General features: G+C 41.0%; 16 protein-coding genes, 7 long non-coding RNA genes and 1 pseudogene across 43 annotated transcripts in view; 9 read left to right on the forward strand and 15 right to left on the reverse strand.

Annotated features, from left to right (window-relative positions):
* Window positions 1-9,048: 9,048 nt before the first annotated feature.
* bcl9 (BCL9 transcription coactivator) lies at window positions 9,049-33,792 on the forward strand. Of its 4 annotated transcripts, none has more exons than XM_047601012.1 (10): window positions 9,049-9,220; window positions 11,355-11,521; window positions 24,117-24,602; window positions 26,662-26,975; window positions 27,145-27,252; window positions 27,381-27,567; window positions 28,217-28,313; window positions 28,430-30,605; window positions 31,087-31,359; window positions 31,478-33,792. In XM_047601012.1, exons 3-10 carry the CDS (start codon window positions 24,319-24,321, stop codon window positions 32,515-32,517), a joined length of 4,479 nt encoding a protein of 1,492 aa, XP_047456968.1. In that variant the 5' UTR covers window positions 9,049-9,220; window positions 11,355-11,521; window positions 24,117-24,318; the 3' UTR covers window positions 32,518-33,792. The 4 variants fall into 4 exon arrangements, with proteins under 4 accessions (XP_047456968.1, XP_047456971.1, XP_047456970.1 ...); XM_047601014.1 differs by lacking the exon at window positions 9,049-9,220 and adding an exon at window positions 9,234-9,673; XM_047601015.1 differs by lacking the exon at window positions 11,355-11,521.
* Window positions 33,793-34,108: 316 nt separating this feature from the next.
* acp6 (acid phosphatase 6, lysophosphatidic) lies at window positions 34,109-39,671 on the reverse strand. Of its 3 annotated transcripts, none has more exons than XM_047601028.1 (11): window positions 39,524-39,671; window positions 38,457-38,679; window positions 38,224-38,352; window positions 37,359-37,489; window positions 37,125-37,204; window positions 36,947-37,034; window positions 36,622-36,754; window positions 35,912-36,012; window positions 35,709-35,801; window positions 35,452-35,617; window positions 34,109-35,359 (listed from the first exon to the last, which is right to left on the reverse strand). In XM_047601028.1, the coding sequence occupies exons 2-11, from the start codon at window positions 38,670-38,672 to the stop codon at window positions 35,225-35,227; spliced, it is 1,272 nt and encodes a 423-aa protein (XP_047456984.1). In that variant the 5' UTR covers window positions 38,673-38,679; window positions 39,524-39,671; the 3' UTR covers window positions 34,109-35,224. The 3 variants fall into 3 exon arrangements, with proteins under 3 accessions (XP_047456984.1, XP_047456983.1, XP_047456985.1); XM_047601027.1 differs by lacking the exon at window positions 39,524-39,671 and adding an exon at window positions 39,212-39,457; XM_047601029.1 differs by lacking the exon at window positions 39,524-39,671 and adding an exon at window positions 39,054-39,201.
* A 1,902-nt stretch (window positions 39,672-41,573) lies between these two features.
* On the reverse strand, window positions 41,574-51,390 carry gja5a (gap junction protein, alpha 5a). Of its 3 annotated transcripts, XM_047601050.1 has the most exons (3): window positions 51,321-51,390; window positions 50,486-51,057; window positions 41,574-44,046 (listed from the first exon to the last, which is right to left on the reverse strand). In XM_047601050.1, exon 3 carries the CDS (start codon window positions 43,937-43,939, stop codon window positions 42,803-42,805), a length of 1,137 nt encoding a protein of 378 aa, XP_047457006.1. In that variant the 5' UTR covers window positions 43,940-44,046; window positions 50,486-51,057; window positions 51,321-51,390; the 3' UTR covers window positions 41,574-42,802. The 3 variants fall into 3 exon arrangements, with proteins under 3 accessions (XP_047457006.1, XP_047457005.1, XP_047457007.1); XM_047601049.1 differs by lacking the exon at window positions 51,321-51,390 and having other exon boundaries at window positions 50,486-51,066; XM_047601051.1 differs by lacking the exons at window positions 50,486-51,057; window positions 51,321-51,390 and adding an exon at window positions 45,024-45,503.
* Window positions 51,391-68,243: 16,853 nt separating this feature from the next.
* gja8a (gap junction protein alpha 8 paralog a) lies at window positions 68,244-73,020 on the forward strand. Its single transcript, XM_047601030.1, has 2 exons — window positions 68,244-68,888; window positions 69,430-73,020. The coding sequence occupies exon 2, from the start codon at window positions 69,445-69,447 to the stop codon at window positions 70,735-70,737; it is 1,293 nt and encodes a 430-aa protein (XP_047456986.1). The 5' UTR covers window positions 68,244-68,888; window positions 69,430-69,444; the 3' UTR covers window positions 70,738-73,020.
* An 87-nt stretch (window positions 73,021-73,107) lies between these two features.
* On the forward strand, window positions 73,108-84,518 carry LOC125017651. The gene is made up of 6 exons (XM_047601062.1): window positions 73,108-75,722; window positions 75,949-76,039; window positions 76,750-77,052; window positions 81,046-81,157; window positions 81,255-81,285; window positions 81,420-84,518. The coding sequence occupies exons 1-6, from the start codon at window positions 75,612-75,614 to the stop codon at window positions 81,513-81,515; spliced, it is 744 nt and encodes a 247-aa protein (XP_047457018.1). The 5' UTR covers window positions 73,108-75,611; the 3' UTR covers window positions 81,516-84,518.
* Window positions 84,519-90,016: 5,498 nt separating this feature from the next.
* LOC125017640 (nectin-4-like) lies at window positions 90,017-100,264 on the reverse strand. Its single transcript, XM_047601039.1, has 8 exons — window positions 99,591-100,264; window positions 96,067-96,405; window positions 95,681-95,977; window positions 93,526-93,619; window positions 91,394-91,551; window positions 91,058-91,172; window positions 90,895-90,952; window positions 90,017-90,583 (listed from the first exon to the last, which is right to left on the reverse strand). Exons 1-8 carry the CDS (start codon window positions 99,709-99,711, stop codon window positions 90,554-90,556), a joined length of 1,212 nt encoding a protein of 403 aa, XP_047456995.1. The 5' UTR covers window positions 99,712-100,264; the 3' UTR covers window positions 90,017-90,553.
* Window positions 96,488-97,955, forward strand: LOC125017658. 2 transcript variants are annotated; one of them, XR_007113861.1, is made up of 3 exons: window positions 96,488-97,115; window positions 97,284-97,515; window positions 97,597-97,955. It is a non-coding gene; the product is annotated as an uncharacterized LOC125017658 (long non-coding RNA). The 2 variants fall into 2 exon arrangements; XR_007113860.1 differs by lacking the exon at window positions 96,488-97,115 and having other exon boundaries at window positions 97,124-97,515.
* A 755-nt stretch (window positions 100,265-101,019) lies between the features above and the next one.
* On the reverse strand, window positions 101,020-109,830 carry LOC125017646 (nectin-1-like). 2 transcript variants are annotated; one of them, XM_047601052.1, is made up of 8 exons: window positions 107,853-109,830; window positions 104,571-104,909; window positions 104,186-104,482; window positions 103,584-103,677; window positions 102,968-103,125; window positions 101,879-101,978; window positions 101,711-101,771; window positions 101,020-101,438 (listed from the first exon to the last, which is right to left on the reverse strand). In XM_047601052.1, exons 1-6 carry the CDS (start codon window positions 108,055-108,057, stop codon window positions 101,959-101,961), a joined length of 1,113 nt encoding a protein of 370 aa, XP_047457008.1. In that variant the 5' UTR covers window positions 108,058-109,830; the 3' UTR covers window positions 101,020-101,438; window positions 101,711-101,771; window positions 101,879-101,958. The 2 variants fall into 2 exon arrangements, with proteins under 2 accessions (XP_047457008.1, XP_047457009.1); XM_047601053.1 differs by lacking the exons at window positions 101,711-101,771; window positions 101,879-101,978.
* A 1,413-nt stretch (window positions 109,831-111,243) lies between these two features.
* LOC125017638 (nectin-1-like) lies at window positions 111,244-139,825 on the reverse strand. Of its 2 annotated transcripts, none has more exons than XM_047601034.1 (8): window positions 138,836-139,825; window positions 114,577-114,915; window positions 114,192-114,488; window positions 113,576-113,669; window positions 112,981-113,138; window positions 111,933-112,044; window positions 111,763-111,835; window positions 111,244-111,524 (listed from the first exon to the last, which is right to left on the reverse strand). In XM_047601034.1, the coding sequence occupies exons 1-8, from the start codon at window positions 138,954-138,956 to the stop codon at window positions 111,468-111,470; spliced, it is 1,251 nt and encodes a 416-aa protein (XP_047456990.1). In that variant the 5' UTR covers window positions 138,957-139,825; the 3' UTR covers window positions 111,244-111,467. The 2 variants fall into 2 exon arrangements, with proteins under 2 accessions (XP_047456990.1, XP_047456989.1); XM_047601033.1 differs by lacking the exon at window positions 138,836-139,825 and adding an exon at window positions 118,353-118,892 and having other exon boundaries at window positions 111,248-111,524.
* On the forward strand, window positions 114,944-116,457 carry LOC125017657. 2 transcript variants are annotated; one of them, XR_007113859.1, is made up of 3 exons: window positions 114,944-115,600; window positions 115,787-116,017; window positions 116,099-116,457. It is a non-coding gene; the product is annotated as an uncharacterized LOC125017657 (long non-coding RNA). The 2 variants fall into 2 exon arrangements; XR_007113858.1 differs by lacking the exon at window positions 114,944-115,600 and having other exon boundaries at window positions 115,609-116,017.
* On the reverse strand, window positions 121,522-147,910 carry LOC125017643 (nectin-1-like). Its single transcript, XM_047601045.1, has 8 exons — window positions 147,685-147,910; window positions 143,988-144,326; window positions 143,603-143,899; window positions 143,107-143,200; window positions 122,498-122,655; window positions 122,165-122,276; window positions 121,986-122,059; window positions 121,522-121,646 (listed from the first exon to the last, which is right to left on the reverse strand). The coding sequence occupies exons 1-7, from the start codon at window positions 147,803-147,805 to the stop codon at window positions 122,002-122,004; spliced, it is 1,179 nt and encodes a 392-aa protein (XP_047457001.1). The 5' UTR covers window positions 147,806-147,910; the 3' UTR covers window positions 121,522-121,646; window positions 121,986-122,001.
* LOC125017660 lies at window positions 133,169-136,170 on the reverse strand. Of its 2 annotated transcripts, XR_007113864.1 has the most exons (3): window positions 135,306-136,170; window positions 134,858-134,901; window positions 133,169-133,388 (listed from the first exon to the last, which is right to left on the reverse strand). It is a non-coding gene; the product is annotated as an uncharacterized LOC125017660 (long non-coding RNA). The 2 variants fall into 2 exon arrangements; XR_007113863.1 differs by lacking the exon at window positions 135,306-136,170 and having other exon boundaries at window positions 134,858-135,299.
* A 4,749-nt stretch (window positions 147,911-152,659) lies between the features above and the next one.
* On the reverse strand, window positions 152,660-171,145 carry LOC125017641 (nectin-4-like). Its single transcript, XM_047601041.1, has 8 exons — window positions 170,981-171,145; window positions 159,390-159,728; window positions 159,004-159,300; window positions 156,457-156,550; window positions 154,441-154,598; window positions 153,869-153,965; window positions 153,696-153,765; window positions 152,660-153,424 (listed from the first exon to the last, which is right to left on the reverse strand). The coding sequence occupies exons 1-8, from the start codon at window positions 171,099-171,101 to the stop codon at window positions 153,410-153,412; spliced, it is 1,191 nt and encodes a 396-aa protein (XP_047456997.1). The 5' UTR covers window positions 171,102-171,145; the 3' UTR covers window positions 152,660-153,409.
* LOC125017659 lies at window positions 164,839-170,798 on the reverse strand. Its single transcript, XR_007113862.1, has 3 exons — window positions 167,810-170,798; window positions 167,528-167,590; window positions 164,839-167,346 (listed from the first exon to the last, which is right to left on the reverse strand). It is a non-coding gene; the product is annotated as an uncharacterized LOC125017659 (long non-coding RNA).
* An 18,089-nt stretch (window positions 171,146-189,234) lies between the features above and the next one.
* LOC125017653 lies at window positions 189,235-193,641 on the forward strand. Its single transcript, XM_047601066.1, has 6 exons — window positions 189,235-189,418; window positions 189,557-189,662; window positions 189,754-190,062; window positions 190,176-190,263; window positions 193,190-193,259; window positions 193,362-193,641. The coding sequence occupies exons 2-6, from the start codon at window positions 189,590-189,592 to the stop codon at window positions 193,479-193,481; spliced, it is 660 nt and encodes a 219-aa protein (XP_047457022.1). The 5' UTR covers window positions 189,235-189,418; window positions 189,557-189,589; the 3' UTR covers window positions 193,482-193,641.
* A 1,357-nt stretch (window positions 193,642-194,998) lies between these two features.
* LOC125017661 lies at window positions 194,999-198,196 on the forward strand. Of its 2 annotated transcripts, XR_007113866.1 has the most exons (7): window positions 194,999-195,289; window positions 195,428-195,538; window positions 195,630-195,697; window positions 195,846-195,926; window positions 196,039-196,126; window positions 197,177-197,259; window positions 197,356-198,196. It is a non-coding gene; the product is annotated as an uncharacterized LOC125017661 (long non-coding RNA). The 2 variants fall into 2 exon arrangements; XR_007113865.1 differs by having other exon boundaries at window positions 195,630-195,926.
* Window positions 198,197-199,272: 1,076 nt separating this feature from the next.
* LOC125017666 lies at window positions 199,273-199,966 on the forward strand. Its single transcript, XR_007113871.1, has 3 exons — window positions 199,273-199,382; window positions 199,474-199,782; window positions 199,882-199,966. It is a non-coding gene; the product is annotated as an uncharacterized LOC125017666 (long non-coding RNA).
* A 6,920-nt stretch (window positions 199,967-206,886) lies between these two features.
* LOC125017655 lies at window positions 206,887-250,275 on the forward strand (annotated as a pseudogene).
* LOC125017650 (V-set and immunoglobulin domain-containing protein 1-like) lies at window positions 229,791-236,382 on the reverse strand. 2 transcript variants are annotated; one of them, XM_047601061.1, is made up of 7 exons: window positions 235,877-236,382; window positions 233,119-233,457; window positions 232,577-232,658; window positions 232,164-232,321; window positions 231,186-231,277; window positions 231,004-231,062; window positions 229,791-230,882 (listed from the first exon to the last, which is right to left on the reverse strand). In XM_047601061.1, exons 1-6 carry the CDS (start codon window positions 235,995-235,997, stop codon window positions 231,039-231,041), a joined length of 816 nt encoding a protein of 271 aa, XP_047457017.1. In that variant the 5' UTR covers window positions 235,998-236,382; the 3' UTR covers window positions 229,791-230,882; window positions 231,004-231,038. The 2 variants fall into 2 exon arrangements, with proteins under 2 accessions (XP_047457017.1, XP_047457016.1); XM_047601060.1 differs by having other exon boundaries at window positions 232,577-232,670; window positions 235,877-236,378.
* Window positions 240,599-249,064, reverse strand: LOC125017654. The gene is made up of 6 exons (XM_047601067.1): window positions 247,695-249,064; window positions 247,487-247,577; window positions 246,801-247,106; window positions 242,975-243,086; window positions 242,860-242,887; window positions 240,599-242,725 (listed from the first exon to the last, which is right to left on the reverse strand). Exons 2-6 carry the CDS (start codon window positions 247,569-247,571, stop codon window positions 242,642-242,644), a joined length of 615 nt encoding a protein of 204 aa, XP_047457023.1. The 5' UTR covers window positions 247,572-247,577; window positions 247,695-249,064; the 3' UTR covers window positions 240,599-242,641.
* Window positions 250,276-250,409: 134 nt separating the features above from the next.
* Window positions 250,410-255,303, reverse strand: LOC125017644 (nectin-4-like). 2 transcript variants are annotated; one of them, XM_047601047.1, is made up of 8 exons: window positions 255,126-255,303; window positions 253,732-254,070; window positions 253,345-253,641; window positions 252,862-252,955; window positions 252,449-252,606; window positions 251,476-251,567; window positions 251,316-251,380; window positions 250,410-251,194 (listed from the first exon to the last, which is right to left on the reverse strand). In XM_047601047.1, exons 1-7 carry the CDS (start codon window positions 255,244-255,246, stop codon window positions 251,351-251,353), a joined length of 1,131 nt encoding a protein of 376 aa, XP_047457003.1. In that variant the 5' UTR covers window positions 255,247-255,303; the 3' UTR covers window positions 250,410-251,194; window positions 251,316-251,350. The 2 variants fall into 2 exon arrangements, with proteins under 2 accessions (XP_047457003.1, XP_047457002.1); XM_047601046.1 differs by having other exon boundaries at window positions 251,316-251,385.
* Window positions 255,304-260,087: 4,784 nt separating this feature from the next.
* Window positions 260,088-285,880, reverse strand: part of LOC125017639 (nectin-4-like) — a 49,600-nt gene continuing 23,807 nt past the window's right edge. The window contains exons 1-8 of one of the 4 annotated variants that reach the window (XM_047601037.1): window positions 266,880-267,084; window positions 263,458-263,796; window positions 263,073-263,369; window positions 262,530-262,623; window positions 261,778-261,935; window positions 260,995-261,103; window positions 260,817-260,889; window positions 260,088-260,526 (exon numbers count right to left, since the gene is read on the reverse strand). In XM_047601037.1, the coding sequence (XP_047456993.1) occupies window positions 260,455-260,526; window positions 260,817-260,889; window positions 260,995-261,103; window positions 261,778-261,935; window positions 262,530-262,623; window positions 263,073-263,369; window positions 263,458-263,796; window positions 266,880-266,970 (1,233 nt within the window). In that variant the 5' untranslated portion in view covers window positions 266,971-267,084 and the 3' untranslated portion in view covers window positions 260,088-260,454. Of the gene's footprint in view, window positions 260,530-260,816; window positions 260,890-260,994; window positions 261,104-261,777; window positions 261,936-262,529; window positions 262,624-263,072; window positions 263,370-263,457; window positions 263,797-266,879; window positions 267,085-285,880 lie in introns of those variants that run through there. The other 3 variants (XM_047601035.1, XM_047601038.1, XM_047601036.1) reach the window with 3 other exon arrangements.
* On the reverse strand, window positions 272,082-274,571 carry LOC125017665. The gene is made up of 3 exons (XR_007113870.1): window positions 274,081-274,571; window positions 273,013-273,095; window positions 272,082-272,916 (listed from the first exon to the last, which is right to left on the reverse strand). It is a non-coding gene; the product is annotated as an uncharacterized LOC125017665 (long non-coding RNA).
* LOC125017647 (hemicentin-1-like) overlaps window positions 275,767-285,880 on the reverse strand; it is a 17,156-nt gene continuing 7,042 nt past the window's right edge. For 2 of the 3 annotated variants that reach the window (XR_007113857.1, XR_007113856.1), the window contains exons 5-6: window positions 285,163-285,232; window positions 284,786-285,075 (exon numbers count right to left, since the gene is read on the reverse strand). Coding sequence is in view for 1 of the 3 variants with exons in the window: in XM_047601056.1 (XP_047457012.1) it covers window positions 276,021-276,089; window positions 276,187-276,274; window positions 277,304-277,394 (248 nt within the window). In the remaining 2 variants the exon portion in view is untranslated. Of the gene's footprint in view, window positions 276,090-276,186; window positions 276,275-277,303; window positions 277,395-284,785; window positions 285,076-285,162; window positions 285,233-285,880 lie in introns of those variants that run through there. The other variant, XM_047601056.1, reaches the window with a different exon arrangement.

A 285,880-nucleotide genomic window follows, 5' to 3' on the forward strand; every position in this document is an offset into this window, starting at 1 on the left:
TCTGTATTAGATGCTACACAGGGCCTAACCGCTCCTTGTGCTGACACCCACACAAACACTAAAGGCTCCATCTTGTCTAATATCTCCAGGTTGCACACATTAATGTGGACAGAGGCCCTGAAAAGCCTCCCCGGAGACGGTTTAGCGGTCGAGGCCTCCGAAACCGCACGCACCCCTTCGCCCGGCCTCGGATCGAATCCCGGGCCTCAGAAGCGTCCCTCCCGTGTTTATCGCCGCTCCCCACCCCCCCCTCCCCCCCTTTTTCCTCCCTCCGTCTCTGTCAATAACGGCAGAGGAGACCGGAGGGCTGCGGATGACGTCTGCCCGTCTTCAAAAGACGGAAGAGACCGCAACAGCCACTGGTGAAACCTGCAGAGAGGAGCGGAGGGGAGTGCAGGTGATTCATTTTCGCTGTGGGTCGAGCGGGGCTGGGCCGAGCTCTGGGGAGAGGGCGGACGAAGGCGGAAAAAAGATTCCTGTCGAGTTGGAGGCCACTTGCAAAACACCTCCGATGGTGGCAGGAGGAGAGCAGAGAGACGGAGAGGGAAGGGGAGGAAGAGGGAGAAGCAGCAACACTCTCTGGGTGTTCTATTCTTAGGCTCTCTCTCCTCAGACTTTGGGTGTATGTGTGTGTGTGTGTGTATTTGTGTGTGTGTGTGTGCGCACAAGCATGTGTGGGCGGGCAGGTGGTGTACAGCTGACAGTTGATTTGCTGTGACACCAGACACACACTGGCTGCCTTGGACTCCCATGGCCTAGATATCAGAGTCTCCTGGAAGCCCCTCACACTCTGTTTCACACACACACACACGCACACACACACACTCTTTCTGTCTCCCGTTCCCCCTTTCTCTTAGACCTACATATCATTTTCACGATTGGCGAGCAGGTGGTTTCAACTGTCCTCAAGGGTTCGGGAGGGAACATGCAAGAGACAGAAAAAGTCAAAGGCAAAAAAAAAAAAAAGAAAGAAAAAAAAATTGGGAGGGAGAAACAAACACAGAAGGGAAATGAAGAAAAAAAAAGAAAGAAAAGAAGGAGAGGAGCGATAAAGTGCGGGGAGCTGATGGAGTGAGAGGAAAGAAGAGAGTGAGATCCCCATCATGTAAACAGAGTGAAGCACCGCATAGAGATGGAGGAGGCTGTTGCCATGGCGGCAGAGGCTGCATCCTTTTGTTAAAGATGTCACTCAGGGGGAATCAGGGCTAATGAGGAAGGACTTTGCGCCTGCGTGTGCGCGTGTCGGCGCGGGCGTTTCTTTTTTTTTTTTTTTTGGTCGCTGTGTATCTGAGCAACGCGGTCTGCTGGTATTCTTGAGTGTTGGTGTTGTAATGGTTTCACTTCAGGGAATGACAAAGAAGGAGAAGAAGGAGAATGGGATGATAGCGGCCAATGCAGTTAGAAGAGAAGAGGGGCGAGTGAGAAATTAAAAATAGAGGGGGGACGGAGTCAAGCAGGGGTTACACGGTCCATGTGGAGAAATGTCAATGTCACTGGTGAGAAGGGCGCGAGGCGGCCGACGCTACAGATGTGTGTTTGTGCGTTGGACCCGACTCCATTGAGAATTAGGCAGAGGAAGTGTGTGTGTGTGTGTGTGTGTGTGAGCGCACGGTTTGGTGTGGCGCTGTGCTGCGTAGGTGGTTTGTTCTCCGTGCTCTTCATCTTGCTGCAAATTAGCGAAGAATCAAAGGGAAACAGGTTTCATTTAATCCTACCCTCTCTGTCTCCCTCCGTCTCCCTTTCTTTTTCTCTCTTTCACTCTCTTGTCTCCCTGTCCTCAGCAAACAGCCTTGAGCCTCCCACAGAGTGAATGCAGACATCTGCCTGCACTTTCCCTCTCTCTCTCTCTCTCTCTCTCTCTCTCAGAGCCAACACACAAACACACACACACACACATACGGAGCATTTGTTTCGCTGTCAGCACCATCATCAAAGAGAGCTAGAGAGGGGTCTTTGCGCCACTCTTCCCTTCTTCTTCTCCGTCTCCTCACTCCTTTTTTTTTCTTTTTCTCCACACACACACACACACACACACCCTCCCCTCCTCTCCCCTCTTTTCCTGATCTTCCTCTCCTTCCCTCTCTTCCTCTTCCTCTTCCTCTTCCTTTATAGACAGGGATAAATAATTTGATCTTGAGGGTTTTGAAATTCCACCACTCCGAGAGGCGTGACGTTAATCTTTTATTATCTGCTCTCTCATTCTTCCTCTCCCTTTCTTTCCCATTCCTTTTTCCCTCCTTATCTTTCACACACACCCCCCTCACACACACACACACACACACACACTTCCCACCCCCCTCCCACATCCAAACCCCCCCACCACCACCACCACCCTGTCCTTGCAGTATTCTAATGATTCATATTTCACATCCACTGCCTTTTCATTTAGCCTGTCTACACCGCTTCGGGGACAGCTACTCACGATCTTAATTGACTGAGGAGATATAGAGGGGTGGGGGGGGCCTGGCTATAGGTGGCAGAGGTAGCTAGCGCCACCGTCCAACCCCTCCGCCCCCGCCCGCTCCCTCCCTCCTCCTCACACAAACAAACGTATATGCGCTCCGCGAGGGAGAAACTGGCGAGGACACAAAAAAAAAAAACTCATCAATGCACGGGCAGGCATGCAGATTTGCACCCTGTGGTAATTAAGCTGTCGATTTTTCTTAGGGTCAAGGGAGTGACGCAGGAGAGCTGGGCAGAAATGATGATGTGAGGGAAAGGATGCAAAGAAGAGGAGCAACGTGAGGACTCGCTCCCTCCCTTTCTCCTCACCTCTCTCCACTCCCTCCCTCCTCCCCTGACGGCCCCCCCCCCCCCCTTCCAACCCATCTCTCTGTCTGTCTGTGCCTCTCTTTGATCTCAGCCTCTGTCCCACACTGCATATTAAGATGCCCGGGCCCTGTTTGGTATTCCGAGGCGGGCACTGAGATGCCAGTCTCCATATCCTCTCCTCGCTTCTCTGTGAAAGAGAGCAAAAACCCCTCTGTCTGTCTCAAGATGCTTATCCCGCTAAATGGGTCTGAAATAGCTGGAGAACAGGGCGGGGGAGCGGTGGCGGCGGCAGGGTAGAGGGAGATGCACGGAGGGGGGAAAAGAGGGCGGGCGGTAGGGGGGGGGAGTAATAGACACACCACAGACTGAGGGTGGTGGTGGTGGTGGTGGTGGTGGTGGTGGTGGCGGTGGGGGTGAGAGAAGAGGGGTAAGGCAAGAGAAGCGGAGTGATGGGGCTGATTTTAGCTGAGAGGATAATTAAACGCTATTATCACAATGGGCCAGTAATACAGCCAGCCCGAACATGGAGGAGCCAGCCCTCCCATGTTTGCTACACTAAAAGGAGGGAGGAAGAAATGAGGGAGGAAGTAGGCAGAGGAGAGGGAAGCACAGATTAATAGGCGGAGGAAGAGCAGGAGAAACAGAGGGAGGGAGGGAGGAAGACAGAGACGCGCTGAGGGGGGGAGAGAGAGAGAGGGAGAGAGAGAGGGAGAGTGGGAGACAGACGGCAAAATAGGCAAACAGAATTAGAAAGGGAGAATGAGTGGGAGAGTTTAGTGGTGGGGTGATTGCTCAGTGTTTGGGATTAGCATGACTCTCTCTCTCTCTCTTTCCTTCTATATGTATCTCCCTCTTTTTTTCTCTCTTCCTTTCTTTCTTTCATTCTTTCGCTCCCTGCCTCTCCTTCCATAAGCCCTGGGGATGGCACAGCTTTAGTTAAACTGCTCTATTAAACGGCGCCTGCTGAGAAAATCAAATTATAACTTCCTTTAATCAGCGAGTATCAGTGGCCCACACAGGAGCAGTCGGCTCTGACAGCACGCACACACACACACACACACACACACACACACACAGAAAGAGAAAGAGAAAGAGAGAGACTGTGACTGGAGACCTGAGGGAGGCCGATATGAACCTGTCTCCCGTCTGCTTCGGTTCCCATGGCAACAAGATAGAGTGAGGGGGAATATGGGTTGTGGAATGTCTGCATCCATCGTTTCCTCTCGGTAAGCATTCATACACAAAGATAGGAGAGAGGAGAGAGGAGGAGGAGGAGGAGGAGGAGGAGGAGGAGGAGAATATGCCCTTTTCTGTTTGCGGCGTCTTGAGCGCGCACCCTTGCACAACTCTTACCTTCTGCAATGTGTCTGCCACATGGCCTGCGTGACCTGCAGCAAGCGGCGCCATAAAATAAGGACACGCAGCACCAGCTCTGATGGTGTACTCGAGTATTTTTTTACTTCACCACTTTCATGCAACATCTTGGCTCCTTTGGGCTTCACTCGGCGTTACCCCCGTTACCACTCCAAAACCATTACATTTATATTGTTAAATCGTTTTCCCAATTACATAATTACTTTTGTGCAGACAAAGTTAATTGCCGCCCGGATTATGTTCATTGGCCTGCATCTATATTCCACAGTTATGTCTGTTGGTTGGGTTTTCGGCAAACAACGGCGCTTCGTTTAAAGCCGGAGCGGAAACTCCCTGATTCTTTTAATTTTCACGAATTATTGGTATCATTAAACACCATAAGGCCACTATCTGGTCCTAACTCTAGGCAGGTGCTTTGACTTCTTGAGAATAACCAGAAATAGTTTAATAATGCATAGTGCTAGATTGGATAGTCCACCAATGAACATTGTCGCGATAGAGTCTGTTTAAGGCTCATATAAACATCTCAAATACATAAAAGTGCAAAGTTGCAAAAAGAAAACTGTGCAACCAGACTTATTTTCTTCTTCTTTACCACCTCGTAAATCACCTCAGAACCCCTTAGATTTATCTCGTGACGCGGTTGTTTCGACCCGTATGCTAGAAATTAGTGGACTAATCTAAATAACTGTATCTATAGCGTTAAAAACAAGCTGCACCTCGAGGATTTTCAATGCCGACGTTGTACTCGGAGTATCTTTACATTGTTGTACTGATGGTTTTTATTTAAAGTAACTGATCTCCCTCCGCGCGGCCTGAGCTCTGTTCTTGTTGTCACCACTAAGGCCATATAAGCGTAATGAACTTGTTGCAGTCATAAATCCTTCTCGTTAGGAGGCGATGTAATCGCTCTCGCCTCTGATTAGTCATTAACAGTCCAGTTAGTGAAATGGTGAGACGCAGGTGGGTGGGCAACTGCTTGCATCTCCAGGGTCTGCCTCGACTCGTTAATGATCAGTTAATTAACATTGTTTCAGTCCTCCAGCTTGTTTACACTCACCTGCCATGGGGAAGAGTCAGAAAACACTGCTGTAGGGGACAGTAAACACAGCGAGGAGGAGGGGTGGGAGAAAAAAAGACAGCGGCACGGGAGAAAATGAGCTGAGAAGATGCTGAAACTTATAATTGCATTAGGATGATGTTCTCTAAAAAGTTCAACTTCAACAAGATAAATACAGAAGTCTAGAAATAGACGGACAGGTGGTGTAAGTGAGGAGACGAGACTAGACCAAGTGGTAGCATCTCAGTGCATCAGCCATCATTAGGGATCTCTGAGGCAGCGCTTGTCTCTGTTACTCATAGCAACACTGCATACCATGATAATAGACTGACTGATGATTGGTCAGACTGCCACGCTCCGGTAAGTGACCTCACTGCTGTGTGAGTGAGCTCACTGTCTCAGTATTTTGATAACCCCCCCCCCCCCCCCAGCCCTGCTCTTTTCTCGGCATCGCCACCAAACCTGTTAATGAACTAACTCAAATGCGACCAGTTTCTTCTCCTGCCGGGAGCTCTGAGGGCGCACGGACTCGCCCGCTCCCCAACCTTTTCAAACCTCCCACGGCTGCTCATTTTAACTGCATCTGTTTTCAGAGGGCTCTCTTAATAGCCTACGTTTTAATTTGTCACAGTTGCCATCGTTATCCATAAAATGCAACGCGCTTCCAAACCAACCGCTTCTTCCTTTCCTTCTGCGTCTGCAGTGTGTCTCCCCAGCATAAGACTGTTTATCGAAGCTTTAAATAATGCAGATGGTAATATGATAAGTGAACAGTCGATGTTGCTGTCCTGCTCGAACGCGCGCGCGCACGAGGATGCACGCGCATCCACACGTGCAGGCGCAACACCGAGGGCTTCCAGCGAAATAAATACGATTGAGTTGTCCCCCTGTTGTTTAAAAGTAGCGTAGGACAGAATCTGGATTTTGTTCTCCCGCTTGCAAAGTACTCTGGGTTAGTCATGCCAGAGACTCGCAGTGTTGGAGAGCCAGAACATCGACCTGAAGAGCTTTGCTAGTGTGCATGTCTAATGCAACCCAGTCTGGGAATACTGCCAGTCTACTGTTACTCCACCAGTGGGGTTTATCATACACACATGCACACACCCACACGCTTATATATCCGCACACACACACACACAACCGGAGAGAAGAGGGAGTGTATGTGCAGGAGAGACAGAGAGAGCGAGACAGAGCCTTGTGGTGTGTCACTGATCTCAGCTAGCATGCACAAACATGTCCGACGTAGCCATGGCCTGCTTGTCAAAAGTCACAAATATGCAGCTCTCATCCCATGATTTTGTGTCCTACATACAGAATGTCATCGCGCACCGCTCACAGCCCGTAAAAGGCTCCAACCTCGCCGGTGCTCTACAGTTGTGTGTGCCGAGATGCAAAGATTCATTCTGCGTGGTATCTAACACGCCTAAAAAGAAAGGGGGAAAGAAAGGAAGTGTCAGCCGAAGCAGAAACAAGTACTCTGCATAAAGAGCTACGTTAGGTAGTTTAAGTAATAAGTGAGCAAAATGTTAAAAACTGCAGGCGGCCAGTGCTTTAAAGTGGGGGTTCAGGTTTTATTTATTTTTTTCTGTCTTCTGTGATTGGAGAATAAATGTATTCTGAAATGCTATGGATTAATTGAGCAAAAGAAGCGTTGCTGCTAACGCAAATCTAGTGGCACACACCACGTCTTAAAAGCTCAATAGACTCCCGGATACGTCCTTGTGCGTTTAAACCGCCATGCGCACAAAACAGAGCCTTCACCCTTCGAACTGCCTCTTGAAGAAGAATGCTTTCACTTTGCAAAAACATCTTCATTTCGAGACTCTAAATCATTTCTCTCTCAGAGAGAAGAGCCAGAACGCACACGCGCACACACGCAGACACACACACAAACGTGTGCACGTGCGCTTACAATCAGCCCAGTTAATAATGTGTGCACTTAACCACCAATTCATTCAATCCCCAGTTGTCTTGATTATACATTTGGGTTATATTTGAAATGTATCTTGATTAAATATTGAGAAGGACCACTCTCACATTGCATCTCCTTAATGTTTCACTCTTCCTCTGAGGCTTGTGATAGTCACTGTGTGATAAGTGTTTCTGTGTGTGCACACTGTAGCTGAACATCATTTTATTTATCAAGTGGCATCGGTCTATTTTTTAATGTCATTAGCTACTTTGTCTCATCGTGAACACGATTAAATCTTTTTCTCCAGTTGAGGAAAAAAAATGAAGGTCATTTTAGAGACAAAACTCGACAAATTATGTCTGAACGTATTAGTCTTTATTTTATGTTGTATTAAATTAGAAAATTCCCTGCATTGTTGATGACCATAATATGAGTATAACAGGAGTCTAGTCTTTCAGAATAACACAATGCAGTTCAGCAGCACCACAAGCTGCAGCCTCCTGCTTATATGCATATTATATATATATCTATGCATCCATTCAATATAAGCTTAAAACTGATAATATGTGATGTGATGATCGGTTTACTTTATAGTGTATTTATGGGCATACACACGAGGGATTTCTATTCTGATTATGAACATTTTCCACATGAAAATGTTTCAATTTCAGATTTTCACTAAATTAAACTTATCTTCTTATTCATTCCCTATTTTTGTTCAAATGTATTTTTAGTGCTGCACTATTAAGCGCACATGACATTCAAACCCTGAGAACTTTCAATCTTTCATAAAGTTACAGAAATAACCAGACATGCCCTCCTCCTCCTCGATTGGATGTTAGAGAACCATGCAGTAGGTGGACTGGGGCAGCTTACTCTTCTGATGGAGTACGCTGGCGACCGATTGCGAAATTACAATATTCAAAGATATTATGTCTCAGTTCACTAGGCATCAGAAGCTTTCCTGAGCCTATGCGGCAGTGAACTCGGTTGTATAATGTATTCTGATGCTCTGAAAATACTTTTTCACGTCAGAAAAAAATAACCCTATGATAATCAGGGTTATTTTGAGTTGCACTCGGTTGCATAGGTTGCGCACTGGAGATATGGATATGAAAGATAGACATTTGTCATACTTGGTTGCATCCTGGGAAATGTAGGCTCTGTGCATTTTGCAGCTTGATGCTTATTTTGCATCAAACACACAACAAAAAAAATAGTTTTTCAACCTATATTGGCTTCATAGAAGTGTAGGCATTTAGTGTAAATACAAATGGAGCTAAGTAAGTGACTTAAAGACACTTTAACAAAGCTGCTGCTTAACGAACAGTTTCATTTTGAACAAAAAATTAAAAATTAAAGATCCAAGTTGTAAAAACACTAGGCTTTGTTGAACAGTTAGAGTAGTTATATATACTGTAGTTATATCAGTATTAACAGCTGGATCTATACTACCTTAAGTTAGATTCCCAAAGTGACATCTTGAACTGTGTGTGGAAAAAAAAAACATGTATGGTTAAAGCAGCTGGAAAATAAAACATTTCCATCAACTAAAAAAAGATGTCGATTCGACTAATCGGTTAGCTAACCGGGCACAAAGGGTGCACGAGCACTTCAAACTATTTCCTGACAACTTCCACAAAGTTTGATGCTTGGCTACGCCTACGTGTGCATTGACGTGGGGAAGTTCCAGGTACTACTACTGTTCTGAAAGTGTTACTCTGCACACTGAAAAGCATATTTTTTTGAATACGAGCGTGTCCTCTCCTTCGGGTTTGCGTGCATCTTCGCCGAATTTGCCGTGCCACATGGAGCCGGACATTGGCGTCTCTCGGCTGAGTCCGACACTGGCACACAGACCTGACCTAGAATTGCTACTTAGAATTTGGGCTAAACCATCGCGCTGGAACGGAGGGGGGGTGTGAGCGACGACAGGAAATCTTGACTGGGATGTAATGGAGTAGGACCACTGGAAATCTCGGGCGAAAGGGGGGGAGACGTATTCCTATTTTATAATGTTGCCGTGAAAATGTTGTGATTTGATAAGTGTGCGGGTGTTAATTCGTCGCCCGGGAAGAGCGGAAATTAAGCCAACATCCCAGGTGAGTGTTCCCCTTTTTCGCATCTAGCTGGAAAGTGTCGGTAGCACGGCTCGCCTCCTGGCAGCGGGCACACGCGGGTCCTCCTCCCGGGGACATCTCACTCCGGTATCCGTTCTTCTCTGCCTCTGTCCCCGAAGGCTGCCTACCTAAACCCACGTCGCGTCTGGCCTGGCAGACAGCGAGCACAATTTGAACCGTAAACGCCGTTTTTGTTTTTTTTTTTTTTTTTTTTTGTTTTTGTTTTTTTTTTTTTTTTTTTGGTGTTTTTTGCCACCCACCCTCCAGCGCAACAAAAGCGGATTATTCACGATGTTTTCGGCGTGGTGTGAAACCCGCGGAGAAATATTGGTTTTTACCCCATTATACTGGAGGACCGCCCGTGCTTCGTGAAAATGAAAAAGGGATACAATGCAGCATGCATGTTCTGCATTCTTCGGGAGCGCCACACCGTTGGTATTGTATTTCCCCTTTATTTAAATAAAAATGTGTTTGGGTATGATTTTATAAACGCGTAGCGAGATTACAGGCCTCTGCTGGTGATTGTGTCGGCCAGCCCTATCATCTGCCGAGCGATTTAATTGTTACATTGTTAACGGAGCGAGCACAACTTGGAAATGAAGGTTTGCCCAAGGCGGGCCTGAGTTGTTTTATTAACAAACAAAGCCCTGAAATGAATCCCATCTTGTATGTGTGTGTTTTCCTTTTTTTTTTTTTTTTTTTTTTTTTTTTTTGGTGAGTGTGCGCGCGTGTGTGTGTGCGTGTATGTGTATGTGAGCGTGCGTGTGTGCGCTTGTGGCCGACGTCGTTGTTCTTCGCCTCCGAGCCGCCGTCCACTGCCTCCCTCTTCGGGGAAGACTTTGTTTGCGCTGGCCGAGGCTCCATGAATGCGAGTGCTGAAGTCCTCCCTTCCCTCCCCCCACCTCCACCACCAGCAACACCACCTCCACCAGCACCACCACCACCACCGCCACCTCCACCACCAGTTCTCTGGCGAAACAGGAACAACTTCTTTTAGGAAAAAGGAAAAAAAAAAAAAAAAAGTTCCTGGAGTTTTCAAGCGCCATGGAATTACTTTGTCCGCCAAGAGTTGTCCAGTGAGGCGCTGAGATTTCAGAAGGGGGGGGAGAAAGTCTAGTCCCTGAAGCCGCTGTGTGCTTTAGGTTTATTTGCAGGGTTTTTTTTTTTTGCTTTGTACATGTCTGTGTGTATTTTAGGGACGACTTCCTCGAGTAGGCCCGTTTGCGAGTAACTTGTGGCATTGTGCTACCTTTGGCAAGAACCAGAGAGAGAGAGCAGCTAAACAGTGTGTTCACTCTTTTACATTTTTACCAATCTGGTTTAACTTGACTCGTGAGTGGAGTGGAGTGGAGTGGAGGGGTGGAAAAGAAAATAATAAATAAATCCACAGGTCTTGGAGCGGAAAGTTAAAGGCATCAAGTCACCTGGGAATCCAGGGAGCTCGCTCGCTTTTCGTGCCTTTTATCAAACAAATGGGTGCAAATAGTTAGTTTCTGTTTATTTTAACATTTTGCACAGATTAGAAAAAATTCCGAGACGTGTGTTTAACATGTGGGGGGGGGGGGGGGGGGGGTTTAATGAGATCTCAGCACCTTGACCTGGTCCTGTTTTCCGGAGTGACTTTGCGGCGAAGGCTTCAGTGTGTTTGCCGTTGACAGTTTTAGCTACCAGTTGCTCAGACCGAACCAAAGACCGTCCTCTTTTTGTGCAGGTCTCTCTTCAATTGCTAGGCAACACTGCCGGTGTGCCGTTAATGCATATCTGTTGCGTTGCCTTTGTGCCGTTTCGTATTATATGGCTTTTCCCGTGCTCACTACTTCTGAGAGAAAGTCGCCTAGGATGAAGAGTAGGCGAGGAGCCTCTTCGTGGAGTATCACAGGCCGCCTTGTACTCCCTCATGTGTACACCAGTCGATAACTGAAGTATAAATGAGTGTCTGGGTTAAAAAGGCGCGCGTGCACTGTTACCGGAGCCCCTAATGACCCCTGCCTTGCGCCGGTTATGTGTTTAGTACACGCTGGTCTTGTCAACACGGACGACTGAGTGCTTTTCCTTGCCCCGCTCGCTTGTCTGGCGCTTCACCCGATGAGCAAAGTTCTTCTCCCTCTGTTTCCAGGTGTGAATGACTTGTGGCTGTAGGTTGTCGTGAGTGGGCCCGGGTTCCTGCACAGCCTCCGTGGCTGACTGGGAGGAGTCGAGTGGAGAACAGACATCAGTGCCCAGGGGACCTGAGGCCTGGTTCTCCATATGAGGCCCTGCTGAAAGGGCAGGGGGGCTTCTGAGGTAACCCAGCTCAACTCCTTTTTTTAAAAAAATATTTTTTTATTACTATTTGTTTTGCTTCACACTGTATCACACACACTTTTGAGACACACACGACAGACTGCATATAAATACCCCTATTCCTTTCGTTAACATGGAGCGAATACCACAACACATGGCAGGATCAGGATCATAAGGGCTGTGCAGGAAATCGCTCTATACGTGCAGCAGTTTGTTAAATCCTCGTGAATTCCTGAAGCGTGTTATGTTTTTTATAAATCCCAAAATAATGTCCATGAAAGTGTTTACGTCTCACCGCACGGACGTGTGACCGAGTGAACAAGGCACCCGATTTTTGGACACAGTCTCTTTGTTTAAGATGCCCATGTTTCTGTTTTTTTTGTCTATCATTTCATGCATTTTCCACATTTTAATTTTCAATTTTTATTTTTTTAATGCATCGGCCATCTCGGCGTAGCAACAAACGCGGATATCAAAGACTAACCGGTGCCACAAATTGATAGCTTAACGCTCCCGTGACGCGACCGTAACAAAGCCAGGCGCGGGCTCTTCCCAATGTTGGTCACTATCTGTTTGACATTTATCTGCGGAAGTGCCCGCATTCTGATGAGAGACGCTTGAATCGTGGAGCAGTTGCACCGTTCAGCCGCTGCTGATGCTCTCGGGGGGGGGGACTGGACTATCAGCGCTGTGTTTGGTCTCATCCTCTGATCTGCACACGCTGAGGACACGCCGCGGTCAGGGCGCTCTCACTGAGAACGCCGCCGCGCGCTGTTTGTTTGTCCGTCTGCTATCTAGTCCGGCGCGTGTTAAACCCAAAACCACAGCCGAGGTGAAGGATGCGGGGAAATGGATATTGATGTGAAGCGGCAAAGGATTTATTTTTGCCTCAGTCTGTCGCCCTCTCATGTTTCCCCGCGTTTGTTTTCTTCATGGGTTTTCTAATTAAAACTCACAACGCTTGTGTTGTGTATGACACAGAGGGAATGTTGCAAAGGTTTGTGTCTTCGCCTGTGTGGTGGGTGGTGTGGGGGGACCCCCCCTCCCGTCCCCACCACCCAGTCATACAGTAGATTAGACCCTTGTCTGTTTTTCTGTTGGTTGAAATGTTTATTTTCACTCTGTAGCATCTGCGTGTTTTTTTATTTATTTATTTTATTTTGCGTGATGGTTCTCATAAAGTAGGAAGGATTTATGTTAATCAAACATATCAGTTTTCCATTCACCTGGTTTTCTGACAAAGACGTCCATTCACAATTCATTACGGAATTTCAATACATCCGCTGAATGAGTCTTAGAGCAGTCAGGCCTCCGTAGTACAGAAATTATGTAGGATTCCCCGAGGGATGCAGTATAAACGGAGAATATTCAGTTATGCATTTTTGGTGTATTTGTGCACTTTTTGGCGAGCGTTGGAAAAGTGTCACTGAATTATATTACTATAGAACCATGGAGCAATAAAACTTCCGTACAGGTGGTTGGTATTCACTCTATGGGTATCAAATGAATTAACTCCAATAGTCTGTTTTTCATGTTCTGCTCAGAATATGAAACATATAATGTATAAACATACGTATTTCACAAATTATATTCAAAGAGAAAATTAAAAATATATTTTTAATGTAGCCACCGTGGCCTGATAGACGACGCCTTTCATTCCTAATTTGTATAAGATAGTTTGACATGATTGTAAAAGTTATTAGCAGATCAATAGTAGAATAAACTTTTGATTTCTGTGGTTTTCTATTGATTTACTGATCAGCGGTTTCCCTCAACCACGTGTCATTAGATGTATCGATCTGATCTGATGCGTTGGATGTGTATTGGCGTCTGTAGCGACGTCATCAATCTGTTAAGGTATTAGTCAGACGTGACTGATTCACATTAATGTGACTTTTGACCACGTATTTATTTATAAAGCTTCTTCTAAACACAACATAATAAAAATAAGTAACTGGTCAACAATGAATTGTACGCACAGATTCTTTGTGAAAGAAAAAAATGGATTAAGGAAAGTTATCAATTGAAGGATCAGAATTAGCATTTATAGTGAGGAAAAAGTCAAATTGTAAGAAAGAATTGGCCAGTAATGACGATAATACAGCAAAGATGCATTGGGATTGTGTTATGGTTTTAAAATAATGCAAAGAATCTAAATGTTAAATAAACAAGGCCCAGTCTTTATGGGAGTGGTTGTTTAAGCACAAGCCTGAAGTCTTTTCAGTAGATGAAATGGCCCAATTATCTACTGCTCGGCCCCAAGTCATTCATACCACAAACCGTTTCAGCAAGTACAAGAAAATTAGTTGTGTTTAGTTAATTTATTTAATCAATTTCTGTGCTGTGATTTTTAGCGATCAGTCGTCAGCAACAAACGCGGGAAAGATAAATTGCGGCAGTTCTCGTTAATGTTTACAGCCTAGCGTGCCTCTCCGAACAGCTGTGTATGTATTTAATGTGTTTTTCTAATAGCAGGGTTTCGTATCTGTTCGGCGTAGGAGGTCGCGGTCTCATGTGTGCGGATGTGCGACGGGATTGTTGCCCATACAAGATCCTCAGGGATGTGTCTGGCTGAGTCAGAATGTACCAATCAATCTGCTTCCATGTTCCTGCGCCGTGATTGACAGTTATGGCACAGACGGGCCGCTGCGAGACGAGGGGTCTCCTCGAGCCGAGTCGCTCTCGGGAGGAACCTGTGAATCCTTCGCTTCTCCGCAGCCACCTCAACTATCCAGCCAGACGTGTGGCGGAAAGCCACACGTCTGGCTGAGGTCCTCTCCAGCCACCAGACTGTCTGTTGTCAGACTTAGTTTACAGAGCGAACATCTGTCCGACACAATCAGGCTGTTGAGATTTTGGCCGCTACGCTTTCCTGGATTTATTTGTTTATTTATTTATTTATTTTTTTTGGCTGCTTAATATTTTTATATACTTACCCTTGTCTATGCAGTTTATCCAACAGGAAGAAGCATCCGCTACCATAAAACTCTCGGTTTTAATTTGGTGTTCGCTGGGCAATTTCTCGAGCGTCGATCCGCCGCGTCAAGTCTTCATTTTCAGGGGCTCTTTGACGTAAACTGTCAGCGGAAAAAAAAGTGGGAGCATCTCGTAGTTTAATGCAGCATGTTCTTCTGTTGAGCTCCTGATAAATGCTGGGTGGGTCCTAGTCTTTTAGATCAGCTCGCGGAGAACAGGCAAAGCTTCGAGGGCGCTGAATGTTGTGTGCAGGGCAGAAGCAATCAGCGCTCTAATCGAGAAGTTGATCACCAGATAATAGTTTGGCAACTGTATATTTTCCAATTTATTTGGCCGCGACCAGAAGCTTAATTGAATAATCAAATAAATAACTGGCCTATTAATTGATGATCACTCATTTCTGTTTTTATTAGACAAAGGAAGTGAACGGGTTGTTTCTCAATTAATAAATTTCTTCCACCCAGAGTTTAATCGATATGAAAATAGTAATTGCGAACTAATTCCCGCCACCGTCGAAAGTTTTGAGAGCAGCTATTAAAGCTTCGCAAAGATGGTGAGTCGAGACAATAAAGAGCGACTGTAGCTACATTATAATCTCCTCTTTCGTGAAAAGGGTGAGAGGAAGCGTGTCTCTAATATCGGGATTAAAGGGTGTCGGCGTTGATTTGGTTTGCTTGGCGTACGTGGGCATTATGCTGTAGGGTCTCAACATATTACGAGTCTTAGCAGGGCAGACACGTCGCGCTGCGTGCATAGTTTCGGAGGAACCTCAAGGAGGCTCAGACGGTAACGCACACGAGTAAGCTCTGACTCATGGGAACATTACATGCCATAAACTTGAGGCGCACTTTTCAGTGCATCTCGGACATGATTAGGATGGCTAAGTACTGCCGCATGTGCTTATTCCTCTGCGCACCAGTACGAGTATGTGTGTGTGCACGTTGCGCTGCGCCTGTATATTTAATTGGGGAGGTCTTAGCCAGTGTGTTTAAAATTCCTTGGGAGTGACACACCAGTGTAAATGGAGGTATTTCAGGGACACAATCTGGCTTATATTCTCTCCAAATTGCTAATTTTATCGTCCGATAAAGGAGAGCGGATACAACATCCAGTGGATTCTCCGTGCGCTTCCTTGAGTAAAATATAGTTCTCCTCGTCGGCGCGTGACAGCAGGTCGAGAGGCAAGTCGGTTTCGTTCGTGTCTTTGCGAAGACATCGGTGATGCTGCTGCTCGCGCTAAGAGGTTAACGAGCGACGACTTTAGAGAAGGGAACACAAATTTCATTTACATTTACCTCAATGCTCTCTGCACGGCCTCTGAAAGGCCCGGCCGTTGGGATTTCCCACAGTGCTTTTACTCACAGGGAGACGTCCTCCCAGCATGAGCAAGGGAGGAATGTGGCCCGAGTGTGGGAGCGACCGTCCGGATGGAGGGAGGGAGTCACGGACCAGAGAGCACGGTCAAGGGAAGGCTGGAAAGAAGGGGTCTGCACAGAGGGCAGAAGACTTTCTTTTAAGCGAGTGGTGCTTCTGTTCGACTTCTGATTTAAGCTTCAGTTGAGTTAAAACAAGCTGTTGGGTAAAACATGCGTACGTGCACATGCACTTGCACAAAGCAGTGCTTTTTTTTTAATATATAATGATAATATCACTGCATCTTAACACAACACAGCTCTCCTGCCTTAATTACCATTTCTCCTAGAAGTCTGCAGAATTTTGATCATGTAGAAAACCTGTTATAACCTGAAAAAAAAAAAGGCCTAACACAAAACGGATCCGTAACGATTCACAACCAGTTTGAAACAGAGCGCAGGATAATTGGACTGGATCAGAAATACAGCTGACCCGGAGAGTGACCACTAACTGTTAATTGGCTGCATTGTGTCGCACCAACTAACAGTCGGTCTCGCTCTTATTTTTTAAAATGTCGTCCTTTTCAGAGCTGAAATCAAATTTGTTACATTTTAGCCACATTTACCTAAACCAGAAAAAACTGAATATTCCCAATCGATGCCCAACTAATGTCTGCCAAAACCAAGTGCCGATCTGATCCCACAGCTCGTTCTGGTTTTTACTTTTCTCTGAAAAAAAGATGAAATGAAAAGTGCTTCATAAATAAAAAAAAATATTATTACCAACTGTAAAATAGGACTAAATACAACCGTAGAAGCAGCTGCAGCCAAAGTTAAATTGAAGCATCATTACTCCCTCTTTTTGAATCACATACTCTACATACCATTAATTACAGGCGGAATTTTCCATTGTAAGTTATTACCCAGACTGCTCCCATGGCGTAGTGGCTTCACAGACTGGCTCCTGCTCCGGTCTTGTTTTTAGATTTTTTGGTCGCTTGCTCTTCCCCCCCAACCAGCGGAGAAGGATGAGACCCAAGACTCGGTTTGTTACACGCTTCTGGTGTTACTGTTACGCGGGGGTTGAATGTGTGACTGTGCCATTGTCCAGCGCTGGTGCAATTTATGTACATTAGCAAGTGTCTGGGATATTTAAAGCCAATAGAAATTTTCAACTTGAATGTGTAAACGCAAACACACTGCGGCATTTACTAACACGCCTAAAGTGTCTTCTCTGAACCGACAGTCCTCTTGTATGTTTTTTTTTTAATCTTTATTTATTTTAATGCTTCTCCAGACATCATTCTTGATAGAGATGAACCCCGTGTCTGTTAGAGAAGCGTGGAATATCACCAAACCCCTTTAATCGTGATATTTCTGACGATAATCTTGCCGTCGCCATTTGATACCGGCACACTCTAATTTGTACCCACGCTTGTTGTGTTAGAGAAATAATGGCACATTGTTGCCAGCCCAATTTCTTTGTCTTGCATTGTATTCAGCAGAAAGGTTAGCGAGCGTGTGTGTGTGTGCGCGCGCCCCTGTGCAAGACACACCCACTTAGCCAGAGATGCGGAGACAGAGGGCAGATGGACAGAGATGGAAGTGCAGGATGAAGTGTGTGAGACGGAGATCAGAGCGGCCCAGAGTGCTGATTGCCAGTCCTGCTGCCGGAGCTCGGCCCCACACATGGCACCGTGCCCGAGCTACGCCAGCAGATGTGTCACTAGTGAGTCAGCTGTGCGTGTGTGTGTGTGCATCCAAGATGTAGACACCCATCCGCGACTTGTGTAATAAGTGGTACTGGTAAATCTGTATCGCGCTCCTTTCCCATCCTCCTGTTTTCGTTGCCACTTCCATCATTGTGACGGACGTGGCGAGGCTTCTGTCGCCGCGACGTGATATGACAGAATGTGACATTACGCACATGTCGGACTCCCCGGGGACGGAGGGACATCGTCTGCCAGCCAGAGGAGAAGATGCACGGAGGATGGGGGGGGGGTTGTTGTGGAGAGACGGCTGGTGGTCGCGTAGCACAGTGAGCGGGGAGGAGGAGGCTCGGATAAGATGGAGATATGCATCCACTGGGAGCGGTTAATAGTTTTTGGGAGAATGCAGAAAAGCTCCAGTGCTCAAAATAAAGTAAATATTTGCTTGGTTTCATTTGTAACAGGAGCCCCGTCACAGCCCGGTGTTCACATGTGAGCGACCTTGTTCCCGTCGCTCGAGATATATTATGTCAAATGTTAGATCCGCGGCGTCACGGCTCTATCTTTAGTGACTCTCTGCATTCCTCGCATTCTGCGTGTGCCGAGTGCGACTCATGAGTGTGGGGCAGGGTGTGGCGTGTCGGGACAGTTTTCTCAGGAAGTCACCTCAACAGGTGAGCGTGCAGGTGTTTCCGCAGCCAGCGCACAACCGGAGCGTTCGCGATGTCCAACAAGCCTGTTTGCTTAGTGGATGATTAACAAAATTTCCCCCAAGTGTAATTCGTTTAGTTCGTTCGTTCATTTGTTCATTCATCAGGAAGTTGCTTCTTATCTAGCATGATAGGTGTGTTAAGGAAGTGGTAATGAAACAGGTTATGCACAAAGACATAGCTTCACCTATCAGTTGTTAAAACAAAAAAATCAGACACCATACTAACTACTAGTTTGATGAGAAAGGTTTCAATAACAATTTAGGTTTACTAGTAATTGATTTAAAGCTAAATGGCATGTTTTATTTCTAAACAATGAAAAGTTTGGGTTTGTTGTGTCGCCCTTTTGTCGTGTGTGTGTGTGTGTGTGTTTGGCTGCATGTTCGTCAACATCGGCTCAGTAGTGCTGTGTAAGTGATGTTTCACTATCGTTTAGAGACACTGAACACGCTCTCTAGAAAAAGTTTCACATTCAGTTCAGTCACAGGAATTACTGCAAACCTTCACACGCAGGTGGTTTGGAAGTTCTTTGAAAAACTTAACAATTTCACTGTTTAAGATTTACCCTTATTTTTAAATAATTTTGAAAGTTGTATCTTAAGATACTTTGACGCTTTGTCGATTCTATACCATACTGGGTTTGTTGCCAAGCGTCGACTCTTTAATTGGAGCGTCTGAGCGACGCGGCCCCCGCGTTTGACAGTTTCACATTTCATTGCTGACGGTCGCGGGCTTTGTATGTTCTCGCGGAAAACTGCGAAGAGAGGTGGAAATAATGCTTCTGATATTGCCCTGAACAAATAAAGGGCTAAAGCAATTCTTGAGATGGAGGCCGAGCAGACGGAGAGCGGGTAGGGGAGCCGGAGAGCGAGAAAGAGAGAGCGATACTCCATTGTGACTGAACTGCAAAATGGGATTTGCATAAATAAGGCTGAAACATCAGCAGGCCCTTTTACAGCCAGCAGCAGCAGCAGCAGCGGCAGCAGCAGCAGGGCTGAGATGAGGGAGGAGAGATGGTACGTGTTTGCGTGCGTTTCTCTTTTTGAAAAGGGGGAGGAAAAAAAAAAATGTTTTTGTAGTAGTGTTGTTTCAAAAAAAATTTAAGCCTCTTGACTAGGTTGGCAGCAAGGTCAAGGTCCTTTTCTTGCTGCTGTCCCCATACGTTACTGGTGGAGTGTACTAGTGGATACTATATTGGTATAAATCCTCCCACTCCCTCAGAGGAATTTGGGTGACGTAGCTGGGACGGGTCTACTCTCCGAGCAGGCAGCTACGATGACTGTTACATAAGCATGAAATAAAACGCTCCCTTTAAGTGCCACCCGCAACTGGAAACCCCACGTCTAATTGAATCGAACAATTTTCTGCCCTCCTTTTTTTTTCATGTGGAACCTCGTATTTATATGAGAACCTCATTATGCCGTTTTTCCTATTAACTCCGCCGTCGTAGACAGTCGAGCGTCTTTACGAGAAGAGGAGACGTCTGATTGTGTCCGCGTTGCTTTGTTGTTGTGTGTGTGTGTGTGTGGCTGACTGCGGCACGCGCACCTGATGTGTATGTGTGTCACTTCCTTGTGTCAGTCATGTCAGCAAGCTCTCCAATTAGTGTCTCGTTAGCATGCGATTGGAGGGAACAAGTGATTGACAGTCCCTGCTGTTTGCAGGCACTTGTGTGCGATTGGGTTTTTGGTCTGGATGAAACCTCTCGAGGACGTTCGCACTAGTTGGATGAAGAAGGAGGCTGCTCCTTTTGATGTAGTACGAGCGCTACCGTATCTCAAGCGAACTAAACAAATGTTTCAAAGGAATCTTTAGCAACCTGTGGACAATTAGCCCGCTCATTTCAGTCTATATTCTCCTCTCTGTTGTGAGCCCAAACCCAGATTTTTAGCCTATGACACCTTGTGCTAAAAGGTCCACTGTGCTCTGAGTAAAGAGCTCGTCGCGTGGTTGAAAAGGGTTTGACTTTTTTTATGTGTTATTTCAACTGTTAGTAGCGTCTCACACGTTTCTGTTCCACCTTTCTTTTTGTACAAAACAGTTTGGGCTGGAACAGACGACACACATTAGCTACTTTGTACACACCACAGGTGTCAAACATGAGGCCCGCGGGCCACCAGAGGGTCTAATCTGACAAAATTACATAGGATTTTCGATGATAAAGACTTCTACCCCTGATTTAAGTGGACAGAACACAACACTGAGACCCAGCACTAAAGAACAGACAGCACTGTACCCAAATTGCACTTATTTTTCTTAAGAAATGTCTTTTGAAAGGATAGTTTATTAAATGTAAACATTCTCATAATGTACATGTTCCTCTTTGCACTAAAACAAATAGAAAAAATCTGTCGTTATTACTTATAGGTTATAATTGTGTTATTTTATTGGTCCGGCCCACTTAAGATCAAATATGGTCCCCGGATTGAAGTGAGTTTGACACACCTGGTGTAAACCATAATAATTCATAATCTTGCCTTTCGCCATTTTGTAACTTTTGTCACTCGCAGCGTTAAAGATCTGTACTGAAGCTCTTTGCATGGACTATATTTTATTGTGTCCTCAAGTAAACGTGTAGTAAACGTAATTGCTTATGATTTGACTTAACATTTTAGATGTGCCTCGTAAGGAGGTGGGCTTGTGTCCGCGTAGTTTTCTTCCCTGTCTTCCACATACAATTTTGTACGCTCTTATTATTAACAGTGATTTGGTTCAGATTGGCTGCTTGGCATTTCTCTTGCGACTTGAACCAGCCATCGCTACACTTAACACATTTAATCACCTAATGACTGCGAAAAACTAAACTGCACCAAACTGCAGAATCTTGCCCTTTTTTGCGTCTTTCCGTTTCTTCGCCCCTCACGCGCTGTTGTCTTTCCTTTAATCCAAACTCTGCAGGAACAAAACCGTAACTCCAGAAACGGTGTAAGAGGTGTCAAATGTAGGACATGCTGCTCTCTGAATGCCTGCTCTCCTCATAGTGTATAATTATTTCGACAAAAAAAATGTAACTCAACCTTCATAGTGTCGTTCATGCTCTTGTGCTCTTTGTTACTCGCTGTGGACTCCGCGTCACGGCTGCAGAATCACTCCTGGGTAATTGTGTGCCGCGGTCCTGCTTTCTTCAGTTATGTATCAAAGCATGTTGCATCTCAGAATAGCAACATGTTGTTTGACTTAGAAAGGAGTTCTTTCAGGCACTTCTGTTGTAAATAAATATGCAGTTATGAGCCCCCCCTCCCTCCTCTCCCCACTTCTCTGAAGAACCTGCACCACCATGTCACACAGTGTGTTTTTTATGTTCGAAGGTTAGTCTAATCAGTTTAATTTGGATACACAGGCCTCCTCTGTTCCTGCGGAGAAGCCAGCCTCCGCTCGTGCGCAGCAGTGACCCTGACAGTTGTAAATCACATCGCTCGTAGGCCACTGAGAGACGAGTGTTGCTGCTGTAGCAGGAGTCTGTGTATTTTCCTGGTTCCCAGTGCCCCCCCCCCCCGCCCGCCCCCCCAACCACTCACCCACCCCTCCCTCAAAACCCCTTAAACTCCCCACCTCCCTCTCCCAAGGGGAACTCTGGAGCCAGTTACAATGTTGAGTTTTTTTGGAAGAGCTCCTACATATTTTCAGGATGACAATGTAATCTGACTGGCTGGGTTGCTCTCTTGAACACTATTCTCATGCAAGTCTTGCGCTCATTCACCAACGCAGAAACATACAGTGATCCGGGTCACAGTAGTAGCTCTCCTGTTCCACTGCCACACTTCACACAACATCCTCCCCCCTCCAAGTAATTGGTGGAGTCAAGGACTCACTCACCTGATGTTAGATTGTTTAAGCCCAAAAGAGATATTAATGTTTTAGGAATGACAATAATGCTGGTTACTTGGTACCTGTCACTACTTCATATCAATAATGAGCTAATGCCAAACACTTTATTAGCTCCAGTGAAGTCTGGGTTAAACTTTGGCTCGATACTTTGACTGTAGATGATGCTGGTTCCTCTAAAGTTGTTTTTCCTAGCACGTATTTTACACATCTCGGCTGGAAAAACAAATTCTACGGTGTGGTTCACAACTTTGTTATTCCTATTTATGATTCATGTTAAAATGTTTTGCATAAAAAAAGCTTGATGTTATGCTGGATTTTGACCAAAGTCGCTGTGAACTAGGGGTGGGTATTGCCTTCACAATATGTATCACGATACTTGAGTCACGATACGATACGATATTGCGATATTATGATAACGTGATATATTGCTATATTCTACATATTTCACTGAACATTTTTAAATGCAGCTAACATCCTGAGACCCGCCGTCCTCATATGGGGACATTATGTCTTAGGTTTGTTGCAGCTTATTCTGCTTCATTTAGGCCTAATGTGCTCATAAGGAGATACTTTTGTTTGCCATGTACTTGTAGCGAAGGCTCAGTACACTTGTTTATTAACTTTTCTAGTTTGATATGATATGCAAATTTAAGAAATCCACAGGTACTCATTTGAGGACGTTGAGATCACATCGTTTCCAGTTCTGCTTTTGCATAAAAATAAACAGTTTTATATTTTTTTTTGCAAATTTAAATTGAAATCCCTATGTGTTGACCTAATTTTTTTTAACAAAACCTGCATCCAGTTCAGAGATGTTTTTTTTTTTTTTTATTATTATTCTTAGGTCCTGCTAATCCCAAATACCCAAAGATTTTAATCTTATTTTAAAGAAATTAAGATGCATTCCATACAAATGTGTGGGTCTCAGGAGGTTAAAATAGAAGTTCTATCTATGTACATCAGATGACGGTGATAATTCATTGGACAAATTGAGTCAAAAAACAATATCAATTTAAATGATCCATTTCTGGGTTATTGCACTTTTACAGAAAAGGTGCGTCAAGTTTCTTGCCACTTAATTGTGAAAATACAGTTCAAAGTACAATTTTTCACTGAACAAAAACGTGTGTCACTGTTTAAACACTGAATAGATTGTGAAAATATAATGCCTATGCATACATATTGCGTAAGTAGTGTAGTCTGCTTCGGATCGGCAGGTTTCGGCAGCCGCTGCTACGCTAGTAGCTCGTGGTGTCTCGTTATATGAGTTCGCAAGTTGGTTTTGTTCCCTGAATATCTAAGCGGAGTGAAACACAGTTTGTAGACTGCGTCCTCTTTGTCCAGCTTGTTAATTCCTTCTTCCATTTGAAAGCCAAAGCGCCTCCGAATGTCAGCTTTGAATTGTGATAGCGTTTCCATGCTCACCTCCTACCTACTTTAGTGTCGACACTTTGCCGAGCGAAGGTGCGGAAGTCGTTCAGAATTGGCCCAAAACGTGACCCTTTCTTTTAAAATCGATATTAAGACGTTCAGAATCGATATTGTATCGTGTAGGTCTTCAACAGGTACTGCAGGGGGGTCGAAAAACTTTGGTTGGTTAGACATTTTCATATAAATATTTCATGTTAATATTAATTTCCCCCCTCAAACACCCAACTGTTGCACATGTTTGAAATAAATAAAATTGAATATTTGAGCCTGTGTATTATTTGAATAGGTTAATACCGAATGCAAAATGATAATGTATATTTATAAATAGCACTAGGCTGATTTTAATATAGAACACGTATAATAGGTAGGGGAGGGGGTCTTAATCTATCCGTTGGGTTGGGGGTCCTTGGCCTGAAAAACGTTACCCCTACTGTGGACGAAAAAAAGTCCAGCTTCTCCACCTTTAAATGATACTCCTGAAGATTGATACTAAAACATTTTCAGAGGAGTCTCAATTTCAGTTTAAGACCACAGCCCCCGTTTCCACTTTTGTTAACTTTCCCTTTTTCTCTCTCTTTTTTCTCAACAGTGTGCCCAAGGGCCGTTGAAAGCCCCCTTGGGGGAATTTCATAAATACACCCTGAACAAGAAAAGCCTCCCGGACTATTGTTATTGTTTTTACACACTTTCTCACTTACACACACACACACACATACACACACACACACACGCACACACACGTACACACTCACGTGCGCGCACACACTCACACAGACAAGGACATAGAGAGAATGTTGGAGGTCCAAGAGGAGAGGCCAGCGGCGGCAGGTACAGCAGCGACACATTTCAAGAAGGAGCGAGGGAAGAAAGAAAGAGAGGAGGCCAAAGACGGTCGGGGAAACCTGTCGAACCTTGGGAATCCTGTTCCTGGCTCCAGGAACGTGCGCACAAAAGGGACACTCGCACACACAGGCAGCCCTCACCAGCTCATCACTTCACCTTGTTCTGTAGTCCTGGGAGCCCCATCAATGCACTCCAATAGGTTAAAGAACTCCCCGTCCGCCAACACACAAAGGTGAGTGGACTCGCGACGCCCGACAGCTTGTGGGCCTGGCGTCGCCATGGTAACGACGACCAAGCTCCGGCCTGTGTGTAAATGTGCGACTGAGATCCAGATTGTTTTAACAGCCTACTGAGCCAAACACTGATCTAAATATTGATCATGGTTATGCATTTAATCCAGACTGCTTATGAACAGCTGCGCGGCGTTTTAAATTTTAAATGCGCAGACGGTAATTTTCAGCTGAACCACGTTTAGCCGATTGCCCTAATAGCTAATGTACATGTTTGTGACAGTTGACTTATTTGTCAAAGACAACACTGTTGTTTATTACTAATATTGACTGAACCCTAAAATTGTGTCGTTGAGCTTAAATAATTAAACAGCCTTTACTGGGGACGTACAAGCTGTTGACAGTCGGAAGCAGACGACGTATCCTAACACGATTCTCTGTTCAGAACAGAAATGAAGTGAAATAACCAGTTTTTACTCTAAAATCTGAAACAAAGAAGCAACCTGAAGCCAAGTACAGAAGCAGCCAGTTATAGCAGTCCCTTGGCTTGTAGGATTGTTTGCAGAATAATCAGAGCAGCATTGCTCATCTTAGTGTTAGGTATGCTATGAAATACTCATATCTTATCGGTTGCACGGTGCACAGTGTTGTTTGCCATTCTGGAGTAAATCTACAGAAAATGTCAGCCGCGGTCCTTTATTTATTAATCGCATGGTGAAATTTGATCCATCTAAACTATTGAAGTACAGCAAGCAGCCATTCTGTCCTCCATGTTTGCCGAAACACTGTGATCTAGAGGAAACCTATTTAAGTTTGAGTACATTGTGCCAAGGGCCAAGGCTGAGAACTTATCAGCGTTAACTATGAAGCAATTGAGCAGCTGTAGCTAGTTGTGAGTCTACACGGTATGTGATCAGTAGTGAAATCAAGCCTTGGCAATGTGATTACGTCGAAACTTAGCACTTTGCCTCACCCAAGCCATATAAAGCCAAGATGCAGGCCAGGTGTGATGCAGATGTCAAATCGGCTTCTTCAACATTGTTAATTTACCTGAAAAGTCTCGATATGTGATCCAGAGTTGTTCTAGGGTCAGGGAGTACATTGTACTTGGAGGTTTTCCCTGCTGACTCATGGTTCTGGATCCTCTGGAAACAGCTGTCTGGACTGCCAAAACTCTGGCTTTGCCTTCTCTTTCTACTAGCTGCGTCTGCATGCGTACATACAGTGTGCTAGTTGTGTAGCTGTATTTTTTGGACATGTGGGCATATGTTTTTTGTGCCGCGTGTACAACTGTGTGTGCGTTTGAGAGTGACAGAGTGACAGAGAAAGATATATTAGGGTGTGGTATGGGTATATTCTGCCAGTTGGATGTGTCCTCCTTCCCTGAAACGAATCGTCTCATAACTAGTAAGCAGCCATCATTAGTACATGGCCCTCGTCTCTGCAGTCTGTTCCAGCTTTATCTGTGTTCAATGAATTCCCAATACCGGTAACCTAACCTTACACGCATCTATCCTTGCAGGCTTCTTTCCCAATTGCTGTTAATGACATTGTGTTAGTGGTTGCAAATGGAAAAATGAGGGCAAAAAGAACAATCACATTCTCCTTTTAGTGTCCTCTCTACCACCCCTCCTTGGTACCACATTGAGTAACAGGGGCACATATTATAATTGGCTGCTGGGGAATATCAGACCTCATGGATAGCCAGCTGTCTCAGTATGCTCCCCTCCTCTCGTCTGGTTTATACCCAATTCCATTGCATGATTATTGGATGAGCTAATATAGAGCCATTTTGCTTGATATGCCCAGTTTCCACTTGTTGTGTTTTATGAGTGGAAACAAATTCCTCTCAAATGGACGGTTGAAGACAAAACATAACATTCTAAAGTCCCAATAATGTCTTGTTGAATCTCAGATGGGTTTAAGTGAACAGTTGTGTTAAAGTTTATTTAAAAATACATAGTTTTACAAGCATATTTATTTGAAAATGTTGGATTCAATGTTGGGATTGTGTTGATTTTGCCTGTGATCTCCCTTTTTCTGCGTTCTCTTCCCTATCAGCCCTAAACCTAAGACGGAGGCCATGGTACGATCACCTCCTGTCATGTCCCCCTCCACTGCCGCCCAGATGGACTCTAAAATGCCTAATCAGGGTAAACCAGGGAGCACGGGCAACCAATCACAGCCCTCACCCTGTGACCCCAAGACCCTCGGTTCTAAAGGGGCTCAAAATGTTGCAGGGGGAATGGGGCTGAAGAACGGCCAGGGCTTAAACTCTGGGCCAAGTTCCAAGGTGAAAGTCAAAAGGGAGAGAAGCACCTCGGTGGAGTCCTTTGAGCAGCCAGAGAGTGGTACACCTACCAGTGAGGAGAAAGGTAAGGCCTGCTGCAGCACAGTATTATCAGACCATCTTGTTACATTTTTATTTTCTCTTGAGTATACAACACAATCTGAGTTGAGAAAACAACAGTGGGGCACGTTTGCAGTGCTTCACTGACACAGCGTCAGGCCTGAGCTCACCGATGGTTTTGTGTGTCTCTACAGATAGTAGCAGGGTGAAGAGGATGTGTGTGGCAGAGAGGAGGCAGCCGTACAGTGGAGCTGACTGGTGCTCTGGGGGAGAAAGTGACGAAGATGATAAAGGATTCTTCAGTAAGTGTGTTAACGTGTGCATCCAAGCATGTGTAGTAGTCACTCTGCTGATCAACTCAGTCCAACTACATTTCCCATAAGCCTGTGCTGCTCCTAACGCCGTGCTGTTCCCGGTTGTCTCTTTGCAGACTGCAACTCCAGTGATGTGAAGCCCCAGGACTCTGTCACACATTCTACCTCCAATGCCGGACTAAGTCGCTCCTCCACACCCTCCCACAATACACTGGGAGGGCAAGGCTCCACAACAGAACCTGCTAGTGGTCAGAAACCAGTCCCGAAACTTGTTTATGTCTTCACCACAGAGATGGCAAACAAGTAAGGAAGCTTAACATTACTGCTAATATCTTCCAAATTAAGAAATCAGACTCTTCGTGCGAAGTTACGCCTTTAAGTATTTACAGTTAAAGTTTATCTATACTTGTTTTAAATATTAATATGTTCAGACAGGCTAATTAAATCATCTACTCAACACTTTTACATAAGAAAAATATACACCCAGAGCAAAATCCTTTGTTGGAGTGCAGTTGAAAATTAAATGGAATTACTAACAATGGCAATTGCCGTAAGTATATCTTTGTGCCCCGGTCTTCTGTGGTTTTTGATGTCTTTGATGTTTGTTGGAGCCGTTTGTGTGTATGGCACTGAGATGCTTCCATCTCCCCACAACTTTCTCAGTTATTGCCTAAATGTGTTGTGTAAATCTGCACAAGCATGTATGTTTCTCAGTGGGAGTATACGGTTGGGTTAGATTAGCACTCTCTGTTGGGAATTAGGGATCAAAGATGCGGATGCTCTGCGAAAATTGTGTATGCAAAAGTTTGCTTATTCTATTGACCTTGGCATTACCTTCATGGTCCCATCTAGTACTCATTCATCCAGCTTACCACCTCTTAAATACACGTACACACACATATACTATTGTGTTTGATGAGTGGTACCTGACTGTCTGCCTACTTGTCCCCAGGGCAGCTGATGCGGTTCTAACTGGCCATACAGAAAACATCATTGCCTTCCACATGAAAAACATCTCCAACAGCAAGGACAAAGCTCACCTCCTCTTGGTAAAGACACACACACATGCCCATTTTATGGCACATAAATGCATACATATAGAGAACATCAAAAACATTATCTTGACTGTTGTAACTTTAACCAGTTTTGCTCTTCTCTCTTGAAGAACAATGCAGCAAACGTCCTACGAAACGACTCAAAGCCTCCCCAACAGCCCCTATCCCATGCCCAAGACCAGAGCCACCAGCCTGGATCCAAGCCGTCCTTACCTGGCATGACAGAGTCAGCCCCACCCCAGACTTCAAATCAAGGAAGCCAATCTGGTGTTCTTCCACAGGAAGGGCCATCTTCTGCTGTCATGGAAGCCAAAAATATTCCTGGCAGCAGCCCCAGTAACACTACACCCCCAGTTGACCAGACCCCTGTCACCCAACCTGAGGCAGGCCTCAACCCTCCAACATCGGTTGAAGGAGGGCAGGGTGGCGGCTCTGGTGGAGCAGGCCTGACACCCCAACAGCAACAACAACAACAGATAGCCCAGGAGCTTCTGAACATGGAGGCCAACACAGAGGGACTGTCCCAAGAACAGCTGGAACATCGGCAGCGCTCCCTGCAGACTTTGCGAGATATTCAGCGCATGCTGTTCCCTGATGACCGTGACGCCCCACAGCCTGGCCCCCCACAGTCTCATGGTGGACCTCATGATGGAGGTCCTGATGGTGCACCACGGAGGTCTGAGCAGGGCCCGCTACAGGCTATGATGGCACAATCTCAGAGCCTCGGACCACCAGGTGGACCAGGAGGACCCCGTCCACAAGGTCCACCCTTTGGTCTATCTCATGGTCCCAGGGAGATGCCCCCATTTCCACAAGATGAAATGGGCCCACATATGGGAGGTCCAGGTGGCTGTGGAGACAGTGATCAGATGACCCCAGAACAGGTGGCTTGGTTAAAGCTACAGCAAGAGTTTTATGAAGAGAAGAGGAAGAAACAAGAAATGCAACACCGGCCACTTCCTCCAGATATGATGATGCACCCCCATGGTCCACGTGGTATGATGCGAGGACCCCCGCCTCCGTACCAGATGGGCCCAGGAGAGATGTGGGGAGGACCAGGTGGTCCACCAGAGCACTATCAGGAGCGGATGGGAATGGGCCCAGGCCCCAGGGGCATGCCCCCACATATGCAGAGGATGCCTGGATTCTCTGGTATGATGAATCCTGAGATGGAGGGACCCCCAAGGCCTGGAATGGGCTGGCCTGATGATATGCCTCCACGGATGGGAGAAGCAAGAGGCTTCCCTGGAGGACCTGGGGGAATGTTTCCTGGTCCAGGGGCTCGTGGAGAACGTTTTCCAAACCCTCAGTCAGTCCAAGAAGCAATGTTTCACCAAGGAATGGGTGGAGAGAAGGGCATCCCTGCTGGGATGATGATGGACATGCAAAGGATGATGGGGCACCAAAGAGGTGGAATGGAACCTGGAAATGGCATGGGTATGTTTCCCAGACTGCCTGTTGATGGCCCAATGAGCCCATCTTCAAGGCTCCAGGGAATGGGTGGCAGGGAAATGGGCCCCGAGTTTAGCATGGGGCCTGGCCCTGGGCCAGGACCTCATATGCACCCTTCCAAACTACGAGATCCCCCTATGAATATGAGTCCTGATGAAATGTTGAGAATGAGAGGAGGTGGGGGACCTCCAATGGAGAATATGGGCCCACAAGGCAGGCCCATGCAGGGTCCTCCCTTTCCTGAGCCGGCGCAGTCAGGTGACTTTCCTATGGGGCCTGGACGGCCCTACCCTGGGGGTCCTGGAGGAATGAGGGGTCCACATGCAGACCAAGCCTTTGGTCCTGAGCACAGATCTACACCAACAGGAGGTAATGGTCGCATTAACCATCTCCCTTCTGCGGGTGGACCTACACAAGGTCAGAGAGGCCGCAAGCCAGCAGATCTGAATGTCCAAGGAGGGGGAAACTCCCCTAGTGTTAACCCCCTTAAGTCCCCTCCTTTGAGGCAAGTGCAGTCCCCCATGATGGGCTCTCCCTCGGGAAACCTTAAATCCCCTCAAACACCGTCCCAACTTGCTGGCATGCTCACTGGTCCCACAGGCCCCAGTGCTCCTCCAGCTCCTCAAGCTTCTGCACCAATGAAGTCTCCCCACTCCATGATGGGTTCAGCAGGTGCCTCTCCTGTTCATATGAGGTCTCCTTCTCTTCCTAACCCCTCTCCAGGATGGGCCTCTTCACCAAAACCACCCATGCAAAGTCCTGGAGTACCGCCTCAGGGTGGCAAACCTCCTCTAAGTATCACCTCACCAAACATGATGGGGGGCATGGAGCAAGGTACGTATATCTACATGTCTGTGCTCGTCAAGCCTTTGCTTCTTCCTTCAGTATTTGATTCCTTGTCTTTTTAAATGTATGTTTAATTAAAATAAATTCATGAATATTATTAGTTTTCTATCTCAGTAATAGGATTTCATGTAAAATATTTGATTTTGGTTTTCTGACCTTGAATACCATAGCTGATCTATAAAACTGAATATAAAATAAAGGAGATGTGATGGCTTTCCATCAGGTGTATTTATCTTTCAAGTTAACTGCTGTCTGAGGGGTGGGGTTGGGTGATATGGTCCAGTGGCACCCTCTTGTGGCCACATGATTTAAGGGCCACATAATCTTACTGAGCCCTAAGTTCCTCACATATTGCACAGTATCACCGTTACTATTGTCATCAGAAATTAAAAAAAAAAAAAAAACTATTCCAAAGAATTAAAACTTTCTATTTCTGCCTTCTATTGTTCCTTTGTCATGTCATCCCCAGGTGGTAATGGCCCTCCCTCAGCCCCTCCCTCATCAGGGGCTCCATCTGGTCCCATGTCCCTCCCAGGCAACGTCCCGTCTGGCAGTCCATACACCATACCCCCTGAACCAACACTATCCCAGAACCCTCTCTCCATCATGATGTCACGCATGTCCAAGTTTGCAATGCCCAGCTCTACCCCACTTTACCATGATGCCATAAAGACTGTTGCCAGCTCTGATGATGACTCGCCTCCAGCTCGCTCCCCCAACCTGCCTTCCGTGAACAATAATGGTAGGACATCTCGAATATTTTCTATTTTGTTTTATTTGTAGTTCAAATTGCTGATTTACAATTGTCTTCCCTCTTAACCAGTTCACTCAATATAAATTAACTGCTTTTCGGCTCACAGGTATGGCAATGAATCACCAAGGCAACCCACGTATGATGGGACCTGGAAATGCTGGACCCATGCCTGCCCTCAGCCCCCTTGGTATGAATCCAATGGGATCACAGCCTCTCTCCCATGGCATGCCACCACAGATGCCCTCTCCCAATGCCCCTAACATGGGCCCAGGCATGATGCCCCATGGTATGATGATACCACCAAATCCCCAAGATCCCGGCATGGCAAACCCTCAAATGATGCCCCAGGGACGCATGGGTTACCCTCACCGCAGCCAGGGATATCCCCTCACACAGTCCCCTTCCCAGCAAGGCCCCTTTTCCCCGCACAACGGTCCTGGTCCCCAAGGTTTTCCTGGCCACCCCATGGGCTTCCAGGGAGAGGGAGGACCTATGGGAGGACGGATGGGCAACATGCCTCATGGGGGAGGGAGTGATGGGGGTATGTGCAAGCCCAATACCCCTGGTGGGCCAGAATTCAACAACATGCAAGGTGGATTCAGTGAAGCAGATCTTCATGAGGTAATGCGGCCGGGAGCTTCTGGCATTCCTGAGTTTGACCTGTCCAGGATAATTCCTTCAGAGAAGCCCAGCCAGACTCTGTCATACTTCCCTCGAGGTGGAGGAGACAACCCCGGGGGGAAGCCACCACACCCATCTGGTTTTCCCATGCAGGGCATGATGGGCGATGGTCCACCAAGGATGGGGATGCCCATGCAGGGAATGGGGGGGATGTCAGGGGGACCTGGTGGTGGAATGGGCCCTCAAGACATGCCAATGGGCAACCCTGGCCACAATTCGATGCGGCCACCAGGATTCATGGGCCAAGGCATGATGGGCCCCCAGCACAGGATGATGTCCCCTGGGGGTCCAGGAGGGATGATGCAGGGGAGACAAATGGCCCACCCAGGTCCTGGTGGGTCACCTAACATGATGATGTCACTGCAGGGCATGGGCGGCCCCCCACAGCAGACAATGATGATGGGGGGTCAGATGAGGCCACGTGACATGGACATGGGGTTCAGTCCGGGCCCTGGAATGTTCTAATCCAACACAAACCCTGAAAATGAACAGAATGGAGCTAACCAGTCACCTAGTAATGTCCTGTGGGAACTATTCCACTGGAGACTTGGACAGGCCCAGATTGGAGTACCTTTGCCACAAGAACATTTAATTTTGACTCATGAGCTTCAGAATGTATGGGATTGTTGTGCATCAATTTCGCAGAAACTGTTCATGTGTTTTTTGATTATCTGACTATAAAGATGACATCAAAGAGGAATCAACCTAACTAAAAGTCAGCGTGGAGATGCTACAGTATATGTCTACTTTTTTCAAACTCAAAAAACAAATTTGTCACACGAAAGTGGTATGGAACAAGAGAAAGGAAGAAGAATTTGTGCTTTGTGAAGACTTTAGTGGAAATCCATCTTGTTTCTCGCTCCATTGTTTTGACTGTTTCTGTACAGTATATACGTGAGAGTGCGTCTGCGTGCTTGACAGATTGTATGTTTGTGTGGTATGTATGTATGTGTCTGTATGTATAGGCATTCTATCAGTGACCTCTCAACTCCTCTTACCCAACTTTCATTGGGGGAGGAACGCCCCCTAAAAATACTGTACTGTTTACCATTGGTGGGCTATTCAAATTTTAGTCTATTTTATTTCCTTTGTAACTCCAGTGTATAACAAACCAAACAATGACCTCATTAAGATAATAGTATTATTAAAAAAGCACAAACATGGACCATCTGCAGAAAGCGTCTTCTTTCTCTAGTTTTACCATTGAGAACACCACATTAAGTGCGAGGATCCTGGCAGCTTTGCAGCACCATGATAATCTCCAGTCCATTTCAAGTTGTGGATGACATTTGACTTTGTGCTCCAAAACTTTCAGGACTCAACTTCCGCCAGCGTGAATAATATTGCTAATACCCAGATGTGCTATGTGTGTTCTTCTTGTTCCTGTTGTGTTCCTCTTTTGTTTTTTGACTCTTGTTGACTCTGGGTAATAATCATTCCCACAGCAATAATCCCCCGATGGTCAGCAGAATGGGACAGGATTGGCTGAATGCCACAGCAGGTATGCCAGGTATTATAGAAATAGTGCTAGGTAGATCTGGTTAAATTTAGTCAGGCAGGTGTGGTGTCCAGAGTGAGACACGCGGAAATGTAAACACATACTGCTTACCATCCAGTTGACTTCCTCTCTTTTCTCTATTGTATAAGCTTGTCATGTGTTTCTCCATTGGCTTTGGTGCAGAATAGCCTGCCGGGGCTGTGGTGATGGACTACAAATAAAAGATATTGTTTTGGTATATACATGTTGTCTATGGAGTGTGTGTGGGTGTATGTGTCCACCTGGGTCTTGACTATTCACCTCTAGTCAGTCCTGTGGACACGGTCTCTGTCATTCTACATGTCAAACCAGCTGGAACAAGGAGAATGAGTCGCACTAAGATGCACTGATAAGTTTTCATTTTTATCGTAATATGCTATGAACTATTGTCAGAGGACACCACACTTCCCGAATGGATGCATTTGCAGGTTTCTCTTATTTTTTTTTTGTTTTAAGTTGTTTGACTAGATGGAATAACACAGATATGGAGGGAGCCAAAAAGAAAGAACAGACTTAACCTTGATTAAAATGTGTTTTTATGTCTCATCAGTCCAAACCAAACATATTAACATTTCATACAGCAGCCTGAAGGAAACGGATTAGCTACAAGGTGTGATATCGTGACACTCGGATCTATGTTAAGGTCATATATTCATGCATATAATACAGTGTGGTCTGACGGTAACGGCAAATAATGAACTGATGTTCTTCTGTGAAATACACTGAAGCAGAACATTCATGTAGTAACACACAATCTACACTCATTATTTATGAATGTTTGATACATTCTTCGTTTTCTCCTGAGAAAGGAAATTATTACTCTGAAATCAACCAGTCTGGCAGAATAACTGCATTAATGATCCGATACAAGTATTGAGACAACAACCTTTAAGATGTCCATGTTAAATGGCAACAGCTGTTTAAAATAACGAGGTAAAGGTTGATAATATTGCGCGTTTGTCTTTAAAATCTAAAAAGAGTAAAACCAACATGGACCTCACGTTAAAACAAATCTTTGCATTCGAAGCCCGATAACGATATAATTCACCTGCGCCGTCTCTAAAATCATTAAATGCGCATCCGGTAGCTCCAAGACATCAGTGAGGGACATGTCCCTTCATTACAAAGAGCATGGGTTTATTTTTTAAAGCAGTGGCACATACCATACATTGTTCATGTTCAGCGACCACAGAGCGCGGCCCCAACAAATGCATAATTCAGTCGTCTTTGAGAACCAAGCCAAACATGTTCTATGTAAGAATGACGCTGGGTATTCGGGATTTGTTTTTGTAGACAATAACAAAGACGGAATAACTTAGCTGAGCAACTCAAACAGAATAGAGGAGTGCATTCGGATACCTATTCCTCACAGAAGCACTTGTCTTCATTAAATTAACTTATATAAATTTAAAACGCGGGCTGCCATGATTACGGAAAGAACACAGAATTGCAAACGATTCACAAAATTAAACGTTCTCCACAGGTGGCTAAACTTAGGCTGACAGGAAGGTGTAACGACCGATGGATTGATAAGTGAGGATGTAAAAAAAACAACAAAACAAAACCAAAAAAAAGAAAACATGATGTGTGCGCTTGTAATTTCACAGGTGTTCACGTAAAGGTTTGTTGAGGGGTTCAGGGTTTCGTCGAGCCCTTGCTGCTGTTACAAAGTGACAGATAATGTTCAGAGCTGAGTGAGTGGGCTGAGATGACCTGTTTGAACTCCTGCAGGGGGCAGTAGACTCCACTACAACCTGGTATAAGTTGATCCTACAGGAAGGGAAAAAAGCAAATAAGACTTAAAAACTAAAAAAAAAAAAAAAGTATGCAGATGAACTTCTAAACACATTCTCCCCCTTTACCTGTCCTGCATATGACACCTTAACAAAGGCCTCATTAGTCGCTTGCTTTTGGTGCAGCTCCAGAGTGATATCAGCAGCGTACGGTGGCCACCTCATGTCAAAGATCCCAAGGGCCATGAGACAGGGAATCAGAGTTGTGTCATGCGCAGAGTACAGAAACAACTTCCTGTTTGAGAGAGCGATTCAAAAGGTGGATAGTTTAGAATCCGAACGCGGCCTGTGTGAGAGAAAGGTGTGTTCGTCCTGATGCGTCCAACCTGTTTGACTGTGAAGACGTGCTCTGTAGTGTCTTTTCAATGTTGTCCACAAGTGTGTGCAGGAGAGGTCCCACACACAGCTGCAGGTTCTCCCTGTCAGAGACAAAGAATCAAATGTTGAACTTGACACAACAGCGTGAGGAAAGTCTCACGTCTTATACTGTAGCCAGAGTTTCTGTGGTGGCTTCGTTTTTTTATCTCACCTCTTGCTGGGTTCGTAGACGTAGTACATCATGTCCACAGCTCTCCGTTCTACTTTCTCCCTCCAGGTGTCCAGCGCTGGTGGACAGGGCAGGCCGTGTGTCTGTTAAGGACGCAGTTAGATTCAGCTATTTTATTCATTAAAAAAAAATAATTTTTTTTAATTATGTCTCTAGTCGTAAAAGGGGTGCCAATATTAAACCATTTCAAGTCTATGAGTGGATCTAGTTTCTGTTATAAAACATGCACTCTTGATATAATAATTGTCAATGTTCGTTGGTTTTTAGTATTCTGCTTTAAGTGGAGGAAAAATCCAATAATCTTTCTTGTTCAGCAGCGCACATTGTGCGCACATTCATACTTTATTTGTACATCTCAAAAAAATGACCGTACCATTACACCTGATACTGTCTCTGTTCCAACAATTTCTTACACTAAGTGAATGAAAGGCGTTAATAGATTATATATGTAATTATGGCGCACGCTGTTTATAAAAGATATCTCTCCATCTTTAAACTCAAATCTTCCTCAGCCGCTCCCATTTTAACATCTTTTAAAAAATCTCAAAAACCTTCACGAACACGTTAAATAACGGTCAACATGCGAGGCTGCGGCTCCAGGCCGGGTCTTTGTAATAATCCCACGTGTCCTGATATCTCGCTGGTGACACCGAACGAAAAAAGTCACATGAGTCACAGTGTGGTAGTGTCACCTCTCTGGCAACCATGTCATCCCTAATGAGGATGAAGTCGACGTGCTGGTGTGCAGCGATCCCCAATGCACTCTGGATGCTCTGCAGGTCTGCTGCAATGTCTGGCAGAGTGGACGACTCTGCCCAGCGGTGGCTGAAAAGAACACACACGGCGTCAGCCCCGGAACACAGATGCGCCGCGACAGCCTGTCAAAGGCATCTCAACCCCGGCTTATAATTTTGCACAACACATTATTCAGGATTCCAGTCTTGGGTTGCGCCTGCATATCACGGTTTACACTTGATGGGACCCTGCGCCTGGTATGAAAATACACACTCCACGTACCTGCCAAGGATTTTGAGCAGCTTGCACCCGTGGTAGTTAGGGTACAGAATTTCCGATTCCGCGTCCGTCGTCAATATAGGCACGGTTTCTTCGAGTAGAACAGAAAATTGGGAAAATAGATGAGACGAGATAGAGGGGAGAACAAAGAGCATCATGCGCATATGGGTCTCTGCTCTACCTTTTTGTTTTTGCTGAAAGAGCCCTGCAAGCAGGCACTTGGCAGATTCAATGGTCCTCACAATGTTAGTGGAGCGCACACTAAAAATGGAAAAAGAAAAAAAAAAAGAAAAATAGGTCACGGATGTCAGCCTGCTTTAAAACAGTAAAACATTTATGCAGATATTCTCTGTACCACACTTGTGAGCCCGATTCATCGCACTGTAAAGCGTTTGTGTTCTCGTGTGACACCTACTAGACCTCAGACGAGCTGAAGGTGGAGCTGAGGAAGGGTCTCTCCTCAATGTATCTCCTCCTCAGCCTCTCGCCCAGCTCGTACAGCTGCTGCATTCCCACTGTGGTCAGCTGACCGGGGTACGTGCCGCCCTGGATGGATCAGATGAGATCAAGTCAGAACCGCAGACGTGGCTAACGGAGACACACACCTGAGGTCGCATGTGGGAATCCGTGGTTGAATGTGGTGCAAGCATGGCCACACTCCACGTTGTGGGATTTAGTTTTCTAAGCTAAATCCAGTGCAGCTAAACCCCTTTGGCGAAGCGGCTAATTCAGCGCAGGAAACGAATGTTTCCGCGGATGCAGCAGCTGGTAAATGGACACCGTGTCTCACTGAGAAGCTCCATATACAGTTAGGCGGAATTACAAAGAGGATCTGAATGCATGAACAAGAAGAAGAACTGTAACGACTCCTTTAGCCACTAGCGGGAGAAGCGCTAAGATGATTTGAGGCTGAAAATGAAAGTTAAGGACGTTTCCAAACTTTGATTCTGATTTCACAGCTACGTAGCTAAAAAAAATCAATAACAATAACCACAGGGAACAATTTTATTGATCATTCTATTCCTGCAATGTCTCAGTAAGAGGTGAAGTAACCTATATCAGATTAACCACTGTCTGGACAAGCTAAACGTGAACTCTGCCTTCATTTTAAACTACAGCACACACCTGGAAGTAACGACACTGTGTTGACAATGTCCTAGTGGTGTTTACCTTGATTTTACATGTACTTATTTATGACCTCCCCTGAACGCCTGTTACAAAGAACAAACACAAGTACTAGTTTTAGTGTCTGACTGCATCCACAAAGCAAACCTACTCACCGTCAGCGTGTTTTTGCGGTAGCTGTCTTCTACAGGAGCCGGGGGCCTGGGGCCACCGTGAAGATCCGTCACTACGTAGTTGATATCGGTGTGCGCAGGAGGCTCCAACAGCGTCGGCACCCACTGGGCCTTCAATGACACAATCGTGCCCACACAAAGAAGTGCACGTTTGTTAATCAAGGATATTGTGCAACCAGATCAGTTAAGGGGGGGATGTGGAAAGAGAGTTTTACCTCCAAAACGTCAGGTATTGACTTTAGAGGCGTTCGGGCTCCGTGCCTGAACAGGACCTGGACGAGTTTCAGTTTGTACGGTGAACTAGGGTCCGTGTCTGCAGGCAAGTAGCTGCAGGTCTGCTCGGGTTCGGTCTTCTGCTGTGACCACAGCATCGAGCCGAAAGCCACGGACACCGAACCGAACACGCTGGCCTTGCCCCAAAGATTCCTCATGGCTGCACTGTGGACAAAACAGAGAAATCTGAATTCACTGCACATGCATTCACACTACTATTAAGAAAAAAAAACATCAACAACTAAAAAAACGACTAAAACCCAGTAGATCCATACTCAGATCTCATGTTCATTTGAAAAGCCTGTAAATGATTTCACCTTTTTATCGCATAAATACATAATTTATCAGTATTTAAACTGATTTACCAATCAACTACGCCATCAAGCCAAGTATGCAGCTTCTGATTATTTCAATTACTTTTTAATAATTATCATATTAAATTGGACATCACAGCTCTATTTTGTTCATTAGTAAATAAAAAAAAAGGAATAAAAATAGTTTAGCGTATACAGCATGTAAGAGGCTAATTGTTAACTTACCTTTCAGATGCAAAGTGCAGTAATGATGATAATGATGCAATAGCTAAATTAACTATAGCAGCTAAAGTAAAGTGAAGTTAGCTTCTTAATAAAGCAAACTGAAGGCTCTGAATATTAGTGCTGGTTTTTGACCTTATAAATAGTTACACGTGACTCACAAAACTAACCAACGATGCTCCATCTGACACCAGGGGTATCTTTTCCAGGGGGTGTAACGTTTCCTCAAATAGTCAGCGTAAACTTTTCCCAATAAACTGATTAAATACTGTCGGATTTGGTCAATTCAAGATGTAGATAACCCGAGTTAGGAAATGCACGATGCTAACTGCAGGCAGTTACGAAAACAACCACCGGTATGTTAACTCTTTCCAAACTGGCCCGTCGCAAAATGATGACATAAAGTGTAACCTCCAGGTTCGTAGTCAGCTACGAGAATGATGTTCGCGTTAGTCACAAAGGTAACTGCTTACCTGTTTTAACTGAAGATAAAGTGAAGTTCCGGTCTGGACAGAAACATGAGAGTCCACGTAAAAGTGTTAAAGTCGTTTGTCATTCTGTGGCTCTTGCCACCGGTTAATGATAAAAAAAAAAACGAGAGCTCTCGGGAGGTGTAGTTAGTAACTACACCATTTACTGTAGAAGTAATTGTGATAGAGACGCACTGAGAACTACAGCTCCCAGAGTTCTCATTACCCTGGAGCTGTTGTTCTTCCTCGTTTTCACGATTCGCGGCGAGGAGACGTGTGAAAGTGTGGCACTGCCCTCTATAGGACAGACTTAAACTTTATTCATCCACAAGGACCTGGTCACACTCACAGGAGACCAGCTGCACATAAAAAATAAACAAATAAATAAAATCCTGGTCACAAGTAAAAAGAAAAAAATAAATAAAATATAAGGAAAAATCTAGTAAAATATAATAAAATAGTATAAGCAAAAATGTACAAAATTAGGAAATGAACAAATGTACAAGAAATAGAGACATAAGTAAATATAGGAATGATAATAAGATGCAGTAATGTGCATTAATATTTATAGTATGGAGTTATCTGTTGCAGAAAGGTGAGTCGTTGCACAGCTGGATAGAGTATGGTATGAAAGAAGTCCTGTAGCCTTCACTGTGAGAAATGAGCTCCGCTGTCCCTCTATAGTCTGGTGTAGCGGATGTGATGATGAAGAGCAGCTGGTCCAGTGTCCTCCTGTCCCTCACAGAGAGAAACATCTCCACCTCTCTGCCAGTAATGTGAAACAACCTTTTGGATCAATTTGTCAATCCTGTTCATGTCCTTTTTTTTTTTTGCTGGTACTTCTCCCTCAACAAACCACAGCAAAGTACAAGGCACTAACAACAACAGACTGCGTACAATAAAGGCCTGAGTAGACTCTACTTCTCGAGGAAGCTCAGGTCTTTTAATGTATGCAACAAGTTCCTGTATACTTTATATCAATAGACGTAAGTGTATCTTTGTGCAAGTGGCCCAACCTCAAAAATCAATACGGTTTAAATTGTCAGACAATTACTTTGACCATTTACTCTACAGAATAATTAACTCACTCACCTTTAAGTATTATAACAGTGTTATTTTTAGATCATGACATTAATTTTATTTGCCTATATTTTAAATATTTTTGAATTGTAGACAGATCAGTCTAGTAAAACAAGGAATTTGATGTTTGTTTCTTCGTCTCATGACTAATTTAAATTTGCATTTTACTACCTATGATAGTTCAGTAGTTTTATTTCACTATATTTAATTAAAAACTTTTATGTAAATATTATTTGTATTATTTGAGTTCAGTTTAATTCCAGTAGACATAATATGTTAAAATATCATGTTTAGAAATGGCACCTCCTTGAGAGCTGCAGCGTTACTGCATTTTGTTGTAGTATAATGGATAATAATCCATGAGTATAATGGATAATAATCCATAAATATAATGGATAATAATCCATACTTTAGTAGGTTTTGTTGTTTATAGTAACTTAAAAAATAAATCAATAAATTGATGAATGTAAAACACCAACCTGAGAAGCATATTTTAACTTCACTATCCGTGGATAAGGACAAACACAGAATATAAAATATAGCAGAAGATGAACTGTTTTTTATTGACTAGTGCTCTAACTTGAAATATTTGCAGGAGAATCTCCTAAATGAAGAATAAAGTCAACTTTGCAGCATTCATTCCACGAAAATAAAACAGCACAAATCCTCGTCTCTGGTTTTCAATTCTGTTTCAGCCTTTCAGCTTGTGACAGATCAAGCTGGATACCAGTGCTCAGCTTCCTGGCAGAAATGGCGCAACAGTCTTTGTTTGTGTAAATACCGCTCATCTTCTCCAATCTGTCTCCTGCAGGTCCTCTCTGGTGACAACAGACTGAAAAATGCAAGTGGTGATGGGAGACTGACGGGAAAAAAAGGCATGATTTTCCAGTTTTAACAGCGTTTCTGCAGCTGGATCTAAATATCAAAGCATGACATAATGCAATGAATTAATAACACACCTTTGAGAACGACGCACTGTACGGTTGATGATTTATTGATTTGTTATGAGTTAGTGATCACATTTATTGCACAAAGGTATGTGAGAAAGAACCAAATACATTTACAGTGAGTGTGTAGTACGCTGAACATGTGTTTTTTTAAAATGAATGCTTGCGTTGTCTAGATTTGTATTGTGAAATCTCTATTACAAACACCTTGTATAATTCATTTGCATGGACACTGAAAACGAAATGAAATACATTCAAAGACATGAACTGAAATGTACACTGCATGAAAACGAATTCACTATTTACACAATGACTCCAGGAGAGAAACTTAAAAACAAAAACAAAAAAACAAGTGCATCGCTGCCACCTAGTGGCTGAATCTGCTCATGACCAGCACCCAAAGCAGGACCTCGTCTTTTCTTTTTCACGTACAAAATCCCCTAACAAGCCACATTCCTCAATCATTTCAGAAAATGGACTAGTGTATATAGTATACTTACATGCTTTAAGATTAAAGTAATTATTCTTGAGTTGCATTTTGTGTTTGTCGACCTGCAGGTATAGTGCAATCAGGATATCGTGCTTTAATTCAAACTTCAACTGCAAAAATCAAACAAACAAACAAACAACAACAAAAATAACATTTTCCCACACATTATAAGGCACTTTGTGCAGAAATCTTCACAGTTTTTTTATTTTTTATTTTTTTATCTTATCAGGTCTCTGATTTTATTTATTGCAACTCTTACTGTTTTGCAGTTGGGAAACATTGTCGGTTGTATAAAGTCACAAGACTTAATTAACTGAATAGTTAAGAGACAAGTGTGACATTTCACTTCATAAAGAAAGCATTCCCCAAGCTGTCTCACACCAATCCCCATGCATAGTGCATTCTCATCTTCTCCTTCGCTTCTGGCTTTTAAGTAAAACATAAAATGTGCAACGATCAGGTTTCACACCTGTTACCCTGTTCTCAGTCTCCTTCTTTTGCAGTTTTTTTTTTTTTTTTTTCTTTTGCAGTTTGTTTTAAGCCACCTAACCTGCTCACAAACCTCACGCGTAATCCATTCAGCATAAATTCATCTGTAGTCAAGTGTCAGGCCTCAGTGCCAGACTTTGCATAGTTATAGAGGGGTCACGGTCTGATCCCTCAGTCTCATGTTCATAAAGTGGATCTTTTTTTTTTTTCTTTTCTTTTCAATTCTCAAAGCACAGCCCTTCCTAGTTTTCTTCCTGTGAGCCACTCTTTGTGAACCTACACTGCCAGGTCATCTTGGCGCGCGCGGCTGCTGGTCCCGCTGGTCTTGCTCAGGCGCCGCTTCTCCTTCATGTAGCTGTGGTGCAGGGGGGTGCAGGCGTTGAGCAGCTCCGTGGGCGCCTGGTTGTATCTCATCGCCAGGAAGTCTTCCTCGTCCTCCAGGTTGTCGCAGCTGTGGTGCCGCTCGGTGGCCAGGTTGGCCGAGTTCTGCTGCAGGGCCATCCTGGTGTTGAAGGGGTGAGAGGCCATGGAGGTCATCGGGTTCATGGAGCCCGGGTCCGTCAGGCACTGGTTGAAGTCGGGGGGCGGCGTGCAGGAGTTGGACGGCTGCGGCGTGCCGTTGCGCTCCAAGGCTGCGGTCGCCGCCACCGTCACGGCCCTGTGGTTGTTCCTCTGCAGCACCCTGTTGCGCACGCACCTCCTGATGCCCTTCCAGCTGAGATAGTAGAGCTCCAACAGAGACAGGAGCAGAGACACGCCGGCCACCACCATCATGAAGATGATGAAGACGTTCTTCTCTGTGGGCCGAGACATGTAGCAGTTGACGGGGTTGGGGCAAGGCAACTGCTTGCACAGGTACATCGCCTTGAGGAACACCCCGTAGATCATATACTGCACCACCACGAACGTTACCTCCATCAGAGTTCGTATCAAGATGCTCAGGATGTAAGTTCGCAGCAGGGCCCCTTTTAGCCGAACGCGTCCGTCAGACGCCGAGCCCTTCGAGCCCTCTTTTTGCTGCAGGTACTCCTTCTCCCCCTCCAGGTCCCCTCCGCCTTCCCCTCTCGCCTCCCTCTCCTCCTGCTCCTTCTTCCGCTCCTTCTCCTCCTTGCGCACCGTGTGCAAGGCGTGGCCCATGTAGATGAGGGACGGCGTGGAGACGAAAACGATCTGCAGCACCCAGTAGCGGATGTGGGCGATGGGGAAGGCGCTGTCATAACAAACGTTCGTGCAACCGGGCTGCTGAGTGTCACAGATGAAATCGCTCTGCTCGTCGCCCCAGGAGGACTCTGCCGCCGTGCCCAGCACCAGGATGCGGAAGATGAAGAGTATGGTGAGCCAGACCTTCCCAATGGAAGTGGAGTGTTCCTGGACCTCCTCTAGGAAATTTCCCAGCAGACTCCAGTCGGCCATCGCTCAGCTCACGGTCCGAGGGCGCACCTGAGACCCAAACACCGGGGAAGGAAGGCAGGAGGAGGGTGCAGCAGAGGTGAAAGGTGAAAAGTGAAAAGGTGAAGTCCCTGAGGTGGAGGGCAAGGAAAGGAGAAGTAAAAAGAGAAAAAGAGAAACACAAATAATCAGTCACGGACCGCTGTAGATCCTCCACATTCCCGCCGCATGGAATGACCTGGATGCATGTGTGGCATTGTATGCGTAAAAATAGCTTCGCCCCCTGTGAATTGCTTGAGGACTTGACACTGTGGCATGAGAACGACCATTTTCCCATGAGGGAGCGGGAGCGGGAAAGAGGGAGAGTCATGCAAAAGTAAATAATGAAGTTGTTTTAAGAAATAGTATTCTGTATTATGTGTGTTTACACTCCCGCTCGTGCTATTCCAGATTACGTATGGGAGACCGACAGAGTCACCGGCCACCAAGAGGAACGTCACAGCTGGGAGTCTTTGTCCTTTTTAATGCTGTGACCTGACCCCGAGGTGCGTCGCCTCCATTTTGCCTGCGGCGCATCACCAGCAGACTCAGCGGCGGTTCCTCTCTGCGGTGATGAAACCCTCCCACAGGTTCCCGACCTCGACCCGCTCCGAGGCGACAGTCGGATCTCCTCGTCTGTCCGAGCACGCGCGACTTCACCTCTTGACTCGAGCGTTAAGCGAGAGGCTGGGTAAGACCCAAACATGGCAGCGACGGCTGCCGAGTCTCAGCCGAGAACGACCCTATAAGGCAGCTCGCCCAGACAGCTTTATGTGACTAATAAATGACTCCCATCATTGAGAGGTGGAGGAAGCCCATTAAACTCCACTAAGGGTCGACCTCTAACTCCTCCATGTGCCTACGTCCACCTCCAGAGATCAAAGACACAACATAAGGAAGAATTAGGGCTCAAGGTGACACACATTTGAAGTCCAGCTAAATGTATACATTTAGCTATGTCTTAAGCCAAACAGTCATTTTAAAAAGTGTGCAAGGGAGAAAATGATACACAGCAAAATCACAAAGAGTGGAGAAACACGACAAGCAGGGTATTAATGTTCTCTCTTACCACCTCTCATCTCTCCCTGCATGTAATCCACGAGCAGTTGCTTCCATAGAAAGTAACTGTTCAGTCCACTGTGAAGGGCTTTGAGTTGGCTGACACTGGTTATGTGTGAGAGAGAGATGGACTAAATGACCATGACCATCTGTCCTTCTGTCTGTCTCTCCCCCTCCCTTAGAGTCTCTATGAAGTATATATATGGTAATAAAACGGAAAATCAGACCGTTGTGTTCTCTATCTGCAAAGCGTGGAAGCAAACCACAATTATGACACCGTTTCGGGGAGGACAACTTCTATCCATGCCTAAGGCTCGAGCACCAACGTAAAGGAAAGCTTGTCCGGTTCAGAGATTTCTTTCCAGCACCAGAGCTAATACCCGCCACAGCTGGACACCGGTCGGCAAAAAAACGGGGTCCGTGTCCCACTCAAACTACTGGCTCAAAGCCCCACAGGGATAAAGCCGATGATCTTTACTGGAAGTAATTCACAAACGGGCTGAGAGCTGGAGGAAGGGAGTGAGAGTACAGGCTGCACAATGGCAGGAGGTTGATCATGAAAAACTAATACAGCCCGTACTGACATCAGCTTTTCCTCATGTGCGGAACAATACGTGTCTCTCTGGGTTAGAAAATCAAAGATGTAGAAGGAGGGCGACTCGAATAAAATATTTCTTAGTCCTGTAGTAAATCTACAGCTATGCTAGCAAACGCCATAGGTGCAACATGCTAAAGTTGGTACGCTAACATGCTCTCAGTGATAATGCTGTCGTAATGTGTGACACGTTTATCATCCTAGCTTAGCATGTTAGCATTGTCACGCTTAGTGATTAGCACGAAACGTGCAAAGTGCAGCTAATGATCAAGTATAACCAGAAGATACATGTATAGTGGGATATTTTAGTCTTAACTCTGAGGCACATCCATGTGGCACCATAGAGGAAATGTGTAAAATAGGATAAAAACCAAAAGTAGTGGAAGAAATTCTGTATTTTAATGGCTGATGTTTTGTATAAAGATGTTTAAACTACGAAGAAACTTCATTTGGGCAATACTTGAAATTAGAGATGAGAACAAAATACTCTCAAGTTGTGGATTATTGAGAGAAAAAAAGGACAATATTTCTATTATATTCCATCAGATTTGGCACATATTGTATATAGAGTAAAATAATACATATACACGAACTAGTATGCATACGCAGTGGTGAGAAAGGAAGCTTTTCTTTGGTGGATGTTAAGAATAAAGAGCCAGGGTTTTGCACAACGGTGGGAGGGCAGCTGTCTTCTCTGTCTCTTTCCCTCGACTGCCTCTTCCTGCTCTCAGAGGAAGCAATCTGAAACAATATGATTTCCGGAGGGACAAAAGGTACAAGGTATTAAAAGTCGGGGTTGCAGAGGTTACAGCCGAGCTGCTCTTCGCCGTAGGAGCGTCTTTATCCGCCGCCGTTTCTCCGTCACACCTGCGCTGCTGGCAATAACCAGGGATTTACTGTGATCCATAGGGCCCTTAGCTGAGCTGCCTGGTTTCCCTGTGCACCATCATGGCTGTCAGGTTTGTTTATAAGCCCGGTGGCAGAGTAATGAAGGAGTAATGGACAATCTGGTTATAAAGGTATTCGGGGCGGCAAACTGCGCAAACGGGTGCATTATGCATCTCTGATTTATTTCTCTTTGACATTAATCAAAGCGACAGGGATGAGTCTCTTATGTGTGTGTGTGTGTGTGTGTGTGTGTGTGTTTGTGAGTGTTGCTGAGCTAAAGTAGTTCCATGGAAACAATGTCTACAATAGATGTTGGAAAGACATTATGATAAAGTAAGCGAGGGGGCAGACTCTGTATGAACTTGAGCCAACAGTGACGTTGTTTCGCCACTTTAACTCAAGCTATTCACTGTATGCCGCCGTATTAGAATTTCCATGTGCATGTCCTGACAGCGAGCTGGTCTGGACCGAAGCCACGAAGCTCAGAGAGGTGACGGGAAAATAAGCAGTTACTACACTGCATGGCTGCAGAGCGGTAGATGCTGCTGTGACTTGCAGCAGACTAACAGGAAAAAGTGCTGTGTGTTTTCTCTGCCAGGCAACACAAAGGTGAATCCTCAGCGCTGCCTTAAAGGGCACTGACTCTGATTTAGGACTCGGTGAGGCCTGTGGCAAGTCCCGAAGCTGGTTTTATGGAACCATCAAATTATGTTTATGTGACGGTTTTTCGCCGCTTTAACGAATTAAAAGTTGCAAACATTTTCCTGATGATTTCCAAAAGCTATTCCGTACCCTCAGACGGGTGACGACAGGGGAGCAGGGTTCATTTAAACATTCGTTCAGCGATGTCCACATTTCAGCGTTAAGTCGTGTTTGACAGAGTCCGGATCCTCTCCTCACTGTCCTCACACACACACACACACACACTCACACAAAGGGAGTCGGATGGTGTACATTCTCTCAGAGCACTTCCCTTTAATGGCCCATGTTTAGACTGACACCAGTGGAGGAAAAAAGCTATTTACACTGCATTGTGCATTAAGCACAGGTGTGAGCGTTTGGGAGGATTTGACGTTTTCAGCAACATGATCTCAACACGCTCTTTTAAAACCAGATTACGTAAGTGAAGTGTATTTTCCTTAGGAGCAAAACCCTTTTAAATACGTTTATTCTAAACTAGACGTATATGGCCACAAATACAGTGGATTCTAAAAATATCTTGTAGAGCATAGGTCTTCAACAGGGGGTCTGTGACCCCCTAAGGGGTCCGTGGAGGTAATGCAGGGGGCATCGCAAAATCTTTGGTTGATTAGACATTTTTTATATATTTTTTAAATTTTCTGCCACAAATTCTTTAAATACACATTTAAAGAACATATGTTAGTAAAGGGATAAGGGATAGCTTAATGTTGAATGCAAAAAGCTAATAATAATGTATATTTATAAGTAGTAAATATACAGTAGAGTTTAATATAGAACACATATAGTAGGTAGGGGGTCCCTACTTAATCTCTCCATCAGTTTGAGGGTCCTTGGCCTGAAAAATGTTGAAGACACCTGTTTTAGAGCCACATTTGTCTGGAGATATTAGTGTAGAACACCTTTTACTGCATATCTGTGGCTGAGGCCGCATTAAAAGAGTCCAAGAAAGAGTTGTACCTGCAGCATTTGCAGCATCTCATTGCTTTAGCCTGAACCAAAGTTCTTATTATCATATTCTGAATCACACACCTTTGCGCACTTCCTTTCGGTTAAAACAAAGAATGGCGATGGTTTATAAATTGCGCGTCTGCTCTCATTTAAATCTTGTTAACTACAGTACACGGTGTTCAACAGTGCACACAAGCTAAACAAAGCTTCATTATCTAAAGTGTTTATAACTCTCCGTTTGGCTTTCTGCATTCATGTGAACTTTCATTTGAATTTGAATTTCTTCTGAATTTTTTTTGCTTTGTTTAAGAGAGGAGACTATTAAACGGCACCAAACAAGAAGTCTCTGCCAGGAGCTCTGTGACAAAAATATCTTTGCCAGCTCAAGTATCTTGTGCAGGTGCCGTGTTGTGACAGCTCAGCAACGCTTTCGCACCGGAGACAAACCACACAACCGCTGCGTTCTAACATATTTATACGCAGGGTTTTTTTCCCGTCTCAGTTCAAAATCAACAACTGTTTCGAGAATGCCAAACACAATCGAGATTTACTTAATAAACCGATGATGCTCCTCTCTTACTCCTGGGGTGACTGATGATATTTTCAGTGAGACAGTGGGATCAATCGAAGGATTATTTATTTTCATTTGCATCTATTTTCACATGCATGTCAAGAGTTATATTTAAAGTGTGGCTTTTGAACTTTAAATCCCACTTCTGGTGGAGCCAATCCCAGCAGCTGTTTAGGTCCGGGAATGAGAGGAGGAGGAGGAGGAGGGGGGTGGCATCCCTCCCGACGAGCGCCACCATTATAATCAAGGATGAGCACGTTTAAGTTTAGCTATAGCGACATTGTTGGAGGGGTGAGTTCGGGATATCGTGACCTGCAAAGTGGATCTGATGTAGGGTGAGGAGAGGGACGGAGGTGGTGGTGGGGGGATACTTCCAACTCATGCGGGGTCACCTGTTGTCAGCCCTTGCAGGATCCCACTGCCACACATCAGTCAGAGCAGCAGAAGCCAGCGGGCCGACCCGCTGCCTGTTACCTTACATGGCTGTCTGGCTCTTCATCTGCCCACTACTGTACACAGACCTGCAGCCCTGCTATGATCTATTGTTTAGCTGCGCATGGCATTACTCCGGGACCTTCAAACCAGACAGCTGCAAGGTGTTTCATGGAGGAAAATTCTCACCAACACAAACCCGATTTGAATTCCCGGACAGCTGCTATTATTATTTCTGGGTGGTGAATGAACAGAAAATTGGCATCCATGTTGGTTTCTATCGTTTTCGTCCTGAACACTGCGTCGGTAGCTACTGATTAATCCTTGGCAGCGCATTCAGGGCTAATGAGCACGCAGCCTTTTAACTTTTGCCGTTGGACACATACGCATAAATCACACTTATTTGTTTAGCATGTTAGAATTAATTCCATCAAGTCAAGTTTTTTTTTTTTTTTTTTACAATGGTGCTGGAAGTCAAGTTTTTAATGCTGCATCTTCAAAGTCAAACAAAAAACAGACTTGAGCTAAAAACTGATATTATCTCCTTTGCACTTATATAATTGGAGATTTAGAACTTGAAGTTATAAATCAATTTATGAGTCTCTATAGAGAAATTGCATTTTTATTCCACAGCATTTGTTTTCTAACTATAATTATCTGTTTATTAGATTCAGAAATTAATAATAAATGTATTATCAGTTTACAGCTGTTCTGTAAATTAAACAGACAGTTAGAAGGAACTAGATGGAAATGACACCGCATCCCGCTGCAACATTAAACGGTCTCTCTAATTTTACTAAATTAACGTTTTGAATAAAATATTTACTCATAAAAGAGTGTTTTTATTCCATGAAACACAAGGAAAGAATGTGAGACGTCACTTCAGCTGAGCAAAAGTTTCTTGTTTCTCTTTTCCACTGCAGCCCACCGCATGAAACTCCCATACACAGGCTAGTAGCTATTTTTATTAGACAAATGATGCAACTGTGTGGATATTTCTGATAGCATTAAATCTGAATTTCAACCTTCAGCTGCCAAGACAGGACTGACGTAGTCGACCCTCAACGGCTTCGTTCAGCATGTACACATTGCTGGTGGCTCTGTATTTTAAGGATCCCAGCGCTGAACTTTGTTTCGGGTAGATTTGTCCCGTATTATGAAAAGAAGTAAGACAGAGATAGATATGAGTGGGCTGACAGCTGTACCTGCTGGGAAGACCAGGGGTCTAACATACATCAGGCCTCCCAGGATCAGGTTTTGTCTCTCAGAGATAACACTACTTCATTTACAGTACGATTTACCTGAGGAAGAATTGTAGCTGATCTACCTGGCTTACCTGTAGTCTGGGAATATGCGTCTGATCCTTATTCGGGTCCTTATTTGAAAGGAGGAGAAGAAGCAGCCGCAGCAGCAGAAGAAGAAGAAGAAGTCTTCCTTAAAGTCAAATGTCAGGTGAAGAGATGCAGAGATGATCTGATGACCACAGTTCAAACCGCTGGGACCGTCTTCGTCTCGTAGGAACTTCAACAGGAGCTGACTCTTGAGTTTTAGGGCATCTGATCTGTTCGCCGTCACAGCATCAAGCTGTTAGTCCACAAGGGGGGCACGAGAAGAAAAGCAGGGGCATCACGAGAGAGTGTTTCCCCCCACGGACCTCCCTTCTCTCTCTTCCTCCTCCTCCATCTCCTCCTCTTCCTCTCCCCACTCCCCCCTTCTTCTCACATCCCTGGTGCTGTTTTCTTTTTTCTTTTTTTTTTTTTTGCGCTGGGAAGCAGTCTCCGGCAACAGGAGAGGAAGTGGAATTGTTTTCTGGGATCAATGGCAATTCCGTTCAGAGTAAACTTCCAGAGTGCTCTTATTTACTCTGTGGCCCTTCTGGTTTACAGCTCCTCTGTACAGAAGACAATCCTACAGTGCAAGATTGAAAGAAAGTTTATTCAGAAACGTGCATAGTTTTGCCTAAAATATTGCTGATGTATTCACCCATGTGAGTTTTTAAAATAAAGTTAAACCGAAGACAAAAGTTGCAAACAAACATGTGATTTTAACTGTTCTTTGCGGATGGAAAACTCCTTGAGTAACTCCTTGAGTAACTTTTTTCAGATGCTAAAATTAATCCAGCAAACGGAGCGTAAACAGTCATGAGGCTTTGGTGAAAATAAAATACCTACTTTGTTCATCTGTCCGTCCCTGGGTCTCTCTCCCTCCTCTGGCTGCTCTCGAGACCACTTGAAGTTTGAGACGTTTACACCGAGTCACAGAAAGAAACTCAAAAGAGCTCATCCTCCTCCTCCACCTCCCCTTTCCTGCCTTTCACCTCGTTTCCCCGCGTGGTGCGAGTTTCAGCCCGGGACCCTCGGCTGCGCAGGCTGAGCCCGTGGACACATGTTGCATTATATAATGAGAATCTTTTAGGTTTAATTCCTCCTTGCTGAAGGCCAGCGTGAACTGAAAAGCAGTCAAATGGCTGTAATTATGTGGCCGGGGCACAGACATACAGACAGATAGCTCTGATGTCGTTTCAACAGATGTGACTTCACTTGACCACCATCCTATCGCTCTCGCATCTCGAATTAGAGGCCTGATCAAGCATAACATTAGGACCACTTTCCTAATATTGTGTTAGGAAACAGCCGTGACCCATTGGACCATGGACTCCCAGACCCCTGGAGCTGTGCTGTGGTGTCTGGCCCCAAGATGTTATTATCAGATCCTTTAAGTTGTTTAGTAAGGCCTCTATGGATCAGACTAGTTTGTCCAGCACGTCCCATAAATCCTCAATTAGGATTGAGATCTGGGGACTTTGGAGGCCAAGTCAACCATTCAAACTCATTGTACTCGTTGTCCTCAGAGTATTCCTGAACCATTTTTTCTTTTGTGGCATATTATGCTTCCAAAAAAGAGGCCACAGGGACCCAGGGAATACGGTCTCAATGAAAGGGCGTACGACAGTAAATTCACATGAATGGCAGGACCCAAGGTTTCCAAGCAGGGCCTCACCCAAAAGAATCACACTCAGTGCGTTTACATGCAAGTGGAAAAAAAAAGGAATTATTGACATAATTGGACTATAACAGGAGAACTTAAGTGCATGTAAACACGTTACTCCGATTAAAAACGGAGTTCTCATTGTCCGATTGAGACACCCGGACAATGCGATTGGAATCGGAGTTTTCATAATGCGTGTGCACATGCTCCACCACGGCTGCGCTGGCGTTTGACCCCGGAACAAACACGTCCAAGAAAGCCGGGCGTAGAAGAAGAAGAAGAGAAACGGAGCCGTCTGAGGGATAGCGCGGCTATTACCTGCATCAGAAGTAGCGCGAACATTACGTCTAAGATTAAAATATGTACTATTATCTGGTTGTTGTTTGTTGTTTGAAACGCCGGTCTGCCGCATAAACGACTCTTGTTTATTATATCACGTAATAGGTCACCCGGAAATCGGGCCGTATTAACATGGTATTATCCCGCTGAAAAGACACATATCGCCACCTAGTGTGGTGGAGGAGAACAGTTATTCGATTTTCTTGTGCTGCATGTAAACTGGGACAAGGACTGTAGTCAGAAAGTTGAATTTTGAGCATAACTCCATTAAGCTCTGCATGTAAACGCACTGACTGCCTTCTTCTTCACAGTTGATCCCGGCGACAGGTGTTAACCAGGTAAGCGACGCACCTGGGCATCCGCGGCTTTTAAATGTTCTGCCCCATCTGCCTGGAATGATGTGCAGAAGGAGGAATTTAAGACAATCATAAAAGACAGGGAAACACATTCATTTGGATCTTGCGCTGCACTGCGTAATCAAATTATTTGTGTTTTGTGTGTTTGCTGGAACCATTCTATTGTCTGCGGTTGAATAAAGGATATAAATAAATAAATAGTTCTGCTCCATTGCCACTACCTTTAACTGTGACTCTCATCTGAATATTACTCACAAGCAGTTTTTACTCTACTCATTCACAAATAAAAACCAACTCAATTTGTGGAGGAACGTTGAATTGTGGTCAGCTCGTTGACTGTTTACACAGACTAACTTTTGGACACGCACAAAAAAAGATAAGAACAATATTAATTAGTAATTAGCATTTATTGCCACATACAGTCGCACATACAAGGAGCGAGTCTTGAGTTTTGCTGCAACAAACAAACAAATTTGAATGGATTGTGTTCTTCCTGCATTTGTGCTAAGTTAAGCTAAGTGACTCTTAGCTTTAACTTCATATTTAGCATGCAGGTTAAGAATAGCAATAGTTCTTTATCAAAATGTCCAACGGTAACACGAATGAGTAATTTCCCCCTCGGCCTTGGCCTCGAATCTTAAGTGCAATCAAAGAGACCTATCATTTAAGTCATGTTCACTGACTTTGTTCTCTTCTTCCTGCCAGTGTCATGGCCTAATCAGCGAAGTGAATGGCTAAATTCTCCTCTTTAACAACTGCGCCTTTGACCATGGAGCAGAGAAAATGTTTTTATTTATTTATTTTTTTTTGCATGTAAAAATAGCACAGGGAAGCCAAAGATAAGGATCTCATGACAAGCTCTGCAGCATTTTTGGCCAGGAGCTATGACCTTCGGACGTATACCTCCCATTATACAGTATGTATGAACACATTTATGCATTCATTTTGTACTTTGATGCTCTTACAAAACCAAATAAGATTTCCTTCTCACATATAAAGTCTTTTTGCAACACAGTCTAAACCTAAAACTGGAGCTTTTTTTTCTTTCTTCCTGCTACATCTTCCAAAGGTTGCTGGCGGAAAATAAAAGAGTTCACTGTAATTTTTTTGCACTTCATTAAACAAAAGCTTATGGAGCGCCCGACATCCCTTCAGGCCTCATTCAGTCATTCTGGAGGGATGGAAATGCTGCTGCTAATTCTTAAATTACGAAGCCTGAAATGCTACTCCGACGTTTCCATTGTGCTGCTCATCAGGAAGGATTTAAGAGTGGAAACAACGTTCGCGCAGTATAACAGCATGAAGCGATTTGTAACAAAGAAGTGATGCCGCGCGGCTTCATTTAATCTCATCACTGAGAGCTTCTCGACAGCGCCGGGGTGAAGTCTGAGGGCTGCGTGTGTTTATGTGTGCTCCTGTGAGTAAAACGTAGGGTATGTGTAAGCTTGACGGAAAAAGCCCACACTGCCAGGATGCATTAACGTAACCCTCCCCGACGGCCTGCCAGCCTGACCCCTTGCCTGCCATTCTGTTCATGACACAAACCCATTTTACCCAAGTTTGAGGAAAGCCAGGCATGATGGACACGCGCTGACGAATGTTTATCCCGCCTCCATATACAACCTTTAACTCTTATCCGTGACCCGCTGAAGGCTGCCTGGGCCGCAGTCAAGGGATGTTAGAATAAAACATAACAACAAATGGGAAAAGATGGAACAGGTTGAAAAGACAAGGTTGTTTTACTGTCTTATATATATACAGTATATCAAGCACAAACCTCATCTAACAGTCAGAAAAATAATCCATAGCATTGTGGAAATGCTCTTATGGATATGATAATACATTTTATTTATAAAGCGCTTTCAATAAAGCTTCTTTAATTGACAAAAATGTATCAAAATATCAAAATATATCAGTACATCCATTTATGCATTAGTTTCACTTTCTTTATTTCATCTGTAGCTTTCAACATGTTAAGCGCAAATAGTGCTTTTGTTTTTGGGAATATAAGGTTGCTGCAATATATTTTATTAGAGATTAAAAGCACTATTAGGGAATATTTATAATATTACAAATTTAATTTAATTGCCTATTTTTCTTTTACTAGTGTTCCTCAAGAGTGTTTTCTTTTATGTGAACTGCTGTGACCAAGGAGTTTAATAACAGCAACAGTAATAGACAGAACTCTCAAAGAGATAAACAGTGTAACTACAGAATACAAGAAACATTCACATTCACAGAATGAGGATGATCTCGTTCTATAACTGACTGTAAGACTTTTTTCTGTTGATGTTTCCAGTCAGATTGTTCATATTGTATGCGTAAATCAGTCCACACTTTCTTCCCATGAACCTCTTCGTTGAGAGCTGCTTGTTATTAATAAATCTTTGCTGCTCTGCTGACAAGCCGACCCACATGGTCATGATGACACTACACGATTACCACTGCTGCTGTTTGCTCATTATAGGGTTGCAACACTTTGAACCAACAGGTGAGGGATCGCGAGAGGCCGTCATGACAGACTGTTAGTCAGCCGTCATGTATTTCAGACTCCTGTCTCCACAGATTTAGATTGCTGCTATTCTTACCGGCTGATCTCTGACCCTCAATGAATGCTGTCCCAGACCGGAGGCGTTGACGATGGATGCATGGGAATGCATATGTGGGTCACGCATGCATTATTGTGTGTGTGTCAAGGATGTAAGTTTCCGGGTTGGTTTTTCTGTCAGCGCTGCACACGTGTATATAGCAGCACCATGTGACTACTGTGAAGCTCAGGCTATAAGAGGTGGCGGTTGGATGATGGACAATTTAATTTCCATTATGCAGATTAATGGAATCATATTAATTCAACTTTCACAATATACAGAAGAATCGAAAAACCATTTCTCTCTCACCTTAAAATAAGCAGTATAAAAATAAAATCAAAAAAGGCAATATATATAATTATAATTATATAAACTAATGTTATCAGTGAGTGATAGATCCACATACAATGTATCTGATATATTTCACAAACAATTTTGTTTTTTAAATGTATATTTTCCAGTCATATTTTAGTGACCAAGAACTACTACCAGTCAATATTACATTGTTTACACTATGATACTAGGCTTTTACCCAGAAGACAAATTTAAAGGTCAGATTACGAGAGGAGAGCAAGAGTGTAAACAATATAATTAAACGCAGTGAATTTCCATTTTTCAGCTTCAGTTTTCAGGGTCCTGGAACTCTGGGTTATGAATGATAATTTGTGGACACAAAATGCTCGGCATTCGAGTGGTGACATGACATTTTCCTTAAGTAGCTGGTGTCTAGAAGCCGCCAAGGCTAACAGGTTAGCATCTAATGAGGGGGTAAATTAATGAATTAATGTAGGAAATGCAAAGACATAAGGTTGACTATCTATCTATCTGTCACCTTGTCGAAAATTCCATGAATACCACAAGAGGGAGCCGTTCATATAGACTTTTCTCATGAACAGGACACCATTTGAAGCCAGCAACTGTTGCACCATCTGGTTTACTGATATAAATGACCATATCCATATCCATGACTGTTGTTTGCAACACGTCACGTTCACAGTCTATGAAGTCACAATGTCGGGCCTCAAATATTCTTAAAAATAATAAGTCTCAAAATCCTTTATCGGTGCTTTTTATTCCGAGATAAGATTACTGAACGTGCAAATGTTGAACGAAAGCAAACAAAAGTCATGCAGTGGACCTTGCGAGTTCCTCTCCCACCCTACTAACAACAAGGTTATCAAGATGTGGAGAGAGCCGAAGGAAACACGGACTCCTAATGCCATGTTTTCCCCCCTCCACGCCACCACCCGTGGAGTCGCAGCACCCCAGCGTGCAGCCGCGGAGACAGAGCGACTTAACAAACGCAGGAAGAGGGATAGAGAGGGATATCTGCAGGACCCCCTCACCCAGGACCACCAGCTCACTCAGACATGAGGACAGACGGGTGCTGTGTGCGCGCGTGCTGGCGTGTGTGTGTGGACAGACGGACTTTGTCCACCGTATAAGTTTTATGTGCGTTTGATGGCTGAAGAAAGACGAGGGGTGTATGCCCCCATATGTCCCTTAAAACAAACAGGGAATGAAAGGGCGACATTGTTCATGAGGGCAAGCAGAAGGGCCATATGCAAGGGCAATGAAAAGCCTATTCAGTTTTTTTTTTTGTTTTTTTTGCTGGACCCTTGACTGGAGTTATTTAAAATTACAGAAAAAGTAATAGAATAATAGAAAAAAAAGAAGCAGTTTTATGGGTGATTTGAGAAATTACGTTTTTTTTTTTTTTTGAAGGGGCTAGGCAACTTTTCTGTCTTAAACCCTTGACTTATAGACTTTCATGGCAATGTTTTATGACTTGTTTGTCCTGGTCATTGTTAAAGTCATTTGTGGAAACAACATTAAAGTATAAATCATTGCCCTCTGAGCATATGTGAGAAACTTGTGGGTGTTTGGCGGTGGATGCTTGACCGTGTGTGCTGACACACCTATCCGTAGATAACATTGTGTTGGGCTGCTGGCTGACTGCAGGGACCTGGAGGTATGAAATCATCCTGTGTCTGGCCGTGTGTTGCCCTGATAGAGACACAGAGGGCGTAACCCTCCTCTGAAATGTACCTCCAGCCCTTCACACAGCTCTTCCTGCCCCGAGCGATACGCACCCTCGCTCACACTGCTCCTTCTTACTCTACGCTTCTCAGAACCTTAGTCACCCTTCAGCGTTTTTTTTTTACTGAAAAACAATTACCACTGCTTTCATCCTCCTTTTGTGTTGTTTCCTTGCAAATTTCAAAATCCAATAACAACACCTCGCTGTTTCCCAGGGCCAGTGTGCCGAGATCCGCTGACTGATGGTATTCACATTAATCCTCAACGTGTTTTTTATGTAACTGATGGAGCCACCGTAATAGTACTTTCCCAGATCCAAACAGCAGAGCAGACAAAAGTTACTGACAAGGGAACACATCAAAACATCATCCAACTGGTTGTTAGTAACAAAGGTTATGTTTGGAGTATCCTTATACATATAGACATATAGATGAAAGGAATGGCTTGTCAGACTTGTCAGCCATTGCTTGCATATGTAGATGATAGGGCGTCACCCATATGATTCCTGAAGGGTAATTTTGAAGGTCAGTGTGGTGGCTAAGGCAGTCGCCATCTTGGTAATACCTGACCCTGCCCAACTCTAAGGGCTCTTTTTCTTTTTTTCAATTAATACATTGTTATCATTCGTTTATTGAATTGGGACAATGCACAAACGCTAATATGCTAATTTTGTTTGTTACTGCTGTAAAGTTGAGGCTCATTTTTTCTGCCTCGTGGTTACCACTCGATTGAGACTGGAACAGGGTGAATATTAGACTTGCATGTAAATGTATTTTACACCATGTCACCATGTCAACTTAAAAGGTTGTGGCCAAAAGCTTGTACGTAAAGACGGACAAACACTCTGTGATGTCACCTGCAGGGTTCCTGAAGAGGTGTTTTGAAGCTCAGTCTCCGGCGGCCGTCATCTTGGCAGTTCCTGATGCCACCATACCATACTACCATACACCATCGACGTTGATGGATGACGCCATGGCAGACAGCTAGTGACCTGTGGTGCTCAAAGTGGCCTCCACCTTAATTATGCATATAGCTTTGATATAATTTACATGGATGAAAGATATAAACGATCACCTGGTACAACTGTAATGTGTGAGGAGCCAGCATCAGGTGGTCGTTTTAGGAACTGCAGTTATTGACAACATTAGATTAGTGAATTATAATTATAGCAAATGTAATCTAAGGTTGCTACATAAAGAATCATGTAAAATAGAGAATATATGTATTAGCATCTTCACAGTTTCAACTTAAAAGTTAATAGGTGTTGTGTTATCCTATAAATTCCCCCCAGAAGAGGCCCCTATGTTTCATCCAACAAAACACTAAGCCGATGGAATGTTCTGAATCCTCCACAAATGTAATTTTACCTCTTTGACATGAAAGTCATGACACGCAGGTTACTCAAATTACAACATAGTGACTGTCATCAGATACTCAAATGGTAGTATAGATGTCACATAATGATATCAATTCGATAGCGTCCAAAATGAAGTATTTCTTCTCAAATTACCAGCGTATATTGTTGTAAGAGCTGAGTCAAACATTTTTTTTTACCAGCTCATGTGAATGCAAAGCAGCCTCAAGGGATGCTATAGTTCACAAGGGTCTTTTATCAAGCTGTGGGAAAGTGAGTGTACCCAACAAGACAAAACAAAACACATGTATAAGTGTCTAGGAATTTTCTCTGTCTCCAACAACCATCCTAGACCATAGTCTCTCTCATCCAGGTCGTTACATCCAGTCTCACACAGCACTTACATCCTTCCTCGATTAACGCCTCCTGTCTGCCCTCCTCCCTCCTCCCACCCCTTTCTCCATTGTGTGCACTACGATTCTCCTCTCCCTCCTAGGGTGCCCGGCGTTGCAGAGGAAGTTGCCCTTCCACTTCCTTCTTTACTGGTGAAAACAATTCGGGCCTTGTCTCTCTCCCTCTGTCACACTCTCTTGTAAGGCCAGAATACATGAAGCTCTCAGGATAGCTAATTTCCTCACACAGAGTCACTTAGATCTCTGGAATTGATATTGACATACTGCATATACGGTCTTACCCAGTCCTAGTCCTACACTAGGACTAGGACTGGGTAAGACCGTTTGTGGTGGAGGGTCACAGGGTGTCATATGTGGAGCCACCTTGCCAGTCTATCGCAGGGCTAACACGGAGAGACAGACAACCGCAACCACACCTCACACCTCACACCTAACGAATGTCTCGTGCTATCCACCAAACCACTACCCCGTCCATCTACACTACCAACTACTGTTAATGTGTCAAACTCCTTTGCGCTACAGAAATGACATATGTGGTGTAGCCAGACTCACTTCTTATCACAAAACAAGGTGGCTTGCCATTTGGATTTTATTATGGGGTGGGTTTCAAAAGGGAAAAACAATCTCTGAACAGAATTATATTGTCCGACAACCAAACAGACCCATTCAGCTCAATGGCATTAAGATAATGTGCATTACTACACACACACAGCTTAATGGAGGTGGAAATTCGACTTTCTGAATGTGGTCCCTGTCCCAGTTTACATGCAACAGAGAAAATCAAATAATTGACAGCAACATGTCCTCCTTTTCCACACTAGGTGGCGATATGCATCTTGTCAGCAGGTTAATACCATGTTAATACCTCCCCCTTTCATTGTGTCATAAAATAAACAACAGGAGTCCAGTTAAAGTCGGATTAAGGCAATAATTCGTTATTTTCACTTGCATGTAAACGTCTCCTCACCCTATAAAGTTCATCCAAACAATTTGATAGGCCCGCAGCACGATGAGTTCCCAGTAACAGCGACCTCCAGGTCAAGCTGGCTTCCAAGCTAGACATGGTACTTTATTTAGTAGCTACACCTACCACACTGTCTGATGGTCATTGCCAAGCTTTTAAGAAAACATAAGCAAAACTGACGGACACCTCAAAACAGGATCTGCAGGGGAGTCAAGCAGCTTCTATCAAGTACATGGAATTGATTGTCATACAAGAAAAGTGGCCAAAATGTTCTCCTGATGAACTGAGTTACTACACTTTATTTTACTTTGTTAAATGTGCCTGTAACATGTACACCTGTACAACCTTGTGAAGAGGTGTGGTTGTTCCTACTTGTCCTACCATAGAGCTAGCTCAAGGTAAAAGTACATATGTACAAATCAAAACCATTACTACTTCTTGTATATATTTATGGAATATTTCATACAGAAACAGAAATCAGAAAATATGTAATGTGCACAGAGGCAGCGGACATTACATTACATTGCACAAATCATGTAAACGTTATCCACAACACATGTCGTCCAACTGTTATATGAACAGCCTGCAGGTTGCACAACATCCTCTTCAACGCAGCTATTCACAAGCCATTCATGTCACCAGCTAATACATAGAAGATAGAGAAAAACATGACATATAAATAATTCACACGTAAAACATTGCTAAATAGCTCAAACCCATGAAGTGCTCGACAACGGGAATTTTAAATTATGGATCTAAATAGTAAATTTTGAATATTTTTGTTGTGTTTTGTTTTCTTCTTTACAAACAATACACAAATGATCTTTAGAACCACTATGATGTTTTTCTTATAAAACACATGTCAAAAATAAATAAATAAATAAATAAAAAATTATAGTTATAAATCCTGGATTGTCATGTTGGCTTTGTATCTTTGTTGAGAATAGCACTCGTTATTACGCATTGACCAACACATTCAGAAGTACATTATATGCCAACATTATGACATAATGTGTGTTTACAAAATCACAATGACTTGAGATCGGAACAACCAGGAGGGGCCCCTTTAACAGGCCTGTCCCCTCACAGACGCAGGAGGGTGTGTGTGTGTTTGCCGCTGTTGTAACAGGACATGGAAGGGTAAACCTTAACCAGAAATTCAGGTAGTGAGTCCAAACAGTCCTGTCTTCTCACCATTTAAACACACGGCTCTCTTCTGTAATCTTACCAGCGATCAGACTGTATTTAACTCTCCAACAAAACTGTTGCACAATAACCGGTGAAAAATATTTACCGGGAACAAACTTTAACTTTTGAGCACCACTTGTCTTTGACGCATTTCACTTTAGCGGCAGAAATTTTACGAATGTGAGTGTTTCTGTTTGCCCGTTCCTGTAGTAAAGTGTGTTTAACAGACCTGGTTATGAACTTCCAGGCCCTGAACGACCTTGTCCCACGAGACTATCGTCTGTGAGAGCGCTTGAGCATACGAAGGACAGTGGGCTGGTCCAAATTCAACAAGTCTGACCTCCCAAACACAATGGCACAAGAACCCAAGTCCAGCTGGGCGACAAGAACTCAGCCCTCGAAAACACAATGCCATGGCTGGGGACCAGATGTGACACTTGTGTGCGTGTGTTATGTGAGAATGTCTCTGAGCATGTGTTTGTAAGCAAATTCAAACACTGACTGGCAAATATGTCTGCGTCAGTGTCGGATCATGAGCTAAGGCTGAGTGTTTTTATCACTCTTCTCACCAGTTTCCTTTGGCTAATGAAGCGAGTGGCCACAGACTGTCACTACTAGGGCATTTCCGCTGCCAGTCTTGAATTCCCCCGTGAAACGTTTCACACTTTCTCACCCCTCGCCGGAAAAGACACGACAGCTTGGTTTTCAGAGGAAATGAGAAATGGCCTTAGAAGAATTTTCACACTTGAAAGTGAGAAAGAAAGGTGTGTGTTTAAAGTGGCCAGGGGAAAATACGAAATTGAGGTTGGTATCTTGTGGTCTAATACTGCCATTTGAAACGACAGGCCTGGTTCCAGAGAGATGAGTCATGAAAAAAAAAGAAAAAAAGAAAAAGAAGATCTTACAAAAAGAGAAGAACAAAGGCTGTGTGTCACCAAGGCAGCAGGTCACCAGTGCACAAAGAGAAATGATGAAACTCACAGATATTCAAGCAAATATCTGTGTATGTATGTTTGCACGCTGAACAAACAAGTGTTTAGAAAGAAGTGTCTCTCTGTCTTTGAGCATAAGCCTGACGCTTTTGAGGTCTTAGTGTTGTGCAGTGTCATGGGACACAGTGCTGCCCAAAGGTCATTTTGTATCTGTGAGGGGCATCACTGATGCTATCACTTAAAACTCACTGTGAATGCCTCCTCTGTCTGTGAGAAACCACGCAGGTCACACACGAGTGGTGAAAATCGTGTGATTAAAAGAGTCTAAGCGAACAAACACAGGAGTCATAGCACATCCAATTATATGTGTTGTCCTGGTGTGTGTGCATCGGATATCATATCATATCATATGCGGTTTTGTATCGTATCGTATCATATCGTATCGTATCGTATCGTATCGTATCGTATCGTATCGTATCGTATCGTATCGTATCGTATTGTATCGCATCGTAACGTAACGTATCATAGCGTGTCACTGTGATAAAAATTAAAAGTTGTAATTCCTTACCATGTGTTCTTAAAAGTATCAAATCCTTTCTGTAAATGTTTATTGTGTATCATTTTTTGATAACTGATTAATAATAATTTATTTTTCCTGCTTTTGCAGATATACTCTTGAGGTAAATCTATATGTTTTAAAATTATAGTAATATTTTACAGTACATACACCTTTCACAACAGAGAGACCGTCTTTTTTGCTGGATTACAAGGAAAAGCCAGACAAAATAAAACCTCCTAGTAAGTGATGATGGTAGCTTCTGTATTACATGCCCAGCAGCAATAGAGCTGATACTCTAAGATCCCCCATTAAGCTCAGGCCTCCGGTCAGAGGAGGAATGTGGATATAAACTTTAATGAAAGCCGAGGAATCTTTCTGACTTCGGTAATCTCTGTCTTTTCCCCTCAGATTTTGAGCGGCTTGAAGTCGCTGAACATTATTTGCATGAGTGGACATGCACGCTCAAATTGGTGTTTGAGTAAAGGATGCCCCCTATCAGCTTCTTAAAATCAAGTCTGCAGCGTGTAATGCACGCAGACTGCTGACTGTGAAACCTTGAGGCCTTTAACTATGTACACTTGGAAAGTAACACAGCAGAAATTTAGTTTTTCTCATGAAAAGGTGTTTTAATAAAAAAAAATGATTGGTGTATTTAACATTTCATTGAAATTTTTTGACAAAACTCAAAGCAAGTTTCTGAATGTTAGTGTTCTCACTCTTTTCAGTGAGCTTTCAATACTGTATAATATACCTCATATGTATTTAGAAGCATTATTTACCCATTTAGTTTATATCAAATGTATTTGGTTTTATATTAAGAGTGTGTTTATTTGTGTTACATCCCTATGTATTTATACCTATTTAGAATGTATTGATTAATTTAATTTTGTTTAATACAGTCTTGCTCCTATTTATAATCTTGCAAAACAGATATTCATTTCATTGAGAATCTTTCCAGGTTAAATAAAGGCTATAATAATAAATGTTTTTATTCATCTCATTTCTCACTTTCCAATTTGCCTCAATGCTTGCAGCTCAGAAAGTGTTATTCTCTCTGCAGCCCTTGTTGATGATCATCCACACAGAGTGATGACAGACCAACCATTAGCACCAACCAGCGCGGGTTCTCTTGATGTGGCCACAGAATACCCAGATGACACCACTTCTGGTTTCAGGGTGGATCAGGTATATGTTTGTGAAGTTCTTCTCCTGGAGTGGAGTGGAGGGAGATGTAATAGGTAACCAGGAGTCCGGATCAAAACCAGCCCCCCTGCCAACAATAATGCGTATTGTTACGCGAAACAGATGTCTTAAATTGCATCACATTGATAAGGGCATCACAAAAGTAAGATTTTAGTTACTTCCTGTCTCTCAAAGGCCCTGCGAGCAGGAAGCGCGTGGCACCGCGCCGTAGGCAGATCGCCGTACGATATGTTTGTTAGCGTGTTAGCATTCTGATTAACGGCCAGTTGGTGCCCTGCTTCGGAGGTCTAATCTGGCCTCACGCCTCACTGCACGCGCTCAATAGAGTCCGCACCCTGCATCATGACATCATGTCTTTGTGTGAAATCCCGGTGCCATTCACGGGCCCACCATAGGGCTTAGCATGCGAGCGTCCACTATACCAACACGCAGGTCTTTAAAGGGAGTCCTCTGGTCCCCCATCTCTGTGGATACACCCCGATGCCTCCACACAGAGCTCTGAACATGGCTTCTATCCTCTGACAAAATGGGCCGAGCCCATGTGCCACCCAGGGGCCGGAGGAGACCAAGCATTTGGGCTTTTTGTTGGGGACATTTTTATATGAGAAGATATCACTGCTCCTGGATATGTGGAGACTCGTTGTGTCCATCCAGTCAGCTAACAGTCACACTAATGTTCCTGGACGCCATGTCAGCCAGAGAGAACTACTGTATAGTAAATGATTTGAGGGTTAGGGTTAGCAAGGCAGTGCTTCATACTGGATTTTGCTTTTAGATTAGACCATTCATTTGTGAAAAGCAGTGGGATCAATGGAGCTCGGTTCGGAGGCCAAATCTGCCACCAACCAGTAGATCAGATCAAGAGGTGGTCTCTCCAGCCCACCAGCCCACTGGACTGGGACCACTATTGGCTGAAGGACAGCGAGGTGTGGCTGTAGTATAGTATGAGTGGAGACACTTCCATAAAAGGAAGGAGGACTTCCATTGATAAATGATTGTAGATTTGGAGTGGCCTTCTAGCATGAGGTCTCCGCCACCGTTAATCTGAGAAACTGAGCAAAACAAATTAACAAAACATCACTGATTCTGAATTTCTCTTATGCATCTTCTTTTACTTGAAGATTAAAGTGAAACAAGCTGAATTATTTACCAGTACTTCATTGTATAACAAATAACAGTATCGATGTCATGCAGGCCTTTAGAGAAAATGCCATTCTTCAAATCCATGCCATTGGCTCCTGGGAATATAGTGCAGTTGTTGAACCTGGAAAATGGCCGTGCAGAGGGGAATCAGTTGTTTAATTGTAAATAAACGGTCTGTTCCTTCCTTTAATTTGGTGCATCAGTGGTTTACCAGGAGAGCAAGTTTCCAACAGTTTAGATAACTGCCAAACAAAAGCTTTCTTTGTGTAAACTTTTCCAAACATTCAAGTGTGGTTCATAATAAAGGTATTAAATGTTGGCACAAAGAAATCATATTGTTGATACGCAGCAGGTCTTTCTTCATAATGGTGCAGTTGTGCATTTCAGCACAATGTGCAATGTGTAGAACATCCTGTTTTCATTTTACCCATATAGAAATGTGAGAAAAGTAGAAAACTTTTTCATAATAAAACCACATCTTTTTTCCACATAAGCTGAGCAAAAAAACGCTCAATCTCCCAGTTTAACATATAAATTGGAAGCAACTTAAATGTATATCATTATTCTGTTTTATCTGGGGGACAGAACCTTCACATGGGAAATATCCTGTATAAATATAAATAATAATTAATGTACAATTTCTTTTGTCTGTCTTTTCATAAATCAAACTAAAGCTGAGATGTTAACATGCAAAATATTCCACAAGGCAACACCCATCCCATAACCCATCCATTACATATGGTATGTGTCCAGTGCCCACTGAGCCACAGCCGCCCTCATAATATTTTAATAACATCTGCTATTAATCTCTTAAAGTTAAATTATTGAAAAGTGCAACCTATTAAATTACCTTATGAGAAAATCCCTCACAACGTTAAGCATTAAATGATATGACCGTGTAACTGACAGCGTAACAATAGAAATTAAAGATTTATAGGTCTGTATGTGTATTAGCAACCTATTTACAATGTGTAAGAAAGCAGTGTTGTGAAGGATACTGGGCAGCAAAGAGTCAGACAAAACTCAATGAAATAGTAAATACTTTTTGATGTTTTCTGTCTTGTGACATTAGAGACCTCTGGGACGTTTTCTTTTAGACTGAAAATAAGATGCATATCAGTGTTTCAATGAGTGCAGGGAAATATTTTGTTATTACTGTTAAAACTATTCCCAAACTTTCCATAATCAGGTTTAGAATTTGTGTCGTCATAAACTGAGATGAACGTGTTTACGTGACAGATTAAATTGATTTCACTTCTGGTATTTTTTGGATTCAGAGGAGATGGACAACGTAGGCATGGAGTCAGCTCGCTAACCTAAAACACTTTAAGATGTTTCAATCAGCAGAGCTTTCAGTTCATCCTGTGTCAATTATCTGATGACATCCACATCTCCATGGCAACCCCTAACCCTAACTCTAACCCTAACCCTAAACCCTTACATGCCAACACAGAGCAGTCTAAGACAGAATTTTCCTAGGGGGGAAAAGAAAAAACAAAAAAAAACATTTCCGTCATTTCCATCAGTTATTTGATGATTTATTGCAGTTCGCATCCAAAACTCATTTGTTCAGTTCAGGCTTCAATAAATACATGTTCATCAAGACCCCTGGACAGAAGACAGTCTTCATTAGTAGTACTTTTAGCAGTATGGATGGTACTGTTTTTTATGTACAACTATTCCTTGGTGCCCAATCTCACTGGTCATAAATCAGAAGGTTTGTGAGTGAGTTATATCCGCTCCTCTCTGATTTAAGTCAGAATAATGTTGTACTGTGTACAGCTGATGTCTGTGTCGACCTGTCTGATGTCCTTCATCAGTCCTCAACCTAACGTTTTGTTACTATACACAACTGCGGCCTCTTTGAGCTCATTATATCTGTCTTTGCCATTTTAACTGTAGTCTTTAATATATTAGGTTCTAAGGCAATCCCTACTGGATATATAGTAGTGGATGGTCTTTTTTTTAAATGGTTCTAAGGATGAATACACGTGACCAATCAGAACTATAAATGCATTTTTGCGGGGACTATTTTTTATAGAGGCAGTTCAATGAGACACTGAAACACTGTGTTTCTTGGTTTTCATCAGAGTCAATGTGAGAAGTGAATGTGAGAACAGACAGGACCTGTTCTTTCATCTTAGAGTCACCACACTAAGTATTGGACCTATTTTCACAACCCGCTTCTTCCAAATATTATAAAATGTTCAGAAAGATAAACCAGGGGAAACTGAGCTTAGTTTGAAACTTGTACCTAAAGACCTTTGGATTATTTGATAATTTTATTCTCAGTTTTCTTATTTATTCCCTTTATTTTCCACACGCGTTACGTTGTTCTCATCCAGGCGTTTCTGGCCCAGCACCAACTGCGGCAGCTTTTACTTGTGTTCATACATCTGTGAAATGATCACGAGATGAAAGATTCCTGCTGAATGTTTTTTGTTCCCCGAGCCGAGAACGTTTGACTAACCCTGCGACTAAAAGAGACGTTTCAGCGCGTCCTGTCACCCGCTATAACGCACATTCTTCGCATTCCAGTTAAGTGACACAGATATGATGATACGCACATGCACATGAGTGCACACAGGTGGACGGACCTGACTTTGTGAAAACTCAAATTCGATAAGTGTTGATTTTCAAACCTCTGATTAAAAAGGAAGATTTGAGATGCAGCGTTTGTAAGGCAGAAAAATCTCAATAAGAATCAAACATCACAATCAACAAATTGACGACAAAATATCAAGTAATAACATTGGATACTAAGGTTTGGACAGTCAAATATACTAAATATGCTAAAAAAAATTGGTGTCCCATTTTGTTTCCATTTATTTATCTATTTTTGTACTACACATGGTATTTGTATCCTTCAGTTTCTGATCAAACGGCTCCACAAAACCCTGAAATTTTGATGGAGTTTCACTGGTAACTTTGTCTCAGAAGCCTTGAAAAGAAGCTGTGTCACTTATTGTTCTCAGTGATTCATGAATGTTACAGAAAGAAAGGTCCAAAAATGTGATAATAAAATAATCTTCCATTCAGATTAATTTATATTATTCAAATATTATTTCCCAGACTTCGTTTAGATCTTTAATTGGAATCAATTTAAACCTTCCTACACCAAATAGTATAAATGCTAATGTCCAGTTTTAGTGCACAAGGACATAAACTCTCCTTCATCCCTGCCTGAGCCAGTTGTTAGCCACTGACCTGCCTCTCTGCTCTAATGTTGGACATGGCAGTAAAGCTGGAGGCACATGTAGCTGCTGCTGCTGCTGCTGCTGCTGCTGTTTCATCTACTGTATCAGTATGTATGTGTGAGGAAGTTGCATGCATTGAGCTTGACTGCTCCGCTGTGGACCCGGTGCCCTGGCCGTACAGTGTCCATGTTGGTGTGGGAGCCTGAGGCCTGCTCCCATACATACTCTGGCTTTGTTGATCCTATTGTCTCCTGCGTCACCACACGTCGCCCGGCAAATAAAGGCCGTCTGGCTCCAAGCTTAAATATTGCAGCAAACTAAAAACCAACCATCAGAGCCGATTCATTCACATCTGCTCAGTGGGGCGACAAGGACAGGGCTTTAGGTGGGAAAGAGGGCAGAAAAAAGTTCACTTTTCCCTGCCGGGTGCCAAGAGAACGGGACAGAACTCAACTTTGCCGGAGCCGCAGCTGTGGCAAGTTGCCCATTTGATTACATTTATCTTATATCATACGTTACAGAGGAGGGGGCTTTATGTCATTTATTGATCTCTCTTTAGCTGGTTTTATTTGAGTGGGGGTCTCGAAGCTTTAGAGGGGAAGAGCAGAATATTTTTCATGTTCATTTTTGTTAACATTGACGGTTTATAGAGAGAATAAGCAGCCATCAGTGTAGTTAAACCAACATCTCTCTTAAAATCTGAGATTAATATTTGTTGATAGTTTTTTTTTATTGTTCCTCCAATTATCTGAAACAAAATGGACTTAAACTTTAAGTTTTCATCTTCATAAAAGTGTCAAAACCTTCAAGTTTTCTAACAGAACACATACAGCCGCACAAAATTTTAGGTTAGATGGTTGATTTTTTGTAGAGTTTGTATTTGAGTTTTCCTCTTTCCCCTGCATAGCTTACTTTTGGTCCTATTTTCCCCCTCCCCCTGTCGGCCCTGCCTACCCCACCCTCCCTGTCCGTCTGCACCCTTCGTGTCCCTCCCTACCCCACCCTTCATTCTGCAGTGCTACGGACCGATCATGGGTGACTGGAGCTTTCTGGGTAACATTTTAGAGGAAGTTAACGAGCACTCTACGGTGATCGGCCGGGTGTGGCTCACGGTGCTCTTCATTTTCCGCATCCTCATCCTGGGCACGGCTGCAGAGTTTGTGTGGGGCGATGAGCAGTCTGACTACGTCTGCAACACGCAGCAGCCCGGTTGCGAGAACGTGTGCTACGACGAGGCCTTCCCCATCTCCCACATCCGACTTTGGGTGCTGCAGATCATCTTCGTGTCCACGCCGTCTCTAGTTTACGTGGGCCATGCCGTGCACCACGTCCACATGGAGGAGAAACGCAAGGAGCGTGAGGAGGCAGAGCTCAGCCGGCAGCAGGAGCTGAGCGAGGAGCGTCTCCCTCTGGCACCCGACCAGGGAAGCGTCCGCACTACGAAGGAGACCAGCACGAAAGGCAGCAAGAAGTTCCGGCTTGAGGGCACTCTGCTGAGGACCTACATCTGCCACATCATCTTCAAGACACTGTTTGAAGTGGGCTTTGTGGTGGGTCAGTACTTCCTGTATGGCTTCCGCATCCTGCCGCTGTATAAATGCAGCCGCTGGCCCTGCCCCAACACGGTAGACTGCTTTGTGTCTCGCCCCACCGAGAAGACTGTCTTCATCATCTTCATGTTGGCCGTGGCCTGCGTCTCGCTGTTCCTCAACTTTGTGGAGATCAGTCACTTGGGCCTGAAGAAGATTCGCTTCGTCTTCCGTAAGCCAGCTCCAGCTCCGGCCCCATCCCAAGGCGAGGCGTCAGCCCCACTGCCTCCACAAGGAAAGAGCCTGCACCCCCTGGCTGTTCCCGCTCTGCAGAGAGCGAAAGGTTACAGGTTGCTGGAGGAGGAGAAAGCTCCACCCGTAACTCACCTCTACCCGCTGTCTGAGGCCTGCATGGAGGCCGGCAGAGGGGCCCCGCCCTTCCAGAGCCTGGACGAGAAGGTGGAGGAGGTGCTGCCCATGGAGGACATCTCTAAGGTGTACGACGAGACTCTGCCCTCCTACGCCCAGACCACCGAGACAAGCGGGGTGACTTTACACGAGGAGGAGGAGGTGGAGGAGGAGGCGGCCGAGGAGGTGCAGCCGCCAGAGCCGGAAGCAGAGAAGACGGAGGAGGTCGCGGAGGAGGACGCGCCAGTAGAAGACGTGATCGACGGGGAGGTGGTAACTCCGGTGGAAGCAGGAATGGAGGCCGCGGATACGATAGAAGACACCAGACCGCTGAGCCGACTGAGCAAAGCCAGCAGCAGGGCCAGGTCAGACGATCTCACCGTATGAACCTGTGAGAGAAAAGCACACGTACACCTGCACAAGCAAAAGAGAGAGAGAGCACACACACCTAACTCAAGACAATGCACACTCTTGAACAGGCAGGTCGAAAAACCAATCAACAGGGATAGATTGAAACAAGACAACAAGTTACAAAAAAAAAAATCTGAGTGTTTGTGATAAAAATGAAACATCATAAAAAGTAGAAGTTAAAGACGGGAGGAGTAGGTTTTTTTTTATCAAGTGTGTTCTTATATATAAAAAGAAAATATGGAAAGGACACACACGGGGGGGAGGGAAATGTTTTTACTTGATGAAAATTCATGTTAAACTTTTGGAGACATCTTTTCTATTGAAAGAGTTATAATCATACACAATGGAGGAGTAGACATTTTTACATGGGGTTTGAGTAGCTCGGGGGGAAAAGAGTTATACTATACTTGTGTGTCTGCAGAGCAGTTCTTCTGCAACAGTTAGGCACTGACATTCATTCCCATTCAGGCAGTGACATTCTGCAAATGCAGCATGTGGCTGTAGGCCTTGCGGGGGGTGAAGGCTCTCGCACATATGACAAAGTGCGGGTCCCTTTTCAAGTATATCAGCTCTTTGGAAAAGACGCAGTCCGTTTTCAGGTTGAGAAGAGCCAAACTCCATTTGCACATTCAGACGTTTCGACTCTGTGCAAGGGCTTTAACCCTCATAACACCTCATCTATGCATCCATTTACACGGGATTCTTTCAAGTGAAGAGAGATGTGCATCAATTTCAGAGCATTTCTCTCCTTTTTGTGTTTATATACCAAGTAGCACAGGCAGAGCTGAGTTAGTGAGGGGGGGAAAAAAGGAAAAAAAATAAAAAAAGACCACATGTTGAATGTCTTTTTAAATGTGATTCTGCATCTCTTCATTATTTTAGATTTGCTCTTGTTATGTAGCCTTTAAGAAAGCTGTGTACTGTGATATCAGCCGTCAGTGGAAGAGAGAGCAGGGCTCGCTTCGCCCAATCAGAGAATGAACTATGGTAGCGACCTCAGGCCAAATCCTCTCTTTTCGTGCTGTACAAACAGGCGTCCAGCCGATAAAGATCACGCACCATCAGCACAAAGTATTGTTGGAGGCGAGACAATAAAAGAAACCACGATCATCAATGAAAACAAGCATCCTTGACCAGGCTGTGAAAAAAAAAACCCTTCTGCTTGATTTTATGTGAGTGTAGTCGATCCTTACCACGCATGAAAACACAATAGTTTTAGGCAGGCTTACAAATTCAGAGAGAAACAAACAAGTAGGGTCACTGTACATAACACCCCACGCTCATGCCTGATCATGTACATAATGCGAGGAAATGTATTTCCTAATCTCACAAACCCAACACAGTGGAGGCAGAAAATGGCGATGCAGCAGTACTGTGCATCTACCCGTGCAAAGAGTTTTAATACAAATTACATTAAGCCTTAAAATTTGTTTTATCACAGACCTTCACACGTTCTCTGGCTTTGTTTACTGTTTGATTGCCTGTGCCTTATCTGTAAATGTAAAATCTCAAATGTTGTACAATGTGTAGCAAGTGGTGATATTGCTCTGGGACCTACTGTCTGTAAATGTTTTATTTGCTATTGTTTTTATTTTTTTTATTTGTTACTTTTCTTTCTGTATGTGACCCCGCGGCATGCACACAAACCCACACGCACACACACACACATATAAAACCATGTCTCTGTTATACAGCCAAGATGGTTAAACTATGAGCATCATACGTGCGTTAAGTTGCACGTTGGTGGGCACACTGACACAATGTTTACGCCCAAACGCGCGCCTTCGTGGTACACACACATACACACACACACACACACACACACGCACACACACCTCACAGTGTTGGTTTTGGGGGTATGAACAAACGGTAACTCAGAAAGAAAAGGCAACTTCGACCCCTTTGTGAGCCCCATAATCTCCTCACCTCCCACAATCCACTGCAGCGGAATCTGAGCCTTCGCTGTGTCACCTGAAACACGCGAAAACGTAAAACAATGATGTTATGATCAAGGCACGACGCCGGTCCTTTTGTACATCAACGTGACTGGTAATGTATGACTTTTTTGTATTTTAAACCCGTTGCATTGCCTTTGTGTTTGTAAGAAGACATGATTAATCTTTGGAAAGAAAACAAACAAACGGGGGGAAAAAAAAATATATCCTTTTTACTAACTTGTAGTCTTCTTTGCTGATAGATGTGTGGCAGTATCTTCTCTTGGAATGTGAACCGACACAATAAAAAGTCACAAGTGGTCAAGAAGAGTGTCAGCGTTTTCTCTGCGAAACGGTCACACGCTCACACACAGACACACACAATCATGCAGAGATGGACAAAGTGTTAAACAGAAAAGAACAGACTTTATTTGCACAAGTACAAGAAAGTACAGGAGTTCTAGGAGTGTGAGGTTCCCCGAGTCAACATTTTTTATATAAAACAAAACAAAAATAAAGGTAAAAGGTTAAAAGTTAAACATTTAAACAGCAGCAGAAAAGAAGAAATAAATACTAAATGCACCATATTATTACTTAAAATATAAGAACTTGTGAACATGTGAAAGTATAAAATAAAATATATAAAATATAATCCTCTGTATGTACATAAATGCATGACAGAAACTGATGAAGAAACTTAACACAAACTCGAGCACCACCTTTACATAAAACTTAGGTGTTTGATGCAATTATTTCATTTATTCTTACAGAAGTATATATCATCATTTTCAGGCTTGGGATGGACGAAATATTCAAATATTTTCTCAAGCAGACATGGTAATGCCACTGTGCACAAACACACTTTTAGGAATATTTTTTAGGAGCTCTGTACATGGGCTGTGTCTGAGTAAATGTTATTTGCAAGTTTTAGTACACTCAAGAATAATACTACTTAGCCACTGATTCTGACTTTTGTGATAGAAATGTCAGGGTCTTGGCTTTAAAAAGAGACCAAACCACCATGCATGAACTCTAAAATGTTCAGAACAACACTCAATTTACTTTGGGTATGTCCTTAATTTTTTGCAAAAAGGCTGGAATGAAAAGAGGTTAAAAGGGATTTTGAAATATATTCATATATGCCTGGAGTAACAGAAGTAAAAATTATTCACAGTTGTAACAGTGGCCGCTCTTGTCATAACGGTGACACTACTGGACGGTTAAATTAACAGCGAGCTAAATAGACAGTGTTAAATTTATCCAGGTAGCAATAACACGAGTAACCACTAGATGTCAGCATTACATTTAAAGGCAAAAACAGACATTGTCATGCTACAGCTGTTTAGCGTGGAGCTAATCATATCTTCATATATTTGACCTGCTACTAAATGGTATCTGATAAAAGTAGAAGAGCAAGTGTTTGCGTGATGTCTTGTTCCGCACAACACACACCATGCTGATGTTTAGAGTTTTGCAAAGGACCATGCAAGTTGGGACTCTCACAGTTTCTCACAACACGGGTAATTGCATTACAATCCGACAAGAGGTTTGTGTTCCATCTTTGAAAATGGGAGAAAACTGATGCTTGCACAAGGCGGTCAAGCACAACTGACACGGATGATTAATGCTCCTCAAAGCAGTCCGTGCGTACGGGCTTATTTAGAGAAACATCTCATGCTTAGCGAGGTGTGGTTCAACACTGAAGGCAGTGAGGATTATCTACCACCAAGGGGCAGTATTGTCTCATTTCAATTTATTTTCTACTACCCCCCCTTATCCTCACTAGGGCCTCAGGGATTACTGGGCTAGAGGCTACATCCTGGAGAGATCGCCAGTTTTTTTTTTTTTTGGTTTGTTTTTGTTTGTTTTAAAAGACTGTTTTGGGTAGGGTGTCAGTGTAACGCCTTTACTGCTATGCACGATGAAAAGTCATGTATAAACATTACACCCTTCTGTCGTCCTACGTATTCTACTCTGGAGCACTGAAAGAAAAACAACTATAAAAGCATATAAAAGAAACAGCAGTGTTGCAGCCAAAAAGAAAGAAAGAAAGAAAGAAAGAAAGAAAGAAAGAAAGAAAGAAAGAAAGAAAGAAAGAAAGAAAGAAAGAAAGAAAAAAAATTAGAGTAGATTCCATTTGATGGATGATAATAGAGTGCCAAAAGTATTTCACTATCAGGGGCGTGTTGAAGTAGTCTATCTAAAATTACAGAGTGAGTTTGTATGCATTGCATGTTTGTTTTGCAATCTTTTTCTGTCATTAGCCAGTACCCAGAAAAAACATTCTTCATAGTTACACAGTGTTTTTTGGCCCATGTGTATTAATATCCAGATTCCACGTAGTCTTGCATTAGTTTTGTCAGTAATGATGGATGACCTCACAACCGGCTTGTGACAATGCTGCTATTGTTAAATGCCGCCTCGGAGTCGTTTGATGTGGGGTGACACGATTGCCTTTCTTAAATTCCAATGTAACCTTGAAAATGAAAATGTTTTAATTTTCACACAAGTGTCAGGTTAACAGCCGCAAGTATCAGATACAGGCTTCCTGAAAGCTGTTCACAAGCAGATTTTTTTTTTTTTTTTTTTCTTTTTTCAAAGATGATAATGAAAACTAAGAGAGATAAGATGCAATCAAAGGCCTCTCACACTGCGGATGGGGGTATAAGTTTAACGGTACAATGACAGACAATAAAACGGAGTCCACAAATGCCAAAGGAAAGTCTCACAACCTCTTTTGCAAGCAAACAAACAAAAAAAAAAAAAAAAAAGCATTCACATGGCCACAGACCACCAGTGGCATTTGAGTATTCACTTCCTGTGTGGAAACTAGTTCCGCTGTGTGTATGTGTGGGGGGGGGATCTGGCCAGGTTTAATCTCACTTGAAATGAGTTTCAAAGTTAAAGCCGCTGCATATGTTACATATATGCAACATTTTCTTGTGTAGTTTCTGTTGCCCTCTCCATCACTACAAGTGCAGTTCAGAATTAAGGAACTCAGAACAGAAGTGGTGCTACAGACTAACGGTAAGAGGCTGCGGTTCATGTGTTCACTGGCGTCTTCACGATTCTTGCTGACAGTTCAATTTATGATCTCAGAAGCACCTGTTTGTTAAATTCTAATACATGGTGCTTTGTGCAGACCAGGTCAAATATTTAACCTATGCAAGGTTTTCCTGGTAAATGGAGTAAATACAAAATATAAACCTAGATAAATAAAATGTGTTTCAAATAAATTCGTCTTTGTTTTCAGGATGGGATGGAGCATTTTTCTAGATATTTGAGCATCAACTGGACTTTGACTCTGATTCTGTGCTGCATCTTCCAGCTTCTCTTACCGGCAGGTACGCATCGTCTGACAACGAGTACAAGATACAGAAACAGCTTTTGCTTTCTTTTAGATGATTAGATCAGAACAACTCAGGCTTCGTGTTTCCTTCAGCTTGATGTATGTATCTATGACAGAAGTTTATCTGTTTCTCCTGTTCTTCTTCTCTCTCTATCTTCTCTGTTTCTACCCGGCTGGCCTTCGGCAGATGAGTCCCTCCATATGAACTGGGTTCTGCTCAAGGTTTCTTCCTGTTAAAAGGGAGCTTTTCCTTGCAGCTGTTGCCCTCAGACTGCTCTGGAGGTTTCCGGACATTTTTTTTTGTAGCGTCTTGAGACAGTTTATCTTGTAATTGGCGCTATATAAATAAAACTGATTTGAATCTTGTTACCTAAGTGAAGCTAAGATAAGGTAAGAGGCGGCTGGCGGAAGTTCTAGAAATCTGAAAAAAATAATTATTACACAGGCTAAGATGTTACAAAAAATCCAGGTAAAACACCTTTAGAAGCCGACTCCTGTCTGAGGACTGACCACCAGGTTAGCAGCCAGCTACCAGCTAGCAACCAACAAGAAGACACCAGATACCAGATACAAGCCTAGTCAACGGCAGTATATATAAAAATAGAAAAAGTCAGCAATTCATTTAACTGTAGTGTAGTGTGATGTTGACAACTTGGGTGCAACAATTATATTTTGTATGATTTATTTGTGTTAAATTATTTTCAGAAGGGAACATATCAGAGGTGGCTGGCAGCACGGTGACCTTAACCTGTAACAACAACTCAATCGGCGGACTCAGTCTACTGAAATGGACAATGAATGGAGTTCACCTGTTCAGTTTCACACCACAGGAAAAGCTTTTTGCCACCGAGGAAGCTGTCCGCCTGAACATGAACATGTCTCAGTTAGAGAGCGAACTGTACGCACTCATCATAGAGAAGGCCCAGGTGGATCACAGGGGAAACTACACTTGTGAGACGATCACAAACACCGGAGTCTGGCAACAGAGCTGGCAGCTCATAATTACAGGTGTGTTAATCCTTCCTAAATATCTGCATCAAACACAACTTAAATGCTTCCTGGTGCAAAGAGCAGAGAGCAACAGAATCCTGTGGTTACAGTTCAGCTTATAAGTTTACACTACCAAACTGTATTATATGCAAATTCTCTCATTTTGAATATAATTCTAAATTTATTATGAGGCATCACAGTAGAATGGGACAATTGCCAAAGGCACTGAAGGAAATACTGTTTCGTGTGCATACCCCTGGTTCGATAACTGGACATCAAGTCAGAGTGCAGAATTAACATTTATTGCACCATAAAGCATTTCGGCAGCATAGACAAGGAAGAGGAGAGTTGCACCATAGCTGGTCTGAATGCAAACTTCCGATTATTTTCAATTATTTAAAGCCCAAGTGCCAACTCTGACTCTGACATTGAGGATGTCAGAGTTGGTTCGCCAGCATGGTAAAGATGAGGAGACGAGGAAATAGAGGGTTCTCCACAAAGAATGAAAACAGGATGTGAAGAGTGGATCTCACCCACAGCTTCATTCCTTTCTTTTTTTAGGGCTTTGTTTTTTAGCCTTTCATGGAAAGGACAGTGGAGAGAGACAGAAAATGGGGGGGGGGGGGGGGGGGGGGCAACGACATGCAGGAAAGGTGCAGGATTTGAACCGACAAATTTGTCATAGGTGAAACTGTATCATACATAAAGATAGAAGAACTTTCCATGATGTGACATATAGGTTTCCTTCAGAACAGCAATAGAGCCAAAATTAGCTGCTGAGACCAAAAATGGATTAGTTTCTGCTGTAAAGTTGGACATTTTAACATTTTAACCGACCGAGGACTGACTCACTTTTGGAGTAAAGTACGGTTTTTCCAAAACTGTCTGACCTCAACACATGGGGCGGGTGCTCTACCAACTGAGCTAAACACCGCCCCTCATTTCTTAATATTGTTTATTGCAACATTTAACGTTATTGACAGCTTGCAGCCTACTGCTATAGTTGTGTATAGGAGGCCTTTATTTTCTTGTGTAACTACATTATGCTTTAAAAATGTCATGAGTCACTATCCAGTAAAGACAGAGGTAAGAAAGTTGTTGACTATTTATATCAAGATGCTAATTTAAAACAAATTTGTCGTGGGGGGAAACTAGATCGTCTAAAGACAAGAACTTTCCGTGATGTGACATATAGAGCAGCAATAGAGTAGGAGGAACAAAAATTAGCTGCAGAGACAAAAATGGATTAGTTTCTGCTGTAAAGTTGGACATTTTAACATTTGAACCGACTGAGGACTGACTGACTTTTGGAGTAAAGTACAGTTCTCCTGAAACAGTCTGACTTAATTTCCCAGCCTTGGGTAGTTTCTGTTTCATTTTATCTTGTGCTGTCAAATACTTGCACGCTTCCAAATTTCCTCATTTCTGCACAAACATTAATCAAACCAAGAGTGGATTTTCAGACCTGACGGTAGACACAGAGAACCCAGTCATACAAACGGAACTGAAATATTATGCTTCGGTTGGTTGGTTTGGCTGTGAGGTGCAAAAGTACGTGCACCTCTAGGATTACATTAATGTCAAGGCCAAGTTAGAGTCCATCTGTTCAGGAGTGTTTTCAAACAGTGTTATGAGACCTGAGTCTTGTTCAGTGACCAGTTTTCTTTAAGGAATTTTTCACGGTTTGGTCTTAACAAAACAAGGAGCTTTCTGAAGAGTGGATAGATGAAACCAAAATAGAATAAGAGACTCAAGTCTGGAGATTAACCACTGCATTGCTGATGGCACTGTTCTTGTTTGGGTGTGTCTGCTGCACCTTAGCCAGTACAAATTCAGAATTATACAAGCAATTTCTAAAAGAAAACGTAAGGACTTCTGTCTGAGCTGACTCTCAGAAAAACATCGACCACAAGCACACAAGTCATTCTACAAATGTACAGTAAAAGAAGTACAAAAAAAAAGTTTCCGTTCAACCAAGTCAAAGTCCTGACCTAAATACGACAGCAAGTTGTTCATGTGAGGAAACCAACCAAACACCACCTCAGACCTCAGAAGTTACCTGAGATGTTTAGCTGCTGTTTATTGCTGCACAACGGTGTCACACCAGACATTGAACTGAAGGGTTCTTTAACGTTTGTAGCTCACAGATAAGAACAAATGAATTATGTGAGAATAAGGGTTTGTACATTTATGATCAGAGCTGTACTTGTGCAGTAAAAGTCAGCTCTTGTTTAGCTAGTAATATTATTTCCATGTGAAGCTGGGAAATGTAGGAAATGTTCGATCTGTATTAGCATTCTGCCTTCATGGCAGTGCGGGATATTTCTTCATCTATTAAGCAGATAAAATGTTTGGAGTTTCCAACTCTGGTATTTGTATTTGGAAACCGTTGCTCAGACTTACACCATGAAATCATAGGGGCGGTCACTGCAAGATGGTACAAAAATACCACAACATCTACATCCCAGTCTATTATTAAGACTTTACCAGAGTATATACAGAGGCGTCACCATATGAAGAAAAACATCTGAGCAGTTATGCAAAAGCCTTTCAAAAATGAAACCAAGACTGAATTGCAGCACAGCGATGTGAGGAAAGAAATGTGGACAGCGAGAGGAAATGATTTGCACCATCATGTCGCCAGAAGTGTTCATCTTCAAAGAAAATCGAATTGCTTCCCAGAATAGATGCAGTCAATCAATAAGACAATACTGTGAAAAAAGCTCTTTTGACCAGCTGCAGAAAAGGCCTCACCAAGCTGGCTGTTTCCTTCAAATTAAAGCTGGGTGTCTGTTTGTTAAGACCACATTCTAACTGTAATTACTGGTTTGGTATACAGGGTGGGAATGTTGTTGCATGATGATAATGATCGGCAGTCATTCAGGGTCGAGTATGACTGTCCTTCTTCCTGGTCCTTGTGGGTCTTCAAGTGGGCAAAGAGTCCAATCCTAGACCCCCAAACTTTGGCAGGGATAGGGTTGCTGTGGCCTCCCAGGTCTTAGGGTCTATGTGGCAATTCTTGAGGTTTGTTGTGATGTTGTCCTTAAACCTTTTCTAAAAGAAAACTGGGAGGATAGGACTTGTTTAAGGAGGTGAGACTCAGACATTCGGACCACATGACTAGTCCTCTGAAGCTGGTGCTGGGTGATGATGGCGGAGATGGCAGAGATGTTGTGTTAGACATGGATTGATAGTTTAAGGTGTTACACAGACTTCATTTGTCAAGGGACAAGGTGGCAAGAATGTATCAGGGGCTGATCCTGCCCCAGATGTAAACAGGTGTCAGCCAACATATGTCATATGTTCTCGTCTTGTCAGGGGCTGAAAAAGTTCTGGCCAACATTTTTAGATGTTTCTCATCTATTTCTAAAGAAGACATACAGTCCAGTCCATACTTGGTGTGGCACCAGGGGAAGCACAACTAGGTAATTTGAGGTATAGAATACCTTAAATTAGAGCATCTTTAATTTACTTTGCAGGGGAACACTAAGAGATACTCTTAGGTCTGTCCGCCTTTTATTTCTTATTTTGAGTTTTCATCAGTTCTAACATAATTAAAGGCCACTCCATTTGTGTGTGTTTATTTTTTAAGCAGACTCTGACTCACATAGGTGTTTGTAATGTCTGGTAATAGTATGGTCTGTCTTGTTACTGTTTTGACTGTAGTTCAGACCTGTGCTTGTGGTGTAAGTGTTGAGTCCTACTGTCTTCTTTTATACTTCACACACAGGTGTGTCAGAGTCAGAGTGACACTATGGCGGCGTTGTCTTGGCCATCGCATGGATTCACCGTACAACATCAAATCTTTGAGATCAGGTTCAGCGGAAACACTTGTTAAAGTTACTTCCTCACTACACATTAAATAAAAACACTTTCATTGTAGGAGATTAACAAAATGACAACAGGACATGCCTCACCTTGTGCTTCCTCTGTGAAACAATGACCCTACACATCATGAATGCCAGGCTAATTAAACTACTTGTTAATAGTGACAAGGTATTTTCTCTCCAGATGAACCTGGAAAGTTTCCTGTCCTAATGATTGCTGTGGCGGTTGGTGTTCCTTGCGTGTGTTTCCTGATCTTTGTATTAGTTTTCATCCTTCTCAGAAGACTCTGTCTACAGTAAGTTGAACTTGCCTCCCTTCAATTTGCATTAATGTGACATTGTACTGCTGCAACGTACTCACATCATGCTTGTTTTTCTTATTTTTACTTACAGAAGAAATAATTATCCTCCTGCTGTAATTATGGTAAATACAATAATCATCATCTTGTCTGTTAAGAAGTTTAGATTGTTGAACACTATTGTCGAGCCGTTGCTTTTCAAAGTGACTGATGCATCTTGAGAAACTGAACATTTGAACTTTTTGCTCTGTCTTTCTAGTCCGTCCGACAGCCGGCACAAAGAGAAGATATTTATGAAAACTGCCTTGAAAGTGAGGCGAGGCGGGCTTACCTTCAGAAAACCAGGGTCCGCTAACATGCCGCATTGCATTATGTCTCATAATTTACAATACTACATTTTTCTAACTGCTTTTTTCAAATAATATACTGTATGTAATGACAGCCACAAAGTAGGTTCTTTTCTTCCTGTGGTGGTGTACTCAGCTCAGCTTTTTTTGACTGCTGGACAACCTTCTGTCCCTGCCATTTTATTTTCTCAGTACTTACTCATGTCATCATGTCATCTCAGGACACTTAACATGGTTAGATAAGGCTTTCCAGTACGTCATGGGAATGTCCTACATCCCATGCTTTCCCAGGCCTATCATATTTCATATGACAGGCCTGGTTTGTAGAGCCCTCTGCTCTGAGGAGAGATCAGTTTGACCATGGTGTGCCCCAAGATTGTTGCCACAAAGACATCTTCCTTCCTGTTTCTTTGTGGGAAGACATGTCACACATGAAAGTCAACATAGTTTCAAGGTCACATATGCATCGACAGTAGGCGGCAATAGTGGACAAAGTTGAAAGGTTTCTCAGATAAGAGAGACTGGTGAACGTCTGCAACTTCAAGAAATAACAGGAAGTGAGTTTCTCGCCTTTTTTTTTTTTTTTTTTTTTTTTTTTACTTTTGCTGAATTCATTCATTTAAGTACCACTCTGAACTAAACCTGTTAGTGCAGCTTTACACTCTTGTGGAAAAATTTGTAGACAGAGAGCAACAGTGATAAAAATAGTTTAGAGAATGAAAACTTAAGACTGGAAGCAGCATTTAAAAAAAAAAAAAACACTGAGCGGGCATTCATTATATATATGTACGGTATACGTATGTGTGAACTGTGGTAAATGCTGAAGTCCTAATATAATCTAACCAGGAAAACCACATTTAGAGTGCAAATATCTGACGACTTTTATCTTCAACTTTATACTTCTTTGGAAAGTGAACACATAAACCATGATGCCCACATGAAATCACATTTAATATCAATAGTTTTTACGCAATATATGTTGCAAAAAAACATTCGATATGAAATGTGCATGTGACTGTTTTATAGGTTTTAGAAGTGGTCTTTTGGGAGTTTGTCAGTTCCTGAGCTATTTAAAAGCTATGAGTAAGAATGCCCCTCCTGCTCCGTCTCTTCTTTATGCAGCTCTGTTTTGCCTCTCAGCTTGATCATGTATGGGTGGTGCCTGACTATTTAAACACATAAATCAGAGCACACTGGGGTGGTTTGGATGGGATCATCCTCTTTAGCTCTAACAATTTTGTGAGGACTTTAACGTTAGAATTATTAAGACAGTATCAGCCCGTCTTCATAGAAGGCTCCACTTAGTGTAGTGATATAAATGTAATGACCTGATGTGAAGATACTAGAGAGGCTGGCCTTTGCTCATCTGCGCCCTCTGGTGACCTCACTGCTGGACCCATTTCAGTTCTCCACCAACCCAGCGTTGGAGTGGATGACGCCATCATCTGCCTCCTGCATAGAGCTTTCTGTGATCTGGATCTGGAGAAGGCTGGGAACACTGTGAGAATCATGTTGTTGTTTTTTTATTTCTCAAGTACTTTCAACACCCTACAGCCTGTTCTGCTGAGTGACAAGCTGGTGCACACTAGAGTGAAATACCACCTCATATCATGGACACTAGTGTACGTGATCACAACAGACCACACTGTGTGAGGACACAGGACTGTTGTCTGCAGCAATGGAGCTTTACAAAGAACTGTCCTGGCTCCCATCCCTTTCTGCCTCTACATCATAGACTTCAGACATCAAGCAGCAATCTTCAGAAAGTCTCAGACTTGACTCTGAAATCTCCTAATTACAGGAGATAGGAAAGACTGTTTACATGTCCTTCATTCCCTTGTTTTGAAAACTTGTCTAACAGACCTACATCTACCGCAAATGTATGATTTCTGTTGTATTTCATTGTCTATATTTTTTTACTGTCTTACATGTACTGTCTTGAAATTGTCTACTGCTGCAGTACTGCAAATGTTCCCCCTGTGGGATATGTAAAGGATAGTCTAATCTAATAAATACAATTATGGGAGCACGTTATGAATGAAGTGAACATACAGTAGTGTACTGTAGTGTCTCTATCACTCTACTGAGCCTAAAAGACTGAAAATTTACTTGCCGTGGTGAGTGACTAAAAGGAATTTATGTGCAGAACAAACACTGGAAATACTTGCATGCACCGAGTGTGTCGTTTTTCGACTTTAATCGTAAGGAAAGATACACAAATAAACATGGAGAGATAAAGCAATACATAATAAAGAAAGAGCCACACACATAACATACTGTAAACAATATAAAAATCAACAGATTGTTAATGAATTAATGCTTTAAGATAGGGCTGGACGATATGGCCTAAAATTAATATCACAATATATTGAGCAGTTCACCTCAATAACGATAAATGGACCATAACTACCCCCACCCCTTGCGCAAAATGAAAAAAAAAAAAAATGAAAAAAAAAAATAATAATTCTTCGAATTCAACCACATGATCGTGTTGCAGGTGTTGGAAAAGGTTAGATGTATTGTACTGGCGAGTGACAAGTAGTGCTTTTGCACAACTTACATTTTACGTTTTTCTGAGCAGTATCCTCCTTGTTAAAACCAAAATACTGCCACACGATTGAAAACGCATTTCTCTTTGGAACAAGCTGCTGCTTTCCCTCCTCCTCAACAAAGTCTACCTCCACCGCCTGTGCTGCACCTGCCGCTTCGACGTTTAAATGCTCCTCCATTTCGTCACCGACCCCTCCCCTTCTTGTTACAGATGGAAGGGGTGGTCACATCTACCAACGCTATACTACGTGTGCAGCGTCTTAAAGAGACATGAACACAGCCTACCTACACACAGCCAAAAGATAAAAAACACTTTTTTCTTTTTTTCTTTCTTTTTTTTAAATACCGAATATAGCGACATGGGCAAAATGAATTCGGTTATCGTAAATTTCGGTATCGGTAAATTTTCTATTTATCGCCCAGGCCTACTTTAAGATTAAAATAAGAAATAATAAAAAAAAACAAAAAAAAAAAAAAAACAGCTCACTCATAATATATCACTGCTGCAATAATTAAGAAGAAACAAATTAAACATAGTATAAAACATTGTATGTTGAGGAAAACCTTGGGCATTATGCTATACAAATATAACACAGCAAATACAGCAGTTTTAGTATAAAAATCTAGATTTAAACTTCTAAACCTTTTACCTTTTCCATGGTTGCTTTTTTTAAGCACCTTCATTTATATTGTTTGAACAATTCATTTCATCTGTTATTAAAACAACTTAAGGCACTTTTGTTGCTTGTACTTCATTATTAAACTGTCTATAAAAAGAACACAACACAATGAATGAAGAAAAACGCTAAAAAATGCAATGTTTAAAAACGACTGTTGTGAAGCACTAAAACAATAAAGCAGAATTCAGTAAACCATCCCAAAAAGTAAAAAAGATAAAATATTACATATGTCCCAAAAGCTTATCAGTATATAATGCCAAGATGACCAAAACGATACATACACATACAGCAGCACTCAAGCATTTTGTTGTTACTTTGAAAATGTCAAATTACCAGTGTAACTATAGACTACCAAACGTTAAAGGACCCAGAATACGGAAGGCACAAAAATATGGAGGATGTAGTGTTGGTTGCAATTATAAATTAAGCTTATTTACTCAGTCATATAAAAAAAAACTTCATGTCACTTCCACAGTGTCTTGGTGATGACATCATCATGAAATTTTAAACACACATGCATGGTCCTCAAAAAATGAATCAAGTGTGTTTCAAGTGATGCTTTCATATTTGGGTTTGCACCTGAATTGTCTATCGATTGATATTGATATTGATAGCAACAAACTTTAATGCAGATATTCAGGTCAAAGTTTCACATAATTTAAAGTGGAATTATTATTATTTCTGATAAATTTGTTGGTCCCCTGATTTTTCCTCACGTTCCAGTTAAAGGTTGTGGGTTTATTTTAACTGTATTCATAATTCATCCGGTGTTGTTAATGCCCTAATTGGACGCATGTTCACGCCTATGGTAGTGACTGCACGTTTTAAAATTAGAAGTAGGATGCTGAAATGATCAAATGTTAGCATGTACTGAGATGTGAACACAGACAACATATTAGGATTGTGCGTTAAGATAAAAGCACGGCCTCGGTAAAAGCCCAACGGCCTGTTGTCTCAATTGTCATGGAAAGATGATCTAATCGCATTTGTACCTGGATGTCCATTTCTTTCTCAAAGACAACAATAGCTGCTGTCTCTTTGTTATACCCACATATGACGAGGACAAACTGCTGGAGGGTTTGATTAACACTGTTGTTGTAAAAACACCTGAAGACAGCTGGATGAGAGTAAAATATGCAAGTCAACTGTTTTCAGAAGGTCATCAGCAAGTACTTTGTGTGGTCATACAAATAGATTTGAGGTGTTTGGATAAATAAAAAGATGCCCTGGCAAAATAGACACGCACTAATCGCTCAAAACAATAAAAACCACCAAACAGTGAAGTAAATCACACTGATGATCTCAATACAAGGTCACGTTCTTCTGGGAAACCTATGTACTGGCATTGATGTGGATGATATTTTGACAAGGACCAGCAACAACCAATTTCCCCACCCTGAGCACACCCTCATGGAAACAGCCAGGTGGTGTCCTTTGTCATGTGTGCCAGATGCACACACACCCACTCATGGATATTAATGCTAAAGACAACATGGTTCATCAGATCAGGCCACATCCTCTCGTTGTTCTGTGGTTCACGTCTGATGTGCACATTATATTCCATAGGTCCTCAATAGAGCCCATGGGCTGGGCCCAGGGGCCACCTATTGTACCGTTTTCAGCTCGGAGATACAAGAGAATTAAATGTTATCAAGATGAAATAAAGAACCAGCATCAGTTAGTTCATTTATTTTGACATATTTATTCATATATGTCTGTAATGTCAATATAGCACTACCGGCTGTAGTCTGCGTGCAACATTTTTTCTTTCCGTTCATAAAACGTTAAAATCTGGGACATTTTCGGGGACAGGTCATCCAAAACTGGGACTTAGAAATCCTCAGAAATCGGGGACGTCTAGTCATCTTCACAGGAGGATGAAACTGACTCATTTGCTGGCTCTTGTTGAATTCCAGATTGATGTTGTACTTAAGGTGGTGGGATAAATTTGTTGTGTTGCTATCCTTAGTCATTATCTTTTTTTTTGTAAACCTTGCATATGGGACAAGTATGTTCCACATCCACTTCATGATAACTGAACCAGTTCCATAATAGCGATGGGGAGCCTCGTTTAGCCGTTGGTGACAGGTGGGCACATTTTCATCATGTGTTTAGTATGTATTTTTGTTGTTTTGAACGAAAAGGACGTTTTGTTTTGAATATTATACCATAGTATGGCATGTGGCTTGGCTGACCTCAATAAATGGACTTTTGACCCAATGAAAAATTTCTTAGTTGCCCTTTAAGATTTGTATTTGAATACTATGGTTATATTTCATTATAGGAGAAGTGGAGAGAGGTCAGCATGGGCACCCTGACTGGTCTGCAGCTACGCATACAAAACAAACTGCAATGCACAGTCAGTATGTTTACATGCACGTGAAAAAAAAAAGAATTATTGCCTTAATCAGACTCTTAACTGGAAAACTTAAGTGCATGTAAACACATTACTCTGACTAAAATTTGAGCTCTCCTCATCCGATTAAAACAAGTGTTTAGTGGCAACAGTTTCTATGGCCTCTAACAGACCGACTTGTTTACTTCCTGTCTAATGTATCCCACCCACAGATAGGTGCAATGATCATGAGATAAGAAGAATGTAGTACGTTAGTGAACACTAAGAGAATAATATGTCTACCATAACACACTGATACTGTGTATCACACACACAGCTTGACATCCAAATTAGGGTGAAATAAACGTTTACTTATTTATTTTTTCCCCAATCGATTTATCTATTGATTAGTTTTGCAATTAATGCATCAGTTACTTGCCGGATAGATGATTCATCTTCTGGTTACCTACTAAACTATATCAGAACTTCCCTAATGCAGACTACAGCTACAACTAATACTAAGCAGCAAATTTCTAGAACGTAATAAAGATGTGAAAATGTTGTGTAACTTGAACTCCTAGAAATGCATCTCTATTATCCAAAAGAGGGTCCCCATTCATCCTCACATTAACCTAACATGCATGTCTATGTGAGAAGAAACACTGGTAGAACATAGATACTCCACACAGAAAGACTGCAGCCAGGCAACAGGTTATTAATTATGTAGAACCTTCATGCTGAGATGCAACACTAAAGGAGGCTTCCACCGGCTCAGAGCACAGCACTAATTAAATGTTATGTTGTTTAGTTCTACGAGTCTGTCAGTGCAGAAACGATCTCCTAGCAACTGCACAGGGAAGCAGGACTGCCATGTCAGTGATTACTATCTGCTCGAAAACAACACCAACACCAGGCAATCATCAGCCTATATTCATTGCAACAGTCAGGATAGTCAGAGCTCAGCTACAGCTATGATAGTTTATGAGTAGATACGGATAGCAGATACAGTTTATGAGTAGTTTAAAGCATCCAGGTCTCTGTTTAATGACTTTTGATGTTTCATTTTGTTTAAAGCAAACATTGCACCTGGTGTAAGCCTTTTATGCAAATTTGTGTTATTATGGTACAAAAAAATAATTTAACGTTTGTTATTTATTACTTATGAACATACGGATGCCATCATTCGCATGAGGACACTTCCCATGTCATCATCGAAATATATATATAAACATAAATTAATAATAATAGTGATAATAAATGGTAATAACTCATCATTAGTTTAACCTCCTCCAGGCTTTTATTTGCCATATCAGAGACATTAAAAAGCATAATAAATACGTCTGTGAGGGTTCTCAGTCATCCAGGTCATAGTAATCCAAAAAAGCGTTGAATAAGGTCAGCTGGACTTGTAGAATTTCTTGAAGACGTTTCGCCACTCATCCGAGTAGCTTCTTCAGTTCTGATAAACTAGTGGGAAATTGAGTTTTGAAATAGGAAAAACTCTAGGAAAAACACTAAATAGGAAAAAGACCGAAGCCTCAACATAGAAGTATACAGAAAACCCACGCACACAGACCAACACTTGTTATTTGATTCACACCACCCTCTGGAACACAAACTAGGAGTCACCAAAACCCTCCAGCTCCGAGCACAGACTGTACCCACTAGACAGGAGGGCAAGGACAAGGAGGGACAACACATCAAACAAACCCTCAAAACATGTGGATATCCCAACTGGGTCAAAGGCTCAAAAAGATATCCCAGGAAAGACGGGGAAGAGGAGCACAGCAGAAGGAAGAACATCACCATCCCCTACATAGCTGGAGTATCAGAGAAACTGAGGAGAATTTTTGGTAATCACTGCATCCCAGTTTATTTCAAACCTGGCAACACACTAAGACAGAAACTGGTCCACCCCAAAGACAAAACACCTAGACAAAAACAGAGCAATGTAGTGTACACGGTTCAGTGTAGTGAGGAATGTACAAACTTGTAAATTGGGGAAACAAAACAACCCATCCACAAACGCATGGCCCAACACAGGAGAGCCAGCTCATCAGGGAGTCCACCTCCACCTGAAGGACAAAGGACACTCCTTTGAAGATACCACAACAAAGTCCTGGCCAGAGAGGACAGGTGGTTTGAGAGAGGAGTAAAGGAAGCCATCTATGTCAAAGTGGAAAACACTTCTCTAAACAGAGGAGGTGGACTGAGATTTAATTTACCATCTATTTATAATTCAGTCTTGACTTCTGTCCCCAAGAAGTTTCAACACCTTTCACACGTTGAGCCTCCAGGCTCCCATTGACAATAGCCTCGTTAGAGCTCTATTCATAGGATAAGTTAGCCTAGGCACACAGTTCCCCCCATTCAAGGACAGGTAAGTACCAGCCATTATGGTAATTAGTGACCGCAGTTTCTGGTCAAGCAAGTTTCAGGTAGGTGGTACGCACTGAGTTTATTCCTATTTAAACCTCAGTTTCCCACTAGTTTATCAGAACTGAAGAAGCTACTTGGATGAGTGGTGAAATGTCTTCAAGAAATTCTACAAGTCCAGCTGACTTTATCCAACGCTTTTTTGGACTAATACGTTAAGGGGACGTTAAGCGCCATATGAGGATGCAGGGTCTCAGGAGGTCAGGACGTTTGTCTTTCTTGACAGAGACGGTCGACGTTAGAGCTAAGCTGCAAGACAAAGATTATACATTTTTTTCACACTGACTGTGACAATGAACAAACATAAAGGGCAGGGTGTTGGCTCTGGATTGCGACTGTATGTTGGTTGTTATAATTATAGTTTGTGTCAAAATAGACTCAACTGAAACTGCTAAGTGCTGTGCTCCTACGATATACTGATAAAACAATGTGAAGTTATCTGTGGTAATGTGTGGATGAAACTGCTAAAAGATAATCAGTCATGGTGTAACTGTCACTACAAGTACAGCTACCAAAGGCAGGCAGCCACAGCTTTACATGAACTATATACTGTCAAGATCACAACAAGTATCTGTAATACTACCATGGTCTACACAAAACCAAACCTACATACCCTCAATGTCAGACTCCAGGTCTGTAACAAGCAGGCGTTTAACACTGACAAACAAGGATTTCCCCAATCTATACTATATGACGTCTGATTCATGATGTGCTCCACCCTTCTTTATCACCATAATCCTCTGCTGCTGTGAGTCGTTAAAACGTTGGATACAGATTTCGTGCTCTGAACATAAATGCCGTTAAAGCAGTTGGTAAAAGTGGAACAGACTGTTTCCTTAGAAGCCACATCCTACTGGAGATCAACAATGAGAGTATGAGTCAGTCTACTAGACTTCCCTCATCTACACCTGTCCTTTCTATTTTCTTCACACATTTGTTTCTTTTTCTAATATGACACCAGATAAACCATGGATATTAAACACAACACCTGTCCATGTTGCCCAGTTGTTCACAGATCAGATGACTCTAACATGTGTTTCAGATGTCAAACTCGGTGATCTGCCGTCGGAGATGCCTGGAGTAAAAAAAAAAAAGAAACAAACAAATTAATTGAATCTGCTGACTTTGTGAATCTTTAAAGATTACAGAAAAATAATATTTAAACACAGCATTACACTGAGACAGAACACACTGAAATAATGAATGTTACAGTTCAAATTTTCAGATGTTCCAAGGAGCAGATAGAATTAAAGCAACTGCAAAACATAACACACCCAGACACATAGTATTCATACCTAGAATGTTTTCATGATACAGACTAAACTCTGAGGGAACAAAAAAGAGTTAAGATACATTTTAACAAGTTAACTGCAATCTTTCCTTTACCTCTTCTCCTCTATCATCACTTGAAGATGTTGGAACAGCGTTTCTTTCTCCTTGTCTGCTATATAATGAAACACCAATAAAAATACAGCAAAAGATTTACATAGCATGAGTAGTATCTATTTGTATGTAGCTGAAATGCATAGAGGGTGACTGTAGTTGGTACCTTAGTAGAGTATTAAGTATTTGTATTAGAGCATCATGAAAGTACCACACTAAGAAGGCTACAATGTTCAGGGAAAGCAGAAGACCAAATAAGGTCCAGGCAGCAGTGCAGGAGCCTGAAGCAACAAAAAACACAAGAATAAAAAAACATTCAGATGAAAATACTGATATAATTAATGTCACTAATTAAACCAGCTTATCTGAACTGCAAGCTACAGTTCTTAATTGTACTTAATTGAGGATCATGTGTGTCCTTAGATACAATAGACGAGTACAGAACATATTCAAAAAATATCAAGAAGGATTTGACAAACTCCACATCCAAATCAAATCTTACCAAAATCCATGTACACGTGGAGCTGACCTCCACCTTTTCTTCCATACAGGTTGACAGCTTCACACAGATAGAGCCCATTCAGATCAGAGGTCTTTCTCACAAACTGCAGAGTTGCACCCTGAACTTTAATATCAGACTTAGGCAAAGACTGACCAGACCTGGAGGAGACAAATGAGACTCTGCATAAAATGGAGACTAACAGAAGAACATGTTAAAACTCATTTCCTTAAACTGTTTAATGTGATGGCAGTCTCTTGTTACAGGTAAGGTATTTTCCCTCTTGCCACGGATATCTTCTGACATTAGCATGCCAGCCAGACACAGCCGACATCACATTACACTGAGACACTATGACTTTGTATTCCAAAACAGAAAAGAACAAAAGGCAGTGGCTAACTCTTTAATCAGTGGTGTCATCACAGCATGCTTACTTGCAGGTACAATCCCATTAGCTAAGCTACATGCATTACATTGAGCTCATATGGTGCTAAGTTGGAAGAAACCTCTTTAAAAAGATGAGGCGGACTTGGGTCATTGGGAGACCCAGTAGGGGGTTTCCAAATTAGGCGCCAGTGATTATAATCTTCTTAAGGCGTCTACTCACTTCAGTTAAGTTCTCCGGACAGATTGATTGTGGGGGAACCGAGTTTACAGGTTTAAACAGAACACAAGGATTGTGATAATTAGAAGCAATGATGTCGGAAAGAAGCTTGGACTTAGCAGCTGTCCCAAACTTCTTTGTTGTGACTAGCTGTCTGAGGCAGGATCTACTCAAAAAGTACAGTAATTACAGGGATACTGTACATCTAAGAATCTACGGTAAATTGAGGACACAGAGGCAAGACGGATTGCAATAAAATGTGATGAAAGACTTCGAATGTGATCATATACCCCTTCATATGACATTTTACCATCTGCTTACTAAATCCAACAAAAAGTCTCATCGTTGACAAAGTTCAAAAGGGTCATGTTACGCTTTCCGCATAATACTGGTTTCATGTTACACCGTTTTATGAGTCATAAAACCTCAAAAACCTCACATTTATGACATTGTTTATAGAGGAAACACCTGGTGCCCGTCAGACTAGACAGTAATCTTACTTTACTGTAAGCAAATATTATCCTGCACCTAAGCTGTTTTTACTGTCTTTAATCCTAAACCCATGGCTTAGTACTGTATTGCTCGTTATCTTTATCGACCCATTTACCTGCCAAAAATATCATCGGGGCAACAAAGAAAAATGTCATACTCGCTACTTGATTCCTCCTCCAAAAAGACTAATATATGTTAAGCTACTACAGTGAAAAAGACTGAAGCTGCTGGAAGATGTTTTTTTTTTTTGGTTATTGGTAAGAAATGTTGACCATGACTCTACTGATCTTAGTAATGTGGAAGTGCACAGTCCTTAGTCAAAACCACACTTGTCGCATATAAAACCTGAAACTGGGATTTCCAAAGTAGGCGCCATTGATTAGAAGTTTCTTAAGGTGTCTGGTCATTTAGAGGGCCCGCCAGGGTCTGCTGTTCTCTTTCCATTGAAGTGATGCCATTATGCCAATGTGTAAACCCTGGCTGACCCATTTACCCACTGTATATTTTTTTTCTCAGCACTCGGTATCTGCGCTCGCTGCAGTTCCTCACAGGAAATACTTTTTATTGGTGCACTTCCACTGCTGGTCAATGTGATAAACTGATGGTAGGGTGATACTGTTGAGCTTCTGCCTGCTCATATTCTGTGAGGCAAAGAAGACCAGCAGCGAGTGTTCAATATCTGCCCTTCAGAGATAGGTCTTTATGGGAGAAGATCAAAACTTGTTTTTGAGCTGAAGCTTCTACAATGATACAGTCTGTCAGGCCTATAGTCAGAATGTAACAGGTAGATAAATCAGCATCAGAGAGAAAAACCCAGGTCGACCCAATCCAACCAGTGACGGCTCGCAGCTTTTCCTCCACATTCGGCATTGCTGCCGCTTACCTCTGCTAGTTTGGTGTGGGTGTGATTGGCCTTTCGCTAAAGGCACAACTGTTTCACCACTATGCAAAGCTTAGGAAAATGACAAAGCAGACAATGCTTCAAGATAAATCATGTAAATACTGCTTGTTTAAGAGGCTGTTATTTAAACTACTGTACCTGCTCCAGACGAAATGTGCCTCTGGGTTGGCGTTGGCTACACATTCATATGAGTTTTCAGAAGGTTGAACAATCGTCACGTTCATGGGTGGGACTGGAAATAAAAATAAAACAGAAACGCAGGGAATGAGCAATGATGTTGCTATTAGCATAGAAACACTAATGATAACAAAAGAAGGTCTAACAAGAATGACGGGAACCTACCCACTCAGATAAGCCGATGACTGCTGTACAAATAACAGCCTGACATGGCTCTCTATTGGCTACTGAGGTACCATGTTTGCTTTTGTCAGAATAGCATACCTGTGTGTTTTAGAAGACACCGTTGAATGTATGAGTCCATTCACTGGTGTGCATTTACAGTGTGTTGCTTTCCTGTCAAACTCACACTTTCCCATGAATTTAATTGAGGTCAAGGTGATCTCACATCTAACAGTGGTACAATTTATACTTCAGCTTGGGTCATGGGGCCTGAAGTTCAGGGCATTGTCCTGTAGATAATGTTTGAAGAACGTCACAGGTGTCAGTGGATTATAGGGGAAATTCCACCAGAAACAAAACACAGTGTGACAAACAACCATCAGAAACACTGTATTTAGGTTATGGTTGTGGCTTCTGACACACTGGGGAAAAAGACAGAGAAAAAAACCTCATGCATGCTCTCCTGTCCACTATAAAGCCTGACCAAATGATTTGAATGGCCTGGCCTCAAAATGAAAATATGAAATTCAAATCTACATCTACCCCACTCCTTTATGAACGCAATGAACATGCACTTTTGGAGGAGAGGGCAGCCAAGCAAGTGGTATGAACTGACTTGACTAATGTCTTGGTTGACCAAGTGAGATAAAAAAGGGCAACACCAAAGTACTAAACATGTCATTACAAATATAGAATTCAGCAGAACTGAGAAACACAGAAATTACATTTCACATTCAGTTTGCGAGATACAAAAAACAAAACTTGCAATCAGCTGGCAGACATGTGGTCTCCCAGGCCCCTTGTCTTAGTCTAGATGTCTTCAACAGTGATGCTGTGTACAAGGGGCGACAGTAGAGGGGTAGAGCGGTAGGTAGATAGAGGTAGAGCGGTCGTCCAATAACCGAAAGGTTGGGGGTTTGATTCTGCCCTATCCCTAGTCTGTCCATTGTTTCCTTGGGAAAGACACTTAACCACCATGTTAGTGGTGGTCGGAGAGGCCTGCAGGTGTAATTACTGAGGTAGTTTACCTCCACCAGGGTGTGACTGTGCGAGCGAATGATTAATGCATTCAATATAGAGCAACTTTGAGTGTCTATGATCAAGTGCTATATGCCATATGTTACTGGAAGCTTTTTAATAGTCTGTTGCATGTGCCCTGTAATTTGCAAACTGATCCAAAATCCTGGTCATATGTCATCTGCAGAGAGTTGGAAACACAGTGGAGTGAAAAAGTGTTTGCACCCTTTCTGATTTCATCTTCTTTTTTTTTTCTTTTTTTTGCATGTCACACCTAAATGTTTCACATCATCAGACACATTTAAATATAAAACACAGATAACACAAGTAAACACAAAATGCAGTTTTTAAAAATCCAAACCTACAAGGACCAGTGAGAAAAATTGTTTGCCCCTCCTGTATAAACATAACTTAACTGTGGTTTTACACCTCAGTTCAGTTTCTCCAGCCACACCTAGGGCTGATTACTGCCACACCTGTTTTCAATCAAGAAATCACTTCAATAGGATCTGCATGACAAAGTGAAGTAGGTCAAAAGATCCTCAACACATCATACTGAGATCCAAAGAAATTCAGGAACAAATGAGTAAGAAAACTGAAATCTATCAGTCTGGAAAAGGTTATAAAGAAATTTATAAGTTTGAGACTCCAGAGCACCACTCCACTCCACTCCAGCCATTAACCACAAATGGAGAAAACATGGAACAGTGATCAACCTTTCCAGGAGTGGCCGGCCGATCAAAATTACCCCAAGACAGCAGCGACAACTCATCCAAGAGGTCACAAAAGAGCACACAACAACTCAGTTACAGTCAGAGTTCATGACTCCACCATAAGAACGAAAATGGGCCAAAATAGGCTGCATGGCAAAGTCCTAAGACCAAAACCAACCAAATTCATAAGAAGTCGGTGTAGGGAAGTATTTTTTTTTACTCACAGTGAACTTGGATGGTCAAAGACAGGACTTGTTCTTCAGGCAGGCCTGTTGTTCTGATGACACACTGAACCAACTGGTTGTTGATTTCCGTGGTAGGGACTCCAAACAGTGAGCTGGTTGTGGTGGTTGTATCGTTGTCATGCTGGGTGGAGTTGGTCGTCACCCTCACTGCCAGGGTATCAGTGAGCCAGGTCACCTCTGAAGGAGGCTTGGAGCCGGCAGCCGTGCAGGTAGCAAGAGAAACTTCTCCAGTACCCAAAGTTAAATTATCACCCTTCAGGCTTGTGACTGGAGGCACTAGAATAGTCACCACACATGAAAAGAGTCAATCTAACGGCTAAAAGGTGAAAACAACACAACATTTTAACTGTAAAGTTTCATCATACCAAGCATGTTCAGAGGTATCTCTGTCTTGTGATTTCCACTGGGGAACAAAGTGAAGATGCACGTGTAGCTGCCTTCATCCTTCAATTGAACATTGGACAACTGTAGAGATCCATTTTTGTCAGAAAAACTCCCAATAAACTCAAATCGATTATCAGGACCATTCACATATTGGGGTCCATCCAATTGGATTGTGTAGAAGTTGTCATTTTTAGGTTTTTCTCTGGTTCTCCTCTGCCATGTAATCTGAGTCAGGGTCTCTGAGGTCTCAATGAGTATGCAGGGTAAGATAGCGGTTCCTCCTTTCACCACTGTTGCGCGTCCACCAATCACCTGGAGGGCTGTAAAATGATAAAATTAATTTGAAGTAGAATGTACTGTATGCTGATAGTATTTAGGTTATTTGTTTCACATTTACCTCCACAATGAACTGAGCATAGCTTTATAGCTCACAATCCTTACTTCATCAGATGTGATTGAATTACATCATGTGATTGAATTATACCTCAGCTTGCATCATGCCTATCCTTGCTGCTTCTTTTGCCAGTTCCTTCTTTTTATGCTTAACATTGACATCAGTGTCAGGAGAACAAGACTCACATGTACACTCTTGTGAAAATAATGTTACTAAACAGTGAGCAGTAATATCTAGACTTCTAAAGGCCTTGCACGAATAGGACGTTGGGTTGAATTATGATACAAATAAACCATCCAATACTGGCACTAAGCCATTAGAACGCACTGTAGTGACACCAATTGGCTCAATAAACAAATATGGAATAGTTAAAACTAAGGAAATATGAGAAATAAATAACATCAACCATCTTGTGACAATACAGTGTTCTGATCTTCTAGACCTGGCTAATGCGTTTGGTTCAGTTCCTCACAGTTTGTTATGGGAAGCTTTTGATTTTGAAGGGAAAGGCGGAACTAAAGCGTCTCAGCGGGTTTCCAGTCGGACCACTTAGAGCGGCGCACACTAAGCGAGTGAAGAAAGGATAAGAGCGCGAAAAACATTTTGATCAAACATTTATCATCCCAACAACTGAAGGTGAGTGAACTTGTTGTGCAGGAGCCGATACGTGAAATGTGAAATGATTTCAGCCCCTTTATTTTCGACATATAAATTTTAAAAGAATCGCATTCAAGCAAGCTGACAGCATCACTATTGAGTTAATATTTAATTCAGTGTTGTGCTTTTGCTTGACTGTGCTATCAGTTTATAGGCAGCAATGATGGTGGACTAGATGATCCAGATGAGGCACAGACAAAAAAATGAAGAGGCAGCTGCAAGTAGAGAGGGATCCAGAGGAGTTAGGTGAAGAGGTCAGTAAAGAAAGTGATGGAACGGAGCAGGAAGAAAGGACAGATGAGTCAGGCAGAAGAACAAATGCAGACTGAGAGACAGGCAGAGAATAGTGCTTCCTCATCTACATGCCCTGAACCAGCAGGTTAGTGATGCTAAAAAACATTTGCTTGTTTGGACATTTGCTCTAATGTATCTGTTGACATTTTGTTTTGTCTTTCTCCAGATATCAGCCAATGTCAGCAAGAAGCACCAGCACAGCCAAAGTAGAAACTGTTTCCAAGGACCTTGATGGGGGGACAGGGGAAGAAGCTTTAAAGTAGCCTGGTATGACATTCATCCTTGGCTGGAGTAATCCAAAATGCTGGACTCGTCGTATTGTTATGCCTGCAGACATTTCAGCCCCTCTAACAGCCAAGAGACAGTTTTTAACTGGAAAAAGGCAACATACAATGAGGGAGGATTTGCAGTTCATTCACGTCTGAGCACCAATTTCTTAGTTTACAAAAGTTACAAATTATTATGTTGCTGTTTTTCCGTCAATGTTTTATTTAACTACTCAATTTAAATTGTTGACATTGTGAACTCTGTCTTATTTACTGTCTTATTTATCTCTTGTCTGAATGAAGCCTTCAGGCTTTGGCTCCTGGGTTGTATGTGCCCCTCTAACACAAAAGCCGGCCCCAACCCGGCCTCCCCATTAAAAGTGGTCTAGAACTGCCACTGGCTGAGAGCCAAACAGCGAGGTGCCTCAGTTACCTTTTATCTTGCAAAAGATATGGTATCATTCAAGACAGTAGAAAATGAGGGGTTCAAACACCTCATTCTCCAACACTCCCATGCCGCGCCTCTAATCTGAATGCTGAGAAGATATTGTTTGGTTTTCATTTTTCTATTTAAGATCGTTAACGGCAATGGTTTTAAAGTATACAGTACATTTATTGAGCAACATGCTCTCAGGGCAGTATGTTCAGTTCTCTTTATGTACCACAGTATCCTCAAGAATGCTTGCAAGTTAGATCAGTGACACTTCTCATTTTCTTTTCAGTTATCTGTGTGATACCTGAGAACACTGAAGGGACGCTTATTTTCCCTAGAGTAACACTTGAACACAGTTACACCAGACATCAATCTAAACTGTAACCAGGTCATGGGTGACTGATCTTTAGACTATCTATACTCCCACCATCTTCAGTGTAGTTGTGTACGTGGCTCCATGTGAGCCTCAGAGGCTTTGAGTTACAAGTTTAATAAGTTATGAGCAGTACGTTACGATATCAACAGACACACACACACACACACACGGGCACTTTGCATCCAAGATAAGAGATTTTCTGTTATCTTGCTGTAGAAGGTGGTAAATCAACCCAAAACATCATGAGGTCAGAGCTGCCAGACATTGAGGACATTTACAGCCAGCGCTGCAGGAAAGAGGCACAATGGATCCTTTCTGACTCCAGCCACTCCATCTTCAGACTTTTTAAACTCCCACCATCTTTAGCCGTTTCCTGATATTTACATACACACACATAGTATTCTGCTTTATTTCTATTCTATACATTTTATTGTATTTTGTTACATATTTTCATCCTGTTTATTCTATTTGCTCCTCTGATGTTGATTCGGTGCTAAGTACCAATAATTTAATTGCTGGTAATATTTGAGGCAGAGTTACATAGTACATTTGAATGCTCCACCATAAATAGTTTCTGATATGTTAAAAAAAAAAAAAGAAAAATAATCTAAATGAGCTGTTTTTAAGTCTGTTGTTCCCGTTTTTCAAATTACTCCATGCCATTTTGATTCTTCTCTAAACCACGAGTCAGCAAAACACACGCACATGAAACCAAACCCAAGGAAAGACCGTACCGCTGCGTGATGGGGAAAAGTTAAAATCATTTTGTAGCTAGTTAAGAAAAACATATGGTGAGTCAAGTAACGCCAACCATCACTGTCGTAAAAACAGTCACGCGTTAACCCAAAATCCAGATGGACAACGGAACGAAGTAGCAGATGTTATTACTCACATCTCACTGCGCCATAATAGCGTTTGAGTCTCTTATTAACCTTACTACCTGCATACTGAGGTTAATACGTGACGTCTTATTTGCTATAAATGGCCAAAATGGTGCTGAAGCTAAATTCCCATTGTTCTCTGCAGGTAATAGTTTCTGTTGCACCTGAGTAAACACGAAGCAAGAACGACGAAAAACAGTTTACCTTCGGTGTTTCTGCTCATCAGTGTAACTGACAGCACCAGCAGTAGTTTACAACTCACGGAGATTTCACGGTTCAGAAAAACGTTGCCCATAAAGGGCACACAAAAAAGACGTGGCTCCATCCATTCGATCGGAGACTGCGACTCACGGGAACAGCGCAAACTGACGTCTCTCTCCCCCGAGACACAGCAAGCTCAAACCGTGGCATGGGCAACTAGGTCAGGCATTTCCGGTGACACTCCCAGATGCCGAGGCCGAGGCCGAGGCCACTGAATTCTTCTTTGGCGTCTACTTCTGTGCATGGCCAAAATGCAAAAAATTCTGGTTCAGATTTTAAAAAGCCGTTTTCCTTCATAGGTTACCTATGATGAACTGAGCTCATAGCAGTAGATAGATATTCCTCCTCTGTCCTATCTGTTCCTGGTGCTGCCTGCTGATGAGGATCTCAGTAGAAATGCTCTGCTCAGTGCAGACTCTCTCTCTCTCTGCGATTCGTCCTGCTTGGATCTCCAGTGAACCATGTGACAATTTTTTAATTAAGCAATATTACCGAGAGGGTGTGCTTTAACGTCATCTGAGCACCGAATAAATACCTGGTTGAAGGTCAAACATATTTACATGCATGCACAAGAAAAATAAAATATTTACATTTGAAGACAAAAATCCTGAAGTTCCTGGTAAAGTAAAAATAAACACAACACAGTCATCATGAAAACACAGTGAGGAAGCTGCTGCAAGTCAGAAACTGAAACAACCTTCAAGAGATTAAATTAAAACTTCATATTGACATAATTACCAGTAAATTAAATTATACTAACTGAATTCTACTCAGTTATTTTACTTTTACTTATTAATGTCTTCAGGTGATGGTTTTAAATATAAACATGGTTTTGTCTTTTGAAAGAAGAGTTGTGTAGACTTGGTCTGTATGCACCACATCAAAGCTGAGGTCTTATTATTATACTGTATCACCAACTAACCACTAAACCTCATGAACACTCAAACATTTTTCGTGGCCATATAGGTGAAGGTAGGTATAGGTGAAGAACATGACTCAACATTATAAAAAAAATGATCAAAGTCAAAAGAAAAAGTAAACTTTGTCAATTGTGTGCAACAGGAAGGAAATCTTTTTTCAATGGACCAAAGTGCAACAACTTAAACAGAACGTACATGTCAGCACATCTGACACACACATATATACATATACATACATGTATAAATAATATAAGCTAAGGCACATGGCAATTGCCAGGACACAGTGCAGACACCGTACCACACAGTGATGCAACTAGTCAGGATGTTCTTATAAAATGTCACAATATACAAACAGCCCTCCACAATCATCTTTGGACACATACTTATTTATAAAACATTTTTTATACAAAATAAGCAACCTGAGAAGTAAGAAGGATTGGACACTTTGGCTACAAAAATAAAATGTTTTTATTGTAAAACAAGATGTGATTTGTCCACCACCAACTGGAGGAAGATGGTACTGCAACCCCATCATCCAGCATATGCTTTACTTCAGACTCCAACGCCCTGAGAGAGGCGAATATGTGGGCTACTCACTCTCTCTCTGGCCTTTTCTCTTTCTTGTGTACCTTATAATCTTCTGCTATTATCAGAACTTAAAGCTGACATACCCACATTTACTTTCTATACATTCATTTAGCACAAACACAGTACTTTACAAGTTTCCTCATGTACTAGACTCATATCTTTAGTTTGTCATCTTCCCTTACACAACACAACACCTGTCCATGTTCTCTGTCCAACTCTTCACTGATCAGATGATCCTCAAACATTTGCTTCAGATTCTCTCATTTTTAGCTGTCAGAGGTTCCTGCAGTGAAAAAAAGAAGAAACAAATTATTTAAATCTCAAGGATCTAAGCAGATTACAGAAAGAATATTTCAAAATTACACTGAAACTGAACACCAAAAAAATGAATGTTACAGTTAAATTTTTCAGATCAAAAAGCAGATACAACTAAAGCTACAACAGCAAAACATAACACATCCAGACACGTGGTATTCATGCATAAAATGTTTTAAACTCTAAGGGAACAAAGGGCTAAGATACATTTTACCAAATTAACTGTAATCTCTCCTTTACCTCTTCTCCGCCGTCATTGCTTGGAGGAGATGTTGGGACAGTGTTTTTTACTGCTTCTCTGCTACATAATGAAACACAAATAAATATGAAGCGAAAGATTTACACAGCATGGCCAGTATGTATTTGTATGTTAAGCTTAAATGCATAGAGGGTGACTGTAATTGGTACCATAGAAGAGTATTCTTGTGTTTATGAAGGTACCACACTGAGGCTACAATGTTCAGGGAAAGCAGAAGACCAAATAAGGTTCAGGCAGCAGTGCAGGAGCCTAGAGCAACAAAAAACACCCAAGAATTAAAAAACATTCAGATGAAAATACTGATATAATTAATGTCACTAATTAAACCAGCTTATCTGAAGGTTTTATTTCTCAGTTCAGGCTACAGTTATTAACTGTACTTTGGGTACATTTTTGTCTTGTTTTCTATATTACAGACTAGATTTAGTGACTAATGCTGCATTCACACACTGGGCCTCAGGATGTAAACGTTCCTGTACAGACAGTTACTGAAACACAAAAAGCTCCTGAAACTTAGAAGAACAGAACCTTCACAAGACGGAGCCTGTTTAAGGTTTGAAAGAGTTGAGTTCAGAGGTGCCCTTAATGATGGATGCGTAGCCATTTGTGCTTATAGGGCTGTCACGATATCAGATTTTCACTTCAGTATTACTGTGGACAAAAAATGTCATGACAACGATATCAGTCAGCATTTCACTTATTCGTTTCTGATACAGGAGCTGTATGAACAGCACACCATTTCATACAGAGCACCACACAAGCCGAGATCTGTCAATCTACACAGTAGGACCCAGAACTGAAGAAACTACTCGGATCAGTGGCGAAACGTCTTCAAGAAATTCTACAAGTCCAGCTTATTCGATTTTCTTGCGCTATTTGAGTCTGTGTTTAATTTGAGCAGATTAATATTGAATGCAAAATGATAATAATAATGTATATTTATAAATAGCACTAGGTTGACTTTAATATAGATACACATAGTAGGTAGGGTGTCTCTACTTAATCTCTCCATCAGTTTGGGATCCTTGGCCTGAAAAACCTTGAACATCCCTGATTTACATATCATATGCACATTTTGAACACAATGTTGAACATATTTTCAAGTCATTAAGTCCTTAGATACTGACGTCATCATTTTGAGGATCATGTGTGTCCTTAGATACAACAGACGAGTCCAGAAAATATTCAAAAAATATCAAGAAGAATTTGACAAACTCCACATCCAAATCAAATCTTACCAAAATCCATATACACGTGGATCTGACCTCCACCTTTTCTTCCATACGGGTTGACAGCTTCACACTGATAGAGCCCATTCAGATTAGAGGTCTTCCTCAAAAACTGCAGAGTTGCACCCTGAACTTTAATATCAGACTCAGGCAAAGACTGATCAGACCTGGAGGAGACAAATGAGGCTCTGCATAAAATGGACATAGACAAAGACTAAAAGATAAAAGAAAATGAAAAGAATGTTATTAGCTCTTAATTGATTGTTTGTCTTGTATTGTTATGTTCCTTATTGGTTAAAAGCACACTGAACACACATCTGTGAAGCTCATGTAGAAAACATGTTAAATCAAATTTCTTTAATCTAAAATAACCAACTCTTTTTGCTCAGCTGCTGGTTACAACTAATATAATACATTTTAATTGGGAGTTCTGGTGTTGTGCTCAGTTTATCCTACTCTGTTTCCTTACTCTCAATACTTAGCACTGGGAATATTACAGTACAGACAATGAGTTGATGTAGACAAAGTTGATGTAGACAAAGCAGAAAATGCTCTGAGATAAATCATGTAAACACTGCTTGTTTAAGAGAGTCTTAACTGATGGCTGCTATTTAAATTACTGTACCTGCTCCAGGTGAAATGTGCCTCTGGGTTGGCGTTGGCCACACATTCATACGAGTTTTCAGAACGTTGAACAATTGTCATATCCATTGGTGGGACTGGAAACAAAAAAAAAAAGAAGAACAGGAAAATGACTTTTTGAGCTGTGAAGTTGTGTTGGATGTGTTAAAACGGATATTTGTTCTCTGTATCAAACCCATCCCTTTGCGCACACAGATCAAATGTGCACTTTTGGAGAAGACGGCAAACAAGGTGTCAGTTTGTCAGGTTTTGTTGACTCATAGTTTGTCCATCAAGAAGATAAGATGCTAAATACAAAAAGTAAAGCTATCAGCTAAAGAAGCACTTTGATCTACAAGGCTTCTTCTCTTAGTCTAGATGTCGTCATTTTGTCCTGACTCATGCCTTTTTTTTCTCACTTAGTATAGAACAACCAGGTGGAGTAACACAATGAAGGAAACAAACAAATCAAAGCAAAAGTTAAGCAATATTTGTAAGCAATCCCATATCTTGTTTTATTTGTGTAGTCCTGGATGTAAAGCAAATTTAACTACTTAAAAACATAGAAATCAATAAGAATTCGGTGTAAATATTTTTTTTACTCACAGTGAACTTGGATGGTCAAAGGCAGGACTTGTTCTTCAGGCAGGCCTGTTGTTGTGATGACACACTGAACTGACTGGTTGTTGATTTCTGTGGTAGGGACTCCAAACAGTGAGCTGGTTGTGGTCGTTGTACCGTTGTCATGCTGGGTGGAGTTGGTCGTCACCCTCACTGCCACGGTACCAGTGAGCCAGGTCACCTCTGAAGGAGGCTTGGAGCCGGCAGCCGTGCAGGTAGCAAGGGAAACTTCTCCAGTACCCAAAGTTAAATGATTACCCTTCAGGCTTGTGACTGGAGGCACTAGAATAGTCACCACACATGAAAAGAGTCAATCTAAGGGTAAAAGGTGAAAACAACACAACATTTTAACTGTAAAGTTTCATCATACCAAGCAGGTTCAGAGGTATCTCTGTCTTGTGATTTCCACTGGGGAACAAAGTGAAGATGCACGTGTAGCTGCCTTCATCCTTCAATTGAACATTGGACAACTGTAGAGATCCATTTCTGTCAGAAAAACTCCCAATAAACTCAAATCGATTATCAGGTCCGTTAACATATTGGGGTCCATCCAAGTTGATTGTGTAGAAGTTGTCAGTTTTAGGTTTTTCTCTGGTTCTCCTCTGCCATGTAATCTGAGTCAGGGTCTCTGAGGTCTCAATGAGTCTGCAGGGTAAGATAGCGGTCCCTCCTTTCACCACTGTTGTGCTTCCACCAATCACCTGGAGGGCTGTAGAGGACAGGATATGTTATTAGTTCTTTTGCTGTAATATCTTGATGACTGTTTGCTGCGGCCGTTGGAATCAAAGGTTGCGCACGACGAAAGCACCTTAGTAAACACATTTGGTCTCAATTACAGCATTTGCAAGAAAGTCTATGAGAAAGCACGGATCATGAGTCTTCCTGGAACGTGGCTTGACACTGAATGGACTATAATCAGTGAAAAGAAAAGTCAACTGCTCTGGTCCTTGTTCATGCATTGAGAAGCCATTTGAGAGATAACAAACGTGTGTCCCCAAGTCATAAGGCGCACACAACAAACAGCACCGTTAGTGGTTCTGAAACAGCGTTATTGATCAGCTGGCTACCTGTTAAAATATTCTACTGCGCCGCAAAGAATCCATACTGAGCATGTAACTGAGATTGGATCTGAAATGAGGTGTGAACACAGGTACTTAATGTCAGCCACTTCCAAACAGGTTTCCTAGGTTGGATGTTAATGGAAAATCTAACAACTGACAGTTTAAAAAATGCCACAGTGAGAAACTGCTCATGCCTCATTACTTACTTGCTCAAGTTGAGCAGCTGAAGTAGACTAATAATTGACATAGCGCTGATTTTTGGGAAAATAAATATGCAAGCGCATTCCCACATATTGGTATTAAAAGCTGCAAGTAGAGAGGGATCCAGAGGAGTTAGGTGAAGAGGTCAGTAAAGAAAGTGATGGAACAGAGCAGGAAGAAAGGACAGATGAGTCAGGCAGAAGAACAAATGCAGACTGAGAGACAGGCAGAGAATAGCGCTTCCTCATCTACATGCACTGAACCAGCAGGTTAGTGATGCTAAAAGAACATTTGCTTGTTTGGACATTTGCTCTAGTGTATCTGTTGACATTTTGTTTTGTCTTTCTCCAGATATCAGCCAATGTCAGCAAGAAGCACCAGCACAGCCAAAGTAGAAACTGTTTCCAAGGACCTTGATGGGGGGACAGGGGAAGAAGCTTTAAAGTAGCCTGGTATGACATTCATCCTTGGCTGGAGTAATCCAAAATGCTGGACTCGTCGTATTGTTATGCCTGCAGACATTTCAGCCCCTCTAACAGCCAAGAGACAGTTTTTAACTGGAAAAAGGCAACATACAATGAGGGAGGATTTGCAGTTCATTCACGTCTGAGCACCAATTTCTTAGTTTACAAAATTACAAATTATTATGTTGCTGTTTTTCCGTCAGTGTTTTATTTAACTACTCAATTTAAATTGTTGACATTGTGAACTCTGTCTTATTTACTGTCTTATTTATCTCTTGTCTGAATGAACCATTCAGGCTTTGGCTCCTGGGTTGTATGTGCCCCTCTAACACAAAAGCCGGCCCCAACCCGGCCTCCCCATTAAAAGTGGTCTAGAACTGCCACTGGCTGAGAGCCAAACAGCGAGGTGCCCCAGTTACCTTTTATCTTGCAAAAGATATGGTATCATTCAAGACAGTAGAAAATGAGGGGTTCAAACACCTCCTTCTCCAACATTCCCATGCCACGCCTCTACTCTGAATGCTGAGAAGATATTGTCTGGTTTTCATTTTTCTATTTAAGATCGTTAACGGCAATGGTTTTAAAGTATACAGTACATTTATTGAGCAACATGCTCTCAGGGCAGTATGTTCAGTTCTCTTTATGTACCACAGTATCCTCAAAAATGCTTGCAAGTTAGATCAGTGACACTTTTCATTTTCTTTTCAGTTATCTGTGTGATACCTGAGAACACTGAAGGGACGCTTATTTTCCCTAGAGTAACACTTGAACACGGTTACACCAGACATCAATCTAAACTGTAACCAGGTCATGGGTGACTGATCTTTAGACTATCTATACTCCCACCATCTTCAGTGTAGTTGTGTACGTGGCTCCATGTGAGCCTCAGAGGCTTTGAGTTACAAGTTTAATAAGTTATGAGCAGTACGTTACGATAGCAACAGATCAGAGGCTTTGAGTTACAAGTTTAATAAGTTATGAGCAGTACGTTACGATAGCAACAGACACACACACACACACGGGCACTTTGCATCCAAGATAAGAGATTTTCTGTTATCTTGCTGTAGAAGGTGGTAAATCAACCCAAAACATCACCAGGTCAGAGCTGCCAGACATTGAGGACATTTACAGCCAGCGCTGCAGGAAAGAGGCACAATGGATCCTTTCTGACTCCAGTCACTCCATCAGACTATTCATACTCCCACCATCTTTAGCTGTTTCCTGATATTTACATACACACATACACTACTGTGCTTTATTTCTATTCTATACATTTTATTGTATTTTGTTACATATTTTCATCCTGTTTATTCTATTTGCTCCTCTGATGTTGATTCGGTGCTAAGTACCAAGAATTTAATTGCTGGTAATATTTGAGGCAGAGTTACATAGTACATTTGAATGCTCCACCATAAATAGTTTCTGATATGTTAAAAAAATAATAATCTAAATGAGCTGTTTTTAAGTCTGTTGTTCCCGTTTTTCAAACTACTCCATGCCATTTTGATTCTTCTCTAAACCACGAGTCAGCAAAACACACGCACATAAAACCAAACCCAAGGAAAGACCGTACCGCTGCGTGATGGGGAAAAGTTAAAATCATTTTGTAGCTAGTTAAGAAAAACATATGGTAAGTCAAGTAACGCCAACCATCACTGTCGTAAAAACAGTCACGCGTTAACCCAAAATCCAAATACAGACAACGGAACGAAGTAGCAGATGTTACTACTCACATCTCACTGCGCCATAATAGCGTTTGAGTCTCTTATTACCCTTACTACCTGCATACTGAGGTTAATACGTGACGTCTTATTTGCTATAAATGACCAAAATGGTGCTGAAGCTAAATTCCCATTGTTCTCTGCAGGTAATAGTTTCTGTTGCACCTGAGTAAACACGAAGCAAGAACGACGAAAAACAGTTTACCTTCGGTGTTTCTGCTCATCAGTGTAACTGACAGCACCAGCAGTAGTTTACAACTCACGGTGATTTCACGTTTCAGGAAAATTTTGCCCATAAAGGGCACACAAAAAAGACGTGGCTCCATCCATTCGATCGGAGACTGCGACTCACGGGAACAGCGCAAACTGACGTCTCTCCCCCGAGACACAGCAAGCTCAAACCGTGGCATGGGCAACTAGATGAGGCATTTCCGGTGATACTCCCGGATGCCGAGGCCGAGGCCACTGAATTCTTCTTGGGCGTCTACTTCTGTGCATGGCCAAAATGCAAAAAATTCTGGTTCAGATTTTAAAAAGCCGTTTTCCTTCATAGGTTACCTATGATGAACTGAGCTCATAGCAGTAGATAGATATTCCTCCTCTGTCCTATCTATTCCTGGTGCTGCCTGCTGATGAGGATCTCAGTAGAAATGCTCTGCTCAGGGCAGACTCTCTCTCTCTCTCTGCGGTTCGTCCTGCTTGGATCTCCAGTGAACCATGTGACAATTTTTTAATTAAGCAATATTACCCGAGAGGGTGTGCTTTAACGTCATCTGATCACCTAATAAATATCTGGTTGAAGGTCAAACATATTTACATGCATGCACAAGAAAAATAAAATATTTACATTTGAAGACAAAAATCCTGAAGTTCCTGGTAAAGTAAAAATAAACACAACAGACAGTCATCATGAAAACTCAGTGAGGAAGCTGCTGCAAGTCAGAAACTGAAACAACCTTCAAGAGATTAAATTAAAACTTCATATCGACATAATTACCAGTAAATTAAATTATACTAACTGAATTCTACTCAGTTATTTTACTTTTACTATTAATGTCTTAAGGTGATGGTTTTAAATATAAACATGGTTTTGTCTTTTGAAAGAAGAGTTGTGTAGACTTGGTCTGTATGCACCACATCAAAGCTGAGGTCTTATTATTATACTGTATCACCAACTAACCACTAAACCTCATGAACACTCAAACATTTTTCGTGGCCATGTAGGTGAAGGTCTAACCAAGACTCAGAATCAGATGAATGTGATAATCCACATAATTATGAGATATGTTGTCTCATAAGGAGAGAATAATTAAAGGATTCAGAATTATGAAACAATGTCTGCAGCTGTGGCTGGAGTCATTATGTTTTCATGTTTGTCGCCTTCTTTTGAATCCAGTGTCTCAGGAACCAGGAACGTCTTGAGGGAATGGACTTGAAATGATCAGACTTCAAAGGTCACAAGTCGCTGTGACATGACTCAACATTATAATGTTGAAAGTTAAAAGTCAAAGTAACTTTATTGTCAATTCTGACTTATGTGCAACAGGATGGAAATCTTTCCTCAACGGACTTAAGTGCAACAACTTATACACAGAGCTGTGTGATGGCTTGGTCACCTGTAATGCAGAGGGCTTTGCAATGCAGACGCCGTACCACACAGTGATGCAACTAGTCAGGAAGTTCTTATAAAATGTCACAATATACAAACAGCCCTCCATAATCATCTTTGGACACATACTTATTTATAAAACATTTTTTATACAAAATAAGCAACCTGAGAAGTAAGAAGAATTGGACACTTTGGCTTCAAAAATAAAATGTTTCTATTGTAAAACAGGATGTGATTTGTCCACCACCAACTGGAGGAAGATGGTACTGCAACCCCGTCATCCAGCATGTGCTTTACTTCAGACTCCAACGCCCTGAGAGAGGTGAAGATGTGGGCTACTCACTCTCTCTCTGGCCTTTTCTCTTTCTTGTGTACCTTATAATCTTCTGCTATTATCAGAACTTAAAGCTGACATATCCACATTTACTTTCTATACATTCATTTAGCACAGCAATACTTTACAAGTTTCCTCATGTACAGGTGCTGGCCAGTAACCATGAATATCATCAAAAACTTGATTTATCTCAGTAATTCCATTCAAAAAATGAAATTTGTATACTGTATACTTTCCTTCCACACATAGTGATATATTTCAAGTGTTTATTCATTTTCATTTTTATTATTACAACTGACAGCTAATGAAAACACCAAATTCAGTATCTCAGAAAATTAGAATATTCTGAAAAGGCTCAATATAGAAGACACCTGGTGCCACACTAATCAGCTGATTAACTCAAAACACCTGCAAAGGCCTTTAAAAGGTTCCTCAGTCTTGTTCTGAAGGCTCCACAATCATGGGGAAGACTTCTGACTTAACAGTTGTCCAAAAGACGACCATTGACACCTTGTACAAGGAGGGCAAGACACAAAAGTTGATTGCTAAAGAAGCTGGCTGTTCGCAGAGCTCTGTGTCCAAGCACATTAACAGACAGGCGAAGGGATGGAAAAAATGTGGTAGAAAAAAGTGTACAAGCTCTAGGGATAACCGCACCCTGCAGAGAATTGTGACGACAAACCCATTCAAAAATGTGGGGAGATCCACAAAGAGTGGACTGCAGCTGGAGTCAGCGCTTCAAGAACCACCACGAAGAGACGCATGAAAGACATGGGATTCAGCTGTCGCATTCCGTGTGTCAAGCCACTCTTGAACAAGAAACAGCGTAAGAAGCGTTTCGCCTGGGCCAAGGATAAAAAGGACTGGACTGCTGCTGAGTGGTCCAAAGTTATGTTTTCTGATGAAAGCAAATTTTGCATTTCCTTTGGAAATCAAGGACCCAGAGTCTGGAGGAAGAGCGGAGAAGCACAGAATCCACGTTGCATGAGGTCCAGTGTAAAGTTTCCACCGTCAGTGATGGTGTGGGGTGCCATGTCATCTGCCGGTGTTGGCCCACTCTGTTTCCTGAGGTCCAAGGTCAATGCAGCTGTCTACCAGGAAGTTTTAGAGCACTTCATGCTTCCTGCTGCTGACCAACTTTATGGAGATGCAGATTTCACTTTTCAACAGGACTTGGCACCTGCACACAGTGCCAAAACCACCAGTACCTGGTTCAAGGACCATGGTATCCCTGTCCTTGATTGGCCAGCAAACTCGCCTGACCTTAACCCCATAAGAAAATCTATGGGGTATTGTGAAGCGGAAGATGCAATGCGCTAGACCCAACAATGCAGAGGAGCTGAATACGACTATCAGAGCAACCTGGGCTCTCATAACACCTGAGCAGTGCCACAGACTGATCGAGTCCATGCCACGCCGCATTAATGCAGTGATTGAGGCAAAAGGAGCCCCGACTAAGTATTGAGTGCTATACATGCGCATGCTTTTCATGTTCATTCTTTTCAGTTGGCCAACATTTCTAAAAAAAAAACATTTTTTTTCATTGGCCTTTTCAATATTCTAATTTTTTGAGATGCCAAATTTGGAGTTTTCATTAGTTGTCACTTATAAATATCAAAATTAAAAGAAATAAACATTGGAAATACATCGGTCTGTGTGCATTGCATGAATATAATGTACAAATTTCACTTTTTGAATGGAATTACTGAGATAAATCAAGTTTTTGATGATATTCTAAGTTACTGGCCAGCACCTGTACTTGGCTCATATCTTTAGTTTGTCATCTTCCCTTACACAACACAACACCTGTCCATGTTCTCTGTCCAACTCTTCACTGATCAGATGATCCTCAAACATTTGATTTTGATTCTCTCATTTTAAACTGCCAAACTCTTGTCAGTCTCGTTGCTTCTGCAACTTTCTATCAGTGATTCCTGCAGTGAAAAAAAGAAGAAACAAATTATTTAAATCTCAAGGATCTCAGCATATTACAGAAAGAAATATTAAAAAAACAGTTCAAATTTTCAGATCAAAAAGCAGATACAACTAAAGCTACAACTGCAAAACATAACACACCCAGACACGTGGTATTCATGCATAAAATGTTTTAAACTCTGAGGGAACAAAGGGCTAAGATACATTTTACCAAATTAACTGTAATCTCTCCTTTACCTCTTCTCCGCCGTCATTGCTTGGAGGAGATGTTGGAACAGTGTTTTTTTCTGCATGTGTCCCTGCTTCTCTGCTACACAAATAAATATGAAGCGAAAGGTTTACATAGCATGACCAGTATGTATTTGTATGTTAAGCTTAAATGCATAGAGGGTGACTGTAGTTGGTACCTTAGTAGAGTATTAAGTATTTGTATTAAAGTATCACGCAAGTACCACACTGAGGCTACAATGTTCAGGGAAAGCAGAAGACTAAATAAGGTCCAGCCAGCAGTGCAGGAGCCTAGAGCAACAAAAAACACAAGAATAAAAAAACATTCAGATGAAAATACTGATATAATTAATGTCACTAATTAAACCAGCGTATCTGAAGGTTTTATTTCTCAGTTCAGGCTACAGTTATTAACTGTACTTTGGGTACATTTTTGTCTTGTCTTCTATGTTACAGACTACATTTAATGACTAATGCTGCATTCACACACTGGGCCTCAGGATGTAAACGTTCCTGTACAGACAGTTACTGAAACACAAAAAGCTCCTGAAACATGAACTTAGAAGAACAGAACATTTCACAAGACGGAGCCTGTTTAAGGTTTGAAAGAGTTGAGTTCAGAGGTGCCCTTAATGATGGATGCGTAGCCATTTGTGCTTATAGGGCTGTCACGATATCAGATTTTCATATTCGTTTCTGATACAGGAGCTGTATGAACAGCACACCATTTCACACAGAGCACCACACAAGCCGAGATCTGTCAATCTACACAGTAGGACCCAGAACTGAAGAAACTACTCGGATCAGTGGCGAAACGTCTTCAAGAAATTCTACAAGTCCAGCTTATTCGATTTTCTTGCGCTATTTGAGTCTGTGTTTAATTTGAGCAGATTAATATTGAATGCAAAATGATAATAATAATGTATATTTATAAATAGCACTAGGTTGACTTTAATATAGATACATATAGTAGGTAGGGTGTCTCTACTTAATCTCTCCATCAGTTTGGGGTCCTTGGCCTGAAAAACATTGAACACCCCTGATTTACATACCATATGCACATTTTGAACACAATGTTGAACATATTTTCAAGTCATTAAGTCCTTAGATACTGACGTCATCATTTTGAGGATCATGTGTGTCCTTAGATACAATAGACGAGTCCAGAAAATATTCCAAAAATATCAAGAAGGATTTGACAAACTCCACATCCAAATCAAATCTTACCAAAATCCATGTACACGTGGAGCTGACCTCCACTTTTTCTTCCATACGGGTTGACAGCTTCACACTGATAGAACCCATTCAGATCAGAGGTCTTCCTCACAAACTGCAGAGTTGCACCCTGAACTTTAATATCAGACTCAGGCAAAGACTGATCAGACCTGGAGGAGACAAACGAGGCTCTGCATAAAATGGACAAAGACTAAAAGATAAAAGAAAATGAAAAGAATGTTATTAGCTCTTAATTGATTGTTTGTCTTGTATTATTATGTTCCTTATTGGTTAAAAGCACACTGAACACACATCTGTAAAGCTCATGTAGAAAACATGTTAAATCAAATTTCTTTAATCTAAAATAACCAACTCTTCTTGCTCTGCTGCTGGTTACAACTAATATAATACATTTTAATAGGGAGTTCTGGTGTTGTGCTCAGTTTATCCTACTCTGTTTCCGTACTCTCAATACTTAGCACTTGGAATATTACAGTACAGACAATGAGTTGATGTAGACAAAGCAGAAAATGCTCTGAGATAAATCATGTAAACACTGCTTGTTTAAGAGAGCCTTAACTGATGGCTGCTATTTAAACTACTGTACCTGCTCCAGGTGAAATATGCCTCTGGGTTGGCGTTGGCCACACATTCATATGAGTTTTCAGAACGTTGAACAATCTTCACGTCTATGGGTGGGACTGGAAACAAAAAAAAGAACAGGAAAATTACTTTTTGAGCTGTGATGTTGTGTTGGATGTGTTAATACTGATATTTGTTCTCTGTATCAAACCCATCCCTTTGCGCACACAGATCAAATGTGCACTTTTGGAGAAGACGGCAAACAAGGTGTCAGTTTGTCAGGTTTTGTTGACTCATAGTTTGTCCATCAAGAAGATAAGATGCTAAATACAAAAAGCAAAGCTATCAGCTAAGGAAGCACTTTGGTCTACAAGGCTTTTTGTCTTAGTCTAGATGTCGTCATTTTGTCCCATGCCTTTTTTTTTCCACCTAGTCTAGAACAACCAGGTGGAGTAACACAATGAAGAAAACAAACAGATCACGCGGAAAGAAATCCTCAAATATTAAGCAAAAGTTAATCAATATTTGTAAGCACTGCCACATCTTGTTTTATTTGTGTAGTCCTGGATGTAAAGTAAATTTAACTACTTAAAAAACATAGAAATCAATAAGAATTCGGTGTAAATATTTTTTTTACTCACAGTGAACTTGGATGGTCAAAGGCAGGACTTGTTCTTCAAGCAGGCCTGTTGTTCTGATGACACACTGAACCAACTGGTTGTTGATTTCTGTGGTAGGGACTCCAAACAGTGAGCTGGTTGTGGTCGTTGTACCGTTGTCATGCTGGATGGAGTTGGTCATCACCCTCACTGCCAGGGTACCAGTGAGCCAGGTCACCTCTGAAGGAGGCTTGGAGCCGGCAGCCGTGCAGGTAGCAAGAGAAACTTCTCCAGTACCCAAAGTTAAATGATTACCCTTCAGGCTTGTGACTGGAGGCACTAGAATAGTCACCACACATGAAAAGAGTCAATCTAAGGGTAAAAGGTGAAAACAACACAACATTTTAACTGTAAAGTTTCATCATACCAAGCAGGTTCAGAGGTATCTCTGTCTTGTGATTTCCACTGGGGAACAAAGTGAAGATGCAGGTGTAGCTGCCTTCATCCTTCAATTGAACATTGGACAACTGTAGAGATCCAGTTTTGTCAGAAAAACTCCCAATAAACTCAAATCGATTATCAGGTCCATTAACATATTGGGGTCCATCCGATTGGAGTGTGTAGAAGTTGTCATTTTTAGGTTTTTCTCTGGTTCTCCTCTGCCATGTAATCTGAGTCAGGGTTTCCGAGGTCTCAATGAGTTTGCAGGGTAAGATAGCGGTCCCTCCTTTCACCACTGTTGCGCGTCCACCAATCACCTGGAGGGCTGTAAAATGATAAAATTAATTTGAAGTAGAATGTATTGTATGCTGATAGTATTTAGGTTATTTGTTTCACATTTACCTCCACAATGAACTGAGCATAGCTTTATAGCTCACAATCCTTACTTCATCAGATGTGATTGAATTACATCATGTGATTGAATTATACCTCAGCTTGCATCATGCTTGCTGCTTCTTTTGCCAGTTCCTTCTTTTTATGCTTAACATTGACATCAGTGTCAGGAGAACAAGACTCACATGTACACTCTTGTGAAAATAATGTTACTAAACAGTGAGCAGTAATATCTAGACTTTTAAAGGCCTTGCACGAATAGGACGTTGGGTTGAATTATCATACAAATAAACCATCCAATACTGGCACTAAGCCATTAGAACGTACTGTAGTGACACCAATTGGCTCAATAAACAAATATGGAACAGTTAAAACTAAGGAAATATGAGAAATAAATAACATCAACCATCTTGTGACAATACAGTGTTCTGATCTTCTAGACCTGGCTAATGCATTTGGTTCAGTTCCTCACAGTTTGTTATGGGAAGCTTTTGATTTTGAAGGGAAAGGCGGAACTAAAGTGTCTCAGCGGGTTTCCAGTCGGACCACTTAGAGCGGCGCACACTAAGCGAGTGAAGATCAAATCACATTTCGATCAAACAACATGACAACTGAAGGTGAGTGAACTTGTTGTGCAGGAGCCGATACGTGAAATGTGAAATGATTTCAGCCCCTTTATTTTCGACATATAAATTTTAAAAGAATCGCTAGTACATTATAATATTCATTCAAGCAAGCTGACAGCATCACTATTGAGTTAATATTTAATTCAGTGTTGTGCTTTTGCTTGACTGTGCTATCAGTTTATAGGCAGCAATGATGGTGGACTAGATGATCCAGATGAGGCACAGACAGAAAATGAAGAGGCAGCTGCAAGTAGAGAGGGATCCAGAGGAGTTAGGTGAAGAGGTCAACAATGAAAGTGATGGAACAGAGCAGGAAGAAAGGACAGATGAGTCAGGCAGAAGAACAAATGCAGACTGAGAGACAGGCAGAGAATAGTGCTTCCTCATCTACATGCCCTGAACCAGCAGGTTAGTGATGCTAAAAAACATTTGCTTGTTTGGACATTTGCTCTAATGTATCTGTTGACATTTTGTTTTGTCTTTCTCCAGATATCAGCCAATGTCAGCAAGAAGCACCAGCACAGCCAAAGTAGAAACTGTTTCCAAGGACCTTGATGGGGGGACAGGGGAAGAAGCTTTAAAGTAGCCTGGTATGACATTCATCCTTGGCTGGAGTAATCCAAAATGCTGGACTCGTCGTATTGTTATGCCTGCAGACATTTCAGCCCCTCTAACAGCCAAGAGACAGTTTTTAACTGGAAAAAGGCAACATACAATGAGGGAGGATTTGCAGTTCATTCACGTCTGAGCACCAATTTCTTAGTTTACAAAAGTTACAAATTATTATGTTGCTGTTTTTCCGTCAATGTTTTATTTAACTACTCAATTTAAATTGTTGACATTGTGAACTCTGTCTTATTTACTGTCTTATTTATCTCTTGTCTGAATGAAGCATTCAGGCTTTGGCTCCTGGGTTGTATGTGCCCCTCTAACACAAAAGCCGGCCCCAACCCGGCCCCCCCATTAAAAGTGGTCTAGAACTGCCACTGGCTGAGAGCCAAACAGCGAGGTGCCTCAGTTACCTTTTATCTTGCAAAAGATATGGTATCATTCAAGACAGTAGAAAATGAGGGGTTCAAACACCTCCTTCTCCAACACTCCCATGCCACGCCTCTACTCTGAATGCCGAGAAGATATTGTCTGGTTTTCATTTTTCTATTTAAGATCGTTAACGGCAATGGTTTTAAAGTATACAGTACATTTATTGAGCAACATGCTCTCAGGGCAGTATGTTCAGTTCTCTTTATGTACCACAGTATCCTCAAAAATGCTTGCAAGTTAGATCAGTGACACTTTTCATTTTCTTTTCAGTTATCTGTGTGATACCTGAGAACACTGAAGGGACGCTTATTTTCCCTAGAGTAACACTTGAACACAGTTACACCAGACATCAATCTAAACTGTAACCAGGTCATGGGTGGCTGATCTTTAGACTATTTATACTCCCACCATCTTCAGCCGTTTCCTGATATTTACATACACACATACACTACTGTGCTTTATTTCTATTCTATATATATTATTGTATTTTGTTACATATTTTCATCCTGTTTATTCTGTTTGCTTCTCTGATGTTGAGTTGGTGCTAAGTACCAAGAATTCAATTGCTGGTAATATTTTCCCATGTGATCTGATCCACTGAAGCTCAAACTGCTAAAATAAATGAAAGCTGGTTCAAGTATCAGAACACCCAGTGCAGTGTAGTTTTGTACGTGGCTGCATGTGAGACTCAGAGGCTTTAAGTTACAAGTTATGAGCAGTACGTTACGATAGCAATAGACACACACACACACACACACACACACACACACACACACACACACACACACACACACACGGGCACTTTGCATCCAAGATAAGCGATTTTCTGTTATCTTGATGTAGAAGGTGGTAAATAGACCCAAAACATCACGAGGTCAGAGCTGCCAGACATTCAGGACATTTACAGCCAGCGCTGCAGGAAAGAGGCACAATGGATCCTTTCTGACTCCAGCCACTCCATCTTCAGACTATTCATACTCCCACCATCTTTAGCCATTTCCTGATATTTACATACACACACGTACTATTCTGCTTTATTTCTATTCTATACATTTTATTGTATTTTGTTACATATTTTCATCCTGTTTATTCTATTTGCTTCTCTGATGTTGAGTCGGTGCCAAGTACCAAGAATTTAATTGCTGGTAATATTTGAGGCAGAGTTACATAGTACATTTGAATGCTCCACCATAAATAGTTTCTGATATGTTTAAAAAATAATAATCTAAATGAGCTGTTTTTAAGTCTGTTGTTCCCGTTTTTCAAACTACTCCATGCCATTTTGATTCTTCTCTAAACCACGAGTCAGCAAAACACACGCACATGAAACCAAACCCAAGGACAGACCGTACCGCTGCGTGATGGGGAAAAGTTAAAATCATTTTGTAGCTAGTTAAGAAAAACATATGGTAAGTCAAGTAACGCCAACCATCACTGTCGTAAAAACAGTCACGCGTTAACCCAAAATCCAAATACAGACAACGGAACGAAGTAGCAGATGTTATTACTCACATCTCACTGCGCCATAATAGCGTTTGAGTCTCTTAACCTTACTACCTGCATACTGAGGTTAATACGTGACGTCTTATTTGCTATAAATGACCAAAATGGTGCTGAAGCTAAATTCCTATTGTTCTCTGCAGGTAATAGTTTCTGTTGCACCCGAGTAAACACGAAGCAAGAACGACGAAAAACAGTTTACCTTCGGTGTTTCTGCTCATCAGTGTAACTGACAGCACCAGCAGTAGTTTACAACTCACGGTGATTTCACGTCTCAGGAAAATGTTGCCCATAAAGGGCACACAAAAAAGACGTGGCTCCATTCATTCGCTCCTCACGGGAACAGCGCAAACTGACGTCTCTCTCCCCCGAGACACAGCAAGCTCAAACCGTGGCATGGGCAACTAGATGAGGCATTTCCGGTGACACTCCCGGATGCCGAGGCCGAGGCCACTGAATTCTTCTTGGGCGTCTACTTCTGTGCATGGCCAAAATGCAAAAAATTCTGGTTCAGATTTTAAAAAGCCGTTTTCCTTCATAGGTTACCTATGATGAACTGAGCTCATAGCAGTAGATAGATATTACTCCTCTGTCCTATCTGTTCCTGGTGCTGCCTGCTGATGAGGATCTCAGTAGAAATGCTCTGCTCAGTGCAGACTCTCTCTCTCTGCGGTTCGTCCTGCTTGGATCTCCAGTGCACCATGTGACAATTTTTTCATAAGCAATATTACCCGAGAGGGTGTGCTTTAACGTCATCTGAGCACCGAATAAATACCTGGTTGAAGGTCAAACATATTTAAATGCATGCACAAGAAAAATAAAATATTTACATTTGAAGACAAAAATCCTGAAGTTCTGTCAGGCCGAGACTCAAAGCAGGACTCAGAATGCAGAGATAAGAAATGACAAAAGGCTTTTATTGGATTAACCAGAGATCTCTCACAGAGGGACAAACAAATGGCTACAAAAAAAAAACCTAGACGCTAATCTGACTACTGAAAGCAAAAAACTCTCCAGAAGGAGGAAAAACTCAAATCAAAGAAACAAATCGAAAAAAACAAAAAACACTCCGAATAGAGGAAAACCTCAGGACTAAGGATCTAAACCAGGCATGTCAAACTCAGTTTGGCTCTGGGGCCGGATTCAGACTTTCTGTTCTCAGGTGGGCCGGATCAGTAAAAGAATGTCAACTTCAAATATTTAGCTTTGTTTTTCAGTACTATGCTTTCTCATTCAGCCTACATTTGTAGCCTACCCTTCATGTTATAATCACGGATGACAAGGGATCTTTTCTAAGCACAACACATTTATTCAAAAACAATGGGGGAAAAAAAATGATTTTTCATGTTTGGCCGTGAATGTGTTCACAACTGGTTTATTTTAACAGTTGAGTGAATGCAGTTTTACACCTGAACCAACTCACCACACTATACAAACTCAAGTGGGAGCTATGAAAAAAATATTTTCGCCCTTATTGTCATACTGCTTTGAAATAAATAATAAAAACAAAAAAAGAAATACAAAATAAAATAAAATATATAAATAAATAAAAAAGTTATAGCAGTGCATGGGCAATAAGATTAGACTACATCAGATCAAACTACTAGGCTGGGCCTACTGAGGCTGAGAATATACTGCACAATATTAATTGTCTTTAATATGACATACTTATCTTTATGAAGAGTGGCGCCAAATATTAAACTCTTTGAACACTGCAACTTGCTGATTACATACCAAGCACACTGGTTTTGCATTCACTTCTGTGAATAAATACTTTTCGGTCCATTTCTCCTGGAAAACTCTGCACTCCGTGTCCACTCTTCTTTTTTTTTGACAGTGCCATTTTGGGAAGGGTGTGTTGACCGATAACTTGTTTAGTAGTGGTGAATGGTGAAGCAAGATTGCCGGTTTATTTTTACTTGGACACATCACGTTGCGAATGTTTATTTCCTGTGACTATCTGGTGTCAGTGCCGCATGCTTGACGTGAGCGCTTTTACACATTTACTGCCCTCTAGCGGCCGGAGGGAGCATTTGGTTTGTATTTATTTTAAAAAAATCACAACTTTTAATAGAAATTAGCTAGAGACTCGCTTCTTTTTTTGACATACTCACAAATTTATGCCGGGCCGGATTAAATGACCCAACGGGCCGGGGCCGGCCCGCGGGCCGTATGTTTGACATGCCTGATCTAAACTAAGGAAAGAATTAACAAACAAAAACTCTCTCTTCGAGAGGAATAACAGGCTTACTTGAAAACTTCTATGGTTGAAGACATGAAACAAGGCACGGGTGCAGGTTGAGGACGATAACACTCTGGCACACGACAAGGGGAACACAGACTACTTAAACACATGGAGGGAAATAGGGGACAGGTGGAAACACTTAGGGCAATCAGACAGAGACACATGAGGAAGGGCAAGTGACCTGAAACGAGAGGAGAATTACTTTTCAAAATAAAACAGGAAATGACAGGACAAAACAAACCCAAGACAAGACACCCTCACCACGGTGTGACAAGTTCCTGGTAAAGTAAAAATAAACACAACAGACAGTCATCATGAAAACACAGTGAGGAAGCTGCTGCAAGTCAGAAACTGAAACAAACTTCAAGAGATTAAATTAAAACTTCATATTGACATAATTACCAGTAAATTAAATTATACTAACTGAATTCTACTCAGTTATTCTACTTTTACTATTAATGTCTTAAGGTGATGGTTTTAAATATAAACATGGTTTTGTCTTTTGAAAGAAGAGTTGTGTAGACTTGGTCTGTATGCACCACATCAAAGCTGAGGTCTTATTATTATACTGTATCACCAACTAACCACTAAACCTCATGAACACTCAAACATTTGTTGTGGCCATGTAGGTGAAGGTCTAACCAAGACTCAGAATCAGATGAATGTGATAATCCACATAATTATGAGATATGTTGTCTCATAAGTAGAGAATAATTAAAGGATTCAGAATTATGAAACAATGTCTGCAGCTGTGGCCGGAGTCATTATGTTTTCATGTTTGTCACCTTCTTTTGAATCCAGTGTCTCAGGAACCAGGAAAGTCTTGAGGTAATGGACTTGAAATGATCAGACTTCAAAGGTCACAGGTCGCTGTGACATGACTCAACATTATAATGTTGAAAGTTAAAAGCCAAAGTAAGCTTTACTGTCAATTCTGACTTATGTGCAACAGGATGGAAATCTTTCTTTAATGGACTTAAGTGCAACAACTTATACACAGAGCTGTGTGATGGCTTGGTCACCTGTAATGCAGAGGGCTTTGCAATGCAGACGCCGTACCACACAGTGATGCAACTAGTCAGGAAGTTCTTATAAAATGTCACAATATACAAACAGCTCTCCACAATCATCTTTAGACACATATTTATTTATAACACTTTTTATACAAAATAAGCAACCTAAGAAATATAAACTGAAACACCACACGTGTCCACGTTGTCCAACTCTTCAAATTGACTCTCCAAGAGGTTCCTCCAGTGAAAAAAAAGAAGAAACAAATGATTTAAATCTCAAGGATCTCAGCATATTACAGAAAGAAATATAAAAAAATTTCACTGAAATTGAACACCAAAAAAAAAAAAAAAATAATAATAATGTTACAGTTCAAATGTTCAGATCAAAAAGCAGATACAACTGCTACAACTACAACAACAACAACAACAACAACAACAAAAAAAGCAGATACAACTAAAGAAACAACTGCAAAACATAAAACACCCAGACACATTATTCATGCATAAAATGTTTTAAATTCTAAGGGAACAAAGGGCTAAGATACATTTAACAAATTAACTGTAATCTCTCCTTTACCTCTTCTCCGCCGTCATTAGCTTGGAGGAGATTTTGGAACAGCGTTTCTTTCTCCATGTGTCCCTTCTTCTCTGCTACATAATGAAACACAAATAAATATGAAGCAAAAGGTTTACATAGCATGACCAGTATGTATTTGTCTGTAGCTTAAATGCATAGAGGGTGACTGTAGTTGGTACCTTAGTAGAGTATTACGTATTTGTATTAGAGTGTTACGAAAGTACCACACTGAGGCTACAATGTTCAGGGAAAGCAGAAGACCAAATAAGGTCCAGCCAGCAGTGTAGGAGCCTAGAGCAACAAAAAACACAAGAATAAAAAAACATTCAGATGAAAATACTGATATAATTAATGTCACTAATTAAACCAACTTATCTGAACTGCAGGCTACAGTTCTTAATTGTACTTAATTGAGGATCATGTGTGTCCTTAGATACAATAGACGAGTACAGAACATATTCAAAAAATATCAAGAAGGATTTGACAAACTCCACATCCAAATCAAATCTTACCAAAATCCATGTACACGTGGAGCTGACCTCCATGTTTTCTTCCATACGGGTTGACAGCTTCACACTGATAGAACCCATTCAGATCAGAGGTCTTCCTCAAAAACTGCAGAGTTGAACCCTGAACTTTAATATCAGACTCAGGCAAAGACTGACCAGACCTGGAGGAGACAAACGAGGCTCTGCATAAAATGGAGACTAACAGAAGAACATGTTAAAACTCATTTCCTTAAACTGTTTAATGTGATGGCAGTCTCTTGTTCCAGGTAAGGGTTTTCCCTCTTGGCGCAGATATCATCTGACATTAGCATGCCAGCCAGACACAGCAGACATCACATTACACTGAGATATTTGTATTCCAAAAAAGAAAAGAACAAAAGGCAGTAGCTAACTCTTTAATCAGTGGCGCCAGTGATTATAAGCTTCTTACGGCGTCTGCTCACAGGCTTCAGTTAAGTTCTCCAGACAGGTGATTGTGGCGGAACCGAGTTTACAGGTTTAAACAGAACACAAGGATTGTGATATTTAGAGGCAATGATGTCGGAAAGAAGCTTGGACTTAGCAGCTGTCCCAAACTCCTCTGTTGTGACTAGCTGTCTGAGGCAGGATCTACACAAAAAGTACAGAAATTACAGGGATACTGTACATCTAAGAATCTACGGTAAACTGAGGACACAGAGGCAAGACGGATTGCAATAAAATGTGATGAAAGACTTCGAATGTGATCATATACCCCTTCATATGACATTTTACCATCTGCTTACTAAATCCAACAAAAAGCCTCATCGTTGACAAAGTTCAAAATGGCCATGTTACACTTTCCACAACATTATGTTATACTGTTTTATGAGTCATAAAACCTCAAAATTTATGACCTTGTTTATAGAGGAAACACCGGGTGCCCGTCTGACTAGACAGTAATCTTACTTTACTGTAAGCAAATATTATCCTGCATCTAAGCTGTTTTTACCATTTTTAATCCTAAACCCATGGCTTACCAGTACTGTATTGATCATTGTCCTTATCGACCCATTTACCTGCCACAAATATCATCGACAAAGAAAAATGTCATACTCGCTACTTGATTCCTCCTCCAAAAAGACTAATATATGTTAAACTACTACAGTGTAAAAGACTGAAGCTGCTGGAAAACGATTTTTTTTTTGGTTATTGGTAAGAAATGTTGACCATGACTACTGATCTTAGTAATGTGGAAGTGCACAGTCCTTAGTCAAAACCACACTTGTTGCATATAAAACCTGAAACTGGAATTTTCAAATTAGGCGCCATTGATTAGAAGTTTCTTAAGGTGTCTGGTCATTTAGAGGGCCCGCCAGGGTCTGCTGTTGTCTTTCCATTGAAGTGGTGCCATTATGCCAATGTGTAAACCCTGGCTGACCCATTTAGCCACTGTATATTTTTTTTCTCAGCACTCAGTATCTGCGCTCGCTGCAGTTCCTCTCAGGAAATACTTTTTATTGGTGCACTTCCACTGCTGGTCGATGTGATAAACTGATGGTAGGGTGATACTGTTGAGCTTCTGCCAGCTCATATTCTGTGAGGCAAAGAAGACCAGCAGCGAGTGTTCAATATCTGCCCTTCAGAGATCGGTCTTTATGGGAGAAGATCAAAACTTGTTTTTGAGCTGAAGCTTCTACAATGATACAGTCTGTCAGGCCTCTAGTCAGAATGTAACAGGTAGATAAATCAACATCAGAGAGAAAAACCCAGGTCGACCCAATCCAACCAGTGACGGCTCGCAGCTTTTCCTCCACATTCGGCATTTCTGCCGCTTACCTCTGCTAGTTTGGTGTGGGTGTGATTTGTGTACTGAAACTGAACACTGCCTGAGATTGGCTCATCGTGAAAGCCTACTGCACCTTAGCCAATCACCATCACCTATGTGGAGCTTCACGGCTCCCGTGGCTGAGAACCAAGTAACGCGCCCCATTTAATTTTAGTAATTAGTTAGATTACCCCATTACTGAAAAAAGTAACGCCGTTAGTAACGCCGTTTATTTTAACGCCGTTATTCCCATCACTGGTGAACACACACCTACAGCCAGAATGTCGGTCAAATGTGGTCAAAAACGTGTGTAAATTATAAATTATTTTCACCAGAGATAGAATGTTATCCTAACTATGATTCGAGAGCACACAATGGAAAGTACAGAGGAACTGTAATTCCTTTCGCTAAAGGCACAACTGTTTCACCACTAGGCAAAGCTTAGGAAAATGACAAAGCAGACAATGCTTCAAGATAAATCATGTAAATACTGTTGCATGTTTAAGAGGCTGTTATTTAAATTACTGTACCTGCTCCAGACGAAATGTGCCTCTGGGTTGGCATTGGTTACACATTCATATGAGATTTCAGAACGTTGAACTATCGTCACGTTCATGGGTGGGACTGGAAATAAAAATAAAACAGAAACGCAGGGAAAGAATGAGCAATGTTGTTTCTATAAGCATAGAAACACTAATGATAACAAAAGAAGGTCTACAATGAATGACCAGAACCTACCCACTCAGATAAGCCGATGACTGCCGTACCAATAACAGCCTGACACGGCTCTTTATCGGCTACTGAGGTACCATGTTTGTCAGGTGTCAGTGGATTATAGGGCAAATTCCACCAGAAACAAAACACAGTGTGACAAACAACCATCAGAAACACTGAATTTAGATTATGGTTGTTGTTTCTGACACACTGGGTTAAAGACAGAGAAAAAAAACTCATGCATGCTCTCCTGTCCGCTATAAAGCCTGACCAAACGATTTGAATGGCCTGGCCTCAAAATGAAAACTAACGTCTTGGTTGACCAAGTGAGATAAAAAAGGCAACACAAAGTACTAGACATGTCATTACAAATATAGAATTCAGCAGAACTGAGAAACACAGAAATGCCATTTCATATCCATCTATTGCAAAAGACAAAAAACAAAACTTGCAATCAGCTGGCAGACATGTGGTCTGTAGCTCAGCAGGTAGAGCAGTCGTCCAACAACCGAAAGGTCGGCGGTTTGATTCCGCCCTATCCCTATCCTTGGGAAAGACACTTAACCACCATGTTGGTGGTCGGAGAGGCCTGCAGTTGTGATGGTAGTTTACCACCACCAGGGTGTGACTGTGTGTCACACCCTTGCTCTATGTTGAATAATGCATTAAACATAGAGCAACTTTGAGTGTCTATGCTGCTATATAAAACCAATGCATTATAATTAAGGAGGTCACATGTTGTCTGTTGCATGTGCCCTGTAATTTGCAAACCTAAATCCTGGTCATGTCATCTGCAGAGAGTTGGAAATACAGTGGATGAAAAAGTGTTTGCACCCTTTCTGATTTCATCTTCTTTTTTTTTTCTTTTTTTTGCATGTCACACCTAAATGTTTCACATCATCAGACACATTTAAATATAAAACACAGATAACACAAGTAAACACAAAATGCAGTTTTTAAAAATCCAAACCTACAAGGACCGGTGAGAAAAATTGTTTGCCCCTCCTGTATAAACATAACTTAACTGTGGTTTTACACCTGCGTTCAGTTTCTCCAGCCACACCTAGGCCTGATTACTGCCACACCTGTTCTCAATCAAGAAATCACTTCAATAGGATCTGCATGACAAAGTGAAGTAGGTCAAAAGATCCTCAAAAGCTAGACATCATACTGAGATCCAAAGAAATTCAGGAACAAATGAGTAAGAAAACTGAAATCTATCAGTCTGGAAAAGGTTATAAAGAAATTTATAAAGTTTTGAGACTCCAGAGCACCACTCCACTCCACTCCAGCCATTAACCACAAATGGAGAAAACATGGAACAGTGACCAACCTTTCCAGGAGTGGCCGGCCGATCAAAATTACCCCAAGACTGCAGCGATTATTATATCTGGAGTAAAAGTAACACCTCATTTCCGAAAAAGAACAGCGTACCAACAGTAAAATCTGGTAGTGGTAGTGTGGTGGTCTTGGGCTGTTTTGCTGCTTCAGGACCCGGAAGACTTGCTGTGACAAATGGAACCATGAATTCTGCTGTCTACCAAAAAATCCTGAAGGAGAATGTCCGGCCATCTGTTGGTGACCTCAAGCTGAAGTGGACTTGGGTTCTGCAGCAGGACAATGATCCAAAACACACCAGCAAGTCCACCTCTGAATAGCTGAAGAAAAATTAAATGAAGACTTTGGAGTGGCCAAGCCAAAGTCCTGAACTCAGTCCTATTGAGATGCTGTGGCATGACCTTAAAAGGGCGGTGGTGAAGATGGAAAGGTCAGAAGAAGGGTTGTGGCAGAAGAGGAAGACTTGTGCTAAATAAAGTGTGCCGAGTCAGATTTTGGGGTTTTTAGGATGACCAGACATCCTCAGTTTCTGGGGACGGTCCTTTATTTGGATGACATGTCTGCAAACTAAAGTTGCGTCAGAAAGTGTTCCCAATCTTAGCTTTTTATGAATAAGAAAAAATTGTTGTGTGCTGTTCGCTAATTGACATTAGCAGTATAAATATGAATAAATATGTCAAAATAAATGAAACCGCAATTGTCCCCATTTTTCATTTCTTCTTGATAACATTTAATTAATACAGGAATTCACTCCCTACTCTAACCCGCAGTACAACAACAAAGGCAGGAATAATTTCTCAATCCCAACAAGGAAAGAAATCCTCAAATGTTCAATGTTAAGCAATAAACACACACACACATTTTGTTGGATTTATGTCTGTGTAGATTTAAACAATACATGTATTTTTTTTTTTTTTTTTTAATTACTGAGAAATTCATAAGTCGGTGTAGGGAAGTATTTTTTTTACTCACAGTGAACTTGGATGGTCAAAGACAGGACTTGTTCTTCAAGCAGGCCTGTTGTTCTGATGACACACTGAACTGACTGGTTGTTGATTTCCGTGGTAGGGACTCCAAACAGTGAGCTGGTTGTGGTCGTTGTACCGTTGTCATGCTGGATGGAGTTGGTCGTCGCGTTCACTGCCAGGGTACCAGTGAGCCAGGTCACCTCTGAAGGAGGCTTGGAGCCGGCAGCCGTGCAGGTAGCAAGAGAAACTTCTCCAGTACCCAAAGTTAAATTATCACCCTTCAGGCTTGTGACTGGAGGCACTAGAATAGTCACCACACATGAAAAGAGTCAATCTAAGGTAAAAGGTGAAAACAACACAACATTTTAACTGTAAAGTTTCATCATACCAAGCAGGTTCAGAGGTATCTCTGTCTTGTGATTTCCACTGGGGAACAGAGTGAAGATGCATGTGTAGCTGCCTTCATCCTTCAATTGAACATTGGACAACTGTAGAGATCCATTTTTGTCAGAAAAACTCCCAATAAACTCAAATCGATTATCAGGTCCATTAACATATTGGGGTCCTTCCAATTGGATTGTGTAGAAGTTGTCATTTTTAGGTTTTTCTCTGGTTGTCCTCTGCCATGTAATCTGAGTCAGGGTCTCCGAGGTCTCAATGAGTCTGCAGGGTAAGATAGCGGTTCCTCCTTTCACCACTGTTGCGCTTCCACCAATCACCTGGAGGGCTGTAAAATTATAAAATTAATTTGAAGTAGAATGTACTGTATGCATCAGCACCTGATAGTACTTAGGTTATTTGTTTCACAATGAACTGAACGTAGCTTTATAGCTCACAATCAGATGTGATTGAATTACATCATGCGATTGAATTATACCTCAGCTTACATCATGCCTATCCTTTCTGCTTCTTTGGCCAGCTCCTTCTTTTTATGCTTAACATTGACATCAGTGATTCTTTCTCTTTTTCCCGTATCCTGGGCAAGTTTTGCTGTGGCTTCTCCTACATTAGCCTTCCCACATATGTATGATGAAGGGCAGAGACTGAACCAAACCACCAGAGAAAAAAGTTCCTGCATATGGAAATAAATGGTTTCTTTGTTAAAACTGGTCTTGACGGACTCACTGGACACATATACTGTAGATAGCTACATGGTGCCAAGAGTTGTGCAACACAAACTAGGCTTATTGGGTGCGGTTCATGGACTGCTTCCTCGGGCACAACAGAAGCTGATGTTGATAAAAATGAGAGGGGTTTTCCTAAATGACCGCCTTCCTAGTATTGCGTCTCCCTTGTGCTTCCAAAATAGTTTTGATGCATCAGAAAATGAATATGGGCCTTCAAAAGGGTTCACTGTGGTGTCTGGAAACAGGATGCTGTCAGTGGGGGCCTTCGGGGAGAGTCCTTGTTCCAGTGCATCCTGTGCATCCTGTGATACTAGTGAATTTGGAGGCCAGGTCAAAAACTTGTTCTGTTTTTCATGTTTTTTTTTTTTTTTTTTTTGGGTTGTTCCTAAAGCGTTATTGTGTATGTACATGTGTCAGGCTACATCTTTCTGGGGATGGATGCTGTCATCAAATAGCATTATTTAGGGATCGACCGATTATCGGCCAGGCCTATTATCGGCGCCGATATTAGGCATTTTGCGCATATCGCATACCTTTTTTTTTTTTTTTTTTTAATCTGACGGCCGATAAGAGATCAATTCAAAAACTGGGTTATTTTGGCTCTGATGCAGCTGCGCCTCTCTGTCTGCCGTCACTACGCTGTCTCCAGCATTGTCCCACCCACAGCACCATCTGAACACGCAGAGCGGTTACACGCAGAGCCATGGGTAACAGCCAATCAGCAGCGAAAGCTGTACATGCACATTGCATACACAGACACATACAGCGCAGAGGAGAAAAAGTTTTGCCACCGTTGAAAGCCGGCGCTATTCCTGCAGGCTTGATTTCGAGGTAAGTTAAGGCAGCAGAGTCTCCCGCAATTGTAATAAACACCCCAGTCCTCTACAACTCATAACTACTAGTAACATTACTGTGAACCCATTAACGTTATAAACACATAAGTGGCAGCTCTGCTCGCTCGCAGTCCCTCCAGACGTGCCTGTTAATCACTCGTAACAAGGTTGCTGATAATATCGATATGGATATGTTCTGAGATTTTTTTTATTAAACATATGCTTAAAGGCATTTAAATGAGGTTAAGCGTTGGAGTTTGTATTATTCAAAATTTTGACGCCAATATTTTCCGTTTTTCTGTAAATGAATATCGGCTCCAAATATCGGTTATCGGCCTCTTTGACAACTAATAATCGGTGTCGGCCCTGAAAAAAAACATATCGGTCTATCTCTAGCATTATTGTTACAGGGTGTGGGTATCTGGTCTGGTCTGGGTGGGTGGTTAATGTCTCCTTAACATCCACTCGAATGCCAGGTCCAAACGTTTCCCAGCAGAATATTGAATTGTCAAAGATGGTCAGTATTATTTACTTCACTTGGTGTAACACCAGTTTCTGACTGACTCACTCTCCATGGAAGGCATTTCCAGTGCATTCAAACGTTCTTTATCCATTGTGTTTGCTGTAATATCTTGATGACTGTTTGCTGCGGCCGTTGGAATCAAAGGTTTTGCATGACAAAAGCACCTTAGTAAACCCATTTGATCTCAATTACAGCATTTGCAAGAAAGTCTATGACAAAGCGCAGATAATGAGTCTTCCTGGAACGTGGCTTTACACTGAATGGACTATATTCAGTGACAAGAAAAGTCAACAGCTCTGGTCCATGTTCATGCATTGAGAAGCCATTTGAGAGAGTTGACCTCTGACCACATCTGGAGGTGGTCACATTCGTCCACATTCTTTTGGTAGTGTGAATAGACCATGTGTCACATAAAAGTTCACCTACTCAACAGGGGTGCTGTAATCAGTCAAGTTTTGCCTCAATAATTCTGAAAGAATAATACACTGTGTGTGATTCTGTAATAATGTATTGGCTATAATTAATAACTAATCAGGTCATGCTCATGATAAATAGGAAGCTCTGTTAAGGTGTATTTCCTCATTCACTGCTGTCTTTATTTCACGTTAATACCAAACACAACACTGCATAAGGAAGCTTCAGGGGTTCGAGCAATAATCTGAGTTCTGTGTAGGTCTTTATAAATAACAAACGTGTGTGCCTGTAACCGGTCTGCATTGTGTTGTGTCAAAGGAAGGAAGGACTACCATTCTCGATTCAGCCAACAGGGGGAAATTTATTCTGCATACAGCAATATGTTTGTTAGGACAGCACACTGCTTCTCGGTGTCGCACACTTCTGCTCTCATCAGCCATCTTTGCAGACTGCGAGAAACTCTTAATCTCCAATCTCACTGTCAGTCACCAAACAATCCATTTTACACCATTTTACAGAAATATTTTACACGAAAGCGCGTTCCAGCCCTACCTGCTCTCATCAGCCATCTTTGCAGACTGAGAGAAATGGGCGCGAAGTGCACAGGATGTTGCCGTGAAGCAGGGGCTGCCCTACCAAAATAAAACTAACAAAATAAAAGCTCCCATGTATGAATATTAAAGAAAAATATGTTTTAATATATTTATTAATATTTTTGATGAAATTAAATGAAAAACAACCCATCGGTTACATGCCCAAGTCATAAGGCAGACGCAACAAACAGCAGTTGATGGTTCTGAACAGCGTTATTGATCAGCAGGCTACCTGTTAAAATATTCTACTGGACCGCAAAGAATCCATACAGAGCATTGAACTAAGATTGGATCTGAAATGAGGATTGAACACAGGTACTTAATGTCAGCCAATTCCAAATAGGTTTCCTAGGTTGGATGCTAATGGAAAATCTAACAACTGACAGTTTAAAAAATGCAACAGTGAGAAATTATTCATGCCTTATAACTTACTTGCTCAAGTCGAGCAGCTGAAGTAAACTAACAATTTACATAGTGCTGATGATACATTTTTGGGAAAATAAATATGCAAGCGCATTCCCACATATTGCTATTGAAAGTTGTGACAAAGTGGGTGAGAATACACCATTTGTCCCTTGACCATTTCATTTAATCATGTTGCTTTATTATTTATTTACCATATCCAGTGTTGTTCCATGAGATATAGACATCAACTATCCCGGGTTTGTTTGTGTTTGTATTAAATTGGTTTACACCACATCTCAATATACATCTGTTATTTAATTATAAATAACTCATACCACTCCAGAATTGTCTGAGACACCTTTTTGTACATTTTTTTTTTTACCAGTTTCACCATAATGTACAATACTCATATGTTTATAAATGAAATAAATTAAATCTCTTAAGGACCAACTGCTTAACTGTCCACCTGCTACCATCTGAAATTTAACATTACTTGGGTAGGTGCTTTTTAGAAAATAAATGACTTGAATTGTTAGTTAAAGTGGATCATGACCTTATAAATTGTGTGGAGATTATGTGTGGTGAGAACTTTTACAGTATTTATTAAAAATATCTGTGGTGGTGGAAATGACAGGGTATTGTGGAATGACAGAGTGACTGTGCCAGAAGAGGAAGCGGTGGATTTATGAAACCACATCAAGAACATTGGATCATTACATAATAAACAGCTGTAGGTCCCTAATCACTGTGTCTGTGCGTGTGTCCGTGTCTGTGTCATGTGATTCAAATCTATTGAATTTTTTCACTGATTTCTTTCCAAACATTCACACTGATTTCCATGTGCTATTTGGTCACAGCTACAGACTCAGGAATAAGGCCTGTGACATTCATTGGCTGGTACCAGATGATGTCATCTCTTAGTGGCCAAAAAAAACAATTGAGACCTATCTTGCTCATGGTCTTCACAAGAGCACCACTGAAGATATCAACATCTTGTATCTCCATCATAGCTAACAGCACACCACTGACCAATGAGTCCCTCATGTAGATCCATAAGTTAGGGTTAGGGATTAGGTCTCAGGCTTGGCCATTACTGGCCTAAAGTTTTTGAGTACATCTTTTGGCGATTTCACACAAACCTTTACCTTCCACGTTTTTGGCTAAAAGACCGGGCAGAAGGTGGTATGGGAGGCAAGTCAACATTGTGTTCAGAATCACAAGAGTGTGGCGGTGTAATGGTGGAGAGGTAGGCCTGCATTTCAGTGTTTTCTTTTATTCTTCTCTTGTCTGTTTCTTTGATTCACTCTCCATTGTCTCCTTTGTTTCCATTGTTCCCTCTTTGACACAATCTGTTATTTCCTTAACTACTCCTTTTTCCTTTTTCCTCTGGTATCCCTCCCTGTCTCTTTTTAGTCATTCTGCATATTTCTCAGGATCAGCTTTTATTTTGTCCCTTATAGGCCTGGGACCTTTCCGCAGTTGTACGTGGCATCTTAAACGAAAATGAAAAAAGATATGAATAAAGTATATAATATGGAAAACATGAAAATGTTAGCAGGAGCTATTCACTGTAAACCCTGATAAGCTCAATTAACTCAATAAAAATTGTTGAAACTGATAACGTTAATTAAATTTTTTTTATGTAAACTCAACATTTTGAGTTAAAAAAGCAGTACTGATTAAGTATGCTTTACTTGTAATCTTAAGTGGCACTAACTTACTTTGGTAAGTTTAACAAAACTTATCTGATAAGTATGTTCTACTAGTTATTTTGTTTTCACAGTAAAAATAAATACAAGTGTAGATAACTTGAATGTTCTTATTATTGTAAAACTAAGTTTTTCGCTTATGTGTACTTAAAATGTTCAATTCAATAGAAGCGCTATACTAACTCCAATACAAGCAAAAATCTTGCTCAGTTTAACTCAAAATAAGATCAAAATCTCTATGTAGTACAGTCAAAAACACATTAACAAGGTTAGATACAACTCAGTCTTTATTGAGTAAACATACTACAACAACAAACAAAACAACAAATTGTTTTCTAAAATTCTACACTTCAATCACAAGATTACCCTCAATGAGAACTGAAACCGTATCTGGGCAGAGGAATGTGGCATCAGTTGAACTGGCACGGCTCAAAGCAAGGCTGTATGGTACGTCATCAATGTCCAGTTCAAGGGACTCCACAGGCTGATGAGAGAGAAAGGAGAAACACTTCTTAGCGTACCACAATACAAACCGACTGCACCACAAGCTACAGCATCAAATGACCACAGACGATTTCGATAAAATAAAACTGATTTTTAAGCAGATTTCTTGCCTGACTTTATGAAACTGTTTTAGTATCAAATTGCCAACTTGATGCAAACTTATATTATAAACATATCTTTCCAGTGAATTTCATAACATCAGTTCTTTTTTTGACCTATGAACCCACAGAGCTTACTTCCATAACATGTCTTGATCATGTTCATCAACACTTTAAAGTGCTGAAGTAAAGGTGACATCATATTCAACTGTTGTTGAATTTGATTATGTGACGAAGGGCAGCCTGACTAGAAATGTCAATCAGTTAAAAATGTGCAGAACTACGTCCCCTACTATCAGAAAAAAGGCTCCACAGAGTTAGTCAGTGCAGCAGGGAGAAGCATGCCGATGCACAGAGACTAATGGGCAAATTACTGTTGCAGTTCCTTTGATTTCGTGAGCTAGACCCTGTGTCCATTCAGAAGCCAGTAAGCTTGAACATACTTTAATTGATAGGAGGTCAGAGCATTCACTGTTGCACATACTGTATATTGATATGTTTATACTGACAGTTATTTGTTGTTGAATACGGTGATTAATTCTTTATTTCTATTACTTGTTCAACTCTGTTAGTAGTTCTGATTACTGTTCTTTATTTCTGCAACAATATGTTGCTTGTTTTGCATCCCTTCTGTATACTACAATAACAATTTATGGTAATACCAATTCTAAACTTAAACTAAACTAAACAAGCAGAACCTTCAACAAAGGTTTGATGACAGCAGAGGCCTGTATCACGAAGCAGGATTACAGACTTATTGAGGTCACTTCAGGGTTAACTCTGGGCCTCCGGTACGACAAAGCTGGATTCATTCTTATCGAGCTACGGTGCCATGGTAACTTGCCTCCTGGAAGTGACTGGCCATTAGTTTCTGTGTAAACAACCTCATTCTTAAAATCGGAGACATCACAGTTTGGATTAGTCCTACTTTTGTGGGCATTGAATGAGGAATACACGTTAGTACGACAGTGACAATTTTTGAATGGACAATCCACTGTCTCGTGTGTTTTTTAAATGTGATCTCAAATGACTGAAAAGATTTTTATCATTGAATAACTGCTTGAATCCACACTTGGGACAGATAAATGTCACACATCCCACCTGAGTTGGTGTGTATGTATCCGTGTTACGTGAATTTCCAATGCATTTATTGATTGAAATGTGCAGATGCAGTCATCATACACACATGGCAACGGACTAATTGAGGACAAGTTGCTGTGATGCAAACGGTAGTGTTGAAGCTGCTGTGCCTGTTCATAAAAGGCAGCAGCACAAAGCTTGCACTTCCAAACCATTGGAAAACTGAGTACTTTTAGTAAGCTGGCAAAGAATGTCTAAAACATCTACATACCAGCCTGCAGACTTCATGTAACGTCCAGCTTCTTCTGCTTCAGCCTAAAAGAGAGACGATTCACATGAGTTTTACAGACATACAAATCACTCAACTCTTTAAATACTAAACAAAATTACAAAAACATCATTAGTATTTCATTGTTAGGCTGTGAAGGGGAAAAAGACTTGAAAAGGCTGTTAAATAAACGTGTTTACAGTAAGCCCTGCAAGACTTTGTGGAGACCAATAAAATATAAAATATTCTATTTATTAATTTCTAAACTGTCTTGGACCAGACTGTGACCCACACTGTTTCGCTAAGCCCCGCCCCCTGGTTTACTGTTGCTATGTTCAGTTACAACCATGCAGTTGAAGAGCTACACAGACACGTGGAAGGGGGGAGGGTGGCTACATGGCTAATATGATAAGCTTTATTGGTTTTGCCACAAAATTAACATGAAACTTACCGCTTAATATTTAACCTCGAAGCTACCAGCATGCCCAGACATGCACAAAGAGTAAGTTTTGCAGCAAGCCACTGTATTCCTTGTGTAATTACCAAAAAAAAAAAAAAAATGAACTTAGCTCAACACATTAAATTCAAAAGGATAAAATAATTGTTTTTTATTCAAAAATAATAGTAATGATTAGCTAAACACAGAGGTAAAACGACAAAGAACGTCAACTTACCAGAGAGGAGTCCGCAAGGAAAAAAAGAGAAAGTAAAATTTATATCAGACATTTGAAAAACAAGTCACAACGGAATTAACTCCAGAAGTCGTCCATGGTAGCTGTCTGGAAGCAAAGTTCCCACAAGAAAGAAGACTTTTTGTACAAATAAATCTGAATTATACTGTTGCTGCAAAGCACTGACATTGACAAAACTGAATTAAAGTTTTTGAGTATTGTGCACTTAAAATTGAAAATCCATTAAGATAACCCAAAAAATTAGCAGTCAATTAACTTTTTAAAAATTCTGAGTTAATACAACTTAATCCTTTTAACACACTTTTACAGTGTTTACAGTGTGTAATTAATGTTAATTTAATGTGTAATATGAAGAAGTCTTACACATGATCTACTCTCACAATCCATATCACTTGGACCTCCAAGCATAAATGTCATTTCCACTACAGAGAGTAATGTGGTGGAAATGACATTTCTACGCTATTTTGTGAATGCAGACTAGCTTAAGTGATTAGCTTTGATTTGAATCTTAGCACTTAATGTATGCAAAATACAGTTATTCAATTATAAAAAAAAATTAAAAACACATGAATGTACAACATGTTTGGAAATAACATGCAACAAATATATATAATGATCAAGCTATATTTACCTTTATTTTTCTTCAAAAGTGGCTGATGACATATGAAATTCCCTCCATGTCCAAAATGTTCTGTGATGTCACTGTACATTGCCAAAGAAACCAGACAACCAATCTCTCGTTGCCTGTAGTCTAAGAATCATCCATCAATGTCTTCTCCATGTTTCTAACTTTCCATTTACCTGTTGTTTCAAAGGAAAAGGAAATTTACCTGCTTAATGGTACTTCCCAATTGGAGGCTGGTTAAATGCTGATGGACAGAATTATCTAAACAGTGGCTTGATGGAACTAACAGAACTAAGGTGTAGCTGTGTACATGTTAGTGTTGTCACGATACCACCTTTTTGGTACCGGTAGCAACATGTATTTCGATACTTTCCGATACTTTGATATTTTTTCAAATAAAAAGAGAGCACAAAAAATGTCATTACTGACTTTATTTTAATAGAAAATCTTAGAACAAGAACACAATTTTAAAATAAATAAAATAAAAAACGATTCAAAACACTAGGCCTTTCCTATTGCACTCAAAACAATGTAAATCACCATGTCTACATGTATGGCAAAAAGTTTAAAAAATCACTGTGATAATATAATACAATACAATATAATATAATAAAAGATAATATAATATAATAGGTTATTTAAACCAGAGTTTAGTGGTAATTGCAATGCAGCTCTAATTTGTTCTCTTACAGAGTTACTTGTGTGGAGAGTGAAGGGGGGTGGCGTTACTTGCTTTTAACACTGAATGTGGCTTTTTTTCATGGGTATATTTATTACCTGTCGTTCCCTGAACTTGGTGTGCAGGTCTGGGTGTTTGTCCTTTAAGTGCTTGGCTGAGTTGGAGGTGTTTCCACCCTTAGCCAGGCACGTTTTAAAACGCTGTTTGCATAGTGGTGTGTCGGTGTTAATTGCCATCCTCATTTGTTTTCAGACCGAAGTAGTCTTATATTGCACTTCGCGCTGCTGCTTTGTCCACGAGTGGCGGCGTGGTGAGCGCTGCAGCAGCCATTCCTCTCCCTCTCCCTCTCTACAAATGCAGTTTAGTACCGTTTTAAATGCGTCAGTACCCCGCTACCAATTTAGTACCGGTATACCGAGCAACCCTACTACATGTTGTGTTAGTTTATGTTGCTATAAGTTCAGTTTTATTCAGTTAAGCTGTGTTGACTGTTTATTTTTGTAGAGATTTCCTTTGTTTTTTTCGTGTATTACGGAGACACTTATAAATAAACGCACTGCCCAGGCAACATTACAAAAGCACAGGGTGTATGCATTTGTGGTGTCAGCACAGAAAAGACACTTTTAAAACGTTCCACTGAAGTCATACGACAGGAAAATGAGACTCACATGGTTCACTCTCTGGTGAAAACAACGTTACTAAACAGTGAGCAGTAATATCTAGACTTCTAAAGGCCTTGTGCGAATAGGACGCTGGGTTGAATTATGATATTAATACACCATCCAATAGTGCTACTGAGCCACTAGAATGTACTGTAGCCACATTAACTGGCTCAATACACAAATATGGAATAGTTAAAACTAAGAAAAATGAGAAATGAGAAATAAATAACATCAACCATCTTGTGACAATTCAATGTTGTGATGAAAATTTTTTTGTGTGGATGTTACTTAGACATGTTCCACCCAACTATAGACCAGGCCAAGAAACCCCACTCCATAGCAATGACACTCCTTGGTATTAGCAGCCATCCCCAGCAGGATGCAGCCTGACACAGACACACACAAGAAAACGGTTTAGGAACTTTTTTTTTTTTTTTGACATGAAAAACAGCACAAGGTGGTGCCTGGCCTCCAAATCTTCCACATTCCTGATCAAATATCCGTGGGAGGCGCTGTAACAGACCTGATCCACAGCCCCTCCTCTCAACCCACAGGACACAAGATCTCTAAACCGAGGCCTTAGAGACACCACACCACACACTGATACACCATGCTAGCACACTTTTTAGACGGCAACTTAGCATCAAAAAGTGTCATCTCTGCAGGGATTTAATGACAACAAGGAGTTATTTATTTTATTTAGCGAGTTCCTTGTATTAATCAACATACTCGGACTTGGAATTTAAGTTAAAACCTCCACAACCTAAACAAAAAGCTATGAAAGCCTGTACGAACTCTTAGACATGCTCAAGTCACAAACCCATTTAAGACATTTAAGAAAACACACGCACACGGAAAAAAATGTAAACAAGAACTTCTCACATTCACATCCTCCACAGACCGTATCGCTGCGTGATGGGGGGAAAAAAAAATGTGTGTCTGATCATTGGATTATATCCAGATACTGTAAAGTATGTGGCGCAGTTACAGTTAAAATCATTTTGTAGCCAGTTAAGAAAAACATATGGTAAGTCAACTAACGCCAACCATCACTGTCGTAACAAGTTACGCGTTAACCCAAAACCCAGATGGACAACGGAACGAAGTAGCAGAAGTTACTACTCACATCTCACTACGGCATAGTAGCGTTTGAGTCTCTTATTATTCTTACTACCTGCATTTAATTAATTAAAGTGACGTCTTATTTGCTATAAATGACCAAAATGGTGCTGAAGCTAAATTCAATTCAAATCTCTGCAGGTAATAGTTTCTGTTGCACCCGAGTAAACACGAAGCAGGAACGACGAAAAATAAACAGTTTACCTTCGGTGTTTCTGCTCATCAGTGTAACTGACAGCACCAGCAGTAGTTTACAACTCACGGAGATTTCACGGTTCAGGAAAATGTTGCCCATAAAGGGCACACAAAAAAGACGTGGCTCCATCCATTCGCTCGGAGTCTGCTCCTCACGGGAATAGCGCAAACTGACGTCTCTCTCCACCGAGACACAGCAAGCTCAAACCGTGTAATTTCCGGTGGCATTCACAGGTGCCAAAGCCGAGGCCACTGAATTCTTCTTGCGCGTCTACTTCTGTGCATGGCCAAAATGCAAAAAATTCTGGTTCAGATTTTAAAAAGCCGTTTTCCTTCATGGGTTACCTATGATGAACTGAGCTCATAGCAGTAGATAGATATTCCTCCTCTGTCCTATCTATTCCTGGTGCTGCCTGCTGATGAGGATCTCAGTAGAAATGCTCTGCTCAGTGCAGACTCTCTCTCTCTCTGCGGTTCGTCCTGCTTGGATCTCCAGTGCACCATGTGACAATTTTTTTAATTAAGCAATATTACCGAGAGGGTGTGCTTTAACGTCATCTGAGCACCGAATAAATACCTGATTGAAGGTCAAACATATTTACATGCATGCACAAGAAAAATAAAATATTTACATTTGAAGACAAAAATCCTGAAGTTCCTGGTAAAGTAAAAATAAACACAACAGACAGTCATCATGAAAACTCAGTGAGGAAGCTGCTGCAAGTCAGAATAAGAGAACTGAGACAACCTTCAAGAGATTAAATTAAAACTTCATATCGACATAATTACCAGTGAATTAAATTATACTAACTGAATTCTACTCAGTTATTTTACTTTTACTATTAATGTCTTCAGGTGATGGTTTTAAATATAAACATGGTTTTGTCTTTTGAAAGAAGAGTTGTGTAGACTTGGTCTGTATGCACCACATCAAAGCTGAGGTCTTATTATTATACTGTATCACCAACTAACCACTAAACCTCATGACCACTCAGACATTTTTCGTGGCCATATAGGTGAAGGTCACAGGTCGCTGTGACATGACTCAACATTATAAAAAAAATGATCAAAGTCAAAAGAAAAAGTAAACTTTGTCAATTGTGTGCAACAGGAAGGAAATCTTTCTTCAATGGACCAAAGTGCAACAACTTAAACAGAACGTACATGTCAGCACATCTGACACACACATATATACATATACATACATGTATAAATAATATAAGCTAAGGCACATGGCAATTGCCAGGACACAGTGCAGACACCGTACCACACAGTGATGCAACTAGTCAGGATGTTCTTATAAAATGTCACAATATACAAACAGCCCTCCACAATCATCTTTGGACACATATTTATTTATAAAACATTTTTTATACAAAATAAGCAACCTGAGAAGTAAGAAGGATTGGACACTTTGGCTTCAAAAATAAAATGTTTCTATTGTAAAACAGGATGTGATTTGTCCACCACCAACTGGAGGAAGGTGGTACTGCAACCCCATCATCCAGCATGTGCTTTACTTCAGACTCCAACACCCAGAGAGAGGTGAAGATGTGGGCTCACTCTCTCTCTCTGGCCTTTTCTCTTTCTTGTGTACCTTATAATCTTCTGCTATTATCAGAACTTAAAGCTGACATATCCACATTTTCTTTCTATACATTCATTTAGCACAGACGCAATACTTTACAAGTTTCCTCATGTACTAGACTCATATCTTTAGTTTGTCATCTTCCCTTATTGTTTTCAGTATTTCTTCAGTCACACATTTGCAGTAGTTTCTGATATGACAGCAGCGAGTAGAATAAAACCCTGGATATAAACTGAAACACAACAACTGTCCATGTTCTCTGTCCAACTCTTCACTGATCAGATGATCCTCAAACATTTGCTTTTGATTCTCTCATTTTCAGCTGTCGAACTCTTGTCAGTCTCGTTGCTTTTGCAACTTTCTGTCAAAGAGATTCCTGCAGTGAAAAAAAGAAGAAACAAATGATTTAAATCTCAAGGATCTCAGCATATTACAGAAAGAAATATTAAAAAAACAGTTCAAATTTTCAGATCAAAAAGCAGATACAACTAAAGCTACAAGTGCAAAACATAACACACCCAGACACGTGGTATTCATGCATAAAATGTTTTAAACTCTGAGGGAACACAGGGCTAAGATACATTTTAACAAGTTAACTGTAACCTCTCCTTTACCTCTTCTCCGCCGTGCTTGGAGGAGATGTTGGAACAGTGTTTTTTACTGCTTCTCTGCTACATAATGAAACACAAATAAATATGAAGCGAAAGGTTTACATAGCATGACCAGTATGTATTTGTATGTTAAGCTTAAATGCATAGAGGGTGACTGTAGTTGGTACCTTAGAAGAGTATTGTTTATGAAGGTACCACACTGAGGCTACAATGTTCAGGGAAAGCAGAAGACCAGATAAGGTCCAGGCAGCAGTGTAGGAGCCTAGAGCAACAAAAAACACCCAAGAATTAAAAAACATTCAGATGAAAATACTGATATAATTAATGACACTAATTAAACCAGCGTATCCGAAGGTTTTATTTCTCAGTTCAGGCTACAGTTATTAACTGTACTTTGGGTACATTTTTGTCTTGTCTTCTATATTACAGACTAGATTTAGTGACTAATGCTGCATTCACACACTGGGCCTCAGGATGTAAACGTTCCTGTACAGACAGTTACTGAAACACAAAAAGCTCCTGAAACATGAACTTAGAAGAACAGAACATTTCACAAGACGGAGCCTATCTAAGGTTTGAAAGAGTTGAGTTCAGAGGTGCCCTTAATGATGGATGCGTAGCCATTTGTGCTTATAGGGCTGTCATGATATCAGATTTTTACTTCACGATTACTGTGGACAGAAAATGTCAAGACAACGATATCAGTCAGCACTTCACTCATTTGTATCTGATACAGGAGCTGTATGAACAGCACACCATTTCACACAGAGCACCACACTAGCCGAGATCTGTCAATCGACACAGTAGGACCTGCCCTTATCGCTGCTGAGCCACACAGAGCGGATCTTACCTGCACCAGAAGTAGCGCGAACATTACGTACGAGATTAAAAAATGTACTAGTAATCGTCTGGTTGTTGTTTGAAATGCCGGTCCGCCGCATGAACGACTCTTGTTTATTATATCATGTAATAGGTCAACCGGAAATCGGGCCGTATTAACATGGTATTGTCCCGCTGAAAAGACACGTATCGCCACCTAGTGTGGAAGAGGAGAACAGTTATTCGATTTTCTTGTGCTGCATGTAAACTGGGACAAGGACTGTAGTCAGAAAGTGGAATTTTGAGCATAGCTCGATTAAGCTCTGTATGTAAACGCACTGACTTACTCTGTGAGGTTCCTCGCAATTGGCCAAGAAAGCCCCCAGTCCCCAGGTAAAACTACAACTTTTATCTGTCAATTATTTTCTTTATCTGTCAATACAACAGTCAGGTATGTTTATGTTTACAGCAGATGCACCCTACTGTTGCACATGTTAAAAAATATTTGAGCAGATTAATATTGAATGCAAAATGATAATAATAATGTATATTTATAAATAGCACTAGGTTGACTTTAATATAGATACACATAGTAGGTAGGGGGTCTCTACTTAATCTCTCCATCAGTTTGGGATCCTTGGCCTGAAAAACATTGAACACCCCTGATTTACATATCATATGCACATTTTGAACACAATGTTTAACATATTTTCAAGTCATTAAGTCCTTAGATACTGACGTCATCATTTTGAGGATCATGTGTGTCCTTAGATACAATAGACGAGTCCAGAAAATATTCAAAAAATATCAAGAAGGATTTGACAAACTCCACATCCAAATCAAATTTACCAAAATCCATGTACACGTGGAGATGACCTCCACCTTCTCTTCCATATTGGTTGACAGCCTCACACTGATAGAGCCCATTCAGATCAGAGGTCTTCCTCACAAACTGCAGAGTTGCACCCTGAACTTTAATATCAGACTCAGGCAAAGACTGATCAGACCTGGAGGAGACAAATGAGGCTCTGCATAAAATGGACATAGACTGAAAGGGGGGGTTGAGTTAATGTAGTTTCTGCAACATCAGATGCCTTTGGATGGGAATTAATCCAAAATTAATTTTACTAAAGCCACAACTGTTTCACCACTGTAGAAAGACTGGGAAAATGACAAAGCAGACAATGCTTCGAAATTAATCGTGTAAATACTGTTTCTGATTAAGAAAGTCTTAACTGTGAGTTATCTGTAAACTACTGTACCTGCTCCAGATGAAATTTGCCTCTGGGTTGGCGTTGGCCACACATTCATAGGAGTCTTCAGAACGTTGAATGATCATCACGTCTATGGGAGGGACTGGAAAAGAATTTAAATAAAAAGAAAAGACTTTTTGAACTGTAGTGTTTACTATTGGTGAGCAGAAATGAGCAGCATTATCTAATTACTTTTACTTGAAAATTAGTAAAAGGTTCAAATGCGAACCTTATTTGATCAAAGTGATAGCGTCATCCACATAACTGTGGGACTGGATGAGGTGGTTGCGAGTTTTCCAAGGAAACATCCTCACTTGCTTCCTGGAATGTCAATAAAAGACAGACCAAATGCAAACTTGATGCAGCACTGAGGGTGTTTAAGCACTTGTACCGCTCCCAAGGATGACTAACTAAATAACAAAGGTATGTTCACATCTGCGGAGGAAACAGCTGAAGTGTAATACGTAGTTATCTGTTGATGCAGGAATGTATTTTTTTTACTCACAGTGAACTTGGATGGTCAAAGGCAGGACTTGTTTTTCAGGCAGGCCTGCTGTTGTGATGACACACTGAACTGATTGGTTCTTGATTTCTGTGGTAGGGACTCCAAACAGTGAGCTGGTTGTGGTCATTGTACCGTTGTCATGCTGGGTGGAGTTGGTCGTCACCCTCACTGCCAGGGTACCAGTGAGCCAGGTCACCTCTGAAGGAGGCTTGGAGCCGGCAGCCGTGCAGGTAGCAAGAGAAACTTCTCCAGTACCCAAAGTTAAATTATCACCCTTCAGACTTGTGACTGGAGGCACTAGAATAGTCACCACACATGAAAAGAGTCAATCAAAGGGTAAAAGGTGAAAACAACACAACATTTTAACTGTAAAGTTTCATCATACCAAGCAGGTTCAGAGGTATCTCTGTCTTGTGATTTCCACTGGGGAACAAAGTGAAGATGCACGTGTAGCTGCCTTCATCCTTCAATTGAACATTGGACAACTGTAGAGATCCAATTTTGTCAGAAAAATTCCCAATAAACTTAAATCGATTATCAGGTCCATTAACATATTGGGGTCCATCCAATTGGATTGTGTAGAAGTTGTCATTTTTAGGTTTTTCTCTGGTTCTCCTCTGCCATGTAATCTGAGTCAGGGTCTCCGAGGTCTCAATGAGTCTGCAGGGTAAGATAGCGGTCTCTCCTTTCACCACTGTTGCGCTTCCACCAATCACCTGGAGGGCTGTAGAGGACAGGATATGCTTAGTCCATGGGCCAGACCGGATTTCGGTATCACTATATATATTTTTTGGATAGATATATGTCTGTAGATAATTTTTTTGTATGATAGCCTTTCCGGGTGAGTAGCTAAATCTTGGTTATCAGCTCATGAAGTTAACCACCCCCTAAGGAAAACTGTGTTAGATGCAGGTGCATAGCCTGTTTTACCCTCATGATTAGGACTTTTCTCAATGTTCATTAATATTGTGTTGGGTATCATTTTAAATGGGACCTTCTAAGCTTTCATTTAAACCCAGTTGTGAACCTTTCTGATAAATATGGAGGTCACTGCAGCTCATCAAACCATCAAAAGCATGCATTTTTTCAGATTTTACGCCTAAACTACGCTCTTTCTTTCAATCCTGTAGCATATAGGAACATCAGAAACACAAAACACAAGTACTACAACATTCACCTGACTGTAAGGTTTCAGAAAATATATAACATGCCCACATAATTTCATTGTGAGAATTCAAGATGGCATCAGACGGCGTCTTTACCCATTTTCAACTTTTGATCTTGACAACGTAGACGGCCATGTAATACCTCTTTTTACAGCTGAACAACTAAACTGGGGTAGAGATACCACTAAAGATATCACTCTCCAGTACAAGAACCTCAGTGGACAAGTGGACACCACATCCAGCAGTGGAGAACATTCCTTTGCAGTCCCTTGAACAAGACCGGTCAAAGTTTCTGGTGGAAGAGTGGAAACACCCACGATACAGAGAAATGCTGCATGGCAAGGTGCTGTGCATGACCGGTGAGGAAACCTGCTATAGGATGACAAAGGATGAGTGTGAGGAAGTATCAGAGCTGTACTCAACACAAGAAGAAGCTGACACTCGCCTGCCAAGTGTCTTTTAGTCGACTGAAGTAATCATGGGACATGAATGATGATCTGTACGAAAAAATCAAATGGGTCACCTACTGCATGTATGCTGCTACGACCAGCACAGGTGAGGTCAACAAACTGCATTACCAGCTTTTCACTACCAAAAGGGGAAAAGTTGAGTCCCACCAGTTGCCACCCTGTAAATACTGCCTCTATATGCATGCTCAACGAGCCAACTACCAAGCAGCAATCTGGAAGTGCTGTCTGCAGGCTGACCCAGTGGTGCCAAGCCCTACTGGGCATGGATGGACAGATTATTATGGCAAGCTGGTCATAGATTGGATGCACTCCCCACCTGCACCAGATCTGGTCTTTGAACTACTGACATGCAAATGTGTTCATTCACGCACAATGCCAAGTTGCATGCACCTGTCAAATGGTCTGACATGCCCAAACATGTGCAGGTTACAGAACTGTAGTAACTGTAGTAGCAGCATGATCCAGAGCCTCATTTTGAAGTAGGGGATGGTATAATATGGATATTTTATACATTTTCTGAAGTTGATTGGCTGATAGTTAATTTGATGTGCATTGGCCTCAGATGTGCCACTAATCATATCAAATTTGACCTTTGACCTGAATTTGACCTTGTATCTCAAAAATAACCCTTGTAAACCTGCAAAAAGAGGTATTACATGGCCATCTATGTTGTCAAGATCAAAAGTTGAAAATGGGTAAAGATGGCCTCTGACGCCATCTTGAATTCTCACAATGAAATTATGTGGGCATGTTATATTTTTTCTGAAACCTTACAGTCAGGTGAATGTTGTAGTACTTGTGTTTTGTGTTTCTGATGTTCCTATATGCTACAGGATTGAAAGAAATAACATAGTTTAGATGTAAAATCTGAAAAAATGTATGCTTTTGATGGTTTGATGAGCTGCAGTGACCTCCATATTTATCAGAAAGGTTCACAACTGGGTTTAAATGAAAGCTTAGAAGGTCCCATTTAATATGATACCCAACACAATATTATTGAACATTGAGAAAAGTCAAAAAAAAGTTATTAGTTCTTTTGCTGTAATATCTTGATGACTGTTTGCTGCGGCCGTTGGAATCAAAGGTTGCGCACGACGAAACCACCTTAGTAAACCCATTTGGTCTCAATTACAGCATTTGCAAGAAAGTCTATGAGAAAGTACGGATCATGAGTCTTCCTGGATCGTGGCTTGACACTGAATGGACTATAATCAGTGAAAAGAAAAGTCAACAGCTCTGGTCCTTGTTCATGCATTGAGAAGTAACTGACAGTTTACAAAATGTCACAGTGAGAAACTGCTTATGCCGTATAACCTGAAGTAAACTGACAATTTACAAAGTGCTGATTTTTGAGAAAATAAATATGCAAGCGCATTCGCACATATTGGTATTAAAAGCACTGGGCGTATGCATTTGTGGTGTCAGCACAGAAAAGACTTATTTGAACTTTTAAAACATTCCACTGAGAAATGAAGGAAATGTGACAAGAAAATGAGACTCACATTGTTCACACTCTTGTGAAAACAATGTTACTAAACAGTGAGCAGTAACATCTAGACTTCTAAAGGCCTTGTGCGAATAGGAAAAAGAAAAAAGAAAGAAAAAAAGAAAACATGAAAAACGGCACAAGGTGACCTGGCCTCCAAACTTACTACATTCCAAACTTATCAAGTACCTGTGGGATGCGCTGTAACAAACCTGATCCACAGCCCAACACCCTACACCATGCTAGCACGCTTTTTAGATGGCAACTTAGCATCAAAAAGTGTCATCTCTGCAGGGATTTAATGACAATAAGGAGTTATTAATTTTTCTAGAGAGTTCATTGTATTAATCAACATACTCGGACTTGGAATTTAAGTTAAAACCTCCACAACCTGATGATTAAACAAGAAGCTATAAAAGCCTGTACGAACTCTTAGGCATGCTCAAGTCACAAACCCATTTAAGACATTTAAGAAAACACACGCATATGAAACCAAATCCAAGGGGGAAAAAAAATGTAAACAAAAACTTCACACATTCACATCCTCCACGGACCGTACCGCTGCGTGATAGGGAAAAAGTGTCTGATCATTGGATTATATCCAGATACTGTAAAGTGTGTGGCGCAGTTACAGTTATAATCATTTTGTAGCCAGTTAAGAAAAATATATGGTAAGACAACTAACGCCTATCATCATTGTTCTAACAACAGTCACGCGTTAACCCAAAACCCAATTACAAACAGAACAGGCAGAAGTTACTACTCACATCTCACTGCGCCATAATAGCGTTTGAGTCTCTTATTAACCTTACTACCTGCATACTGAGGTTAATACGTGACGTCTTATTTGCTATAAATGACCAAAATGGTGCTGAAGCTGAATTCCCATTGTTCTCTGCAGGTAATAGTTTCTGTTGCACCTGAGTAAACACGAAGCAAGAACGACGAAAAACAGTTTACCTTCGGTGTTTCTGCTCATCAGTGTTACTGACAGCACCAGCAGTAGTTTACAACCCACGGAGATTTCACGTTTCTGGAAAATGTTACCCATAAAGGGCACACAAAAAAGACGTGGCTCCATTCATTCGCTCCTCACGTGAACAGCGCAAACTGATGTCTCTCTCTCCCGAGACACAGCAAGTTCAAATCGTGGCATGGGCAACTAGGTGTGGCATTTCCGGTGGCATTCCCAGATGCCGAGGCCGATGCCACTGATTCTTCTTGGGCTGATTCTGGTTCGATTTTAAAAAGTCGGTTTCTTTCATAGGTTGCCACAATTACTGACTTGATTTTTGTTCGCAACATCCCTCATTATTACTGTACAACGTTTCAAGTAATTTTTACCGTATAATAAGAAAAACACTGAGTCATCCAACCTAAACAGTTCAATTCTTCATATCCAGACTGTCATAAAACCCTCTCCTTCATAGGTTTGTTCAAATATCGTCTTGATTATTGTCTGTACTGACCCTGACTGCGACTGTACAATATTTATAAGTTTACTATATAATTTTGAAGAGGAGATTTCTGTGAATAAATGATCACTCAGAAACCTCTGGTCTTTCAGTGTGTTTATTCCAGCATCTGCTGATGGGCTCAGGACACATACCACGCATAAAGTATTGATAGTGGCAAGATGAGGAAAGAGTTCACAAAACACTCACTTTATAACCCCTGTCTGCTGAAGGTCACAGGTTTCACTCCTCAGTAGTTTCCCCTCTCTGAGGCTCTCCTTACAGAGATAAAATGAACTGAGCTCATAGCAGTAGATAGATTTCTTTGCTTGCTCTTGTTGCGTTTACGAATGTACCACACTGCTCCATTTCGGAGCTGTAAATGTCCACATTTACCTGCTGATGATTTCCACATCAGCAGGCAGTGTTAGCACACGGCCATGCAAATCCGTTTAACCACTAGTGTGGGATTATTCTGTGATATGCTAATTTACTCATCATCACAGCAAAATATTCCATCCTTAGTCAATCGACTGCATTAATTCCTCTCTCAACCAGCATGAAAAACAAACAAACAAACAAACCATATACCGTAATGCCGTCACAATTTTGAAAAATAGCTGATATACATTTTTGGTCATATCGCCCAGCCCTACAGGACTTCATTCACTCCCTACTCTAACCAGCTGTACAACAACAATTACAGGAACAATTTCTCAATCCCAACGAGGAAATAAATCCTCAAATGTTCAAAGTTATAAACGCACACATTTTGTTGGATTTGTGTCTGTGTAGCTTTTAACAATACATGTATTTGTTTTAAATAACTGAGAAATTCATAAGAAGTCGGTGTAGGGAAGTATTTTTTTTTTACTGATGACACACTGATGACACACTGAATCGACTGGTTGTTAATTGACGGGGTAAGATAGCGGCCCCTCCTTTCACCACAGCCGTGCTTCCACCAATCCCCTGGAGGGCTGTAGAGGGCAGGATATGTTATTAGGCTTTCACATCACATCTCATCACTTTACTGCGTGTGGCATCATTACTGTCAAATTAGTTTGAAGTAGAATGTACTGTATGCATCAGCACCTCATATTGTAGTGAAGCAAAGAAATCATCTGCACACGGGTACACAGCCAACAATATATCTACCCTCATAGAGCTGCTATGTCACAAAGGCACATGGTGGTTTTCTTCTTTAAAGAAGCTGAAGTCACCAATTTACTAAGGACTGTCAGCACATTTGGGGGAGAACTGGGGAGAACTACATATACAAGCACATTCCCACATGTTGCTATTTAAAGCGCAGAGTGTGTATATTTTTTTTGTATCAGCCAGCACTTGTAAGGCACTTATTTGAACCAGAGGACCTTGGATTAGCGCCCACATTCCTCTAAGAAATGAAGAATATCTTTGATAGGAGTGGCTAAGGCTCACTGATGTATGTAGGGAGTGAAGGCTGGCCCATGTGATCTGATCCACTGATCTGATCCACTAGACGAGCAAATGAAGCTCAAACTGCTGAAATAATGAAAGCTGGTTCAAGTTCAACTCACACAGCCGTGCTTCCACCAATCACCTGGAGGCTGTAGAGGGCAGGATATGTTATTAGGCTTTCACATCACATCTCATCACTTTACTGCGTGTGGCATCATTACTGTAAAATTAGTTTGAAGTAGAATGTACTGTATGCATCAGCACCTCATATTGTAGTGAAGCAAAGAAATCATCTGCACACGGGTACACAGCCAACAATATATCTACCCTCATAGAGCTGCTATGTCACAAAGGCACATGGTGGTTTTCTTTAAAGAAGCTGAAGTCACCAATATACTAAGGACTGTCAGCACAGATGGGGGAGAACTGGGAGAACTACATATACAAGCACATTCCCACATGTTGCTATTTAAAGCACACAGTGTGTATATTTTTTTTGTATCAGCCAGCACTTGTAAGGCACTTATTTGAACCAGAGGACCTTGGATTAGCGCCCACATTCCTCTAAGAAATGAAGAATATCTTTGATAGGAGTGGCTAAGGCTCACTGATGTATGTAGGGAGTGAAGGCTGGCCCATGTGATCTGATCCACTGATCTGATCCACTAGACGAGCAAATGAAGCTCAAACTGCTGAAATAAATGAAAGCTGGTTCAAGTTCAACTCACACAGCCGTGCTTCCACCAATCACCTGGAGGGCTGTAGAGGGCAGGATATGTTATTAGGCTTTCACATCACATCTCATCACTTTACTGCGTGTGGCATCATTACTGTAAAATTAGTTTGAAGTAGAATGTACTGTATGCATCAGCACCTCATATTGTAGTGAAGCAAAGAAATCATCTGCACACGGGTACACAGCCAACAATATATCTACCCTCATAGAGCTGCTATGTCACAAAGGCACATGGTGGTTTTCTTTAAAGAAGCTGAAGTCACCAATATACTAAGGACTGTCAGCACAGATGGGGGAGAACTGGGGAGAACTACATATACAAGCACATTCCCACATGTTGCTATTTAAAGCACACAGTGTGTATATTTTTTTTGTATCAGCCAGCACTTGTAAGGCACTTATTTGAACCAGAGGACCTTGGATTAGCGCCCACATTCCTCTAAGAAATGAAGAATATCTTTGATAGGAGTGGCTAAGGCTCACTGATGTATGTAGGGAGTGAAGGCTGGCCCATGTGATCTGATCCACTGATCTGATCCACTAGACGAGCAAATGAAGCTCAAACTGCTGAAATAAATGAAAGCTGGTTCAAGTTCAACTCAGACGTACTGGTTTCTTTGCCGTCCGTTTGGCCCTTGTCGGCCACCGTACTAAGTAGAGGTTGATTAAATAAAAACCTAGAACAGTACTTTGTCAGAGCTGTGTATAGTGTATAGTCACTGGAGCTGCCAGACATTCAGGACACAGTTGATGGTTTCCTGCTAGGAGGGGGCGATATGACGATATTAAATCGTGAACGATTACAACGTGAAGATGATCTGTTAAAACTGCAGATTCTGTGCTGGTGCACCGACGCACCAGACGTATTACGTCATAAATCTGACCGACCAATCATAGCGAATTACGGGCAGTGACGCGCTTTCTTACCCGCCTCCTTGTTTATGTGTGTAGCGGTAGCCGCGTGGGGAGCCACGGCTGAAAGCCAAAAGGAGTTGGTCACTTAAAAAAAAACAACACTTCCATTATACGGAATAGGTTTGGATTTTCCTCAATGAAGTGCAGGCAAATGTTCTGTGCAAAGTTTGCACACAACAGGTTCGCACGTCAGTGGTAACATGACGAACCTGCTCAATCATTTTAAGAGGAAGCATCTCAAACAATGGAGGCAGCAGCTGGCGTAAGACCAAAGCAGTCAACATTAACACAGGCATTTAACAAAGTTTTAATTTAACAAAACACTCTGTATGACAAGTCAAGCAAGCGATGGAAAGAGGGAACAGAAGCAGTTACCTTTTATCTTGCAAAAGATGTGGTACCGTTCAAGACGGTGGGAAACAAGAGGTTCAAACGCCTGCTTAAAGTAGTTGACCCGCGGTAAGAGCTGCCCAGTCGAAAATATTTGTGCAACACTGCCATGCCACGTCTCTTAATCTTGATTGTTTGCACATGCAGGCAAAACTATTTTAAATAAAATCGGTTAACAACGGTTCGGACTAAATTGTCTGTTTTTAATTTTTCAATTTAAGATCGTGATAAAATCGAAATCGTTTTTTAAAAATGTGATATTTTTTGTCATATCGCCCACCCGTATTAAACAACTGTGCTTACAGGAACAGCGTCGAGCCAGTAGATTCTTCTTGCTCCCACAGGGACACGATTTGGAAAGATGCAAAAACATCAGCCGTGCTCAAAGAGAGAAAGATACGAGTAACGGAAGATCTGACACCAGAAGATAAGGATGCCCGGAACAGACCTTGCCCTTTGGTGGAGCAGGCTTTAGAGGGCCATTTGCCTACGTCAATGGAAAAAGAGTGTCAATGAGTAACATGTAGGTGATACATCTGTGGTTCCTGTGGTATCAAACTGTTAATTTCCCTCTATTGTCTTAGCTAACGGGCTTATGTTTTAAAAAAAAAAAAAAAAGACATTGAGAAATGAAAGATGACAAACGAACTGAATGTGTTGGTCTGTCGCAGACGGTGTAGTTTTCCTCAAATCCTAAGAGAGGATATTGAGTGCCTTATTTTGTCATTTTTAGTTATTCTTTATGTCAATTTGTGTTATTTCTGTTAACGCCAGGGGTCTTAGAAATCAGTTAAAGAGAAAAAGCGTTTTGTATTGCCAGACTAAAGGAGCAGATTTTTACTAAATTCAAGAGACTTATGCTTCAGAAGCAGATGTGTCAATTTGGAGGAGTCAATGGGGAAGAAACGTTTGGTTTTCCTTTGGTAGCAACAGATCAGCAGGGGTCACAGGGAAAGTTTAAAGGTAATATTATCAATCACTTTTCAGACACTAATGGTAGATGGATAATCATCATCAGTTTATTGTTATAAATATATATGCATCCAATAGTAAACAAAATAATCAGTTATATTTTCAACAATAGAAAACAAAATTAAGCAGCTGTTACTAACATTCCCTACAGTATTATAGGGAGGAGACTTTAACATAGTGATGGATCAAAGCTTGGACAGATGGCGGAGTAATGAGTGAATTAGGACAAAACCACCAACCTAGTGGTTTACGGAGGCAGCAGAATACAGACTGCTGGTTTAGTCACAATGCCTTGTCTAGAAGGACAGCAACACATGCTTCCTTTTTTTCTAGTGGAGTGTGATGTGGTACCACTGCTGGGATTTCATGCATGTGTGCTCCTGGTTCACCAGATTAGCACAGAAACCAATGTTGATTTCACCAAAGATATTTTTGAGCAGTATAAAGACTTATTCCACGACGAGCTCGGAGTACTCCCGATCACATACTCCATGACCCTGCATCTGGCTGCACAGCCTGTCATCAGCACACCGCACCCCCTTGGCAATGCAAGCATGAGTTCACCACAGTGTCCAAGCCCACAGACTGGGTGTCGTCCATGGTCGTCGCACACAAAAGGGACAAACAAGAAATAAGTTTTTGTTTGTTTGTAAAACCAGTGAGTAGAATTAAACCTTAAATATAAACTGAAACACCACACGTGTCCACGTTGTCCAACTCTTCACTGATCAGGTGATCCTCAAACATTTGCTTTGGATTCTCTCATTTTTACCTGTCAAACAGGTTCCTGCTGTGGAAAAAAGGAAGAAACAAATGATTTAAATCTCAAAGATCTAAGTAGATTACAGAAAGAAATATTAAAAAATTACACTGAAACAAACACACACACAAAAAAATGTTACAGTTCAAATTTTCAGATCAAAAAGCAGATACAACTAAAGCTACAAGTGCAAAACATAACACACCCAGACAAGTGGTATTCATGCATAAAATGTTTTAAACTCTGAGGGAACAAAGAGCTAAGATACATTTTACCAAATTGACTGTAATCTCTCCTTTACCTCTTCTCCACTGTCGTTGCTTGGAGATGTTGAAATAGCGTTTCTTTCTCCACGTGTCCCTTGTTCTCTGCTACATAATGAAACACAAATAAATATGAAGTTAAAGGTTTACATAGCATGACCAGTATGTATTTGTATAGCTTAAATGCATAGAGGGTGACTGTAGTTGGTACCTTGGAGTATACTTGCGTTTACGAAAGTACCACACTGAGGCTACAATGTTCAGGGAAAGCAGAAGACCAAATAAGGTCCAGCCAGCAGTGTAGGAGCCTGAAGCAACAAAAAACACAAGAATAAAAAAAACATTCAGATGAAAATACTGATGTCATTAGTGTCACTAATTAAACCAGCTTATCTGAAGGTTTTATTTCTCAGTTCAGGCTACAGTTATTAACTGTACTCTGGGTACATTTTTTGTCTTGTCTTCTATATTACAAACTACATTTAGATGACTAATGCTGCATTCACACACTGGGCCTCAGGATGTAAACGTACCTGTACAGAAAGTTACTGAAACACAATTTCACACAGTTTCCACAATTTCAGTTTCTATCTATCCAAACTCAAACTGGGTCAGTACTGTTGTCAAAAGTTTTCGCTTTAGAGGTTTCTGAATAAAACACCAGATGATGACGTCATCATTTTGAGGATCATGTGTTTCCTTAGATACAACAGACGAGTCCAGAACATGTTCAAAAAATATCAAGAAGGATTTGACAAACTACACATCCAAATCAAATCTTACCAAAATCCATGTACACGTGGAGCTGACCTCCACCTTTTCTTCCATATTGGTTGACAGCCTCACACTGATAGAGCCCATTCAGATTAGAGGTCTTCCTCACAAACTGCAGAGTTGAACCCTGAACTTTAATATCAGACTCAGGCAAAGACTGATCAGACCTGGAGGAGACAAATGAGGCTCTGCATAAAATGGACATAGACTGAAAGGGGGTGTTGAGTTAATGTAGTTTCTGCAACATCAGATGCCTTTGGATGGGAATTAATCCAAAATTGTACCAAAATGTACATAGACAAAGGCTAAAAGGTAAAAATGAAAAGAATTTCAGTTATTAGCTCTTAATTGATTGTTTTTTTTTTTGTTGTTTTGCTGTCCTTCAACATCTGGAATAACAAGGCAGGACTGGGACCAAAAGAACGGCCCTGGCTTTTTTGATCCCTGGCGGCCCACCATGGTGATTTACACGACATGTGTAAGCACACGCCATAGCAGGGGATGTATGTGCACATTGCGAAGTTTCAAATATTAAAATAAAGTGCAGTAGCCTACATGGAAGAGAGTAAAATACGCTCTGTCACTACTCAGAGCAATGTTTCACTAATATAATGTGATAATAATAACTGTAGGCTACAAAGGCAGTTCATACATAAACACACAGTATAAGTATTAGCTCCATTGGTAGAGTGGAACAGGGTATGTGGACTTCAGATTTGTGTTATTGCTTTCTTTTAATGTTTTGATTTATTCTTATCTCTCGTGATGCCACCCACGTCATTTTAATGTTTTATTCGAGTTTAGCAACGTTGTTTAATCGCCTAATAAAATGTATTTTTATTTGTTTGTTCTTTTGAATGGTGATAAGTTTTATCCTTTTTGACTCTGTATTGTTGAATAATGAGTAACTGTTTAATGTGTATAACTGTTTCTTCCTTTCCTTTTGTTTTCTTTCTGCATAGTTTTCACAGTGCTGTAGACTACACAAGATAATAAACCAAGGCACCCGTACGAAACTCTCCGCCTCATTCTTTGAACCAGGGGTCTGCTACATTATGTATGTTTTAAATCTGACTCAATAAAATTAGTAATGTAGCCTATGATAATTTCCTAGGTTGATCATTTGCATATAAACCTACAATTTCCCCAGATACTGTTTAGTGTACACATCCGATAACATTTTCATTGTTGATGCCACGTTGATTCTCCCGAACATTTCAGTAGCTGCTCTGACCTCAATCTGTCCCTGCTACAGTTGGGTCACGTCTCTCTCATCATCAACATCCTCACCATCCACCTCCGCTACCTCTCCGGCAACCACCACCACCTGTGCACTCGCTGCCGGGTCCGGGACTGCTGCAATCGACTCGCCGGCAACCGCCGAGCTTGTGGTAGCAGCAAACATGTCACCTATTTTAGCACATTTTGCTGCGTCCTCTTTCAGTATTTTTTTCCCCCTGAGCTTTTCTGCTCCCCCCCTTCCATTTTTTCCCCCCGTCCATCTCGACTACAGCTACCACACCCCCTCCCCCTACGGTCAGTACAAATGATCAGGAGGGAGGGAACGAGAGCTGAGAGATTTCATTGGACTAGTCCAATGTCCTTCAAGAAAATCAACCAATGGGCCACATTTTGTGTCTCGGATACATTTGCGGTCAATTAAAAACTAGATACTTTTTTTTAAATAATGACATGCCCAAATATGTGCATCGGCCCACCGGGCATTTCCCGGTATGCCAGATGGCCAGTCCAGCCCTGCTTGTAGCTCACCCTTCTTCCTCTTCTTTAATCACACAACCAGCACAGTAAAGATAAAATGTCATAAAAGACTTTGAATGTGATGACGTCTGGCTACAGTTCTCCAGGCTACATCTGAGTACAGACAAATTCAAATCCCTTTCCCTAAAGACACAACTGTTTCACCACTATACAAAGCTTGGGAAAATGACAAAGCAGACAATGCTTCAAGATAAACCATGTAAATACTGTTGCTTGTTTAAGAGGCTGTTATTTAAACTACTGTACCTGCTCCAGACGAAATGTGCCTCTGGGTTGGCGTTGGTTACACATTCATATGAGTTTTCAGAACGTCGAACAATCGTCACGTCCATGGGTGGGACTGGAAATTAAAAAAGACAGAAAAACCGAGAAAGAATGAGCAATGTTGCTTCTATAAGCATGGAAACACTAATGTTAACAAAAGAAGGTCTAACATGAATGACCAGAACCTACCCACTCAGATAAGCCGATGACTGCCGTACCAATAACAGCCTGACACGGCTCTTTATCGGCTACTGAGGTACCATGTTTGCTTTTGTCAGAATAGCATACTTGTGTGTTTTAGAAGGCCCCGTTGAATGTATGAGTCCATTCACTGGTGTGTGTTTAAAAACCTCAGAAGTGAAAGTAGCAATTCCAGTCCTGTAGACAATGTTGGAAGAATATCAATGGTGTCAGTGGAAATTCCACCAGAAACAAAATACAGTGTGGCAAACAGCCATCAGAAACACTATATTCAGGTTGTAGTTTCTGTACTTTTGTCAAACCCTTCAACTTTTCACACTGGGATATTTACTGAAAATAGCCATATTTACTATCTCAGATTCAAACTGCACATTCTTCTCATTCACGGCTTGTCATTAAGGGAAGATGGTGGGTCAGACTGAAGTCAGAGTAGTTGAGAACCACTAGAATGTATGAATCCATTCATTAGTTTGTGTTTACAGTGTGTCCTGTCAAACTCACACTTTCCAATGACCTCAAGTGAGGTCAAGGTGTATAATAAATTCCGCTTTGCCCTGAATCAATTGTCCACAGTTTTCATTTGATGAATAGCGTATTGTGCCTGATCCCGGGTCTCTGTTTCGGCACAGCTGAGATGTCCCTGACCTGCGGTGTTGTGAACTGGTGAACTGCTGCACGTGAATGTGTGTGTACAGCACAGACCTCAGTTTGGGTCATGGGACCTGAAGTTCAGGTTGTGGATAATGTTGGAAGAATGTCAGGTATCAGTGGACTGCTGGGGAAATTCCACCAGAAACAAAATACGGTGTGGCAAACAGCCATCAGAAACGCTATATTCATTGTGGTTTCTGACACAACAGGTAAAAATGTCCTCCATGTGCTGATTGTTCTCTTGTGACTTCAGGAAAAAATACAAAAGCTGCACATTCATACCGTAAAAACAGAAGAGTACTGTATTCAGAACAGCTGAGTGGAGAAAAACCTGATTTTTTGTATATACACAACAAACTCATTGTCTCTTGTTTGTGAAACAAGTCTGAAATGTACTGTGTCATCCAAGAAGTAGAAGGAATCAAAACCGGACAGATGTTTCACATAGGGGTATGTAGACAATGAGTGGTTGTTTTAAGGGTCAGGAAGGGCAATTATATTGGGATTTCATCATGTTAGAACCAATACAGAGAAAAAAATGCATGCTCTCCTGTCCACCATGAAGCCTGACCAAACAATTTCAATAACCTGGCCAGATTTTGCTTTGGCATGATTGCTTTTAATCCAAAATGTAAATATGAAATCACAAATCGTACAAGGAATATGTTCTGTGCTTCTACCCCATCCATGTAAGGCAAATGTGCACTTTTTTTTGGAGGAGAGGGCAGTCAAGTAAGTGGGATGAACTTTCTCCTTAAATGGAGTTGAGTAACCTCTACTGGTCATTACAAATACAGAATTCAGGAGAACTGAGAAACCCAGAAATGCCATTTCACATCCACAGTCTGCGAAAGCCAATAAACAAAACTTGCAATCAGCTAAGAAGACATGTGCCAGGCTCATTTTGTCCTGACCCTTGGGTCCCTTCATGCCTTTATCTAGAGCAACCATATGGAGCAACAACCGACTGGACTGGAGGAACAACAATGATGCTGTGTGGGCCTCAATAAAATGTACTTCCTGAGCAATGCATGCCACGTGTGGCTAGAAGCTTTTTAACAGTCTGTTGCATGTGGCCTGTTATTTGCTGTGGTTTGTTGGGGGAGCAGTACCAGCTGAAAAAGACAACAGTAGGAACAACAAACTGATCCAAAATCCTGGTCATGTAATCAGCGGAGAGTTGGACTGAAAAAGTGTTTGCACGCTTTCGGATTCCGTTCTTCTTTTTTTTTGCATGTTTGTCACACTGAAATGTTTCACATAATCAAACACATTTAAATTTAAGACAAAGATAACACAAGTAAACACAAAATGCTGTTTTTAGCATTACACAGCGGCAGAAAAAGAAGACTGGTGTAAAAAAAAACAAAAAACAAAGGTTTCCTGTCAGTTTTTGGGTTTTTTGGGTGGCCAGACAACCACAGTTTCTGGGTACAGTCCCCGTTTTGGATGACATATCCCACACCTGAAGCTGTCTCCGAAAGTGGCCCCCAATTTTAGCTTAATTTCTCAATCCCAACGAGGAAAGAAATCCTCAAATGTTCAACGTTAAGCAATAAACACACACACATTTTGTTGGATTTGTGTCTGTAGATTTAAACAATACATGTATTTTTTTTTAAAAATAACTGAGAAATTCATAAGAAGTCAGTGTAGGGAAGTATTTTTTTTACTCACAGTGAACTTGGATGGTCAAAGACAGGACTTGTTCTTCAAGCAGGCCTGCTGTTGTGATGACACACTGAACTGATTGGTTGTTCATTTCCGTGGTAGGGATTCCAAACAGTGAGCTGGTTGTGGTCGTTGTATCGTTGTCGTGCTGGGTGGAGTTGGTCGTCGCGTTCACTGCCAGGGTACCAGTGAGCCAGGTCACCTCTGAAGAAGGCTTGGAGCCGGCAGCCGTGCAGGTAGCAAGGGAAACTTCTCCAGTACCCAAAGTTAAATTATTACCCTTCAGGCTTGTGACTGGAGGCACTAGGATAGTCACCACACATGAAAAGAGTCAATCTAAGGGCTAAAAGGTGAAAACAACACAACATTTTAACTGTAAAGTTTCATCATACCAAGCAGGTTCAGAGGTATCTCTGTCTTGTGATTTCCACTGGGGAACAAAGTGAAGATGCAAGTGTAGGTGCCTTCATCCTTCAATTGAACATTGGACAACTGTAGAGATCCATTTTTGTCAGAAAAATTCCCAATAAACTTAAATCGATTATCAGGTCCATTAACATATTGGGGTCCATCCAATTGGATTGTGTAGAAGTTGTCATTTTTAGGTTTTTCTCTGGTTCTCCTCTGCCATGTAATCTGAGTCAGGGTCTCTGAGGTCTCAATGAGTTTGCAGGGTAAGATAGTGGTCCCTCCTTTCACCACTGTTGCGCGTCCACCAATCACCTGGAGGGCTGTAGAGGACAGGATATGTTATTAGTCTTTCACATCACGTCTCACCAGTTTACTGCGTGTGGTCTCATTGCTATAAAATTAGTTTGAAGTAGAATGTACTGTATGCATCAGCAGCTGATAGTATTTAGTTATTTCACATTTACCCCCACAATGAACTGAGCATAGCTTTAGTTCGGGCTCCGCTAACATTCCTTACTTTATCAGATGTTAGTTGAATTATACCTCAGCTTGAATCATGCTTGCTGCTTCTGTTGCCAGCTCCTGCTTTTTATGCTTAACATTGACATCAGTGATTCTTTCTCTTTTTCCCATATCCTGGGCAAGTTTTGCTGTGGCTTCTCCTACATTAGCCTTCCCACATATGTATGATGAAGGCCAGAGACTGAACCAAACCACCAGAGAAAAAAGCTCCTGCGGGTGGAAATAAATGGTTTCTTTGTTCTTTGAAAGAGTTGTGAAACACAACCTGGGCTTACTGGAAGCGGTCCATGGACTGCTTCCTCAGGCAAAACAGAAGCTGCTGTTGATAAGAATGAGAGGTGGTTTCCCAAAAGGGTATCCCACGTCATATCCCTGTCAACTGCACTGAGACAAGGACAAAAACATAATTTAATCTGGGGAGTTGGATTTCTTAATTCTATAATGTTACATGGGCTACAATAAAGCTGGAAGCTGATGCCACTATTACATCATATCAATACATCAAGTTGTTGGCCTGAATGAAATTATCCCGATTCTGAGCTGTGTTTGAGCTTAACGGGGACAATTGGGATAAATATACTCTTCTTTGTGTGGTTATCTCCTGGAAGATGCGTTCACGCCGTAACGCTCTTCTCGCCATTTGGGCTCCAATGAAGGGTGTGACGGCCCCAGGGCCCCACCCGGGTTTGGTGTTGTTGTTGTTGTTGTGGTGTGTGTGTGTTTATGTTTCAGGGTGCTGATTGTACCGGATTGGAGGCAGCTGGCCACTGTCTCCAGCCCTATAAAACCCGCCTTCCTGAGGGGTTCGGTCTCTGTTCTTTCCCCTGGAGTCATGAGGAGCTGATCATCTTTGTTTGAGTTCTCTTTGTTTAGTTTTCTATTTTAAGTTGAACTGGCAGTATGTTTTCTGCTAGCTTCTTTGGTTCAATTTAGTAAGACTGAGTGATATTGTTTACTTTTGAATTCATTTTGTTAAAATAAACTACTTGTTTTCATTTAAATCCCAATGTGCTTCTTAAATTTGTGATGGTCTATGAGCCGGACCATAACAAGGGGCACATAATTCTTTCCCAAACAGCTGATTGACCAGTGAGTGGAGCCTTTTTTCGGATTCAGATAAATCCTGAAAGTTACCCTGACCCGAAGCAGGTTTGCCAGTCAGAGTTACCATGGTAACGTACCTCGACAAGAATGAATCCAGCTTTGTGATACCAGAAACCCAGGGTTAACCCTGAAGTTACCTCACTAAATCCGTAATCCTGCTTCGTGATACAGGCCCCAATTCAAACAACTATATTATTGTTATTATTATTATTATATGTTTCTGACTGACTCCCTCTCCATGGAAGGCATTGCCAGTGCATTCAGATGTTCTTTATCCATTGTGTTTGCTGTAATATCTTGATGACTGGGGTCATGGGCTGTTGGAATCAAAGTTTGCTCACAACGAAAGCACTTTACTAAACCCGTCGGCCTTAATTACAGCAGTTCAAGAGAGTCTAGAGTGACACTTGAACACAGTTACACCAGACACCAAAAGTCTAAACTGCAACCAGGTCATGGGTGGCTGAGGCTCACTGATATATGTAGGGAGTGAAGGCTGGCCCATGTGATCTGATCCACTGATCTGATCCACGAGACGAGCAAGAGAAGGTCAAACTGCTGAAATGAAGAGGTCAGAGCTGCCAGACATTCAGGACATTTAGTGCCTTTTCTTTAGCTGCAAGAACAAGGCACAATGGTTCCTTTCTGATTCCAGACTCCAGCCACACCATCTTCACACTATTCATCCTCCCACCATTTGGCAGCTGTTGCCTGATATTTACATACACACACGTACTATTCTGCATTATTTCTAGTCTATACATTTTATTGTATTTTGTTACATATTTTTATCCTGTTTATTCTATTTGCTTCTCTGATGTTGAGTTGGTACTAAGTACCAAGAATTTAATTGCTGGTAATATTTTCTGCAGTGTTACACAGTACATTTGAATGCTCCAGCTTTTCTCAGCTCAAGCAGTCCAGCTCTGACTTCAGCTCCAGAGAAACAGGGACATGGTGATGTATAGGGAATAAAAGAATGAGTAAAGACAGGGATGGATGGAGGCCTGGCAGACTGCAGGGGCAGTGGTTATAGAGTTGGTCATTCTTGATGTTTGACTGCACTTCAGTCCTTCTCCTCCACCCTAATTAAAGAACTGTGGTTGTGTTTTTCTTATCCTTCCTTCTGCTTTTCTCAGATACATTTCTTCAAGCCAAATCCCTTTCTGCTGAGCACGAAACGACACCACTTAAAAAACTGCTGTGACTCCTCTCTTCTTGCTGTTTTCCATCTTTTTTTCTTCAGAGCTCTGTGCAGGACTGGGGGGAAGAAGTCGAGGAAGGAGCCATCTACAATGTGACACTAAACAGGGTTCAGATTCAACAGGCAGCCAACAAGGGAGCGAGGTGTGTGTTTTCAGTGAACATGAGGCATTGCTGCTTCCTCCGGTGGGCCTCTTTATACCAACATGATAAGATGTTCCACAGTCAGTGCGTTTACATGCACAACTTAATCGAGCTATGCTCAAAATTCGACTTTCTGACTACAGTCCTTGTCCCAGTTTACATGCAGCGCAAGAAAATCGAATAACTGTTCTCCTCTTCCACACTAGGTGGCAATACGTATCTTTTCAGCGGGATAATACCACGTTAATACGGCCCGATTGCCGGTTGACCTATTATAATAAACGAGAGTCGTTCATGTGGCGGACCGACATTTCAAACAACAACCAGACGGATAATAGTACATTTTTTAATCTCGTACGTAATGTTCGCGCTACTTATGGTACAGATAAGATCCGCGCTATCCCTCAGACACTTCTTCTAGTGGCTCCGTTTCTCTTCTTCTTCTTCTGCGACCGGCTTTCTTGGATGTTTTTGTTCCGGGGTCACACACCAGCGCAGTGGTTGCGGAGCATGCGCACACCCATTATCCGTTGGAAAACTCAGATTCCTATTCATGGATTTCAGTGACTTCACGTTTTTGTTGCGGCTGCCATCTTTAGGACCTAGCGCCACCACCCGGTCCTGGAGAAAAATGGCCAGTCAAACGGCAAATGCACATCTTTCACCTTCTGAAAAACAACAGTATTTAAAAAAAAAAATTGGTATTTTGGGTTTCGATCCCTACTTAATTGTCCTTGAAATGCTAATTCCCCTTCAATCTGCCTTAAATTTGCCTAATTTTGCTGACATATACATTTATCTAATCCGTCCCCCTACACCGGCGAGTCCCTGAAGGCTTACAAGAGCACCGAAGCCTACCGGTACTTCACCTCAGGTTGGGTCACCATTTGATCATGGGAAAGGCAAGTTATGTATTTATTTACTACTTTACGAGCTTTCTGGCCGATTAAAACTACCACGAACGTTACATTTGCTAGCTTGTTTCTGGCTGGCTAAGTGTTTATTTACCAATATATTCGCTGCTATGTGGTTAAAACTAACGTATGCTATGTGGTTAAAAGTAATGGTTGTGAGGTCATTGTATCTGTGTCACTGTATCATTAGTACAGATTGAGAGGTCGTTTTAACCAACCCATGGTCCTTTCATTAAGCTGTGCTTAATGAAAGGATCGTTATTGCAAGGTAGCATTAAAACAAACATTACAAACCATTTACTGTGTGATCAACATGTGGCACAAATACACTGACAGCCATGCTACTTCAATGGAACAATAGATGGGCAAATGTTACACAAAGAACAGCACACTCTGACCATCCTGTCGAGTGATGTAAGGTTTCCTGCTGTTGAAGTCTGGCACAGAGAGATGGGGATTGTGCTCTGTAAAATGGTGTACTTGTTCCTCACAAGACCAATGACCCGCTCAACCCACCCAAACCACTAGACACAGTGATAAGACTCCCTGTGGAGTGATTGATATTAGATACTTACCAGAATTGTGGTGTTTGTATTGGGAATAGGTCTGTGATCTGGCTGTCATGTCTTTAGGTCTTTCAATGAAAAATTCAAAACAGTCAATTACGGAGGTACAATTTCTGAAGCTACTATTTCTAAAGCACATGGGTGAACTAATTTGAATCTGTTCTTTAAGGGGCCATACTATTAATGTGGATAGTCAACTACCGCAGCTGACCGCACAGCAGATAGACTGCATATTGACAGCATACTTCCGGTATCTGACGGTCCTAAAGATGTCGCCGTTGAGACGGTGTGACGTCACATGAATGACGCCGCTTCCGTTTGACTTCCGCTCCCTCGAGTGTGCACGTCTTTACTTCCGGCGAGATGGCGTTTTTCACTAGATGTCTGCAAGATCTGCCAAAGTTGACCATATCGGATGTCCACAGACTCGTCCGAAAGGGATACTGTGCCCCCCGAAGTAAACGGGAAAAGGGGTACAAGATGTATCTTTCCGGTTTTATTGACAACTATGAAGGTAAGTTTGAAATTGACCGTGAAACACATTTCACACTGTGATATCGCTAACTAGCTACCAGAAGCTAACATTTAGGCCCATTGGCCTGTAGATATTTTAGATTTATAGAATTACTTGCAGAATTTTTTAGCTGAGGTGCATACGACCAAAACAAAACGCAGCACCCTGAAAAGGCGCAAACTGTTCAGAACCAGAAGAAACTATTCAGTAGTGGTGAGAAAACAGAACCTCTCGCTATCAGGCACAACGTTTAGCTGTCAAGTTAGGATTAGTTTGAGATTGTACAGAAATGTGTATCAGGTGGCTTGATCGACTGTACCGTGCTGAAAAGTGTGTTTTGTGTAACATTAAATGAATGATGTTGAATTCCCACAGTGTCAAACAAAGACCCTTCAGGGAGTGTTAACTAGGTGACCCGTGAGGGGCTGGATGATGTCCAAGAAAAGGCAATGGTCAGGTTTCCTGGTTTTCTTTCTTTTTATTAATCAGTACCCAACAATAACAGCAACAGCAAAGGGTGAAATGTCTCTTGTGGTCCGACCTGCAACACAGACAGATGTTAACTGGCGCCTTAAGTACTGTGCCACTGGATTAATTACTGGACTCTTCCACTTTACAGGTAAATTTACCTATTTATCACATGGCTAACTCACCATAGACAAATATTCAATGTCTCCTGCACACATCATATTTACAATACTGCATTTTGCTGCTGTCGTTATCCCCAAAACACCCCTAAAATATAAATACAATAAATAGAAAAAAAACCCACCCTGATTTGAAAATCCCCCCACTTCCTATCTTGTCACTTGGTCTCTCCCGGACTCTTTATGAAGGGGCTGTGCCCCCGGGGGAATCCTTTAGGCCGCGCACCGCAGAGCAGACACTGGACTGGACAAGTAAGTGCTAACCACAAACAACGTAATTTACCACAACAACACTAATGTCCTCATTTACCACGATGGTATTGCACATACATATTCACAAACACTTGTGCACTGCTTACGGTGTACCTTTCCAATAATGTGCACAACTTTGTTAGGGTTAGCGTTTCCTCTCCTTTTCCTTCCTGTACCAACCCACCTCGCCCAGAATATTTTTCACCTTCCTCTTTGTGGTGGGGACCGGGAAAGAATGGATGGCCTCCACCTTCCCCCGTTGTGGCTTGATCTTCCCGAAACCAATGATGTAGCCCAGGTTCGCCACTTCCCTTTAGGCCACAGCACACTTGTGTGGGTTGATGGTCAGGCCAGCTGCTTTGATTGGCTGAAGGACCTGCTGCAGGTGTAGTCTGTGCTCTTCCCAAGACTGGCTGAAAACAAAATCGTTACAGGGAGGGTGACTGTCAGGGCTGTATGCTACAGGTCCATGAAGAAAACTGAGAAGCCTCACGACGTCAGAGTTGTTTCACATATATTTTAAGAGAGAATTGTCAGATCTATTAATGTGTTACTGGAGTACACTGCTGAAAACAGAAAGCAACATTTATTTGAGTATATATGTGTAAGATTGCTCGGACGTCATGCACTGTAGGATCACCAGTGGTTTCTCCCGGTCGGATGGACTTGCAGATTTTCACTTGGCTGAAGTCCATGAAAAAAGTGTGGTCGACATAAATAACTAGGTACGGCCTGGGATTGTAGCGAGCACTCCGGATCACTGCAGCATACTCAGCTGGAACATGGATGTCTCTGTGCCTCAGTCTTCTCTCTATCACACTATGCACAGAATCACACTCCATTTGTGTGTGACCTGTGAAGAAATTTCTGTGTCACAGGCTTCTGCTTCATAGAAGCAAACCTGACGAGGGCATTACTCAAGAGCAGATTGCGGTTCTGGTAGCCACATCCATCACTCCACAGGATGTATTCTTCACATGATGGGTGTGCTTCAAGATAATGGACAATGCATGAAGCAAACTCATTCGCAGAAAGACCAGCTTCACCCTCATGCCACAGGTACTTTGTTGCATCATGTGATACCATGTCAAAAATGGTGAAGTTATGAACAGAAAGCTTGGTTTTGTAATAGAGGGCAGAGGCTTGTAGCTTGGGGCAGAGCAGAAGTCCCTGCAGATCCATGCACACCAACAAGGTCTTCTCACCTGCCTCTTCCTTGTCCTTCTGCTTCAGGTTCGAGCACTGTCTTTTTTAAGGCAGTGCTCCTCCCAAATGGCAGTGTCAATGTTCCCAGCCTTGAATGTACAACAGGTATCACACTGGTCTTTTTTTTGGATAACACTTGGAAAACACTTGCCTTGACAGAGGCTGGATATCATGTTCTGCGCAAGAGCACTTATACTGTGTGTAGAGGTAATTGATGGACTTGAACACAGGCTCCAGATACATCTTTGAAGAAGAGGACCTACAGTAGTGCGATGGAACTTTAGGTAAGTCCAGAAGGAAGTTCTTCAAGAAGTTCTGCTCATCTGTCGCCACCCTCACTCTCACTCTCTCAGTCTGCTGAGGACTTTTCCCTCTTCTCCCCACCCACTTCAAACATAACCACTGCTTTATCCCTAATGTGGACAAGAACATGTGTTGACACACTCGAAACCTTCTACCATCCACAACAAGGTGATAAATAATGGATGGTGACATCCTGGACTCTTCTGCTGCTGTCCGCCGGCGCTTCACACTGTTCAACTCCATTAATGATTAGACAAAAAATTTCCTCTCTCTCCAGTCTCATTTCTCCCAAAAGTACTTGAAAGTCTCCTCTCTCTTTGATTTGTCAATATGTCTGCAGTTCAGTTTGGAGGACTTTTGGCAAGCCGCAGACTGGCATGGCATGCCCATTTGTCTCGCCTCCTTCAAGACAGCCTCATTACTTTTCCTACCAAGATAGGACTGACCCCTCATTCGCCTCCTTTTCTGGACATTGACCTTCCAAGTCTCGGGATTTGGCCGCTTTCTCTGCCTTCCCAGACGAGCCTCAGCACCTGAGGAGTCCACCTCAACTGCTTCTCCCACTGAAATACAAAGACAATAATTGTGTGAGATGTGTGTGTCTGTGTATGAGACACATACTTCCATGTGTGCCATGTGTCTGTGCTTGTTTTTTATTATTACATGTTATTCTATGAAGTGTGCTATGAGTTGAGTTTTTGTTTGCAATATTATTATTATTATTTTTATGAATGATAATACCACCTTCATGTTCAGATCCATTTGTGCCAGAAACAGGAGTATCACCCTGTTCACTTCCATCTGAATCTTGAAAAAAATTAAGAGGAACATATTAAGTACAGAGTTTTCATATATGTCCACTAATGGGCTGATCCTTTTTGCAATACAGCAGCAACAAAACATGGCTTAAGGGTTTAAAACCTCCTTTTGCAATTGCGGATATTAAATCTAGATCTGTGAAAGTGAGTTTGAAGGTGAATTTCCTGTCTCTGTACAAGGAAAAAAAATATCACTGATAATACCTACTTTCATTTTCAGATTCTTCTGGAATGTATTCAGGAGAGTCTCCTTTTTCACTTTCAAGTGATTCTTCGAGTGAAAAAATAAAAAGAAACACATTTAGTACACTAAACGCAATACTGACAAACTGGCTGAGGAAGAGAGGAAAGACAGGACACTGGCTGACTTAACCCTATTTTTTTTTAACTCCACAAACCTTCTTCACTTTTGCTGTCTGCCTCTGTCTCAAATGCCCTGTTATACTGTACTTTGGCAATAGCACAAATCTCTTCTAAAGATAGAGACATATATCTCTCCTGAAAAAGAGGAAACATTGCGTACGTCAGACACATTAGATTAGATGAATACATCAATCAAGTAAACGTTATCAAAACAAAGATAATAGGATATAAAAAAGAATAAAGTCTGGTTTACGGATATAGCAACCTTAGCGGAGGTTGACGGCAGCAAAAACCATCGGCTTAAAATAAATGTATCAATGTCAACAGAATTGTGGAAAGCCCTGAGTAAATAACGAAAATATGTTCAACTACGTCATGTAGCTAATCCATACAAATTACAACTGCGAATGATTATTACCTAGTGCAAACATACAGTTGTCAAACATTGAGTTTATGGTCATACTTTACCTTGACAGCGAACGATAAAGTTGTATGTTGTACTCCACTTCACAGACGCTATTCTCCAACAGTGGACGGGTTGACAGCTGGACCGAACGCAGCGGGAGATGCGTGCTTTTTGATTGGCATCCAATGGAGATACGTTTTAAATAGATTGCGTCATAAAGCACCGTCCTATTGGTCATATAGATACCGACCGCGTCAGTTGCTAGGGTAGAATGCGGACATGCTGTATACTGTATAACGCGGAAGACTTCAAAAGTGGAGATACGTGTTTTTCATTGGACAGCGACGTTATGCACCTCTCCACATCCACTCTCAGACGTGCAATCAACTGTGTCTGTTTGACATCCTCTCGACTCATTTGTTGTTTGTTGCTGAGAAAGGCAGGCCAGTACACCTTACAGGGAGCAAGGTTGTCCACAAGAAAGCCTTTGTCCACCATGATGGCCATACCCGGCTTCAGCAGCTTTACGATCCCACCATCACTCATATAGAACCTGCATACAGGCCAGACACAAAGGTGACAGCACCATGGAGCGCCATGCCAATCATGGCCTTGAATGTTGTGCACGACTTGTACGTTGAGAAAACCTCACGTTTGAGGACTTCCAACTGCTGTTGTAGCTCCCTAATCTGGCAACGTAGAGCTTCGTTCTCGTTGGCCAAATCTGCCCTCACTCCTGTTTGAGGGACTACACAGTAGTCATGATCTGGAGCTATTTCGGTCTCCATCTCCGAGTCCGAGTCTGGTGTGGGATTCTTGGCTTGCGGACGCCGTTCCCAGACGCTTAAGTCTGGACACAGGTAGTTCATACCCGTTCCACAAAAAGTAAACGGGTACAGCTCCCTTCTTCAGCTTCCTCAGCGACCCGGCAGTCATGAAAATCACTCTGCTTAAAATGCCAACTACAGACTCGGGTATTTTTGGTTGGGTTGAAGTCATCCCTCCTGATCTTCTGCATCCACTCCGCCCGTACCGCAGCATCAACGGGGAATGAATGAAAGCTGACCTGCTTACTGTGCCGTGACGAAACTGTGCATAATGGCACACAACAATGAAGTGCTGAGGCGCTCACCCTCTGAAAGACGAATCGTCTCTCTTGAATCTTAAAAACACTCATACTGAGAAAGTATCTCCCTGCTATGCTATGCAATGTCGCTGTTCCCGCTCTCGCTTTCAAATCGACGCCGGCTGAAGTTTTGACCGGAAGTACTGGCCCACGCACTCGAATTCGGTCGCCATATTGTGCAAGGAGCCAATAGCATTATCTGGGTGTCTCAATCGGATAATGAGAACTCGGACTTTAATCGGAGTAACGTGTTTACATGCGCCTAAGTTCTCCTGTTATTGTCCCATTAAGGTTAATAATTCGTTTTTTCACGTGCTTGTAAACGTACTGAAGAAGAAATTATTAATTTTTCTACCAAGTTCATTTTACTAATCAACATACTCGGACCTGGAATTGAAGTTAAAGCAGACATTTAAGAAAACACACGAACATGAAAATGTTAGAATTATTTTTTGATATTTGACGTGATAACCAGTTGAGATTTTCTAGGTTGTATTTAGAAGTGTGAATATTAACATAATTAACATTCATATAATCAAATAAAGAATGAGGTCCTAGATAATGGGAGGGTCGAGAGCATTAACCCTGTTTAAGTTTACTTGCGTAGGGGTGATGCATGTTGAGAAAGTAGCAACATAGCGAGTCTGAGACAAAACAATGAGGAGCTGTTCTGAAGTGTGATAGAAGTTGCAAAAGAGGGAGTCACAGGATGAGCGTGGTACAGAGCATGTGAGGCCTTGTCAGGGAGGAACAGGTAGGAAGGACTTTCTCTTCTTTCTAGGGCGCTGTCCCAGGGGAATGGAGGACCTGAGTGGCCAAGGACCGGGACCAACCCGTCCACAACCACGATGGGAGAGTTAAGTCTAAACCACGACTCCTCCCCACCTGTAGCCAAGCAATCATATTCATTTTGTTGAAACCGTTATAATCAGACAAGGTCCATGCGCATGTATTTCTATATTCCAATTCATTTTTTAATAAATAGCTTATATTGATAACAAGAAGTCGTATGGTGTTTTTTTCAGAAGAATTAACGATCACGCTGACAAATTCAAACCCGAGGAAAAAACTGTAAACAAGAGCTTGACACATTCACATCCCCCACAGACCGCAGCCGCTGCGTGATGAAAAAAAAATGTGCGTATTATCATTAGATTAAGTCCGGAAACTAAAGTGCGTGGCGCAGTTACAGTTAAAATCATTTTTTAGCGAGTTTAGGAAAACATATGGTAACGCAACTAACGCCTATCATCATTGTCGTAACAACAGTCACGCGTTAACCCAAAACCCAAATACAGACAACGGAACATCTCACTGCGCCATAGTAGCGTTCGAGTCTCTTTTTGACCTTACCACCTGCATACTGAGGTTAATGCGTGACGTCTTTGTGGCTGAAACTGAATTCCCATTGTTCTCTGCAGGAAATCATTTCTGTTGCACCTGAGTAAACACGAAGCAAGAACGACGAAAGATAAACAGTTTACCTTCGGTGTTTCTGCTCATCAGTGTAACTGACAGCACCAGCAGTAGTTTACAACCCACGGAGATTTCACGGTTCAGGAAAATGTTGCCCATAAAGGGCACACAAAAAAGACGAGGCTCCATCCATTCGCTCGGATACTGCTACTGACGGCAGTGAGTACTGCACACGCGCAGTCCTCCTCTTAAGGAGGTGCAAGTTGCAGGTGATGCGATAATATTAATGATTGTATTGACTGAATTGTATAGACAGACAGACAGATTATTATTGGGAGAGCATAATGTGGAAAGATTAATTCCTTTGTTTGACATTTGTCGTGTCTGTTTAGTTTTGGGTTTAGAAATTTATTTAGATATTTGTTTTTAAATTTTTTAAGCTATTTATTTTATTTTTTTTATTGCATATTTAAACCTATTTAAGTTTATGTTGTCCTCTGTTATTTATATATTTGTTTTTGCACTAAAGTGAACAAGGCCTTTTTTTATTTTATTTTTTAATATATTAATTGTTATTGTTAAAATGTGTTAATATGTTAAAATATACAATAGTGATAGTTTAACATTTTGCTTTATATTTATTTTCCACTTTTATATTTTTTGTATTCATTTCAGTGGAATAAAGCATAGACAGTCACAAAGGCTATACTTTGTTTATTTGAAAGGCTGTAAACGCATCTCTTAGTGTTGGGTCCTAAGCCTATATTGCAGCAAATGGAGGAATATAGCCAGACCAGTGATTGAGGAGAGTGATCCGGTCAGTGAATGCTACTGATCTACTGATTCGCGTTGCGTCACTGTACTGCCCTCACGATGCTTGTACCAATGACACATAGACACATAGACATCTCCCACGATGCCCCAACCCAGGTCTAACCGCTGAGCATACGGCGTTTTGTGAGGCCCATAGGTGGGGGTGATGGTGTGCAATCTCTGGCGAGGGGATTTCTGTCCTATCATCTGGCACCATGTCACACTCTATTCAAGGGGTTAGGGGAAGCTTCACTTTCCCGTCCATTGACTCAATGATGAAATTAGCAGCTCTCCTGCCTGACGTCTCTACTTTCCCAGCACATGTCTTCAGTGTGTATGGGGTAGAACTGGTTTTAACTTCAAAGAGACTAAAAAACTCAGTCTTGGCAAGTCTTGTTCGTCCAGCACCGCATACATCTTGATCGCCTTTTCCTTTTTCCCTTCAGGATATGCTTTCACCAGGCAGATTTTGGAGCAGGATCGTGAACCGTCTGCATTACCACAAACCTCTGTGCACTTGGAGATAACTGAAGAAGATGGGCTTTCACTTTGCTCCCCGCTGTCATCTCTGTCAGCCATTGCGTGTTGCGTGGACACAAAGAGAGGACCAGGGTGCAACGCCGCAATGTGTTTGTCACTGTTACACTCAAGACACTTCTGTCAAATGACACTTGTCATTTGACACTCTTTTGCCATATGTTGAGTAGATCCACAACATTTATAACAAATATGATTCTCTCGGAGGTATGCTTTGCGCTCATCTAGATTCTTGTTTCTAAAGAGCTTACATTTTTTTCAGTGGATGGGGCTTCTTATGTATCGGACACTGCCGATCAGGTTCTTCTGTTTTCCTTGGAGCAGGACTGGTTTGGATGCCCGATGCCTCTGCAGGGATGTCAGTTTTGTGTACAGCCACAGACCCTCTACCACTGTACTTTGTGGGCCTTTCAGTCCTGGAAGAGACATGACTGCTGAGGGGGGTTATAGTGAAACTTGGATATTTTTTTATCTTCGCCTGTTGTTCAACAAACCCTGAGAAGACGGAAAAGGGAGGAAAGGCCACTCTGAAATCCTCCTTATATTTGCTTCCAACACTGATCCATTTTTCTATCAGTTCTCTCAGCTTAATGTTATCTCTATTGGTCAGCGTTGGAAAGTTTTCAATATTTTTAAGCAGTGCATCTTACGTAACCTCAGGGGTCCCATAACACTCTGCAGGATTGACGCCATGCACTGCACGAATTCTCTTTGCCTGCTCTGATGAGTCAGCTCCCAACCATTTAGTTAACAGGTCCAATTCTTCCCTAGCTGAAAGATTCAAATCTTTTGTGGAACTTAGGAAAGAGGCTTTCCATGACCAATAATTCTCCGTCTTGTCATCAAATTGCAGGAGACCAGCACTCACCATTTCTCTTCTGATGAGATATCTTGCAAAGTCTTGTGCACCTTTAGGCTCAGGTAAGCACACACTTCCAGGGTCAGTTGTGTGCTGAGACCCACAAGGATAATTGTCACTCAAACCTTCATTCCTTATTGGCTCCTTTTTGACATCTTTGTAGACTGGCTGCATGTTTTTTTGGTTGTCATGAGAAACTGTAGGCTTTATGTCAGATGTTTCCTGTTTATCTATATTTCTTTCATATGTTTGCACATCTACAGGTCCCAAAAGCTGTTCCTGGAAGAACATGTCAGAGTGCTGTTGGATGTACTCACTAGTGCGTTGAACTGGACTAAGGGGCTTTTCTTCAACAACTGGAGGTTGGCTAAGCTCCCCGCTTTCAACTCCAGCTTCCTCAAAAGCTGTAGCCTCAGCTTTAGCTGCAGCAGCACCTCTTTGTGACCGGAGGAGATGAAGATCGGTATCAAGGCTAGCCTTTTGCTTCAGCAGGGTTGCTTCTAGCTCTGCTTTCCGTCTCATCATTTCAGCCTCTCTGTCAGCAAAGGCTAATTGAGCCTGAGCAGTTTTTGCCTTTGCATAGGCTTTTGTGGCTGCAAAGGTTGCTGATGATGATCTGGTGGATGCTCTAGATGACCGGGACTCAACGTCTTGAGGAGAGACCTTCGTCTTGGTAGCTTGCTCTACAACCTCTGCTTTTTGTCCTCCTTCGGCTCCTTTCTGCTGTGCAGTGCTATCTTCTTTAAGATATTTCGCTCCTGAGCGTAGACTCATGATTGCTGAGTATTATCGTACTGCTTAAGCCCGATGTGTAATATCTTTTTACTGTACTGCCCTCACGATGCGTGTACCAATGCAAGGCTAGACAGTCAGTTAACGATTTGTTGAAGTCCTTCAACAATCACAAGGCTTGTCTTATCTCATCTTTTTAATGAAGTCTTCTTGTTACCGCAAAACTGGAAATTGTTACAAACAAAAAACACATATCTATAGTTAATAAACATTATACAGGTACATTTAAATAAGTGTTCAATGAAGCTAGCATCTGCTGTAATTAGCAAAGCACATTTTTTCACCAATATCATCAATGAAGCGTTTATCCTAACATGCTTTACAAAATACATGCATGTAACAAATATCCACAAAAATACTTACAGAGCTTACAGAGCTTAGCTTGTCTGTGCTCTACTGGCTTAATTGAACATGCTACGGGAAAAAAACAAACTGTATAACATAGCTTGAAACTAAGGAACAGAGCACTCACTCCGACGCGGTTTTTCTAAACCAAAGAACAGAGTGCTCACTCTGACGCGTTTTTTCACAACCAAAAACATCGACTTTTTTTAAACACTTTTATCTACTCAGTGATTAACTTATGAACTTATTTAACTTAAGATTTTTAAGTTAAATAAGTTCTGCAAGAGCAGCACAGTCACTGACTCGAGTCAGTTCGTGAACGGATCACTTACTGATTCGATGAACAAATAATTTTAATGAACTGATTCGAGTGATTCGGTACAGTAAAAAGAACGATGGTTCCCATCACTACACATGACGTTCAAGCGACGGGTGTATCAAAATATCGACAGTATCAATATAAATATCGACATCGAGTCGATACTAGCGTGCTTTGTTGTTTGTTACATACAGCAAATTATTTGTCACGGAGTTCATGTGATGCCTGCAGACATTTCAGCCCCTCTAACAGCCAAGAGACAGTTTTTGACTCACCAGGGGGATTCAGAAACTGGAAAAAGGGAACGTACAATGAGGGAGGATTTGCAGTTAATTCGAAGTCTGAGCACCAATTTTCAGTTGACAAAAGTTGCTGTTTTATCTGTCAATATATTAGTTAACTACCCGATTTAAATTGTTGAAATTGTGAACACTGTCTTATTTATCGCTTGTCTGAATGAAGCATATGGCTTTTTTTCCTGGGTTGTATGTGCCCCTCGAACACAAAAGCCGGCCCCAACCCTCATTGTCATTGTATTGTCTTGTTATATTATTTCTTTTTCTTATTTTGTACTCATAACTTTTTTCTAAAACAGTTGTGTGTAGTAAAGGAAGGAATTGGTTAAATTTTATACCGTTAAATTGTTTTATATTGTAATTAGTTTCAGAAAAAAACGGTTTATTACATTGATATTTATCCTGTATTTTATCATAGTCATAGTTAACTAACCAGAGGCAAAATCACAAAGTTATTCAACGATCATGCCGTTTCCAAAAAAAGTATCGGTATCGGATCGATACCAAAATTCCCAGTACCACCCAGTACTACAAAAACAACTGCAAAAGTTTTAGGCAGGTGTGGAAATTAATTTGCAAAATGAGTGGGGAAAAACAAAAAATGGTAAAAATCTAAAGTCCCATCAATATTTTGTGTTACTATCCTTTGCCTTCAAACCAGCATCAATCCTTATAGGTACACTTGCACATAGTCAGGGATTTTGTAGGATGGTAGACTTCAGAACCAAAATCAAGGACATCAGATCCTGCCTTTTACCCCAACAGGTTTTATCCGTTGACACACCTGAACTGTTGTCCTTGTCTGAGGAAACACTGGAGAGTTTTGCCCTGGTTGATGCAAGGACACTTGGTCGAGTTTTCTTCCAAGTAAAGTCCACAACCTGACTCTTAGATCTATTAGGTGCGTTTGGGGTTGAACCTCGTGGTTGCCTCAGTCTTCCACCTTTGATGATGTGGTGGGCGGCTACAGTCTCTAACACCATCACCGGAGCCTCCAGCATCCCCACGGCTTCTCCCTCTACGGCCCTGAATGTGACCTCTGATGGATGGATGGATAGATATAACTTTATTCATCCCCGAAGAGAAATTCAATTATCCAATAGCTCATCAAAACATAAAAATGTGGAGGACCCGTGCATATAATAACACACACAGAATAATTTGTTACACAAACAAGACTTGGTAACGTAACGTTGCACTATTCTAAAAAAGTCACCAAACCAACAAGGCATGATTCGTAGTGCACGAAGCACACATTTATCCATAAAAAGTACAAGTACACACATAGTACAGACTTACAGACTTGGTACACTGTTCTAAAAAAGTCACCACGCAACACAATGTACTGGCTATAATTAATAACTTATCAGATCATGCTCATGATAAATAGGAAACTCTGTAATGGTGTATTTCCTCATTCACTGCTGTCTTTATTTCACGTTAATACCCGACATAACGGTGCATAAGGAAGCTTCCGGGGTTCAAGCCATAATCTGAGTTCTCTGTAAGTCTCAAAAATAACAAACGTGTGTCCCCAAGTCACACACAACAAACAGCAGTTAGTGGTTCTGAAACTGTGTTATTGATCAGCAGGCTACCTGTTAAAATATTCTGACCGCAAAGAATCCATACAGAGCGTTGAACTAAGATTGGATCTGAAATGAGGTGTGAACACAGGTACTTAATGTCAGCCACTTCCAAACAGGTTTCCTAGGTTGGATGTTGACGGAAAATCTAACAACTGACAGTTTACATAATGCCACAGTGAGAAACTGCTCATGCCTCATAACTTACTTGCTCAAGTCAAGCAGCTGAAGTAGACTAACAATTGACATAGCGCTGATGATACATTTTTGGGAAAATAAATATGCAACCGCATTCCCACACATTGTTATTGAAACCACAGGGCGTATGGTGTCAGCACAGTAATATCTAGACTTCTAAAGGCCTTGTGCGAATAGGACGCTGGGTTGAATTATGATATTACGTAATACACCGTCTAATACTGGCAGCCTGACACAGACACACACAGGAAAATGGTTTAGGAAGTAATTTCAACAAAAAACAAAACAAAACAAAACAAAACAGGAAAAACAGCACAAGATGTTGACCTGGCCTCCAAATTCACTAGATTCCAAACTGATTACGGGATGCAGTGGAACAGGCCTGATCAACAGAGCCCCCCCCCAACCCAACCCATAGGACACAAAGGCCCCCACTAATAACATCCTGTTACCAGTCACCATATCCTCGGAAGGACCTTGTCCATTCTCTGATGAGTCACAACCGTTTTAGAGGCACAAGGGAGTAGGTCTTTCAATGAAGTATTGGATAGAAAGGTGGTCATTATGCCTGATTGGCAGTGACGTATTGTTGAAGAAGAACAGTTTTAATATATTCAATACATTTATTGAGCAACATGCTCTTGTTGGGTTTTAAAGGGGTTAATAAGGCCTTCAGCCTGCGTATAACCTTGGGAAGAATCAAGAAGAATGTTACTTACGCTATCTCACCGTATAAGGAGTTGTCTTTTGCCTTGCTACAGCTTGCTCACAGACTAGGACACATCACACCCTGATATCTCACATGCTGGAAACCAGATAAAGCTAATCGGCTACACATAGAAACTCACTGACACATGAGAGGCAGTACTCCTCCCCATTGTCTTACGGGCTGGGTCTAGGTATAATAAGGTCACTGTATGTCCCCGAAGTGGGGCTTTTGGTTCTTTCTACCCCTAAGGTGAACTGACCAAAGCCTCAGCGCTGAAATCAATATCTATTCTCTGTGTACCAAATAAATATCCAGAAAGTGAGACATTGTCGCGTGATTTGTGCGTAGGTGAACTACCCTTTCCAAACGGTATAAAGATCCTGGGCTGAAGGAGAGGAAAATATCCTCCTTTGACACTCTCAGGACAGTATGTTCAGTTCTCTTTATGTATCACAGTATCCTCAAGAATACTTGCAAGTTAGATCAGTGACACTATTCATTTTATCGACAGCCCTGGGCCAGGTGAGGCCTATGGGCTCTATTGAGGGCCTATGGAATATAATGTGCACATTAGACTTGAACCACAGAGCAATGAAAGAATGTGGCCTGAACGGATGAACCACGTTGCCTTTGGCACTAATACCCAGCATGCATCTGGCACACAAGACAAAGAACCTGACTGTTTCCATGAGGGTGTGCTCAGGTTGGGGGAATTTATAGTTCCTGGACCATGTCAAAATATCTTCCACATCAATGCCAGTACGTAGGTGTCCCAGAAGAATGTGACCTTGTAATGAGATCATCAGTGTGATTTACGTTACTTTTTTTTGTGATTTTTATTGTTGTGAGCGATTAGTGCGTGTCTATTTTGCCAGGGTTTTAATTTATCCAAACACCTCAAATCTATTTGTCTGACCACACAAAGTACTTGCTGATGACCTTCTGAAAACAGTTGACTTTCATATTTTCCATCCAGCAGTCTTCAGGTTTTTTAAAATCTTAATATGCAACCACATTCCCACATATTGTTATTGAAACCACAGGGCGTAAGCATTTGTGGTGTCAGCACAAAAAAAATCTAATATAAGCATGGCACTTATTTGAACTTACTTCCCCCGTGACTTTAAAACAGTCTGTTGAGAAATGAAGGACATGTGACAGGAAAATGAGACTCACATTGTTCACACTCTTGTGAAAACAATGTTACTAAACAGTGAGCAGTAATATCTAGACTTCTAAAGGCCTTGTGCGAATAGGACACTGGGTTGAATTATGATATTACGTAATACACCGTCCAATACTGCTACTGAGCCACTAGAATGTACTGTAGCCACACTAACTGGCTCAATCCAATATAGAATAGTTAAAACTAAGAAAACATTAGAAATAAATAATATCAACCATCTTGTGAAAATTCAATGTTCTGATGAGAAACTTTTGGATTTAACATTCGTGTGGATGTTACTTAAACATGTTCCACCCACTTATAGACCAGACCAAGAAACCCCACTCCATAGCAATGACACTCTTGATATTAGCAGCCATCCCCAGCAGGATGCAGCCTGACATAGACACACACAAGAAAATGGTTTAGGAACTGATTTTAACAAAAAAAAAAAAAAAAAAAAAAAATGGAAAAACAGCACAATGTGTTGACCTGGCCTCCAAATTCACTAGATTCCAAACTGATCACAGGATGCAGTGGAACAAGCCTGATCCCTAGAGCCAGGTGAGGCCCATGGGCTCTATTGAGGGCCTGTGGAATACAATGTGCACATTAGACTTGAACCACAGAGCAATGACAGAATGTGACCTGATCGGATAAACCACGTTGTCTTTGGCACTAATACCCAGCGTGCATCTGGCACACAAGACAATGAACCTGACTTTTTCCATGAGGGTGTGCTCAGGTTGGGGGAATTTATAGTTCCTGGACCATGTCAAAATATCTTCCACATCAATGCCAGTACGTAGGTGTCCCAGAAGAATGTGACCTTGTAATGAGATCATCAGTGTGATTTACATCACTGTTTGGTGTTTTTATTAGCCCAATCTCCATGGTCTGGAGTGCTGTGTATCAGACCTGTGGAGCTCCATAAACTGCATCTGCCCCAGTCATCATGGCCTCCCCCAGTTATTCAGTCCTACCTAGATGAACAACTCACCAACCTGCCCATGATGTTGATGAATGTTATCCTCACAAACTGTCACAGATCATCAGCTATGTGTTATATTACTAGACCCTACATGTTTCCTTCAGCTCGATGTATGTATCTATGACAGAAGTTTGTTTATCTTGTTTCGCCTGTTCCTCTTTTCTCTCTATCTTCTCTGTTTCTACCCGGCTGGCCTTCAGCAGACGGGTCCCTCCATGTGAGCTGGGTTCTGTTTAAGGTTTCTTCCTGTTAAAAGGGAGTTTTTCCTTGCAGCTGTTGCCCTCAGACTTAATCTGGAGTTGCAGGCTGGTTTTTGTGAAGCATCTTGAGACGATTTGTATTGTTATTGGCGCTATATAAATAAAACTGAATCGAATTATCGTGAGCGGTTAGTGCGTATCTATTTTGCCAGGGTTTTAATTTATCCAAACACCTCAAATCTGTTTGTCTGACCACACAAAGTACTTGCTGATGACCTTATGAAAACAGTTGACTTTCATATTTTCCATCCAGCTGTCTTCAGGTTTTTTTTTGTTTTTTTTTTATCTTAAAGCAGAGATTGTTTACAGTATGTTATGTGTGTGGTTTTGTAGCTCTTTCTTTATTATGTATTGCTTTATCTCTCCATTATTATACACTACTGTATGTTTCACTTCATTCATAACATGCTCTCTTAACTGTATTTATTACATAAGACTATCCTTTACATATCCCACAGGGGGATCATTTGCAGTATTGCAGCAGCAGACAATTTAAAGACAGTGCACACAGGAGATAAGGCAAAATAAACATTAAGTAACTACAAATTACAGACAATGAAATACATGTTGCACAACGAGAGAATAAAGGATGTGTAAACGGTCTTTCCTAGCTCCTGTAATTAGGAGATTTCAGAGTCATCTGAGACTTTCTGAAGGTTTTTGGCTGCATTTTTGTTTGTGTTTTCGCAGAGGAGTTTGAAAACTGCAGCATCAAAAAAGTGGGAAAAGATTTCACCTGGTGGTGGGTTTCCCATATTGAGACGGGGTTGGACACCTGGGGTGGGTTTAGGGTTGAATCTTGGTGGTTGAGGGACTTCACCATCAGGCTCTGCCTCAGTCTTCCACCTTTGATGATGTGGTGAGCGGCTACGGTCTCTAACACCATCACCGGAGCCTCCAGCATCCCCACAGCTTCTCCCTCTATGGCCCTGAATGTGACCTCTGATGGATGGATGGATAGATAGAACTTTATTCATCCCCGAAGAGAAATTCAATTATCTAATAGCTCATCAAAACATAAAAATGTGGAGGACCCGTGCATATAATAACACACACAGAATAATTTGTTACACAAACAAGACTTGGTAACGTAACGTTGCACTAAAAAAAGTCACCAAACCAACAATGCATGATTCGTAGTGCATGAAGCACACATTAAGCCATAAAAAGTACAAATACACACATAGTACAGACTTACAGACTTGGTACACTGTTCTAAAAAAGTCACCACGCAACACAATGTACTGGCTATAATTAATAACTAATCAGATCATGCTCATGATAAATAGGAAGCTCTGTAAAGGTGTATTTCCTCATTCACTGCTGTCTTTATTTCACGTTAATACCCGACATAACGGTGCATAAGGAAGCTTCTGGGGTTCAAGCCATAATCTGAGTTCTCTGTAAGTCTCAAAAATAACAAATGTGTGTGCCCATGTAATAAGGCACACACAACAAACAGCAGTTAGTGGTTCTGAAACAGCGTTATTGATCAGCAGGCTACCTGTTAAAATATTCTACTAGACTGCAAAGAATCCATACAGAGCGTTGAACTGAGATTGGATCTGAAATGAGGTGTGAACACAGGTACTTAATGTCAGCCACTTCCAAACAGGTTTCCTAGGTTGGATGTTAATAACATTAAACACTAATAACACTAGTATGTTCAGTTCTCTTTATGTATCACAGTATCCTCAAGAATACTTGCAAGTTAGATCAGTGACACTATTCATTTTATAGACAGCCCTGGGCCAGGTGAGGCCCGTGGGCTCTATTGAGGGCCTATGGAATATAATGTGCACATCAGACTTGAACCACAGAGCAATGACAGAATGTGGCCTGATCGGATGAACCACGTTGTCTTTGGCACTAATACCCAGCATGCATCTGGCACACAAGACAATGAACCTGACTGTTTCCATGAGGGTGTGCTCAGGTTGGGGGAATTTATAGTTCCTGGACCATGTCAAAATATCATCCACATCAATGCCAGTACGTAGGTGTCCCAGAAGAATGTGACCTTGTATTGAGATCATCAGTGTGATTTAGCGATTAGTGCGTGTCTGTTTTGCCAGGGTTTTTATTTATCCAAACACCTCAAATCTATTTGTCTGATCACACAAAGTACTTGCTGATGACCTTATGAAAACAGTTGACTTGCATATTCTCCATCCAGCTGTCTTCAGGCTTTTTTTTTAATCTTAAAGCAGAGATTGTTTACAGTATGTTATGTGTGTGGTTTTGTAGCTCTTTCTTTATTATGTATTGCTTTATCTCTCCATTATTATACACTACTGTATGTTTCACTTCATTCATAACATGCTCTCTTAATTGTATTTATTAGATAAGACTATCCTTTACATATCCCACAGAGGGATCATTTGCAGTATTGCAGCAGCAGACAATTTAAAGACAGTGCACACAGGAGATAAGAGAAAAAAATTAAGTAACTACAGATTACAGACAATGAAATACATGTTGCACAATGAGGGAATAAAGGACATGTCATGGTACTACAATAATAATAATGAGTGCCAGCTGAGAATGACAAAACTGATTTGAATCGGCGGTAAGAAGAACCGAAACAAACAATCAAATAAAAAAGAGCAACAGCAATACCTTGGCAGCATCCTTGACAGTGTCATGGGGATTGCAATTATCATACAAAATATGAACGTGCATGTCCTGACAAAGAAATGAAATGATATGAGGTGGTATTTCACTCTAGTGTGCTACCAGCTTGTCACTCAGCAGAACAGGCTGTAGGGTGTTGAAAGTACTTGAGAAATAAAAAACCAACAATATGATTCTCACAGTGTTCCCAGCCTTCTCCAGATCCAGATCACAGAGAGCTCTATGCAGGAGGCAGATGATGGGGTTGGGTTGGTGGAGAACTGAAATGGGTCCAGCAGTGAGGTCACCAGAGGGCGCAGATGAGCAAAGGCCAGCCTCTCTAGTATCTTTACATCAGGTCATTACATTTATATCACTACACTAGGTGGAGCCTTCTATGAAGACGGACTGATACTGTCTTAATAATTCTAACTTTGAAGTCCTCACAAAATTATTAGAGCTCAAGAGGATGATCCCATCCAAACCACCCCAGTGTGCTCTCATGTGTGTGTTTAAATAGTCAGGCACCGCCCATACATGATCAAGCTGAGAGGCAAAATGGAGCTGCATAAAGAAGAGACGGCGTGGGAGGGGCATTCATATTTGTGTACATCTTCAAGCAGCTTTTTCAGGAATTGACAAACCACCAAAAGACCATCATGAACACCTATATAACAGTTCCCTGTCTCTGCTGGACCAGACACCGGCGTATAGGGTACATATAGTGCATAGTGCATATGTGTTCACTTTCCAAACAGGTATGAAGTTGAAGTTAAAAGGCATCAGATAGTTGCATTCTAAATGTGGTTTTCCTGGGTAATATTAGGACTTAAGCATTTACCACAGTTCACACATACGTATACCGTACATATATATAACATATGTGCTCACTTGTTTTTTGTTTTTTTTTTTAAATGCTGTTTCCAGTCTTACGTTTTCATTCTCTAAACTATGTTTATCACTGTTGCTCTCTGTCTACAAATTTCTCCACAAGAGTTTAAAGCTGCACTAACAGGTACATTTATAAATGATCACTCTATGCACTGCAGTGCACTGCTGAGCATTCAATATTTATCATTTTGAAGCATTTTTTCATTTTCAGGTTGGTACTTGAATGAATGAATTCAGCAAAAGATATACAAAAAAAAAAAAAAAAAGTTTTAATTAACAAGTTGCATACTTGGCCACAAAACTTCCTGTTCATTTGTTCCCTCCGCGGCTGGACTTGCAGGTTTCTCTGTTCAACACAGTACAATGGTGTGAGCTTGAACAGGAAGGAAGATGTCTTTGCAGTAACAGTCTCTGTGCACACCATGGTCAAACTGATCTCTACTCAGTTAAGTGTCCTGAGGTGACATGTTATGATTAAGTACTGAGAAAATTAAATGTCAGGGACAGAAGGTCATCCAGCAGTCAAAAAACAAAGCTGAGTACACCAACCTTCCATACAAGCAAACTTGTGGCAGTCATTACATACAGTATATTATTTGAAAAAAGCAGTTAGAAAAATGTAGTACTGTATGGTGAGATGTAAGGCAATGCTGCATGTTAGCGGGCCCTGGTCTTCCGAAGGTAAGGCAGTCACTGTGAAAAGCAACGGCTCAACAATATTGTTTAAAAATCTAAACTTCTCAACGGACAAGATGATGATTATTGTATTTACCATTTCTACAGCAGGAGGAGGATTATTTCTGTAAGAAAAAGGGGCATGATGTGAGTACGTTGCAGCAGTACAATGTCACATTAACGTAAATTGAAGGGAAGCAAGTTCAACTTACTGTAGAAAGAGTCCTCTGAGAACAATGAAAACTAATACAAAGATCAGGAAACACACACAAGGAACACCAACCGCCACAGCAATCATTGGGTCAGGCAACTCTCCAGGTTTCTCTGGAAAGAAAATACCTTCTCAGTATCAACATGCAGTTTAATTAGCCTGGCTTTCATGATGTGTGGGGTCATTGTTTCACAGAGGAAGCAGGGGGTGAGGCGTGTCCTGTTATGTCACATCTCCTACAATAAAAAAAAGTGTTTTTATTTAATATGTGATGAGGAAGTAACTTTAACAAGTGTTGTACAGTGAATCAATGGGATGGCTAAGACAACGCCGCCATAGTGTAGCTCTTTGTGTCTATGCCTCAAGGCCAGATTAACAACTCTGTGTTCACATTCTGACTCTGACACACCTGTGTGTAAGGTTGATTTGAGGATGTAATATCTGTTGAGTAAATATCCGGACGAGGTCACATAATAGCGACTGAGCAGATGCATCATGAAGGTATTGCAATATTTACTATTACCAACCAAGTGGAGGGTATTTGCAAACCATGACCTCCAGAACCATACAATAGGCATCTGAAGGCCCCAGAGGCATATCATCAGAGATGCCTCAGGAAAATCCTCAACATCACCTTGGAAGGATTTGCAAATTCAAACAACAAACATCGCATTCAAAAGAAGACAGTATGACTCACATATACCACAAGCACAGGTCTGAACTACAGTCAAAACAGTAACAAGACAGACCATACTATTGAACCACCTATGTGGTTCAGAGTCTGCTTCAAAGAAAATAAATAAACACAGATGGAGTGGCTTCTAATTATATTAGAACTGATGAAAACTCATGTTCAAAATAAGAAATAAAGGCTGACAGACCTAAGAGTATCTCTTAGTGTTCCCCTGCAAAGTAAATTAAAGATGCTCTGATTTAAAGTATTCTATACCTCAAATTACCGAGTTGTGCTTCCCCTGGTGCCACACCAAGTATGGACTGGACTGTATGTCTTCGTTATAAATGGATGAGAAATGTCTAAAAATGTTGGCCAGAACTCTTTCAGCCTCCGACAAGACAAGAACATGTGACATACACTACCGTTTTAGAACACCACACTGAAAATGATTCAGTTTATTGTGTCATTGCACTCTGAAACAAAAGCATAGAACAAATAAGCAATTTGAGTTGAAAAAGAAATCATGGAATCAATTTATAGACCAAAACGTTTTCTAGACTTTTGACTCATCACAGTAGCCACCTTTGGCAGATATAACAGATGAACACACTCGTGGCGTTCTTTCTATAATAGAAACCAAATATTCTTCAGAAAGTTCTTCCCAAGTCTGTTGCAGAAGTTCCCTCAAATGTGTGGCACTTGTAGGTTGCTTGGCTTTCACTCTTCCGTCCAGTTCATCCCAAACCGGCGTGATGGGGTTTAAGTCTGGAGACTGTGCTGGCCACAGCTAACCATCTTGTACTTTTTTCCTGAGGTAGTTTTGGCGTAGCTTGGACTTGTGTCTTGGGTCATTATCTTGCTGTAGGATGAACCTCTGACCGACTAGGCACATACCAGAGGGTATTGCATGGCGCTGCAGAATGCTGTGGTAGCCATTTTGGTTCAGGGTGCCGCTCACTCTGTACAACCCACCAACCCTGGATCCAGCAAAACAGCCCCAGACCATCACACTTCCTCCTCCATGTTTGACCGTTGATGCCACACACTGTGGAACCATCCTCTTGTCTACTCTGCGGAGTACAAAGATCCTGCGTGATGAACCGAAGATTTGAAATTTTGATTCATCAGTCCATAATAGCTTCTTCCAGTCTTCACTAGTCCAGTGGTGGTGTTTCGTGGCCTCTTTGTCTTATTCTGACATCTTAGCAATGGCTTTCTTGCTGCAACTCGTCCTGTCAAACCTGCAGCTCGAAGTCTTCTCTTCACAGTTGAAACTGAGACTTGCTTACTACGACTACTATTAAGCTGTGCTTGAAGGTGTTGTCCTGTGAAACGCCTGTCACACAAGCTGTTAACTCTCAGAAACTTGTCCTCTGATTCAGTTGTGGCTTTGGGTCTGCCAGATCGCTTCCTGTCAGAGTTTCCCCCGGTTTCTGAGTGCCTTTTGATGGTGAAGAAAACTGTACTCACTGACGCCTTGACTTTCTTTGCAATTTCCCTGTAGGAGAGACCTACATTTTTAAGTGTTATGATGGTCTGTCTCTCTTCCCTTATTAATTGTCTTTTTCTCGCCATTTTTGTAGCAACACACTACTTTCTGCAGTACAATACTGTTCACCTGATGCTCATGAGGGTCTGGTACCACAGTGTGTTCCAACACTGCTTCTATGCAGACTGAGGGGATTGTCAGTAATCCAGAAAAGTTAGAACACCTGTAGCAATTAGTAGCACCAGCTTTCAAAGCTGATTCAACCTTCATTGCTGCAGAACAGCTTTAAATTGTCTAACCCACTTCATGTTCTCTGAAAAAGGCCTTTCTGTATATTTCTGAAATGTACATTGTTTTTCAGTTTACCTTTGTACCATTTCAAGCTATTCACTGGGCTTGCATAACTTGAATTGCAATAAATAACTGGGAAAATTAGGGTGTTCTAAACCTTTTGACCTGTAGTGTATGTTGGCTGACACCTATTTACATCTAAGCCAGGTCGGACTAGCCCCTGATACATTCTTGCTGATTTGTCCTTTGACAAATGAAGTCTGTGTAACATCTTACCCTGTGTAATAATTATTTTTTTCTAGATTAATAAAACTTCTGCCAGCTGCCACAGTAAAACCCTGACTCTCCAAAGGTAATTCTGTTCTGATCTTTGTCCTTTAAAATAAATATATATATATGTACACAAAGCCGTTCTCATTCCCAAGGCGTAATATACCAACGATTTGCCACACCCCTAGACATCTGATACTGACACAAAAGCTACCCTTCCACGTCTGTATGAGACGCTCTGGATTCTCAGTTGACTTCAATGTAAACCCCCTCGCGTCAGTAAGAGACGCTTAGAGCAGAGGCCGCAGTCCTCCATTCACTGCAATAATAACGCGTTCGCGGCGAAATATGACGCGGCGATTTTTAGGATTTATTCTAATGAGATCAACTTAAACACACCAAAATATCACTGATAATTCAACAATAAAATAGCCTCATGTTATGGCTCTGACTTTGAATCTTTTCTCCTTCGATTCTGAGAAGTAAGATCCATTTTGAAACGTTGCTGAACACGGTATGTCATTGAACACACCCTTTTTTCGGCGGGATAAAGCTCCACCGTAAAAACAGTAAAAACACGCCAAAAATAGCACTAATAACAATATTAATAGCATAACTCTACTCAAGATATCAACATATAGGTTGGGAATATATCTTTCTGTTTGAAAATGAGTGGATATATGTTTTCTGAACCCTAATATCAACATCCTAACCCTGAAGAAGAATTCAGGAACTACATTTTTTTCCGAGTCACAATACACAGTAGCTTGCCGCGCCATTTAAATTGTAGTTCTGATGTATTCTCTCTATTATGTAAAATTGTGACTGTGATCTTAGCAAACTTTGCATGGGCTTTAGGGCCTGGGGAGCACAACTGTTTGTTCAGATTTCATCTTTGTCATTGGTAAGAAGGTGAAATCAGGTTTTTTCAAGGTTTCAACACTAGTCACCAGCGCCACCTATTAGCTTGACCTTAGGGATCATAGTAGAGGTCAATAATTTTCCACAGCAGAAAGAAAAAAATGTCTCTTAGCCACTGGCTCAGGGTCAGCATGAAGGCAATGAAGGTCACATGCTTTCCTTGCTCACAATTATTTTATTTGATCAAACAGATGTACAACCAAAATATGCAGCCATACAAACAATGGTAGATAACTAGAAACTGGAGCATCAAAAATGACAATTTCAGAATATATTCAAAATATAGACAAAACTTTGTGATTCTATGACTGAACAGCCTGCGCATGCTGCCCATGCATTTATAGTTGGTTATAAAATATAGTTACAGTATACATTTTACGTTACAGTAGTATGAATACAGTCCATTTGTTGAATTAACTTCACACTGTTGTAGTGAGGTTGGCATTTTCGTTATGCACACAGAAATATATGAGGATCACTTTGATTTTTCATGTGTACCACAGAACCTTCAAATATTTGCAGTTTAACAGCTTAATGTCATGTAGAAATCTGTTCAAACCATGATAATGGCTTCATCCCTGATGGATGCTACGTTGTGGTTCTTGTTATGGCCATTTTTATACATACCTGATTTAAATGCTATGACAAACAACTTCCTATAGTTGGTCCAGTAATGACTGCAAACATTACAATCAAGACTCACTTATTATTAATCAAATGTATGTTTTGGAAAGCATTTGATGTAGTGACAAGTGGCTCATTCCAAAGATTAGTCACACTATCAAAATAGTGTGACTCCTGTTACTGCCTCTCTGTTGTGGAGGACAACGTGTGTGTGAACTGTAATATCACAGACTCTGTGGATCCAGAGGAGCCAACATATTGTTAATAAGAGAAGGCCTGGCCTCTTTCCACTTTAGCAGGATTCCGTGTTTGTGATCTCCCAGTCAGCAGCAGCCAACTCAGACAACGTCTCACAAGTGACTGCTGCATCCTCCTTGTGTGTGTGACGGCCCAACAAGACACTTCCTATTGTTACCATTGAAGGAGCCTGGGTGGGGAACTGATTTCACCTGAGAGATGGGAGGAGCCAAAAGGCATAAAGGGACGGCCTCCCAGTCGTTCTCTCTCTCTCTCTCTCTCTCTGGGCAGCCGCCATGATGGCTTCTATATTGGTTTAGGTTTGGTTTGTTTCTACATTTGTTTCAACACTCATCCACATCCTCTCCTGCACCCACACTTCACACTACTGATCCCCTTCATATTTACACACTTCATCTTTTTAGTTTATTCTGTGGTTAATTTAAAGAAATCACGTTTGGTTGACCTCATCACTGTGTGTGATCTCCTTGTTTGTTACCACCCTGAGCCAGGCTGTAACAGTGTGACTTACGCATTAGTATTTTTGTTGCTGTTGTTGTTTTGTTGTTCAAGTGCAACTAACCACTTCCTTTCTGTTGCACCTACATACACACTACATTTAAAAACACGTGGTAATGTTCCAGTCCCTCCTTCTCTGTCTGATGGTCACCATGTCTCGTGTAAACCAAGCCGCTGTGCTCTTCACTCTGCTGCTGGTTTTGTGTCGTGTCCTTACAGGTACAGTAATGATGTTGTTTTCTCTGGGTTTATTTGATCATTAAAATTTACGCTTATTATTTGTATTGCTTTCTTCAATATTAGCAATGTTAGCAACTAACCACTTCCTTTTCTCACCGCCTCCACATTTACATTTAGAGCCAACAGTTCCAGAGTGTCAATCTCTGTCTGATGGTCATGATGTTCAGCCAAAACCAAGCAGCTCTGCTCCTCATTGTGCTGCTAGCGCGCCGTGTCTTTGCAGGTAAAGAGGAGGTTTGTGTTTGTGATGCTTTTATGCAGATTTAAGTGCACCTTTTATTTCATCATGATGGATTGTTTCCTTTCAACTTTAGGGTCTGAAACTGATGAGCACAGGGATATGCTGGTATCCAGAGGAGACTCAGTCACGTTCCACTGCAACGTATCCAGAGAAAATGCTTCAGAAATGACCTGGAACTTTAAAAGATTCATTTACAAACATTCTATCCTGATAAATCAGACTTTTTCAAATGTATCTTCTGACAGACTGAGAATAGATCCTTTAAAGTTAAATATTTTCAGTGCTCAACCTGAAGATGCAGGACTTTATTCATGTAGTGCAACTGACAGACGAGGCTTAAACTGTGTTTCCTGGAATTTAACTGTGTCTGAGAACATTGAAGGTAGGTAGAGCAGAGCAAAACACAGCAAATAATTTCTGCAACATGCTTCATACAGTTCAAACAGTTTAAACTGAAAAAATACTTAAATATCATTCTGATCTGATTTTACGTAGAAACAAGTTCATCATATTTACCATACGTACTCACAGCTGCAGTCGGATTGCTTCTATGTGTCATCGCATCAGCTGTCTGCCTCTGGAGGTGAGTGATGCCTTTCAGCTTCAGATTCAGCATGAACAAATACGTTTATGTGCACTTAATAGCGCGTGATATGCAAAATTACAAATGATAATTTCTAAATTCGCAGTTTGTGTTGTACTTTTTGAAAACCTAGGACGTTTATGCACGTTGCTGTTAGTCCCTTCCTAGATGACACACATAGTGCAGCAGTCTCGAAGCACTCGCCTTTTTGTTGTCAGTGTCATGTCACTGGTCTCCCGAGTTGTGATGACATCTGAATCCAGCAGCCCACTTCTTCACCTCGCTGTAATAGAAATTAAACACTTCTGTAGTGATGGTTGAGAGTAGATGGCTGCACAACAGTGGAGAGACTGCTGACTTACAATTTTCTGCATGATAACTTAGAGTGCTGAACTGCACATGGACACAACAAGTGTTTTATTACTCATGTCATTATACTCTAAATCTGGACTTTTCAATCTTCGTGTGTCAAAGTTTTCTAATGTTTGTGCAAAACGTAGTTTAGCAGCTAGCAGTTAATTCGTTGAAATAAAAAATTTAACCACTTTAACTCCTAAAACTTCAATTCAGTGGATGATTTGTAGCCTTAAACAGAGTGTTTAATATGTGTCGACTTTAAGAGATAGTATAGTATAGTATAGTATAGTATAGTATAGTATAGTATAGTATAGTACAGTATTGGACTCTCTTTTCTTGAGCCATGAATTGTATTTTGGGTTATGAGCTGTTTTTTTGTTTTTACTTTTAGTTTTTGGGCTTTCATTTTTTTTTTTTAGTTACCAGTACTTTGTGTTGTCCCATTTTGTGCTTCGCATCATTAGTTTCACATGTGCCTCGTTAAACCACCAAGAGTGTGTAATAGTGTACACTATTTATATCCCTGTTTGTTCTTTATTTTTAGTCATTGTCAAATTTACTTTGTGTTGTTCATCTTGCGTTTGAATCCTACCTTCCTTGCTACACCTCTGGCATTTAGTGTAACTGAACCAAACACTGTCGCTGCAACTTGCAATTACAAGATGTTAAATGTAAAAGTGAACCGTTGCCGACGCATTAAGTCAGTGAATGGACTCAGAACAGTGTCTGAAATGCCAAAGCATTATCAGACTTAAGCACTGCTGTCTTCATCTTATCTGACGTTGTCGACCATAAGCTACTGGTCATAGCAGACCAAATAAGACTGTTGACTTTATTATTGATATGAGCAGAAGTATATTTTATCATCGGGGCCGTGTTTAAGTGGGTAGAGCGGGTTGTTGACAGACCAGGTTAGTCGTTTGAGTTGCTGTGTCACTGTGAGTGTAAAGCACTTTGAGTACGGTTCTATATCAATCCAAATACAACACCACTGACTTTAACTTCAGTTAGAGGCTAAAGAACAACAAAGATATGGACCCTGTGGTGATTTTCTCTTTCATAAAATAATAACACCCTGTTTCTTGCCCAGTGCCAGTTGGACTCTAGCCCCAGGTGAACCTTTAAAAGGATAACCCGTGATAGATAATGGACGGACAGATCTGCATTAGATTTGAGCCTTTCAACAATCAGGATGTCTCAAAAGTTGAGAAACAGTTACCTCTACTGGCATATCACTACAATATAAAACAGACAAAACATCAGAGAAGATGGTGTGCAGGAAGCAGAAGGGAAATAAAATGTTCTCTGTGTGTCTGGCCACTGCGAGATATGAAAAAGGAAATGGATTTCTGACCTATCACACTTGCGATTTGCATCACAACGTAGTCATTTCTGGGAAGGTGCAGATCAGACTACACTGCAGAGTAGAGACGCAGAACCACAAATATGATTTAAATCCACTTCTGTTACCAGCATAAAATCAACTTCTTTATGAATGTCCATGTTTTGGTCATTGGATTTTCCCATCAGAAAGGGATATTAAAAAACAAACAAAAAAACAGTGGTTATTTGATTTTGATTCTTTAATTCAAAAATTAAAATTGAAATTTGATACATTTTTCTTTATCATGTTCGAGGATGAATGAACAAAACTTTAAAACCGGTCTTTTTTTTCTAATTTCTGTTTATAAAAACAAAAAATAAAATCGTTATAAGACAGAATCAAAAAAGCAACCGTATTTTGCAACCGGAAATTTCCGATTTCAAAGTAAGAGCCGATATCTCTGCACGCATATGTTAACTAGTAGCTAACTATTCCCTGATTATATGTAGTTAATTTTAGTTTGAAATATGCGGTTTTTCTGAAGCCATGTTGTCTTCCCAGAGACACACTCTTTTATTGTTTCGAAAAACAACGAACTGATCCGTGTCCATCAACTTCTGTTACACACCGCCCGTCTCATACATGCTCTTACTTTGGAAACGACAACTTCCGGTCGCACAATATGAAAAAACCGGGCGCTTTTCTGTTTCTTTTCTGTCTTCTAACGATTTTATTTTTTGTTTTTAGAAACATAGAGAATTAAAAGAGATTTCAATCTTAGTTTTTGAATTTTAAAATGAAAATTAATTGTTTTTTTTAACATCCTTTTCTGAACGGAAAATCCAATGACTAAAACATACACGGACTGTGAACTCATGCACAGAGAAACTATCTGTGAATGTAACAGTGAGACGTCCTTCAAACTGACATTTGATAGCAGACTTAAGCCAGATGTATGGCTCCATGACAGATGTTTAACAGGAGTCACCAAATGGATTGAAATTCGCTTTGATAAAACATGTACTTTTATTTTTTTTTTGTGTCGTCTGTGTGTGCAAGTCATGATATGATTCGATGCATGATATAACCAGCAATGGTTTTTACTTATACAATGACTAATACAACCAACGTAATCTTTCGTTGTCAGCAGTTGTGTATAGCCACTATATGCTCTGCAGTGAAGTGTGTCTTCTATTCATACTAACTAGGACAATGTCGTTATTGGTCGCTGCTTTGTCTTTGTAGAAGAAGCAGGTCGAGGGCAGAGCAAACATTTCCGGTCGGGGATCAGACTCGATCTGGATCAAGAGAAGAGGTCAGAAGAGCTTTGTCAACTTTAATTGTTTTTTTCTCCTGCATTAGAGGCTGTACAGAACTTTATTATTATTATTATTATTATTATTATTATTTTTCATAGGGACACAATCAAGAGGAAGACAACACGGATCAGTGGAGAAACAACAAGAGAAGGAGTCAGTACATGGAGAAGCTGAATCCAATCTATGGTGACAACTGGGTGGACAAGTCATTAAGATGAAGATGGAAACAGAGACATGGACGATGTATGAAGCACATTACATTTTCTAGTTTGAAAACTGGCACTTTGAGGGAAGTGGACTCTAATTAATACAATAAAACTACAGTCTTCATGTTAACGGTTACAGTTGTAATGTTGTTATAGTGTGAATAAAGTTAAGTTAAAGCTAACCCATGAGTCCGTCATATTTCAAGCCAGTCACACACAACTATATAATATTAGATGTTAAGAATTGCTTCAAGTCAACAGACGTTAAAAATATTTCCAGTGCTCAACCTGAAGGTGCAGGACTTTATTCATGTAGTGTCACTTACAGATGAGGCTTAAACAGTGTTTTCTGGAATTTAACTGTGTCTGAGGACTAAAGGTAGGTAGAGTAAAAAACATGGCTCATCATTTCTGCAACATGCATCACATTGATTTTATGCAGAAATCAGTTCATCATGCACAGCAAATTGAGAAGAGTTGAATTCTTGGTGTTAAACTAGAAATACACTAGTAGAGTTAATTATACTCTGGGTAGACTTAATCCATTATAATTAACTCTCAGTCGATAAATAGTTGTTGTCAAAAACCGAGTGTAAAAAGGAAGTGTCACTAAATTAAACATCTAGGTGTAAATGTTAAAATATTAACGCTGAACTTCTTACTCTAAACTCTGATCCTGTATTTAACACCTCAAGTGTTAAGACCCCCCTCCCCCCATTACTATTCGGGCACCCGAAGTCATTTTGTAGCGGTGAGCCACTGAAACTTTACTCGTCGCGCTGTTACTAACCACCTGAACACCTGCTTAATGAGCTTGAGGTTAGCATTGTTAGCATGCATGCCTGGCCTCACTGTAACATAGAAAGTGAGTAAGGGCAGTAAACGCTTCGTTTGGCTTGACGTTTTGTCTGAGTGAGACGAGTCATGCACTTTGTAACCATAGATATAAAACGTGATAAGATGATGCTAATGGTTCGGAGTTGCTAGCTAGCGTGCTAAAGTGGTGCTAACGCTACATACATACACTGTTGCATGTTGTAATATTTGTGGTGCAAGTTTGAAAATAAATGTTTTTGAACTGCCAAACATGACTACCTTTTTATTTTAGTAAAGTTTGTTTTCCAAGTATTTTTTGTAGGATTATATAAGAATTATATTGACACCTTTAAGTGTTATGGGGGTAACACTTTTGTAGTTAAGAAATAGTCCTCTAACAGAGTTAATTGCTAACTCTATATAAAAGTGTTAAAAAACTAACACTGGTTGGTGTTAGGCAGTGTGTTAAATTTAACTAGAAGAGTTAAATTTACACTAACTTAGTGTAAAGGTACCAACACTCGAAAAAGTGTTAAATTAACCGTTGCAGGTGTGGACCCATATAGACACTTTAAAAGTGTTAAGATCAACTCTTACAGTGTTAATTTGGGTATGCTGATTTTACTGTGTGGGATTTACTATGTGTACTCGCACCTCTAACTTTATTGTTTCTATGCGGCATCACATCTGCTGTCTGCCTCGGGGGTGAGTGAGAAGTTTTACTTATATATTTTATTTGAAAGAGGGTTCAAACAAATTCACATTTTTATTGTTCTTTGTTCATGACAACTGGACTGAAAAAAAGTTGTATTTTGTTTCTGTTCTGTTTTTTTGTTTTGTGCAACTTACCACTTCCTTTCTGTTGCACCTACATACACACTACATTTCAAAACACGTGGTAATGTTCCAGTCCCTCCTTCTCTGTCTGATGGTCACCATGTCTCGTGTAAACCAAGCCGCTGTGCTCTTCACTTTGCTGCTTGTTTTGTGTCGTGTCCTTACAGGTACAGTAATGATGTTGTTTTCTCTGGGTTTATTTGATCATTAAAATTTATGCTGATTATTTGTATTGCTTTCTTCAATATTAGCAGTGTTAGCAACTAACCACTTCCTTTTCTCACCGCCTCCACATTTACGTTTAGAGCCGAAGGTAAAGTTCCAGAGTGTCATTCTCTGTCTGATGGTCATGACGTTCAGCCAAAACCAAGCAGCTCTGCTCCTCATTGTGCTGCTAGTGCGCCGTGTCTTTGCAGGTAAAGAGGAGGTTTGTGTTTGTGATGCTTTTATACGGATTTAAGTGCACGTTTTATTTCATCATGATGGATTGTTTCCTTTCAACTTTAGATATCCCAGTAACTGACCACAGGAATATGCTGGTATCCAGAGGAGACCCAGTCACGTTCCACTGCAACGTATCCACAGAAAATGCTTCAGAAATGATTTACATCATTTACAAACATTCTATCCTGATAAATCAGACTTTTTTAAATGTATCTTATGACAGACTGAGAATAGATCCTTTAAAGTTAAACATTTTCAGTGCTCAACCTGAAGATGCAGGACTTTATTCATGTAGTGTAACTTCCAGACGAGGCTTAAACAGTGTTTCCTGGACTTTAACTGTGTCTGAGAACATTGAAGGTAGGTAGAGGAGAGCAAAACACAGCAAATAATTACTGCAACATGCTTCATACAGTTCAAACAGTTTAAACTGAAAAATACTTAAATATAATTCTGATCTCATTTTATGTAGAAATCAGCTCATCATATTTACCATACATACTCACAGCTGCAGTCGGATTGCTTCTATGTGTCATCGCAACAGCTGTCTGCCTCTGGAGGTGAGTGATGCCTTTCAGCTTCAGATTCAGCATGAACAAATACGTTTATGTGCACTTAATAGCGCGTGTTATGCAAAATTACAAATGATCATTTCTAAATTCACAGTTTGTGTTGTACTTTTTGAAAACCTAGGATGTTTATGCACGTTGCTGTTAGTCCCTTCCTAGATGACATTCATAGTGCAGCAGTCTGGAAGCACTCGCCTTTTTGTTGTCAGTGTCATGTCACTGGTCTCCCGAGTTGTGATGACATCTGAATCCAGCAGCCCACTTCTTCACCTCGCTGTAATAGAAATTAAACACTTCTGTAGTGATGGTTGAGAGTAGATGGCTGCACAACGGTGGAGAGACTGGTGACTTACAATTTTCTGCATGATAACTTAGAGTGTTTTATTACTCATGTCATTATACTCTAAATCTGGACTTTTCAATTTTCGTGTGTCAAAGCTTTCTAATGTTTGTGCAAAACGTAGTTTAGCAGCTAGCAGTTAATTCGTTAAAAAAATAAAAAATGTAACCACTTTAACTCCTAAAACTTCAATTCAGTGGATGATTTGCAGCCTTAAACAGAGTGTTTAATATGTGTCGAGTTTAAGAGATAGTATAGTATAGTATAGTATAGTATAGTATAGTATAGTATAGTATAGTATAGTATAGTATTGGACTGTCATTTCTTGTGCCATGAATTGTATTTTGGGTTATGGGTTGTTTTTTTGTTTTTACTTTTAGTGTTGTGGCTTTCATTTACTTTTTTACTTACCGGTACTTTGAGTTGTCCCATTTTGTGCTTCGCATCATTAGTTTCACATGTGCCTCGTTAGTTAGTTATTTAGTGAAGCTGGTAGCGTGAGAATCCCCAGTTTAAAGAAGTAGACGAGAGCATCGACGCCATAGAAGAGCTTGTCAGTTTTGTCTGTGTAATCTAATGGTTTTTAAGATAAAATGTGTTTTACAGCCAGTATTGTAAAAATCTTGGATCGTGTGCAGCAGAATTTTTACTTTTAACATGTAACTGATGATATTTATTCAGTTTTACTTTTGTATTTGCAGAAGACGTCGGGCCAGGACCTGAAACTCCGTATGAGAGCAGGATCCTGAGCCAGGCTCAGTATCAAGTTCTATTGGGAGGAGAGGTTAGAGGAACTTTAATAATACACAAATTAGAGTGTCACAATGTATTTTTTAGTCAATATCACCTATTTCTTACCCATTTACTTTCATTCACATAGGTCGCCCCTCCTCAACCCTACAGACGTGCAGTGTATAGAACAATCATGAACTCTGAGAGACTCCTGTAAACCTGTCGAGTCCACTGAGCTGACAAGCACAAAGTACAAGAGAAAGAAAGTATTTCATTACATGTGAAAACGATGCATCTCAGTATTGTTCTTGTAATAAGGAAAATTACCAAAGTGTATCTTATGTTTTTAAATGTTTAATCTATTTTTTTCTTGCATGCAGATCGTCACCATTGTATTCCTATATCCTCTCCTTGTGTTTTTTGGCCTTCCCTGGTGTCTTTTAGATTTGTTTGTTAGGTTTACCCTGCAGTACCTTAATTTTCATTAATACATTTTGTTTCCTCCTCCTGTCTCCTTCCTGTGTTCTGCATTTGGGTCCAACTTGTTTTTTGTTTTTTCTGGACCTCCACCACATTCTTCTCTGATAACTTTTTCATACTTCTGCTCTTGGACCTGAGCTTCATACACAGTGTTCACATAGACACACATACGGGTAATGGGGAAGAGGTGGATACGATCTGAAATCAGAGAAGACAGAGCAGTGACACACAAGGAAAAAGGAAGTGACCTGAAACGAGAGAAGAGTTACATTTCAAAATAAAACAGGAAGTCATGAGACAAGAATGGGGACAAGACAAAACCTCAGCAAGTTGTGACATGTACCTGGATTGTGACGATATAAAAGCGTTTCTTCAAAGAAAATCAGAAGAGAGGAGAGCAGACTGAGAGGCAGAAGAGACAAGAACACATTAAGAAACCAGAAACTACAGTCTTCATGTTAAAGGTTTCAGATGTAATGTTGTTATAATGTAAAATAAAGTTAACTCAAAGCTAACTCATGGGTCTCTCATATTTCAAGGCAGTCACACAAAACTATATAATATTAGATGGTTAGAAATGCTTCAAGTCAGCAGACTCAGGCCTCATCAAAGTGTTTGAAACTCTCCAACCAACAAGATGTGGTTATTGTACATACACGATACATGCATTCAAGTAAAGGATGCTCAGTGTTCACAGTGTGAGGCCAACGTGTCTTCAGCGTAAGAGGAGGTTTTCCTGCATTTTATATTTGAGCTCATAATATGATTATAGTGATGAGAAATATATCTCAGTTAATTTTCAGTCAAGTTGAAACATTAAATCAACAATTCATGTTAGATTTTACATGAATGTGAGTGTGACGACCCACCAAGACACTTCCTATTGTTACCATTGAAGGAGCCTGGGTGGGGAACTGATTTCACCTGAGAGATGGGAGGAGCCAAAAGGCATAAAGGGACGGCCTCCCAGTCCGTTCTCTCTCTCTCTCTCTCTGGGCAGCCGCCATGATGGCTTCTATATTGGTTTAGGTTTGGTTTGTTTCTACATTTGTTTCAACACTCATCCACACCCTCTCCTGCACCCACACTTTACACTACTGATCCCCTTCATATTTACACACTTCATCTTTTTAGTTCATTTTGTGGTTAATTTAAAGAAATCAAATTTGGTTGACTTCATCACTGTGTGTGATCTCCCTGTTTGTTACCACCCTGAGCCAGGCTGTAACAGTGTGACTCCTCATTAGTATTTTTGTTGCTGTTGTTGTTTTGTTGTTCAACTGCAACTTACCACTTCCTTTCTGTTGCACCTACATACACACTACATTTAAAAACAGGTGGTAATGTTCCAGTCCCTCCTTCTCTGTCTGATGGTCACCACGTCTTGTGTAAACCAAGTCGCTGTGCTCTTCACTCTGCTGCTGGTTTTGTGTCGTGTCCTTACAGGTACAGTAATGATGTTGTTTTCTCTGGGTTTATTTGATCATTAAAATTTACGCTGATTATTTGTATTGCTTTCTCCAATATTAGCAATGTTAGCAACTAACCACTTCCTTTTCTCACCGCCTCCACATTTATGTTTAGAGTCGACGGCAAAGTTCCAGAGTGTCATTCTCTGTCTGATGGTCATGATGTTCAGCCAAAACCAAGCAGCTCTGCTCCTCATTGTGCTGCTAGCGCACCGTGTCTTTGCAGGTAAAGAGGAGGTTTGTGTTTGTGATGCTTTCATATGGATTTAAGTGCACCTTTTATTTCATCATGATGGATTGTTTCCTTTCAACTTTAGGGTCTGAAACTGATGACCACAGGGATATGCTGGTATCCAGAGGAGACTCAGTCACGTTCCACTGCAACGTATCCACAGAAAATGCTTCGGAAATGACCTGGAACTTTAAAAGATTCATTTATAAACATTCTATCCTGATAAATCAGACTTTTTCAAATGTATCCTCTGACAGACTGAGAATAGATCCTTTAAAGTTAAATATTTTCAGTGCTCAACCTGAAGATGCAGGACTTTATTCATGTAGTGTAACTTCCAGACGAGGCTTAAACAGTGTTTCCTGGACTTTAACTGTGTCTGATGACATTGAAGGTAGGTAGAGTAAAAAACATGGCTCATCATTTCTGCAACATGCATCACACAGTTCAAACTTAAAACTACATAAATATAAATCTGATTTTATTTTATCAGAAACCAGTTCATCGTGGTATTTACTATACGTACTCACACCTGCAACTTTATTGCTTCTATGTGGCATCGTATCAGCCGTCTGCCTCTGGAGGTGAGTGAGAATTTTTACTTCCTTTCTACTGTTATTACAAAAATGACATCTTTACATATTTTATTTGGAAGCTGGTTCAAACAAATTCACAAGTTTTTCTTTTATCAATCTTTGCTGATACTGACTTCATATATGACAACTGGACTGAGAGAGTTGTATTTCATTCCTGTTTTTTATTTGTTCTAATTTGAAATAGAGTTTTCACATTGTTCTAATCTTTGGTCATAAAAACATCATTTTCAGTGCATTGTAGGAATGTTAAGTCATGTCTCTGTATTACAGCAGACATTTTGACTGGTTAACAACGGCCTCAGTGAACGACATTAGTGAGGACTCACACACAAAACTAAAACTGTCTCACTAATAAACAAAATGTAGGTTTAATTATTAACATTAATTATACTGTATCAGTGGTGAAATGGGTCCATTGTTGCTAAGGTGACGAAACAAAAGTAGTAATTTTGAGAAGTTTCTTGATCAACATAGAAACTTTACCAGTTCTAGATATAATTACATCTTATTCTGATGTGGAGAAAAATCATATTATTCTCTCATTATCTTTCTTTTCTGAAGCATTATTATTAATTTCTCATCCAGTTATAACATGATAAGTTGGAATATGACACTCAAATTCAATATTAATGATAAATTGTGGTGTTAAAAATAAAAAATATATACAGATGCACTGAGTGTTAAAAAACATTTTAAAATGTTGAGCTTGATGGATTTTAGTAGCTCCGTCAGGGACTTAAAGGTTCGGTTTATCTTTTTTCTAAGTCAGGTTGAGTGAACTGCTTATTTAGTGAAGCTGGTAGCGTGAGAATCCCCAGTTTGAAGAAGTAGACGAGAGCATCGACGCTGTAGAAGAGTTTGTCTCGACCGTGTAAACAGCAAAACATGTTTAGGCCACTTTAAACAAGGCTCCCTGAACACTATCAGTTCCTCTTTGCTATATTTAGAATATTATGCAGATTGTCCTCAATGTTGATCTAAATCTGTCTCTTCTAAGCAGCAGTTTCACATTGCAGTGGAGTTGCTGGTTTGCTACTGTGTGGCTTGTTGTAACACATTAATTGGAGACCAGCAAACGTATTATCACACCAGATTCACACACAAACTAATCAAAGCTGACCACATCTGTTTAGTTCTGTCTGTGTAATCTAGTGGTTTTTATGATAAAATGTGTTTTGCAGCCAGTATTGTTAAAATCTTGGATTGTGTGCAGCAGAATTTGTACTTTTAACATTTAATCTCTATTATTTAGTTTTACTTTTGTGTTTGCAGAAGATGTGGGGACAGGACCCCAAACTCCACCCTGTATGAGAGCAGGATCCTGAGCCAGGCTCAGTATCAAGTTCTATTGGGAGGAGAGGTTAGAGGAACTTTAATAATACACAAATTAAAGTGTCACAATGTATTTTTTAGTCAATATCACCTATTTCTTATCCATTTACTTTCATTCACATAGGTGGCCCCTCCTCAACCCTACAGACGTGCAGTGTATAGACCAATCATGAGCTCTGAGAGACTGTAAACCTGTCGAGTCCACTGAGCTGACAAGCACAAAGTACAAGACAAAGAAAGTATTTCATTACATGTGAAAATGATGCATCTGTGTATAGTTCTTGTAATGAGGAAAAGTACCAAAGTGTAGCTTATATTTTTAAATGTTTAATCTATTTTTTCTTGCATGCAGATCATCTGTCTTTGAATTTTATGCTCTACATGTTTTGTTTATTTCATTGTCCAGTAGATGTCGCTAAAGACTCAAATGTGTCAGTGTTTTGTGTTTTGAGTATTCCCTGTGACTCTGTTTGGTTTTCTTTGTTTCCTGTCCTTCTTCTGTGTTTCTTATTTTGTGTAATTTCGTGTATTTTTCCACTCTTTGCTAAATGTTTAGTTTCTCCGAGCGCTACATGTAATATTATAGTTTTATATTATATAATAGTTTCATATTTAACGTTTCACATTTATATTTATCATTTATATTTATATTTAACATTTAGATTTAACAATTACCATTTATATTTAATGTTTAGATTTACATTTAACATTTAGATTTAGATTTAGTTTTTAGATTAAGATTTAACATTAACTAAATGTGTTCAGATCTGCCTTTTTTCTGCTAGGCAAAAATAAAAAATAAAAAAATGTCCAACTGAATTCCTCAACATAGAAATAAATGAACATTTTATTTATTTTTTCAACTCTTGTTTTCATTAGAATTTTTTTATGTATTTTTATTGGTTTAGAGGCACAAATATGTCATATCCATTGTAATGGACACAGGGTCTGAAGGGGTTAACACGCGCAGCTTTACAAACGGCTTTACCCCATAAGATTGTTTCCGGACCAACCCAGTATCGGTCACCAGCCGCCTCTCGTTTTCACGTCGCCGCTCCAAAACTTCCGGTTTTCAAAATAAAACGTGGGGATTAAATGTATTAAACGTTTATTTAAAAAAATATGAAAAATGTTAAGATCTGATTTTTTTTTTAAAAAAAATAAAGAAAGTAAGAGTTATGTCTCATAAAACTGTGTGAAAAAAATGACAAATGATTATGATGAAAAAGAATGATCCTGCAGTGATTTTGAGACAATAGTTCACATCACCTGGAAGTAATGCTCATATTTACATGATGAAATGTATTAAAAATTCATAAAAAATATGAGATGTTTTAAAATGCTATATAAAAAGAATAGGTGTGTCTCATACAACAAGTGTAGATCTACTGTTCTACATTGATTTCGATTATTTCTCTCTAATTGATCTTCCTGAGCTCACTTCAGTTATTACAGCACTTCAACCATCAACTTGTCTTCTAGACCCCATCCCGACTAAGTTGCTTAAGGAGGTTTTTCCATTAAATAATACCTCCATATTAAATCAGATAAACTTATCTTTATTAACAGGATATGTGCCGCAGTCTTTTAAAACTACTGTAATTAAATGATGATATGATGGTAGTGTTATTGTAAATAAACAATATATATTACATACCATACTACTACTATATGCTGTTTATTTACAATAACACTACCATCATATCATCAGGACTACTGCCCTCATCCTGCCACTGCACCTTATCCACATATGTATCTTGTGTTTTCTAAGTGTCCTTGTCCTATTCTGTGTTTTTACCTTTGCCTTTATTTTATACCTCAGTATTTTATTCTATTGTATTTTATTGTTTATCTATCTATCGATCGGGTGTCACTGGTTGTGACTGTCTATGCATTCCACTGAAATGAATACAAAAAATATATAAAAGTGGAAAATAAATATAAAGCAAAATGTTAAACTATCACTATTGTATATTTTAACATATTAACACATTTTAACAATAAAAATTAATATATTAAAAAATAAAATAAAAATAGGCCTTGTTCACTTTAGTGCAAAAACAAATATATAAATAACAGAGGACAACATAAACTTAAATAGGTTTAAATATGCAATAAAAAATAAAATAAATAGCTTAAAAAAATTTAAAAACAAATATCTAAATAAATTTCTAAACCCACGACAAATGTCAAACAAAGGAATGAATGTCTTTCCACATTATGCTCTCCCAATAATAATCTGTCTGTCTATACAATTCAGTCAATACAATTATTAATATTATCGCATCTCCTGCAACTCATCTGTGAGTGTTTTCTGTCTCACTACTTAAAGTGTTTCCGCGTCTTAAGAGGAAGACTGCGCGTGTGCAGTACGTGAGTCGCAGTCTCCGAGCGAATGGATGGAGCCATGTCTTTATTGTGTGCCCTTTATGGGCAACATTTTCCTGAACCGTGAAATCTCCGTGAGTTGTAAACTACTGCTGGTGCTGTCAGTTACACTGATGAGCAGAAACACCGAAGGTAAACTGTTTATTTTTCGTCGTTCTTGCTTCGTGTTTACTCAGGTGCAACAGAAAGTATTTCCTGCAGAGAACAATGGGAATTCAGTTTCAGCCACAAAGACGACAATGTTACGACAGTGATGGTTGCGTTAGTTGCCTTACCATTTTTTTTTTTGTTTTTTTTTTTTTTTTAACTAGCTACAAAATGATACTTTACAGTATCCGGACTAAATCCAACGATCAGACACGTTAAAAAAAAAAAAATTTAATCACGCAGCGGCTACGGTCTGTGGGGGATGTGAATGTGTCAAGTTCTTGTTTACATTTTTTTTTCTTAGGGTTTGAATTTGTCAGCGTGTTCGTGAATTCCTCTGGAAAAAACACCATACGACTTTTGCTGTCAATTTGAACTATTTATTCAAAAATGCATTGGAATATAGAAATTCATGCGCATGGACCTTGTCTGTTCAGTTAGTTTTGCCAACGTCCCAGAGAAGGAGGATTTTCAGTAGTTTCAGTTTTTATTATAACAGTTTCAACAAAATGAATATGATTGGTTGGCTACAGGTGGGGAGGAGTGGTTTAGACCTAACTCTCCCGTCGTTGGTGGACGGGTTGGTCCCGGTCCTTGGCCACTCAGGTCCTCCAGTCCCCTGGGACAGCGCCCTAGAAAGAAGAGAAAGTCCTTCCTACCTGTTCCTCCCTGACAAAGACCTCACAAAGCGCTCATCCTGTGACTCCCTCTTTTGCAACTTCTATCACTTCAGAACAGCTCCTCATTGTTCTCTGTTTTGTCTCTCAGACTCGCTATGTTTCCTTCTTGCTCTGTCCTAGTCAGCTGATTGCTACTTTCTCAACATGCATCAACCCTACGCAAGTAAACTTAAACAGGGTTAATGCTCTGGACCCTTCCATTATCTAGGTCCTCATTCTTTATTTGATTATATGAATGTTAATTATGTTAATATTCACGCTTCTAAATACAACCTAGAAAATGTCAACTGATTATCACACGTCTAGACAAAAATCAAGAAACTGCCAAGAAAAATTAAAGATAAGGAACCTTCATTAAAATTTAATTTAAACTTAAATAGACTTTAATATGCAATAAAAAAGAAAATAAACCCTGACCGACCCTTTCACACCACACACATACACACGCATGGTCCCCCTGCGCCAGCTGCCGGCCAACTGCGTCATTGGACGAAGTTTCACGAAGAGTCACGAGTCAGAGAATGCACGCTCGGGCCACGCGCTCGTGGCTGAGCTCTGTTCAACTGAACTGAGAAAACAACGAATCAGTTCATAAAGTTTCTAATCAGAGCTTTCCATCGGATAATGGGTGTGCGCATGCTCCAAAACTACTCCGGATAAAAAACGTCAAAAAAAGTCGGTCGCAGAAGAAGAAGAAGAGAAACGGAACCGCTAGAAGAACCGTCTGAGGGATAGCGCGGATCTTACCTGCACCATAAGTAGCGCGAACGTTACGTACGAGATTAAAAAATGTACTATTATCCAGCTGGTTGTTGTTTGAAATGTTGGTCCGCCAACCAGCAGTCAGCTACTAACTGTGTCCGAAACGAGCCTAGCCACAGAAATAAAAAACACCAGCCAATTTGTCTACAATAAAATATATAGAAATAAAGCACAATGTAAATATGTAAATATCGGGAAACGGCTGAAGATGGTGGGAGTATAAATAGCCTAAAGATCAGCCACCCATGACCTGGTTACAGTTTAGATTGATGTCTGGTGTAACTGTGTTCAGGTTTTACTCTATGGGAAAATAAGCGTCCCTTCAGTGTTCTCAGGTATCACACAGATAACTGAAAAGAAAATGAAAAGTGTCACTGATCTAACTTGCAAGGATTTTTGAGGATACTGTGGTACATAAAGAGAACTGAACATACTGCCCTGAGAGCATGTTGCTCATTAAATGTATGGATTAAAACTGTTCTTCCTCATTAACTCATCACTGCTGTTAATACACAAATCAGGCATAATATTAAGACCACCTTCCTATACAATACTATATTGGGAGACCTACTTCCTTCTGCCTCCAAAACAGTTGTGTCTCATCAGAGAATGGACATGGTCCTTCTGTAGGTGTCTGGTAACGGGATGTTATTAGTGGGAGCCTTTGGGTCCTATGGGTTGAGGGGAGGGGCCTCTGTGGATCAGGCTTGTTTCAGTGCATAAGATAGATACTTGATCAATTTGGGATCTAGTGAAATGGAGGCCAGGTCAACACCTTGTGCTGTTTTCCATGCTTTTTTGATTTGTTCCTAAACCATTATTGTGCGTGTCTGTGTCAGGCTGCTAATATCAAGGAGTCATTGTTATGGAGTGGGGTTTCTTGGTCTGGTCTATAGGTGGGTGGAACTTGTCTAAGTAACATCCACACAAAAAGTTTCTCATCAGAACACTGAATTGTCACAAGTTGGCTGATGTTATTTATTTCTCCTATTTCCTTAATCGTCCTTCCTTCCTTCCTTCCTTCCTTCCTTCCTTCCTTGTTGTGTATTTGTACTGTGTATTTTCTCTCTCCTCACCAAATAAGTAAGGTAACAATAACACCCCCCACCTGTCAGCCCCGCCCACCAGCGCTCCTTTAGCCCCGCCCTCTGACCGCGGTGTGTGTGTGTGTGTGTGTACAGCTTGGCGGTGACCCCCGTCATGGTGGACGCCGTCCTGGCCGAGCTGCCTCCTCTGATCGCAGAGAGCAACATGCACGTGTCCCAGATGGCTCTGAGCCCCCTGTCCACGCTGGCCCTCACCCACCCCTCCTCCCTGGGCCAGCTGACCGGGGGCAACATCCTGCAGCAGCTCATTGCCCTCGTCAGGTCACCACTGCTGCAGGGGGGGGCCATGCTGGACTTCTACCAGGTACATGGGGGAGGAACGATAGAAGGGGGAGGAATGAGGGAGGGATGAAAAGAAGGAAATAAGGAAGGAAAGTGGGGGAAGAAGAAGGGATGACGGAAGGAGAACTAAGGGGGGGGGGGGGGGGGGAAGAAGAGGGAAGGAAAGGAAAAAACTACGGAAGGATGGAAATAGAGGGCATGGAGGAGGGAACGGGGAAAAAAGGAAGGAAAGAAGAAGAAAGGGATGAAGGATGGAAATAAGAGAGGAGAGAGCTAAGGAAAGATCAGTGAAGACTTGATGAGAGTCAGGGGACCAGCTGCTTAAAACTTTAAACAATGAATTTCTAAACCTGATTCGACTAAACTTCAGTATGGCATCAAGTGGAACTACATTCATAATTAATTAGTTAATTGATTAATTAATTAATCGATCAATTGTTTCCAGGTTAATGGCGACTAATGACCTGATGATGGAGCTACAGAAAGATTCAATCAAACTGGACGACGACAGTGAGAGAAAGGTTGATGTTTGATGTTGATGACCTTTTTTTGTTTTTTTTTTTCCCCCACAAAATTCCGATAAAACACATGTTCCCATTGAAAAGTGTTTTGCAAATGAACTGTTGGTTGATGGGATGCAGGAAATGCGCCGTTTTTTTTGTTTTGTTTTCTTTCTGTCATCTGAAGCTGGCTGGCTCTCTCCTCCTGCTAGCGTTTTCCTTTTCACCGTTTCTCCGTGCACCAAACATGACGACAATATTGGGGAATAAGCCTCAGTTATTTACAATAAGTCTAGTTTTACCTGGCCTATCAACACAAGTTAAAAACCTAAAAAAATAAGCTAACCCTCTCTTGTTTATGCTAACAAAAAGCTAGCACAATCTAGTTTCTGTTAATGTAGCAGCCACCTCTATTTTTATAGGCTAATATAGCACCTTGGCTAATACTATCTGGTTAATCTGGTTTAAGCTAAATCTATCTTTAACTCATATTATCTTCCTCAGGTTAATAACTTATTTCAGGTTAATATACTAGGGGCTAATGCTACCTGTGTTAGGCTAATTTTATCTGGTGAAGGCTACCTTACGTTTGCCTGAAGCTAAAGAAGCGACTCTAAAGAAGCTAGTACTATCTAGATTAGGCTAATGTAGCAGCTAACGCTACTTTTGTAGGCTAATACTATGACTAAAACTGGTTCATAATTTGAAGTTTTCTGCTAAAGTTGAAGCGTTGATGCTGCGTCGTCTTAAGCTGGTCATGTGATTCCACAGGGTTAATTAATTAATTGATGTGTTGATTGACAGGTGGTGAGGATGATCCTCAAACTGTTGGAAGACAAGAACGGGGAAGTTCAGAACTTGGCCGTCAAATGGTAAATTACATTTATTTTAATGTTATACTTCCTGTTTTAACCCCGGCCCTGACTGTGTCTCTGACTGTTGGATGCGTTTGTTTTCGTCAGCCTGGGCCCTCTGGTCAGTAAAGTGAAGGAGTACCAGGTTGAGACGATCGTGGACACACTGTGCACCAACATGCTGTCAGACAAAGAGCAGCTCAGAGACATTTCCTCCATCGGACTCAAAACTGTGATCGGAGAGTTACCGCCCGCCTCCAGTGGTGAGAAAAATAATATAAACATACTCTCTTCAGCCCTGGTTACATGAGATAAACAAACTAAATGTGTTTCAATCTAGTTTCCTATCCATAGTTATGTCTATGCTGCAGGTCGGAGGATAATTTACACTATATGGCAACTTTAGTTTGCAAATTATAATCGCTAATATAAAGTAAATCTGTGCAGACTTTGATTTATTAAACATCCTTCATCAAATATGAGAGATGCTGATGATCACTGGATTAGTTTTATCTCAGGACCTCTGTGTTACCAGAAATGAGGTTCAGTTAGTTAAGTGTTTACCAATTTTAATGTTTATATTTCTATTTTCTCTCTCTCTCTCTCTCTCTCTCTATATATATATATATATATATATATATATTTCTCAGAGTGAGGAAATATATTTTCCTGTTTAATCCATTATTGTTTCTCATCTATATTCTTGTCTAATTCCTTGCTGCTGTGACAAGGAAATGTCCCATACGTGGGATAAATTAATCAATCTTTATTTGTAAAGGACTTTAAAACTACACAGGTGGCTGTACACAGACATTCCATTTCTTCCCAAGGATCAGTAGATTCAGAAATATATATTTTTCCTATCATCCGTTAGAATTTGCAAAGTAATTAAAACTCTGATATGCAGTGGAGTGAGGGGGAGAGAAGCAGAGCCACAACTGTTGATAGTAAATAAGAGTAAAACACATTTAGTTTGTTTATACCGTGTGAATGAACCACATGAAACTCAGATGTAGATGGTAATACCTGGACGTTAAACTAGTCCAGTGAAATAAGACTGTAGTTTAAGTCCTTAGGAGACGTCTCAGCTGATCTGTCCTCTTGTCTCAGGCTCTGCTTTAGCTGCTAGCGTTTGTAAGAAAATCATGGGTCGGCTGACGAGCGCCATCGCCAAACAGGAAGATGTTTCTGTCCAGCGGGAGGCGCTGGACATCATGGCCAACATGCTATGCAGGTAAGACAGAGACACTGGCACACATGTTAGCCTATGAGAATCTGTAGGAGTGTTAAACATACGGCCTCTGGAGACCAGACTAGGCTGAACGTGACCCTGGCTCACACCACGTGGACGTCATCTGCCTCAAAAGAAGCTGAAACATAAACAAGCCAGAGATGAAATGCTTGTTAGCCTCTTTAAATGAACATGCAATGAACTCTTATTCCAGACAGGGCGGCCTGTTGGTGAACTTCCACCCCTCCATCCTCAGCTCATCTCCCCCAGGCTGGCGGTCAGAAAGGTTCGTCCTCCTCCCCCATCGCACGATTCTTTTAAAAGCAGTTGTTCATTGGGATGAATAAACGTCTGTGGATTTGTTCCAGAGGACCATCATGGCTCTGGGACACCTGGTGATGTCCTGCGGGAACCTGGTCTTCATCGATCTGTTCGAGCACCTCCTGATGGAGCTGGGGAGGAACGACAACATGTCGACCACCAGGACCTACATCCAGTGCACGGCGGCCATCAGCAGGCAGGCTGGACACAGGATCGGTGAGGACGGAAAATAAATTCTGATGCTTCTCATTGGTCCACCGACAACCAATCAGAGGGCCCTAACCTTCAGCCAATCAGAATTACTTTGTTGAATTTTATGTGGGGATGGGTAATTAAAATAATAAACACGATTATTCATTGATTTAAAAAAAAAAAAGAAGTATTTATTGAACCATCAAAACTCAACTTTAAATATAACTTTTTATAGCATAAATGTCACAGCCTCCGGTATCTCGCTGTCTCCGGGAGTGTCATTGTAAAGAGTGTCCTCGATGGAGGACTGTGTTGTGGTGGCTGAAGTTGACGCGCTTTTTGGGGTCTTTTGCTCCTTCAGTACTTTGTCATAGAAGCCACTTTATGGCAGAAATTTAAATGGTTATATAAATTAGTTGTGTTGCTTTGGGGTGCAGACATGACGGCGCGACAAACTTTGCAAACAGTCTCCTTCTGCTCCACGTCCGACAGTTTGAATCCAAAATGTCTCCCAATGGCTGAAGTTGTCCTACCTTTCTTTTGACTAAAGGCTCAGGCTGCTTTCTGCCATGTCGCCAATCGCTCGTTCCACAATTGATCCACTCACGTCACACGCTGCTGCAGCTGCATGTGACAGAGGTGCGTTCAGGGAACTTGCATGCACGCTGCGCGGCGCATATATCGTTTTTCTTCGATTACAGTGTTTTTATGATCGTGAGAAGTCAAAATCGAAATCGCGATCAAAATTTGATCAATTGTCCAGCCCAACTCTTAAGACATTTTAGTGCCTTAAATCAAAGGATGAAAGATGATGGATAGATAGAAGGGAAGAGGGTTGGAAGGATAGAGGAAGGAAGGAACGGGGGATGGAAGGTGTAGAAGGAAAAACCAAAAGTAGTGAGAAGGGTCAGTTTCTACTCTGGACATGTTGTTGTCTCTTCTCCTCTGGTCAGGTGAGTATCATGAGCCATGTTCTGCAACATGGATGACGACTAGCTGCGAGAGCACTGCATCCAGGCCTTTGAGTCCTTCGTCAGGAGGTACGACACACGGCCATTTAAACACAAGAAAAAAAAAACAACAAAATAAAATGAAATAAGAGGCAGCGTTTTATTGGTTCTTGCTTGGTTGCAGGTGTCCTAAAAAAGTTTACCCCCACGTCCCCACGGTCATCTCCATCTGCCTGCGCTACCTGACCTACAACCCCAACTACAACTTTGATGATGAAGACGAGGACGACAACGCCATGGACGGCGAGCAGAACGATGAAGACTACCAAGGTACAGAGAAAGGTTTTTTTTTCATTTTTGGTCAGAAATTAAACCCCGCAGTCTGGATTAATGAGGTTGAACGTTTCCGTCCGTCCAGGCAGCGACGACGAGTACATCGACGATGACGACATGAGCTGGAAGGTTCGGAGGGTCGTTTCGACTTGTCACGAGATGCTGCCCGAGTTTTATCACTCTGTCTCTCCTGCACTCGTCTGTCGCTTCAAGGTATCTCCGGTCTGAACAGATTATCGGATACTGGAGTCTTTTTTTACCTGTTCCAACATTAGCCTTAAAATACCTTGGATTTAACGAAACTGTAGAGAATGCTAACGGGGCGGAGCTAATCATCACCTGTGTGTTTTCAGGAGAGGGAGGAGAACGTGAAGGCGGATGTTTTCCACGCTTACCTGTCACTGCTGAAACAGACCAAACCGGCTCAGAGCTGGTTGACTGATCCAGACGCCATGGAGCAGGGGGAGACGCCGCTAACGATGCTGCAGAGCCAGGTAACGCTGCAGGATAGCTTGATTAACCTCGTCATTAACCTAAACCACATGGCATTAGCCCCTGGTATGTGAACCCAAAAGAGATTATAAGATAAGCAGGATAATATGATTTAGCTTAAATCACATGGTAGCAGTAGCTGCTACATTAGCCAAAACTAGATTGTACTAGCTTGTCAGCATAAGCAAGACTGAGTTAGCTTATTTCATTTGCATACATTTGCAATTAACCTAAATTTGATTAATGCTAGCCTTGTATTATCCTGAGAAAGATAAAGTTAGCCACTTTGTTAGCTTCAGGCAAACTTGGTAACCTACCCCAGATAAAGTTAGCCTAAACCTGGTAGCATTAGCCCCTTGTATGTAGCAAAATAATATGATTTTAAAAAAGACAGATTTAGCTTAAATCACGTAGTATTAGCATGTAAATGTAGCAGTAAGTGCTACATTAGCCTAAACTATATCGCTCTAACTTTTTGTTAGCAAGATTCGGCTAGCTTATTTCACTAGCTCCCACATTTACAATGATACGTTAACCTAAATTAGGTAGAGCTAGCCTCCTATCATCCTGAGTAAGATAACGTTACCCTTTGTTAGCTTCAGACAATTGTATGGTAGCATATACCAGATAAAGTTAGCCTAAACACTGCAGCATTAGCCCCTTGTGTATTAACCTAAAATAGATTATTAGCTAAGAAACATAATATGAGCTCAAATGACAAACTGTCAGCCTGTAAAAGAAGCAGTAGTTGCAACATTAGCCAAAACTAGATAGTGCTAGCTTCTTAGCTTAGCTTAAACAAGAGTGGGCTAGCATATTTCTTAACTTATTCCATTAGCGCCCACATTTGTAATGGTATGTTAATCTAATTCAAGTAGAGATAGCCTCCTATTATCCTGAGAAAGATAACGTTAGCCACTTCGTTAGCTTCAGGCAAACTTACTGTAGTCTACCCCAGGTTTCATTCTCCAGGAGATCTGACTGGCCTTTACAGAGAGAGCTTTTAACTCAAAGTTTTTTTAAAATGTTCCAAACGTGAACTGACATTAGTTTTCTATCAGAGACCTTTAATGATGTTTTTGTGTGACAGGATCATTGAAGCATTGAATCAGGTTGTGTTGTGTTGCGGTCGTATGCCCTGAATGTTTAATGTGTGTTTTTGCTCTGTGGTCGCCATACAATCTGTTTTCTCCCCGACGCCGTTCCCATCCTCGCCTCCTTCCTCCGCAAGAACCAGAGAGCCCTGAAGCTCTGCACGCTGGCCGCCCTGGACATCCTGCTCAGGAACTACAGGTGACCACTCACAGGAAACAACACAGGGCTTTACAGGCGATTCCTCCCTTCCTTCCTTCTGTCTTTGCTTCCTTCCTTCCTTCCTTCCTTCCTTCCTTCCTTCCTTCCGTCCATCCGTCCTTCCTTACTTCCTTCTTTCCTTCCTCTAGTGAATTCTGAACTTAACCTGGGAGCTAGCTGATGCTGTTTAGTGAATATAGACATACAACTAGTTATCTCATCTGATGACCAATATTTAGAGGAGAATGAAGATAAATGAAGTTTTGCGCTTTGTAGGTTTACAAAGCGCAAAACTTCATTTACAAACGACAACTGAACTCCAAAAACAGTCTTTTCTACCAGAAACAAAGTTTGAAAGGTTTGACACAAAAAGAAGAGACATTGAATAACTCAAATGTTATTTTCTGATGCTTTATTTATTTATTTATTTATTTTTTTTTGCAATGACATAGATTAAAATGGAATACAATGGAATTAAATGAAGTTAAATAGAAATAAATGGAATATAAGGAAGTTAAATGGAATAAAAGGAAGTTAAATAGAAATAAATGGAATAAAAGGAAGTTAAATAGAAATAAATGGAATAAATGAATACTGTAGGGAACTCCTGCTCCACTGGTCTGTGTTTTGCACAAACCACTAGAACAGAAGGTCTCCTTGTGTGTCTGATCTGGGAACTGGGAAATCAGAAGAAGTTCCAGCTGGTTTTGTGTTTAGACTTCATTAGATGTTCTTTGAAAGAAGCCACGATCACTTTGTCAATTACTGGTCGCTCTAGATCCATGAAAAACACAATAGCGTCTGCAGACTTCCACTTTTTGTGCAGGTCCTCCCAAACGGTCTTGTCGAGCTTCATAAACCTTTTCGTGGGGATGTTAATATTCTCACGCTGGAATTCATCCCAGATTTTCATGTACAGTCTGTAACGGATGGCCTCAAACTGGTCGAAATCGTATTGTATTTTTGCTTTTGCAAAGGCCCTTAAAACCAGGCACTCAACAAAAGTGCTGACACACGTTTTGCACCTTTCTTGCTCGTCTGTTGAGGACTCGTTAAATTTTGGCTCAGACTGAACAGTGTTGTCCTCAACTACTGTGAACTCCAGAGAGGAGGGCTCCTTCTGCCTAAAGTCTGGGCCTGGTGTCTCTTTTGGTGATTGGTGACGTTCAGTGACTTCCATGGTGGGGGTCTCTGGTGAGAGGCTGGCAGGGGTAACGTCTGGAGAGGTTACTGTGGTTGATGCCTCTCCAGCACATGGTCTCACAAACAAGCTTCTAAACGCGCTACCCAGTTTTTTCAGAGACCATCTCTTTCTTGGAGTTGTAGCTGGTGTAGGTGTCTCCTTCAGATCCTGGACTTTTTCGCCCTCATACTGAACTGTGTCGCCCTCAGCTATTGAAACTTGCAGAGAGGAGGGTTTCATCTGCAATAAGTCTTGGGCTCGTTTCTCTTTCGGTGACTGGTGACGTTTGGCCACTTCCATGGTGGGGGTCTCTGGTGAGAGGCGAGCAGAGGTAACGTCTGGTGACTGCGTTGATGCCTCTCCAGCACGTGGTTTCACAAACAAGCCTCTAAATGCGGTACCCACTCTTTTCAGAGACCATCTCTTTCTTGGACGTTTGGCTGGAACATGTGTCTCCAGATCCTGAACTTCTTCAACCATGGACTGAGCAATGCTGTCCTCAACTACTCTGTCCAGAGAGGAGGTCTCCAGCTGCTCAAAGTCTTGGGCTGGTTTGTTTTTCGGTGACTGGCGTTGAGGTGCAGGGATCTCCACGGTGGTGGCCTCTGGTGAGAGCTGGGCAGATGGTTTTACACGCAAGCGTCTACATTTGGTTCCTTTATGAGTCAATTTCTTTTTGGATTTGGACCTGTGGCTTTCAAACCCTGAACTTCTTCAGCCTCAGACTGAGCAGTGCTGTCCTCAACCTCTCTGTCCAGAGAGGAGGTTTCCAGCTGCTCAAAGTCTTGGGCTGGTTTGACTTCAGGGTCTAGGAGCACCACAGCCATGGCCTCTGAAAATTGCTCATCGGGAACAGTGACCACCACAGTAGTGACCTGCTGCTGGGACCCAACTCTATCAGTAGAGGCAACTTTTGATGACTTCATAGAGGGTGATCTGACTACAGCAGGTCGCACCTTGAAAATCCTTTTAGCACAAAAGCCCTTAGTCTTGAATTTCAAAGACAGTTTCTTCTTGGACTCGGGGCAAACAATTGAAGCCTGGCTCACTACGAAGCTCTTGGTCTCTTCGTCAGACTCAGCGTTTTCATCTTCCACTATTATGATCTCCAGGGAAGAGGGTTCCTGGTGTCCACATTCTGGAGGTGTTCTGTCATCTGGTATGTGATGTTCAGGTACAACCACCCTCACAGCGGAGCCTGCCTGAAACTGCTGCTCAGGTACAACCAGCACCACAGCAGCAACATCTGGAAGCTGCTGCTCAGGCACAATGACCTTCACAGATTTCAGCTGTGGGACGTCTGGTGACTGTGTTGATGCCACTGTGACTCCAGCACGAGGCTTTCTGAATAAAGGTTTCACAAAGAACCCTTGAATTATGCCCCCCATTCTCTTCAGGGATAGTTTGCACGTCCTGGATTTAGGAGTCTGGACCTCTTCATCTCCAGACTGAGCAGCTTCATCCTCATCTACTTCAGCCTTGAGAGAAGACCAGTCTGGGACTGCTTCTCCTTGGATCTCCTCTCTGTCTGTATCAGTTTCTGGTGTTTTGTTCTTGCAGCTCTCCTTGTCTCCTATTGAGGCTGTCTCCTGGGTGTAGGCATCAAATGATTGAATGCCACTTTTAGTTTGTGTAGATTCCAGATCTTCTGACTTTTTGTCAGTGTCTTCATCTTCCAGGGGGGTGGCCACATTTTTCTTCTTTTTCTTCTTATTTGTTCGAGGTTTGTGTGTCATCATCCCAATAAATTCTTCCAACATCTTGCTGATGTAGCGAACCATACGTCTAATTCTTCTTTTGGGAGTGACGTGTCGTTGTACTTCCTGCTCTTCAGTGTCCTCGCCAGCAGAGAGGATGGAGTTGACGCTCTCAGCTACGTCTTGGGCAATTAAGCTGGTCAACACCTCTGAGCTCTCAGAGCGGACCTCTTCTTTAATGTCCAGGACTTGAGCAAAGGTTTGAGGAAGTGTGTCACCCACGCTGATCAAGACAGCTTCCTCAGAAATATGACACCTTTGATTGATTTTCTCCAGGATGAATTTGGAAATTAGCATGATCAAGTCTCTGAGGAGCTGTGCCAGCATAGAACTGGTAACATCGTCTGGTTTACCTAATCTCAAACATGCCCACTGGTCTGGTGTGATGCCGTTGAAAAAGGATTCGATCAGTGGACGAACCATGTCCACAGTGATCTGTGGGACGTTATGAGCAATGCTGTCCTCAACTACTCTGTCCAGAGAGGAGGTCTCCAGCTGCTCAAAGTCTTGGGCTGGTTTGTCTTTTGGTGACTGGTATTGAGGTGCAGGGATCTCCACGGTGGTGGCCTCTGGTGAGAGCTGGGCAGGTGGTTTCACACACAAGCCTCTACATATGGTTCCTTTATGAGTCAATTTCTTTTTGGACTTTGGATCTGTGGCTTTCAGACCCTGAACTTCTTCAGCCTCAGACTGAGCAGTGCTGTCCTCAACCTCTCTGTCCAGAGAGGAGGTTTCCAGCTGCTCAAAGTCTTGGGCTGGTTTGACTTCAGGGTCTAGGAGCACCACAGCCATGGCCTCTGAAAATTGCTCATCGGGAACAGTGACCACCACAGTAGTGACCTGCTGCTGAGACCCAACTCTATCAGTAGAGGCAACTTTTGATGACTTCATAGAGGGTGATCTGACTACAGCAGGTCGCACCTTGAAAATCCTTTTAGCACAGAAGCCCTTAGTCTTGAATTTCAAAGACAGTTTCTTCTTGGACTCTGGGCAAACAATTGAAGCCTGGCTCACTACGAAGCTCTTGGTCTCTTCGTCAGACTCAGCATTTTCATCTTCCACTACTATGATCTCCAGGGAGGAGGGTTCCTGGTGTCCACATTCTGGAGGTGTTCTGTCGTCTGGTATGTGATGTTCAGGTACAACCACCCTCACAGCGGAGCCTGTCTGAAACTGCTGCTCAGGTACAACCAGCACCACAGCAGCAACATCTGGAAGCTGCTGCTCAGGCACAATGACCTTCACAGAGTTCAGCTGTGGGACGTCTGGTGACTGTGTTGATGCCACTGTGACTCCAGCACGAGGCTTTCTGAATAAAGGTTTCACAAAGAAGCCTTGAATTATGCCCCCCATTCTCTTCAGGGACAGTTTGCACGTCCTGGATTTAGGAGTCTGGACCTTTTCATCTCCAGGCTGAGTGACGTCATTCTCATCTACTTCAGCCTTGAGAGAAAACGAGTCTGGGACTGCTTCTCCTCGGATCTCCTCTCTGTCTGTGTCACTTTCTGTTGTTTTAGTCTTACAGCTCTCCTTGTCTCCTATGGAGGCTGTCTCTTGGGTGTATGTGTCAAATGATTGAATGTCACTTTTAGTTTTTCTAGACTCCACATCTTCTGGTTTGTCTTTTGGTGACTGGTGTTGAGGTGCAGGGATCTCCACGGTGGTGGCCTCTGGTGAGAGCTGGGCAGGTGGTTTCACACACAAGCCTCTACATATGGTTCCAACTTCTTTCCGAGACAATTTCTTCTTAGACTTTGGACCTGTTGCTTTTAGACCCTGAATATCTTCAGCCTCAGACTGAGCAGTGCTGTCCTCAACTACTCTGTCCAGAGAGGAGGTTTCCAGCGGCTCAAAGTCTTGGGCTGGTTTGACTTCAGGATCTAGGACCACCACAGCCATGGCCTCTGAAAATTGCTCATCGGGAACAGTGACCACCACAGTAGTGACCTGCTGCTGAGACCCAACTCTATCTGTAGAGGCAGCTTTTGATGACTTCATAGAGGGTGATCTGACTACAGCAGGTCGCACCTTGAAAATCCTTTTAGCACAAAAGCCCTTAGTCTTGAATTTCAAAGACAGTTTCTTCTTGGACTCTGGGCAAACAACTGAAGCCTGGCTCACTATGAAGCTCTTGGTCTCTTCGTCAGACTCAGCGTTTTCATCTTCCACTACTATGATCTCCAGGGAGGAGGGTTCCTGGTGTCCACATTCTGGAGGTGTTCTGTCATCTGGTATGTGATGTTCAGGTACAACCACCCTCACAGCAGAGCCTACCTGAAACTGCTGCTCAGGTACAACCAGCACCACAGCAGCAACATCTGGAAGCTGCTGCTCAGGCACAATGACCTTCACAGAGTTCAGCTGTGGGACGTCTGGTGACTGTGTTGATGCCACTGTGACTCCGGCACGAGGCTTTCTGAATAAAGGTTTCACAAAGAACCCTTGAATTATGCCCCCCATTCTCTTCAGGGACAGTTTGCACGTCCTGGATTTAGGAGTCTGGACCTCTTCATCTCCAGGCTGAGCAGCTTCATCCTCATCTACTAAGTCTGGGACTGCTTCTCCTTGAATCTCCTCTCTGTCTGTGTCAGTTTCTGTTATTTTAGTCTTACAGCTCTCCTTGTCTCCTATTGAGGCTGTCTCATGGGTGTATGCGTCAAATAATTGAATGCCACTTTTAGTTTTTGTAGACTCCAGAACTTGTGACTTTTTGTCAGTGTCTTCATCTTCCAGGGGGGTGGCCACACTTTTCTTTTTCTTCTTATTTATTTGAGGTTTGTGTGTCATCATCTCAATAAATTCTTTCAACATCTTGCTGATGTAACGAACCATACGTCTAATTCTTCTTTTGGGAGTGACGCGTCGTTGTACTTCCCGCTCTTCAGTGTCCTCGCCAGCAGAGAGGATGGAGTTGACGCTCTCAGCTACGTCTTGAGCAATTAAGCTGGTCAACACCTCTGAGCTCTCAGAGCGGACCTCTTCTTTAATGTCCAGGACTTGAGCAAAGGTTTGAGGAAGTGTGTCACCCACACTGGTCAAGACAGCTTCCTCAGAAATAAGATGCCTCTGTTTGATTTTTTCCAGCAATGATTTAGAAATTAGCTCTATCAAGTCTGACAGCAGCTGTGCCAGCATAGAACTGGTAACATCGTCTGGTTTACCTAATCTCAAACATGCCCACTGATCTGGTGTGATGTTCCTGAAAAAGGATTCAATCAGTGGACGAACCGTGTCCATTGTGATTTGTGGGATTTCCTCTGTCTGGGAATAGCTTCCACTGTTCATTGGAACTGTTGTTGGTGTCGTATTACGATACATAATCTTGGATGTGTAGGTTGACGGGTTTGAAAGTTTCAAGTTGCCTGAATAGCGTTGCTTTTTTAGCGAAGATCAAGCGATTTAACTATCTAACTCTTCTCTCTGATAAATCTCTGATGAATCTCTGATGAATCTCTGATAAATCTCTGATGAATCTCTGATGAATCTCTAATGAATCTCTGATGAATCTCTAGTGAATCTCTAATGAATCTCGGATGACTCTTTGATGAATCGGCTCCTATTTAAGGTCTCTGTCAGGTGACACTGAGATCAAAGGCACAGTGCCTTTGATCTCTGCTAATTGTGGGCGTGGCTTATGAGATTCCATCACATCTTGTGACATCATCACAACATAAAAGAAGTGACATGATCACTATGGCAACACAGAGACTCTGTGACATCATCACCATGGCAACACAGAAGCATGTGACCACGACAGTGAGGTCAGGATTCAAGATTCAAGATGGTTGATTCTACTGTCTTAATAAAAGCCCATAATTATGGCACTATCCAACTATTAAAAACAATTTATGCATTATATGAAATGTCTGTTTTTGTATTAAGTCTTCAAGATTCAAGATTTCTTTATTGCCAATTTCCCTTCATGTTCTGAATATAGAGATTAAAAATCTGAGTGAACAAAATGCAATGGAAAAAAAAAACTGATAAAAAACATTCTGAGAAAGATATAGTAATTTAATAAATCATCTAAATCGGTGCAATGTACGGTGCAACAAGGTGCAGTAATGTCCAGTAAGGTGTGCAATACGGTGCAGTAAGATACAATACATTGTAATAAGGCGCAATAAGTTGTAGTAAGGCGCAATAAGGTGCTGAAATGTGTGCAGTGAGATGCAATATGGTGCAATAAAGTCCAGTAATGTGTGCAATAAGGTGCAGTACGGTCGAGTAAGGTGCAATAAGGTGCAGTAAGAAACAGTCAGGGGCAGTGATGTGCAATAAGGTGCAATAAGGTTAAATAATATGCAGTAAGGTGAGCAATAGGGTGCAATAAGGTTTAATAATATGCAATTAGTTGCAGTAAGTTGTGCAATAACTTGTAATAACGTACAGTAATATGTGTGATAGGGTGCAGTGAGGTGCAATAAGATCAATAAGCACCATGACTGAGCTGCATTCAGTCCGTGATCATTACTCTCTCCACCTAAACTCACAGTCACTGGCTTATTGTTTCTTTCCATGAAGCCATAATCTAAACTTTGTATTCTTGAATTCAACTCCCCCAGTGTAACATGTTGTTCTTTTAACAGTGGCTCTATCTAGTCTCCAAATTAAGAGAAGCTCTTCCTAGCCTCCCAGCTAGTAGTAACTCTTCTTAGCTTCTTGGCCTCCCAGCTAACTGTAGCTCTTTCTTGCCTCCAGCTTATGGTAGCTCTTCCTAGCCTCCCAGCTAACCGTAGCTCTTCCTAGCTTCCTTGCTATGTTGGTCTAAATCTGCTATTAGGTAAGGTAACCAGTTTTCTGAAATTAAATTAGGAGACGTCGTAGCTCAACATGCACTTTCTCTATGGTCCACTAGATGCTGCCAAACCAAGCATTGACTAAATGGAAGTGAATGAGAAAACTTTTATTTAGAAATATAAATCTTTAAAGGTCCTGTCCTATATGACATTTCTACTCGGAAAATGAACCTTAAATAAACAAATTTAGCCTCCCAGCTAGCAGTAGTTCGTCTTAGCTTCCCAGTTAATAGTAGCTCTTCCTAGCCTCCCAGCTAATTGTAGCTCTTGGTGGCGACCAAGAGGCCTGATTAACAACGTCCAGAAGGAGATCCTGGACTTTTTTCTGGTCTGGGCAGCACTGGACTAGAGCTGCTGTCCTGTATCTGCCAGGGCAGGAGGGTGGACGTTGTGTGGACTTGTGGACGTTACATCTTGCCTTGTGACACTTACACTGCAGACGACTCGGCTATGACAAACATTTGTTCCCAGTCCAACCTGAGTCGGTGGATTTAACTGGACTAACATCGTTCTACCAGTCGCTGCTACAGGCAAAAGACGGGGACCACAGCAGGGATGTGGGTCTTTGGGAATAGTACCGTCACCTCTCAGGTCCTGTCTTCTGCCAGCCTGGCAGTCTGACTGAGAGAGGCTGGGCTGGTGAAGCTGGGTCACTTGATGAAGACGTCTGTCCCTCATCTAGCAGACCTGCTCTGCATCAGGTCCACCAGGGTGCTGCTCAGGCTGGTGGAGGAGGTCTGTGCCTCCGTGCCAGGAGGCCTCAGAGCGTTTGCTAGCAGCCAGAGGAGGATGACCTGCTGAGTCTGAAGACCCCAGAGTCTCAAAATCTGGGGAAGAAAGACATCTACTTCCTCAGCGTAAAGGTGTCAAACTTGCCCTGGCAGGGCTGAAGGTGTCCAGGTGGACTGGGGTTTTTGGCGTGGGATCCCTGTACAAACCTCCCGTCAATAAACGGACAGGATTGTACACGGGGCCATAGCTACAAACAGATATCTAGTGCACCTTGGTCCGAACACAGGGGACGGCTGTCCCTTCTGCTCCCAGTCAGAGACGGTCCTCCATCTCTTTGTCCAATGTCCCAGATTAGAGGCTCTGTTCAGGCTGTTCAGGGGTTTGGTCTGTTTTTTTCTTTTAGTCCCAGACAGAAGTCTGTCCACCAGCTGACTAACTTTGTTTCAGGGACATCTGGAAGACCAGGAGGAACTGGGTCAGGGGTCAGGGGTCAGAGGATGTGGTGTCCATGGTGACCGGGCTGCTGGCAGCTTGACTCAGAGTTCAGCTTTTACAGACTGACTGGATGAACGCAGGAGTTTGTGGACATGTGGGGTGAAGGACGTCCTTTGTTCAGTTAGAGGACACTCTCTGGTCCTGAACTTTAACAAACTTTTTGTTGGTTTTTATTTACTTTGTTGGTGAAAAAGAAATGGGATAAATTGTAAATAGAAGAATTAGCAATAAAGGTTGATTTAAAATCAAAAAATCAAAAATCAATAATTTTAACTATTCCATATTTGTGTATTGAGCCAGTTAGTGTGGCTGCAGTACGTTCTAATGGCTCAGTAGCAGTATTGGATGGTGTATTAATATCATAATTCAACCCAACTTCCTATTCGCACAAGGCCTTTAGAAGTCTAGATATTACTGCTCACTGTTTAGTAAAACTGTTTTCACAACAGAGTGAAGAATGTGAGTCTCATTTTCCTGTCACATGTCCTTCATTTCTCAGTGGAATGTTTTAAAAGTTCAAATAAGTGTCTTGCTAATATTGGATTTTTTGTGCTGACACCACAAATGCATACGCCCTGTGCTTTCAATAGCAATATGTAGGAATGCGCTTGCATATTTATTTTCCCAAAAATCAGCGCTATGTCTCACTGTGGCATTTTCTATGTTTTTTAAGTAGTTAAATTTACTTTACATCCAGGACTACACAAATAAAACAAGATGTGGCAGTGCTTACAAATATTAACTTAACTTTTGCTTAATATTTGAGGGTTTTTTTTCCACGTGATTTGATTGTTTCCTTCATTGTGTTACTCCACCTGGTTGTTCTAGACTAGGTGAAAAAAAAGGCATGGGACAAAATGACGACATCTAGACTAAGACAAGAAGCCTTGTAGATCAAAGTGCTTCTTTAGCTGATAGCTTTGCTTTTTGTATTTAGCATCTTATCTTCTTCATGGACAAACTATGAGTCAACAAAACCTGACAAACTGACACCTTGTTTGCTGTCTTCTCCAAAAGTGCACATTTGATCTGTGTGCGCAAAGGGATGGGTTTGATACAGAGAACAAATATCAGTTTTAACACATCCAACACAACTTCACAGCTCAAAAAGTCGTTTTCCTGTTCTTCTTTTTTTTTGTTTCCAGTCCCACCCATGGACGTGATGATTGTTCAACGTTCTGAAGACTCCTATGAATGTGTGGCCAACGCCACCCCAGAGGCACATTTCACCTGGAGCAGGTACAGTAGTTTAAATAGCAGCCATCAGTTAAGACTCTCTTAAACAAGCAGTGTTTACATGATTTATCTCGGAGCATTTTCTGCTTTGTCTACAACTCAACACCCTCTTTCACCAACTACTGCATAATTTCCTCACTGTTGTTCAAGTTGTTCGTGTTGACACAACAACATTGTCTGTACTGTAATATTCCAAGTGCTAAGTATTGAGAGTAAGGAAACAGAGTAGGATGAACTGAGCACAACACCAGAACTCCCTATTAAAAATATTAGTTATAACCAGCAGCTGAGCAAAAAGAGTTGGTTATTTTAGATTAAAGAAATTTTAATTTAACATGTTTTCTACATGAGCTTCACAGATGTGTGTTCAGTGTGCTTTTAACCAGTAAGGGACACAACAATACAAGACAAACAATCAATTAAGAGCTAATAACATTCTTTTCATTTTCGTTTATCTTTTAGTCTTTGTCTATGTCCATTTTATGCAGAGCCTCGTTTGTCTCCTCCAGGTCTGATCAGTCTTTGCCTAAGTCTGATATTAAAGTTCAGGGTTCAACTCTGCAGTTTGTGAGGAAGACCTCTGATCTGAATGGGTTCTATCAGTGTGAAGCTGTCAACCCGTATGGAAGAAAAGGTGGAGGTCAGCTCCACGTGTACATGGATTTTGGTAAGATTTGATTTGGATGTGTAGTTTGTCAAATCCTTCTTGATATTTTTTGAATATGTTCTGTACTCGTCTATTGTTTCCAACGACTTGAAAATATGTTCAACATTGTGTTAAAAATGTGCATATGATATGTAAATCAGGGGTGTTCAATGTTTTTCAGGTTCTTTGTTTTATTTTTGAAGCCAAAGTGTCCTATCCTCCTATCTTCTCAGGTTGCTTATTTTGTATTGTAAAAGAAGATTTTTTTAAATAAGTATGTGTCCAAAGATGATTGTGGAGGGCTGTTTGTGTATTGTGACATTTTATAAGAACATCCTGACTAGTTGCATCACTGTGTGGTATGGTGTCTGCACTGTGTCCTGTTGTTAGACACTCCAGCTCATAGTGAGAGCTGCCAAGGAGAGGAGGAACACCAGAGGTTCATTCTGTGGTATTCATGTGCAACTGTATAATTTAATGTCCTCCTTATGTATTTATTCCATTCACTTGCTAGGAAAAAAAAACAAACTTATAAAGAAATGCTCTACTTGGACCGTCAGATTAGGAAGACAGATCTGAAAATTGAAATACTGGAGCACAAGTTAGAGGTGAGTGCATGGTCACAGGTGAATTATCTTAACTCTTGAATTTGTAGGAAATAAAGAAGACCAAATGAAATTTGTATTATATCTTTATTTCACTGCTGTGGTGGTGATAATGGTGACTTAAACTCTGAAGTGATTATTACATGTGGTGTCTCTGACTGCTGGCTCTCTGACTCCTGGATAGCTGGCAGGTGGATGGGGTCATCATTGGCGTCTTCAATTTGTAGAGCGGGGTGTCGCTCTCCTCTGATAGTGGCGATATTATGAGGAACAACACATGCCACAATTAAATCACAGGCCCTCTCAGGGGTGATGTAGGCACTGGAAACGGGCTTTCAACAGGCCTATGGTCATCTTCACCCGGGTTCTTGTCCTGCAGTGTGCCCGGTTGAAGTTCTGTCGGGGCTCTGGTTCAGGGTCAGGGTAAGGGGTCAGCAGCCTGCGTTGGCATGGGTAACCCCTGTCACCCAACAGAAGGCCATCAAACTCTCCTGTAATGTATAGTGGATACATAGGCGACGATTTATATTTTTGCCTGTGGGTGCCCAAATTAAATAAATACCATCATATAAAGATCATATAATTCTGACTATATAGGGGTGCTCACTGCTTCTGAACATCTGATTTTTACTAAGAATTTATTTGTTTTCTAATTCATGATATGAAGCCTATTTTGATGAACTCGCAACACCGAGATGGTGCTGTTCTATTCCGGCGGATCAGAGGGAGAGAGAAGGTCCTGGGTCGGGAAGGAGCCATCGCCCGTCCCTGCCCAGAGGGTGCTCAACCTTTTCAGTGGGTGCTGGTTTGGGATTAGCATCATTTGAAGCAGCAAGAAATGCTGAGCAGCGCAGGAACTGCGCATCAAAAGCCTCATGAGTGAAGCGACAGATGCAGGAGAGTGACAGATTTAAGTGGTGTCACAATCACATCGGACTTTTTATTGACCCAGAGCTAATGTAGGAGTTTGAGAACCTATGCGTAGCTGCAGACCAGTCAGGGTGCCCATGCTGACCTCTGTCCACTTCTCCTGTAGCTCCTATAATGGAATATAATGTGCACATGACTGAGTGTGTGTGTCTCTCTTACGTTGGGTACACAAAACTCCAGGATACAAAGAACACCACCTGGCTGTTTCCATGAGGGCGTGCTCAGACTGGGGCAATGCATGTAGATGCTGGTTCATGTAAAAAAAAACATCCATATAGATGCCAGTACTTAGAAGAACATGACCTTGTAATGAGATCGTCAGCGTGATTTACTAGCAAACACCTCAAATCTATTTGTCAGACCACACAAGGTGCTTGTTGATGACCTTATGAAAACAGCTGACTCCCAAATGGGAGCGCCGTCTAAAGGATCTTCACTACCAGAGTCTGAAAACAAAAGCTACTGACAAAGACACTAGTACACACATGTGATGCTTTAACCTTTTAAGACCAGGTGCAAAATTTGCTTTCCCTCTTGAAGGCATGACGGTTTTTTATATGACTGAATAAACGAGCTTAATTGCTAGTCAATGGTCACACTGGTCATTTGACATTTTCAAAGCAGGTAGGTCTTAGGGAGCTATTTAATACTTTATCTTCTTTACTTTCTTATGTTCCTTCCTTTTGTTATTAATATGTATCTCTCCATGTTTATTTATGTGTCTCTCCTTATAATTAAAGTCTAAAAACGACACACTCTCTGTGTGTTACGACTGAAGTCGTATAATTTGTCTGGCGGGAGTGTGTGCTCCCTGTTTTCTTTTTCTTCCCATCATTTTATGTAGATTGGTTTGGGCCGTAGCCGGCGTGGGATTGGCTAGGGGTTTCCAATTGGATAACTATCGGAGAGGGAGCTATTTAAAAATACAAGATGGCGACTGTCGACGAGCTCCTCATCACCCTCACCTCCCGACCGGCCACCACCCTGATCGTTTGTTACTTTTGACGTTTGTATTTGCTTTGTTTTCCAAGATCAGAAATGAACCTTTTTTTAAGATATGTAAAGGATAAGATTATCCTTTACATATCCCACAGCAGGAACATTTGCAATATTACAGCAGTAGACCATTTAAAGACAGTGCACACAGGAGATAAGAAAAATAAACATTATGTAACTATAAAATATAGACAATGAAATACAACAGAAATCTTACATTTGTGGTAGATGTAGGTCTGTTAGACATGTTGCACAATGAGGGAATGCAGGACATGTAAACAGTCTTTCCTATCTCCTGTAATTAGGAGATTTAAGAGTCATCTGAGACTTTCTGAAGATTGCTGCTTGCCAAAAGATGTCTGAAGTCTACAGCAAAAACAAACAACATGATTCTCACAGTGTTCCCAGCCTTCTCCAGATCCAGATCACAGAGAGCTCTATGCAGGAGGCAGATGATGGCGTCATCCACTCCAACGCTGGGTGGGTGGAGAACTGAAATGGGTCCAGCAGTGAGGTCACCAGGGGGCGCAGATGAGCAAAGACCTGCCTCTCCAGTATCTTATGTCTGTGAGGGTTCTCAGTCATCCAGGTCATAGTAAGAAGTAAAAAGCGTTGAATAAGGTCAGCTGGACTTGTAGAATTACTTGAAGACGTTTCACCACTCATCCGAGTAGCTTCTTCAGTTCTGATAAACTAGTGGGAAATTGAGGTTTAAATAGGAATAAACTCAGTGCATACCACCTACCTGAAACTTGCTTGACCAGAAACTGGGGTCGCTAATTTCCATAATGGCTGGTACTTACCTGTCCTTGAATGGGTGGAACTGTGTGTCTAGACTAACTTATCCTATGAATAGGATAACGAGGCTTGTCCTTGCCCTCCTGTCTAGTGGGTACAGTCTGTGCTCGGTGCTGGAGAGTTCTGATGACTCCTAGTTTGTGTTCCACTGCAGAAGGACCGGGACATCACAATCCTTCCAGCTGACAAAGGGAGACAAAGGGGAAGTGGAGACCAGAGCTCTGGACACCTTTGCAGGTTCCACCCCCACCCACTGGCACAGGTATGTGGACGACACCTGGGTTAAAATCAAAACAGAGGAGGTGGAATCCTTCACAAAACACATCAATGCAGTGGACAGCAACATCAAGTTCACCAGGGACGACATCAGCGGGCACTGTCTTGCCTTTTTGGACTGTTTGGTGCATGTTGAAGAAGATCGAAGCCTCTACATAGAAGTATATAGAAAAACTGTAGACAGAGTCCTCTGAGAAGGATGAAAACTAATACAAATATCAGAAAACACACACAAGGAACACCAACTGCCACAGCAATCATTGGGTCAGGCAACTTTCCAGGTTCCTCTGGAAAGAAAATACCTTGTCAGTATCAACATGCAGTTTAATGTGTAGGGTCATTGTTTCACAGAGGAAGCAGGGGGTGAGGCGTGTCCTGTTTTCATCCCAGTGGTATTCATAAAATATGCCAGTTTGTTAATCTCTTCATCTCACCTCATTTTCAATACGAGTTAATCCTGCACTAGGGTTGCGGGGGTTGCTGGAGCCTATCCCATCTGGCATTGGGCGAGAGGCGGGGTAGACCCTGGACAAGTCACTTTGTTGATCTCCTACAATGAAAAACTGTTTTTATTTAATGTGTGGTGAGGAGATAACTTTTACAAGACAACGCCGCCATAGTGTAGCTCTTTGTGTCTATGCCTCAAGGCCAGATGAACAAGTGTGTTTGATGTTGTGTTCACATTCTGACTCTGACACACCTTTGTGTAAAGTGTAAAAGCAGTAGGACTCAACACTTACATCACAAGTACGGGTCTGAACTACAGTCAAAACAGTAACAAGACAGACCATACTATTACCAGACATCACAAACACCTATGTGGGTCAGAGTCTGCTTAAAAAATAATTAAACACAAATGGAGTGGCTTCTAATTATGTTAGAACTTATGTAAACTCGTGTTCAAAATAAGAAATAAAAGGTTGACAGACCTTAGAGTATCTCTTAGTGCTCCCCTTTAGTGTTATAAATGGATGAGAAACATCTAAAAATGTTGGCCAGAACTCTTTCAGCCTCCGACAAGACAAGAACATATGACATATGTTGGCTGACACCTGTTTACATCTAGGGCAGGATCAGCCCCTGATACATTCTCGCTGATTTGTCCCTTGACAAATGAAGTCTGTGTAACACCTTAAACTATCAATCCATGTCTAACACATATAGAAGAAGAGTGTATTAGTTCCACTGTCCATCTCCAGTCAACATCAGATATGCCCACCCCTTTTATTGCCTGGGAGGATAAATGTACCAACATCTTACAGGGGGCCAACATCTCCACCATCACAGCCATCATTGCCATCATCGCCCAGCACCAGCTTCAGAGGACTGGTCATGTGGTCCGAATGTCTGAGTCTCACCTCCTTAAACAAGTCCTATCCTCCCAGTTTTCCTTTTAGAAAAGGTTTAAGGACAACATCACAACAAACCTCAAGAATTGCCACATAGACCCTAAGACCTGGGAGGCCACAGCAACCCTATCCCTGCCAAAGTTTTGGGGCCTTTTCTCCAGCAGTTCAAAAGAGCTGTTTATTGTCTTATTGCTTGACTGCATCTATTCTGGGAAGCAATTAAATTTTCTTTGAAGCTAAACACTTCTGGCAACATGACAGTGCAAATCATTCCATCATGTTCCTTCAGATCATGAGCTGTCCAAATTTCTTTCTGCAATTCAGTCTTGGTTTCATTTTTCCAAGTGAGGCTTTTGGAGAACTGCTCAAAAAGTTTTACTTCATATGGTGAAGCCTCTGTATCTTCTCTGGTACAGTCTTCTTTTAATGACAGACTGGGATGTAGATGTTTTGGTATTTTTATTTTTTAATTTAGCTACCGGTTGTGTCTGTTTTTCTCCTGCAGTAAACCATTTATTCTCCTATAATTCTGTATACAGTTTTTAAAGTATAATAAATTAGAAAAAATGCTCTGATTTAAAGTACTAAGTAAGTTTAAATACTTTATATAATTTTCTGCATTAAAAAGTCCCATCAGTAGAGAAAAAGCCCAGGCAAACAAATAAAACGGTAATATGATGCTCTTTTTTTTTTTTATTTAGCCAAGAAAATTAATAATTTGTTCATATCTGTGAGCTCCAAACGTTAAAGAACCCTTCATTTCAGTGTCTGGTGTGACATCGTTGTGCAGCAATAAACAGCAGCTAAACATCTCAGGTAACTTCTGAGGTCTGAGGTGGTGTTTGGTTGGTTTCCTCACATGAACAACTTGCTGTTGTATTTAGGTCAGGACTTTGACTTGGTTGTTCGGAAACTTTTTTTTTTGTACTTCTTTTACTGTACATTTGTAGAATGACTTGCGTGCTTGTGGTTGATGTCTTTCTGAGAGTCAGCTCAGACAGAAGTCCTTGTTTGTCCTTGTATAATTCAGAATGTGTACTGGCTAAGGTGCAGCAGACACACTCAAACAAGAAATGCATTTTTTTTACATATATGTATATATATAAAGTAGAGAGTGATGGACAGGGGGGAACGACATGTATCAACTTCACCAAAAGTTTAATGAGGAAGACAGAAAACTCCCAAATAATGTATATAAATGTCCCTGTATGATATTTGAAACTCTTTCTTAACCTAACCTTAGGTGGTTTTGTCATCTTATCAATCATCTTATCACTTTTTCAATTCTTATTTTTAGGGGTGCTGGGATGAGACACACCTATGCTCGGGCCTGAGTGCAGTATGGTCCTTGACTTCGGGAGGTCAATGAAGACTGGACCCAGAACACAGCCCTGAGGAACACCAGCATTAGGGATGGTGGAGGATGTGGAGGTGCCCATCCTGGTATGCTGGGGTCTGTTGATCAGTTGGCTGATGGAGTGAAAGTTGAGCCGAGCTGAAGCACAAACAGCATCCTGATGTATGTTTGGGGGCTTTCAGTGTGGCTGAGAGCGATGTGGAGGGCGATGGAGAAAACGTCCTCTGTGGATCTGTTGGACAGTAGGTAAACTGGTGCTGGTCAAAGCTGTGACATGCTGCAACACCAGTCTCTCCAAGCATTTCATGATCACCAGTGTCAGGGCCACAGGTTGGTAATGTGGTAATGTGGATGTGGTGCACCGCATCCTTTGCCCACACTAAGAACAGACTGGAAGGCATCCTGCGAACAGTCAGTTGCCTCACAGTCCTCGAACAGGAGCCTGTGTGTGTTCGTCATGATGTCAGATCCAGTGAGAGGGCGAGAAAGGACAGTGGGCGACCCGTCACACCCTGCTGGCTCCCGGTTTACAACACTCCCATCAGAAAATCAATAAATCATTTATATTTAGATCAAAAATAAAATGTTTCTATTCTAAAACGGGATTAAAACGTGGCTGTATGACGTGCTTCTCACAGAAGACAAACACTGAACAATTTCAGCAGCAAAATGTACTTTAGCCTCCTGAAGCAAGGCCCCTACACTGGTCGACAACATTTTAAGAGTTCACTATATTCACAGAAACTGAAGCTGAAGGAACGGAATCAAACAATATAGCCCTGGATATAAACTGAAACACAACACCAGTCCTCTTCACTGATCAGATGATCCACAAACATTTGCTTTGTATTCTCTGCAACTTTCTGTCAGTGATTCCTGCAGTCAAAAAAAGAAGAAACCAATGATTAAAATCTCAATCATCTAATCAGATTACAGAAAGAATATTTACACCAACACCAAAAAGCAAAATGACTGTAAACTGCAATCTTTCCTTTACCTCATCTTCGCTATCATCATCAGAAGATGCTGAAATTATGTTCCTTTCTGCAGTTGTCTCTGCAAATATAGTTATATTTAGTATAGTTATAGTTAATATAGTTGTCTTCTGTAAATATACAGAAAAAGATTCACATAGTGTAGCACCACACGTTGATGATGGAGGGCGACTGTAGTTAGTACCTTGTTGTGTTTACGAAGGTACCACACTGAAACGGCTACAATGTTCAAGGAAAGCAGAAGACCAAATAAGATCCAGCCAACAATGTAGGAGCCTGAAGCAACAAAAAACACAAGATTAAAAAAAAACATTCAGATCGAAATACTGATATCATTAATGTCACTAATTAAACCAGCTTATCTGTAGGTTTTCATTCTCAATTCACTTGGTTAAAATTGCAGACTACAATTATTAAATGTACTTTGGGGATATTCTGGAGACCTTTTTGTCTTGGTGTTTAGTTTTATATTACAGACTGCGTTTAGATGGACTAATGTTTGCATTCACACACTGGCCCTCAGGATGTGAACGTTCCTGTACAAGTCAGTTACTGAAACACAAAAAACTCCTGAAACATAAACAAGAACACAACACTTCACAAGACGGAGCCTGTTTAAGGTTTTGAATAGTTGTGTTCAGAGGTGCCCTTCATAATGGATGGTGTGAACATTCATTCAGTTATTCACTTCACTGTGTTGACTCGACCTCTGCTATCCCTGAGATCTGCATTTTCATGTACTCAGTGTTGTTGTCTCAGCCTGAGATGTGTTGAATGCCTCTACAGGAAGGAGCTCAGGCATGAAACATGCTCATGTTTTACAGTGGACTTTGCCAAGACAAACCTTTTAACATATTTTCAAGTCACTATTGAATTAAACTAAGCGGCTTAAACATTGATGGTTTTAGATTCTTTTATTTCAGAAAAAAGACACTGTCTAAACTTCGGTTTCCACTATTTCAGTTTCTCTCCATCCAAACTCAAACTGGTTCAGTACTGTTGTCAAAAGTTTTCGCTTTAGGGGTTTCTGAATAAAACACCTGATGATGACGTCATCATTTTGAGGATCATATGTGTCCTTAGATACAACAGACGAGTACAGAACATATTCAAAAAATATCAAGAAGGATTTAACAAACTACACATCCACATCAAATCTTACCAAAATCCATGTACACGTGGAGCTGACCTCCACGTTTTCTTCCATATGGGTTGACAGCTTCACACTGATAGAGCCCATTCAGATCAGAGGTCTTCCTCACAAACTGCAGAGTTGCACCCTGAACTTTAATACCAGATTCAGGCAAAGACTGATCAGACCTGGAGGAGACAAACGAGGCTCTGAATAAAATGGACATAGACTGAAAGGGGGTGTTGAGTTAATGTAGTTTCTGCAACATCAGATGCCTTTTGATGGGAATTAATCCAAAATTCATTTTGCTAAAGCCACAACTGTTTCACCACTGTAGAAAGACTAGGAAAATGACAAAGAAGACAATGCTTCGAAATTAATCGTGTAAATACTGTTTCTGATTAAGACAGTCTTAACTGAAACACATATATAAACTACTGTACCTGCTCCAGATGAAATGTGCCTCTGGGTTGGCGTTGGCCACACATTCATAGGAGTCTTCAGAACGTTGAATGATCATCACGTCTATGGGAGGGACTGGAAATTAATAAATAAAAAAAGACTTTTTGAGCTGTGACGTTTACTATTGGTGAGCGGAAATGAGCAGAAACATAAGTTGGTTTTGGCAACATACAATACAGTCTATATGCCACCAATCCTTCATAATGTTATGAGCAGCATTATCTAAATACTTTTACTTGAAAATTAGTGAAAGAATCAAAAGTGAACCTTATTTGACATCACTTGCTTCCTGGAATGTTAATAAAAGACAGACCAAATGTAAACTTGATACAGCACAGAGGGTGTTTATGCACTTGTACTGCTTCCAAAGATAATTAACTAAATGACTCAAAACGTTTGTTCAGGCTTGTGACTGGAGGCACTAGAATAGTCACCACACATGAAAAGAGTCAATCACACATTCAGCTGGGATAGGTAAAAGGTGAAAACAACACAACATTTTAACTGTAAAGTTTCATCATACCAAGCAGGTTCAGAGGTATCTCTGTCTTGTGATTTCCACTGGGGAACAAAGTGAAGATGCACGTGTAGCTGCCTTCATCCTTCAATTGAACATTGGACAACTGTAGAGATCCATTTTTATCAGAAAAATTCCCAATAAACTCAAATCGATTATCAGGTCCATTAACATATTGGGGTCCATCCGATTGGATTGTAACGAAATCGTAATTTTCAGGTTTTTCTCTGGTTCTCCTCTGCCATGTAATCTGAGTCAGGGTCTCTGAGGTCTCAATGAGTCTGCAGGGTAAGATAGCGGTCCCTCCTTTCACCACTGTTGCGCTTCCACCAATAACCTGGAGGGCTGTAGAGGACAGGATATGTTATTAGGCTTTCACATCACATCTCACCAGTTTACTGCGCGTTGCCTCATTGCTATAAAATTAGTATGAAGTAGAATGTACTGTATGCATCAGCAGCTGATAGTATTTAGTTATTTCACATTCTCCACCACAGTGACTTGGCCATAGCTTTAATTTAGACAGGCCACAGATTCGACTACATCTTCATCTTTTGAACGGCTCTTTTAAGTGAACAATAAGACCTACTCTGCAGTTGCAAGCCATTCTCAGATGCAAACTACCCAAGCTTTTTTCACATGTCACCATTTACAGTAAAATTGCTTTGCATGGAAGTTATTTGTAGCCTGCCTAGTCATTATTGTGCCACAAAGGTGGCACGAAGCCAAAGCATGGGCCTACAGGTGCTGGCCAGTAAATTAGAATATCATCAAAAACTTGATTTATCTCAGTAATTCCATTCAAAAAGTGAAATTTGTACATTATATTCATGCAATGCACACAGACCGATGTATTTCCAATGTTTATTTCTTTTAATTTTGATATTTATAAGTGACAACTAATGAAAACTCCAAATTTGGCATCTCAAAAAATTAGAATATTGAAAAGGCCAATGAAAAAAATGTTTTTTTTTAGAAATGTTGGCCAACTGAAAAGAATGAACATGAAAAGCATGCGCATGTATAGCACTCAATACTTAGTCGGGGCTCCTTTTGCCTCAATAACTGCATTAATGCGGCGTGGCATGGACTCGATCAGTCTGTGGCACTGCTCAGGTGTTATGAGAGCCCAGGTTGCTCTGATAGTCGTCTTCAGCTCCTCTGCATTGTTGGGTCTAGCGCATTGCATCTTCCGCTTCACAATACCCCATAGATTTTCTATGGGGTTAAGGTCAGGCGAGTTTGCTGGCCAATCAAGGACAGGGATACCATGGTCCTTGAACCAGGTACTGGTGGTTTTGGCACTGTGTGCAGGTGCCAAGTCCTGTTGAAAAGTGAAATCTGCATCTCCATAAAGTTGGTCAGCAGCAGGAAGCATGAAGTGCTCTAAAACTTCCTGGTAGACAGCTGCATTGACCTTGGACCTCAGGAAACAGAGTGGGCCAACACCGGCAGATGACATGGCACCCTACACCATCACTGACGGTGGAAACTTTACACTGGACCTCATGCAACGTGGATTCTGTGCTTCTCCGCTCTTCCTCCAGACTCTGGGTCCTTGATTTCCAAAGGAAATGCAAAATTTGCTTTCATCAGAAAACATAACTTTGGACCACTCAGCAGCAGTCCAGTCCTTTTTATCCTTGGCCCAGGCGAGACGCTTCTTACGCTGTTTCTTGTTCAAGAGTGGCTTGACACACGGAATGTGACAGCTGAATCCCATGTCTTTCATGCGTCTCTTCGTGGTGGTTCTTGAAGAGCTGACTGCAGCTGCAGTCCACTCTTTGTGGATCTCCCCCACATTTTTGAATGGGTGTGTCGTCACAATTCTCTGCAGGGTGCGGTTATCCCTAGAGCTTGTACACTTTTTTCTACCACATTTTTTCCGTCCCTTCGCCTGTCTGTTAATGTGCTTGGACACAGAGCTCTGCGAACAGCCAGCTTCTTTAGCAATCAACTTTTGTGTCTTGCCCTCCTTGTACAAGGTGTCAATGGTCGTCTTTTGGACAACTGTTAAGTCAGAAGTCTTCCCCATGATTGTGGAGCCTTCAGAACAAGACTGAGGAACCTTTTAAAGGCCTTTGCAGGTGTTTTGAGTTAATCAGCTGATTAGTGTGGCACCAGGTGTCTTCTATATTGAGCCTTTTCAGAATATTCTAATTTTCTGAGATACTGAATTTGGTGTTTTCATTAGCTGTCAGTTGTAATAATAAAAATGAAAATGAATAAACACTTGAAATATATCACTATGTGTGGAAGGAAAGTATACAGTATACAAGTTTCACCTTTTGAATGGAATTACTGAAATAATTCAACTTTTTGATGATATTCTTATTTACTGGCCAGCACCTGTATATGACACAACTTTGTGGAATGGTTGCTGATTGTTTTTGATAAAAAGAAAGAAAAAAAGAGACATGAGTTGTCCGTGATTTAGTTTAAAAAAATAATAATAATAATAATAAATGATTGCAACAAAGAGACAGTCTTTTGAATGGGTCTTTAAAAGGAACGGCTGTAGATACGGTTACCTTCAAAGATTCATAAATCCCATCATTAACCGACACAACACACTGCGCATTACAACAGTGTCTGAATCTCTCATTAACCCCAAATCTGCACACTGACGTTGCGACTTTGTCACTTTAAATGATCACAATGGTGTTGAAACTAAGTTTAAAACATTGTTCGCGTTTCTTTCTCTACAATAAATAATCTCTGTTACACCCGATGAAGCAAGAACGATGAAAAATAAGCAGTTTACCTTCGGAGTTTCTGCTCATCAGTGTAACCGACAGCACCAACAGGAGTCTACAGCTCACGGAGAAATGACGGTTCAGGAAAAAGTTCCCCATAATGGACAAAAGAAAAGGACATGGATCCATTCATTCACTCTTCTACTACTACTACTACTCACGAAGTCAGTAAGTGACTTTCAGACCGTCACTACGCCCACGTAAAAGATGAAGTGGATAGTGGGTGGATCCGAAATATCTATGATGTCATTCCCGATACTCTTAACTTGAAATGTCATGCTCATCGAATAACTTCGCAACTTTGCCTTTAGTTACTTGATTACGATAAAACACTGGTGTTGTGTTTCTGAGACATTAAAACAAGTAGATTAAAAAAAAAATAAATGAAAGCGTAGATACAATAGATAAATAAAGTAATACAATATTAAATGAAGAGCTGAAACACTCTTTACCAATAAAATACTAACATAACATAAACAACATAAAAATAGAAAGATAACTTAATAGTTTAATCCCTGTATAAATTTAGGCGTTGATTAAAAGTCTAAATCAAGGCTAAATCTAAACTTTATTGTATATTGATCAATGACTATTCAGATTATTTAAGTCCAATATTTGGACACCATTGTACAACTTACAGTTATTTTTTGGTCGATATTCATTATATAATTTAATCGTCTAGATTTGCTCTAAAAATAGACGTTGATATGAGGCCTTGATTTAGACGTCTAAATCGAGTCTAAATCTAAACTACACTGTACACTGATTAATAACTGTTAAAAATGTTTTAATCCAACATTTGGCCATCATTTATACAACTTGCAGTTGTTGTTTTTTTAAATTTAATATTTAATGATTAATGCATTAAATTCTATCGTCTAGGTTTTGACTAAAATATAGACCGATTATAGACGAGCGAATTTCGGTCTAAACTTAGATAAAAAATAAAAAAGACGTCTAATGCTCAGATTTACATATCATATGCACATTTTTTTTATTTTATTTGAACATATTTTCCATGTACTCGCCTCTCGCCCAATGACAGCTGGGATAGGCTCCAGCAACGCTCGCGACTCTGGGATTAAGCGGTAGTAGAAGATGAGATGAGATTTTAGCATTTGAGCCCCAACTTTCTATGCCACGGATTTTGGGATTTTTCTCTCCAAATGTAAATATTTTAGTTTTCTTGTGCCTCCAACCAGGTATTTATGTAAACTTGAACGCTGGATTTTATTTATTTATTTTTTCTTAATTTCTAGGTTCAAATAAGGAATGCACAATTGTAATGATTGACATGCCAGCAGCAATTGTCGCATTTCATGCATTTAATGAGTTAGTAGATGGAAAAATGGGAGCCTGGGAGTGAGGGACTAATGGGGAGTGAAAAGTGTGACCGTCAGCAGTCAGGGGGTGTAAAATGAATCTGTTTTGTGAAATCTATGTAAGTATGTGTCTTGAGCCCATCTGCCAAGCACGAAGACCAGAGGTTTCTGAGTGATCATTTATTAACCTAAATTTCCACATCAATTTTCTTCAATATTTCACAGTGAAATGACTTGAAATATTGTACATTAGCAGTCAAGGTCACTGCAAACAAGAATTAAGGCAACATTTGAACAAACCTATGAAGGAGAGGGTTTTATGATGGTTTGAACATGAAGAATTGAACTGTTGGGATGCATTTAGGTTGGGTGACTTTGTCAGTATGTTTCTTATTATACGGTAAAATTACTTGAAATGCAGTAATAGTGGGGGATGTTGTGAACATAATCAAGTCAGTAATTGAGGTAACCCATGAAGGAAATCGGCTTTTTAACCCTGATAAGTTTTATTAACATAACAAGCATGAACAAATAGACAAACGGCAAATAAACAATGTCAATATTTCATACAACAATAAAACACCAAAAAGCATTTAAAATTTGAATAGGGATCTCTGAGGGATCTGTCATTTCATTCCGTGTGGAACCTCAGGAAGCAGTTGGGATGGGGGCGAAGCAGAGGTGCACATTGCACTTGTGACCCATTGCTTTAGGTGTACCATTGCACCCTGTTTTTTGGCATGACTGTGTGTGTGTCTCTCTTACGTTGGGTACACGTAGCTCCAGGATACAAAGAACATCACCTGGCTGTTTCCATGAGGGCGTGCTCAGACTGGGGCAATGCATGTAGATGCTGGTTCATGTAAAAAAAACAAAAACATCCATATAGATGCCAGTACTTAGAAGAACATGACCTTGTAATGAGACTGTCAGTGTGATTTACTAGCAAACACCTCAAATCTATTTGTCTGACCACACAAAGTGCTTGTTGATGACCTTATGAAAACAGTTGACTCCCGATTGGGAGCGCCGTCTAAAGGATCTTCGCTACCAGAGTCTGAAAACAAAAGCTACTGACAAAGACACTTGTACACACATGTGATGCTTTAACCTTTTAAGACCAGGTGCAAAATTTGCTTTCCCTCTTGTTCGAGAGGCGAGACTCAGTGAAGGATTGCTGGTTGAGGCGGCAGACCATGGACGTTGATTCCCATTAAAGAATCAGGAAACTTAGACAGAGAGATCCTTTTGTCTTTTTTAATACAGTTCTTTACAACGTGTGTGTATTTAGTGTGTGGTCTGAAAATATAAAGGAAATAATAAAATGTATTAGAAATATTCTCTGAATATTATTCAACAGGTAAATCAGAATAAACATTCAAATAAACTGCTATACGATTTACAGTTCACCAGTAATATTCCTTACTTATGTATGAACTGCTACTTAACACAATGGAGCAATAGTAATGTAATGTAAACAGTGGAGAAAACTATACAGTTTCCAACATAACCTTAGCAGGGGCAAGACGTGCTTAACAGCATTAGCTTATATATCCAGAGTGTAAACAACAGCAAATAATTCGACATTTCACAATTCTTATTAATATTAAGCTTAGACACGATCACAACAATAAACCGAGTTGTAATCTTAGTGCTAGCAAACTAAATATTCATCATATCATTAAACCACCACAGGCATCCAAACTTAGCTGCAGTGCTAGCAAAGGGAAGAGCTTTCCATGTAACACAAAGTGCAATGAAAGTCGAAATATTAATAACTAAGAGGTAGAAAACACTTACATTTCGTCAAGAACGCACACAGGATACGGTAAACACGAACACATAGAGTCCATGCAGCTTCAGCCTGGTCACTAGCTGCTCTGCTGTTCGTCAGTGTGGCTGATATATTTTGACCCGTCCAGACTGCGTTACTGCCATTTCACCAGCAGACGGCGTCTCACGTGCTGGGCTTTCTCACACCTCTTAAAGGCATGAAGGCTTTTTTTATATGACTGAATAAACAAGCTTAATCGCTAGTCTATGGTCACACTGGTCATTTGACATTTTCAAAGCAGCCTAAAAGTGCTGTTTTTATCTTCAATCCAAAGTGAAGTTTGAAAACAAAAATATGTATCTGTGAAGTGGGATGTATTCATCATTTTGGTCAGTTTGTCATTATACTTTGGTAGGTCTTAGGGAGCTATTGAATATGTATCTCTCCATATTTAATTATGTGTCTTTTCTTTAATTATAAATTAAAGTCTTAAAATGACACAGTTTCTGTGTTACGACTGAAGTCATATAATTTGTCTGGCGGGAGTGTGGTCTCCCTGTTTTCTTTTTCTTCTTTTGGGCTGAGGCTGAGTGTCTTTTTATGCAGATTGGTGTTGCTGTTGGCGAGCTCCTCATCACCCTCACCTCCCACCCGGCCACCACCCGGATCGTTTGTTACTTTTGGTTTTTGTATTTGCTTTGTGTTCCAAGATCAGGAATGAACTGCCATTTTTGTTATTCCCTTTTTCTCCTGTTTTTTTTTTTTTTTTTTTTTTTTTTTGATAGAATGAGGTTGTCTCTGTTAGGTTAGACTTTGATAGTTTTCCAGTTAGAATCCTTTTGTGTGTTATTCTGGCCTGGGTTCACTCTGAAGTTGATATATGGTTTGTGTATTTCTTTAATTTGCCAAATAAACCCCTTCCTTTGTTCACATTTGGTATCTTTTGTCCTTGTGGCTACTTGGGGAAGATGGGGGCCTTCTTTATGCTACGTCCCAGACCCCGAGACGGGATGTAACACTGCATACAAGTATTTCCGGTGTTCGTTCTGCACATAGCCACTCATCATAGGAAAAGCAGCTGAACGCACAAAAGCAAGTAAATGTTCAGTCTTTTAGGCTCAGTAGAGTGATACAGAAGTGGTTTTTGTTCAGTACACTACAGTATGTTTCACTTCATTCATAACGTGCTCCCATAATTGTGTTTATTAGATAAGATTATCCTTTACATATCCCACAGCAGGAACATTTGCAGTATTGCAGCAGTAGACCATTTAAAGACAGTGCACATAGGAGATAAGATAAATAAACAAGTAACTACAAATTACAGACAAAGAGATACATGTTGCACAACGAGGGAATAAAGGATATGTAAACGGTCTTTCCTATCTCCTGTAATTAGGAGCTTTCAGAGTCATCTGAGACTTTCTGAAGATTGCTGCTTGATGTCTGAAGTCTATGATGTAGAGGCAGAAAGGAATGGGAGCCAGGACAGTTCTTTGTAAAGCTCCAGTGCTGCAGACAACAGTCCTGTGTCCTTATACTCTGTGAGGACACAGCCTGTTCTGCTGAGTGACAAGCTGGTGCACCCCAGCTTGTCACTCAGCAGAACAGGCTGTAGGGTGTTGAAAGTACTTGAGAAATAAAAAACAAACAACATGATTCTCACAGTGTTCCCAGCCTTCTCCAGATCCAGATCACAGAGAGCTCTATGCAGGAGGCAGATGATGGGGTCATCCACTCCAACACTGGGTTGGTGGAGAACTGAAATGGGTCCAGCAGTGAGGTCACCAGGGGGCGCAGATGAGCAGAGACCAGCCTCTCTAGTATCATCACATCAGGTCATTACATTTATGTCACTACACTAGGTGGAGCCTTCTATGAAGACGGGCTGATACTGTCTTAATAATCTTAACTTTAAAGTCCTCACAAAATGATTAGTTTTTAGGTATTTGTGTGCACACACGAGATAAGAAAAATAAACATTACGTAACTATAAAATATAGACAATGAAATACAACAGAAATCTTACATTTGTGGTAGATGTAGGTCTGTTAGACATGTTGCACAATGAGGGAATGCAGGACATGTAAACAGTCTTTCCTATCTCCTGTAATTAGGAGATTTCAGAGTCATCTGAGACTTTCTGAAGATTGCTGCTTGCCAAAAGATGTCTGAAGTCTACGGTGTAGAGCCAGAAAGGAGTGGGAGCCAGGACAGTTCCTTGTATGCTGCAGAAAACAGTCCTGTGTCGTCACATAGTGTGGTCTGTTGTGATCATGTAGTCTAGTGTCTATGATATAAGGTGGTGGTCTATCAAAGTGGTGTTGTTGAAAGTACTTGAGAAATAAAAATCTGTTAAGAGACATTCTTTTATTTAGTGTACTTGGTTGTTGTGATGTGAGATTAATTGTATTGCCGTTTACTGAGGTGCAGTACTTCGTTTCCACCACAGTGAGTCGCACCGTTACGCTGTGTCATCACATTTTTGTTTAGGCCACGCTCCCCTTTTCACTTTTACTGCACATGTGAAGTTCAGTGCTCATTCTTCTCACTCCATGACTAAGAGAAATTTTGGAGTTGTTTTAAGTCTCAAAAAAATATATACCCCAAAGGGAAAAAGAAAATCATTGCCTCCTTCACGTTATTCCCCGAGTTCAGCGCTGTTGAAGCTGTGAAGCTCAAGAAAAACAAGCAACATGATTCTCACAGTGTTCCCAGCCTTCTCCAGATCCAGATCACAGAGAGCTCTATGCAGGAGGCAGATGATGGGGTCATCCACTCCAACGCTGGGTTGGTGGAGAACTGAAATGGGTCCAGCAGTGAGGTCACCAGAGGGCGCAGATGAGCAAAGACCAGCCTCTCTAGTATCTTCACATCAGGTCATTACATTTATATCACTACACTAAGTAACGGCTTCTATGAAGATGGCTGATACTGTCTTAAAAATCCTAACTTTAAAGTCCTCATAAAATTGTTAGAGCTAAAGAGGATGATCCCATCCAAACCACGCCAGTGTGCTCTGATTTGTGTGTTTAAATAGTCAGGCACCACCCATACATGATCAAGCTGAGAGGCAAAACGGAGCTTCATAAAGAAGAGACGGAGCGGGAGGGGCATTCTTATTCATAGCTTTTAAATAGCTCAGGAATTGACAAACTCCCAAAAGACCACTGCTAAAACCTATAAAACAGTCACATGCATATTTCATATAAAATGTTTTTATGCAACATATGCAACAAAAAAAAGCCTTCATGAACAAGTTGTATACACACAACTAACTTCCTGTTCATTTGTTCCCTCTGCTGCTGGACTGGCAGGTTTCTCTGTTCAACACAGTACAATGGTGTGAGCTTGAAACTTTGTTGACTTTCATGTGTGAGATTTCTCCCCACAAAGGAACAGGAAGGAAGATGTCTTTGCAGTAACAGTCTCTGTGCACACCATGGTCAAGCTGATCTCTACTCAGTTAAGTGTCCTGAGGTGACATGTTATGATTAAGTACTGAGAAAATTAAATGTCAAGGACAGAAGGTCATCCAGCATTCAAAAATAAAGCTGAGTACACCAACCTTCCATACAAGCAAACCTTGTGGCAGTCATTACATACAGTATATTATTTGAAAAAAAGCAGTTAGAAAAATTAGTACTGTATGGTGAGATGTAAGGCAATGCTGCATGTTAGCGGGCCCTGGTCTTCCGAAGGTAAGGCCGCCTCACCTCAATTTCAAGGCAGGTTTCATAAATAACTTCGCTTTGCTCCGGCTAGAAAGACAGAGCAAAAAGTTCATATGTTCAATTTCTCAAGATGCATCAGTCACTTTGAAAAGCAACGGCTCAACAATATTGTTTAAAAATCTAAACTTCTCAATGGACAAGATTATGATTATTGTATTTACCATTTCTACAGCAGGAGGAGGATTATTTCTGTAAGAAAAAGGGGCATGATGTGAGTACGTTGCAGCAGTACAATGTCACATTAATGCAAATTGAAGGGAAGCAAGTTCAACTTACAGTAGACAGAGTCCTCTGAGAAGGATGAAAACTAACACAAAGATCAGGAAACACACACAAGGAACACCAACCGCCACAGCGATTATTTGGTCAGGCAACTCTCCAGGTTTCTCTAGAAAGAAAATACCTTCTCAGTATTAACATGCAGTTTAATGTGTAGGGTCATTGTTTCACAGAGGAAGCAGGGGGTGAGGCGTGTCCTGTTGTCATGCCAGCTGTACTCATAAAATATGTCACTTTGTTGATCTCATAGAATAAAAAGTGTTTTTATTTAATGTGTGGTGAGGAGGTAACTTTAACAAGTGCTTCCGCTGAACCTGATCTCAATGATTTGATGTTGTACGATGAAGTGTGTTTGACTTTGTGTTCACATTCTGACTCTGACACACCTGTGAGTAAAGTGCAAAAGAAGACAGTATGACTCAGCACTTACACCACAAGCACAGGTCTGAACTACAGTCAAAACAGTAACAAGACAGACCATACTATTACCAGACATCACAAACACCTATGTGGGTCAGAGTCTGCTTAAAAAATAAATACACACAAATCTAGTGGCTTCTAATTATGTTAGAACTGATGAAAACTCATGTTCAAAATAAGAAATAAAAAGCTGACAGACCTTAGAGTATCTCTTAGTGCTCCCCTTTAGTGTTATAAATGGATGACAAACAACTAAAAATGTTGGCCAGAACTCTCATAGGTTGCTGGAGCCTATCCCATCTGGCATTGGGCGAGAGGCGGGGTAGACCCTGGACAAGTCACTTTGTTGATCTCCTACAATGAAAAACTGTTTTTATTTAATGTGTGGTGAGGAGATAACTTTAACAAGACAACGCCGCCATAGTGTAGCTCTTTGTGTCTATGCCTCAAGGCCAGATGAACAAGTGTGTTTGATGTTGTGTTCACATTCCGACTCTGACACACCTTTGTGTAAAGTGTAAAAGCAGTAGGACTCAACACTTACACCACAAGCACAGGTCTGAACTACAGTCAAAACAGTAACAAGACAGACCATACTATTCCCAGACATTACAAACACCTATGTGGGTCAGAGTCTGCTTAAAAAATAAACACACACAAATGGAGTGGCCTCTAATTATGTTAGAACTTATGAAAACTCAAAATAAGAAATAAAAGGCGGACAGACCAAAGAGTATCTCTTAGTGTTCCCCTGCAAAGTAAATTAAAGATGCTCTAATTTAAAGTATTCTATACCTTAAATTACCTAGTTGTGCTTCCCCTGGTGCCACACCAAGTATGAACATCTAAAAATGTTGGCCAGAACTCTTTCAGCCTCCGACAAGACGAGAACATATGACATATGTTGGCTGACACCTGTTTACATCTGGGGCAGGATCAGCCCCTGATACATTCTTGCCACCTTGTCCCTTGACAAATGAAGTCTGTGTAACACCTTAAACTATCAATCCATGTCTAACACAACATCTCTGCCATCTCCGCCATCATCACCCAGCACCAGCTTCAGAGGACTAGTCATGTGGTCCGAATGTCTGAGTCTCACCTCCTTAAACAAGTCCTATCCTCCCAGTTTTCTTTTAGAAAAGGTTTGAGGACAACATCACAACAAACCTCAAGAATTGCCACATAGACCCTAAGACCTGGGAGGCCACAGCAACCCTATCCCTGCCAAAGTTTGGGGGTCTAGGATTGGACTCTTTGCCCACTTGAAGACCCACAAGGACCAGGAAGGAGGATAGTCATACTCGACCCTGAATGACTGCCGATCATTATCATTATGCAACAACATTCCCACCCTGTATACCAAACCAGTAATTACAGTTAGAATGTGGTCTTAACATACAGACACCCAGCGACATGATGGTGCAAATCATTCCCTCTCGCTGTCCACATTTCTTTCCTCACATCGCTGTGCTGCAATTCAGTCTTGGTTTCATTTTTCCAAGTGAGGCTTTTGCATAACTGCTCAGATGTTTTTCTTCATATGGTGACGCCTCTGTATATACTCTGGTAAAGTCTTAATAATAGACTGGGATGTAGATGTTGTGGTATTTTTGTACCATCTTGCAGTGACCGCCCCTATGATTTCATGGTGTAAGTCTGAGCAACGGTTTCCAAATACAAATACCAGAGTTGGAAACTCCAAACATTTTATCTGCTTAATAGATGAAGAAATATCCCGCACTGCCATGAAGGCAGAATGCTAATACAGATTGAACATTTCCTACATTTCCCAGCTTCACATGGAAATAATATTACTAGCTAAACAAGAGCTGACTTTTACTGCACAAGTACAGCTCTGATCATAAATGTACAAACCCTTATTCTCACATAATTCATTTGTTCTTATCTGTGAGCTACAAACGTTAAAGAACCCTTCAGTTCAATGTCTGGTGTGACACCGTTGTGCAGCAATAAACAGCAGCTAAACATCTCAGGTAACTTCTGAGGTCTGAGGTGGTGTTTGGTTGGTTTCCTCACATGAACAACTTGCTGTTGTATTTAGGTCAGGACTTTGACTTGGTTGAACGGAAACTTTTTTTTTGTACTTCTTTTACTGTACATTTGTAGAATGACTTGTGTGCTTGTGGTCGATGTCTTTCTGAGAGTCAGCTCAGACAGAAGTCCTTACGTTTTCTTTTAGAAATTGCTTGTATAATTCTGAATTTGTACTGGCTACGGTGCAGCAGACACACCCAAACAAGAACAGTGCCATCAGCAATGCAGTGGTTAATCTCCAGACTTGAGTCTCTTATTCTATTTTGGTTTCATCTATCCACTCTTCAGAAAGCTCCTTGTTTTGTTAAGACCAAACCATGAAAAATTCCTTAAAGAAAACTGGTCACTGAACAAGACTCAGGTCTCATAACACTGTTTAAAAAAACACTCCTGAACAGATGGACTCTAACTTGGCCTTGACATTAATGTAATCCTAGAGGTGCACATACTTTTGCACCTCACAGCCAAACCAACCAACCGAAGCATAATATTTCAGTTCCGTTTGTATGACTGGGTTCTCTGTGTCTACTGTCAGGTCTGAAAATCCACTCTCGGTTTGATTAATGTTTGTGCGGAAATGAGGAATTTTGGAAGCGTGCAAGTATTTGACAGCACAAGATAAAACGAAACAGAAACTACCCAAGGCTGGGAAATTAAGTCAGACTGTTTCAGGAGAACTGTACTTTACTCCAAAAGCGAGTCAGTCAGTTAAAATGTTAAAATGTCCAACTTTACAGCAGAAACTAATCCATTTTTGACAAATGACAAATTTGTTTTAAATTAGGATCTTGGTATAAATAGTCAGCAACTTTCTTACCTCTGTCTTTACTGGATAGTGACTCATGACATTTTTAAAGCATAACATAGTTACACAAGAAAATAAAGGCCTCCCATACACAACTATAGCAGAAGGCTGCAAGCTGTCATTAACGTTAAATGTTGCAATAAACAATATCATGTTCTGTTTTCCTTCCTCTGTGGAGAACCCTCTATTTCCTCGTCTCCTGATCTTTACCATGCTGGCGAACCAACTCTGACTGCTGAAATGCTTGATGGTGCAATAAATGTTAATTCTGCACTCCGACTTGATGTCCAGTTACCGAACCAGGGGTATACACACTAAACAGTATTTCCTTCAGTGCCTTTGGCAATTGTCCCATTCTACTGTGATGCCTCATAATAAATTTAGAATTATATTCAAAATGAGAGAATTTGCATATAATACAGTTTGGAAGTGTAAACTTATACTGTGACTGTGACCACAGGATTCTGTTGCTCTCTGCTCTTTGCACCAGGAAGCATTTAAGTTGTGTTTGATGCAGATATTTAGGAAGGATTAACACACCTGTAATTATGAGCTGCCAGCTCTGTTGCCAGACTCCGGTGTTTGTGATCATATCACAAGTGTAGTTTCCCCTGTGATCCACCTGGGCCTTCTCTATGATGAGTGCATACAGTTCACTCTCTAACTGAGACATGTTCATGTTCAGGCGGACAGCTTCCTCGGTGGCAAAAAGCTTTTCCTGTGGTTTGAAACTGAACAGGTGAACTCCATCCATTGTCCATTTCAGTAGACTGAGTCCGCCGATTGAGTTGCTGTTACAGGTTAAGGTCACCGTGCTGCCAGCCACCTCTGATATGATGTTCCCTTCTGAAAATAATTTAACACAAATAAATCATACAAAATATATTTGTTTCACCCAAGTTGTCAACATCACACTACACTACAGTTAAATTAATTGCTGACTTTTTCTATTTTTATATATACTGCTGTTGACTAGGCTTGGTATCTGGTATCTGGTGTCTTCTTGTTGGCTGCTAGCTGGTAGCTGGCTGCTAACCTGGTGGTCGGTCCTCAGACAGGACTCGGCTAGATTCATAAAACTTCTGCCAGCCGCCTCTTATCTTGTCTTAGCTGAGCACATCAGTTAAAAAACACAGTAAAACCCTGACTCTTCAAAGGTAATTCTGTTCTGATCCAATCATCTAAAAGAAAGCAAATGCTTGTACTCGTTGTCAGACAATGCGTACCTGACGGTAAGAGAATCTGGAAGATGCAGCACAGAATCAGAGTCAAAGTCCAGTTGATGCTCAAATATCTAGAAAAATCCTCCATCGAATCCTGAAAACAAAGACAAATTTGTTTATCTAGGTTATCTAAATATCTGACCTGGTCTGCACTAAGCAGCATGTATTTATTTATGTTTTTGTCTAAACTGACAAATGAACAGCCTCTTACCGTTAGTCTGTAGCACCACTTCTGTTCTGAGTTTCTTAATTCTGAACTGCACCTGTAGTGTTGGAGAGGGCAACAGAAACTACACAAGAAGACGTTGTATATCTTTAACTGATTCAATTCAAGTGAGCTTAGACCTGGCCTGACACACACACACAAACACACAAGAGTAATAGTTTCCACACAGGAAGTGAATACTCAAATGCCACTGGTGGTCTGTGACCATGTGAAAGTCTTTTTTTGTTGTTTGTTTGCTTGCAGAAGAGGTTGTGAGACTTTCCTTTGGCACTTGTAGACTCTGTTTCTTTGTCTGTCATTGTACCGTTAAACTAATACCCCCATCCAGAGTGTGAGAGGCCTTTGATTGCACCTTATCTCTCATAGTTTTCATTATCATCTTTGAAAAAAAAAAAAAAAAAAAAAAAATCTTTCAGGAAGCCTGTATCTGATACCTGTGGCTGTAAACCTGACACCCGTGTGAAAAGGTAAACGCCTTGATTTTCCTGGTTAGACTGGAATTTAAGAAATGCAGTCATGTCACCCCACATCAAACAACTGTGAGGTGACATTTAACAATAGGAGCATTGTCACAGGCCAGTTGTGGAGTCATGCATCATTACTGACAAAACTAATGCAAGACTCATAGTGGCACTATGTGGAATCAGGATACACGTAGACATGGTCCCAAACACAGTGTAACTATGTAGAAGGGTTTTCTGGGAGCTGATCCTGAAATGCTTTTAACACTCTATTCATGTCTATCAAAAAGGAATCTGCTCTATGTTTTTTTTTTTTTTTTTTTTTACAAATGTACAAATGTAAAAACGACATGCAGGACGGGTCGGTCAGTGCAGGGGTCGAAATGGGGCAACCTGCAACGAGGACTGTAGCCTCAACACATGTGGTGGATGTTCTACCCACGGAGCTGAACACCACCCTACAAATGTAAATAGTATTTGTACGTCATTAGCTTGAGTTTGTCCAAATATTGACACTTCCTAGGGATGTCATTGACCTCGAGATTGCCGTTTATTTTACACACTTATATAGCTTTTAAGTATCAAGATTATCAAGATTGGCCTCAAGGTCAAAGCAGACTCCCACACAAACAAACACAAACAAACACAAAAAGCTTTTGAAAAGGGGCCACAGAGGTACCAGGACACAGCCGCCTGCAGCAGGGCAGTAAAGTTGTACCCAGCTAACTTTACCACTATCACGGTCTTGTTAGTCTCTATCACCTTCACCAATATCTTAATGAGGAAGACAGAAAGCTCCCAAATAATGTATATAAATATCCCTGTATGATATTTGAATCTCTTTCCTAACCTAACCTTAGGTGGTTGTCATCTTATCATAGACAAACCTTTAAAAAAACAAAAACAGGGGCGGGGAGGGGGGGGGGTGCTGTGAAGCATTTATCAGTCGCCTCGGTGCTGGTTGCACATTTGTAGACTGTACTTAGAGTGCGTGTATTGGTTATTGTTAGCCCTGTGGCCTCTTTTTGCTATAATTTCATTGTGGAAGAGCACTCTCCTTATTTAATTAAACATTTTACCTTAACCTGAGCCTGACCAGTTGTCGCTCCACCTCATTACCAGTCACAGTGCTGGGATGAGACACGCCTATGCTCGGGCCTGAGTGCAGTATGGTCCTTGACTTCGGGAAGTCAATGAAGACTGGACCCAGAACACAGCCCTGAGGAACACCAGCATTAGGGATGGTGGAGGATGTGGAGGTGCCCATCCTGGTATGCTGGGGCCTGTTGATCAGTTGGCTGATGGAGTGAAAGTTGAGCCGAGCTGAAGCACAAACAGCATCCTGATGTATGTTTGGGGGCTTTCAGTGTGGCTGAGAGCGATGTGGAGGGCGATGGAGAAAACGTCCTCTGTGGATCTGTTGGACAGTAGGTAAACTGGTGCTGGTCAAAGCTGTGACATGCTGTAACACCAGTCTCTCCATGCATTTCATGATCAGCAGTGTCAGGGCCACAGGCTGGTAATGTGGTAATGTGGATGTGGTGCACCGCATCCTATGCCCACACCAAGAACAGACTGGAAGGCATCTTGTGAACAGTCAGTCGCCTCACAGTCCTCGAACAGGAGCCTGTGTGTGTTCGTCATGATGTCAGATCCAGTGAGAGGGCGAGAAAGGACAGTGGGGGACCCGTCACACCCTGCTGGCTCCCAGTTTACAACACTCCCATCAGGTCATAGGCAGGTTCAGGTCCATCAGGACCACAACCACCAGACCATCTCTCTCCTCAACAAACCCTCCCTGACCTCTACCCCCTACCATTTCCAAAGACACTTATCTCAGCAGCACCCAGTGATAAACCTACGTCAGTCCAACAGAAACTATGTCTCCATCTGCTGACTCATTAAATGCATGATATGAAATGACACCCTGTTGCATGTCAACCATTGTACATTGTGCATTCAAATCTGATTGGAACCCACGAACAAAGAAATTAAATTCTTCTGTCATTCATGATGTTTCCATAAATATCTGTTGAAGGTCAAAAAATACAAACTAAGGCACATGACAGAATGGAGCAATGTCTGAGTTGAGTATGTCAAAAAAAAAAAGAGAGATTAAGAGATGAGTTCAGTCAATAAATAATATACAATATACAGTATATACCCAAAGACCACACAGTGATGCAACTAGTCAGGATGCTCTTATAAAGTGTCACAATACACGAACAGACCTCCACAATCATCTTTTAAAAAATCTTTTATCATTGTTCAAAACTGTTTTTTTTTATACAAAATGAAGCTGCAGCTGAAGTGTTGGACACTTTGACCTTAAGAACATCTGAAATCATCTGCTTAAAGCAGTGAATGACAGAAAATCAATAAATAATTTATATTTCATCAAAAATAAAATGTTTCTATTCTAAAACGGGATTGAAACGTGGCTGTATGACGTGCTTCTCACAGAAGACAAACACTGATCAATTTCAGCAGCAAAATGTACTTTAGCCTCTTGAAGCAAGGCCCCTACACTGGTCGACAACATTTTAAGAGTTCACTATATTCACAGAAACTGAAGCTGATGCACCCTGAAAAGCCGCCAGACCACATGTACACAGAACAAATGGATTCCCGGCCTGATCAGTTAGTTTGTGTTGATGTATGAATGCATTACAAAAAGTCACCCGCACCTCCATTGCAACGTGAAACTGCTGCTTTGTCAGTGGTGCATGACGAGCATGAGTGAAGAGTGCGTCTGCAAAAAGTGTAGTGTAAGAGACATACTGTTAATCTAAAGGAACGGAATCAAACAGTCGGCAAAAACAAAAACAACACACTGTCACACATTTGCAGTAGTTTCTGATACGACACCAGCGAGTAGAATAAAACCCTGGATATAAACTGAAACACAACACCAGTCCTCTTCACTGATCAGATGATCCTCAAACATTTGCTTTTGATTCTCTCATTTTCAGTTGCCAAACTCTTGTCAGTCTCGTCGCTTCTGCAACTTTCTGTCAGTGATTCCTGCAGTCAAAAAAAGAAGAAACCAATGATTAAAATCTCAATGATCTAATCAGATTACAGAAAGAATATTTACACCAACACCAAAGAACAAAATGACTGTAAACTGCAATCTTTCCTTTACCTCATCTTCGCTATCATCATCAGAAGATGCTGGAATTAGGTTCCTTTCTGCAGTTGTCTCTGCTTCTGCACCATGTAATAAAACACCAATAAATATACAGAAAAAGATTCACATAGTGTAGCACCACACGTTGATGATGGAGGGCGACTGTAGTTAGTACCTTGTTGTGTTTACGAAGGTACCACACTGAAAAGGCTACAATGTTCATGAAAAGCAGAAGACCAAATAAGATCCAGCCAATAATGTAGGAGCCTGAAGCAACAAAAAACACAAGATTAAAAAAAACATTCAGATCAAAATACTGATATCATTAATGTCACTAATTAAACCAGCTTATCTGTAGGTTTTCATTCTCAATTCACTTGGTTAAAATTGCAGACTACAATTATTAACTGTACTTTGGGGATATTCTGGAGACCTTTTTGTCTTGGTGTTTAGTTTTATATTACAGACTGCGTTTAGATGACTAATGCTGCATTCACACACTGGCCCTCAGGATGTGAACGTTCCTGTACAGACAGTTACTGAAACTCAAAAGGCTCCTGAAACATGAACAAAAACACAACACTTCACAAGACGGAGCCTGTTTAAGGTTTTAAATAGCTGAGTTCAGAGGTGCCCTTAATGATGGATGGGTGAACATTCATTCAGTTATTCACTTCACTGTGTTGACTCGACCTCTGCTATCCCTGAGATCTGCATTTTCACGTACTCAGTGTTGTTGTCTCAGCCTGAGATGTGTTGAATGCCTCTACAGGAAGGAGTTCAGGCATGAAACACGCACATGTTTTACAGTGGACTTTGCCAAGACAAGCCTTTTAACATATTTTCAAGTCACTATTGAATTACACTAAGTGGTTTAAACATTGATGGTTTTAGATTATTTTATTTCAGAAAAAAGACACTGTCTAAACTTTGGTTTCCACTATTTCAGTTTCTATCCATCCAAACTCAAACTGGTTCAGTACTGTTGTCAAAAGTTTTCGCTTTAGGGGTTTCTGAATAAAACACCAGATGATGACGTCATCATTTTGAGGATCATATGTGTCCTTAGAAACAACAGACAAGTACAGAACATATTCAAAAAATATCAAGAAGGATTTGACAAACTACACATCCAAATCAAATCTTACCAAAATCCATGTACACGTGCATCTGACCTCCATGTTTTCTTCCATATCGGTTGACAGCTTCACACTGATAGAGCCCATTCAGATCAGAGGTCTTCCTCACAAACTGCAGAGTTGAACCCTGAACTTTAATACCAGACTCAGGCAAAGACTGATCAGACCTGGAGGAGACAAACCAGGCTCTGCATAAAATGGACATAGACTGAAAGGGGGTGTTGAGTTAATGTAGTTTCTGCAACATCAGATGCCTTTGGATGGGAATTAATCCAAAATTCATTTTGCTAAAGCCACAACTGTTTCACCACTGTAGAAAGACTAGGAAAATGACAAAGCAGGCAATGCTTCGAAATGAATCGTGTAAATACTGTTTCTGATTAAGACAGTCTTAACTGAAACACATGTATGAACTACTGTACCTGCTCCAGATGAAATTTGCCTCTGGGTTGGCGTTGGCCACACATTCATAGGAGTCTTCAGAACGTTGAATGATCATCACGTCTATGGGAGGGACTGGAAATAAATTTAAAAAAAAGAAAAGACTTTTTGAACGGTGGCGTTTACTATTGGTGAACGGAAATGAGCAGCATTATCTAATTACTTTTACTTGAAAATTAGTAAAAGGTTCAAATGTGAACCTTATTTGATCAAAGTGATGGTGTCATCCACATAATTGTGGGACTGGATGAGGTGGTTGCGAGTTTTCCAAGGAAACATCCTCACATCACTTGCTTCCTGGAATGTCAATAAAAGACAGACCAAATGCAAACTTGATGCAGCACCGAGGGTGTTGAAGCACTTGTACCGCTCCCAAGGATGACTAACTAAACATCTGCGGAGAAAACAGCTGAACTCTAACACATAGTTATCTGTTGATGCAGGAATGTATTTTTTTTACTCACAGTGAACTTGGATGGTCAAAGGCAGGACTTGTTTTTCAGGCAGGCCTGCTGTTGTGATGACACACTGAACTGACTGGTTGTTCATTTCCGTGGTAGGGACTCCAAACAGTGAGCTGGTTGTGGTCATTGTACCGTTGTCATGCTGGGTGGAGTTGGTCGTCACCCTCACTGCCAGGGTACCAGTGAGCCAGGTCACCTCTGAAGGAGGCTTGGAGCCGGCAGCCGTGCAGGTAGCAAGGGAAACTTCTCCAGTACCCAAAGTTAAATTATCACCCTTCAGGCTTGTGACTGGAGGCACTAGAATAGTCACCACACATGAAAAAGAGTCAATCTAACGGCTAAAAGGTGAAAACAACACAACATTTTAACTGTAAAGTTTCATCATACCAAGCAGGTTCAGAGGTATCTCTGTCTTGTGATTTCCACTGGGGAACAAAGTGAAGATGCACGTGTAGCTGCCTTCATCCTTCAATTGAACATTGGACAACTGTAGAGATCCATTTTTGTCAGAAAAACTCCCAATAAACTTAAATCGATTATCAGGTCCGTTAACATATTGGTGTCCATCCGATTGGATTATAAAGAAATTGTCATTTTTAGGTTTTTCTCTGGTTCTCCTCTGCCATGTAATCTGAGTCAGGGTCTCTGAGGTCTCAATGAGTTTGCAGGGTAAGATAGCGGTCTCTCCTTTCACCACTGTTGCACTTCCACCAATCACCTGGAGGGCTGTAGAGGACAGGATATGTTATTAGGCTTTCACATCACATCTTACCAGTTTACTGCTAATTTTATGGCCTCATTGCTATAAAATTAGTTTGAAGTAGAATGTACTGTATGCATCAGCAGCTGATAGTATTTAGTTATTTCACATTCTCCACCACAATGACTTGGCCATAGCTTTAATTTAGACAGGCCACAGATTCGACTACATCTTCATCTTTTGAACGGCTCTTTTAAGTGAACAATAAGACCTGGTTTGCAGTTGCAAGCTATTCACAGATGCAAACTGCCTAAGCTTTCTTCACATGTCACCAGTGTGCCCCAAGAGTCTGTTTTGTACACTCTGCCTTCACATGAATGACTAATGACATCTCTGAGTTTGAGTTGTCCACAGCACGCTCCATTCACATAAATGCAGCTATTAGCTAATTAATGGAGATGAGGAGTGTGAGCACCGACCGAGTCCGGCTGTCAGGAGATTGGAAAGACAGGAGATTCATATTTATTATTTTTTATATAGTGTTAAAATGTTCTTGTGAGGAACTATTTACAGTAAAATTGTTTTGCATGGAAGTTATTTGTAGCCTGCCTAGTTTTTATTGTGCCACAAAGGTGGCGCGAAGCCAAAGCATGGCGCTATATGACACAACTTTGTGGAATGTTTGCTGATTGTTTCTTTGATAAAAAGAAAGAAAAAAAGAAAAAAGAGACACGAGTTGTCCGTGATTTAGTTTAAAAAAAAATGATTGTGACAAAGAGACAGTCTTTTGAATGGGTCTTTAAAAGGAACGGCTGTAGATACGGTTACCTTCAAAGATTCATACATCCCATCATTAACCGACACGACACACTGCGCATTACAACAGTCCCTGAATCTCTCAATGACCCAAATCTGCACACTGACGTTACAACGTGGCGACTTTGTTACTATAAATGATCACAATGGTGTTGAAACCAAATTTAAAACATTGTTCGCGTATTTTTTCTCTACATTCTTCTCAACAATAAATAATCTCTGTTACACCCGATGAAGCAAGAACGACGAAAAATAAGCAGTTTACCTTCGGAGTTTCTGCTCATCAGTGTAACCGACAGCACCAACAGGAGTCTACAGCTTACGGAGAAATGACGGTTCAGGAAAAAGTTCCCCATAATGGACAAAAGAAAAGGACGTGGATCCATTCATTCACTCTTCTACTACTACTACTCACCGAGTCGGTTGGTGACTTTCAGACCGTAACTACGCCCACGTAAAAGGTGAGGTGGATACTGGGTGTATCTGGAAATCTATGATGTCATTCCCGATACTCTTAACTTGAAATGTCATGCTCATCGAATAACTTCGCAACCTTGCCTTTGATTATGATTATGATAAAACACAAGACAAATATTTGAGTCAAATAAATCTGTTTCCATTAATTACAATATCAAACAATTTAACAGGATAAAATTTCATACACGCAATTGTTTTAGAAAAAGACGTGAAGAGAAAAAAAGAAAACGAAAAAAAAACGAATTAATGTAAAATAAGAAAAAGGAAAAATATAATTCTAACAATGTTAACAACACAATAACAGTGCGATATAAAGTCAAATAAGTAAACAGAAGCAACGACGTGATCATGAATATAACAGCTGCTCAGAGAGGGAAATGTCGGCTCTTTAATTTTCGAGGGGCACCTGCTGCAGACCTCCGGGGGGCCGTTTCCGGTGCAGACGCCTGGGAATGTTCCGCATAGTAAGTGTCTGCATCCCTGTAGTTGTCTTCTCTTCTGAATACCGACGTCATTTCAATTACGGCAGTGCCGGCTGTGCAAGGCCATTGGGACGCTGGGATTTGACAGTCAAACGCTGTCCATATCCCACCTTTTGCCACAGGTGAAGATGGAGAACCTCCTATCGCGGACAGACTTGGAGTGAAGCTGTGCTCACGTGATATCTGTGAATCGGAAACAAACGTGTCGACATTTAGATCGATACGCCCAGCCTTACTACGCAAAACCCAGAAGGGAAGGTAACGTCATCAACCTGGGATAAAGCTAATAATAACAAGCCCCATCAAACTGCTACGTACTGTAACGAAGTTAAATGGTAGTGATGTTCGATAAGAATGCAGACAAATCAGAGTTATTTATTTATATATTTTAAACTCAGAAGTATCTTGATGTAGTAGCCTCATTTATTATGTAGCAGAAAACAGAAAAGCCAGAGGACACAGTCATACAAAATATGTGAAAGTGCTGTTTGTTAAAATAATAACACAGTTAAAGTGACTTAATGTTTAACTTTTAAGAGCTACTATACATTGAACACTTCTGGCACTGACACTGTTCTCCACATCATAAACGCCTCGTATCCTTTGTTGTGGTTTGTCATGTTGCCACAACATACTAGTTCAGTCACTGTGTTCCTACATTCAACGACTTAAATATCGAAAGTATCAATATTTTTATTTAAGAATCGATTTCAGAGCATAAAGACCTGGTATCGGGGGTATTGATATTTCAGTCTCGATCCTCACACCACTAGTAAATGGTGCTCTTCTTCTTTCATAAGGTGACTGGATTCCTGAAAATAAGCCACCGTGTTGTAGTCTGCGGGCAACATGCGCAATGGCGCTTCCTATCCGGCTACCGTAACAAAAAGGGGAATTCTGTTCAAGCGTGGGACAGTCTCGATACTGACACTTTCCTCATGTCCATCGGGCGCTTAACTGCACGTTGAAAACATCCTTACATCTTTCTGACGGTGGCACGAAGTTCAGAGGAGGAGAGAGACAAATGGAACAGCGCAAACGTGCGCTTTAGTTTTATTTCAGGTGAAATTGTATATACACTCACTGGCCACTTTATTAGGTCCACCTGTTCAATTGCTTGTTAACGCATATAGCTAATCAGCCAATCCCATGGCTGCAATTCAATGCATTTAGCTATGTACAACTTGCTGAAATTCAAACTGAGCATCAGAATGGGGAAGGAAGGCTGGTGTGAGTATTTCAGAAACTGCTGATCTACTGGGATTCTCACACATAACCATCTCTAGGGTTTACAGAGAATGGTCTGAAGAAGAGAAAATATCCAGTGAGCGGCAGTTGTGTGGACGATAATGTCTTGTTGATGTGAGAGGTCAGAGGAGAATGGGCAGACTGGCTGGAGATGATAGAAAGGCAACAGTAGGCTAACTCAAATAACCGCTTGTTATGACCAAGGAATGCAGAACACCATCTCTGAACGCACAACACATTGAACCTTGAAGAGGATGGGCTACAGGAACATAAGACCACACCAGGGGCCACTCCTGTCAGCTAAGAACAGGAAACACTGACTACAGTTCACACAGGCTCACCAACACTGGACAATAGAAGACTGGAAAAATGTTGCCTGGTCTGACGTGTCTTGATTTCAGCTGTGACATTTGGATGACAGGGTCAGAATTTGGTGTAAACAACATGAAAGCATGGATCCATCCTGCTTTGTGTCAACAGTTCAGGCTGGTGGTGGTGGTGTAATGGTGTGGGGGATATTTTCTTGGCACACTTTGGGCCCCTTCGTACAAACTGAGCATGGTTTAAATGCCACAGCCTACCTGAGTATTGTTGCTGACCATGTCCATCCCTTTATGACCACAGTGGACCATCTTCTGACGGCTACTTCCAGCACTATAATGTACCATGTCACAAAGCTCATATCATCTCAAACTGGACATGACAAACATGACAATGAGTTCACTGTACTCCAATGGCCTCGACGGTCACCAGATCTCAATCTAATAGACCATCACCTTTGCGATGTAGTGGAATGGGAGATTTGCGTCATAGATGTGCAGCCGACAAATCTGCAACAACTGTGTGATGCTATCATGTCAAGCCAAAATGGGGTTCAAGCTTTTACTAGCAATGTGTACCTAATAAAGTGGCTGGTGTGTGTATGTGTGTGTGTCAACAAAGTTATTAATGATCGCGAACATGCTTGTACTAAGATAGTTATCAACTATTTGCAGGAGCAGCAATATTGGCTAATGCGACGTGTTGTAACTTGTGCAGAGTACCAGGAAGGAAAAACTTCTGCCAAATTTGTTATGCAAAATGAATAGATAGGTGATGTTCTAACACTCATGTCGCAACAGCAAACCTCTAACCAAAACATGCCATTGAACAGTTCAGTCATCACCATGCCTTTCTGGGCAATAATGATATGCATCCACAAAAAAATACAAACAAACAGCAACACATTAGCCTGTGCTTTTCAAAATAAAATGTTTGTTATTTTTATGGTCACATGATACAAGGTTTCAAGCAGATTGGTCTCCACTACAAGAATCAGTATGTAGCAACATGTTTTTGTTGTTGTTTTTTAAAGTAACAAATGTAGTGAACCGCTCAGAGGTCTGCCTCATCATGAGATCAAAATAAAATATGAGACTTGTAATTTCCTCTAACCTCTCCTCTCACTTCCCAGCAGAACTTTATACTGAGAGCATCTCTTATACAGGTTGTTGCTTGTCTCAGTCCGTCATCTTCTGCCAGTAACAACACAATGTCACCTTACCAAGGAAGAACCGCTTAGAGGCTATAGGCTTATAGGTTTTTGCAGAAGGAGCAGTGAACACAGACTGACCTCCACAATCATCTTCTTACAATCACCAACAGTAAAATAATCAGCTTTTATCAATGCAATGACATTTTGGTTCAAGACTGTTAAAAAATGGATTTAAAAACTATTTTCACTGGTGGAGATGGTGGAGGACACTGCTCGGGTAAAGAGGTGCCCTCTGCTGGCCTGCCTCGTTGATGTCTTCCTGTCCTCAGGTATGTTGATTGCAGGTCTCGGCTGTTGGCTCAGCTTCATCCTCTTATCCAGTCATGTCTGAAGCTGTGAAACTATGTGATTCATGGACTTCGATTCACTGGGCTTTGAACTCCCCTATCCTGTGTTTGACTTATTTTTATTGATAAAATATGATGTAATAATAATTAATACATGTAAGGTGATAAATCAACATTACATCTTTAGCTCTCATAAGTTGTTCATAGTGATATATCGATACACATGTAGCAGTTTCCCATCATATTCAAATGAGGTGGGGCTAATTTATACTGTTGCTATTTCCTTTTCATCCTCTACACTTTTTTTCCCTTCATATTTCTGGGCTCATATCAACAGCCTTCTCTCTAAGTATTTGTAAATACCTTGAGATTTGGTTGACTCTCCATCAAAAAATCATCAGAAAAGAATGTGGTGGTCGTTCAAAATTCAAAGAAAGATGATCTGCATGCAAAAAAACTACAATTTGGTAATTATCCTCATTACAAGAACTATACAAAAATGCATAATTTTCACATGTAATGAAATACTTTCTTTGTCTCGTAGTTTGTGCTTGTCAGCTCAGTGGACTCGACAGGTTTACAGGAGTCTCTCAGAGCTCATGACTGGTCTGTACACAGCATAAACAGCTGATTAGAAGAGAAAGATTCAACAGTTTAAGTTCACCATCGAGGACAATCTGCATAATATTTTAAGTATAGTGAACAAGAAATGGTACTGTTAAGTGAGTCTTGTTTTAAGTGGCTCTTCTACGGCGTCGATGCTCTCGTCTACTTCTTCAAACTGGATTCTCACGCTACCAGCTTCACTAAATAAGCAGCTCACTCAACCTGACTTAGAAAACGTTTAACCGAACCTTTAAGATGATGGTTTTAAATATAAACATTGTTTTGTCTTTTAAAAGAAGAGTTGTGTAGACTTGGTCTGTATGCACCACATCAACGCTGAGGTTTTATTATTATATTGTATCACCAACTAACCACTTAACCTCATGAACACTCAAACATTTTTTGTGGCCACGTAGGCGAAAGTCTAATCAAGACTCAGATGAATCAGATGAATGTGATAATCCACATACTTATGAGATATGTTGTCTCATAAGAAGAGAATACGCCTTGAGGGAACGGACTTGAAGTGTTCAGACTTCAAAGGTCACAGGTCGCGGTGACGTAACTCAACATTATAAAAAGAAACATCAAAGTCAAGAGATATAGTAAACTTTATTGTGAATTCTGATGTATGTGCAACAGGGTGCAAATCTTTCCTGAACGGACTAAAGTGCAACAACAAAAATGGAGTGTACATCTCATCACATCTGAGATTAAACAAACAAACAAAAATAATATATATGATAAAAGCTAAGACACATGATGGACATAAAGTTCCTGGGACAAACTCTTAGTTAAATAGGCAAAAAATAGGAGATAAAGAGATTAGTTGAGGCAATGTATAATACATAATATACAGTATAAACCCACAGACTCCTCAGTCTCCTCCCTGAAGCCAGTAAACAGGAAGCTGTGTGATGGCTTGGTGGGATCACCTGTCCATGTTCTCTGTCCAACTCTTCACTGATCAGATGATCCCCAAACATTTGCTTTTTTGCTCATTGCTTCTGCAACTTTGTGCCAAAGTGATTCCTGCTGTGAAAAAAAAGAAGAAACAAAGAAAGAGAGAAAGAATATTTAAAAACAGCAATATACTGAAACAGAACACCAAAAATAAATAAATAAATGAATAAATAAAATAAATGTTACTGTTCAAATTTTCAGACCTTCTACAAAAATCAAATACAACTAAAGCTACAACTGCAAAACATAACACACCCAGACACATAGCATTCATACATAAAATGTTTTCACAGATTAAACTCTGAGGGAACAAAGAGCTAAGATACATTTTAACAAATTAACTATAATCTTTCCTTTACCTCTTCTTTTCTGTCATCACTTAGAGGAGATTTTGGAACCACGTTTTTTTCTCCATGTGTCCCCACTTCTGGCCTACATAATGAAACACAAATAAAAATACAGCAAAATGTTTACATAGCATGAGCACTATGTATTTGTATGTAACTTAAATGCATAGAGGGTGACTGTAGTTGGTACCTTAGTAGAGTATTCTTGTGTTTATGAAGGTACCACAGTAAGAAGGCTACAATGTTCAGGGAAAGCAGAAGACCAAATAAGGTCCAGGCAGCAGTGCAGGAGCCTGAAGCTACAAAAAACACAAGAATAAAAAACATTCAGATGAAAATACTGATATAATTAATGTCACTAATTAAACAGCTTATCTGAAGTCTTAATTTCTCAATTCGCTCCATTAAAATTTCAGGCTACAGTTATTTACTGTACTTTGGGTAACGTTCCTGTACAGACAGTTACTGAAGCACAAAAAACTCCTGAAACATGAACAAGAACAGAACATTTCACAAGACAGAGCCTGTTTAATGTGCTTATAGGGCTGTCACGATATCAGATTTTCACTCACGATTATAGTGAACAAAAAATGTCATGTCAACGATATTATCATGTTATCAAAATATAGGAAATGTATCTTAAGCTTTATGTCATTTTTTTTTTTTTGGTAGATGACACTGAATATAACAGCAGAACGGAAGAAAACAGGAAAATATAAAACATACACTGTGTTCAAGTGGCACTGACTCATTTACATGATATTATCATGTGCACATTTTTAACATGATATTAAACACATTTTGAAGAAATTATTCAGAAAATATCAAGTATTTGACAAACTACAAACGTTCAGATGATGACGTCATCATTTTGAGGATCATGTGTGTCCTTAGATACAACAGACGAGTACAGAACATATTCAAAAAATATCAAGAAGGATTTGAAAAACTACACATCCAAATCAAATCTTACCAAAATCCATGTACACGTGGAGCTGACCTCCACCTTTTCTTCCATACAGGTTGACAGCTTCACACTGATAGAGCCCATTCAGATTAGAGGTCTTCCTCAAAAACTGCAGAGTTGAACCCTGAACTTTAATATCAGACTCAGGCAAAGACTGATCAGACCTGGAGGAGACAAAAGAGGCTCTGCATAAAATGTAGGGAAAGACTAAAAGATGAAAGAATATGAAAAGAATTTGTTATCAGCTCTTAATTGATTGTTTTTCTTGTATTGTTATGTTCCTTATTGGTTAAAAGCACACTGAACACACATCTGTGAAGCTCATGTAGGAACATGTTGAATCAAATTTCTTTAAACTAAAATAACCAACTCTTTTTGCTCATCTACTGGTTACAACTAATATAATACATTTTAATAGGGAGCTTTGGTGTTGTGCTCAGTTTATCCTACTCTGTTTCCGTACTCTCAATACTTAGGAGTGGGAATATCATAGAATAGTCAATGTTCTCGTGTCAAGACTAACAACTTGAACAACAGTGAGGAAATTATGCAGTAGTTGGTGAAAGGGGGTGTTGAGTTGATGTAGTTTCTGCACCATCAGATGCCTTTGGAGGACAATTAATTCAAACTGATTTCTGTTTCACCACTATACAAAGATCTGGAAAATGATACAACAGACAATGCTTTGAAAAGAATCATGTAAATATAATTTTTGATTAACACAGTCTTAACTGAAACACATATATAAACTACTGTACCTGCTCCAGGTGAAATTTGCCTCTGGGTTGGCGTTGGCCACACATTCATATGAGTCTTCAGAACGTTGAACAATCATCACGTCTATGGGAGGGACTGGAAAAAAAGAAAGGACAGGAAAATGACTTTTCGAGCTGTGACGTTTACTATTGGTGAGTGGACATGAGCAGAAACATAAGTTGGTTTTATGCTTATTATCAATTATTTTATTATATAACAACCTGATTCTTAATAAGCAATATACAATACAGTCTATATGCCACCAATCCTTCATAATGTTATGAGCAGCATTATCTAATTACTTTTACTTGAAAATTCAAAAATCAAAAGTGAACCTTATTTGACATCACTTGCTTCCTGGAATGTCAATAAAAGACAGACCAAATCTAAACATGATGCAGCACAGAGGGTGTTTAAGCACTTTTACCCCTCCCAAGGATGACTAACTAAATAACACAAAGGGTATGTTCACATCTGCAGTGGAAACAGCTGTGGTCTAGTACGTAGTCATTGGTTTGACGCAGAAATGTATTTTTTTTACTCACAGTGAACTTGGATGGTCAAAGGCAGGACTTGTTCTTCAGGCAGGCCTGTTGTTCTGATGACACACTGAACCGACTGGTTGTTCATTTCCGTGGTAGGGACTCCAAACAGTGAGCTGGTTGTGGTCGTTGTACCGTTGTCATGCTGGGTGGAGTTGGTCGTCACCCTCACTGCCAGGGTACCAGTGAGCCAGGTCACCTCTGAAGGAGGCTTGGAGCCGGCAGCCGTGCAGGTAGCAAGAGAAACTTCTCCAGTACCCAAAGTTAAATTATTACCCTTCAGGCTTGTGACTGGAGGCACTAGAATAGTCACCACACATGAAAAGGGTCAATCTAAGGGTAAAAGGTGAAAACAACACAACATTTTAACTGTAAAGTTTCATCATACCAAGCAGGTTCAGAGGTATCGCTGTCTTGTGATTTCCACTGGGGAACAAAGTGAAGATGCACGTGTAGGTGCCTTCATCCTTCAATTGAACATTGGACAACTGTAGAGATCCATTTTTGTCAGAAAAACTCCCAATAAACTTAAATCGATTTTCAGGTCCATTAACATATTGGTGTCCATCCGATTGGATTATAAAGAAATTGTCATTTTTAGGTTTTTCTCTGGTTCTCCTCTGCCATGTAATCTGAGTCAGGGTCTCTGAGGTCTCAATGAGTTTGCAGGGTAAGATAGCGGTTCCCCCTTTCACCACTGTTGCGCTTCCACCAATCACCTGGAGGGCTGTAGAGGACAGGATATGTTATTAGGCTTTCACATCACGTCTCACCAGTTTACTGCATGTGGCCGCATTGCTATAAAATTAGTTTGAAGTAGAATGTACTGTATGAATCAGCAGCTGACGGTATTTAGGTTATTTATTTTACATTCACTCCCACAATGACTTGAGTGTAGCTTTAGTTCAGACAGGCCACAGATTCGACTAGAGTTTAAAAGTGCTATATTTATATAGCTACTACTCACTAACTACTCACACTAGTGTGACGTTCACAGATGAGTCGGTATTTTGAACTGCTCTTTTAAGTGAACCATGAGTGAGAGCAAGTCGCTCAGATGCAAATTGCCTACACTTTCTTCAACTGTTCGCGTTGTACACTTTGCCTACACACGAATGACTAATGACATCTCTGAGTTTGAGTTGTCCACAGCACGCTCCATTTACATGAACACAGGAATATATGCACAGCTATTAGCTAAGTAGTGGAGATGAGGAGCGTGAGCGCCAACTGAATTTTCTCCCATGAAAACTGTCCTTCCTGGGTAACGTAAATCGATTTGAAAATTGATTAAAATGTTAATCATTGTTGGCATTAAAAGTTTATAGATAACAATAGTTAGAGCCCAACAAATAATTACTGTTCAGAAAACAACATTTTCATCAGAATTAATGTTATGTATTTGGACTTTTATAGTGAAATTGCTTCATTCAGTCCTGTTTGTCACACAATAGTTAATGCTAAAAAGAGAAAAATGATGGAAAATGTCTTAATTTTTTTTTTATATAGGATAATTAAAAGGGGTGTTATTGTATCCGCAACTCAAAAAACACAATACTGTAATATAACATTAGGGTTAAATCATTTGACTGTGTCAATGTTACCCAGAATGACATGCTGTTAGCCAGGAATGACCAAAGTATTTCATTCAAGGCTGTTTGAGGAACATCATTTTTAACAAACATATTACAAAGACACTGACAAGAGTAAAGGATTTGAAAAGGTGATTTCTTTTTAAAATTCGTTAATCTTTAATTTCATGCAACAATGTAACTTGTGCAATACAGCAATGTAACGGTAAGGAAACAGGTTCAGTGGCATTTCATTTCATTTTTTTTTAAATCAAAACACAAAACATCAAAACATATTTTTCAAGAGCAGATTCATTGATAGATTCTGACGTGTCTTCCATTAATTGATTAATCTGCCTCAGTCTTTCCCTCTGTCTCTTCCTATTAATCCTCCACTGTTCTCTTTTCTTTTTTGCAGCAGAAGGAGTCATCAGATGTACAGGTGTCTTGGGCTTAGATTTAGATTTATCGTTGTAGTAGCTAGAAACAAAACAAATGGCATATGGTTTGATCAATTACCTCAACACCAATTGCTCCAGAAGAAATGTGCCCTAGCATAAGCTATCATATTGCTTAACTAACATATCTAAGCCTTTTACAAACAAGTTTAAACATATTTTTTAATCCTTTTTAACTGATCTGCATTATCACTTCATTACTAAATCACAATACCTTGCTCACATTTTCTCGAGATACTCAGTCCTAGCTTGTGGGTCAGCATTCTTCCTGGCCCTAAAAAGTCTATGCCTTTTTTTTTATTAGACAGTGGCATCTGCGAGAACAAAACTGACCCTTAAACATCAAAAGCTATACTCAGTTTTGGGCAATAGCTTCACAGTGTCTATGATAATGTCCTGTGTTACTCTCATTGAAAAAGATAAAAATAAAAAAAAAAAGCCATAAAAGTTCAAAAATACATAATACTATGTATACTACTATTAATAATAAAAAAAGAATAACAATACAACATCAAATCAATGTCTAAAAAGCTACAGTCCATCCATATCCAAATATGGTCATATAGCCACTTTATGTGTGATACACAGGAAGGATATTTGAGAATGCAAAAATGGGGACCAAAGTATTTCTTGAATAAAAAGGTAAATGAGCTTAATGTTGTTACTATATTTGTAGGTGTCATTACAAACATCAACACAACTATGCCTCAGTGTATCATTAATGCTTTTATTAAGATTTTTGACATTTTTAGCATAATTTTGTACTTCCAGGAAGGACAGTTTTGTACTTTTGAGCTTAATAGCGCCTTAAATTTTCATCTCTTACAGTAAATACTCATATGAGTAAGTAAAGTGGGCAGAATTGAATAACAAATTGTACTTTTTTAAATTTGTGACATGTTTTTAACATTATAAATATGCCTCGGACACCAGAATTGCCATGCTACGTCTTTGACCCATTCATTGACTCGTAGTTTGACTATCAAGAACAAAACATAGCTTTGTTTTGTTTTTTTATCATTAGCAACCAGATAAGGAAGGTACTTTAGTATGCCAAGGCCTCAGCTCCCTTAACTCTGTTTAGTTAACAAGGCCATATATTTTTATTGTTTATATTGTGCTTGTACCTTGTTCTGTGTTACTCAACATTTATTGCACAAATATAAATGCCTGTGACTGGAATAACGCCTTCTGTCATGATTGACTGAATGGGAGTTACACAGGTGGAGTAACACAAAAAAAACTAACAAAAAAAAAAAATTTTTTTTTTTTTTTCTGTTAAAATGTTCTTGTGTGGAAATATTTACAGGGAAGTTGTTTTGCATGGAAGTTATTTGTAGCCTGCCTAGTTTTGTGGCACAATAAAAGTCAAAATTGTGACGTCAGGGTCAAAGCATGGGACTATATGACTATACTATAGTATACTGGTGACTGTTTCTTTGATAAATAAATAAATAAAAGATATGCCCCTGGTTTACTTTAAAATAATAAAATGAATAACTGTAACAAAGAGACAGTCTTTTGAACGGGTCTTTAAAAGGAAGGGCTGGAGATACGGCTACCTTCAAAGAGTCAAAAATCCCATCATTAACCCGATGCAACACACTGTGCATTAGTGCACTGACGTTACAACGTGGCTACTTTGTTACTATAAATGATCACAATGGTGTTGAAAATAAATTTAAAACATTGTTCGCGTTTTTATCTCTACATTCGTCTCTACAATAAATAATCTCTGTTACATCTGACGAAGCAAGAACGATGAAAATTAAGCAGTTTACCTTCGGAGTTTCTTCTCATCAGTGTAAGTGTCAGCACTAACAGGAGTCTACAGCTCACGGAGAAATGACGGTTCAGGAAAACGTTCTCCATAATGGACAAAATTGGACAAACTTTTTTTCTTAAGAAAGAATTCCCTCATGTGCTATTCTCTACTCTCTACACTGTAGACTCACGGCGACTGTGTGTAACTTTTGGACTGTCACCACGCTCACATAAAAGGTATGACGTAAAAGGTAGTTTATCTTGTTTCTCCTGTTCTTCTTCTGACCGATAAATTGGTGAACAGATCTACACTTGTGGTATGAGACACACCTCTTTTTTTTAATAGCATTTTATCACTTCTCATATTTATTATGAATTTTTAATACATTCCATCATGTAAATATGAGCATTAAAGCTCAATAGCTTCCAGGTCATGTGAGATATTGGCTCAAAATCAATTCAATTCAATTCAATTCAATTTTATTTATATAGCGCCAATAACAATACAAATTGTCTCAAGAGGCTTCACAAAAACCAGCCTGCAACCTCCAGAGCAAGTCTGAGGGCGACAGTGGCAAGGAAAAACTCCCTTCTAACAGGAAGAAACCTTGAGCAGAACCCAGCTCATATGGAGGTACCCATCTGCCGAAGGCCAGCCAGGTAGAAACAGAGAAGATAGGAGAGTGAGACACAGTGGTTAGTAATAAAAAATAAATTTTAAGAGGTAGAAAATAAAATGATAAGATATTAGAGCACAGGAGCCAGAGAAGAAAGAGGAGAGGACATGTCCTCAGTGCATCGTCCCCCTGCAGCCTAGGCCTATAGCAGCATAACTAAGGGATGGTTAAGTCCAGCCCTAACTATAAGCTTTGTCAAAAAGGAAAGTCTTAAGCCTGACCTTAAACGTAGAGACTGTGTCTGCCTCCCGAACCCAAACTGGGAGCTGGTTCCACAGGTGAGGAGCCTGATAGCTGAAGGCTCTTCCTCCCATTCTACTTTTAGAAACTCTAGGAACAACAAGTAGACCTGAACTTAGAGATCATAGTGATCTGTTGGGACAGTATGGTACTATGAGGTCTTTCAAATATGATGGAGCTAGGCCTTTCAGGGCCTTGTATGTAAGGAGGAGGATTTTAAATTCAATTCTAGATTTTAAAGGGAGCCAATGAAGAGAAGCTAATACTGGAGTAATATGATCTTTCTTGCTAATTCCTGTCAGTGCTCTTGCTGCAGCGTTTTGAATCAAGTGGAGGCTTTTTCAAGAGCTACTTGGACAGCCAGACAGTTACGAGTTACAATAATCCAGCCTGGAAGACACAATTGCATGAACTAGTTTTTCCGCATCACTCTGAGAAGGGATGTTCCTAATTTTGATGATATTACGAAGGTGAAAGAAAGCACTCCTGGTCACCTGCTTTATCTGAGAATTAAAGGACATATCCTGGTCAAATATAACACCAAGGTTCTTCACAGTAGTACTGGAGGCCAAGGTAATACCATCCAACAAAACCAGGTGATTAGATAATGAATCTCTGACATGTTCAGAGACAAATACAATGACTTCTGTTTTGTCTGAGTTTAAAAGTAGAAAATTACAGGTCATCCAAGCCTTTATGTCTTTAAGGCAGTTTAACCAGCTGATTAGTGTCATCTGGTTTCATGGATAAATATAGCTGGGTATCATCTGCGTAGCAATGGAAGTTTATGCCGTGCTTTCTAATAATATTGCCTAAAGGAAGCATGTATAACGTGAATAATATTGGTCCTAGCACAGAACCCTGAGGAACTCCATAGCTTACTTTGGTATATATAGAAGAATTGTTGTTTACATGGACAAACTGGAATCTGTCTGACAGATATGATTCAAACCAGTCTAGTACAGTTCCTGTAATCTTGATCACGCTTTCAAGTCTCTGTAGTAGAATACTGCGATCAATAGTGTCAAATGCAGCACTAAGATCTAGCAGGACAAGTATAAAGACAAGTCCATCATCTGAAGCCGTGAGGAGATCTTTGGTAACTTTAACCAGAGACGTTTCTGTACTATGATGAGCTCTAAAACCTGACTGAAACTCTTCAAACAAACCATTCCTGTTTAAATGATCAATCAACTGATTGACAACAACTCTTTCTAAAATTTTAGTTGGCTAAAACATCTGGGTCAAGAGTGGGTTTTTTAAGTAATGGTTTAATTACAGCAGTTTTAAAAGACTGGGGCACATATCCTGTTAATAAAGATAAGTTTATCTGATTTAATATGGACGTATTAATTAATGGAAAACCCCCTTGAGCAACTTAGTCGGGATGGGGTCTAGAAGACAAGTTGATAGTTTAGATGCTGTAATAACTGAAGTGAGCTCAGGAAGATCAATTAGAGAGAAAGAATCCAAATCAATGTAGAACAGTAGATCTACACTTGGTGTATGATACATACCTCTTCCTTTATAGCATTTTAATACATTTCATCATGTAAATATGAGCATTACTTCCAGGTGATGTGAACTATTGTCTCAAAATCACTGCAGGATCACACTTTTTCATCATAATCATTTGTCCTTTTTTCACACTGTTTTATGAGACATAAGTCTTACTTTCTTTTTTCTTTTTTTTTTTTTAATCAGATCTTAACATTTTTCATATTTTTTAAACGTTTAATACATTTAATCCACACGTTTTATTTTGAAAACCGAAAGTTTTAACACGTTTGGAGCGGCTGACTTGACCACGTGAAAACGAGAGGCAGCTGGTGACCGATACTGGGTTGGTCCGGAAACAATCTTTTGGGGTAAAGCCGTTTGTAAAGCTGCGCGTGTTAACCCCTTCAGACCCTGTGTCCATTACAATGGACATGACATATTTGTGCGTCTAAACCAGGGCTGGGCAAATAATTTCTACAGGGGGCCACATGAAAAATCTGAACTGTGTTGGAGGGCCAAACCAAATGATAACTTGAACGTAATTCTGCTCAATATTAATTTTCTCCCATTGTAAAAAGCAGTAAATTATATATGTTGCTAAGCTGCTACTGGTAATCAGAAACATGAGAATATTCTGTAAATATTTATTTAAATTTATGAGTTTTGCTGTAGGTTGAAGAGGAAACTGAAACACAATCGATACATGAATAATTTTCTGTATCTCAATAAAGCTCAATAAATGTTTAACCCTTTAAGACCTGAATGTTCGTCTGCCCACAAAGAGAAGCTTGCTGTATTTGAATTACCGTAACTCCCCGATGGACACTATTCAAGAAAAAACGCTGCCATTACGGTAATGATGACGCACCGCTGCTGTCGGCTGCAGGTTGAAGAGCAACGATCACGGAGCCCCAGCAAGAGAGAGTTGTTTGGAGGACTTTGTTGGTAAAAACAAAGTTAGTTAAACCCTTGAGATGTCACAAAGGTCTTCAAGGCAAAAGCACAACTAACCAGTGTTCAGTCACAATTCAAGATTCAGCTGGACATTTTTTTTTTTTGCCTAGCAGGAAGAAAGCAGGTCTGAACTCGCAATTTTCCCACATTTCGCTCCAAAACACTTTTTTTAATGACATTTAATAAATGTTAAATCTAAATCTAAAAAACTAAATGTAAATGTTAAAGGTTAAATCTAAATCTAAAAGTTAAATATAAATATAAATGTTAAATATAAATGTGAAATGTTAAATATAAATGTTAAATATAGCGCTTGGAGAAACTAAACATTTAGCAAAGAGTGGAAAAACGAAACGAAATGACACAAAATAAAAAAAACACACAAGAAGGACGGGAAAAACAAAGAAAATCAAACAGGGTCACAGGAAATACTCAAAAACAGAACAGTGACACATTTGAGTCTTTAGCGACATCTACTGGACAATGAAATAAACAAAACATGAAGAGCATAAAATTCAAAGAAAGATGATCTGCATGCAAGAAAAAATAGATAAAATATTTAAAAATATAAGCTACACTTTGGTACTTTTCCTTATTACAAGAACAATACACAGATGCATAATTTTCACATGTAATGAAATACTTTCTTTCTCTTGTACTTTGTGCTTGTCAGCTCAGTGGACTCGACAGGTTTACAGGAGTCTCTCAGAGTTCATGATTGTTCTATATACTGCACGCCTGTAGGGTTGGGGTCACCTATGTGAATGAAAGTAAATGGGTAACAAATAGGTGATATTGACTAAAAAATACATTGTGACACTTTAATTTGTGTATTATTAAAGTTCCTCTAACCTCTCCTCCCAATATAACTTGATACTGAGCCTGGCTCAGGATCCTGCTCTCATACAGGGTGGAGTTTGGGGTCCTGGCCCGACGTCTTCTGCAAATACAAAAGTAAAACTGAATAAATATCATCAGTTAAATGTTAAAAGTCAGACAGAGAAGGAGGGAGTGGAACATTACCACGTGTTTTTAAATGCAGTGTGTATGTAGGTGCAACAGAAAGGAAGTGGTTAGTTGCACTTGAACAACAAAACAACAACAGCAACAAAAATACTAATGAGGAGTCACACTGTTACAGCCTGGCTCAGGGTGGTAACAAACAGGGAGATCACGCACAGTGATGAAGTCAACCAAATGTGATTTATTTAAATTAACCACAGAATAAACTAAAAAGATGAAGTGTGTATATATGTGTAGTAGTGTAAAGTGTGGGTGCAGGAGAGTGTGTGGATAAGTGTGGAGACAAATGTAGAAACAAACCAAACCTAAACCAATATAGAAGCCATCATGGCGGCTGCCCGGAGAGAGAGAGAGAGAGAGAGGAGGCCGTCAATTTATGCCTTTTGGCTCCTCCCATCTCTCAGGTGAAATCAGTTCCCCACCCAGGCTCCTTCAATGGTAACAATAGGAAGTGTCTTGGTGGGCCGTCACACTCACATTCATGTAAAATCTAATGTGAATTATTCACTTAATGTTTCAACTTGACTGAAAATAAACCGTGAGATATAATTCTCGTCACTATAATCACATGATGAGCTTAAATATAAAATGCAGGAAAACCTCCTCTCACGCTGAGGACACATTGGCCTCACGCTGTGAACACTGAGCATCCTTTACTTGAATGCATGTATCGTGTATGTGCAATAATTACATCTTGTTGGTTGGAGAGTTTAAAACACTTTGATGAGGCCTGAGTCTGCTGACTTGAAGCATTTCTAACCATCTAATATTATATAGTTTTGTGTGACTACCTTGAAATATGAGAGACCCATAAGTTAGCTTTGAGTTAACTTTATTTACATTATAACAACATTACAACTGTAACCCTTAACATGAAGACTGTAGTTTGTGGTTTCTTAATGTGTTCTTGTCTCTTCTGCCTCTCAGTCTGCTCTCCTCTCTTCTGATTTTCTTTGAAGAAACACTTTTATATCATCAGAATCCAGGTGCATGTCACAACTTGCTGAGGTTTTGTCTTGTCCCCATTCTTGTCTCATGACTTCCTGTTTTATTTTGAAATATGACTCTCCTCTCATTTCAGGTCACTTCCTCTTCCCTTGTGTGCAACTGCTCTGTCTTCTCTGATTTCAGATCGTATCCACCTCTTCCCCATTACCCGTATGTGTGTATATGTGAACACTGTGTATGAAGCTCAGGTCCAAGAGCAGAAGTATGAAAAAGTTATCAGAGAAGAATATGGTGGAGGTCCAGAAAAAACAAAAAACAAGTTGGACCCAAACGCAGAACACAGGAAGGAGACAGGAGTAGGAAACAAACTATATGAATGAAAACTCAAGGTACTGCAGGGTAATCCTAACACACAAATCTAAAAGACACCAGGAAAGGCCAAAAAACACAAGGAGAGAACATAGGAACACAGTGGTGACGATCTGCATGCAAGAAAAAATAGATTAAACATATAAAAACATAAGATAAACTTTGTAATTTTCCTCATTACAAGAACTATACACAGACCCATCATTTTCACATGTAATGAAATACTTTCTTTGTCTTGTACTTTGTGCTTGTCAGCTCAGTGGATTCGACAGGTTTACAGGAGTCACTCAGAGCTCATGATTGGTCTATACACTGCACGCCTGTAGGGTTGAGGAGGGGCCACCTATGTGAATGAAAGTAAATGGATAAGAAATAGGTGATATTGACCAAAAAATACATTGTGACACTTTAATTTGTGTATTATTAAAGTTCCTCTAACCTCTCCTCCCAATAGAACTTGATACTGAGCCTGGCTCAGGATCCTGCTCTCATACGGAGTTTCAGGTCCTGGCCCGACGTCTTCTGCAAATACAAAAGTAAAACTGAATAAATATCATCAGTTAAATGTTAAAAGTAAAAATTCTGCTGCACACGATCTCAGATTTTTACAATACTGGCTGTAAAACATATTTTATCTTAAAAAACACTAGATTACACAGACAAAACTGACAAACTCTTCCTCGGCGTCGATGCTCTCGTCTACTTCTTCAAACTGGGGATTCTCACGCTACCAGCTTCACTAAATAAGCAGCTCACTCAACCGGACTTAGAAAGAGTTTAACCGAACCTTTAAGTCCCTGACGGAGCTACTAAAATCCATCAAGCTCAACATATTAAAATGTTTCTTTTTCTTTTTCAACACCACAGTTTATCATCAATATTCAATTAAAGTGTCATATTCCAACTTATCATGTTATAAGTGGGCAACAAATGAATAATAATGAGAGAATAATATGATTCTTCTCCACATCAGAATAACATGTAATAACATCTAGAACTGGTAAAGTTTCTATGTTGATCAAGAAACTTCTCAAAACTACCACTTTTATTTCGTCACCTTAGCAACAATGGACCCATTTCACCACTGATACAGTATAATTGATGTTAATGATTAAACCTACATTTTGTTTATTAGTGAGACAGTTTTAGTTTTGCGTGTGAGTCCTCACTAATGTCGTTCACTGAGGCCGTTGTTACCAACAAGTCAAAATGTCTGCTGTAATACAGAGACATGACTTAACATTCCTACAATGCACTGAAAATGTTGTTTATGACTAAAAATTAGAACAATGTGAAAAGTCTATTTCAAATTAGAACAAATAAAAACAGAAATGAAATACAACTCTCTCAGTCCAGTTGTCATATATGAAGTCAGTATCAGCAAAGATTGATAAAAAAAACAAACAAAAAAAAACTTGTGAATTTGTTTGAACCTGCTTCCAAATAAAATATATAAGGATATCATTTTTGTTATAACAGTAGATAGAAAGTAAAAATTCTCACTCACCTCCAGAGGCAGACGGCTGATCTGATGCCACATAGAAGCAATAAAGTTCCAGATGTGAGTATGTATAGTAAATACCACGATGAACTGGTTTCTGATAAAATAAAATCAGAATTATATTCAAGTAGTTCTAAGTTTGAACTGTGTGATGCATGTTGCAGAAATGATGAGCCATGTTTTTTACTCTACCTACCTTCAATGCCCTCAGACACAGTTAAAGTCCAGGAAACACTGTTTAAGCCTCGTCTGGAAGTTACACTACATGAATAAAGTCCTGCATCTTCAAGTTGAGCATTTAAAATATTTAACTTGAAAAGATCTATTTTCAGTCTGTCAGAGGATACATTTGAAAAAGTCTGATTTATCAGGATAGAATGTTTATGAATGAATCTTTTAAAGTTCCAGGTAATTTCCGAAGCATTTCCTCTGGATACGTTGCAGTGGAACGTGACTGAGTCTCCTCTGGATACCAGCATATTCCTGTGGTCATCAGTTTCAAACCCTAAAGTTGAAAGGAAACAATCCATCATGATGAAATAAAACGTGCACTTAAATCCATATGAAAGCATCACAAACACAAACCTCCTCTTTACCTGTAAAGACACGGCGCGCTAGCAGCACAGTGAGGAGCAGAGCTGCTTGGTTTTGGCTGAACATCATGACCATCAGACAGAGAATGACACTCTGGAACTGTCGGCTCTAAACGTAAATGTGGAGGCGGTGAGAAAAGGAAGTGGTTAGTTGCTAACATTGCTAATATTGAAGAAAGCAATACAAATAATCAGCATAAGATTTAATGATCAAATAAACCCAGAGAAAACAACATCATTACTGTACCTGTAAGGACACGACACAAAACCAGTAGCAGAGTGAAGAGCACAGCGGCTTGGTTTACATGAGACGTGGTGACCATCAAACAGAGAAGGAGGGACTGGAACATTACCACATGTTTTTAAATGTAGTGTGTATATAGGTGAAACGGAAAGGAAGTGGTTAGTTGCACTTGAACAACAAAAAAACAACAATAAAAAAAATAATAATGATGCGTAAGTCACACATCCATGTAAAATCTAACATGAAGTATTGATGTAATGTTTCAACTTGATTGAAAATTAACCATGAGATTTATTTCTCGTCACTATAATCATATGATGAGCTGAAATATAAAATGCAGGAAAACCTCCTCTCACACTGAAGACACGTTGGCCTCACACTGTGAACACTGAGCATCCTTTACTTGAATGCATGTATCGTGTATCTGCAATAACCACATCTTGTTGGTTGGAGAGTTTAAAACACTTTGATGAGGCCTGAGTCTGCTGACTTGAAGCATTTCTAACCATCTAATATTACATAGTTTTGTGTAACTACCTTGAAATATGAGAGACCCAAGAGTTAGCTTTGAGTTAACTTTATTTACATTATAACAACATTACATCTGTAACCTTTAACATGAAGACTGTAGTTTCTGGTTTCTTAATGTGTTCTTGTCTCTTCTGCCTCTCAGTCTGCTCTCCTCTCTTCTGATTTTCTTTGAAGAAACACTTTTATATCGTCACAATCCAGGTGCATGTCACAACAAGAAACTAATCCAACAACCAAAGAGTGGAAAAATACAGGAAAAAACACAAAACAAGAAACACAGAAGAAGGACAGGAAACACAAAGAAAACAGGTCCACACTCAAAACACAGAACCATGACACATTTGAGTCTTTAGCGACATCTACTGGACAATGAAATAAACAAAACATGAAGAGCATAAAATTCAAAGACAGACGATCTGTATGCAAGAAAAAATAGATTAAACATTTAAAAACATAAGCTACACTTTGGTACTTTTCCTTATTGCAAGAACTATACACAGATGCATCATTTTCACATGTAATGAAATACTTTCTTTCTTTTGTACTTTGTGCTTGTCAGCTCAGTGGACTCGACAGGTTTACAGGAGTCTCTCAGAGTTCATGATTGTTCTATACACTGCACGTCTGTAGGGTTGAGGAGGGGCCACCTATGTGAAGAGAAAGTAAATAGATAAGAAATAGGTGATATTGACCAAAAAATACATTGTGACACTTTAATTTGTGTATTATTAAAGTTCCTCTAACCTCTCCTCCCAATATAACTTGATACTGAGCCTGGCTCAGGATCCTGCTCTCATACAGGGTGGAGTTTGGGGTCCTGGCCCGACATCTTCTGCAAACACAAGATTAAAACTGAATAAATATCATCAGTTAAATGTTAAAAGTACAAATTCTGCTGCACACGATCCAAGATTTTTACAATATTGGCTGTAAAACACATTTTATCTTAAAAACCACTAGATTACATAGACAAAACTGACAAGCTCTTCTATGGCGTCGATGCTCTCGTCTACTTCTTCAAACTGGGGATTCTCCTGCTACCAGCTTCACTAAATAAGCAGCTCACTCAACCTTACTTAGAAAGAGTTTAACCAAACCTTTAAGTCTCTGACAGAGCTATTAAAATCCATCAAGCTCAACATTTTAAAATGTTTTCTTTTAACACTTAGTGTACCTATATATATATATTTCTTTTCAAACACCACAATTTATCATTAATATTGAATTTGAGTGTCATATTCCAACTTATTATGTTATAACAGGATGAGAAATGAATAAAATGCTTCCGAAAAGAAAGATAATGAGAGAATAATATGATTGTTCTCCACATCAGAATAACATGTAATTATATCTAGAACTGGTAAAGTTTCTATGTTGATCAAGAAACTTCTCAAAACTATGACTTTTATTTCGTCACCTTAGCAGCAATGGACCCATTTCACCACTGATACAGTATAATTAATGTTAATGATTAAACCTACATTTTGTTTATTAGTGAGACAGTTTTAGTTTTGCGTGTGAGTCCTCACTAATGTCGTTCACTGAGGCCGTTGTTACCAACAAGTCAAAATGTCTGCTGTAATACAGTGACGTGACTTAACATTCCTACAATGCACTGAAAATGTTGTTTATGACTAAAGATTAGAACAATGTGAAAAGTCTATTTCAAATTAGAACAAATAAAAAACAGAAATGAAATGCAACTCTCTCAGTCCAGTTGTCATATATGAAGTCACATTTAGCAAAGACTGATAAACAAACAAAAAAAAAAAAGAATTTGTTTGAACCCACTTTCGAATAAAATATATAGAGATATCATTTTCGCGATAAAAGTAGACAGGAAGTAAAATTTCTCACTCACCCCCAGAGGCAGACAGCTGATACGATGCCACATAGAAGCAATAAAGTTGTAGGTGTGAGTACGTATAGTAAATACCACGATGAACTGATTTCTGGATGAAATAACATCAGAATTATATTCAAGTAGTTTTAAGTTTGAACTGTGTGATGCATGTTGCAGAAATGATGAGCCATGTTTTTTACTCTACCTACCTTCAATGTCATCAGACACAGTTAAATTCCAGGAAACACTGTTTAAGCCTCGTCTGGAAGTTACACTACATGAATAAAGTCCTGCATCTTCAGGTTGAGCACTGAAAATGTTTAACTTGAAAAGATCTATTCTCAGTCTGTCAGAGGATACATTTGAAAAAGTCTGATTTATCGAGATAGAAAGTTTATGAATGAATCTTTTAAAGTTCCAGGTAATTTCCGAAGCATTTTCTCTGGATATGTTGCAGTGGAACGTGACTGAGTCTCCTCTTGATATCAGCATATCAGCTACTGGAGAAAGCAGTACAAATAATCAGCATAACATTTAATATTCAAATAAACTGACAAAACAACATCAAAATTATATTTATGTAGTTTTATGTTTGAACTGTGTGATGCATGTTGCAGAAATGATGAGCCATGTTTTTTACTCTACCTACCTTCAATGTCCTCAGAAACAGTTAAATTCCAGGAAACACTGTTTAAGCCTCGTCTGGAAGTTACACTACATGAATAAAGTCCTGCATCTTCAGGTTGAGCATTTAAAATATTTAACTTTAAAGGATCTATTCTCAGTCTGTCAGAGGATACATTTGAAAATGTCTGATTTATCAAGATAGAATGTTTATGAATGAATCTTTTAAAGTTCCAGGTAATTTCCGAAGGATTTTCTGTGGATACGTTGCAGTGGAACGTGACTGAGTCTCCTCTGGATACCAGCATATCCTCGTGGTCAGTTACTGGGGTCGCTTAAGTTGAAAGGAAACAATCCATCATGATGAAATAAAATGTGCACTTAAATGTGCATAAAAGCATCACAAACACAAACCTCCTCTTTACCTGCAAAGACACGGCGCGCTAGCAGCACAATGAGGAGCAGAGCTGCTTGGTTTTGGCTGAACATCATGACCATCAGACAGAGAATGACGCTCTGGAACTTTGCTGTCGGCTCTAAACGTAAATGTGGAGGCGGTGAGAAAAGGAAGTGGTTAGTTGCTAACATTGCTAATATTGAAGAAAGCAATATAAATAATCAGCATAAGATTTAATGATCAAATAAACCCAGAGAAAACAACATCATTACTGTACCTGTATGGATATGACACAAACCCAGCAGCAGAGTGAAGAGCACAGCGGCTTGGTTTACACGAGACGTGGTGACCATCAGACAGAGAAGGAGGGACTGGAACATTACCACCTGTTTTTAAATGTAGTGTGTATGTAGGTGCAACGGAAAGGAAGTGGTTAGTTGCACTTGAACAACAAAAAACAACAATAAAAAAATTATAATAATAATGCGTAAGTCACACATCCATGTAAAATCTAACATGAAGTATTGATGTAATGTTTCAACTTGATTGAAAATAAACTGAGATTTATTTCTCGTCACTATAATCATATGATGAGCTGAAATATAAAATGCAGGAAACCTCCTCTCACGCTGAAGACACGTTGGCCTCACACTGTGAACACTGAGCATCCTTTACTTGAATGCATGTATCGTGTATGTGCAATAACCACATCTTGTTGGTTGGAGAGTTTAAAACACAATGATGAGGCCTGAGTCTGCTGACTTGAAGCATTTCTAACCATCTAATATTATATAGTTTTGTGTGACTGCCTTGAAATATGAGAGACCCATGAGTTAGCTTTGAGTTAATTTTATTTACATTATAACAACATTACATCTGTAACTTTTAACATGAAGACTGTAGTTTCTGGTTTCTTAATGTGTTCTTGTCTCTTCTGCCTCTCAGTCTGCTCTCCTCTCTTCTGATTTTCTTTGAAGAAACACTTTTATATCATCAGAATCCAGGTACATGTCACAACAAGAAACTAATCCAACAACCAAAGAGTGGAAAAATACAGGAAAGGACACAAAACAAGAAACACACAAGAAGGACAGGAAACACAAAGAAAACCAAACAGGGTCACAGGAAATACTCAAAACACAGAACCATGACACATTTGAGTCTTTAGCAACTTCTACTGGACAATGAAATAAACAAAACATAAAGAGCATAAAATTCAAACACAGATGATCTGCATGCAAGAAACAATAGATTAAACATTTAAAAACATAAGATAAACTTTGGCTATTTTCCTCATTACAACAACTATGCATAGATGCATCATTTTCACATGTAATGAAATACTTTCTTTCTCTTGTACTTTGTGCTTGTCAGCTCAGTGGACTCGACAGGTTTACAGGAGTCTCTCAGAGCTCATGATTGATCTATACACTGCACGCCTGTAGGGTTGAGGAGGGGCCACCTATGTGAATGAAAGTAAATGGATAAGAAATAGGTGATATTGACTAAAAAATACATTGTGACACTTTAATTTGTGTATTATTAAAGTTCCTCTAACCTCTCCTCCCAATAGAGTGTGACCATCACCAGCCCTCCGTGGGAACTGTCCTGTTGATCTTTATTGAGTGTAGTTACCTTGTGTGGCAGGGAAGGCAGTGCTACACCTCAGTGAATAGAGGGGGAGAACAAAGGACAGAAAAGATGTAGAAGGATGGACAGTGGAGGAGAGGCATGTGGTGCTAGTAGGAACTAGTGGTGTGTAGGGTTCTGTGCTTCCCAAGTCACCTCACTCAAGTATGACTGGGTACAGTCATCTCTGGAGAGATGAGAGAGTCCAGGGGGATAAGGGTGTCCCAATGGAAGAAGAGAAGTCTGCCATAGGGCACGTAGTGATAGAGTGAAAACAGTAATCCAGCCCTTAATAGCCGGGACTCATCAATTCTTCTTGATGTGATCCAGCACGGGCTGGCAGGTGACAACATACATGCATGTATGCATTCCCTAAATATGAGTGAGACCATTACCAGGGCCCAGAGTCAGGTCAGAAGCCCCAGCGCCCGAGAACCTCCACCCCAGTGTGGGGCGCATGGGTGACAGGACCAGAGAACCACCGTAGCCACGGGGCAAGCCACACCCCAACGCAGATGGCGAGCGACGACCAACCCCCCCAGACCGACCAAGCGAGCACAAGCCGGTGCAGGCCAGAGCGGCCCCCCATACCTACCACACCCCCCAGCCACCGCAGCCCGTCCACCCACCGCCGCCAACACCCCCCACGCCCGCAGGGCAGCCATTGGCACCTCCCTAGCCAAGAGGACTCCCCCAGGAGCCCAGCAAAGCCCCCGCAGACGGGCAGCGGCCCAGCGCCCAACCAGGGACGGGCCATCCGAGCAGGGGGGCCAAGGTGCCGGCCCCATGCCCCTGGTGCACCCAGGCCAGGGAGACCACAGGAAGAGGGAACCCCCGCCTGCCAGGGAGAGACCCCAGCCCCCCACCGAAGGGAGAGGGGAAGCACCAAGCCACCACCCGAACCAGTCGATACTGGAACAGCCGGGTACCCAAGGGAGCCGCCACAAGCCCGTCACCACAGTGTCCCTATTACTGTGCTTCCTCAGTCCCTGATGAGGAAGCAAGCCCCTACACTGTGACCCTGTGACCCTGGATGTGGTGTGGTGCATTAAGGAGGGTCGGGTGGGTCAGAGGACTGCAGCACACTACTGTCTGGCAGCCTGCCCTGACCCTGACCGATCCTGGGTGGACCCCTAAGGTGAGGTGCATTAAAAACTTGGGATGGGTGTATGTGGTGTACCTAGCCTTGGTTGTAATGACAGCCTTGGTTGTAATGATCTTAACACTTTTAAAGTGTCTATATGGGTCCACACCTGCAACTGTTAATTTAACACTTTTTCGAGTGTTGGTACCTTTACACTAAGTTAGTGTAAATTTGACTCTTCATGTAGTTAAATTTAACACTGCCTAACACCAACCAGTCTTAGTTTTTTGACACTTTTATGTAGAGTTAGCAATTAACTCTCTTAGAGGACTATTTCTGAACTACAAAAGTGTTACCCCATAACACTTAAAGGTGTCAATATAATTCTTATATGATCCTACAAAAAATACTTGGAAAATAAACTTTACTAACATATAAAGGAAGTCATATTTGGCAGTTCAAAACCATTTATTTTCAAACTTGCACCACAAATATTAGAACATGCAACAGTGTATGTATGTAGTGTTAGCACCACTTTAGCACGCTAGCTAGCAACTCCGAACCATTAGCATCATCTTATCATGTTTTATATCTATGGGTACAAAGTGCATGACTCGTCTCACTCAGACAAAACGTCAAGCCAAACGAAGCGTTTACTGCCCTTACTCACTTCTATGTTACAGTGAGGCCAGGCATGCATGCTAACAATGCTAACCTCAAGCTCATTAAGCAGGTGTTCGAGTGAAGAGCACAGCAGCTTGGTTTACACAAGACATGGTGACCATCAGACAGAGAAGGAGGGACTGGAACATTACCACGTGTTTTGAAATGTAGGGTGTATGTAGATGCAACAGAAAGGAAGTGGTTTGTTGCAGTTGAACAACAAAAAAACAACAATAAAAAAAAATGAATGCGTAAGTCACACATCCATGTAAAATCTAACATGAATTATTGAGCTTGATTAAAATAAACTGTGAGACTTATTTCTCATCACTATAATCATATGATGAGCTGAAATATAAAATGCACCCCATGTTTCACTGCAGGAAAACCTCTCATGCAACAGTAAGGCACAGTGCATGTATGTGGCATTAGCACCACTTTAGCACGCTAGCTAGCAACTCCGAACCATTTGCATCATCTTATCACGTTTTATATCTATGGTTACAAAGTGCATGACTCGTCTCACTCAGACAAAACGTCAAGCCAAACGAAGCGTTTACTGCCGTTACTCACTTTCTATACATGCATGCTAACCATGCTAACCTCAAGCTCATTAAACAGGTGTTCGGGTGGTTAGTAACAGCGCGACGAGTAAAGTTTCCGTGGCTCACCGCTGCAAAATGACTTGGAGGGGGGTCTTAACACTTGAGGTGTTAAATACATGATCAGAGTTTAGAGTAAGAAGTTCAGCGTTAACCCTCTATGGTACACATTATGATGCCAGTTAGGAAAAAAATGTTTGGAGTGTTTTTTTGTCTTAAAATAGACTAAATAAACATAATCTAAAGAATTTTTTTTTTATTGTTTTTTTTTTGGAAGTTTTTGGGCTTCGTTGTCTGTAGGCAGCATTGTACCATGATGGTAAAAAGTGAAAAAGAGACTTTTTTTTTTCCAATTTGAACATCATTTATGTCCTAAACATGTATAAAATATTTAAAAGCATCAACAGGTTACAATATATACCATTGTAAATTTTAAAACATTAGAAAAGGAACTCTTTTGAAGGGTTTGTTGTCTGAACAATGCCTGTAGGCAACATTGTACTATTGTGGAACAACAAATTGAAATGAATGTTTTGAAGAGTCAAAGCGTAATACTTTAAAGAAAGTATTCAAACAAAGTTCATAACCATTAGAAGTGCGATTTCTACCCTCTTCTTCTTGTTCAAAGAGCCTAGAATGAGGCTGAATTCATTCTGTAAATGGAGGCAAATGTGTATAAGCAATTAAGACAGGCAACGTTCACTACCATAGTAGACTGTGGTCTACAGAGTGTAGTAATAGCCTGAACCTACTGCAGCCAACGTCAAATTTATCTTTGTTAAATTGTACAAATCAAAATAAAATTATGATGAATGGCATGCTTTTGAACATAATACCTAAACACACAATACTCACACAGTCTCATGCTGCCATCGTGATTTCATAATGATTCACTGTTGCCTCAGGGCAACAGTTGCATTTTAACATGTTTCCATTATTTAATTAGCAAATACATTGCATGGAACTATCAAAAATTAAAGTTTACTCATCTATTAGTGTGAATAGATTTTTTTCCTCATGGAAAAGGGCCAGGAAATTATGTTTTCAAACTATTTCTGTTGTGCAAAATGGCAAAGCTGTTTCCTTTGACTGAGTCTGCAAAAAAGGGGTTCCAAGATGGGCTCCTGAAAGTCATGTGTCAAATTAAAGCATTGTGATTGGTTCCCTATGGTTTTCCCTCTTTTTTAAAGTATTGCATCATTCAAAGGGACGCATTGTGGAGATTTAGCAAGTCGAAAATTGGTATGTTGCCTGAGGACAACAACGTTACATAGAGGGTTAATATTTTAACATTTACACTTAAACGTTTGATTTAGTGACACTTCCTTTTTACACTCGGTTTTTGACAACAACTATTTATCGACTGAGAGTTAATTATAATGTATTAACTCTACCCAGAGTATAATTAACTCTACTAGTGTATTTCTAGTTTAACACCAAGAATTCAACTCTTCTCAATTTGCTGTGCATGATGAACTGATTTCTGCATAAAATCAATGTGATGCATGTTGCAGAAATGATGAGCCATGTTTTTTTACTCTACCTACCTTTAGTCCTTAGACACAGTTAAATTCCAGGAAACACTGTTTAAGCCTCATCTGTAAGTGACACTACATGAATAAAGTCCTGCACCTTCAGGTTGAGCACTGAAAATATTTTGAAAACTTTAAAATTCAGGATCTATTCTCAGTCTGTTAGAGGATACATTTGAAAACGTCTCATTTGACGTGATGTACTGTTTATAAATGAATCTTTTAAAGCTTCATTTCCGAAGCCTTTTCTCTGGATATGTTGCAGTGGAACGTGACTGAGTCTCCTCTGGATACCAGCATATCCCTGTGGTCAGCTACTGAAGTCTCTAATATTGAAGAAAGCAATACAAATAGTTAGTTTAACATTTAATGATCAAATAAACCCAGAGAAAACAACATCATTACAGTATCTGTAAGGACACGACACAAAACCAGTAGCAGAGTGAAGAGCACAGCGGCTTGGTTTACACGAGATGTGGTGACCATCAGACAGAGAAGGAGGGACTGGAACATTACCACGTGTTTTGAAATGTAGGGTGTATGTAGATGCAACAGAAAGGAAGTGGTTAGTTGCAGTTGAACAAAAAACAACAACAATAAAAAAAAAATGAATGCGTAAGTCACACATCCATGTAAAATCTAATATGAATTATTGATGTAATGTTTGAGCTTGATTGAAAATAAACTGTGAGACTTATTTGTCGTCACTATAATCATATGATGAGCTGAAATATAAAATGCACCCCATGTTTTGCTGCAGGAAAACCTCCTCTCATGCTGAAGACACGTTGGCCTCAAGCTGTGAACACTGAGCATCCTTTACTTGTGTAACGTGCTGTACCCACAACGTGCAGCTCAGAGAATTTAAAACACTTTGATGAGGCCTACGTCTGTTGACTTGAAGCAGTTCTTAACATCTAATATTATATAGTTGTGTGTGACTGGCTTGAAATATGACGGACTCATGGGTTAGCTTTGACTTAACTTTATTTACACTATAACAACATTACAACTGTAACCCTTCACATGAAGACTGTAGTTTTATTGTATTAATTAGAGTCCACTTCCCTCAAAGTGCCGGTTTTCAAACTAGAAAATGTAATGTGCTTCATACATCGTCCCTGTCTCTGTTTTCATCTTCATCTGAATGACTTGTCCACCCAGTTGTCACCATAGATTGAATTCAGCCTCTCCATGTACTGACTCCTCCTCTTATTGTTTCTCCGCTGATCCGTGTTGTCTTCCTCTTGATTGTGTCCCTATGAAAAATAATAATAATAATAAAGTTCTGTACAGCCTCTAACGCAGGAGAAAAGTACGATTAAATTTGACAAAGCTCTTCTGACCTCTTCTCTTGATCCAGATCAAGTCTGATCCCCGACCGGAAATGTTTGCTCTGCCCTCGACCTGCTTCTTCTACAAAGACAAACAGCGACCAATAACGACATTGTCCTAAATAGTACAGAGACTGTGTAAGTATAAGCAAAATGAACAGAAGACACACTTCACTGCAGAGCATATACCAATTGCTGGTTATATCATGCATCAAATCATATTATAACTTGCACACACAGATGACACAGACACACAACACAAAAAAAAAATGAAAATACATGTTTTATCAAAGCGAATTTCAATCCATTTGGTGACTCCTGTTAATCATCTGTCATTTCGAAAAAATAAAAGAGTGTGTCTCAGGGAAGACAACATGGCTTCAGAAAAGCTGCATATTTCAAACTGAAATTAACTAGTTAACATATGTGTGCAGAGATATCTGCTCTTACTTTGAAATCGTAAACTTCCGGTTGCAAAATACGGTTGGTTTTGTGTCTCTGTCTTGTGACGATTTTATTTTTTGTTTTTAGAAACAGAAATAAAATTAAAAAAAAAGACCGGTTTTAAAGTTTTGTTCATTCATTCTTGAACATGATAAAGAAAAATGTATCAAATTTCAATTTTAATTTTTGAATTAAAGAATGAAAATCAAATAACAACTTTATTTATTTATTTTTTTTAAATATCCTTTTCTGATGGGAAAATCCAATGACCAAAACATAGACATTC

This window comes from Mugil cephalus, chromosome 12, assembly GCF_022458985.1.
Source record: "Mugil cephalus isolate CIBA_MC_2020 chromosome 12, CIBA_Mcephalus_1.1, whole genome shotgun sequence".
Lineage (NCBI taxonomy): Eukaryota > Metazoa > Chordata > Actinopteri > Mugiliformes > Mugilidae > Mugil > Mugil cephalus.

Excerpts from the sequence above, each read along its gene's own strand:
- LOC125017650 (XM_047601060.1), bottom strand. The coding sequence starts at position 235,997 with ATGGATCCATGTCCTTTTCTTTTGTCCATTATGGGGAACTTTTTCCTG. Across the intron at positions 233,458-235,876 it reads GATGAGCAGAAACTCCGAAG|CCCTCCAGGTTATTGGTGGA; the intron begins GTAAACTGCTTA and ends TGTCCTCTACAG. Across the intron at positions 232,322-232,576 it reads GCACATTTCATCTGGAGCAG|GTCTGATCAGTCTTTGCCTG; the intron begins GTACAGTAGTTT and ends TGTCTCCTCCAG.
- LOC125017643 (XM_047601045.1), bottom strand. The coding sequence starts at position 147,805 with ATGGAGCCACGTCTTTTTTGTGTGCCCTTTATGGGTAACATTTTCCAG. Across the intron at positions 143,900-143,987 it reads GATACCTCTGAACCTGCTTG|TGCCTCCAGTCACAAGTCTG; the intron begins GTATGATGAAAC and ends TGACTATTCTAG. Across the intron at positions 122,060-122,164 it reads ATACGTAATACTCTACTAAG|CAGAGAAGAAGGGACACATG; the intron begins GTACCAACTACA and ends TTCATTATGTAG.
- gja8a (XM_047601030.1), top strand. The coding sequence starts at position 69,445 with ATGGGTGACTGGAGCTTTCTGGGTAACATTTTAGAGGAAGTTAACGAG.
- gja5a (XM_047601050.1), bottom strand. The coding sequence starts at position 43,939 with ATGGCCGACTGGAGTCTGCTGGGAAATTTCCTAGAGGAGGTCCAGGAA.
- LOC125017638 (XM_047601034.1), bottom strand. The coding sequence starts at position 138,956 with ATGGAGCCACGTCTTTTTTGTGTGCCCTTTATGGGCAACATTTTCCTG. Across the intron at positions 112,045-112,980 it reads CCACGTGTACATGGATTTTG|GCTCCTGCACTGCTGGCTGG; the intron begins GTAAGATTTGAT and ends TTGTTGCTCTAG. Across the intron at positions 111,836-111,932 it reads ATACTTAATACTCTACTAAG|CAGAGAAGCAGGGACACATG; the intron begins GTACCAACTACA and ends TTATTTGTGTAG.
- bcl9 (XM_047601012.1), top strand. The coding sequence starts at position 24,319 with ATGTTGGAGGTCCAAGAGGAGAGGCCAGCGGCGGCAGGTACAGCAGCG. Across the intron at positions 27,253-27,380 it reads AGATGATAAAGGATTCTTCA|ACTGCAACTCCAGTGATGTG; the intron begins GTAAGTGTGTTA and ends GTCTCTTTGCAG. Across the intron at positions 30,606-31,086 it reads GATGGGGGGCATGGAGCAAG|GTGGTAATGGCCCTCCCTCA; the intron begins GTACGTATATCT and ends TGTCATCCCCAG.
- LOC125017651 (XM_047601062.1), top strand. The coding sequence starts at position 75,612 with ATGTTACATATATGCAACATTTTCTTGTGTAGTTTCTGTTGCCCTCTC. Across the intron at positions 75,723-75,948 it reads AGTGGTGCTACAGACTAACG|GATGGGATGGAGCATTTTTC; the intron begins GTAAGAGGCTGC and ends CTTTGTTTTCAG. Across the intron at positions 81,286-81,419 it reads ATCCTCCTGCTGTAATTATG|TCCGTCCGACAGCCGGCACA; the intron begins GTAAATACAATA and ends CTGTCTTTCTAG.
- LOC125017646 (XM_047601052.1), bottom strand. The coding sequence starts at position 108,057 with ATGCCACGGTTTGAGCTTGCTGTGTCTCGGGGGAGAGACGTCAGTTTG. Across the intron at positions 103,126-103,583 it reads GCACATTTCACCTGGAGCAG|GTCTGATCAGTCTTTGCCTG; the intron begins GTACAGTAATTT and ends TGTCTCCTCCAG. Across the intron at positions 101,979-102,967 it reads CCACGTGTATATGGATTTTG|GCTCCTGCACTGCTGCCTGA; the intron begins GTAAGATTTGAT and ends TTGTTGCTCTAG.
- LOC125017653 (XM_047601066.1), top strand. The coding sequence starts at position 189,590 with ATGGTCATGATGTTCAGCCAAAACCAAGCAGCTCTGCTCCTCATTGTG. Across the intron at positions 189,663-189,753 it reads AGCGCGCCGTGTCTTTGCAG|GGTCTGAAACTGATGAGCAC; the intron begins GTAAAGAGGAGG and ends TTTCAACTTTAG. Across the intron at positions 190,063-190,175 it reads TGTGTCTGAGAACATTGAAG|AAACAAGTTCATCATATTTA; the intron begins GTAGGTAGAGCA and ends GATTTTACGTAG.
- LOC125017644 (XM_047601046.1), bottom strand. The coding sequence starts at position 255,246 with ATGGATCCACGTCCTTTTCTTTTGTCCATTATGGGGAACTTTTTCCTG. Across the intron at positions 252,956-253,344 it reads TTTGACCATCCAAGTTCACT|TCCCTCCCATAGACGTGATG; the intron begins GTGAGTAAAAAA and ends ATTTATTTCCAG. Across the intron at positions 251,386-251,475 it reads ACCTTCGTAAACACAACAAG|TGCAGAAGCAGAGACAACTG; the intron begins GTACTAACTACA and ends TTTATTACATGG.
- acp6 (XM_047601027.1), bottom strand. The coding sequence starts at position 39,234 with ATGGAGCATCGTTGGTTAGTTTT. Across the intron at positions 38,680-39,211 it reads GAGCATCGTTGGTTAGTTTT|TGCAGCCATGAGGAATCTTT; the intron begins GTGAGTCACGTG and ends TTTTGTCCACAG. Across the intron at positions 36,755-36,946 it reads CTGCTCAAAATCCTTGGCAG|CCACCGCTGGGCAGAGTCGT; the intron begins GTACGTGGAGTG and ends TGTTCTTTTCAG.
- LOC125017641 (XM_047601041.1), bottom strand. The coding sequence starts at position 171,101 with ATGGAGCCTCGTCTTTTTTGTGTGCCCTTTATGGGCAACATTTTCCTG. Across the intron at positions 154,599-156,456 it reads GCACATTTCGTCTGGAGCAG|GTCTGATCAGTCTTTGCCTG; the intron begins GTACAGTAGTTT and ends TGTCTCCTCCAG. Across the intron at positions 153,966-154,440 it reads CCACGTGTACATGGATTTTG|GCTCCTACACTGCTGGCTGG; the intron begins GTAAGATTTGAT and ends TTGTTGCTTCAG.
- LOC125017654 (XM_047601067.1), bottom strand. The coding sequence starts at position 247,571 with ATGGAGGATTTTTCTAGATATTTGAGCATCAACTGGACTTTGACTCTG. Across the intron at positions 247,107-247,486 it reads CCAGATTCTCTTACCGTCAG|AAGGGAACATCATATCAGAG; the intron begins GTACGCATTGTC and ends AATTATTTTCAG. Across the intron at positions 242,726-242,859 it reads CTCCTCCTGCTGTAGAAATG|CCGGAGCAAAGCGAAGTTAT; the intron begins GTAAATACAATA and ends CTGTCTTTCTAG.
- LOC125017640 (XM_047601039.1), bottom strand. The coding sequence starts at position 99,711 with ATGGAGCCACGTCTTTTTTGTGTGCCCTTTATGGGCAACGTTTTTCTG. Across the intron at positions 95,978-96,066 it reads GATACCTCTGAACATGCTTG|TGCCTCCAGTCACAAGCCTG; the intron begins GTATGATGAAAC and ends TGACTATTCTAG. Across the intron at positions 90,953-91,057 it reads ATACTTAATACTCTACTAAG|CAGACAAGGAGAAAGAAACG; the intron begins GTACCAACTACA and ends TTCATTATATAG.